This window comes from Ambystoma mexicanum, chromosome 1q, assembly GCF_040938575.1.
Source record: "Ambystoma mexicanum isolate Mex_15411 chromosome 1q, UKY_AmexF1_1, whole genome shotgun sequence".
Classification (NCBI taxonomy): domain Eukaryota; kingdom Metazoa; phylum Chordata; class Amphibia; order Caudata; family Ambystomatidae; genus Ambystoma; species Ambystoma mexicanum.
In genome coordinates this window covers 1,204,075,784-1,204,319,576 of record NC_090922.1, presented here as the reverse complement: position 1 = coordinate 1,204,319,576, position 243,793 = coordinate 1,204,075,784, and the positions used below count along the sequence as shown (strand labels likewise).

At 47.1% G+C, this 243,793-nt stretch overlaps 1 protein-coding gene across 4 annotated transcripts; it reads right to left on the bottom strand.

The window, feature by feature from the left end:
* Nucleotides 1–497: 497 nt before the first annotated feature.
* SERBP1 (SERPINE1 mRNA binding protein 1) lies at nt 498–167,754 on the bottom strand. 4 transcript variants are annotated; one of them, XM_069641941.1, is made up of 9 exons: nt 167,307–167,754; nt 125,209–125,395; nt 100,030–100,176; nt 99,854–99,940; nt 95,019–95,096; nt 76,003–76,180; nt 73,898–74,071; nt 46,102–46,215; nt 498–3,390 (listed from the first exon to the last, which is right to left on the bottom strand). In XM_069641941.1, the coding sequence occupies exons 1-9, from the start codon at nt 167,572–167,574 to the stop codon at nt 3,331–3,333; spliced, it is 1,293 nt and encodes a 430-aa protein (XP_069498042.1). In that variant the 5' UTR covers nt 167,575–167,754; the 3' UTR covers nt 498–3,330. The 4 variants fall into 4 exon arrangements, with proteins under 4 accessions (XP_069498042.1, XP_069498040.1, XP_069498041.1 ...); XM_069641939.1 differs by having other exon boundaries at nt 75,943–76,180; nt 167,307–167,752; XM_069641940.1 differs by having other exon boundaries at nt 75,943–76,180; nt 99,854–99,925; nt 167,307–167,701.
* Between the last annotated feature and the right edge of the window lie 76,039 nt (nt 167,755–243,793).

Sequence of the window (243,793 nt, the reverse complement as noted above, 5' to 3'; positions counted from 1 at the left end):
AAAAAATATATACACACACACAGACGGGTTAGTAGCTTGACAATTTCTACCAATGTCAGTGTTCTTTCCATGACCAAATCATTGGCTGGGGAAGAAAAGAAAAATACACAATTATGGAATTTACAAAGATTGTCATTTTGGAAGCATATGGACAACAGAAGACTCAGGGGAATGTGGGTAACACAGGCACCTTCGTAACCAATGTACCGAACCAACCCAAAACCAGGGAAATCTCACTGTAAAAAAAAAAATACAGATTATTCCTGCTTTAGTGGCTATTCCAATAACATGGTCTTTCAAACAACTGCAATACTCTGACTGCAGCCAATTGTAACAGTCATGGATGGAAATACATGACTGCACAACACTTGCCTAATGCAGAAAAACTGACAGAATACAACAGTCGAGCACAATTATAAATGATCAAATCTGAAAACGCTGCTAAATACACCAACCACAGTTGTGCAAATGTTGACCAACATAAACGACTGCTAAACTTGTAAACGTTCAGCTTTAGGCCTATGACCCGCATTTATTAAAACAGTTGTGGGAGTTCCAATCTCAATGGGCATGAGATGGCCAATGTAAATCTAATTACATAGTAGTCTTGTCTCTGTAAAACAGCTGCAAACACCATAGACACATGGACTTGTTTCAATACATTTTTCCCGAATTAGTCGAGATCAATTTCTGCATTTTTCCATCAACCTTAACATTTCTTCAGGAGAAGTGGTGCTTAAAGTAAAGATACCATCATGCTTGAACCTTTTAAAAGACACATTTCCTTGTTTCAGAGATTCTGTGATCCTCGAAATAGATATCTGGCCCCAGAACTATTTGATGAACAGTGAAAAGAATGACTGCAGTTACAACAAATAGAAAGTATTGTGGCCCATTTTTAAAGAATAACATTTTCCTCTTAATAAAAAAAAAAATCACTGTTTATTTAACCCTTTAAGTGCCTTTTGAACATGGAGAGGTGTACTCCACAACATATATCTAATAGCTATGTCACAAAGATTAATAATTTTGTGGCTGCTGGGGGAAGGCACTCAAAAGGTTAAATGTGTTACTGGGGCCGAGCATGAACATGAATCTTTACATAAAGCATTCCCCAGTGTTGACACTTTCACAGCTTTAGTTCACACAAATGGACTGAGAGGCAAATTTACAACTAGAAGAGAAACAGATAAATCAGTTCAAAAGTACAGGCTCTGTTGAAACAGCAAATACAGACATGATATTCAAAATATTGCTCTAAATTCTGGTGTGCCAACAGGGAGACTTAAAGAGAATCAGGCAGTCGCACAAAAGCTTTTCAATGAAGCCTTGAAGTGGCTGGTTCAGAAGGGACCGAAGAGCAGAAACATGTGATTCCGGGTGTGGTGAAATAGGAAGAAAGTGAACTACAGAAAATTCTTCCACCAAACAGGGGGTTAGAAATTCCAGTATTTTCCTATGAAAAACATTAAGTTCCAACCAGTTAAGTGATATAGTGTTCATACCATAAATACAACAACTCGAAGATGCTAAATTGTCACACAGGATGCTATTTGTTGGGGGGAAAAGAAGCCATGTTAAATTGCTGTAGCATGATCCCATTCACGGTTGATAAATGTGTTGCCATTTATTGTTGAAAAATTGCCTCCCCACTGTGAATAATTTGTGTCCAATTGATAGGTGAATGCACTAATGGACCAAACCCAAAGGTTACTTATTTACAGCTAATTTTATTTATTTTTAGAAAATAGTTTAAATAAGGCAAGTAAGCTGAATAACAATTTTTTTAATTTTCCCATTTGGTACTAAAAGGTCTCCAATACTTTGTTGCCTGTCCTGTACAGCTTTTAAAAAAATAGGGCAATACCATTTTGTTTCCTACTAATCTATGCAGCTACGATGCTACAAATATGTTACAGTCAGCTAAAAAGGTATATGTGTAAAAATAACATTAAATAAAATGAAACCCTAGCTCCTAACAAACACTGAAGACAACCTAAGAAAATGTGTTTAGTCATTCTATCAAGTCCTTTTACGGTCTTTAAGTGGTAATGGTTCATTGTCATAGGGCATATTAAATAAGCTGGAAAACATTGAGGGGCCCGACAAGGGAGTAATGGCTCAACAGCATCCGACTGGAGAGTGGGGCAAATTGAGGTTTTTCAGTCTGAAAACAAAGGCAAGGAGCTAAAACCATAGAAAAGTCCATATTTAAACAAATGCACTTTGTGTTTTATATTTCACATGTTCCAAGTCAACCCTTTAGTAATCGCCTTTATGAAATTACAATATTTTAGACCTGCGAAATGTCTCACATAAAACAACAAGTTACCTTTTCTAGTCCCCACTCTTCATTCAGTAAACGTTATAGCTAATAAAACGGTATACAAGTTAACACCGATTTCATAAAACTTCATACCAGACTTCATTTTTTGAAAATGTAGTTTAAACATACTGCAGTAATGTCAGTGCTGCTGTTCCAACCACATATGATTTCCAAATGCTATCCAAAGGTGACAGCATATTACCTAGGAACAAGCAATTTATTTGACTCGCACACAAAAAGACCCACTTCAAAACTAACAGTGGAAGGTGCAATGCATCAGAAAGATCTTTAACCAAATGGTCTTAATATGACAGAGTCAAATACAGTCGCTTGAATTGACCAATGTGCTTTAAAAACGTTCAAGTTCTGAAAACAATGTCTATACAAAGTCAGCATTAATAGGTAGCTACCACCAGAGGGTTGGGAGGGGGGGGGGTTCTAGGAGTATTTTCATATTGAAATTAATTGAGACTAGGAAGTTAGCATCTCACACAACACACCTTCCCAAATACATTTTTCATGTCACTGACCACGTGTGCAAAGCATAGTAAAGAAATCACAAATAGTGTATTACTTACAAACTATTTCGCAGTTGGGAGGAAGGGGGTGGGGAAGGGGGCATAAAACTTGCACAATCCTTAATTTAAAAACAAAATGAAGTGAATTCTTTAACTTTTACACACTGTTCACACCTATATTTCAAGTTTGGAAACGCATATTTTCAAGCAGCAATACAAAAAAGTATCCATGAATAATGCATAATCTCTGAAAAATTATGAAAACATCCCTGCTACCATTACATTTCTAAATACAAATCTGACTACCATATTGTTGCTTCTGTGTAGCAAGAAGTCCATTTTCAAAACAGATAAAATTCAGTCTTTTGGTGTGAATGGTATGAATGACAGTCTTAAATTTGTTATAGTTGTTTAGGATCCATAAGCATGCAAGCCTCGGAGAGGAGTGCCCAACCAGGGCACTAGGATTGACTTTTAAAATCCTGTTTACGACAAAGCTGGGAAAGCTTCTGGGTCATCTACATCAGGAGCCGATGAAGCACTCAACTGCAAAACAAGGGGAAAAATAATTGTTTTTCACATAGAAACAAACAATTGAAGAAATGTATACACTTTGAATTACCACTCAAATATTTGTACTACAATTAGAAAATGTAAGCACTCCGGTAGAGGTTACTGGGCTCTTTTGTACAACAGGACAGACACCGTTTTATTGTATCCAAGATTCAAGAACTATATCAAAAACGACAAACTAATGTGCACCAAAGGAACATGGTTTTTCCTTAGTAGTTGACTATTGTGCTCCTAGCCTCCAGATACCTCTATTAAAGAAGCAGTTCAATCAAAATGTTACGGTCTCAAAAGATGGGCCATAATAAATATATATATTTTTTAAAGTTTATTTTATTGATTTTACAACAAATAAACAACTCGCAAACCCGACATTATCGGTTACAAGTGTAACAGCACACTTTACATGTTTCTTACCCAATGTCCCCCCCCCTCCTCCATTCGCCTTCAACTCGAGCACTCCCTTCTATGCCTCTGGCTTCCGTTGCTCCGGGTTAATTCTCTTCCTGGTTCTCGGGCAGGTTGTCACCACTCAGGTCACTGGGGGGGTGCACCCGTGCAATGAGGCCATCATTTGTCTCCATTCCATCAAAAGTCCCACTTCCTCACCCTCTCCCCTGTGTGCCGCCTCCTACCACGCCGCTGTTTTGGCGTCTGCCTATTTTAGGAGGTCCTTCCACCACAGCTCTAGTCTAGGTCTATGGGCGGCCTCCCAACCCATGACTATTCTCGTTTCGTGGCCTGGTGAGTGGCACTTGCAGGGAGCACGGGGTCGGACCTCCCATGGTCCGCACGCCTTGTGCCAGACCTCCCAGCCCAATGTTAACAATCTCGGCCCGCTCTTCATCTGAGTCTTGAGTAGCCATATTACTTCCCCCAGGAAATATGGGGTGCTCTCGTCTGTCAGCAGCCTGGATTCTGCTATTTCGTCTTCCACCAGCCATCTGGCTACATACTGTAGTTGCGCCGTCAGGTGGTAAATCTCGAATTCTGGTTAAGTTTATCCCCCCCTCTGTCATACGCGTTGTGTAATTTCCATAGAGCTACTCAGTTTCTTGTGTTATACCATAGGAAATCTCTGCATAGACTGTAGTTTGGTGAAGAAGCGCCTGGGTACCATGTATGGGATATTAGTGAAGAAATGCAACAGCCTAAGCAGGACCACCATTTTCAGCAGGGCCGCCCTCCCAACCATAGCCAAGGGGAGCTTTGCCCAGAACTCCATGCTATTCTTAACCCCCTCCACTGCTCTCTGTGTTATGCCAATACTCTGCCTCCACCGTGTGGTAGATGCCCAGGTAGATCCCCAGGTATCTGAACGTGTTGGTCAGCCAAGCTAACTGTAGTGTGGATAGGTTTACCTGTGGTATGCCTTTGTATCTACCCAGAGGGAACATGCTTGATTTGTTTTTGGTGTTGCCCGTTATCCCGAACAGGGCCGCGTAGCGCTCCATCACCTCTGGGATATATTGCAGGTTTTCCTCCGGGTAGCACAGGTACAGGAGCATATCGTCTGCATATAGTGAGATCAAGTGCCAGCCCCCACTGGTGTGCACCCCGACCTCACTGTATTGCTGTCTTAAATAGATTGCAAGTGGCTCTAATGGGAGGATATACAGCATTGTAGACCACGGAAAACCCTGCCTCATGCCCCTACCCAGTTGCCACCTCTTCGAGATCATCGCTCCTGTTTTTACTCTGGCTGTAGGGGAGCTATACAGTATTCTCGCCCAACGTAGGTACCCAGGTCCCACCCCGTATTCCTTCAGTGCCGCCATCAGCCATGGCCATCGTACCGAGTCAAAGGCCTTCACTGCATCTAACAATACCGCCATTTCGTTTGGGTTCCCCCTCTGTTCGCTCTATGATATGGTGGAGCCTCCTATGGTTATGAGATATGCTCCTGCATGGGACATATCCCATTTGGTCGGGGTGTATTAGTTTGCTTATCATCGGTTGAAGTCTATTGGCGAGTACTGACGTAATTTTGCTGTCTTGGTTCAGCATGGATAGTGGTCTGTACGACCCACACTCCGTGCTGGGCTTGTCTGGTTTAAGGAGGGGAATAATTACTGCCTCCGTCAGGGATTCCGGCAGCCTCCCTTTCTTGTATGCCTCATTCAACATTGCCAGTAGCGGAGGTAATACCTCTTGCATGTATGTCTTCTCCCCAGCCATGCCTGAGGCTTTGCACGTGGGTAAATGCGTCACCACTGCTTCTAATTCCTCTAGTGCAATCAGGGCTTTCTCTATCTTCTGTGCTTAATTTGGGCAATCCATGGTCTTGCAAGGTCTCCCGCGTCTCCCTTTCCATGTCATCCCCCATATCTGCGTAGAGGAGTTTGTAAAATCTGAGGAAGCTCTCATTCACCATTTCCTGAGTGTTCCAGACCTGTCCCGCCTCACCCACTCTAATTGCAGGGCTCATTTTTTAATACAGCCATGCTAACAGCCTCCCCGGTTTGTCTCCCCCTACGTGTTGTCATTCAACGTATTTCTTGTAGTTCAGGTTGCTTAGTCTCTTCCATAGCTCCCCACCAGCCAATTGCAACTGGCTCTCCTTTTCCGCCTCGTCCTGCGAGGTTCCCTCCTCTTCCATTATTGTTTCCAGCCCCCTTTCTATTTGCCGCAGCTCCCACTCTACATCCCCCTGGAGCCCTTTAGATTTTGATATGGCCGCTCCCCTTACTACTACTTTGAAGGCCTCCCCATAGGGTACCTTCCGATTCCACACTTCCTGTGTTATGCTCGAAGTAACTTATTATCTCATCCCGTAAGTCCTCTCTAAATGTGTCTCTCAGTGCCTAAGCTCTAAGTCTCCATGTTGAGATTCTGGCTCTGGGGGGCTCGTGACGCCACTGCAGGACCAATGGGGAGTGGTCCTATAGTATCCTGGCTTTGTATTCTGAGCTCACTACCTCTCCCGCCATGCTGGGGGTGGCAAACATAATCCAGCCTTGTGTACAAATCATGCGTGGTAGCGTAGTGTGGGTAGTGTCTAGCTTCTGGGTGCTGTCCCCTCCAAATATCCTCGAGCCTAAAATCTCTCAACAGGGCCCGTAATGCTCTTGCCGCAGGAGTGGGTTTGTCTACTTACGTGTCCGATCTGTCTAGTTTAGGGTCTAGAGTACAATTGAAATCCCCCCCCCCCATATGATCTCCCCACCCGTTAGGGGGCCAATCTTTCCATATAATTTGTAGTAAATTACTGTATCTTGGTTGGGGGCATACGTGTTTATGATACTCAGTTCCCTATTCTCCAATAGCCCGCCGTGCGCCACCATTCCTCAATCTGGTTCTACAATGGTGTGTAGTATCTGAAAAGGCACCTGTGGTGCTACCCAAATGATTACCCCCCCCCCCCCACACTAGCATGCCGAATATGTTGCACCGATGGTAATACCTTTCCACTTAATCACTTCCCGTTTCTCGTTCGTAAGGTGAGTTTCTTGCAGCAGGGCTATGCCTATTTTTTGCCTCCTCAGATACATCACTATTTCTCTTCAGGTGAGTGTTGAGCCCCCTGATGTTCCAGGTAATTATTCTGAGATCACCCATCTCCCCCCCCCCCCCCCTTCCACCACCATTATCCCAAGAGTGCCTGACATGGGTTTTGCGCAGAGGCACGCGGGTACTTGCTCGTTCCCTAACCTCTATCCCTACAAACTCTCCCCTCCCCCCCAGCTGTTGCCCAGCTCCATCCCTGGATCGTAGGCGATCCCGCATTTGGTCCCGTCCTGCTATGCCGGTACCGGGTCCCCAGCAGGAAGTTACCGCACTACTGGTAACTCAACTATCCCAACTATGGGGGTATGTGGTCAGGAGCTCTGTCGTTCTATATGCGTCACAATTATTGTGCCTTCCCCATCGTCTAGCACGACTATAGTCAAGTCCCAATTTCGACATTATACGGCACCTTGATCTGCAGGGTCTCAGCATAATTTCTTCGCTTCACTTTCCTTCCGGACCCCTCTCTCTTCCGGGCTATTTTGCACGTCAAGCCAATCCGATGCCTCCTCTGGGGTGTCAAAAAACTGTTTTGTTCTTGTGGAATACCTGCAATCTCACCGGAAACATCAGCATGTATCTGTGGCCTGACTCCCCTAGCCCCCTTAACTGCTCCAAAATTGAGCCGTCGTCGTTGCACCTGGAGTGTGTCATCAGGGTACGCTGTGATTAAGGCGGACGCCCCCTGGATCGTACCTCCTTTGTGAAAGTATTCCAGGATTTTTTCTCTGTCCCAATAGTTCAAGATCTTTCTATGATAGGTCTCGGGGTAGCTCCCGCAGGGGGCCTCCTTGCTAGGGCTCTGTGTGCCCTTTCAACTGAAAACCCCTGAGTAAGTGTGCCCCCTTCTATCTCTTGCAGTAATCTGGTTTCCACATACTCTGTAGGGTTCGCTCCCTCTTCTTCAGGCAATCCAACTATGCGTACATTGTTCTTTCGTGCCGTCGGCTCTACTCTCCAGCTTGCCCACCTGTTGACACAGCGTGTGGATCTGAGGCGTGCGAGGCACAAGCTGCTGTGTTGGGCCCCCACCTCTTTTTCCAGCTCTCATGTGCGGTCCGCCATCGCCCTCACATCTTGTCTCAGGAGGTATAGGTCTATTTGCACTGCGTCTATTTTGGTTTCCAGCACCACCTTCAGTGTGGTCATGGCGGCTTCCAGTTTAGTTTCCCACGCCACTTTCAGGTCTGCAATGGCTTCCAGGATTTGTCGGTCCCCCTGCGCTGGGGATGTGTCCATTTGGGCACTTTTGTCCTTGCTTCGGACATCGTCTGTTGCGGGGTCTTGGCGTAGTCCTCCATGGTGGGCTGCTTTCCCTTTTTATTGAGCTGGATTGCCATGTCTGATGCAGTGCCGGGTGAGCAGACTCCTTTCATCCGGCGTTATGGTTCATTGTCGATGTCAGGGGCTCCACCTTGAGTGTATTGGTAGCGTTTATTGTTCACTCCTAGGATGGTGGTCTTTCTTGGACTTGTTCCACCAGCTGTCATGCCGGTCAAACCCGCCCCCTCCCCCCCCACCTCCTCCGGCTTCCAATGCGAGTCCTCCTGATCTGTTCTGCGCCACCACTCTCGTGGACGGTGTCTGCTCCGGAGGCGCCCCAACTGGAGGCGTCTTGGTGTGGTGCCACGTGTGGGCCGCGTTATGACTCGGCCGGGCCTTCTCCACCCTGGTTTCGGGGGTGGGCTTCAGCAAATGCAGAGTCCAGGCTTGTCCATTCTGGTGGTCTTTACCCAAGTAGCCCAGGCTGTACCCCCACTCGGCATTCGTCAATAACCAGGTTGCGGCCACTTGTGATCCCCTTCAGCACTTGTTACTTACTGTACTGCAGGATAGCATCTCCTTCAGGCAGACACCGGCGCACCGTCCTGCCACCTGCGCTCGTCCTGCTGTGTTTGCCGGCCCTTGTCCTTCCTCCGTATCTACAGAGCTTCGTTGCAGGGCTTCCCCTTGGCATCGCCACAGCGCCCTGCTCCAGAGCCTTTTTTCTGTGTGGCGGCGGCCATTTTGGGGGTGAAGTTCGTCAGCTCCTCGAAATTCTATGTTGGGGGCATCTTCTGTGAGGTCCAGATTTTGCCTCAGTTTAGCTCGGTGCACGCCGCTTCCGTTCATCTGCACATAGCTTTTGGGCGAAATGGCTAAGGTGAGAACTGCAGGTTTCCCAGGATTAACGACGGATCAGTAGGAGCCCTAGAGTCGCCCAGCCTCCTACATGGCCAGCTGGCCATGCCCCCCCGCACCATCATATATAACAAATATTTTTCATATGTAAAATTGAGAAAATGAGGCTGAGTCACATTTCAAGCACTAGGAGGCATCCATTATGTGAAATGATTGAGCCTCCTGTGCTTGTGTTAAAGGAATAGTGCGCTCAAAAATGTTATTGTCCCGAGCATTCGGCATGTGGTTTTAAGCAAACTGATTGATCGTAAAACAAAAATTCCTATGCACCTTACCTAATTTTCCGCACTTTTACACATGCAAAATCAACGGGCGGGGCGCAGCCATCTTGTGCTAATCTTATCCATCGCGGTTAGGGAGAATTCTCAGAAGTGTGCGAATTCCCTCTACCTTAGAGACCGCCAGCAACTTTGCTGGATTTTGAAGACTAACCTGGAGAGAGGGAGGCCATTTTTTCCCCCCACTCTCATGTATTTTAAATGTGATTTGGTACACCGCTTCTTTTTTGGTTGTTGAGTCTGACAATCTTCATAGGCATTGTGTCACACAGCACCTTCAGTACAGTGACACAGGGAAGTCTTTCAGATTTCCCAAACGTTTAAATACCTTCTCTGGGATAAACTACTGTTTCCCAGAGCAGTAAAGTGAAATTGACTACTTACATTTGTAACTTTCTAGACCCAACACACACCATCTTAAAGAATGCTCATTTAAAACTGACCAGTAAATAATTATCTTACTAGAAAATCTTGAGTGCAAGTGTGTTTTGTATACTTGTATTGGTCGATTTCATTGCTACAGCTCGCATTTACCTCTTGAGATACGTCAGGCTGCTCAGTCACACTACCAACATGTGTAGTACAGATCTATACCAATAGGTGGGTCCCTAATACCAAGAGGACAAGGTTGGTGTAGTCTCTGCCAGGGTTACTACATAAATTCTTGCCTTACAGTCCCAAACAGATTGATCTGGGGTCTGCCCCATTTGAGAACGAGACTGTCCACTTGATCCGGTCATTCCCACTTGTGGCAAGAGCCACAGAGCGTCCAGGAATTCCTGAATGGGTCACATCCTCAACCTGGAGAGATGCACGACAACATCATGCCGAGCAGAGACTTGATGGTCCACTCTGTGGCGGTCTTCAGTGCCAAAAACCGTGGGACCTTGCCCAGCAGGATACTTGAGCGTGCCACCCAGGAACAGCACGTTCTGCGATGGTATCAAGCAGGACTTTGGAGAGTTGACAGAGAACCCCCAGATCCGCCAGTAGCCGGACGGTCCTCTCCATGTGTTCAACGGCTACTTCCCGGATGAGCCAGTCGTCGAGGTACGGGTACACATGTATTCCCACTGTAGACGCTGATGGGCCGCCACTGGTGCCAAGCACTTCGTGAACACCCTGGGTGCCAACCTCTGTCCGAAGGAGAGGGCCTTGAATTGGTAGTGCTTTCCCTGTACTACGAAGCGCAGGAACATCCAATGCTTCTCGTTAATGGGGACGTGGACGTAGGAGTCCTCCAGATCCAGCAACGTCAAGAAGTCTCCTTCCTCCAGTTGGCCGAGCATGTGCTGCAACATGACCATCCTCAATTTTTTGGAACTGGAGGTATTTGTTGAGACGCCGCAGGCCTATAATGAGCCTCCAGACCCCGGTCTTCATCCTTACCAAGAAGTTATCTGGAGTAGACTCGCTTTGGAACAAGCTCCATTTCCCCTTTTCTCATCATGGCCCGTACTTCCTGCAGGAGCTGAGGGATGCGCTACTCCTGCCGGGCCACCGAGGTATGGGTGCCCAAAGTCCTGGCCAGATCAATCTTGCTTCAGGCCCTGCATGCCGCCTTGGGAGCCACGTCTGCCACCCCCACCGAAAGCCTTGCCTCTGTTGGCCTCCTTGGTCATGGAACAGGCGGGTTTATGCAGAAACCCTTTGACGATCTGCCAGACTTCCCCACCTGAGGCACGAAAGGACAGGCAGTGTTGAAGAGTGCCCTATGCACAGTCCGTCTCAGTGTCCGCCTTAATGGCCTGCTACGACTCGTAGGATGTAAAGTGCCTCGACCCGCTTGTCGGGTAGGAACTCCAGCAGTGGGGCCATCTTATACCGCAGCTCCCATTCATGCCGGGCCAGTATTGCAAGGGCCTTGGCTGCCTTGAATGTTGACACTGCAGAGTAGAACACTTTTCTGCCCATGACATCCAGACTACTACTTCCTTGCTGCCGCTGAGACTAGAGTCCGGGGAAGGCTGTGAACTAGGCATTTGGGGACGGACTCAGGCACCCAGTATTTTTTTTCTCCAGCCGATCCCTCTTGGCCGGGTTTCTCATCAAAACCAGGCCTTCCTCCCAAACGTCATCCAGGAGAGGCACTGCCAAGATGGTCTTCCTCTTGGCCTTGCGTCGTTGATACAGGAAACCTTCCTTCCTTATTGGACTCCTCTGGTGTACGTTTGAAGAGTTCCGACACTGGCAACCATGGCATGGAACGACCCCACCTCATCTTGGGAGAAGCTGCGGTGATCCGCCCACTGTGCCCATGTTGTCGCCCGTGTCCGTCCCCTTTCCTCTGTGTGAACATGACTGCCCTGTGTGAAGGCTTCTTTCGGCCATGTTAGTAGGTCTCTGGAAGAACGTGGGTAGTTCCATTGACTGGTTCACATGGAACTTCAAAATACATTTCGGCGCACATCTGGATGAGTGCGCAGAACTACCTTATCTTTGTGGACTGTAACAAAGGGGTTCAAAACCGAGAGGGCCTGTAGTTCGCTAACTCTTCTGATAGAAGTGATAGCTACCAGAAAGGCTGTCTTGTAGGTCAGGTCTTTCAGACTAGCTTTATGCATAGGCTCAAAAGGGGGTCCCATGAGCCTAGTTAAAACCACATTTAGGTCCCAACCAGGGGCTGGGTGAGTGATGGGGGGATAAATTCTTTTAACCCCTTCCATAAAGGATTTAATCACAGGTATTTTCTACCACGACACCTTCTGCGGTGACGTGGTGTAGGCTGACAACACCGCTAGGTGAACCTTTAAGGAATTGAAGACTAACCCGGAGTCCAACAGATGGGTTAGATATAACACAATGTGTGAAGGCGAGCAATCAGTGGGATTGACGCCTTTGGAACTGCACCAGATGACAAAACGTTTCCATTTGCTGGCATGGCAATAACGTGTGTTAGGCTTTCTTGCCTCCCTCAGTATGTCCATGCATCTTTGAGGGATTTGCAGATGTCCAAACTCTAAGACCTCAGGAGCCAGGCTGCTAAATTCAGCGTTTGTGGGCATGGGTACAGAGTCTCCCCCCTGTCCTGAGGCAACATGTTGTACGGGCAGGGCAGCTTGACTGGTGGGGGAGAGGGACATTTCCATCAGGTGCGCGAACCAAGGTGGACGGGCACACATTGGAGCCACCAGAATCATGGTGACTGGTGCATCTTGTGTACTATCTTGTTCAGAAGGGGAGTCGGGGGGGTGGGGGAGCGTAGACCCATTTCCCCAACCAAGTTATCCAGAGACCGTTCCCTTTGGATCGGTTCTGGAGATACCTGGAGGCGTAGTCTTGGCATTGGGCGTTCTGAGTAGCGAACAAGTCAATCTCTGGAAACCCCCATTCTGTGAAGACGTTGGATACAATGTCTTCGTGCAGTCGCCATTCGTACTCTTCTGGCAGAGTAAATTCTCTGCTGAGTATGTCTGCCAGAAGATTGAGTTCCCCTGGAACATGTTGGGATATCACAAACATCTTGTGTTTGAGAGCCCATATCCAGATGTTTTGGGACAGCTTGGATAGCCCTGGAGAGCGAGTGCCCCCCTGTTTGTTCAGGTAATACATTGCTGTTGTGCTGTCGGTTAAGACCAGCACTGTCTTCCTTTGCAGTTGCTCCTGAAAGGCTTTCAATGCTTAGAACACTGCTAGTAGCTCCAGTAGGTTTATATGGTTGGACGGTACCTAAGGGGACCACACTCCGTGAGCTGTCTGTTGAAGCAGGTGAGCCACCCCCCACCCCGTGAGAGATGCGTCTGTCATGAGAGTGGCTTCCACTGCAGGGGTGGTGAAAGGTTTTCCCCGTCAACAGGCTCTCCCTCGACCACCACTGCATAGAGAGACCGAGGGCTGGCGAGACAACCAACAGATCTTCCCATTGTCTGCTGGCCTGACACCACTGGCTGTTGAGCCACTCTTGCATGGGACGCATGCGCAGCTGCGCGTGGGGAACCAAGTATATGCATGACGCCATCATCCCTAGCAAACGCATAGCTTTGCGTACCGTCACCTCTCGACTGGCTACATACTGAGGAACCTGAGAGAGCATGTTCTGAACCCTTTCGCTGGAAGGGAAGACTAGACTGTCTTCCGTACGAATTAGAGCCCCCAGGAACTGTTTTACTTGGCTGGGGACTAAGCTGGATTTCTTTTAGTTGATCGAAAATCCCAGGCTGAACAGTAGGTCTACTGTTTTTTGGGTGTTCAAAAAACAAACGACGAACGAGTCCCCCGTGATGAGCCAATCGTCGAGTAAGGGTAAACTGGAACTGAAAGTCTGCGCAGGTGTGCCTCTACCACTGCCAGGACCTTGGTAAACACCCTTGGCGCCGAGGCAATGCCGAAGGGGAGTACCTTGAACTGGTAGTGTTTGTCCTGAATCACAAACCTTAGGAATTTTCTGTGCACTGGAAGCAATGAAATATGAAAATATGCATCTTTCATATCCAATGTTGTCATGAAATACCTCTGTTTTAGCAATGGGATCTCTTGCAGTGTTACCATGCAAAACTTCTGGGGCTTTATGAACTTGTTCGCTGGGCGCAGGTCTAGAACAGGACACATGGTGAGATCCTTTTTGGGTACAAGGAAGTACACTGAATAGATACCCTCGTTTACCTGAAGAATCGGGACGGCCTCTTCTCTATAGATGTCTCTATACGTGTCCATCTGGACAGCTTCTTGATAGTCAATTTGGTGTTGACATCTAGGTGTTGGACATCTTGTGTTTGAGGGTTAGGGTCTACCCAAGCTTTTTTCGGCGGAGGTTGATCAGAAGCCCTGAAAAACTGCTCCAGCCGATCCATACACCCCTCAAATTGCTCCGTGGTCCACTTGGATGACCCAAATGGACCTAGCTGAGAAGGAACCGTGTTCTCCGTCCTAAGGCGTTGAGAGGATCTCCTCAGGGTGCTTGAGAGTGGCTTTCTTCATAAGAGTCTTCGGGATCGTCTTCCCAATCAGTGGAAAGCTTTTCGGCAGATTGGCCCACCGCCGTAGCAATCCTATTGATGCTTTTACGGATAGTCACCGAATCTTCAGGAGACAACGCCTCCGATGTGTCGGCAGTGAAAACGTCTTCCGTGGCTCCAGAAGGGCCAGCAGATGGCTTCTCGGGTAGAGGCCTACTCGTAGTTTTCGGGCCTGTACAGGCCTTGGAAACCGTCGAGGTTTCTTGTTCTTCAACTTCGGCGCGTGTAGTTTGGGGAGTAGCGCCCTTGTTATGTTTCTCATGCCCAGTCGTCATGCGCTGCTGCGGATGCGGGGGAGGCTTCGGATCAGACCGATCCGTGGGCGCCGCCGAAGTTTCCGGCGGACCCGTTGGCGCTTTCGCCTTCTTCAACAAAGTCGTCGAGGAGGGCGCTTGGGTTGTGTGCTTTGTGCGGTGCGATTGTACGCCCCCGTCACTGGGTGTGGTCCCTGTCGAAAGACCAGAGTCGAGCCTGGAAGAGTCGAAGACGGGCATGGCGGCCCTAGAATAGTACGCCTCAAGGTCCATAACGTCCGCATTGGATGTTTGGTCATCCAATGTACCCCCGTCACTTTCGGCTGGTGTCGCGGCAGGGGAGGGAGGCTCCACGCGTGACTTTCCATACGCGGCCCACCGCTTCAACCGGCGCTCCTTAAGGGTTTTAGGTTTAAGGAGTTTACACGTCGGACACCGCTTCTCGTCGTGCTCTAGGGGGGAGACAAACGTTACAAGACGTGTGCTCGTCTTTCCACGGATATCTGACCCCACACACAGGGCAGAATCTAAATGAGTCCTTTCCATAGCAGAAAGGAAGGGTGACGAGACCAAAAAGGAAAGCAGTGGAAGAGGAAAGACATAACAGTATGGCAAAACCCCGAGCCCACTCTCCCTACTGTGTAGGCCGGCCAGAAGGCCCGACCATGTGGTAGTCCGAACGCCGGATCTTAGGCGCCGGAACCCACAGCCGTAGACGATTCGCCTTTAGTGTTGGTCGAAGATGTTCTTGATGGGCGAAGTGACTTAACGGGGAATAACCGACAATTCGGTAAGATAAAATGTCTCATGAAGAGCTCCGCTATAGGGCGACCAGTTATCTGGCTGGAAAAAAACAATCTGAGGGACCTCGGCGCGTGAGATTTTGGGTACTACACACGGGATAGTGTTTCAGACACGCCTATGCCGATGTTCCCTTTCGGTCCCCCGAAAGACAAGATGCAATACTCCGCGGTTACCACTGGATGTCGGACCATATGCACAGCATGTGATTCTAAGCAGATTAACAAGCATCAGAACTAAGATTACCACCTTCTTGGCAAGCTCTGCCACTTGCCGCTCTGTCATTTTTAAGCCCTGCGCCACGACCTGTGAGGGCGCAAAGGCCCTGAGCAAAGAGGCCTTAGCTTGGGTCTTGCACCCAAAGCAGAGGCGTAGACCTCAGAGATCCCTCTGGTAGGTGCGGAGCCCTCAGCCAGACAGCGGTAGGCGCAACGCCACTGGTTCACAGCCTCTGAGCAAGCTGCAGTAGGCTGGAAACCCTTGGCACCTGTGCTACTAGCCGTGTTTCCCTTACCCCCTTGGGTAGAAGAGGGCGAGTCTGATCGTCCTTTCGAGGACAGCCTGGTAGGGCCATTGAACCCCTCAGCTCAGAGCCAGTAGCCTGTAAAATCTCAGGTCTCTCCCTGGACTGCCCAGAAGAGGCCATGGACCAATCGGCTTGGGAATCTGTAGCCTTAGAGGCCTCAGGCCTGCCAGAACCTGAATCCAAGGAACCCCGATCTGTGGGAACCCTGGGGAAGTTGCTGCGCAGAACAGAGGGCCTACCTTCTCTTGACAGAAAGTCATGGAGACAAAATCCATAAGGTGGGGAGAGGGAGAAAGTGTGGAAAGATCTCCCTCCGCCGTGACAAACTATTCTTCAATGCTCTGACCAAGAGCGCTGCAGGCCGAACATGAGTCCCAGCGGTGGTCGGGCCTCAAACACTCAAGACTGAGTGCATGGGGGTCCGAGGCCGGGAACGAGCTGTCTTAAGAGGCACATCTTGTGAATCCTCCTGCAGCTGCCATGTGCAGGGGAGGCGAGGCACCAAAGAAGGATCGAAAAACAAACTGGGAGCAAGCCAGGTCCGACATGTTGGTGCAGAAAAAGGAATGGAGGTGAGGTGCCGGAGGAAAGGGACTCGGCAGGGCGTTGCCACGCCTCGCACTCCAGCAGCAGCTAATTTTTTCGCTGCCAAAGGTTCTGGTACCGCCCCCATGTTGGGGAATGGGACGTACGAGTACTTGAGTGAATTCCCGAATCGACACTACAGGGAATATTAGTCGATTCAGATGGAATTTATACATATAATTTCCCCTATATACAATTCATACAGGGGAAATTCTATTGCATCACGCTAAGATCACTGCAGAAGAAACTTCATGTCGCTTTGTAAGGTTAAAAAAAAGCCCATAAATATATATAAATCAAATATTCACTCCTGCTGCTATGATGGTTTTGTATAGCTATATATTATTGGATTTTATGGTCTCTCTTTTTACCTTCATTGAAACATTTATTTGACCATTTTTAGCATTTGAGGATGTTACATTGTACCTAGGAGAGATGGAAAGTATTGATAAATTCTCTTTCTTTTAACATGCAAGTTTAATGTTTTTGTAAAGGTTGAGGTTTCTTTGACCAAATACAAATTTAAATAAAACTACCAAGGATTCTAAAGTCAGTACTTCAGTGCACAAATTCTAGCGGAATTGCTCACGCTGGTTAAGGAGACAGGCAGCACTTGGGTGTATGGTGCAGACAGCTGAACCGCAACAGCCTTTTCAGCAATACCATCCCTCGCATGAAGGTCAGAGCTACGCATAATCTTTGTGCTTTAAATCAGGGGTTGGGGCGGAATTGGCAAGTCAATAGGCTTTAGTTCTGTCTTCATGTTGGGCTCCCCCCCACCCCCAATACGTGGAGGAAACATGCTATGGACTTAAAGTAATCAGAGTATGGGCTTTCACACTGTAAAACCTTTCCATGAATGAGCACCATGTGGCTCTTGGGCCTGCGCATACAGTCTGAAGTTATAGCACCTGGCCCTCTGGTAAACAAGAGATTAGTTTCACTTTATGCTTGAAAAAAACAAATACAACCGTCAATTTTAAAAATAGGTGGAGAGGTGTTCAAGCAAAATGGAAGGACCTTGCACTGGAACTGGTGGTACACCAAGGAAAACATTGGAATCTTCAATGAGGGAACTTAATAGCAACGTTGAGGTATTGAGCCTTTAGAGCATAAAACCAGTATTTCTGAAGAGATTAATTTGTGCAGCAGTGATCTTATAGAGATTTTCTAAGGGAAATCTAAGCAATAGATCCAATTGATCTCGGAAAGCAGGTTCCTCTGCCAGTGGCATCACTAGTTTTTAAGTGTAGGGCAAACTTATTACATGCCATAAAGAACTTCAGTCCAAACCTTAAACTGAATAGCGCCTTGTGCCCAAATGGTCAAAGGAGCCACACAAAGCTTCTTACCGGTATGCAGGGGAAGGGTGGGGGTTGGGGAGAAGGCTTCTTGCGGCACAAGCTGGCAACCACCAAATTGCCGGACTTCATTCAGAACGGCGAAGTAGCCCACTACAGACCTGATCAGTCCACTGGGCAGTCCAGGGACACTTCCAAAGGCTCTGTGCTCGAGAAGGTGTCAAGACTAGTTGAGCTCAAAAGTCAAAGTGCTAGAGTACCCTCAGTGTCTTGATCAGGCAGATGAGCAGGGCGTCACCAGGCCGGACATATGAAGGTATGCTGGGTCAGGGCAATACAAAGGCTCAGCAGCCCGAAAGGTCTTCAGGTTTCCCAGGCAAGTGCATGCAATTTTAAAGGACTTTCATGACCCGAGAGGGCAGGAAGAAGGCCAAACTACAATATGGCCAAAGAACAAGAGAGTATCTTGTGGCACAGCCATTTTAGGGCACTAGCCACCTTTAGTAGGAATACGTGTTAAACTTGAATGTGCACACCAAATATAATGAAAAACAATAATAGTAGAACTGCTGTCACCAGCTTGTTTTTAACCACATATAAAAGTAACCAAAAAAAAACCCATGTGTAAAAAAGATCGGGCGATATAATGTAGAGCAATGGGGCTACTTTTGTAACATGCTGTGTGAGATATAAAAATACAAGCATTAAAAAGGGAAACTAGTTGCCCCGTACGGATAGTTAAAACTAGAGCACCCCCTTAACATGTGAGCAAAAAGGCAAGAGGAGTGAAGTTGAAGGCTTCACTTTCCTTCAAAATGTCTTAACAGGAAAAACAGCAAAAAGAATGCTATGGAGAGAAAGTTGCACAAAAAATTAATTATCTTTCCTAAATTGAGGGACTGCAGAACCAAGGTCCAACTAGCTATCCACCAAGAGGGGACGGTAGGGAAGGCGATGAGGAATGTGTGGGAGAACATCAATCAGAAAGAACATTACTGATGGGCAAGTCCTTTCTTCTTCCAATGGATTCTTTCCTCCCACTGAGTCCTCATCCTTGATGATCTCCACAGACTGTATGTAGACCTGTTGGAGGGAGGATAGAAAAAACACCATCTAAAACAGAAAACTCTGGTCTGGATGCGCGTTTTGGCACATCGGTTCTTCAAACAGATGCCAAGCAGTAATGTCTAGGCAATATGCACAAGAACTCAACGTTGTTGCTTGGCAAATGTCTTACACCACGACTCCACATTGCAGAGGTGGTGGCCAGTCCTCTGGTGGAGTGTGCTCCGAGAGCCTCAGGAACATTTTTAGCTGCCAGCATAGGAACCAGCATAACCAACTAAAAGCTGGTGCTTTTCCTTTCCTCTCTCGTCCAAGAGACAGTAGCTGAGGGCCCACATCTTGGTCCAGCTGATTCAATCGCACCTTTGCCTTGGAAGGATGAGGCGCAGACTTCTTATTAAACACAACATAGGGGATCTTTTGAGAGATAAAAACCAGAGACCACCTTTGAGCAGTGCACACACACCCTCCCAGTGGTCCCTGGGGATGTTTAGTTTACAGAGCTCCGCCTCTGCTATGGACAGTCAGTCCTCGACTCGTTGGCGGAGGACTTGGAAAGATCAACTTTCCCAACAGCAGTCCAATGACATCTTGAAAGGGTGGAGTCCAAAAGAGGATTACAAGCAGATTCAAAGATGTGCCGTCAGACCCATTCTTTTAAAGACAAGAGCCCGCAGGCGATTAAAGAATAGGCATTGGACCACCAAGGCATGCCAGCTTTAGTCCAAAAAAACCCCGCCAGCATTTTGTGCCAAGAAAAGTAAAAGGTTGCCTTGGCAGAGTCAGGGCAGAGTCGAAGGAGCTGTCGGAGCAGAGTGCTGCTATTCTCAGTCTGTTTACCCTGTCGACCATTGCTGTGGGTGTGCCTAACCTACAAAGACTCGGTTCCCCCATGGAGTCAGGGCAGTCTAAGGAAGTCCGTGGAACTAGTGGTCTGGTGGACTGTGCTGTGCTTGTAGCTTGAACATCTCATTGAACTGTCCTGCAATGCGCGACAGCCTGAAAGCCATCTCATTTTCCAAAACCTGCGCTCAACGAAGGCTTGAAGCGGTGACGTCTATCGGGTTCGGGACCTCGTCGCATGCGCCGCGGTGTGTACCGCTGATCCCAGCGCCTGTCTCCGCAACACAACATCCTTACAACAAGTCCTAACACGGAAGGAGACTACACGTATTAATGACATTACATATCCAACAAACGATGATGGTACCCGTGCAATGGAGGCTCAACCCGCCACCACTGCGATCCCGTCCTTCACAGACGGGGACGCTGGCGAGGCTGGAGTGTTCCCTGCGCCGGCGGTTGAGATTGAGGGCGGGAGTGGGGGCTGTGTGCTTGCGACTCCTGCGTCCGGTGAGCCTGATGTCGATTTGACTGTTTCCACCCACGCTGTCAGCGCCGCACATGTCTTAGGCGACCAGACCTTGCGGGGTGAGCAAGGTCGCTCAATGTCGCTGCCTTTGGAGGGGGTACCTTGTGTTCCGGGCTGCTCCGTCCTGAACACTGAACCGCTTGGAGGCTCAGGTTTGGAGTCACTGCGAAGCCGGTTCTATAGCGCTCGGGGCGGTGTGGGCACTTTGGGAGATGTGCCGCCGTTCCCTTGCAGGGTTGGCTCCTTTGGCGGAGACGTGGCTGGCCCCATTAGCGGAGATGAAGCTGCTGTGTTTTGTCTCCAGCAGGAATGTGTGGCAAGGGGAGGAGGGAGAAGCCAAGGAGGCTTTCTGCCTCAATCCGTTTTTAATCCTTCTGCCTCGAAAACGCCACACGGACTTGAGAGAAGAAACTCGCTAAAGGTTTAACAAACTGTTAACAGACCTTACTCGTATTAATAAAGAAAGAACCTGCAAAACTACATCAAACGGAGGGCCAGCTGCGCAGGAGCTTGAAAAGGGGACACCTGTCGCAGAAACCTGGATTACCACAAAGCTACACCAGGATCAAACTCCTAGGGCAATATGCCTAATCAAACGCAGGAGACTCGATGTGAGCAGTTTGCCCAGTATCAGATGTTCCCAGAATAAAACTGTCAAATGTCTACCATTTCCCCAAAAACCTCTGTGGTCTCTCCAATTGAATACTCATCAGGTCGAGGTATCCCTGACGTTCGCTTGTCAACAAGCGATTCCACATCCGATCAAGCCTCTTCAGACTCTTCGTTAATGGAACGTCCATTTCCAAAGATCGGACGTCCAGCACACCGCAGAGGGGGATGCCCGCGGCACGGATGCACAGAGGTGGACTTACTGGGTAGCATTCAACAAATGAAAGACCTGGAGGCAATGATAATATCTTCCGTCAATATCCATTGCCCCATTCATTAAAATGTACGATCATCTCAACGAGAATATAAAAGATCCATCATCTGCAGTCGCCGGGATGAACAGTAAACTACTGAGCAGGGAAAACAGGAATACTCACTGCAAGGAAACACTCCATGAGATGCACAAGGCGGCGAACTGGGCGTTCGAAGCCATGACTGAACATGCCAAAAACGCAAATATGGACAAAACGCTTCTGGCTGAGGTAGCCAAAGAAGCTCAGGAAAAAAAAAAAAAAAGGAGCATGGCTGCCTCGCTGCAGACGCCAACTGTGCAAAGTGCCATTCTACAACGCCCTCTAACAAGGTTCGGACCCCTAAAAGACAGAGTGCCTTCTATGCCCAAGCCACACAAAAGAGGCAATGTTGGACAGTGGCACAATGCAAACCCTCAAAATCTCTGATGACTTTCCGGTACAAGCAGAGGCTACGTTTCATGATGAGAAGACCTCCGAGCCCGGTGTGATACTGTCAGATGCAATCATTTACCTTGATACTGACTTGTTGCCTACACACACAGCAAAGGATGGAAGCGCCCAGATCCAACCACATCCAAATGCTCCAATCGTGGAGGCAAATCTGCCTCGTAGTGCGTTTGCAGCTGTTGTACAAGAGACCCAGGCTGTAGCCAACTTGGACTTACTAAACCCTCAAAAGGCATCAACTTCGAAGGAAATCCATCAACCAGGAGCTGCTCGTACACGGAACGCTGCCAGCGAAACCAGTCATTCTGGGCAATACAACTGCCCTATACGACATTTTTAAGGATCCAGTCGAGAGCCAAAAGGTGCCCTCAGCAAAGGCTCAAGCAACGAATGGCACTGCAAAAAAACCTAAAAATCAACCAGCAAGGAAAGTGAGACGTGGAAATGACTCTCGAAAATGTCTGTGTAACATCAAAACAGTAAACATAACTGTCAACAGCTCCATTATCAAAGCTAAAACCTTTGAAAAAAAACTGTCCGTTAATGCCACTAAACCAGTGGCAACGGAACCAGAGGTGTCTTACACCTGCATCAGTGACTTATCTGACGACCTGATGAATATCTATATATGAAGTCTGACAGTCTGAAACACGGTACCCGCACAGTGTGCTCCTACGACGCTAACAATCTGACTCTCTCAAGATGCCCAAGAAGAGATCAATAGACCAGTACTTGGTGCTGACGAGAGGCCAACTGCATCTCCCTGCCCAAGATGGGTCTAATAGCGAGGTCCCTTTAAAGAAAGTGTCGAGATCTTGTCAACTGGTCCAACCATTGCTCTTGCCCCATCTAACAAAATCTGATCAGGAGCCACAATTCTGGGCCGACAAACAAATGTTGCTGGCTGCTAAGCTCCCTATAACCTGTGCACCGCTAAGTGGGAAAGCCGCCACAGACCACCTGACAGGCAGCATTAAGTTGCAAACCGGCGGTCGGTCTGTGCATCCTGTAACTAGAGCGAAAATACGATAATGGACTGATTTCACCCTTATGTAACCTGCCTAAGAATCAACTAGACATGAGAAAAAACAAACTCTCAGCGTCACAACATAAACGGGAAAGGGAGAAAAATCACAAATTAAAACGCCACAAGCTCTCCATCGCTTGATATTAGAACTCATTGAATAATCAGACGACCTAATCCTAAATCGCCACAACGTGTTATGGTTGTGTCATCAGATTCCCAGCTTAAGAGCGATCGAAACTGAAGATCGTTGTATTCCTAAATGAAAGGAAAAACGACAGTGATCCTTCACCTACAGTCTAAACTTATAGCCGACGCGCTGCTTCATGCCGGACCGGTGCTGATGTCACATAGCTAAAGTAGACAAAGGCCCTTGGCACAAATCTTTCAAAGATGAGGCTTGCAGCAGAATAGATCCTGCAGTGAGTGGGTTCCAAACTCAGGAAACGGAAAAAAGATCTCTTGTAAGTCGCCACAGATTCCGGCATCCATAAGTCTTCCCACTTCTGACTCAGAGCCATTACATATGGGCGAACTTATAAGGATAACAGTAAACGGTACGGAGCATGCAACTGCTACGCGAAATGATGGGAAGCCAACAGGACTCACAAAATGGACAATTGGTCTTGGCTTGCTGCAACTCTAAACACAGAATCGAACAAGTAATGCCAGGCTTCGGAGGGCAACAGCATTTGTACTATGGGCTCTTGGAACACAAGAGGGTTTACACACCTGTTCGCAACAGTGTGGGTAAACTACCTGGACCTCTTGTGTTTACAAGAAACATGGTTAAGTGAAAGTCCGATCTTGGAAGGCTTCGAACTAGCAATCAACCCAGCGATAAGGCAGCCAAAGGGCAGACCAATGGCAGGCCTTGTTCTGGCTGTAAGAAAAGCAGCTGGCTTCCGGATCCTGAATTCCTGCAACTCATCACAATTCATCCAGGTGGCTACAATTGGTGTATCACAGAAAGGTAAGAGCACGGGTTCGCTCTTGCACATCATCAACTTATACTGGAATCATCGGTCCAACGCCGCGATGACTTTCATCGATCAAGTAACAGCGGTGATCAATGATCTACTTGCAAAGGAACATCCACTGGACTTAATTATATGCGGAGATCTAAACATTGCTTGTATCCCAAATATAGAACCATGAAAAGCCAACAGGAACAGACAGTGATCCAATGGTGTCTGGAAATGGAACTTCGAGGGCTGTCAATGTTAAATGGCAACACCGCAGGTGACACCCCGGCCCAATCAACCTGGAGACGGCTTGACCAACACTCTGTCCTCGATTATATATTTGTATCTGAAAATATCCACAAGAGGCCCATGCGGCTAGACGTCAAAATGAATCACAGTGATCACGATATGGTACATCTCACAATCAACTACCATACCCCCCTGCGACCAAGTGGTCTGGCTGTATGCGGTGGGCACGGGTTCTGGCAGGATCCGTCTAAATCTGTTAGACACTGAAGTATCGGCTATCAGTCCTTGGAATACCTGCATCTCTTGTCTCAATTTGAAGAACAAACGCATTGAAAAGCGGCGAGTTTCGACTGAAACACAAATTCGACGTGATGGTTCTTCAACAAAAAAGAGCTATGCGACAAAAAGAACAAGTTACTCTTACCCGGTAACGTTCTTTCGATGGGATGGTCCGACAACGTATTCCATATCTATGACTAATCACCACAGCTGCGCTGCTTCGGAAAATCTTTCGGTGTCTGCATCCTGCGTCGATACGCCGCCCTCGAGGACCTCCAACAGCCGACGTCACCGGATGTTATAAGTAGGACGCACAACGCCCGTAGCCTCAGTTGTAGTTTTTTCCCCAGAACGTGTGGAACCAGTCTTCTGACAGTCTGACCACACAAAGCCTTGCGGAAACGTATGCTGCAATCGCATAAGAAATTCTGTAGCAGGGAAGGCAGAGAGGGAGCGATATGGAATACGTCGTCGGACCATCCCATCGAAAGAACGTTACTAGGTAAGAGTAACTTGTTCTTTGAGGGGAATTGGGTCCTCCGACGTATTCCATATTCACGACAGACTCCAAAAGCAGTACCAATGCAAGGAAGTGGGAAAAGAATTTAGCAAAAGAAATTTAGAATGCCCAATCAAATTGCGGAGCAATGGACCGCCCTGCCAAAGGCCAGATCCTGCCCACGGATGGAATCGAGGGAGTAGTGACGTACAAAAGTATGGAACGAAGCCCAGGTGGCTGCGTCACAGATGTTACGAATAGGGCAGTAGAGGCAACCATAGCCCTGGTAGAATGGGCCCGCGAGCCGACCGGTGGGTCCTTACCCGCCAAGCGGTAACACTCAAATAGCCAGAATAATCCTGCGAGACAAAGTCTGCTTAGTCACAGCTTGTCCCAAACGCTTACCAGCGTAACCAATGAAAAGTTGATCGTCCACTCAGACCTGGGACATGCGTGAAATATAAAAGCTTAAAGCTCTCTAGGATTGAGCCTATGGAGCCTCTCCTCTTCCTTACCAGGAAGTGGAGGAGGATAAAATGCTGGACGAACAACCTTCTGGCCTAAATGAAATTCCAACACCACCTTCGGAAGAAAGGAAGAACGAACTCTAAGGACAACCCTGTCCTTATGAAATACAGTGAAGAGTGGATTAACTGAAAGTACCTGTAACTCACTCACTCTGCGAGCAGAAGTGACCGCAACCAAAAATACAGCTTTAAGAGTTAACAGTCTCAAAGGGCATGAATGCAAAGGCTCAAACGGAGCACCCATCAGAAACTTGAGGACAAGGTTCAAATCCCAACCGGGCCCCTGGAAAGGTTGACGGAGGGAACAAATTAGTGAGCCCTTTTAGAAACTGAGAAATTAAAGGAATTTTAAAATGAGACCACTCATCAGACGAGCGCTTAAATATGGACAGCGCCGCCAGGTAACCTTTAACCGTACCCACTTGCAAGCCCCTGTGGGCTAAAGAAAACTAAAAAGACAGAACCACAGGAATGTCACATGCAAAAGGATCCACATTCTTAACCCTGCACCAGTCGCAGAACTTTCGCCAACGGTACAGAGACTTCAATGAGGGCCTTCTGGCCGAAAGCAACACCGCCATTATGTCGTCAGGGAGGTCCCAATCCTTATACCTCAACCTTTCAGAAACCAAGCGTGAAGGTTGAGGGATCTGACCTCTGGATGGAGAACCTGACCCCCCCCCCCGCCTCCCGTGAGAGCAGATTGTCTTGGAAGTGAAGACGACGTGGAGGGCAGATGGACAAGTCGTGAAGGTCCGGGTACCACGTCCTCCGGGCCCACGCCGGAGCAATGAGGATCATCAGGGAACCGAACATTCGTAACCTCCGCAGCACTTGCGGGATGAAGGGGACTGGAGGAAACGCGTACAGCAGTGGGAAAGACCACTCCACCACAAACGCGTCTCCTAAGGCTCCTTTTGGAGGCAATTCCCGCGAGCAGAACCTTTCACACTTCCGGTTGACACTGGAGGCGAAGAGATCCACTTGAGGGGTCCCCAAAGGGCGAAGATCTCCAGGAGAATCTCCTGAGCCAACTCCCACTCGTGAGAGATCGCGCTCTGCCTGCTCAGAGACACTGCCGTCTCGTTTTCGTCTCCGCCAGATGAACTGCGGAGATCGAAACATCCTGCTGGATTGCCCAGAACCAGAGCTGCATCGCCTCCCTGCACAGAGGAAGTGACCCTGCCCCTCCCTCTTTTTGTTGAGGTAGTGCATGGCCACTGGGTTGTCCATCAGTATCAGGACATTCTTTCCTCGCAGTCGGCAGAAAAGCCTTCAGGGCAAGCCTGACGGCCCTCAGCCCCAATAGATTGATATGGAGTCTGGACTCCGACGGAGACCAACGACCGCCGACTGTCAGCTCGTTGGCATGAGCTCCCCATCCCGTGAGGGATGCGTCCGTCACGATTGTCACCTCCGGCCAGGGTAGCCAAAAGGGAGCCCCCTTAATCAGATTGCCTTCGACGGCCCACCACAGAAGATCCTGGGCGACCGAGGACAGCACCTGAACACGGTCAGTCATCCTGCCGGAGGACTGAGACCACTGGAGCTTGAGTGCCCATTGCAAAGATCTCATTCGCAACCTGGCCTCTGGGACCAGAAGAATGCAGGATACCATGAGGCCGAGCAATCTCAAGAACTCAAACGCAGGGAGACTCTGGGTAAGTTGAAACTTGTGCACCATCTGCTGAATGTGATGAGCCCTCACCTGGGGAGGAAAACACTGCCCCAGGGACGCGTTGAGCGCTGCTCCAATGTACTGAAGCCTCTGAGTTGGTGTCAAATGGGACTTCTTTAAGTTGAGGGAGAAGCCCAGCTTGTGGAGGGAGTGGCAGGTGACGGACAGGTGATCCAGGACTTGCTCGGGAGAGCGCGCCCTGATCAACCAATTGTCCAGGTAGGGGTAGACGTGAATCCCCCCTTTCCTGAGATGCGCTGCCACTACTACCATGAGCTTGGTGAAGACCCTCGGGGGGGGAGGTCAATCTGAACGGCAGGACCCAAAACTGAAAGTGCGAGTCGCCAACCGCGAACCTCAGGTACTTCTTGTGCTTTGGATGGATCGGCACATGAAAATAAGCGTCCTTGAGGTCGAGAGACACCAACCAGTTCTGAAGTTGAAGGGCCTGGAGGACTTTAGTGTAACCATCTTGAACTCGTCCTTCCTGAGGAGTTTGTTCAAACCGTGCAAGTCCATGATGGGTCTCAATCCCCCGTCTTTCTTGGAGATAAAAAAAATAAGGGGAATACCATCCTTGTTCCTCTCCGCTACAGGCACCAGTTCTATGGCGCCTTTCTCCAGCAGGGATTGAATTTCATGCTCAAGGAGGGGGTCCGGACTCTTCAAAGAGATTCCCTGGTGGATTGTCGTGAGGCCTCTGCCAGAAAGGAAGAGAGTAGCCGTGGGCTATGATCTCCAGAACCCACACATCTGAAGTAATGGCACAACATTTTACAAGATGCTGCGCCAGCCTTCCCCCAACCGGCGAACCATGGGACATGGCCTCATGACTGAGCTGAAGCGGCTGCGGCGTTGCCCGAGGGCAACGAGGCAACTGCCCGAGCAGCCTTGGCACCTAGAGTACCTTGTTTTCCACCTCTGGCACTCCTACGGTGGCCCCTTTGACTAGCAGCTCCTCTCGCTTTACCAAATGATGAGTAATAACGAAAGGAACCTCCCCTCCATTGCTGTCCCCTAGGACGAAAAGGCGGAGGTTGTGGAACTGCAGCGCCCAACGACTTTGCTGCAGCTTTGGTGGTCTGCAACCTCTCAAGGCTCTCGTCAGCATTGCTGTCAAAAAGATGTTCACTGTCAAAGGGCATGTTGAGGAGCCGGGCCTGCACATCAAGAGCAAACCCTGACTTCCGCAACCACGCAAACCTGCGTATTACGGTGCTCGCCGCCATGGACAGGCTGACGCTATCTGCCATGTCCAAACCCGACTGAACGGCCTCACACATTGCATCCTTGCCATCCTGGACCATAGCAAGGAAATCATCCTGTTTGTCCCCTTCGGGAATATGTTCAGCCGCTAAGGAAAAGGTTCCACAGAGTGTGCGTGAAACGACACAAGGCACATGTGGAGTTGGCCGCCTGAAGCGCCATACCCCCTGAAGAAAACACTTTCTTTGCCCAACCATCAAAACGCTTGTCGTCCCCATCAGGAGGGATGGTAGGATACGACGCCCGCTTTGCTGGGGCCGTAGCTGCCTGCACCAAACTCTCCGGAGTGGGGTGCTTGGTCAAGTAGCAGGGGTCGCTACTGGCTGGGCGGTATTTTCGCGGCACAGACTTGCCCACTGCCGGGAGACTCTCCGGAGCAGTCCAAGCCGCCGCCACCACCCTCCTCTGTAGAGCCATATGGGACGGCAGTACCGGGTCAGTTGGTGGACCTTGGTCGAGGATATCCGTAAGGTCATCCTGAAGAAAATCCCCTGGGGGAGCAGACCACCCAAGTACTTGGTGACCCTAGAGATAAGGCGCCGTACGAGGAGTCAGCATGAGTGCCAGGCTCAGGCCTGGCAAACTCCCACCTCCGGAGAGGTGTCCAGACCACTGGCGTCGTGCAGGGACTGACACAGGTCCTCAATTTGGAGAAAATCTCACGTATCAGGAACCATGCCATCATCAGAGCCCTCATCCACCTCTGAGATAAACTCAAGATGGCGGTAAGATGGCACAGAAACTACTTCGGCGCCACAGGCGTCAACGTCTTCCTCGAAGACACCACAGGTGCACACGGTTTCGAGCGCGACGAGGACCGGGCATGACCAGAACGATTCCCTTGTCCGAGCGGGACCTTTCCCACGAATCGTGCCGACCACCCGAGCCCGAAGGCGTGCGAGCGGCGTCTCGACTGATCACGACTGACCCCACTCGGAGTCGCGGGCGGACCAGTGCCCTGCGATTTGAGAATCGCTAGCATTTTCTTACCGAAGGAAGCCCATTCCTCCGGCGTCGCATGCTTGGTGGGATAAGCGACCCGCCGACGGGTGGAGTCATCGGATGAGGACGGGGAAGGCGACCAATGACGGCGCTTCCGGGAGTGCCTCAAAGAGGCAGAGGAGTGGCGGGACCTACTCCGGGACTGAGACCCACTGGACTCCGACGACGATGCAGAGAGTCGCCCTTCGAATCGTCTGTCGAAAGCCCTGCAGACCTCGACTTCCGCGGCTTGGACACCTTACCTACCGACAGTTTCTTTTTGCGCTCCCGCAAGGCTTTGGACGTAAGCGACTGGCAGTCGACACAATCATCCGTGTCATGGGCCTCCCCGAGGCAGGCGTTGTGGGAGTCCGTCACCGACATCTTGGACCCACAGTCCCTGCACTTCTTAAAGCCCGGACGCGGGGTGGAAGACGAGGTAGACATCACGAAGGATAACTTCACAAACGAACAGGTTCGAAGAACCGAGAAAGAACAGAAACTCCAAAGAGTCGAAGTGCGGCGAGATATCCAAAGCGAACACGTTCGCGGAAAAACGGAATGGAGGTTACGGGCGTCATGCATCCTACTTATAACATCCAATGATGTCAGTCGTCGGAGGAGGTCCGAGGGCGGCGTATCGACGTCATCGACACAAAGATTTTCAGAAGCAGCACAGCTGTGGTGATTACTGTCAGATATGGAATACGACGGAGGACCCCAATCCCCTAACAATAAGGAATCTAAAAAAGGGCCAAACAACGAAACTATGAGAGCGAGCAAAAAGGCGATTAAACAAAAATACAAGAACTGGCTCAAAACTCATGCGGCCACTATGCTTCAAAACGACTGAGGACATGCTGTCAAAAATGGCAGGAAAAAAAACTCAGCTGACTACTGGAAGCTGATAAACAACCTGGCACCTCAACACGCTTTACAGGCCAACGCAGTCACAGAAGCAGAATGGGCTACACAAGCCTATTTTGTAACGACGCATCAAACGTAGACTGGGAACCCATAGTTGTAAAACATTGGGACCTTGTGTTCGAGAGAGAGGACATCTTACTAGCAATTAAAAACGTGCGAGAATCCAGAGCTCCCAGGTCCGATAGCGAACGTAACCCGGACCTATGGGTAGACTTCTGTGTAACCTTATTCAGCAGAATGGTGAAGTCTCGATCCAGCCCAAAGTCTTGGAACAGCGCTGTGGTAGTCCCAATCTTTAAAAAGGGGGACCAAAGTAACCCGAAAAACTACAGACCCATAGCACTCCAAGACGTCTTGGGAAAGATTTACGCCACCCTTCAACAAAAACTCCTAAAATGGGCCAAAGATTCCAATCATGTAGATCCTGACAAGCTGGGTTTGTAAGAGGGGTTGGATGCGGTCTAAAACTGCTTCTACTGAACCTATTAAAGATGGAAGCAATCCGATCGAATTCCAAGATCTACTTGGCACTGAGACCTCTCACACGCATTTGATAGCATCAATAGAGAGATGTTGTGGGAAAAACGTACTAGGTGGAACTGTCCTCCTAGTTTAGTGGACGCAATTCGTGAACTACATACAGACACCTCCATCAAGATCCGACTAGACGCAAAAGGCACGCTGTCCCCCTCAATCAGTACTCTCAAGGGTGTGAAACTAAGCTGCCCCTTGGCAGCCATCATTTTCAACTTGTTCATATCAGATTTAAACGAGGCATTTTGCGGTGCAGCTACATTTCCCCCAAAAACCCACAGCTCTCCCATTGACTATTTGGTTTACGCTGATGACCTCATCTTGATACACTTCACTCCTATAGGACTTCAGCGTAAACTGAACCTTCAACCAACTGGCTTCACATTAACAAACAAAAATTTGAAAATTCTAATCTTTGAGAAACTAATAGGAATCAGCGGCAGAAGAAAGAAGTTCAATTGATACCTTGCTAAAGAACAACCCCAGATTGTAAAAAACACAACATACTTAGGCATGAGGATTACCGCTAGCAGAAATGATGCCCCATGGGCTGAAGTTGCCAAAAGTGTCGGCAGCTGGCATGCCAAGCTTCTCTGATCAACAAAAAATTTGGAAAATTCTCACTAAAGCCAATCATGTTTTTCCAGCAAAAAGTCGTGACAGCATTAATCTACGGAGGTGAAAATGCCTTTGGATGCACAAGCGACCTACAGAACTCAATCGAAAATATATTCTGGACTCTAGTGTTACATCTTCCGAAGGGCACCTCAACCGTCTGCATACGGTATGAACTGCGCCTTATCTTAATACACGCAAGGGTTTCATGGAACCTATGGAGCTTGTTTCGAAAAACGATGAAAGTTCCGGCTGCCCAAGTTCAAATACTGCATAAGCCAGACGGACAAAATGCATACCATCCTCTCCAAATGGAACCTCCTCTGCCATGACCTACTAAAAGATTACAACATCACCCTTTTCACGCTAGTAGAAACCCCTGATGTGGCAAAGAGGAAGATTTGATTGGATCAACACCTGCAAGCTAAGACTTAAATCAAAACTGATGTAGGAGGTCCGAGGAGAAGCAAAAGCGGATGGCCAGCGCCACACTTAACTAGTTTGCCGAATCAGCATGCAAGAGACTTGTACATGCGTTTTAGGCTAAATATATTGGCAACTAAAGAACGAGTAGGTACTTGGGTCAAAGTACGCTGAACTAGACCTTACTGTTTTTTGCAGCAAGGAGACCCTAAAACATCTGACTTTGTCATGCCCGGCATTCTGACAACAAAGAGGAATTCATTTTTGCCCAATGATCAATGTTCATCGATCAATGTGTGCCGAGGAGTGGTGGAAAGTACTGAGGGGTCAAATAGAGCAGCACTGTTTGCTCTAAAACTTTTTCGTTTGGATGAGCAGAAAGTAAACTGAGTGACCAAGTAAAGGCAGAGAAACTTGCTGGAAGACTGTTGGGCCATAGAGTATTGCAAGATAAAACTGACTTGACAGTGTAAAGAGGAGGGAGGGAAAATGTTATTGTCTTCTTTGTAAAGGTTGAACAAACCAATTAAAAAAATAAAAAGTTGCCTTGCGTCTCTTTCCTGCAATGTGTCAATCTCGCACCATCCAGTCAAACAAGGTGCAGCAAAAATGAGGCAATCATTTTGTACCGCAAAATGTGCATTTATGCTGCAACATTTTACATTTCCTGATGCAATATCCTGGAAAGAGCGATGTAGAGAGAAGGAAGATGATGGAAGCCTGACACTGTACAGAATCCTCCAGTCTACTATAACCCTGCCTCCTTCCCTTCTCAGTGGGATCAAAAACTATTAGAAACGCAGCACCCTGGTGTGAGGCTGCCCCCCTTTGAATGGGTGTGCTCCTTTAATGCCTGGGCTCATGACAGCTGCCTGTTGTGTGGCCGTCTCTAGAGGAGGGTCCGACTCCCACTCCGAGATGAAAGCGCATTCAGGTTACTGTCCTGTCATTTGGCAGGCTCAGCCGGTCTAATCAGAATACACATCACCTTCCACAGCCAAGCTTGGCGCACAGGAGCAGACACGTGCAATCAAATTGGATGTGGCAGCAATGATCATATGTAGTGTCAAGCATCATGCCTTAATTCAGGCATAGCTTTATTTTGGAGTTTACCCCGACACCACCATGGCTTGCTATGACCATCAGTTTTGGTACATGAGGAATATCCGTAATGCATTGGCCATCGTCTCTGCCACTGAAGAAATTATGGAGGATTAAGGAGCTACATAAATAAAGGATGTAATACAAAGCTGTGATCACTGAAGCAATTTTCTCTAACTGCATATAGACTTTCATGAAGTACTTACTACCAGGGTGCAGCCGATACGGGTGGTGAGGAACAAGTTACCTGTAACTGTTTCTTCTCCAGCGTGGGTCTGGCATGGATTCACATGCTCATGAATATTCCCCGTCGTCAGGCTGGGAATCCTCGGTAAAGAAAAAACCAGTATCAGTTTCGTTTCTGATCTGTCTTTCGTAGTAGTAACCAATCACTGATCTCTGCGTCATACTGACCACAGCCAATGACTGCCCTCTACCTAAGCCCCACCTCTGGCAGCCATCTTCAGATTTGGTAGTACGTGAAGTGGCAGTATGACCAAGTGAAGAGCCGCAGAGGGGTAGGCGGGAGGGTTCGCATGTGAATCCATGCCAGACCCACGCTGGAGAACAACAGTTACAGGTAAGTAACTTGTTCCTTCTCCAGCATGGGGTCTGGCATGGATTCACATGCTCATGAATAAAGAATACATAGCAGTACACACATGCACAACCACGGGAGGTGGCAAAGGCTCAACATTAAGCATTACATCAAACTCAACATTAAGCAAATCTTACCTCCTCACCAGGCTCACCTTAGGCGAACAGGTTGCGCAGCACTGCTTGGCCGACCCTGGACTCCTCCCTGGAATCCCGATCGACGCAGTAGAATTTCGTGAAGGTGTGCGTCGACCTCCACGTAGCAGCCCTGCAGATGTCCAGCAAGGGCACACCAGATAGGAACGCCGTGGTAGCTGCGATCGCTCTGGTGGAATGGGCTCTCGGACGGACAGGCAGCGGTCGGTTTGCCAACCGATGACCGTACATGATACAGCCGGAGAGCCATCTGGAAATGGAAGCCTTCGAGAGAGCCTTCTCCTGATTGACAGGTCCAAAGTTCACAAAAAGTTGTGACGTCTTCCGAAAACTCTTCGTGCGGTCCACGTAGAACTTCAGCGCTCTAGCCACATCCAGCGAGTGCAAAGTCCTTTCAGCCGGCGACGGGAAGAAAACAGGCAACACCAAGGGTTCGTTGAGGTGGAAGTCCGACGGCACCTTGGGCATGAAGGAGGGGTGCGTCCTGAGCACTACCCTTGTGTCGTGAAAAGTCAAGTACGGGGCCTTGCAGGAAAGGGCCTGGATCTCTCCCACCCGTCGTGCGGAGGTGATGGCCACAAGAAACGCTGTTTTCCACGACAAGAACTTCAACGGAGCAGAGTGCAGAGGCTCGAACGGAGGTCCCATGAGCTTGGTCAGCACCACGTTGAGCTCCCACGCCGGGGCCGGAGCCTTCACCGGCGGGAACGATCTGAACAGTCCCTTCATGAACTCTTTCACCAGACGATGAGACCACAAAGACGTCTGCCCCGTGGTTCTGGTGTATCGGGAGATCGCAGCCAGATGAATCTTGGACGCGTGCGCCAGTCCAGCGTCAGTAGGTACGGCAGTACCTGGGGAGCCGTAATCCGCAGAGGGTTAATCTTCTGTGCGTGGCAACAGACAGAGAACCTCTTCCATTTGTGTCCGTAGCATTTAAGAGTTGAGGACGCCCTGGCCTTTGCAAGAACCTCTCTGCAGTCGGCCGGTATGTCGTATCCTCCAAACTCTAACGCTGCAGGAGCCAGGCCTGCAAGTTCAGCGACTTCGGGTCGTGATGGAGGATGGCGCCTCCTTCCCTGGAGAGCAGATCCGCGTCCACTGGCAGCTTGATTGACGGGGACGCTGACAAGTCCAGAAGGTCCGGGAACCATATCTGCCTTGGCCACGCAGGTGTGACAAGGATCATCCTGCACCGTGACCTCTTGAGCTGGTTGATGAGCCGGATCAGCAATGGCAATGGAGGGAACGCGTATAGAAACAGGCCCTCCCAGGGGAACGAGAAAGCATCGCCCATGCTCCTCGGCTGGGGAAACCTGCTGGCGAACCTCCGGCACTTGGAGTTCGTCGCCGTCACGAACAGATCAATCTGGGGTGTGCCCCACCGTCGGAAGAGGCGGTCCACTAGATCCTGTCGTAGTTCCCACTCGTGGCACGAGCGCAGCTCCCTTCTGAGTGAGTCGGCGATGGTGTTCTTTTTATCCCTGCCAGATGAAACGGCACCAGAAACATCCTTTGGGCAACGGCCCAATGCCACAGATCCTGCGCCTCCCTGGACAGGGCTGGGGACCTGGTTCCGCCCCGTTTCCTGATGTAGAGCATGGTGGTGGTGTTGTCGGTGAAGATCCTCACCACCTTGCCCTTGAGGGACGGAAGGAAGGACCTGAGGGCCCAAAACACTGCACGGAGCTCCAGGATGTTGATATGGAGGGACTTCTCCGTCGGAAGCCAAAGGCCGTTCGCGTGCAGATTTTCGGTGTGCGCTCCACACCCTTCCAGGGAGGCATCCGTGGTCACTGTCTCCTGGTGGCCGGGGGTCTGGAAGTCCATGCCCGCCGTCAGATGTGCGCGGGTGCCCCACCACCGGATCGCTCGTCGGAAACTCTCGTCGAGTGTGATCCTCTCCTCGAAGCTGCCCGTCGTCTGGATCCAGCGCGCGTCCAGGAACTCCTGCAACGGGCGCATCCGGAGCCTGCACAGGGGGATGAGGTAAATGCAAGAAGACATCATTCCGAGGAGGGACTTGATGGACCTCACTCTGGCCGCGTCCGCAACCAGCATCCGCTGCACCTTGCCCAGAATGGCCCTCGTCCTTTCCTCCGACGGAGAGGCCAGAAGCGACACTGTGTCGAGCTTCGCTCCCAGAAACAGTGCGTCTTGTGCGGGCACCAGGTGGGACTTGGCGTAGTTTATGGAGAATCCCAGGTCCGTGAGAAGTTGGACGGTCCTTGCCATGTGCTCCACGGCGAGCTCCCTCGTCTTGGCTCGGATGAGCTAGTCGTCCAGGTAGGGGTAGACGTGGAACCCCTCTCGGCGCAGCTGCGCCGCCACCGGTGAGAGGCACTTGGTGAACACCCTGGGTGCCGACCTTAGTCCGAAGGGAAGGGCTCTGAACTGATAGTGACGCCCTTGGACCACGAACCTGAGAAACTTTCGGTGTCCCTTTAGGATGGGAATATGGAAGTAGGCATCCTCCAAATCCAACGATGACAGGAAATCGCCCTCCTCCAGCTGACCCAGGACGTGTTGGAGGGTGACCATCCGGAACTTCTGTGCCTTGATGAATTTGTTCAGTCGTTATAGGCCATCCTCCCGTCCTCTTCTTCACGAGGAAGTATCTTGAGTAAACTCCGGAGCCCCGAAGCCTCTTTGGGACGAGCTCGATGGCGCCCTTCCTGAGCATCGCCTTTACCTCCAAGAGAAGTTGAGGGACGTGATGTTCTTTCCTGGCCACAGGGACGACGCGCGGGCACCTTTTTTGAAACTCGAGCGCATGACCCTGGGCTAGGGCGTCCAGCACCCAACGGTCGGTGGAGATGGACTCCCACACGCTGACTAAGCTCGCCAGCCGGCCTCCCACCGGGGTGCTTCGGTGGGGGCCCGACCCCACGGCCGGTTCAGTCCTGCTTCGACAAGGCTTTGCCGCCTTGACCTCCTTGGAGACGACGGCGGGGTCCGCCTGACTTGCCTCGTCCCCTGTAAGCTTCCTGCGACGACGAACGGGCCGCTTGACGGTAGGTGGAAAATCCGCCGCCGGAACCTTTGGAGGCACCCCGTTTGCCTCCGCCGCTCTGAAAGGGCGGCCACCGTTGCTGGAGAACCCCAAGAGCCCGGGCCGTCTCTGTGTCTGCTTTGATGGCTTGAAGGGAATCGTCCACTGTTTTCCCAAACAGGTTGTTTCCATCGAACGGCATGTCCAAGACTCTGGTCTGCACGTCTTGACGGAAGTCAGTAACCTTGAGCCATCCACGCCGCCTAAGGCACACGCCGTTGCCCAACTGGCGAAATCCAGTGTCAGCGATGTCCGTCGCAATCGTAATGGCGTGGTCCAACGCCACCTCTCCTTCCTGCAAGATCTCTAGGGCATCCGCCCTCTTGTCGTCCGGTAGGAAGTCCAGCAGGGGCGCCAGTTTGTACCACAGCTCCCTGTCGTAGCGGGCGTCCCATCGTATCCAATTTCTTTTCCTCACCGTCCAGCGGGGAAGTCGACAGAGGCCGCACCCCCCCCCGCTTTCTTCCTGGCCGCCGCGGAGACGACGGAGTCCGGGGTCGGCTGTGCACGGAGGCACAAGGGGGCCGCGTCCGGGACCCGGTACTTCTTCTCGTACCGACCCCTTCTAGCCGGCGTCGTGGATGGGTTCTTGAGGAGGGCGAGGCCCTCATCCCAAATATCGTCCAGTAGAGGCACGGAGAAGACAGTCTTCCTCTTGGCCTCGCGCCGTTGATAAAGGAAACCTTCCTTCTTCTCTTCCGGGCAGAGCTGGAAGAGCTCGGATGCCCTGGCAATCATGGAGTGAAACGATCCAATCTCGTCGGGCGGGGAAGCCCCCCACGGCAGATCCTCGTCGTAAACCTAGTCGTCCGTACCCGTCGCGGCCGTGTCAGTCCCCGTATCATCCCCACGAGTCGTGGACGGGGAGGAGGGCTGAACAGGGCGCGATGGCTGAAAAGGAGGTGGAGGATGAATCCTTCTCTTAGGGGGAGGGCTCCTAGAAGGGCCTGGCTCCGGGCCCCCCGTCGGGAGCGGTTCCTCCGCTGGTGGTAACGGCAGTCTCGTCCTCATCTCTGAGCATAAGGACTGTATAGCCAACAAAATGGCCGCCGAGTTGTCTTGCGGCGCTGGTTGAGGGGAGTCTGACGGGCGGTCAGGGGCCCCGTCGGCACCCTCGACGTTATCGTCGTCTCCTACGTCGGGATCCCTCCCGACGGGCTGGTAGTCTTCCACGCCAACGCCGTGGCTTAAGACCTCGATCAGCTCTTCCTCAGAGGTTGAGGCCGAATCCACGACGACCTCCTGCCCGCCCCCCCCCCCCCATTTTCTTCTCCGTCGGAGGTTTCACGGGGGTCCTGTCGATGGGCATAAAAGGACTCCCTCCGCGGTGGCAGGGAGACTCTGAGCCCCGAGGTCGCCACCACTGGTGTAGCCTCCACAGGCTGAGCCAGGGCCGCCTCGACTGTTTCGATAGAGGCCTTGGCCGGATGGATTAAGGCTTTCAGCACCTTAGGTGCGCTCACCGCCTTCTACTTGGGGGGGGGGAGGGACACTGCCTCGCTCTCCCTCCGATGGGGCCTTCGAGCTCGACCGGGGCCTCTCCAGGAGCTTCGCCGGGTGCTCGGCCTTCCTCTTACCCGAACCAGAGCGTTGGCTCGTGGTTGATGGTGCCGGGGAGGATGCGCCCTGCCTGGCGCCCGTAGAGCACGACCGTTCGGCGCTCCCGGTGCCAGCAGACTCGCGGTGCTTGGCCTTGTGTTGGACCCCCGTCGCCGGGGCGTCCTCAAAGGTCTTAGAAGACCGCTCGGATTTCTTCTTCTTCTCGCCTGACGGGCTCTTCCCTTCCAGCCAGTTGGCGAGACGTTGATGGCGGTCCTTCATGGTCCGCTCCGACATATTGCCGCAAAACGCACAGTCCTTCTCCACGTGCGTCTTGTCCTCATGTAGGCAGTAAAGACAAAAGGAGTGTTCGTCCTCCTTAAAGACATTCTGAAGCTGGCATCCAGGGCAGACCCTGAACAGCTTTCCGGGCGTCGAGCTTCCCTTCTCCTGGGCCATGTCCGAGATGGGCCTGAGAAACTTCTGGAGTCCTATAAAAGCGTGGCTTGACGAAATCTTCACCCTTGAGGGGCGTAGACGAATCTGACACGGGTCCCCGTTGATCGGATGAAGAAACGGTGGAGCTTGAGGCTCTTTTTGACCGAAAAATCGAAGTTTTTGAGAAAAAACGTGAAAAAAAATAGCACTAACGCTCGAGAGCAATAGCACGAGGATCTCAACACTTGAACGTGCGGTAAAAATCTGAAGATGGCTGCCAGAGGCGGGGCTTAGGTAGAGGGCAGTCATTGGCTGTTGTCAGTATGACGCAGAGATCAGTGATTGGTTACTACTACGAAAGACAGATCAGAAATGAAACCGATACTGGTTTTTTCTTTACCGAGGATTCCCAGCCTGACAACGGGGAATATTCATGAGCATGTGAATCCATGCCAGACCCCATGCTGGAAAACCACAGTTCTTTTAGCTGAAGATCTGCAATGTTGCAAGGCACTCTTCGGGAACGATGCAGTAGGATAGCCTGGGATAGAGCTGGTCAGTCCATCAGTTCATCAAGGAACACTTCAGAAGGCACAGATCCTCGAGCAGGGGTCGTGAATGGTTGTTCCCACCAGTCATGGGGTTAAAGCACCAACAGTGGACTTCTTGAGGTCAGAGGAGTAGGGCTTTCACTGGGCCAATCACTGGAGCCGTTGCTGGTCAGCTGTAGAGGTAGTCAGCCGGTACCTAGTGTTCCTCGAATACTTGGCTCCAACAGTAATCTGAAAAACAGTTGCAGTAGTCCCTCTTTTATCCAAGATTCCGGCTCGCAGCGGGAGCAAGCTCATCAATGGTAAAGGATCTGCACCATTCAAACAGCCAGTGGTTGTCCAATCGTGGACAACCACTGCTCCCGACATCTACCCACCAACAGAATTTCAGACACCAGAGTTTGTGGATTGGTACTAGACCATCCCAGCCCCCTCTGGCTCACACAAACAAATCCAATTAGCCTGCAAAAGCAGGAAGGCTAAAGAACAATATGGCCAAAGAAAAAGTGAAAAATATGATTTGGGAATCACTTTCTAGCGGTGCAATAATACCTTAAGGGAGTGCTACTAGAAGATTGATCTCTTTTGGTGACCCTCTGGGCTTTCTTGGTCAATTGGTATCTCCTTTTTCCTCCCTTCAAGTGCAATATATAACATAGGACATTTTGTATCATTAATGCTATGAGAGGAATTATTGCGATTGCCATTTTGGTTGCAATTACTTTATTAGACATACCTCTAATGGTAGGTGGAGAGTATTGCATTCTCTTTTAAAAAAGGGATGTTGATTGGGCGTGTTTGTAATACTATCCCAGTAGGACGTATATTGTACCCATGATCCTCCACTTGTCGAGATTCCACCAATGTTTAGTTTCTGACGAGGGAGCATGAAGTGATGCGCTTGTGGATCTTCTATGCATCTGTGATTCTAAGACTAGCAAGTATTTGGTGAGTGCAAGTTGCAGATCGCGTGGTCCCCGGCACCAGAAAGACTTATGGATGATGCAGAGGGTTTTAAATTTGATCCTTGCAGCAACAGGGAGTCAGGAGGGATTTTAGGGCTGGAGAGATATGGTCCCTGGGCTTATGGCCAAGCATTGGCTCGGAAGGGGGGCCCATATGCTGATTAAGGACTACATTCAAGTTCCATTCGGGAGTTGGATTTGAAATTGCAGGGTGTAATCTTTTGGCCCCTTACATAAAGGCTTGAATGAGAGGGACTTTCAAACAAGAAAGAACAAGTTACTTTCTTACCTGGTAACTTTCTTTCGATGGGATGGTCCGACGACGTATTCCATATCTATGACATGTAATCAGCACAGCTGTGGTGATTACATGTCATAGATATGGAATACGTCGGAGGACCCAATCCCCTCGAACCTTCTTTTGAGAGGTGGTCTAAGCAGAAAGAGCAGCTAGATGCACCAAGTGAAGCCCTGAATCCAAACGTTAAAGTAGGTATAGAACAAAGTGAGAGTGTGCAGTGAATAGGATTCATACTACATGATCCACACCAAACGACAAAGCCTTTCCCTTTATTGAAATAGCAGTGTCTGGTATTAGGTTTACGTGCCTCCTTAAGAATGTCCATACACATTTGTGGTAGATTTAAATGCCAAATGTCTATAAATTCAGGAGCCAATCTGCTAAATTCAGAGTTTGAGAACATGGATGCAGTGTCGATCCCCTTCAGTGCAGTGTCAGAGAAATCCTTTAGATTTCTCATAAGTTTTAAATACTGTTGTGTGAACTACTGTTCCCAAGAATAGTAAAGTGAAATTGACTTTACTTACCGTTGCTCTTTGTAGGTCCAACACACACCATCTTATGTGGAGTGCTGGGGGGTTAACTAGAAGCCCCTTATCCTACATTCTCATTTAACGTTTTATGTTAACCTCACTACTTTAAATGATGGTGGCAGTGGTTTAATTTTCCGACCATTGTGCTTTTCTACCGCAGGCTGAATCCTCAGCATTATAGCACCCATGCGGTACCATTTTGTCAAAATTGCCCCCAGTCTTTTTTCACCATTTTCTGTTTGAGAGGTCTTTCTTGGGTTTTGCTCTGCACATTGAGCCAGGTTTTAGCCCTTTGTTAGTTTCGTCTTTCACGGGCTTCAGCCCCGAAACCCACCTCTGGCTCATGTGTGTCTGGAAAGGCAGGATGTGAGGCAGGTTTATTTAAGAAGTGCCTCAGCTCCATAAACTGTGCTCCAATTGAATGTGGCTGTCCTGGCTCCCTGCAGACTCTTCTAGTCCATTGACTTTGATATTCCTGTCCCTCATAGGTGTAGACAAGCCTGTTGTAGTCTTCTTCAAAGTTGATCTTGGCGTCAAAATTATTTAAGGGGGAAATAACCGAAAAGTCGGTTTAGGATAAACAATGTCTCTAATGTAAGAGCTCCGCTATAGGGCAACCAGTTATCTGGGCGGAAAAATACAATCTGAGGGACCTCAGCTCGTGAGGGGTTTTGGGTACACTACACGTCACAATAGGGGTAGTGTTACAGAAACGCCTATGCCGACATAACCTTTCGATCCCCGAAAGACAAGATGCAATACTATGGTTACTACTGGATGTCGGACCATATGCACAGCAAGTGATTGTAAGCAGATTAACAAGCATGAGAACAATTTTTTTTAATGCAATCTCTAGTAGCAAAGCTACAAGCTCCGCATATGCGACGACCAAGATGGCAGAAAAAAAAAAAAAAAATGATCCGAGGGACCTCAATGCACGAAAGATCATGGATACAATACACGCCAAAATGGGATTGTATTACAGGTACGTCCGGTCGACATCTCTTTTCGAAACTCGAAAACAGAACAATACTCCGCACCTATGCACAGCATGTGATTCTAAGCAGATCCACAAGCCTCAAGTGTTTTTCCTTCTCTGGGGTTGCCTTTTCTTCCGACACATTAGCCTTCTATGTACTGCGCTGACCACCAGTAGTGTATCCCGTCACCTGTGGCCCATTACTGTTTTCATACATGCCCCCCACTATGTGTTCCGCTTAAAATATTACTGAACATTTAGATACACACACTATATTAAAATCAGAGTATTTCAGTTCACCAATTTAGAGTGTTCCTTACAGGTACAAATTAGGGTTAATTGTACTTTACTACCAGCTTCTCTTCCCCGAGAGTACGGTCAGACTGCTCTGCCACAGCTACAATTTTAGAATTGTCTTTCTCCTGCTGGAAACCCTGTCATTTTCAGGTTAGATGATTTAACATCCCTCACCAGAGGGCCAAGGGAAACCCATCCCAACATATGCTGACCAGTGCTGATACTGACTAGGTGAGGGGATTTACATTTATTTGAATTCCCTGCTGCCCCAAAAGGTCAATTTAGAAAAAGAAAATCGGTTGCATCTTGTTAGGTAGAGGTTTCCAAATGCCCAAGGGCATGAGGGTGCCAACCAAAAGCTAGGCTAAAAACATAGATAGCCTATTCAGAGCAGTCAGAGGAGGGCGGAGAGCTGGTGGCTAGGTACAGCTAGTCCCAATTGACAACCCAAAAGAATACTACACAGTTGTACTGAAAACCACACTAGTGACACAAAGGAACTAGAGGCTAAAATAGGCTCTACACATTTAAGATATCACACACAGTAAACTGTAGATTAAAACTAGTTAAGGGCCTTCGAAAACAACCTTCCCACTCCTATAAAGGCATAGGTCTGGTGGCTAACCCTATACAAAGCTACAGGATGGGGAGGAAAAGGCATACCTACATCCGATACGAAAGTGCTTGGGAGGCCCACATAGCCTAAATATATACACTCACTAAGGCAGTATTCAACAGTTGTCATCATTAAGCAAAGTATGCTAATGTGTGTAAACAAAAATAAGATTGATCTAACTCCCAAGCCAAACCCATTATCATTCAAACAAACTTGGTACTAAAGATTTGTCCCTCCAACTCGTCACCACAAATTCAGTTATTAACGTATACACTGGTAAAGTGATAAACTGGATTCTCCACTGACAGAAGCCAATAAAGATCCAGGACACAGTAAACTGGTTATGATGTTCAACCTTGAGAAAACCCTCACAATGTGCTTTTATCAAACTAGGATTCCAAACATGGTGCATTTGCCAACATAGGGATCAAAAAGAGTTCATTCCACAAAATTTGACGACCACAGCCAAGTTTTACTAAACAATTCAGAGTCGGATTCCTGAATTAGCTACAAGCATGCAATCAGCATATAATTGGTTCCAAGCACTGACAATACTTTTACAACCTCCATTTAAAAGAAATGGAGAACAGCTAATTTACAAGCTGAAGGAATGCCTTTATAAAATGGAAGTTTTGTTTTTTCTTTGCACATTTTTCCAGTTTAAAAAACAGTTTAATATTTGCAAAACATGCTAGATTGTGAAAACCAGTCAACACTGCCACACTATGATCTAAAAGAATACAAGTCGCATCACAAAAATGAAAAGCAAAAGGAACATATGCTTGCAGGTGTCCAGTCATTAATTTGAAAACATAAGGATTGAATACAATAGTTGACAATACATTTGTACTAATAACCTTAGTTTCGTATAGTCATTTGTGAGAATGGTTTCATTTTAATAATGATGTAATATTGAGTTTATTTTCATACTGTTTTCTAATGTATTTACAATATTTGTATGCATTTAGGATTATAAACTAAAAATAACTAACATTTCAAACTGTTATACTTTTCAAACTGTCAAACTGTAGATGGCGCTATTGGATTACTTATTCTATTATTCAAGTTTTGTTTATGTTTCCAGTCCAACGTATGACGTCACACGTTTACGCATTCATGCGTGGTCGCCATTTTGCGAGTTTTTTGTTCGGTCGGGTTCCTATGCGTACGCACTCTCAATTTTTTAATGGATTTGTTTTTTTTCATGTTGGAGCGGTTTCTTTCTCTACGTATGTGGCTTTTTGGACGGTTTTCTTATTGTGGAATGGATTATTTCTACACCTGGATGGACGTTTCATTTGGATTAACGATTCCTGATCACTCGGATGTTTCTGCATGGATTTCCTTTTTTTGTTTTTTTTTTCCTGGAATGCTTTTTGTATTTCTACTTTTGGATTCAGATTATGGATTTCTGATGTCTTGGATTGGTTTGTTATGGATTTCGGTACTTTTTTTGGATTGCAGATTCGTTGATTTGGGTGAGTTCTTGCTTATTCATGTTAACATTTCAAGTTATAAGCTATTGCTTCTAAATAGTTCATTGATTCCATTGACTCGAAATTGTTCACTATACTCATTATTCTCTTCATAATTTTTTTTTTCTGTCTGAGTATTTTCAAGCGAAATAGTTTGTGCGATTTGTATTTCCTGTGTTTGCTCCATTTTAAGTTGTTTTAGGAAATGCCACACATTTGGGTTATTTGCATTGAATTCTTGGTTTATTTTACTGTACCAACCATCCTGAATATGGTTTTATCTTGGCCAGTTTTCCTTTACCACTCGGTAACAGTTCCATATTGAAATTGGATATTTGGCTCTCCTCCTTGTACCTTGTCTTGTAAATTGACCTATTCATGTGTTTTCTAAATAATCTAACAAATCAGCTAATGCATCCTCATTTATTGTGAAGTATGCGGTTGCAATCAAGGTTTCATAATATGCAATTACTTTGTCTTCCTGTACAAATGCCAAAGCAAATATTTGTTTTATTTGGTGCCGAAAATCACTGTTTTCAATGTATTATGTTCTTAGGTCTAGCTTTTCAATTTTTCACCATATTGCTTGCCCGAAATGAAAATAAAACATCCTTGTATGTGAGTGTTTGGGTACATTGTTTGAAAACCTTTCAGTTGACCCTGCCCAAGTCCATCACTATTGTATTCCTCGTTTTATCTGGTAATGCTTTTTTTGATTTTTGCAAATACACATCTGTATAGTTACTCGGTTTTGCCTAGCATTAACACATACACTAACGGTATTACTGTTCCACTTATTGTACCATGCATGCTATCAAATTGATGAAAGGGTTCGGACATGATTTAAAAGTTGCATCTCCGTGCCATATCGTCGGATTTCCTAGATGTAACAAATTAGTATCAGTAGTAAAAATTTATATTTTTTCATCTTTAATCTCCAATGTCGCAAACAAACTGTTCCCCATTTTAATTTTTTTGTAAAATATCAGGTACAATTAGGTCAAGATAGTCTTGTGGTGGCATCGGCAGGTTTTCTTTCTGCTGTTTTTGTCTATTAATGCTTCTTTTTTGTAGTTTTGTGTTCGGCATCTGAGCAGCTACATGCAGCAGAATGATTCCATATGTTCTGTTCACTATTGAGCTACTTGCTTCTTTTCTATTTGTTTCCGCATTTTTTTTAATTTCATTTATCGACTTTTTAATTATTATCGCTGTAGTATCAGGCATATGGTTGTGTTCTCCTGTACATCGTATATTTTCACCTTATGTGATCGCTCTTCATGTACCTTTTAATTTGATATTCGGTACATTTCCAATACGTGGATTGTTTACGTGTTATTTCTCGATTATATGTGTAGCCTTCAGACACCAATTGTTTTCCTCCCATTTGAGATTGCATATATTCAATTTTCGCACTCATGTATTTGAAATAAAGAAATGTATCGTTAATTATGGTTTCCCGACTCTAATGTGTCTTACTATTATTTCATTAGTTTCATGCGCTTTGCTTACCTGATGATTTCAGTCACGTAATACGATTCTCGCGTCAGCTTGCATTTCCTTATTTACTTTCTCTCACAAACTGACTGTTTTCAACTGTCACCTGTGCATATGCTGTCTACACAAGGTTCTTTACTCGTTGTTCCTACCCATTGTTTTAACCCTTTATCGATCGAGTTTGAGTACCATGTTGTTTAACCTTCGATACTTTTTGTTTTCAACCAAATGACTTTTTACACATGTTTTCTACCAGATGTCGAAACTTTGACTTCAGATCCTTTTGTTTGTCGGCTCTATTTTCGGTCCCATCACCTATAACCATGCTTGCATGGATGAGTTGCATTGCACACCTTTTACCAAGGCATACATTAATCAAGATTATGCAGATGTTCGTTTTACATTCAGATGACAAAATTGCTACTTACAAGATCATATGAGCGAGGCATCCCTCCAGGCATTGCAGACCTAGCATCATGGGCTGGGAAAGGTTTCTCTACCCCCGGACTGTAGGGCGCAGCTCCTGGTTCATTGGATGAAATCTACAAAATAAACAAATCTTTAGGAATGGCATCAAGCATGCTGAATAGGAAAGGTTACTTACCTGTAACAAAAACTATTAGTACATTCATAATCCCCCATAATCATTTGATACCCTTGCTAGGAAGTCGGTCAGAAAACTATCACTTGCACATAAACACAGCCTTTATGTTCTTTATTTACACTACAGGAGTTCGCTTTTAGCCTACTTGGACTCTAATTATGCCAGTTAAAATCTAACAAGGTGATCCAGTACAAACAGGACTTTGTTTTTACTTAATGCAAAGGTGTGCCTATAACACTATCCTAAACGTGACATGTATTGTTACCCAAGATCCCTCACACGCCGAGGTCCCTCCCTGGATGTTTTTTTTCTGCCATGAGGGAGCCTGAAGAGAATGCGCGAGTACAGAAGAGAACACTCAAGATGTTCTTGTTCCTTGTAACTCCAAGAGGAGAGGCAGAGTGGGCGCATGTGAATCAAAGCAGATACAATCACGAGAAATAAGATTATGGTGAGTAATGCAAGTCTTCTGATACTTGTGAATCTGCTTAGAATCACATGTTGTGCATACACTCGAGAGCAGTACCAGGAGATGGTGGGTGGATGTGTGAAGGAACGGCAGCAAAGAGATGTCTTAAGACCCCCTGAGACCATCAAAGCAGTAATGCAGAGTGAAGGTGTGAACCAAACTCCAGGTAGCTACTTAGTTAATAGAATCAAGAGGAACATGTGTGGCTCCTGTGCCACGAGTAGAATGTGCTCTAGGCGTAAACGGACACTCAGCCAGACAAACACATTTGGATGCATTTAACAATCCATCTAGATTGCCAATTTAGAGACAGAGTGCCCCTTCTCTACCAGCAGCAACAGAGACAAAAAATTGATCTGTCCTTAGTGGTTTTGTTTTATCAAAGAGACCACTGCTCTCTTAACATCCAGTGTATGGAGGCTCCTTTCATCCAAGTTAGTGGGATTCTGAAAGAAAGGTGGAAGTTCAATGAGTAGTTCACATGGAACTTGGAAATGAAAGTAGGCGCAGTGTGGGCGCGTGCATAAAACTGTATCCAGTGATTTTACAGAGAATTCTTTATTCAAGGTAAACATTTTTACAGGATTTTTTTTTTGTAGAAATATATATAAATATGGGGTGGCTAAAGAGTTAAAACAGGTGGGTAGGGAGTTAAAAACATGGTGAAACCAGGGGTTTGGGAGTGAGCCCCCAAATTTAAAAAAACAAAAAAAAAATGTTTCTGTAAAAATGTTTTGTAAAAAATACCTTGAATAAAATGTCAGTAAAATCATAGTAAACCGTATACAACCACTTTGCCCTTATGAATAGCAACACATGGGTCTTGAACTGAGAGAGCCTGCAGTTCACCAACTCTCCCAATAGAAGCAATAGCCACCAGAAAAGCAAGTCATATAGGTGAGAGCCTTAAGACTAGTTTTGTGCATTGGCTCAAGTAGGGCCTATATGTTTAGCACGGACAACATTCAACTCGAGGAGTTGGATTAGAAATAGGAGGGTGAAGTCTTTTTACCCATTCCATTACAGGGACATTCCACTAGGAGACCTTGCTCCGAGATGTGTAAGCAGAAAGGGCAGCAAGGTGGACCTTTAGTGAGTTAAAAACTCGTCCAGAGTTGTGTGTGGATGAACAGTCAATGGGGTTGATGTTGCGCGAACTGCACCAAATAAAAAAAAAACTGTACATGCACCTTTGAGGCAGCGGAAGATGCCCGAACTAGGACCTCAGGAGCCATGCTGCTAAGTTGAGAGTTTGAGGGTATGGGTGCAGTGTTGTTCACGGATCTTGGGACATTATGTTGTATGAACAAGTCAGTTTCATCTGAGGGCGAAGGGACATTCTCACGAGATGAATCATGGCAGTCGAGGCCACATTGGTGCGATCAAGATTAGTCTAACTTGCTCCTGGTGCATCTTGTGAATGATCCTGTTGAAGAGTGGACCTGGGGGAAAAGCTTAGACAAATTTCTATGACCATGTAATCCAGACACTGTTCCCTTTCGACTGTTTTTGGGGATACCTGGAGTCGTAGTGTGGGCATTGTACATTCTCCAGAATTGCAAATCGGTCGATGTCCAATGTCTCCATTCTGCAAAGATGTTGTGTAAAATGTGTTTGTGAAAGTGCCACTCATGCTCTACGGGTAGTTGCAAGTCTCTGCTGAGCTCGTCTGCCAAAGATTGTGTTCCCCTGGAATATGTTGCGACAGGAGGAACATGTGCTTGAGTGCCCAGTTCCAAATGCTCTGACAGTTTGGATAGCCCTGGAGAGTGAGTGCCTCCTGTTTGTTCCAGTAATACATGGCTGTGGTGCTGTCTGTAAGGACCAGCACAGTCTTCCCTTGCAGTCATCTCTGAAAGGCTTTTAGGGCTTTGAACACAGTAAGTAGCTTTAACAGGTTGATATGTTTGTTCGCTACTGATTGTGACCACGCCTTGAAACACTTGTGTATAGGCGTGTTACAAATGCCATAACCTTTCACGTGCCGTGTGCTGTCTGGTGAGTGTGCTCCCCACCACGACAGGGATGCATCCGTGGTGATCATCCTGAAAAATGTCTTCAGAGGGATCAGGCAATTTTAGTCTAGGAGAAGCAGAGTTCAAAAGAACGCGACCTTTAAGAAGGTCATCGAATTTATCTGAAAACCCAATGAATTCAGAAACGTTCTCCATGCAGTGTTCAAATCTTTCTCTAGTCCACGAAGTCGAGGATTAGATTTCTGGGAGTGGAAAAGCTGGTTCAGAAGGAGATGGTCTCTGGTCCTTTGTAGGGATGGAGACAAATGTGAGGCCTGGGTATAACCTGAGGGCAGACCATGGGCTTTTCGGGGTCTAGAACCATGAAGAGGGGCCTTTATGTTTCCCCCTCAATTTTTCGGCGTGGGTTGGGGAGGTTGGAGTTTTGACCAAAAAGCAAGTTGACGCGTCTTTCAATGCATCTGAAACAGGAGACCAAAACTTTAGGGTAGGCACCCTGGGTAACGGAAGACTTGGGACCATGTGGCAACCATGACGGCAGAGGCACAGCGGGCCCTGAACCTTCAAGTCCACCAGGTCTCTGTCAAAACCTTCCACGGGCATGCAGGTGCCGAAGGCTTTTTCGACAGTTCTGAAGGAGGCCACACGAGTTGTGTCTGGCCTTGGGAAGCGAGAGTGCGTGCCCTTGTTGCCAGGGTGTTATTTACCCAAAGCAATGAGTTTGGCATGCCTTGTGGGGCTCAGGACAGGCACATTGGAGTCGTCCGACTCCGCAAGGTCGTCTTCGGACCCAAAACAGAACCGTGGCTGCTAAAAGAATCCTAGTCCGACGCGCCAGCGGGAGAACGGCCTGGATACCATAGGCTGACCACTGCTTTGAGCGAATTGAACGTTTCGGGCCTTTTGAGTAGACGGGCCTTGCAACGCCGGTCTTCGTGGCCCCGAGTGTTAGGACAGTTTTCCTGAAGTCCAACTAAGGACTTAAAGTACAAGACTCCACTCCTAGTAGAAGGCCGTACCACCGGAGTTCAGAGTAACAGACAGAGCAGCCAGGCTCATTTTAGGAGGGTGACGTCTTAGCGGTTCAGTCCTCCTCGGAGGCCGGGTGCCGCCCTGGGAGCCTTGGTGACGACGGCCACCTCCAAAAGGCCTTGAAGTGACCTCTGTTGGTTACCTGGGTAGTGGAACAGGAGCGTTGGCAGTAAGAGGACGAGCCCCCGCCGAAAACCTTGAAGACATGCTCGACTTTCCTCCTGAGGAACAAAAAGATTGAGCTTTTGCAGTGTGCCCAGGGTACATGCTGTCTCTGTGTCAGTCTTGATAGCCTGGAGAGATTCATCTACGGTCTGTCCAAAAAGAGAGTCACCACCGAACGGCATGTCGGGGAGGAAATCCAGGAGCGGAGCCATCATTTACCAAATTACCCAGCCTTATCTGGCTACGATCGTTAAAGCATTGGCAGCCTTAATCGTGATGACCTTCTACCAACTGAATCAAATGTATTCCCCTCACTGTTCGGGGGTGCAGATGCAGAAGAGAACGAGTTTGACGACTTCTTCTATCGACCACAAAGTCTGGCGATGGCTGCTGACCGCAGACACTTGGGCGCACACTCCAGCACACAGTATTTCTTCTCTAACCAGTCTCTCTTCGACAGGGCTGAGGCGGCGCTTTTTAAAAGCGCCAAACCCTCATCCCAGACGTGGTCTAGGAGTGGCACTGACAGGATGAGCCTCGCAGCGCTGATAGAAGGAAGCCTTCCTTTTCCTCCGGAGTCCGTTGGAAAAGTTCTGATGCTCGGGCAATCGTGGAATGAAATGAGCCCACTTTGTCCAGTGGAGAAGCTCTCAGGAGGTGGAGAGATGCAGCCGGTTGTGTCAGTCGTTGCCGTGTGTTAGGGAGAAGTCTAGCAACTTTGCTGGATTTTGAGGACTTGATTTTACCTGGAAAGAGTGAGACCCCCCCCGAAAACCCCCACTCTCGTGTATTGAACACTGTTTTGGTTTTGGAGTCTGAAACTCCATAGGCATCTTTTACATTGTGGCACACAGCACCTTTGTGCAGTGACACAGGGAAGTCTTAGATTTCCCCATGGTTTAAATACCTCCTCTGGGATAAACTACTGTTTCCTAGAGCAGTAAAGGGAAATTGACTTTACTTCCATTTGTAACTTTCTAGACCCAGCACACACCATCTTACAGTAGGGTGCTGGAAGGGTTACCTAATATCCCTTTTGTCTAGCTTCTCATGTAACATTTTGATGTTACCCTTTCGTCACTGAATTTCGTCTTACCCCTTCGTCTCGGCTGGTGGCAGTGGTTTCGTTTTTACTACTGTGGTGTGCATTTACCGCGGGCTGCGCTTGCAGCTGCAGTAAAGCACCCAAGGGTGCAATTTTTGTCAAAATGGCCCCCCGTCTTCTTCGTCACCATTTCTTTGTGGAAAGGTCCTTCTTGAGATTTACTCTGCGTGCCAAACCAGGTTTGGTCCCTTCATTCGGTTTGCCTTTGGTGGGATTCACAAGTGAAGTCCACCTCTGGCGCCAGGGTGTCTGGGGTAGGCAGGAAGTGAGGGAGGTGCCCAAAACTGCCTGTGCTTAGTCTCCTAGGAGACCCCAATGCACTCCAATGATTGGCTGACTGTCCTGCAAGGACAGCCACCCAGCTGGGCGATTGACAGCTAGGCTGAAATGAAAGGGAGAGAACTGTATAAAAGGCGAATCTTTTGGCTTGGAAACAGAGTCGACCACTGGACGAAGGAACCCAAGAATAACTTGAAGGATGCCTGCTTCAACTCCTGGGCAGTTGGTTTGCCCGGTGAAGCCCTGCTGCAGTGCCGAGACGCCATGTTAACATCAACAGAGAAGCCCCTGCAAGGACGACTTCTCATCCTTGAGTTGGTGGGACCAATCAACTCCAGAGTAAGCCATCTGGACATGCATCTCTGAGCTGGTTAAATTTCCACAGAGTTGCTGCTGGAAACCGTAGAGCCAAGGAGAGGAACACCAGTTTGTGTGCGTTGCTTTCAAGTTGGCCAAGAGCTCCAGGAAGATCCTCCAGTCTCCAAGGAAGCAGGACTGACCGAGCCCAAGCCCCCTCAACAGAGGGGGTGACCCCAGAAGCAAGGAAAATCCATCTCAACAGCCAGGAAATGCAGTGTTGCTATTTACGGTAGACGCAAGGAGGAGAAACACCAAACAGCCACTGAAAGTGAAGTTTGCCGGTTGCAGGTTTTGACCACCCCAGTGCAATGCAGGAGTCCCCAGACGTCGTCCTTGTCCCCACGACTGAGGTCCAGGAACAGTGAGATCTGCAGAGCTGCACAAACAGGAGTCATCTGCTGCATCTTTTCTTCATTTTAAAAAAGGTACTGTACAAAGTCAGAGAACTTACATCTTGCTGTAGAGTTGCTTGCATCTTCTACTACTCACAAGTCTAAGAGCTTGTAGCCCTACATTGATTCATCTTTTTCTTCAAAGACTTCTGAAACATTGTGCAAAGACTTTTCTAGTTACCTTCAAAGAAGTGCTTCAGCCTATCTAGACTCTTGCCTATCGACTTTGGCTTAGCCAGTTTGAACTGAATGACTCTTATTGGGAGAATCTGAAAGCATTTGCCTGCTTAAGAAATATTTGTGGTATCTTGTTTGCTCTAATAATCTTTTCCCCCTTTGCTTGCTCTTAACTAAATCTGAATGCCAACAGTAATACAACAGCACCCGTATGCCATCCCAAATGGGCATTTACTGATTCAGAACAAGAGAGTGTATAATTTTGTAGTATATTTGTGTGGTGTTTTACAGTGCTCCCTTCCGAGGAAGGCTTATATTAACTGGCTGGTAAATAAATCAATAGTTGTTTTATCAAGAAACCCAGTGTGCAAGTGTCTGCTTGAATACTTGTCACTGAACCTCTGTGCAACTCTCCTACAGATCACATTGACCCCTCTTGAGAGAAGCCTGGTTACTCCTCCACACTACCACCCTGTCTAGTACAGACTTCTACCAAAGGTTGGGTTACTACTGCCAGGTGGTCAGGGTTGTTGTAGTGTACCCTAAGGGTACTGCATACAATCTTGCCTAACAGCATGTCCTTCCGAGTCTTCCTATGAGGGGAGGGTAATGGCTGCTGGTGTGGAGGTGTAGGGTGCCTCCTCTTATGCTGTGGCACCCCCAGTGTCAACAGGGGTCGAAGCTGGAAGTATCTCAAGAGGCGCAATTGGCATCAGTCTCTGAAGCTCCAACACCAGAGTGCAGAGGTTCGAAAGAATGTCCTGCGATAGATCTCTGGGGGTAGGATCACTGGGCCCAGAGCCCCTGCCCTTGTGCCTACGAACATAGACGTCGCTGACTCCGGCTGGCAATTCCTAGACTTACTCCTCCTCATCCCCACCCTCTTCCGGGATACAGTGGACGAAAACTATGTCCACCTCATCGGAAAGAGATATTTGTGCCCTGGAGCTCTTCCACACCCCCGCCCCTTTCGGGTCCCGAGGGGTCAGTCTCAGGCTAAGGTCCAGCATGCTCTTCTCTTGAGTATTTTCTGTCTTGGCTGAAGCCGCTCGCCTGGGAGGAAGCGACACTTGGCTGCCACAAGGGTACCCTGGACCAGGTCAGCCCCCGTCAAGACAGTTTTTCTCAAGTTCTACCAACTTCAGAAAACATTCAACTGAGGGAGTACAAGACGCCACTCTTAGAATAAGACTGTATCACCCGAGTACATGGTAGCATAGACAGAGCAACCAGGTTTATCTTAGGAGGGAGAGAGGGCTGTAGATCAGTACAAATGAAATTGTAATACAAATGCCCCAAAGAAACACTGAAACACTTGTAATTATATATTTTTTTTTAAATACTATTAGGCCCAGTTAAAATCTAGGGGTAAATAAGCACATATGAAAACACAATTATGAAAACACTATTTTAAGTACAAACACTCAACTACAGAAAGAGCTAGCAGACCTAGACAGGAAAGCAGAGCTACTACACAAATGGATTGCAGATACAATTGACAAGATCGCCTCGGAAAAACCATTCACCCCACCAAAAAATAAATAAAGGGCAAAATGGTTCACCCAACTACTAAGCACCATGAAAAATGAAAACAAAAAGATGGAACTGGAATGGAGGAAAGGATACAACCCAGACAAAATAAATAAATAAACACTTCCACAAACAAATCTGTGCATAAAAGAAGGAAATTCAAAAGCCGAAGAGAAGGCATTATGATGACAATCGCCAATGCCACCAACACACAAAGAAATGTTTATCATTAAAGAGATGATAAACCAACCAGGCTGTGACAACAACCCAAACCCCTCAGAGAAACTCTGCAACGACCTGGCAGACCACTTCAAGAAGAAGAAAATAAAAAAACCAATGCCATCCGATATATCATACAAAAACAGACCAACCACAACACAACCAAAAGAACCTAACGGAACCACAGCACAAACGCCAAAACATTCCTGAAATATCAGCAGAGACATTCGCCATGTTGGTAAAACATAGCAAGAAAGCAGGATCACCCATGGATCCCTGTCCCCCAGACATCTACAAATCAATCCTCGCACAAGGAACACCATCAGAATATTACAGAAACCTAAATCTATCACTAGCAACAGGAACTGTACCAAGAACCTTCAAATCAGCATATATCAAACCACTTTTAAAAACACAAGTGGCGATGTCGAAGACCTCTCCAATTGCAGGCCAATTTCAAACATTCCCTACCCAGCAAAACTCCTTGAAACCTACTTATACAAACTAACCCAAGAACACGTAGAAAAACACCACCTGCTAGACCAAGCTCAAGTCGGTTTCAGACCTGCAAGAGGAACGGAAACAGCACTACAATCCATCTGGGACGACCTAAAAAACTAATGCGGACGCAAACACAATCTCAGTCCTTATTCTGCTCGACCTCTCTGCAGCCTTCGACACAGTATGCCTATGTCTTCTAGTCTTTTGGTTAGGGTGTCATGGCTAAATCGACAAAGCACTATACATTCCTAGCAGACAGAACAGAAACCGTATGGATTAAACCCTTCAAATCCACCACACGAGTTAACGACTGGAGTGCCACAAGGATACTCACTATCACCACTGTACTTCAACATCTACCAGACTCCAGTTATCAGAATCTTCAAAAAATACAACATTACATGCTACAACTACGGAGATGATACTCAAATCATCTAAAAAATAGAAGCCACGCAAGTCGATCACTCAACCCTAATCGAGTGTGTAAAAGAAGTCTTCAACTGGATGAATGCCAACAATCTGAAAATCAACCCAGGAAAGACAGAAATCATGATCATATCCAAAAACCAAGAGAACGAAACCACCATCCCGTGGCCAACGGAAAACGGGAACTGCACCATCACCATCTAAGGTAGTAAAAAAACTGGGAGTCCTGATGGACAACCCCCAAATACAATCAAGAAATGCTTTTTCCTACCTTTCCTCAACGCACAAAACACTCACAATCGTCGCCCTGACAACGTCAAGAATCGACTATGTAAATAGCATCTGCCTCGGAATACCAGAATACCTCCTGAAGAAACTACAACGATCCAAAATACAGAAGCCAGACCACTCCTCAAACTATCCAGAAGAAACCCCATCACTCTGGCCCTAAAAACACTACACTGGCTCCCAGTAAAACATCACCCTCGAAACAATGTGCATAACACACTGGGCAATCAGTGGACAAGGAGCAGAATTCCTACAAAACAAAAATACCAAAATACAAAAGAAACACCAAAGACCACCTACAATTCAGAAAATTACTAAAAACCTGGCTCTTCAACACCACAAACTCAAACTGCAAACCGAAACAAAGGAAAAAGGATGACTAAACAAGGGGACACTGACAACACCCAGAACCGACCAAGAAAGTCCCACCACAACTAGACAGGTAACGCCAAGTCAAATAGAACACAAGCGACACCCATTAGGACAGAATCAGCACCCCCAGCCAATCCCCGCCAACTTCCTCAGTCGCCCCATAGTTGCTACCAGGTAGCATACTGTTATAGTTATCTGAATGTTAGCAATCACCACACTCAAACTGATTTGTGGACATTACCATGTACGCTGGCCGTATGAGTGGAAAGGAAGCCAGGTAAGGCTTTTTGAAGGAAGTTGATGGCAGTGGAGGCCAGATGTGAAAGTGACTGTACCGGACAAGCCCAGATCAGGACAGAGGTGCAGAAATGCTGCCACACCCATCTGGGGAGACTAAACCAAACCAGGCGCCTCACTTCGAGACAGAAATGCCAACTAACCAATCCACTAACAATTTCCCCCTCTGCATACACCTCTCAAACTCTAAACCAAACACAAACACAACCACAAACCTACAGCACAACAAACCGCACAAACTTCACTACACTGCAACAACAAAATACAGTCTCACAACAGTACATGACTACCGGCCGCAAACACCCAAGGCCCAGCCAAAGGACCCACCGGACTGAGGCCGCCAACAGCACATCACTGCTCTCTTGCACTTTTCCAGCTTCCTCCCACTAACTTACGCTCCCTTTTCCCCCCGCTTTCAGAGCCGCCAGAGCGCCAGGGGACCACTCTAGTTGAGATAGTGCGCGGTACAAATATCCTTTAACATTAAAGTACACAGACCAAAGTGTAAACCTAATTTGGAACCCCTGACATTAGTACTAGGGAAGTCAAAACCTTTTCAGACACATTCAGTATAGGTCTCACCTATTCTTGGGGAGTTAAAACCAATGGTTACTTTCACAATTACATTCAGTAATGCAAGGGCAGTAGACCCTACCAGTTAAACAGGGACTTAGTACAATTCACAGTCGACTGCAATATACTTTGTGAATAGTGGAACACTTATTCCAGGTACAGTAAAAAACTAGAACTACTTGTGAGTAAATCCTAAGGACGTAATATTCAATGACAGGTGCTTTTGAGATCAGTGAACACAGATTGAGATAAGCAGTATATTTTTAGATGGCACACAGCTAACACATGGTAAGTAAAACCCATCTTCTTATCTCACAAGCAGTCCAGGTTAGATCTTTCCCAGCTATAAGGATAACTGAAGTATGACTTATCAGGGACAATTAGAACAGACTCTACTTTAGACAGCACAGGGAAAGTAAAACCCAATGTAACACTTTACTGAATGACTCAAAGTTATTCTAGGTGCGCAACAACTTACAGACTTATTCTGGACAGGCTAGCAGCATGTCAGGGGAAGCAAGACACTGTTGCGGGACACTCATAAAATGGTCCTAACAGGACTAATCTGATGAAACCAACACATTAGGTTGTGCCCAGGAGTGTAATATACCTTCACATCTACTTTCTATTAGACTGTAGAAACAGTTTTTAAGGAAGAAAAGATGTTAACCATACTTTAAGAATAGTGCATCACACATCCAAGGTAGGTAAGAACTTTTGTAACTGTTCACTCTTATATAGTTACAGTTACCAACCAACTCTTTACAAGTAAGTAACTTTTAAACATTTTCTTTTCTAGGCAAAAGTCCCAATCCCTTAAAAGTATTTCCCTTATTCTTGGAGCATGAGTGTTCAGTGGCAGAAGGTGGGTCATTAGGATCTAGTGACCAACAGGCAGTGTCAGGATAGGTTCTTAAGTAGCAAAAGTCAGAGTTCCTTAGGAAGACTGGGCAAACAGGCGAGTACTTCACTGAGTTAGCAGAGGGTCCAGGGGCTTCGCAGAAGACACCCTAGCAGGATTCTAGCAGTGGGACTGGGTCCACTGGATGAGAGGCCTCCCCATCACAGAAAACATCTCACAGCTACAAAGAAATCCTACAAAGCTTAAGATTATATACCTACGCCAACACAGTACCTCAGCATTGAAGATTTTGCAGCAGGGGGACTTCAGGGTCTGCAGCCAGAAAAATCACGGTTGCATTCTCGTCGCTACAAAGGTCCAGCACTCTTTTGAAGGGACTTTTCGGACTCTATTTATGTCTCTGGAGAACCACCAGGATGCTGTCTCAGGAGAACCACCAGGATGCCAACCAAGTTTCTGCAAGATTCGGAAGACCGTGCAACGCACAGTGGCTCGAGTTCCCAGGTTATTGGAGCAATTGAAGAAAGGTTGCAGCAACTAGTGTGATGGCTCAAAATACTTCTCGAGTCTAGTGGGTCTCAACAGGCCCTAGGTTGCCGTTTTCAGAGTCCCCAGGTCAATTGGAAGGAATGGCTACAGCAGGCTCCGGTTACACAGCAGGCTCTCTGGTCACTGGAAATCGTTTCAGCCGCTTTTCCTTAATCATCCCTCTATGGTTTGGGTGCCCGTGGTCGACGTGTTTCGACTTCCAGGATTGCATTATTTCTCAGGAAATCCAACACAACTTCTGCATTCTCTCCCCGCATTTTACAAGAAGGTGCGGTCTGATTGTCAAATTAGGACAGCCAGCCCCCCCCACCCCCATTCAAGCAAGGTGGCATACAAAGGGCTGTGGCGTTTTGGACTCCACCCTCGCTTCCTACCATCACAGACAGATTTGGAGCCTGGGCAGAGAGTCCAGGTGATAAAAATAAAAATTCACAAAGGTATTTCCAGCCCTGGATGTCAGGGAAAGGAACAAGAAAGGACAAGAAACACTAAAATGGTGAAAAAAAAAGAAGACGGGCCATTTTGGTAAAATGAGCACCTTTAGTTGCCTGTACTGCAGCCGAGAACACAGCCGGCGGTAAAGGTGCACCAAATTAATACAAGGTATCACTGCCACCAGCCATTAAAGGTAAGCTTGTCCCTGTAACAGTTTTAATGTGAAAGGGGATACATTGCATCTCCCCAGCACTCAACATAAGGTGGGGTGTGCTGGCATCACAAAAGGTAAAAGGGATCCAAAGATCTGTTCTACCCTTGGGAATTTTAGTTCACTCAAGGTTAGCAAAAGAAAGTTAAAAGGGGAGCCCGTAGGGCAACCAAGCAACAACAGGCACTTACTGCCAAGAGGACAACTTTAAAAGACACTATGGAGAGTCAAATAAATGACATCCATAAAAAGTGCCAAAGTGTTCCCACTCACTGGAGGTATTAAGGAAAAATATCCTACTAGTAAAGCAAAACGTTCTGGGGTTGATCCAGGTCAGGAAGATTTACCAGTTCTGTGAAAATATTACCAAACAGCCCTTACGCCTTTGCAAGGGAGGCCATCCCTAACTTTGTAGTGGAGGACGGTGTAGTCTGGGTCACCTGGGCCTTCAGGATTTAGAAGCCCGCTCTGACTGGCTGGATCCATATGAGGCATGCCTCAAGACCTGGATTGAAGCCATGCTGCTAGTCTGGCGCGTCAATCCTTCACTGTACGCTTGGGAAAGTCACGGCAGATCTCGCATCTTTCTCCTTGTGCGTCGGGTGAAGAGAATAAAAAAGGCACTGGGTATGCTCGTCATCCACGAAAACATTCCTCAAACCGCAGCTCGTGCAGAGCTTTAAGAGGGCTCCTTTCTTCTCCTCTGCCAACGTCAGGTGTGCAGTGTAGGCCCGATGGTCTTCTGGAAACTTCCAAGAAAAACACTCAACGATTCTGCCCTTGAGGGCGATCAAAGATGCCGACAAACTTATCCCTGTTAGTCGGAAGAAGAAACAGAGCACACAGGCTCGATCGAAGAAAATTAGGAATTTCGTAGCAAAAAAAGCACAAAAAATGCAGAACGCTCTAAGAGCACAACACGAGGACTCCCAACACTTGAACGTGCGGTAAAAAATGAAGATGGCTGCCAGAGGAGGAGCTTAGGGAAAGGGCAGTCATTGGCTGGGGGCAGTATGACCTAGGGCTCAGCGATTGGTTTATAGGCGAGAAAGGCAGTTCATAAACTAAAGTAAAACTTTACCGAGGATTCCCAGCCTGACGACAGGAAATATTCGAGTATGTGAATCCATCCCAGCCGCCATGCTGGAGAACACCATGTATAGTGATAAGCAGTTTTGAAATCGATAGGGCTTATAACTCACTCGCGGTACAAATACCTTTAACATAAACATTAACTTATCCTTCTCAGACGTGATAGCAATGAGGAAAGCCACCTTACAGGTTAGTTCTTGAAGTGAGGCATTGTACATGGGTTCACAGGGTGGGCTTATGAATCCCGCAGAAATATGTTTAGATCCCACCCTGGAGTGGGGTGACACTGGTGGGTGTAATTATTTGACGCCTCCATAAAGGCTTTACCTACCATTCTCCCCTATGTTATGTGTTGGGATATAGGCTGCTACATAGTTATAGGCTAGGCCTGACAGTAAGTACATAAGGTATAGCACCACATCTGTAGTTGAACAATCTATGGGATTGATGGTTTCTTTTACACCAGAAGACACATCCATTTGTTGAAAGAGCAGTGTCTGGTCTTCTAGCTTCTCCAATAAGATCTACACACCTTGTGGGGGGATGTAGAAAACCAAACTATGACCTCAAGAGCCAGTCTGCTAAGTTGCTTGTCTGAGGTGCTTGGTACGTTCCGGATTTGTTTTTCTGTGTTAACAGGTGTTGGAACTGATTTTCTATACTCTGGCCTGGTGGAGAGCTATGTAGAAGGCCAACCTAGTATTGCGACGGACAACTCTGGGAGCTGTAGACAAACCTGTTCAAGGTAGGTGGATGAATTGTCTAGGCTAAGTCTCATGAGGCGGTAAGCTTGTAAGGGGTCCTGAATGAGAATGCACAGTGCAAATTCAGGGATTACACTTAGACAATCAGTTATATAAAAAATAGGAGTAGGGTAGAATACCTCTGTAAAGGAAGGCGAGCATTCTAAGCACTAAATGTCCACAGAGCTAGAATACTAGCTTCAGACGTCCATCACTAAAATGAATGAGGCCTTGTGCTCAAAAGTTCAAAGTTCCATACAGTTCTGTGAGGCTTGAAAATGAAGCTAGGGTTCCTGGGGTCCAAAGAACAGTTCCAAGTGAGAGGCCAAATTGTTCTAACAAAAGTGCCCAATGTTCAGAGTGCTTACGTGAACAAGCAATAGCAAAGCCAGACTATTATAACAGTTTCTACAGTTACTAAACTTTTTAAAAAAAGAAGAGGAGATGGGGGTTCAGGTAAATATTGTTGCAGCAACTCACCCCCTGCACTCCGATACTTCTTAGGACTTGGCAGGTCTGCTGAAGAGTGTCCGAGGCCTCGTTTCCCCGCTAACAGCTCCACTTCCCCGGTTTGTGACAAAGCTGGTGCAAGGTCTTCAGGTTGCAGAATACAGCATAACTATGCAGGGTCCCTCTCGGGACAGGGCTGGCAGCAGGTAAGCATATTTGGACGACGGCCACTAATGCACAGCGACCAGATTATTCACTTGCCGTGGTTAGCCTTCGCCTCCTATCTCGATCCCCTTGATGTCAGAACCATGAAATTCCAGAGAGGCGAGTCGTATAGCACAAGGTGAGGATCCCCCCCATTTCCAGGCCTCAACTCAGAATGGCAGGCCAAACTCTGAGCTGGTCAGCCACTGGGCAGTCCAGGGGCACTTCCGAAGGCCTCCAAGCTGACATCGAGAATGGATGGTCCCTCCACTCGTGTTGCAGCTCCTTTGCAGGACTGCTGGAGATCTTTCACAAGACAGGGCTCTTCCAGGACAGCAGTAGAAGTTGGTCACCAGGCATTTTTCCAACAGGTCTTGCAGCTGGGCAGGATTCTTGGCTCCTTCCAGGATCTCTCTAGAGTGTGTGCAGGGAGGGGTCTGCTTATCCAAAAAGCCAGCTAAGAGCCAGATAAAAGCTCTCACCAGCCAATCACAGATCTGGCCCTCACAATCAGGACTACTGGTGGCACAACTCATGAATACCACAATACTGAAACCAGTTTGTGGATTGGGACCAGAAAGTCCCAACCAACTTCCTCTGCTTTCCCAGGCACTGGAAGTCCAAATAAGGATTTTCCTGGCCTCACTTGCCAGCAAGAAGGGTTAAAGACAAGATGGCAAAAAGACAAGCGAAAAACCATTTGGCAAGGCCATGTTTGGTCACTAGCCACAGATTTAGCCAAAAGAAACAAATGCTCCCCAATACTGACAGACTGAAGGACATGTGAGTTTCCCCATGACACATGAGCAAATGCCAGTGTAATGAATCTTAAGGCTTCACTGTACGGAAAATAAAGCAGATCAGAATAAAAAATAAAAGCTAAATGTAATGGGGGGGGGTGTAGGTCCATATAAATGGAGGGAAAGGTGTTGCAAAGAGAAATCTTTCCCAACAGGTCTTGTATTGGAAGAAACTGGATTGTGTGCATTAGGTTTCAGTACCAATGCCATCTTGCCCACTTTGGTGCAATCACTGTTCAGCTCTTCTAATGCATTTTGTGAATTATCTTGTAGATAGGTTGTGTCGGGGGAGAAGCGTAGGCAAATATCATAATCAGCTTATCCATAGTGTGCCGACTAGGGACCCATGTTGTGGAACCTTGACATGTAATATTGGCATTTGTCATTTTCCCTGGTTTCAAATGGTCGATCGCTGCTTTAACTCATGTTGCAAAGCTCTGTTTTGCGTGTATTGCGATCCCAATTGTGTTGCAGTAATAGGACCTTTGAGAGAATCTGCTAGACCGTTGTGAACCTCTGGAACATGCTGTGCTTGTATGGAAATCTTCCTTTCAATGCACCAATGCCAAAGGTATTGTGCTAGCGTGAACAGTTGGTGTGTTTTGCCCAGTTTGTGGATAAAAAACACTGCATGTCCAACTGTATGAGGATACTTGTCCTCTAGAGCAGTTTGGAAAAAAGTAGAGCCATCTGTATAGCCAATAGTTCTAAACAATTTATATGGAAGGTCCTTTGTTTTGTGACCACTTCTCTTGAGCCGTGTGGTATAGAACTTGTGCTACCCACCTTGCTAGTGATGTGTCCATTGTTATTGTGATGTGGCAGCATAGAAATGAAGGGTCTTTTTAGGATCATTTTACTTAACGACTACCAAAGACACTGGTTTACAGTTTGCGAGACGAACACTAGATCGTCCAATTGGCCTGTTGTGTCCATTGTTCGGTAGCCACTGCTGCATTATTCCCATTTTGAGATGTGCATGGGGTATTATGAATATAATGCCATTGTTAGGGAGGATTCTCAGTTTCTGTGCCAATCCCTTTTATATTTAAATATATTTTCTTGTGAGAACTAGTTCCAAGGAATTAATCAGGTAACTCACTGTAGTGACCACCTTACTCCTAGTCCATAGTCCCCTTTCCTCCATGCTTATGGGACATCTCTCCGTCCTGTGGGACGACACCGGAGCACTTTGAAAAGAGCATCCAAAAATTTTGCAAAAATGTGTCCTTGCTCTTTCTTGTGCGGGGCCCGGAACGCGGCCGTAACCCCGCCCACCTTGGTTCCACCACGCGCATCGCCCATCAGTCCTTTCCTATCGCCAGGTCTATTAGCAATAACAGAGGAACCTTATTGGAGGGGACGGCGGATGGGCGTATGGAGTAAAGGGGACTATGGACTAGGAGTAAGGTGGTCACTACGGTGAGTAACCCGATTATACTCCTACATCCCGTCCCCTTTCCTCCATACTTCTGGGAGATCCCCAAGCACTCTTACAGGAACTACGGGTGGATGGAAATAACCCTTACTGAAATAGGTTCTTCAGCACAGCCTTACCAAACTGAGCATCAGCTCTTGAGCTCATGTCAAGACAATAATGCTTACAAAAAGCAGATGGGGAGGCCCAAGTAGCTGCCCTAGCGATGGACTCCCAGGGGACATTTCTGAAAAGCAACCGCGGCTGCCTTGCCCCGCACTAGGTGAGCATGAATACCCTTAGGAGGCTTCAGCCCTTGGACGGTGAAAGACTCCGTAATGCAGGCGGCGATCCGAGAAATAGTCGCCTTAGATGCCTGCTTACCCTGAGGGTTACCAAAGGTCACAAACAGTTAAGAACTCCTAAACTCGGATGTTCTGTCCAGATAGAACTTAGAGCCCTTCTGACATCGAGACAATGCAGAACCCTTTCTGCCTCTGAGGTAGGGTTCGGAAAAAAGACCGGCAGGGAGATCGACTGATTCAGATGGCACTCATACCACCTTCGGCAGGAAAGCAGGATTTGTCCGTAGGGCTACCTTATCCTTGTGAAAAACCAAAAAGGGGTGCTCCACCGACAAGGCCTGGAGCTTACTCACCCGCCTTGCTGACTTAACGGCGACCAAAAAGGACACTTGCCAGGATAGGTACTTGACGTCCGCCGTGGCCATTGGTTCGAAAGGCTTATGGCACAACGCAGTCAGGACTACATTTAGATCCCACGACGGGTGCGGACTATGAATTGGAGGATAGAAGCGTGTCAAGCCTGAAAAATGCCTCTTAACCACTGGGTTACACAGAGAGTAAGAGCATTGGTCCGTAGAAAGGTAAGCGGAAACCGCTGAAAGGTAAGTTCTGCTTGACAGAACGTGGACAACCGACTCTGCTAAGAAGGATACAAAGGACAGCACTGTGTCAATTGTAGCCCTCCTTGGGTCCAACTGCTTGCTTAAACACCAATGACAGAACCTGAGCCATTTGCTTCTGTACTGAGATCTAGTCGAGGGTTTCCTGGCTGCCTGGATAATATGCCCGTTATCCGCAGACAAGTGAAGATGTTCTAAAGACTCGAACTCAGGCACCATACCGCCAAGCTGAGCAATTGTGGGGAAGGATGCCACAACTTCTGTTCCCCCTGATGAAGAAGATCGGGGGACACCAGTAACCTGATCGGCGGATACACTGACAGGTGTTGAAGTTCTGAGAACCAAAACCTGGCCGGCCACCACGGGGCTATGAGTAGAAGGGAACAGTTCTTCAACTTGCAAGCTGCTCGGTGAACTAGAGGCAGAGGCGGGAAGGTGTAAGCTCTCATGTTGTGCCATGGAATCTCAAGAGCATCCCCCAGAGAGGAGGCTCCCAGCCCCCCTCTGGTGGCATACTGAGGAAGCTTCTGAGGGCATCCGCTGTGACATTCAGCTGGCCCGGGATGTGCACTGCAAGCAGCCAAACACCATGAAGTACAGCCCACTCCCAAATCTGGATGGTCAGGTCCACGAGAGGGGGAGACTTGGTCCCCCCCCCTTTGTAGATGTAATACATCAACACCACATTGTCCGTGCGTATGCGGACCACTTTGTTGGCAATGATCTGTCTGAACGCCTTGAGCGCTAGGAAGATCGCCAGAAGCTCTAGATGATTTATGAGCATGTCCTGAGGCGACCAGAGATCCGAGACCTGAAGATCCCACGTCGCACCCCATCCCAGAAGGGAGGAGTTTGTCTTGATTGTCACCATAGGGGCTAGGTCCTGGAACCCCCACACCCACCAACAGGTTGCTGAGAGATAACCACCATTCCAGGTCCACTCTCATGGAAGCCGGAATCATCATCAGCTTGGAATCCGGGTCCGCAGCCTGACGCCAAGGACTCCGAAGAGCCATCTGAGTCCACCTCATCTTGAGAAGAGGAAGAGCCAACACGCACGAGGCCATGAGGCCCAGAAGCCTCTAGAACCACAGGGCCGACATGCTCTCCGACTGCGCAAACATTTGACACATGGCCAACAGATCTACCATTCTGTCCCTGGTCAGGTACACTCTGGAGTCGATCGTGTTCCAGCGAAAACCCAGGAAAATCCAAGTCCTACGAGAACGTCATAGAAGATTTCCGCCAGTTCACCGATAGCCCAAGATGGAACAGGAGCTGAAGGAGAGACTGAAGATTGTACGCGGCTTTCAACGGGCAAGGACTGAGAGCCAGTCGTCCAAATACGGATACACATGGATACCCTGCAGACGAAGCTAGGCCGCAATCACTGACATCTTCGTGAAGACATGCGGCGCAGAGCTGAGGCCAAAAGGAAGCACTCGAAACTGGAAGTGCTCCTCTCCCAAAGAGAAACAGATCATCTCCTGTGTGGATTCCAAATCAGAATATGCATGTACGCATCCTGAAGATCAACCACGCTAAGCCAATCGCCCATCTGAAAGGAAGACTGTATCTGGCTGGGCGTGATCATCTTGAATTGGGGTAGGAAAAGATTGAACTGGGAAAGGTCTAGGATGGTGGGCAGGCCAGCCTGGTTGGGTTTGGGCACCGTAAACAGCCGGGAGTAGAAGCCCTTCCCTCGCTCCCCCAGGGGAACAGGTTCTACAGCTCTGAGGTCCAGAAGTTTCTGAACCTCGGCTTTCAGGGAGGGCGATCCCGACAGCTGAAAAAGAGGGTTGAAGGGTGGGGTAGGGGGTAGTGGGGTGGGGCAAGCGGAAGCCCGCGCGACTGACAAGACCCACCAGTCTTCAGTGATGGTCTGCCACGCCTCCCAATGCGACGCAATGAGTCCTCTCACCAGGGTCTCGTGCGAGCACAGAGAACCCTCATTTTGTAGGTTTTTCAGTGGTGTTGCCACCTGAACCTGAGGAGGCAGAGGAGCGAGAGAAAAACCGAGTTCGTTGTTGCCTCCAGCGGTTATTCCCCAAAGGGGTATCCACTCTGCAAGATTTCCAGTCTAGGAAGCCCCTAAAACCAGAGAAGGGCCGACTTTGCGACAATGGCCTCTGGGTTTTAAACCAGAGTTTTAACAAGGACTGACAAGGACTTAGCTGTCTGAGTGCTATCCTTCATCTTGGTCAGCTCTACAACTGTTGTAGAATGAAAGAGCTCCTTACCATCAAACGGAAGGTCCAACACCTTGTCCTGTACTTGCTTTGAACATTTTGTGGCATGCAGCCACGCCGGTCGTGAGGTATCAACCCCCAGCATAAGGCCCCGAGCCATCCTGGGCCAAGACCCTGGCGTCGGATAATCCCGCTTTAAAGTCTTCCAGCTTCTCGACCGGGATGAACGCCTCAAACTCCGACAGATCTTTCCACATCCGCATATTAGCCCCCCACCAACACCAGTTCGGCATTGGCCTGCCGGAGCTGCAAGGACGAGTTGGCGAAAATCTTCCTCCCAAGGGAGTCAAGGTTTTTATCCTCCTTTCCCAGAACCTGAGTAGCCGTCGTAGAAGAGGATGCTGCAGGCCTGGACTGTAAAGTGGCCACAGCCACCACCGTGGAGGAGGGGGCGGGCAAGACAGGGCCACCTCTTCCGAAGAATGCAGCCTGTATCGCACGTCAATTTTTTTTTGACGAAAAGTCCAGAGTGTGGCTTTTCCCAGACCAGGTGGGAAAAGAATTTAGAAAACAGAAATTTAGAATGCCCAATCAAATTGCGGAGTAAAGGACCGCCTTGCCAAAGGCCAGATCCTGCCCACAGATGGAATTGAGGGAGTAGTGACATACAAAAGTATGTACCGAAGCCCGGGTGGCTGCATCACAGATGTTATGAATAGGAACACCCCTCTGTAGGGCAGTCGAGGCAGCTATACCCCTGGTAGAATGGGCCCGCAAGCCGACCGGTGGGTACTTACCCGCCAAGCGGTAACACTCAAGAGATAGCCAAAATAATCCAGCGAGACAAAGTCTGTTTCGTCACAGCTTGTCCCATACGCTTTCCAGCGTAACCAATGAAGAGTTGATTGTCCACTCTGACACGGGACATGCATGAAATATAAAAGCTTAACGCTGTTAGGATCAAGTCTATGAAACCTCTCCTCTTCCTTACCAGAATGTGGAGGAGGATAAAACGCCGGAAGAACAACCTTCTGGCCTAAATATAATTCCAACACCACCTTCAGAAGAAAGGAAGGACGAACTCTAAGGACAACCCTGTCCTTATGAAACACAGTGAAGGGTGGCTATACTGAAAGTGCCTGTAACTCACTCTGTGAGCGGAAGTGACTGCAACCAAAAATACCGTTTTAAGAGTTAACAGTCTCAAAGGGCCTGAATGCAAAGGCTCAACCGGAGCACCCATCAGAAACTTGAGAACAAGGTTCAAATCCCAACCGGGCACCTGGAAAGGTGACGGAGGGAACACATTAGTGAGCCCTTTCTGAAACTGAGAAATTAAAGGAATTTTAAAACCGGAACACTCTTCAGACGAGTGCTTAAATATGGACAGCGGTCCCCCAAAGGGCGAAGATCTCCAGGAGAATCTCCTGAGCCAACTCCCACTCGTGAGATATCGCGCTCTGCCTGCCCAGAGCGCCCGCCGTCTCATTTGTCGTCTCTGGCCAGATAAACCCGGATGGAGGTAGGTAAAGTTCAATTATTCACCTTTCTCTCCTTTCCTTTTCAGGTGTTCCAGGTTGCAGACGGGCGTGGCTGGAGCCAGGATGCAGGAGCAGACACGGTGAGCGTCCAGCTGCTAGATGCAGAACAACGCGAAGCGCGAGCTGCTGTCTGGGCGTGGTTTAAATAGCCCCCAAAGTAGTTCCAGGTAAGTATTCTTCCTCAGCCACGCCCGAGTGGTAAAATAGTCCCATGGGTAAAATAGTCCCTTTCAGACCTCAAGGATGTCTGGATCCGGCAGCATGGTCTGCATCAGGTAAGTCCATCCAAGCACTCCCATAATGAGCCTGGCGCCAAAGGCGTCAGGACAATGTCCAAAGAGCCCCTATAAGGGGTTGCTGGGTCCCTCCCTGGGGACATGATGTCTGCTTTCGGGGACGCTGGCCCTGAACTGGCTTCCCGGGAGTAGGCATCATGACAGCAGAACCACCTTGTCTTTGTGAACTGTTACATCTAGGGATCTAGGATTGAGAGCGCTTGTAGTTCACTTACCCTCCCGATGGAGAAAATGGCTATTAAAAAAGCAGTCTTAACGGTGCGGTCTTAAGACTTGCTTTGTCCATGGGTTCAAAGGGAGCCCTCATAAGCCTAGTCCATGTTTAGGTCCCACCCGGGAGCCGGGTTAGAAATGGGAGGGTGAATTCTTTTCACTCCCTCCACGAAAGCTTTAATAACTGGTATCTTCCACCATGACACTTTTTGTTGTGATGTAGTGTAGGCTGAAAGTGCAGCTAAGTGCACTTTAAAGGAGTGGAAGACCAGTCCTGAGTCTAGTAAATGAGTTAGGTATAACACAATTTGTGTGGGAGAGCAGCTAATCGGGTTAATGCTCTTTGAGTTGCACCAGATGACAAACCGTTTCCATTTGCTGGAATAGCAGTATCTGGTGTTTGGCTTCCTTGCTTCCCCGAGAATGGCCATACATCTCCGAGGGAGTTGCAGGTGTCCAAACTATGACCCCAGGAGCCAAGCCGCTAAATTCAATGTCTGCGGGAATGGGTGAAGCGTCTCCCTGCTGTCTTGCGACATGTTGTACGGGCAAGGCAGTTTGACTGGAGGAGATGGAGACATCTCCAGCAGATTAGCGAACCAGAGTTGGCTGGCCCTCATGGGGGCCACAAGTATCATCTTGACTGGTTCCTGGTGCATCTTGTGCACGATCTTGTTGAGAAGGGGTGTCCTTGGAACGGTTCTGGGGGGTACCTGGAGGTGTAATCTGGGCATTGAGCGTTCGTCAGAGTTGCTTACAGATCCATCTCTGGAAAGCCCCATTGTGCGAAAACTTTGGCAACGAGATCTGTGTAATCGCCATTCGTACTCCCTGGGAAACGGAAAGTCTCTGCTGAGTACGCCTGCCAGAAGATTAAGTTCCCCTGGAACATGTTGTGGTAACAGGAACATGTTGCGCTTGAGAGCCTACTTCCAAATGTTCCGAGACAGTTTGGACAGCCCTGAAGAATGAGTGCCCCCTTGTAAACTCAGATAGTACATGGCCGTGGTGCTGTCTGAGTATTAGGATCGTCTTTCCCTGCAGCTGTGTTTCGAAAGCTTTCAGTGCTTTGAACATTGCCAGCAGATGTATGGTTGGACGCTATGTCTGACGACCAAACTCAGCTTGCTGAAGCAGGTGGGCTCCCCACCCTGTAAGGGAGGCGTCTGTAGTTACTGCGGGGGTGAAGGATTTCCCTTTCAAGAGGTTTTCCCCTCAACCACCACCGCAGTGAGAGAACTAGGGCCGGCGAGACCACTACTAAATCCCACTGTCCGTTGGCCTGAGACCACTGGCTGCTTAGCCACTCTTGCATTGGGCGCATAAGGAACTAAGTAGATACAGGACGCCATCATTCCTAGCAGACGCATAGCCTTGTGTACTGTTACCCCTCGAAACAACATGTTTTGAACCCTCTCGTTGGAGGGGAAGACGAGGCAGTCCTTTGTTCGAATTAGAGCCCCTAGGAATTGTTTGACTTGACTGGGGTCTAAGCTGGACTTTTTCTCGATGGAGAAACCCAGACTGAATAACAGATCTATTGTCTTTTGGGCATTTGCCAAACATGACTCGTAGGAGTCCCCTGTTATGAGCCAGTCGTCGAGGTAAGGATATACTGGAATAGATTGCCTGCGCAGGTGTGCTGCCGCTACTGCTAGTACCTTTGTAAATACCCTTGGTTCAGATGCTATGCCGCAGGGTAGTACCTTGAACTGATAATGTTTCTTTATCAAATCTGAGGTATTTTCTGTGCGCTGGCAGCATCAAAATAAGAAAGTATGCATCTTTCGTGTCCAGCGTTGCCATGTAATCCCCGTGTGAGCAGGGGAAATTCCTTCCTGCAGGGTGACCATGCAGAACTTGTGATTTTACAAATTTGTTTGCTGGGCACAAATTTAGAACAGGGCACATGTTAGATCCTTTTTGGGTACAAGGAAGTACACTGAATAAATACCCTTTACCTGTGATAGGGGTACAATCTCTATGGCTCCTTTTTGTTCCAGTATCTCGACTTCTTGCAGAAGTATGCAAAGATGTTCTGGTGTTAGTCTTCGTTGTCGTCGAGGTCCGAATTTTGGGGACCGGTTGAACTCTACAAAGTACCTGTAGGGTATGGTTTTTAGAACCCACTGGTCCATGGTTATTTCCCTCCCATGCCTGAAGGAACGATGTAAACCGGCCCCTGACCAGGGAGGCCTATAAGGGGACCTGAATCCTCGGGTCGTTTGGAACCTGAGGCTGGGGAACCTCTAGGTGGAGGGTTCCTGCCCCTTCCTTTACCACAGCGCTGTCCCCTTTGGAGGTACGGGGTGGTATAAGTGTTGGTTCCCTGTAGAGAGTTCCAGTTGTTTCCTGAAGAGTATGGTTGGTGACTGAAGCGTTGGCCATGACAAAAACCTTCTGTTTCCAAAACCTTGCCTTATGGAGGGTCTCTGAGTAACTTGGTCCAGACTCTTTAGTGTGTCATGTTCCTTTTTTGCTGTCTCTAGGGCCTCGTCGACCACCTTCCCAAACAAGTTGGCCTCCTCCACAGGTTTGTTTATAAGCAACGCCTGCGTCTCAGGTTTAAACCCCGAGTTACGAAGCCATGCATGCCTTGAGGAGTATGCCCTGAGCCAGGGCTCGACTGGCCGTCTCGGCAGAATCCAAGGTATTCTTTAAAATGCTCTGGTTAACTTGCCTACCATCAGAGACTGGTTTGTAGATTTTCTGAAGCCTCTTGTAGGCCTTCTTCCATTAAAGCCCATTGTGCATCAGCGCAACTGGCCAATAAAGTCATGTTATTGGCAATACGCGTAGAGTATGCCGCTTATGTGGTAAACCTCTTCCCAAGGGAAGTCTTTTCCCTCCTTTGTCAGGGGATGACTCGCTGGTTGACAAAGAGACCCCTGCTCTTTTCCTTGTGGTTGTGACTACCAAAAAATCTGGGGTGGATTGAGCTCTAATATATAGAGGATCCGAGGGAGAAGGGCGAAAGTTTTTCAATTCTTGGGTTTACACCTCTTGTGAGAGCAGGTGTTGCCAAGGAGGGAGCCAGGCGGTTTTTAATCAAATTGAGGAGAGGGATAGCCTGGCTGGCTGCCGGCTTCTCGGAGTATATCCTAAACAAAGTCGGCTTCAGGGGCTGCCTCTTCTGTGGCAATCTTAAAGTGTTCAGCTACCTTACGTAACAATACAATTGGAGAGGGGTTTCTTGTAGGGATGGTTTGAGTGGAGTCCAAAGCCAGGACATCTGGATCTTGTGTATCTGGAGACTGCCACAGTTGAGGGTCACCCATATCTGGGTCTCCCCCCACCCCCCAGCCCTCAATGGGCTCATGTTCTGCTTCGGTAGAAAAAGGATTTTCCTCTACAGTAACTGGTGGAATGACATCTTCAGTAAGGTCATAATTATATATGTCCTTGTATAAAGAGGTGTCAAAAAGCCTTGGGAATTTAGCTTTAGGGTTAAAGGGGCTTTCATTCCTTGGTCTTCTTGGTGTAGGGTGTTCTGAACGTGACAAACCTGTCCAGCCTTTCAATGCAGTCTTTTCTCTAGTCTAGACTGATGACCTAGAATGGTCTAGACGTGGAAAGGTGTCTCTAGCACCGTCTTCCGTCGAAAAATTGTCTCTACTACTTTCTTCCATCGAAAACTGTAGAGATCTTTGCCTTAGCGATGTCTTCCACAGACGGGAGGCGCGTAGCAGCAGACGAGTGCAAGGGAGTCTTTCAGCAGAGCCGAAGCTTTGCCTTTATCGGCCACCTTTTCCGGTAACGCCGTAATTTTTGGCGGTGGTAAGGCCTTGTCTTGAGTAGTCCTCGGCGAAGAGGAAACCTTACCGCTGTATGCTTTCTTGTGATGCGTGTTGGCGGAAGTATGTATTTTTGGGGTGGTGCCCTTGGTCTTGGATTGCCCAGTCGCTAGGCGCATATGCGGGTGTGGGGAGGGCTGCCGATCCTGGCGGTCGGCGGGTATCGCCGGAAGTACCGGTGTACCCGTTAGCACCGAAGTCTTCTGCGACCTAGTCAAAGTAAGGCTGGGGGTTGTATGCTTAGTGCCGTGCCCGTGTCCGTGTTTGTCGCCGGGGGGGGTTGGGAAGGGTGACTTCCCCATAGCAGAGCTTACGCCGTGATTATCGGGGCCGGAGACAGGCAATGCGGAACGCAAGCCTTTTGTTGAAAGGTCAACAACCTCCGATTCGGACTTCTGATAGTCACTCTCGCCGTCATCACATTCAGTGTTCGCAGCAGTGGGAGAATTCCCGGCCTTGGACATACCGTAGGCCGCCCACCATTTTACGCTACGCTCCTTAGGTCTTAGGGAGGAGGAGTTTACACGCTGCATACCCTTCCTCTTTGTGAACGAGGGGCAAGCACCGGTTACACCGTCTCTGCTTATCCTTCCATGGGAATTTGCTCTTACAAATAGGGCGAAATCTAAATGGAGTCCTCTCCATAGCTAAGGCACCCAGAGTGACTAAGACTAAATGGGAAAGAGGAAGGAAAGGGAAAAGCATTATCAGTTTGAAAAGAAACATCCACCCAGACCCCACTCCCCCTACTATATAGGCCGGCGGAAGGCCCGGCCACATGGTCGGCAACACCGACAGAATCACTGTCCGTCGAAGTTCTCGCAGGTCTTCGGCGTAGACTGGAACAGCCGTCGAGATAATGGACGGAAGGGGTGATCAACTATTTTTATACAATTATTCGACCAAAGGTCAGTTGGACAATAGCAATGTTCTTTTCGAACTATGCATAAGGGCGACCAGGTATCTAGCGGAAAAAAACAATCTGAGGGACCTCGACGCGTGAGACGTCACGTAGGGATAGTGTTACATTCACGCCCATGTCAACGCCCCCTTTCGATTCTCGAAAGACAAGATGCAATACTCTGGGGTTACCACTGGGTGTCGAACTATGCACAGCATGTGATTCTAAGCAGGTTAACAAACATCAGAAACACTAGCACTACCAACACTTGAATGTGCTGTAAAAAAGATGGCTGCCAGAGGAGGGGGGTAGGTAGAGGGCAGTCATTGGCTGGGGGCTGTATGACCCACACCTCAGTGATTGGTTGTTAGGAGAAAGGCAGTTCAGAAATTAAACAAACAGATTTTTTCTTTTCCGAGGATTCTCAGCCTGACTGGAAAAGATTCATGAGCATGTGAATTCATGCCAGACCCCATGCTGGAGAAATTAAGTTGCTCAACCTTCAGGTCAAGTGGGATTTTAAGGCATTTGCAAGGCCCTTTGCATGAACGCCAGTGACGACTACTAACTAAATTAAAGTTGTAATATGCAAGACCAACCACTAAAAGGCAGAATATGCACAAAATATATATATATATATATAATATATATATATATACCAATTATAAGCTGCAGTACCAACATTACAGTGCTGAGCTCCAATCAGGTCATACCAGGAGGTAAAGTTTAGTAAATTATGCAGAAGTCTCAATGGAATGAAAGTTTCATATTACTACTTTATCAAGAAAAATATTTAGACAAATGTTTTGCACAATAAAGCAAGGGCATAAAGATCACCTTATCAGTCCTTCCGCCTCGGCTTGGCCTTCCACCACGACCACGGCCGCCCCTCCCTCCTCTACCACCACGTCCAGGGCGGCCAAGGTCTCCAAAATTTATCTCAAGCTGGGATGTAATGTCATTTGCTGGTCTACGGAAATGATGATCAAAATCAGAAGCTTCAGCTTGAACCTAAAGTGAAGGGGAGAAGTAGTTAATTCAAAGGAATTCTCAACATTGAAAATAAAGCAGTACAAAACAAGCCAAAATGGTTTTAAGAAAAGAAACTAAACTAGTGACTTCCCAGATTCCCTTAAAAATAAAATGTAATAAGCCTTACTGCAGGTCTCGCTTCACATTTCCTATTGGACGCCTCCCCTCAAACTTAAGACTCATTTTTTCTCACTTGTAGGAATACAAACTAGATTACTATCACTCCATAAAAGAGACCCATCTAATGTAATTTTGGGCAGCAAGACAGTGACAATAGGGGGGAAAAATTGTGTGGGGGGTTGTGGCGGGGGGGGGGGGGGGGGGGAGAGGGGTTGGGTGGAACCCATGTACACATCACTTCCAACCCCAAAAGAAATAATCAGTCTAGAAATCCCATGCAGGTAACTTGACGAAAAGTGCAATTTTTGCAATCCAAAAGTGGAACACTGCCTTGGAATAGCAGTTTGGACTGATCTGCCTCCTTGGAGGTTATAACCAAGGCTGACCTACATACTAGGCGGACCTCTTCTTTAAAAGGCAGTCTGGCTTACAAAAATAACTGCAAATGAATGTTGCACAGAGATCTTCTCAGTAGTTCGGATCATTTAAGCGTTTCATCTATCACTTTTTATATTACATTTCTTCGAATGGAATAGCTCGTTAAAAATCTTGTAAATATTTAGCGCATCCAATACTAAAAAATAAAAGCTTCCCCAACACATCGAATAAAACAAAAACAAAGTTAATGTGAAACCACCCCCACCCGACACATGCAACCTTAATGAACATAAGCACCAACATCATAAACTTAGGATAATGTACTTCTTAGCTTTTTCAAATATTAAAAGGAATCAAAAACACGACACGTCCACTAAACATTAAAAATTCTATGCAACTGTACTGTCAGCACAAAACCAGGACCCCGCATTTTTGTAATACTGGTACATGCTAAACACCAAAACCACAAGTTTCTCCACAATCTAAACATTTACTAAATTAGCTTTGTATGCAACATTATCAGCTGCACTGCCCAACCAATGGGCCTAGCAGTCATTAACATGCAACAAGGAGTAACATTTGGAAAATAGCAATGGCGCCCCTCCGCCTGCCCCCCAGAGTGGAGGGTGTTGCATAGAAAGGAATATCTAATTTGGGGATTTTGAGTGAACGTTGTTTTTGGTAAATTACCTTAAAATTACAACCAGAAAACGTTACCAGACTACTCTTAAACAATCTGGTGTACAAAACGGCCACACTTCCTATACACAAACATAATTGACTGACTCGACCTACAATATTTAATATGCTCAATAAAGGACTAAAACTACTGCAATTTAAGGGAAACTTTAAAAATGGCAAATGCCAAGTCAAAAGAAAAGTTAATTGAATAATGACAAATTAAGGCCCTCGGTATGAAACTTCAATAATTAACACAATTTACTGTTGGGTAGCACTAAAGGTGCACAAGCAGATGTCAATTTGTAGAACATGCATCCGATTTCTATAGGCATTGTTGTACCAGTTATAAAAGGTAAACTATTCAAAGTACCTACTTTTAAAAAATGACGCAGTGTCACAGAATAGACAATTAAGATTAAACTTGTCATCTAACATTTTAGATCAAAAGCATGAATTCCTTTTTGATCAGTTCTAAATACATTTCTAGCTAAATCCCAGAAGTACAAACAAAACGTAATCACATGCAATTAAATACACACATTTCAGCTGAATTATTTAATGTTTCTGTATTGGCAAGATCTGATACAGCAAGCAACAAGGTTAGATGTATGGGTAGAATGCACACATGAAATATTAAATTATAAAAATGGAAATAAAAGAGAGGTACTTACGTTTTCAGAGATAAACTTTGGGGAATTCTGTACAATGGAATCAAATTTCACTTTATTTACCTCTTCACTCTTAGCCTTGTGAAGAACAAATCCTTTCTTCCATTGCCCATCAGCACCTTCATTTGGTTTACGGATGTTAAACTCAACCTTTGCTCGTTCTTTGTCTTGCATAGCTTTCCATTCATCCAAAGTCATTTCCTTAGGCCCTTCTTCCTTTACTTCTTCCACTTCATTCTCCCTGAATAAAAGATAAAACTTAGTAAATTTGGGATCCCATTTGCACTTAAGTTTTGGTGCATTATTTGTAGGGTGCTAGAGTACAATTACATTAGCAAATCTCCCAGTGCAAAACTAAACTGAAAGTGATCGCAGAGACTGAGATAAGCAAAAGACAAGACTAGCCTGCAGGCCACTAACTTTCAAGGAGCTGGTCCAAATAGGCAAATTGAGCAACCCATAATAGTAAGTAGGCCGCAGAGGAAACCACCTCATAAAGAGGGTCAACACAGTGGAATTGACAATTAACAGTCAGATCAGTGAACACTCAACATCAGGTCTCAAACGAAAATAAGGGGTCTCCCTCGACAACAAAGGAGCACCACCAGTCACCTGATCAAAGACACATCAAAACTAGGAATTTAATATTCAACAGAAACTTCAGGAAAGACTATGCCCGTTGTCTTAGATTAGAAATACGACATTGTATTTGACTGAGCAGATGGTCATCTTTAACAGATACAATGTCCTAAGGCTCTGCGACTGTGCTCCATCTCTATGCCAAATTAACACCAATGATTTTTCTATAATTGAGTTTACACGAAAGGATCGTATGGAGTTAGTGTATTTACATCTATGCTCAATTGTGGTAAAGAAACAGATGTTATCCTCAGCAACAAGCTTCCGCTTGCTGGGAGTCAATCTAATTGATCTGAGCGATTGGGTGGCGGAGGACGACAATGCAGCACTGAACAACTTCGCACAAACAAACATTAATAGATAGTTGGTAAAGACCACCTGGGTGAAAACGAGGGCCTCCGGGACTGGGCCTTTAAACTACCCAAGTCAGGGCAGCATGGCCTAGCAGGTGGACCTATCCACCCTCAACCAAGGAGGAACGATAAACCTGCCAGGTAGAAAACGTTAGGAAAGAAAGAAAGACTGAACTAAAAAGTCAAAGATCTTTAGAGCTTCGAGGATGAATCATGGTCTTGGCGAACAGCCGCTTTAATGAGCGGTCATAATGAATAGCGGAGTCCCCAAAAGTCAATCGAAAAAACAGACTTTAGGCTCCTGGAATACATAAGGCTTTTCTCATGTCACAAGGTTACATAACTTGAAATAACAGACTTAATTTGCTTCAATGGAAAGTGGCTAAGAACAAAACCCTGAATGGATGATTTTGCAACGTTTTCAAACACGGCAGTGATGGATGATGTTGGTTGCCATACATCGGGCCTTTTGACCCTAATAAAGAGTGGAAACGAGTTTGAAGTAGCTGGATTAAGCAATCAAGGGCCATATAGCCAGCAAACCACACTTGTAATCAGAGAGCACTTGAACTCTAGGAAGTTATCTAAGAAACACTGACAATTATTAACGTCTATTGGAATCCATCTAGAACTGGATCAAATGTGACGGTTGGAACAATTGCAGAGGGGATCAATACGATAAGGCCTAAAATTTAGAGGATCCATCACCTGCTTCTGTGGCTCAGTTTTCCCTCATATAAGTCAGGTTCAGAACTGCTTACGATGGAACAAATTAATGGGGAGTCGGGATCTGTTAGGACCGTTTTTCTGAAGTCCAACTAAGCTTGTTAGGCAAGAATTAGTGCAGTCCAACTGGTGTGGGACTACACAAGACTTCTTGGTATTAGGTCCCCCACCTTTTAATATAGGCCTGTCCTACACAAGTTGGTAGTGTGACTGAGCAGTCAGGCTTCCCTTAAAAGGGGGAATATGAGCTGCAGAGCTGTGCAATGAAATCAGTAAATACAGGTATCCAAGTAAACACCTGCACAGTTATATAATAAATATGTATTTATACAAAAAAGACATTTAAGGCACTTTAAAAAGCAGTAACATTAATCCCAAGTTAGGATTCAATTCAAAAGGTTAATAAAGCAGGCGAGCAATTCATTTATTTATTATACATGTTCCAGCACCCAGAGGTGACTTCATTTGAGATCAGCATAACACTTTGTATTGCAGTATTGAGTTAAGAGGGAAAAATTAGAGTTAGATCAAAACAGACATTCTATAAACACAGTTCCCAAAGGGTGCAGGCAGTCTTTTATCCCCAGCATTAAAGTGTTGGACAAAACCAGTAAGGGAACAAGCACTGCCAAAGCCAATAGGTTGCAAATGAGGCCTTTAGTGAGCCAGGACAGCCAAAGTCAAGTAAAAGTTCAGATGCTCTTAGAAAAAGTTTTTTAAATAGTCACGTGTCAAACACATGGAGTGAGAAAAAAAGCCCCAATCAGGAGTAGAAATTAAAAAGCCCCAAGTCCAGCAAAGAGCTGGGGATCTGCAAGGTTAAAGGGAATTGCCACAAATGAAAATTCTCCCAAAAACGCCGCCCCCCCCCACCCCCCCGCACGCCCAAACTAAGGGACAGGAGAATTTAATCCACTCCTGGATAAATCCCATCACCATTTGGTAACCTTTTCTTCTTCTCTCCTGCTGGGCCCTTCTCCAGCCAGCTGGTGAGGCGGGTACGGCGATCCATCATGGTCCGTTCCGATAGGTTTTTGCAGAACGCACAGTCCTTCTCCACGTGCTTCTTGTCCTCATGAGGGCAGTAGAGCCATCTCGAATGCTCGTCCTCCTTGAAAACATTCTGTAACCCGTATCCAGGGCAGTTCCTGAACAGCTTTGTATCCGGGCGTCGAGCTTCCCTTGTCCTGGGCCTCAGATCTTCTGGAATCCTCCAAGAAGCGCAACTCGACGAAAACTTCACCCTTGAGGGGCGTAGAAAATTCCAAAACGGGTCCCCGTTGATCGGAAGTAGAACGGTGGAGCATGAGGCTCGATTTAACCGAAATATTAGAAAATCTCCTTTTTGAGAGGGGGGGGAAATCGCGAAAACGCAGTAAAAGCTCGAGAGCTATAGCAGGACTCCCCCCAACATTTGAGTGTGCGGTAAAAATCTGAAGATGGCTGCCAGAGGAGGGGCTTGGGGAGAGGGCAGTCATTGGCTGGGGGCAGTATGACCCAGAGAACAGTGATTGGCTATTAGGAGAAAGACAGTTCAGAAACTAAACTGAAACTGATTTTTTCTTTACCGAGGATTCCCAGCCTGACGACGGGGAATATTCATGAGCATGCGAATCCATGCCAGACCCCATGCTGGAGAAACTAGATTTGTTAGCTTCTGACGGGTTACTCTTCCAAAGTGATTCTGTGATTCGTTTTTCTTTACGAATAATTCGGGGGTGGGGAGGGGGGGTAAACCAGGAGTTGAGATGAGCTAGTGGTTTAGATTTTCTCAATTTGGATGGGGCAATGAGGTCGAGGACTTTCAGCATAGTATGGTTGAAGGTGTCGACTAGGACAGTAGGGTCCGTGCTAAGTAGCGCTTGTTCATTCAAGACTGGGAGGATGAGAGGGAGTAATTTGTCACAGGTGATGTCGCGCTTATTTCGTGTGGGAATAGCAGGTGTGACTTCTGGAGTGGAGTTGTTGGTTGTGGCGGGAATGTTGGAAGGTAATCAAGTGGTGGTCAGTCCAGGCACAAGGTTGGTTAGCTGTCACGTTAATTCCACAATTGAGGTCAGCCATCCAGTCAAGGATTCTAACTTTGGAGTGTGTGGAAGTATTGACATGCTGGGTAAAGCTTAGGTTAGTGAGCAGGCTGTCAATTGTCAAGGCAGCCATATCATGGAGGTCAGTTAGTCCCAGGTTAAAGTCACCTAGTACAATAATTTTGGAGTTGTCGGCCAGGATGTTGGAAAGGTCTTCAGCGAAGGTGGTTAGTGGCCCTGGAGGCCTGTAGAGTAGGTGAAATGAGATTGTGTGGTTAGGGGGAGACAGTGAATTTGGCTGTTAGGGCTTCCATAGAAGAGATTTGATGAGCAGTGGAGAGAAGGAGGTTGAGGAAGTTTTTGTGGATGATGGTGATAACGCCACCTTTAGGTTGGCTAGTATTGTGGTAATTTCTGATGATATTATAGCCTGTTCGAATGGCTAGCGAGAGTGGAGGTCCACAGGCTGAGTGAAGCCAAGTTTCCGTGATGGCCATAAAGTCCAGGTCATGAGTTAGGATAAGGTCTGCCACCTCATGGGCTGTGAGAGATCTAGCATTAATTAATGCCCCTTTGATAGTGTTCACAACGGGGTTAATAAGTTGGGAAGACTGTGTGGAGGAGGCAGTTGTGGGTGTTTTTTTCAGTGGAGTGTGAGATAAGGATTGGTGTTGTGGGTAGACAAGGGCATGGTTGTAATGTTGTGGTATTGTACGTGTGGTAGCGAAGTCGTGGTGTGTTTGAGTGTGCGCACTAGGTGGATGGTAAAGCAGAGTGTGCTCACCAGGGCTAGAGCAAGTAACTTTTGGAGAGGAGACTTTAAGGACTGAGAGACTGGTAGGGGCTGGTGCATGGTGGCAAAAATTCCCCAGGGCTAGCAGGCAATTGCAGCGTTAAGTGCAGGGGGCAGTATTGTGTGGTAATCCGTATGTAATGCACTCATTAAGGCGGGGTGGCTGAGTAGGAGCGCGGCTAGAATAAGTACAAATCAGATAGGGGTACATTCCGTGCATTCGGTGTGAGAGTACAACAAAGGCAATTGTGGAGGTAGGTTAATACCAGCATACAGAGGCACAACTCGGGAGGCATATTCAAATAGATAGGCTAGATACGTACTTCAAACGAAGAACAGCAGGGTGCGTACATAGGTGCGAGCAGCAGCGCAAATGCTAAAATACGTTTTGTTGGGTCAATAGTGGTGCATGTAAAGGGGCCAACAGTTCGGTATGTTGAGAGACATAGTATGCAGACAGGCAGACTGGTGCACTTGATATCGGCAGCGAAGGTACCAGTGGGGTGGCTGTGGAAGCCTAGCTGGTTAGTTGCAGTCACTTCCCGCAGGTATACAGCAGTCACTTCCTGCCAGCCTTGGTGGAAAATGCCTGCCAGTACAAATTAACCTGGGCAAAATAAGCTGCTGCTCACAATAGATCCCTACAACTTTGTTTTGTAGATGGTAACCACATATAGATGGAACCGTCAACCTAGCCCGCGTTGCATCTAGACAGGATTAAGAATGTTAGCATGGGCCACACTTAGATGGAATTCTTAACTTTGGCATGCGCGCTCATCTGGATAGAAACGTGAATGTTACCAAGTGCCATACTCAGATAGAATCGTGATCGCTGGCTTTGCCTCTCATCTAGATAGGATACTGAGGATTAGCAAGTGCCACACTCAGATAGAATAGTGAATGATAGCAAGCATATCACCTAGACATAATGGCAATAATAGTACAGCAAAGCCAATTAACCAATCCACTAACAATTTCACCCCTCTGCATACATCTCTCAAGTTCTAACCAAACATAACCACAAGCCTACAACACAGCAATCTGCACAAACTTCACTGCAACAACAAAAACCAGACTCGCACAACAGCACATGGCGCCTACCGACCGTAAAACGCCCCAAGCCCAGCCAACGGACCGAACTGGCTGAAGCTGCCAACAGCGCATCACTGCTCTCTTGCACTTTCCAGCTTATTCCCACTGGCTCGCCCCCCCCCCATCCCTTTCAGAGCTGCTGCAGCACCAGGGGACCACTCCAGTGGTGATGCACTGTACTCAAACTGCATGGTTAGGAGTAGGCCTCTCGCCCACTATACAGAACTCGCAATCTAGCTGCGTTTAGCCATGTACTAAAATTGCATTGTTAGGTGTAGGCCTCTCTCCCACTATGTAGTGCTCCCATATCCAGCTGTAATAGTTAGCTGCATTTTGTCTGCTAATCATACGCGGATAGCAGCTACGGAAAGTAACCTAGACCCATTGCTACAGGTCTCAATTCTAGACCCGGACAAATAAGCAATCCTCGCAGACTACGGTACGTATTGCTCACAACACTAGCGTGGACATAGGCCGCAGGCACAGCCAAACATCCATGCAGGATAGACCATATCTACAGCTAAGCACATCCGGTCTAGTTTCACACATAGCTGTCCAAACTGAAACACCCGACGTACCACAACATCTCTGCCACTAGGATACAGCAACCACCACCCGGTATAGCTGCCTCACAGACTCTCTCAACAACAGCAACCTATCTCTAACCTCAAGAGCACCCACCCATGTGTCTGACCTCTACTGGGCTGCTTAGTCAAGCCTTGACAGCCAACCAAGTCTTAGAATGGCAAACATGCACACACCCATCTAAGCTTATCTCCTAGAATCTCTAACCACATCAACTTCGGTCCGTTTTTCCCATCTGAGGAGCAGGCGAGTGTGCCAGCGCCCCGCGACCCCATTTGGGTGGGTTTTAGTGTTTTCCTGTAGCCCCATGCCCCGCGTTGCCCAGCGCTTCCCTGCCTCCCCTTCCTGGTCCTCCGTCGCCCTCCCGCCCCCCATCCCTGATTGGCCCTCGCACTATCTAACCCAGACCATTACCGACCGTCTTAGGGCAGCCCTCTGCCTGTGCAGCCCCTGCGGCTAAGGACCCGAGGCAAAGGACGGCTCATACGGTGGACGGCTCCAGATCGTATCTGCAGGTATCCGCAGCAGAAGCAAGAAGCCAACAACAAGTAAGTGTGGCAAGGGCAGGGCCAGAGGCAACTACTTCAGGCCATACTACCCTACCACTCATCTAACAAAACATGTAAATTCATTACTCCTGCAGTATATTTGCACGTGTAAACTCTGTCCTAAACATGTGAAAGTTGCATTTAGAAGTATACCTAATAGCCTATGTGTGGATTTAGAAGCTGTGCCCAATAGCCTGAGAAAATTGCATTTAGAAGCTGTGCCCACGCACACGCACTCTTTACGTTACAGCCTTTAGTTTACTTCTGGGCCAAAAGGTGTTCAGTAATCACGGACATGTTACCCTTTGGTATGGCAGCAGGGAATACCCAGAGATGATTAAATTTCGCAGTGTGACTTATTATATGTAAATTCAATGATAGAACCAGGGAAATCCGCCATTGTCATATGTTTAGAAAACATTATCCATTATAAATATATAAACCCCAAAACTGCCAACCCAAAGTCCCGGTAGGATGGCTCAGCGGCAACGTGCGTGCCTTGGAAGCAAGACGACACGAAGCAACACAGGTTCGATCCCTGGGTCCGCGCTTAGAAACCTGTGGGTGTTTAAGCGCGTTATAAATACGCAACTAAGACAAAAACAATTACGCAACTAAATAAACAAAACCAATTTCTTTAACAGCGCCTCGATGCCCTGGGGCTGGGTGAGCGCTTTAAAAAAAAAAAAAAAAAAAAAAAAAAAAAAAAAGTAAACCCCTTTCCTTCTTGGCACTGTATTTATTCTTCCTATTGCTAACATGTTGATTTTGTGTCAGGCACGTGTGGTTTATGGAATGGCATTAAAAACTGCTCAAAATGAAACTACTTGGCAGACGGCACATCCAACAGTGCAAGACCAAGACTGCGCAGAACTTGCTTACTGCAGCCTTTCCAAATCAGATTGAAAAGCACACTTAACGGTATGAACGGTACACCGGTATAAACAATGTGACGGTTATTATTGTTCAATTAAGTGGTTCACAGTATCTTTAACGGTATACGGTAATACCGTTACATCCCTACCATACAGGTCTATCAAGTTCAGCTGAGGTTCAGTCTCCGAATTGCATAGTGTGACACGCAGATTGCAATGATAGGCCTCTCTCCCACTATACAGGTCTCTCGTGCAGTAGGGTTCCGTCTCCATATTACATGGTATCATACTCAGACTGCATTTATAGTCCTATCTCTCAAACCTAGCAGGGCTTCGATGCCCTGACTACATCAAGGAAGTAAGCCCTAGCTGCGCCCCTCAGTCATTCCAGGGTCAGCGCCCCCCCCCCTTAAACATACACGGCTAGCTCACCACAGAGAACCACGCTCAGGGAGACGAAGACCAAAGAGAGCCACTGTTAAAACCCAACTATATAACTATACAACCCTTAACTCCACCCTTCTACCCCGACCGAGACAACAACTAAACAAATAGTCAACACTATCAGCTGAAAATACGACCCACAAACAAAGACTAAAACCGGTAGCGGACAACATCCACACCAAGTACTAATAAGACTAAAACAACTCGGAATCGTACAATGCCGCGCAAACGACCCACCCAGAGGGAAAGAAGAGAAGAACAAACACTCCGAAACTGCAACTAAGAACCGCAACAGAACACACCTCCACAGACAGGTTCAAAAATCGGACCAACACTGAAAGAAGAGACGAATCCCTCTACCTAACTCCATACCTCGCTGAGACCTGCTCACCAGATCGAACCAACGCAAGGCCAAAACCAACTACATTAAACAACCTAACAAAATCACGAAGAAGGACGAACCCCACAAGATACAACAAGCACACAACTGTGGCAACAACACCTTACATCACCAAAGCAAGAAGAATCCCCAACCCACAACCCCTGGAAGACGAACCAGATGAAAACAAAAACCCTAGACTAAACCTAGAAGAACTATTCGAGGACGCCGACAACCTGAAACCTGCTCCTGAACAAGATCAGAAAACGACCCTAACAAAAAAAGCCAAACCAAACTACACCTCTAAACTCCACTGCAATCTAATAAATGCAAGATCCATGTCAAAACACTACAGAGATCTTAGACCTACTCGACGACAATGGCATTGACATCCTCTTCATCACAGAAACTTGGCTGGAAGACCACTACAAAATCATACTACAAAGCTGCTTTCCAACAAACTTTAAATGCCTTCAAATAAACAGGAAAAACAAAAAGGAGGCATCACAATAGCATTTAAAGAACAGCTAAAATAAGAACAGAAACCACTCAACATCTTCAACTGCGAGTCCATGGTCATACACCTAACAGCTAGCCCAAAAACCAACATCACATTCATCCTGGTGTACAGACCAATTTATGATGATCCTTCGTCGACAACTTCATAGAAGCCATACCAACATAGCCATCAACCACGAACACCTAATCATACTGGGGGGACTTCAACATCTGGTTCGAAGACAGTCATGCCAACTCCCAAAACTCACTGATTGAACAACTTGCCACCATGAAACTACGACAACTAGTAAAAAGGGGCAACTCACCTCGGCAGGACACACCCTGGACGCAATTTTCGCTGAGGAAAAAAATCACCACGGCACCGCCAATACAAATACTGTGGAGCGAACATCTCATCATCCCATTCGTAATCGCTCTGCCTACTCAAGTCTGCACCCAACCTACTAGACCCAACCACCACCAAAAGAAACTGGAAATACGTCAAAAAAGGCAACCTATTCGAACAACTGGAGTTAACCAAGCCCTCAACAACAGAACTAGACCTAGCTGACCTAGACGGGAAAGCTGAGTTCTCACACAAATGGATTGCAGATACAATTGACAAGACGGCCCCAGAAAAACCATTCACACCATCAAAAAAAAGAGAGCAATGGCAAAATGGTTTACCCCACTACTAAGCACCATGAAAGAAGAAAACAAAAAGATGGAAATTGAATGGAGGAAAGATTACAACCCAGACACAAAAAAAAAAAACTGTTCCAGAAGCAAATCGCACATACAAGAAGGAAATTCAAAAGGCAAAGAGAAGGCATTATGATGACAGAATCACAAATGCCACCAACACACAAAAAGAAATGTTCTGAAACCCACCAGGCTGTAACACCCCAACCCCAACCCCCTCGGAGAAACTATGCAATAACCATGCAGACCACTTCAAAAAAAAAAAAAAAATGACGTCCGACAAACCATCCAACAGAGGCCAACCAGCAGCGACACACAACCAAACAAACCGAACTCAGAACCGCAGCACAAACTCAATAACTTTCCCGAAATATCAGCAGAGGCATTTGCAATGCTGGTAAAACACAGCAAGAAAGCGGGCTCACCGATGGATCCCTATCCCCCGGACTTCTACAAATCAATCCTCACACAAGGAACGCCAGCAGAATACTTCAGAAACCTTCTAAATCTATCACTAGCAACAGGAACCGTACCAAGGATCTTCAAATCGGCTTACATCAAACCACTACTGAAAAACACAAGCTGGGACGTAGATGATCTCTCCAACTACAGACCAATCTCCAACATCCCCTACCCGGCCAAACTCCTCGAAACGAGAATGCATTACTTACCGTAAAAGCATTTCTGATGGTTGTATCTGCTTAGATTCACATGCTGTGCATAGGTCCGACATCCAGTGGTCACTGCGGAGTATTGCATTTTGTTTTTCGTAGTCGAAAAGGGGACGTCGACCAGGCGTGTCTGAAACACTATCCCTATAGTGACGTGCGTTGTACCCACAATCCCTCACGCGTCGAGGTCCCTCAGATTGTATTTTTTCTGCCCTGAGGGAGCCTTCTAGACGTGAGTGAGTACAGAAAGAGAGAGAGATATATAAAGGAAGTCTATGTTCCTTCCATCCGAGCGGGGAGGAAGGGTGGGCGCATGTGAATCTAAGCAGATACAACCATCAGAAATGCTTTTACGGTAAGTAATGCATTCTCTTCTGAGGTTTGTTAATCTGCTTAGAATCACATGCTGTGCATAGACTAGCGAGCAGTACCCGGAGTTGGCGGTGGGTTATGAGAAGGAACAGTAGAGAAAAGGTGTCGTAATACTGCCTGTCCCACCTGGGAGTCAGATCTAGAGTGTGTATCTAGACAGTAGTGTTTTGTAAAGGTGTGCACAGAACTCCAGGTAGCCGCTTTGCAGATGGACTCAAGGGGAACATTTGCAATGAATGCTATGGATGCCCCCGTGCCTCGAGTAGTGTGCTCTTGGCTTAAAGGGTAGTTCTCTCTTAGCAAGAGTATAGCAGAGAGTGATGCATTGAACAATCCATCTAGAAATAGTGGATTTTGAAACCGCATCTCCTTCTCTTCCTGCTGCCACCGAGACGAAGAACTGATTAGTCTTCCTCAATGGTCTGGTTCTTTCCATGTAGAACATGACCGCCCTGCGTACATCAAGTGTGTGCAGAGTCCTTTCTCCCAAATTGGAAGGATTTTGAAAGAACGTTGGTAGTTCTATAGACTGGCTTACGTGGAATTTAGAAATAAATTTCGGAGCAAACCTAGGGTGAGTGCGTAGAACCACTTTATCTTTGTGAACTGTAACAAAGGGGTCTAGAATAGAAAGAGCCTGAAGTTCACTTACTCTCCTGATGGAGGTGATAGCTATTAAAAAAGCAGTCTTAAGAGTAAGATGTTTAAGGGATGCTTTGTGCATGGGTTCGAATGGAGAGCCCATGAGTCTGGTAAGTACCACATTAAGGTCCCATCCGGGAGCAGGGTCAGCTATCGGGGGGTGTATTCTTTTTACTCCCTCCATGAATGCCTTTATAACTGGGATCCTCCACCACGACACTTTGAGTTGGGAGGTGGTGTATGCAGAAAGTGCCGCTAGGTGGACTTTAATGGAGTTAAACACTAGGCCTGAATCCAAGAGATGGGTCAGGTATAGTACCACATGTGTGGGAGAGCAGTCAATAGGGTTGATGCTTTTACTCCTGCACCAGATGACAAATCTCTTCCACTTGCTAGAATAGCAGTGGCGAGTGTTCGGTTTTCTGGCTTCCCTGAGGATGTCCATGCATCTTTGCGGGAGTTGTAGATGTCCGAACTCTATGACCTCAGGAGCCAAGCTGCTAAATTCATGTTCTGGGGGCATGGGTGCAGAGTCCTGCCCTTGTTCTGAGATAGCATGTTGTACGGGCAGGGGAGTTTTACTGGGGGAGATAGAGACATCTCCATCAAGTGAGCGAACCATGGCTGTCGGGCCCACATTGGGGCCACCAGTATCATGGTCACTTGTTCCTGGTGCATCTTGTGCACCACCTTGTTGAGAAGGGGAGTCGGGGGAAAAGCGTAAACAAATTTCCCTGACCATTGCATCGATAGACCGTTCCCCTTGGATTGGTTCTGGGGGTACCTGGAGGCGTAACTTAGGCATTGAGAGTTCTCCAGGGTTGCGAACAGGTCTATTTCTGGGAATCCCCATTGTGTGAAGACGTCGAAGACGATGTCTTCGTGCAGACGCCATTCGTACTCTTCGGGCAGGGGGAAATCTCTGCTGAGTCTGTCTGCCAGCAGATTGAGTTCCCCGGGTACATGTAGTGATAGTAGGAACATGTCCTGTTTGAGAGCCCACTTCCATATATTCTGGGCCAGTTTGGACAAGCCTGGAGAGTGGGTGCCCCCCTGCTTGTTGATGTAGTACATGGCTGTAGTGCTGTCCGTAAGGACCATTACTGTCTTGCCTTGTAGGTGTTCTTGGAAGGCTTTTAGCGCCTTGAATACCGCTAGTAGCTCCAGTAGATTGATGTGTTTGGATGCTACGTTCGGAGTCCACACTCCGTGAGCAGTCTGATGGGATAGGTGAGCACCCCATCCTGTGAGGGATGCGTCTGTGGTTAGAGTGGCTTCCGCCACGGGTGTGGCAAAGGGTTTTCCTTTTTCCATGTTCCCCTTTGTCCACCACTGTAGCGAGAGAACCAAGGCCTGCGAGACCACCACTAGATCGTCCCATTGTCCGCTGGCCTGACACCACTGGCTGTTGAGCCACTCTTGCATTGGGCGCATGCGCAGGCGCGCGTGAGGTACCAAATAAATACACAACGCTATCATTCCTAGCAAGCGCATTGCTTTGCGTACCGTCACCTCTCGGCCGGTCACATATTGGGGGATCTGAAACAGCATGTTTTGGACCCTCTCTTTGGAGGGGAAGACGAGGCCGTCCCTTGTTTGAATTAGAGCCCCTAGAAATTGTTTGATTTGACTGGGGTCTAGACTGGACTTCTTTTCGTTGATGGAGAAGCCCAGTTGGAACAAAAAGGTCTACCGTGTTTTGGGTATTGGAGAAACATGTTTCGTAGGAGTCCCCTGTTATGAGCCAGTCGTCGAGGTAAGGGTAAACTGGGATGGACAACCTGCGCAGGTGGGCCGCAGCCACTGCCAGTACCTTTGTGAATACCCTTGGTGCTGAAGCTATACCGAAGGGTAGCACCTTGAACTGGTAGTGTTTGCCCTCTATCATGAACCTTAGGTATTTTCTGTGCGCTGGCAACATTGAAATATGAAAGTATGCATCTTTCATGTCCAATGTTGTCATGTAATCTCCCTGTGAAAGCAGCGGGATCACCTCCTGTAAGGTCACCATACGAAACTTTTGGGGTTTGATAAACTTGTTCGCTGGGCGCAGATCTAATACAGGGCGCATGGTTAGATCCTTTTTGGGTACAAGGAAGTACACTGAATAAATACCTTCCGTTACCCGAGATAGAGGCACGACCTCTATGGCTCCTTTTTCCAGCAGTTGTTGTACTTCTTGAAGAAGGATGGCAAGATGTTCCGGCGTCAACCGCCGTCCCCTCGGGGGTCTGTAGGATGGGGAACTGTTGAATTCGATACAGTATCCGTGGGCTACGGTGGAAAGTACCCAACGGTCTGACGTTATCTCCTCCCATGCAGGAAGAAAGGATGTTATCCGGCCCCCGACCGGTGTTGCATGGGAGGGGACGCGAATCTTCGCGTCACTTGGAGTTGTTGGGGGCTTGGGAGCCTCTGGGGGTGGATCCCCGACCTCTCCCTTTGCCCCGGCGTTGGCCTCTTTGGCTGTACTGCCCACTATTGGCTTGGTAATTGGTGGCAGGGTATTGCTGATGGTGACCTTGTTGTTGTTGCCGTTGGCCATGAAAAAAGCGCTTGTTGCCATAGCCGCGTCTGGTAGTGGGCTTAGAGATCTGGTCAAGAGTCTTGATAGTGTCGAACTCTTTTTTGGCCATCTCTAGGGCTTCATGTACCGCTTTTCCGAAGAGGTTGGCGTCCTCGACAGGTTTATTTATTAAAGACGCCTGTGTCTCCGGTTTAAAGCCTGAGTTGCGCAGCCATACATGGCGCTTTAGGAGTATTCCTTGTACCAGGAACGTCCTGCTGTTTCTGCCGCGTCCAGAGAGTTTTTTACAATGCTCTGGTTCACTTGTGTTCCTTCGCCAATAGTCGACAGTAGGCGTGTACGTAAAGGCTCCGGTGCTTCCTCTGCGTCTTTGCGCAGTTTGGCCCACTGCGCGTCTGCGTAGCTCGCAAGCAAGGAATTGTTGTTGGCAATTCTTGCTGAGAAGGCAGCCGAGGAAGTAACTCTTTTTGCAAGGGCATATAGCCTCTTGCCCTCCTTGTCAGGGGGTGCCTCACTGGTGGAAAGTGGTACCCCTGCCCTCTTTCTAGTATAGATACAACTAGGGAGTCCGGTATGGAATGTCCCCTAATCTAGAGCGGGTCTGAGGGTGAAGGAGCGAAAAGTTTCTCAATCCGTGGATTGACCCCTCTGATCAATGCGGGAGTGGACAGCGACGGGGTGATCCTCCTTTTAACTGAGGCGAGGAGTGGAATGGTCTGGCTGACCGGGGGTTTTTCTTTAATGACTCTTTCTACAAAGTCTAATTCTGGAGAGAGTTCTCCCGTGTACAGTTCGAAATGCGCTGCTGCTCTGCGCAACAGTGCATTGAAAGTAGGCTGATCGTCAATTGGAGACGTGTTCCTAACTGGAGAATTATCCGGAGGAGTTAGATTTAGGGCATCAGTGTCGGAACACACTGATGGTGATTGCCAGGGGTGCGAAGGTCCTCCTCCTGGGCTAATCCCGAAGCCTTCTTCTATAATGTCTGTTCTGTCTTCTAGACATTCCTCCTGGTTCTGTCCTTCGTTGTCCATGAAATCATCTTCTTCCTCGAAGTATTGTTCCTCCCCAGTGAGGTCATATACATCTTGGAAGTCTGAGGCTGTGTCCAGCAGGGGATCGACCAGCCTCGGTTTTTTGGCTCTGGGGTCGTCTTGAGGCCCTTCTCTAGTTCTTCTGAGAGTTAGAGGGGCTTGGGTACTCATAAACTTTTCCATCCTCTCCATACAGAGGTGGAGTCTCTCCATAGTTTCATGGGGTACCCCAGAGCGGTCTAGCGGGGGAAAACTCGAGTTGTCTACCTCGAAATGGCTCGACCTCTCCCAAAGCGTCGAGGAAAGTGTCCCGTCGCCCTCCTCAAAACCCTCAGGTGTGTCGGGAGACTCCCTGACTGAAGGGGGTAGTCCCTGCTTTCCTTCGGGTGTTTTCGGCGTATCCTTTGATCTATGCGTAACGCTCGACGAAATCTTCGGCGTACGCTTTTGGGCGTCGGCTACAACGATCCTGGCTAAGCTATCGGCGACATTCTTGTCGGCGGAAGTTTGAGTTTTCGACGCTATGGGTATCGAGCGCTGTACGGCGGTCTGCGCCTTCTGTTGATGCGCACCGGCTGATGGTTTGGTGGTGGCGCCCTTGTTTGCCGAAAGCCCAGTCGCAGGTCGCGGCTGCGAGAGGGGCTTCGAACCCGAACGGTCCGAGGAGGCCGCCGGTGGAACCTGCGTCTCCTTGGGCGCCGAAGCTCTCTTCGACTTAGACGAAGAAGAGCCATGGGTTGTGTGCTTATCTTTATGTGAATCTTTGTGTGCGTCAGTGTCGCCGGGGTGTTCATCCCCATAAGCAGGGCGTGAGCCGAGCCCGTCGGGGCCGGGGACAGACGACGAAGCGCGTAAGCGCTCCTTAGAGGGGGTTTCGACTTCCGTGGCGGAGGTCGTGTCATCGCGTTCCTCGTCACTGTCGGTGGTAGCAGCGGCGGGTGAACCTTCGGCCTTCGACATCGCGTAGGCCGCCCACCTTTTAACCCTACGGTCTTTTAGAGTTTTAGGCTTCAGAAGCCGACAAGCCGCGCACCCTTCCTCTTTGTGATCGAGGGGCAAGCAGCGGTTACACCGTGAGTGCTTGTCCTTCCAAGTGAATTTGCCTTTACAAAGTGGGCAAAACCTAAATGGTGTCCTCTCCATAGCAGAGGCAATAAATCGCGATAAACACCCCCAGGGAAAGGAAGGGGAAAGGGAAAGGCATTCTCAGAAAGACCCAGAGATGTCCCACGACCCCACTCTCCCTACTGTATGTGGCCAGCGAGGCCAGGCCACGTGTTCGGCAGCGCCGAAGATTTCCTCCGCTCGACCCTCCGTCGACGATTTTGCTCGGCGGAGAACAGCTACACTGCGTCGAGGGAGTGATGTATTAATCTTCGTAGAAGAAACGGCCAAAGGTCGAGGGTTGCAATGTCTCTCGAGGAGCTCCGCGTGAAGGCGACCAGAAGCTGGGCGGAAAAAAACAATCTGAGGGACCTCGACGCGTGAGGGATTGTGGGTACAACGCACGTCACTATAGGGATAGTGTTTCAGACACGCCTGGTCGACGTCCCCTTTTCGACTACGAAAAACAAAATGCAATACTCCGCAGTGACCACTGGATGTCGGACCTATGCACAGCATGTGATTCTAAGCAGATTAACAAACATCAGAACTATGTATACAAACTAACCCAAGAATACGTTGAAGAACACCACCTGCTAGACCAAGCTCAAGTCGGCTTCAGACCCACAAGAGGTACAGAAACAGCACTACTATCCATCTGGGATGACCTAAAAACAAACGCAGACTCCAACACAACATCAGCCCTTATTCTGCTCGACCTCTCCGCAGCCTTCGACACAGTTAGCCATGACACCCTAACCAAAAGACTAGAAGACATAGGCATAACAGACAGCGCTACGCTTGACTAAATCATTCCTAGCAGACGGAACTGAAACAGTTTGGATCAAACCCTTCAAATCCACCCCACGAGTCAACGACTGTTGAGTACCACAAGGATCCTCACTATCACCACTGTACTTCAACATCTACCAAACCCCAGTTATCAGAATCTTCAAGAAAGACAACATCAAATGCTGCAACTACGCAGACGACACTCAAATCATCTACAAGATCGAAGACACCCAAGCCGATCATTCAAACTTAACCGACTGTCTAAAAGTCTTCAACTGGATGAATGCCAACAACCTGAAAATCAACCCAGGAAAAACAGAAATCATGATCATATCCAAAGACCAAGATAAGGAAACCGCCATCCCGTGGCCAACGGAAATGGGACCTGCACCATCACCATCTAAGGTAGTAAAAAAATCTGGTAGTCCTGATGGACAACACCCTAACCTTAGAACCGCAAATAAACGCAACAGTCAAGAAATGCTTCTTCCTCCTCCACACGGCAAGAAAAATTCTACCTTTCCTCTCCTTCACACACAAAACACTCACTATCGTCGGCCTCATCATGTCAAGTATCGCCTATGCAAACAGCGTCTACCTCGGTATACCGGAATACCTACTGAAGAAGCTACAACGGATCCAAAACACAGCAGCCAGTCTACTCCTCAAACTATTCAGAAGAGACCACATCACCCCGGCCCTAAAAACACTGCACTGGGATACCACCAATCACCACACAATCTGAAGTATGGACACTAGCGGGTGCGCCGGTCATGTGGATGGGGGTGAGGAGCATGTGAAGTTATTGACGGAGGGGATAGCTAAATGCTCAAGGGGCCTCGAATGCAAAATGTGCACCTTCTGAGGCACAGGGTGCGCAAGCACCCAGTCGTGTAGGATTACACGAGCCCAACTGATCAATCCAGGGTAGAGATACCAACTAACCAATACCACTAACAATTTCCTTCTCTCGATGCACCTCTCAAACTCCAAACCAAACACAACCACAACCCTCCAGCACAACAAACCGCACGAACTTCAACACTGCAACAACAAAACAAAAAACACACAGACTCGCACATCAGCACACGACGACTACCGGCCACATACACCCCAGGCCCAGCTGACGGAACCACCGGGCTGAGGCTGCCAACAGCACATCACTGAAATCTTGCACTTTTCCAGCCTTCACCCACTAACCCCACCTCTCCCTCCCTCCCTCCCTCCCTCCTTCAGAGCTGCCAGAGCGCCAGGGGACCACTCCGGTGGTGCTAGTGCGCGGTACAAATGTCCTTTAACATTAACCAAGGGCGTTCAACCAAGAAAAAAAGCGCATTGAGGCCACATAAGTGGGGAAAGCGCGCTATATAACAAAATACAATAAGCAATGTTTTTACACAATCCAAATCTGCTCTACTGACCCCCACCCCGCCCAGGAATAGGTGACTATACAGTCGGGTTTTATTTCATTTTTACACATCTAGTAGTTCTCCAACAAAGATTACAGTCTTGCACTACTCCATTACCGGCAGCATAGGAGCAAGCGAAAGATGGGCAGGCTCTTAGTCGGGGGTGGTTCAATCAACTATAAAAAGGAGGCTAAACAATTTGACATCCAGAAAGCGTTCCATTGTCACAGATTAGTTTCACATTATAGAAGAACAAGTTACTTACCAACTGTAACGTTCTTTCGATTGAATGTTCCTCCCACGTATTCCTCATCTTAGATATATCCTTACCTTCAGCTTTGCTGCTTTGGAAATTTCGACGTCATCCGTAGTATAAATGCCTCGAGCGTGACCGTTGGCCTCAGTTCTGTTTTTTCGTATCAGAGCCCATGTATTATAAACAAAGGCGTGACTCTTATTGACCCAAGTCTTGAAAGAATTTAGAGTGTAAACCACGTAAACTGTACTGTGGGGTAGGATGGGAGGGTCGATGAGTAATAACGTGGGAGGAACATCCAATCGAAAGAACGGGCGCGCTCGAGGCATTTATACTACGGATGACGTCGACACTCGACGGATGCCGCCGAGGGACATCAACGCTGTCGCATCGAGTGTAGCGCCCTCTGGTGGAGAGAGAAAAAATTTCCGAAGCAGCAACGCTGAAGGTAAGGATATATCTAAGATGAGGAATACGTGGGAGGACACAATCCATTCGAATGGTTCCTCTAACAGCCTAACAATGATATGGGCACAGCAGTCCAAAAACAAAAGTTTTAATCGCTGAAGAATTATATTTTGTGCAAAACAAAGTAAAATAACAGCACTCACTTGTTCTCAGAGTCAACCACAGGATGTTCCTCTCCTCCCTCTGGGGTTTCTTCCGTCACCGCCGAGTGGTCCATTTCACTAAAATTAAGAGAGTTTTTTTAACTGCCTATACAAATCATGTTCCTTGTTTCTCCAATTCAAATTTGTAATACAAAATATACTGGTAAAGAAAAGCATGGACTATGCTTGCATGTTTGAAACATGGCAACTAGGCACGTCGCCACCAAACTCCCCCTTGCCAACCCTCTAATTTTTCATACACCACAAAAGTCCATGTGCTTGAACAACCCCGTAAACACTTAATGATAGTAGTGTTTTTAGGGTGAGAAGGACCGCCCCTGGATCATCAACTTGTACGTTAATAGTCCATTACCATCTTCAAGCAAAAGGTGAAGACATCAGCGCAAACATATTTTATTATTAGTCCATTCTATAAAGTGTTTTCAATATCAAACCGACACATGCCACAGAAGTTTCACAGCAAACATTACACATCTCAATTCATACATTTGTGGCAATTAAAAACATTTATATCCTACAATGTCATTCTTTTACTCCACCCCTTAATTAAAAAGATTACTTTTATACCATCTCATTATGATTACAACAACCTTCTTGGAAGCATTAACCCAACATCAAATGCAACATTTTCCAGGTCAGTTATTGTCATTGGTTACACTTTGCCCTGATCATTTCACCTTCAGACCTAGCCCAACATGTTTCGTACCTACAGCAACCATGGTTTACACAGAACCTCTTCAGGGACACCCAACTACAGAGGCCTTATACAATATCTCATGGTGTTAAACAACCCCTCCAACATTAAATACTAAACAGTGAGTAAACGTCATTACGGCAAACAGAATACTGCAGCTATGCACACCTCTCAGGTGCTCCACTCCCCTGCTCGCGCCACAACGTGCTAGCTAGCAAGGGTCCCCTATGACCCACCATCTCAAATCTAGCCTCATATGCCCCAAACAAACAGCCCTAACTCTACGAACTAGCACACAGATTGGGATGATTCAGACATGCCTGCACGGATCACATCACGTTTAAGTAATCTCTTTACCCTGCACTAGCTCCAGCCTTTCTAAGAGGCTGCCCATTACAATGTTGATTGGGCGGGCTAGACCGAAGTCTCCTGGAAAGAAGAGGGAGGAAACACATTGGTGTGTCCCTTTATGAATTGTACTATCAAAGGAATTTTAAAATAGGCACATTCTTCCGAAGAGCGCTTGAAGATGGAAAGCGCTGCAAGAGAACCTTTAATGGTCCCAACATTGAGACCTCTATGTGCCAATGATAAGAGGAAGGATAATACTTCTGGAATAGGACACAGAAAAGGATCAACATTCTTTTCCCTGCACCAGTTGCAAAACTTCTTCCAGCAGCAACAGTTCAAAGATTTTGTTGCTGGCCTTCTCGCCGAAAGCAACACCTCCATGACGTCATCCAGAAGGTCCCAATCCTTGCATCTCAGCCTTTCAGATACCAAGCTTGAAGGTTGAGAGTCCGGACCTCTGGATGGAGAACATGGCCCTCCTTTTGTGAGAGAAGGTCCTCTCTCCGAGGAAGACGTAACGGAGGGCAGATGGACATATCTAGAAGATCCGGGTACCACGTTCTCCTGGCCAAATTCGGGGTAATTAGGATCATGTGGTTTTTGAACCGTTTTAGCCTCCTGATGATTTGAGGAATGACAGGGATCAGAGGGAACGCGTGTAGCAGTGGGAAGTTCCACTCCACCACGAATGCGTCCCCTAGGGCTCCTCTCGGGGGACATTCCCTTGAGCAATACCTTTCGTACTTCTGGTTGATTCTGGTCGCAAACAGGTCTACTTGAGGGGTTCCCCAAAGGGTGAAGATCTCCTCCCACTTGTGGGACAGTACTCGGCCTGCTCAGAGCGTCCAACGTCATTTTGCTCCCTGGCTAGATGAACAGCCGATAAGGAGATTCCTTCCTGAATTGCCCAATACCAGAGCTGCATTGCCTCTCTGCACGGAGGTAGTGACCCTAAACCACCTCTTTTGTTTAGGTAATGCGTGGCCACAGTGTTGTCCGTCATTATCAGGACATTTTTTTCCCCTGACAGATGGCATAAAAGTCTTCAGCGCTAGTCCGATTTCTCTCAGCTCTAAAAGGTTGATGTGTAGTTTGGACTCCGATGGAGACCAACGACCGCTGATTGTCAGATCGTTGGCAGCCGAGTGAAGCGTCCCTCACTACTGTAATCTCTGGCCATGGTTGCCAAAAATCTTTTAGGATGTTCTTTGTGCAAGTCCACCACAGAAGATCCTGATGAACCTTGTTCGGAATCTGAAGGAGATCCGTCATGTGTCCTGAGAATTGGGACCATTGAACATGCAGGATGCCATGAGGCCAAGCAACCTCAAGAGAAGTCGTAGGCCTTGAGATTTTGGGCATTTTGGAATTTGAAAACCATCTGAAGAATGTCTTGAGCCCTGGACTTGGGAGGCAAGCTCTTTCCCCTAAAATGTGTCTAGTACAGCCCCATGTACTGGAGCTGTTGGGAAGGTGTCATTTGTGACTACACCCTACACCGAAGCCTGTATCACTGACGCCACCAACAATGCCGATCTTTCCAAAATCTGCAAAGAACTGGCCAATCCACTTGCAGTCTCAGCCTCTCCTTCCTTCCCAGGCTCTATGCACTGCCTCGGCCTCCCACTTCACATCCAAAACTCACAACATCCACTCCTCTACCCCTATCTCCTCTCCCACGCCTGCTCCCCTGCCTCCCTCTCTCCTCCCTTCTGCCCATAGCACTGTATGAGGTCTCTAGGTGCTCCCCTGATCCTCCAGAGCCATCAAGGACATTTCCTCTCTCGCCCCGATGCTTGCCGACTTCTGTAACCACTCCTCTTTCACCACTGGCTATTTCCCCCTTCATCTCTCAAGCACACCCTGTGGACCCTCTCCTAAAAAAGCAGTCTGCTGACCCCCCACCTGCCCAGCAAACTATCGCCCTATCGCTACTACCCTCTTCCTGGGTAAACTCTTGGAAAAGTTGTTCCTCCCCCAACGGACCCTCCACACACTGCTCTTGTTGGTTGCCTTCATGACCTTCAATCTGGATTCTGGGCATCCAGAGGCTCTCCTCAATACCTATGAAACCACCATGCATGCAAATCTCCCAACTCTCCTGCTATTCTCATTATCCTCGATCTCTTCTCTGCCGTTTACACAGTCAACCATTCCATCCTCATACAACGACTGACACCCTCGGCATCACGGACATTGGCTGGTCTCCTTCCTCACCAACCGCCCTTCTAAGTTGCAACTGGGCCCTTTCTTCACCTCCTCCACCCGCCTCAACCTGTGCCGTCCCTCAGGGCTCCATCCTAGCGCCACGGCTTTTCAATCTCCATCTTACCCCTCTTGCTCACCCGATCTTCTCTCATTTCCAGCGTTAGGCTGAGACAGCTTTCCTTCAAACTTTCTTATACTTCCTCGTCCCCGGCTGTTTGTCTGCCATTCAGTCATGGTATGCAGCGAATGATCACTGTCTCAATGCCACTAAGATGGAGTTTCTCGTCATCAGGACAACTGTGCCCTCTTTTCCTCCCTCCTCTTTGGACCCTCTACCCCCACCATCTTGTGAGGGCAAAAACCTCAGGTTATCTTCGACTTCGTTCTCCAACTCGCAGTCCCACTTCCAGCGCCACCTCCTCAGAGGCATTCTTGCTTTTCTCACCTCCCAGAAGCTCAATGTCTCCAGAGCTCTGGTCCTTTCCAGGCTGGACTTCTGCAACAGCCACTTTTCTCACCCTCACCTCCCTTCGCTGCCTGCAGCACATCCAGAACAGGGCTGCAAGACTTATCATTGGCCTCAAGCCCAGGGACCGCATCTCTCCACTGGCTCCCGGTGCCTGCATGGATCATATTCAAGACCCTCTGCATCATCCACAGGGCGTTTTAGGGTCTGGGACAAGGCCATCTCCAACGTACTCCCCTGCTAGAGCCCTACACTACCAGTTCCAACTCTGTTAAACACTTCTCTAAGCAGCGAGTGCGGGGAAGATCTCTCCTCAGCTGGTGCCTCCCTTTGGAACAGCCTCTCTACCCATCTCAGACTTGAACTGGGCCTCAGGTTCAGGAAACTGCTCACAACTTTGCTTTTCTCTACCCCTTTCCCTTCCCTGCTAATCAACCCACTGCCTCTGACTGGTGCCCCAATCTTCATGAATCTCACAGGATCCCACGTCCTTCCTCCCAGCCAATCCCAGTACCCCTCTCCCCATTGCACGGCCATGCAGGCCCCTGCTTGGTGGCACCACATCTGCCCTAGAGCCACCTTGACCAGCATAGACTGAGGTTCTCCTCCTTGGCACTTCCCTTCCAGGCCCCCCCACCCTTAGCATTTTCCACTGCTCCGTTTCCCGCCCCATTCCCCTCCCTTCTCATTGCACGGCCGAATGACACAAGGCCTAGCAGGACCTCGACTTATATTACTGTTTTGCCATTGCTTTTCCCCATTTAGCCTTGTGGCACTTTGAAAGACAATTCTGCTGTGTAAAGCGCCTTACAAATGCTACAAAACACATTTTTAAAAATGTTTAGGTGAAAATAAAATGCAGGTAAAAACAGACAAGATTTAAAGTTAAGGTTTTTGTCTTCCAAACCGGTATGATATTTGTAAGAGAAATAGCCAGCCCGAGCAGCCGTAAATAAATAATTATTATAATGGGTGAGAACTATACCTTTATAGTCCAAGAAACAAACTTCAGCAAGACTAGTTTCATGGGAGATCTAAAGTAATGGAACAGTCCTCAGCTTTTATTTTGTTAATGCATACACAAGTAGTACCAACCTGATTTCATCTTTGACAGTTCCCCAGTTGTGAGATCCGCTGCCACCACGTTTGTCTTCGTGCTTCGGACCACTGAAATATGAAGAACTAACCAAAATGAGTTACAGAATCAGTGTTGGATAGAGAAATGGGAACACTTCAGAGAAATTCATCAGCACCCATCTCTCAAAACTTACGATCTGTCACTTCCACTGTGCCTGTCAAATTCACGTTTACCACGGGAGTCAAAGCCATCTCCTCTACCCAATCCACGTCCACGGCCACCACGGCCTCCTCTTACTCCTGGACCACCACGACCCCGAATGGGTCTATCTAGGATAGGCCTTAAACAAAAAAAAAAAGAAAAAAAAAAAAGGAAGAGAGGTCAAACCACCAAGCTATTACATGATGCATTTTATTTTAGCAAACTTAAAAAATTACTGGATGAAGAGTCCCAATCATTAAATCTTTGTTAGTTGGGTTTGCTTATTTATCAAATATACTGCTATAATCATTTTAAAATTTACTTGTGAAAACAAAAAAATCCCTGCTGTCGCTAGCTTCCAAGTAAGACCATCATTTACTTGTGAATGGAAATTTGTGTTGGGGGTCAATGCCATCAGTGACAGAATTGCTTCCACAATCTACATTCTGCAAAGCAATCTCTTGCTTTCTCCTTAAACACACTTAATAAGGCGAATTAAAAAAGCACTGGTAAACAGCAGTTTTGGCTTTTCTGTAGACATAGGATAGGACTTTACAAGGCACTGCCATAATGGTGCTACCTGGCCATAACATGGCAACCACCATCAATTGGGCATTTACTGGGGCATATAGATGGCAAAAGCCCCTCGAATACCTATAAAAGCACCACAAATGTTGACTTTGTTCAAAAATTCAGTGCAAGGAATAGATTTGATGACATGCCTATTGCTTGAAAATCAATTAGGTAAAGAAAGGCAAAATGGTGAGGCACTATTATACCAGAAGTCCATTAGGAACTGCAATTACCCATTAACACCCACACTTTAATGTCATAGGGAAAGAAAGAGCCAAGATGGAGATCCTAGGATGGTTTATCAAGACTATGGGAAGACAATGGGTGGGTAAAAACCAACGCGCACACAGGATGTGAGGGAGGACACATTCCATTCACCCCACCTCTCCCCTTATCTATACTCCTCTGGCAATAGTTACAGATAAAGTGGATCTGAGGCACCACCCGATAGCCAAACCAAAACAGTGAAGAGTCACTTCACAATGATAACCTAGCATAGAGTAAGTGTGAAAGCTGTGCGTGTACCTTAACTGTCCCAGTCGCTCCTGCCAAGGACTAATCCAAACCAGCATTGGCAAAGTAGATTAGGGCTGGCTTAGCAAATGCTTACTGAAGACCTGCCCTTACTGTCCTGGTCCAAGTTTGTTCTGCAGCGTTATTGGTGTTTCAAGTTCTGACCAACACCCATCATGCATGTTCCAGAAACCCAGCAAGGTAACATTTGCATACAGAAATTCCTGCAACCAACCTTAACCTGCCTAGTGTGCAAGCCCAGGACTCTTGAGCCTGCCAACTGCCAGTAAACGTGGTTATTACCTGGCATTTGTCAAAGTTTGCGACTAGCAGAACAGATGGGTTTGCAATTGTTAATCTGTAGAGAGCTTAAGGCAGGAAGGGAACAAGGGAGTAGTCATTCTTAGGCCTTGAAGACTACGAATGATTTACAATAGTTAGCCTGCTATATACTAGTGGAGTGCTTGACAGAGTGTGGGGAGAAGGGCATGCAGGGCCTACAAATAAAGTAAAATACAGTACTGGCGACAATTCAGGCTGCTTGGTAGTTGGTCATTAAATAGGACCAGACAAATCGACTTGCAAAGCCTAGAACTTTCAAGGTCAAGGACATGCAAGGGTACAAGTGCACCCAGTCCAGCAGGGCCTGGGTTACGTACAGAGTGGGTGCCCCTCTCATGGAGCATATTGCAGTAGTGCCTGACAGTGCGGAAGCCCAGAGGCAAATTGAGGCAGCGTAGGACTGGCGGGGGAGCGTGGGAATGGTGAGGCTCAGGAGGTAGACCCTGTCGACGCAGTAGAATCTCGTGAAGGCGCGAGTCGACCTCCACATAGCAGCCCTGCAGATGTACGGTCTGGTGTGCCCCTGCTGAATGCCGTAGTTGCAGCGATCCCCCTGGTCAAATGGGCTCTCGCACGACCAGGCAACTGGTGACAGTGGGTGATGTAGCCAGAGAGCCTCCTGGAAATGGAGGCCTTGGAGAGGGCTTTCCCCTAGTTCACAGGGCCAAAGTTAACAAACCGCAGTGACGTCTTCCGAAAACTTTGTGCGGTCCACGTAGAACTTCAGCACTAGCCACATCCAGCAAGTGCAAAGTCCTCTGAGTCGGCGACGGGTAGAAAACGGGTAGCACCAAGAGTCTCGGTTTGTAGACTAATTTTCTTTTGTAGGAATTCTGCTCCTTGTCTGCTGATTGCCCCGTGTGTTATGCACATTGTTTTGAAAGTGATGCGATGTTTTACTGGGAGCCAGTGCAATGTTTTTAGGGCTGGAGTGATGTGGTCTCTTCTGGATAGTTTGAGGAGTAGTCTTGCTGCTGCATTTTGGATCCGTTGCAGTTTCTTCATGAGGTATTCGGAGGTAGAGGCTGTTTGCATAGTAGATTTTTGACATGATTAGGGTGACGATAGTGAGTGTTTTGTGCGTGAAGGAGGGGAAAGGTAGAATTCTTCTTGCTGTGTGGAGGAGGAAAAAGCATTTCTTCACTGTTGCATTTATTTGTGGTTCCAGGGTTAGGGAGTTGTCCATTAGGACGCCCAGATTTTTTACTACCTTCGATTGTGTTGGTGCGTTTCCCCATTTCCGTAGGCCATGGGATGCTGGTTTCGTTCTCTTGGTCTTTGGATACGATTATGATTTCTGTCTTTCCTGGGTTGATTTTCAGGTTTTTGGCATCCATCCAGTTGAAGACTTCTTTTAGACAGTCGGTTAGGGTTGAATGGTCTGCATCAGTGTCTTTGATTTTGTAGATGATCTGAGTGTCATCTGTTTATTTGTAACATGTAATAATGTATTTTTTGAAGATTCTGATGGCCGGAGTCTGATAGATGTTGAAATAGTGGAAAGTGAGAATCCTTGTGGCACTCCACAGTCGTTAACTCGTGGAGTGGATTTGAAAGCTTTTATCCATACGGTTTCTGTTCTGTCTGCTAGGAATGATTTGGTCCAGCGTAGTGCTGTGTCCGTTATGCCTATGTCTTCTAGTCTTTTGGTCAGCGTGTCGTGGCTAACTGTGTCAAAGGCTGCGGAGAGGTCGAGCAGAATAACGCTGAGGTAGTGCTCGAGTCTGCGTTAGTTTTGAGGTTATCCCAGATGGATAGTAGTGCTGTTTCCGTTCCTCTCGCTGGGCTGAAACCAATTTGAGCTTGGTCTAGCAGGTGGTGTTTTTCTACGTGTTCTTGGGTTAGTTTATATACCTAGGTTTCTAGAATTTTTGCTGGATAGGGGATGTTAGAGATCGGCCTGTAGTTGGAAAGGTCATCTAAGTCACCACTTGTGTCTTTCAAGAGTGGCTTGATGTATGCCGATTTGAAGATCTTCGGTGCTGTCCCGGTTGATAGTGATAGATTTAGAAGGTTTCTGTAGTGTTCTGCTGGGGATCCGTGCGTAAGGATTGATGTGTAGTTGTCTGGGAGAGACGGGTCCATGGGTGATCCCGCTTTCTTGCTTAGTTTTACCAGCATTGCAAATGCCTCTGCTGATATTTCAGGAAAGCATTGGAGTTTGTGCTGTGGTTCCGTGTTAGGTTCTTTGGGTTATATGTTGTGGTTGGTCGCTTGCTTTGTCGGGTGTCATTGATTTTTTTTTGTTGTTGAAGTAGTCTGCCAGGCCGTTGCATAGTTTTTCTGAGGGGGTTGGGGTGTTATCGCAGCCTGGTGGGTTTCTCATTTCTTCAATGATGCTAAACATTTCTTTTTGTGCGTTGGTGGCATTATTGATACCGTCATCGTAATGTCTTCTCTTTGTACCAGAAACAAATCCACGCATACAAGGAGGAAATTCAAAAGGCAGTGTTTTTTCCCTGGGTTGTATTATTGCCTCCATTCCAATTCCATCTTTTTGTTTTCCTTTTTCATGTTGTTTAATAGTGGGGTGAACCATTTTGCCATTGCTCTTTTTTTGATGGGGTGAATGGTTTTTCTGGGGCGATCTTGTCTATTGTATCTGCAATCCATTTGTGCAGTATCTCTGCTTTCCCGTCAAGGTTAGCTAGCTCCAGTTCTGTAGTTGAGGGCTTTGTTCATTCCAGTTGTTCGAATAGGTTGCTTTCTTTGACGTGTTTCCAGTTTCTTTTGGTGGTGGTTGTGATTTTCGGATGTTGGATGTAGGCTTGGGTAGGCAGAGTGATCACGAATGGGATGATGAGATGGTCGCTCCACATATTTGTATCGGAGGTGCCATGGTGATGAGTTTTTCTTTGGTGAAAATTACGTCTAGAGTGTGTCCTGCCAAGTGAGTTGCTCCTTTGACTAGTTGTCGTAGTTTCATGGTGCCGAGTTGTTCAATTAGTGAGTTTTTGGGAGTTGGCGTGGCTGTCTTCAAAACAGATGTTGAAGTCCCCCAGGATGATTAGGTGTTCGTGGTTGATGGCTAGGTTGGTGATAGCTTCTATGAAGTCATTGACGAATGTTGCATCATATGTTGGCGGTCTGTATACCAGGATGGATGTGATTTTGGTTTTTGGGCTCGCTGTTAGGTGTATTACCATGGTTTCGCAGTTCAGGATGTCGAGTGGTTTGTCAGTTTTTATTTTCAGGTGTTCTTTGAATGCTATAGCAATGCCTCCTCCTCTTGTTTTTCCTGTTCATTTGTAGGCATTTGAAGTCGGTCGGAAGGCAGTTTTGAAGTGCGATTTTGTAGTTGTCGTCCAGCCATGTTTCTGTGATGAACAGGATGTAATTGCCGTCGAGTAGGTCGAAGATCTCCGTTGAGTGTTTTGACATGGATTTTGCGTTTATTAGATTGCAGTGAAGTTTGGAGGGGTTTGGTTTGGGCTTTGTCGTGGTCGTTCTGCTCGGTGTTGAGGTTTCCTTCCTGGTCGGTCACTTGTTGGGCTGTGGGATTCGGGGTGTCAGCGTCTTCAAAGAGTTCTTCTAGGTTTTGCCTTGGGTTTTTTGCATTTATATCGAGTTCGTCTTCCGGGAGTTGCGGTTGTTGATTGGAAGTTCTTCTTGATTTGGTGATGTAGGGGGTTATTGCGTTGGTCGTCTGTTTGTGTTGGTCATCCCTCTTCTACTTGCTTGTGTTAGGTTGTTTGATGTTGCTGCTTCTAATGTTGGGTTGGATTGCAGTGGTGGCCAGTTGTCTGCGAGGTACGGAGTTAGGTAGAGGGATTGATCTCTTCTCTCATTGCTTCGGTTTGTGTTCATGTCTGTGGGGGCCAGTCTATAGTTGTTCCAAGTTGCTGTTCTGGAGTGTTTGTTCTTTCATCTCATCTTTTCCTTGGAATGGGTCATTTGCGCGGCATTGTAAGATTGAGAGTTGTTTAGCCTTTGTTTGGTGAAATCTAGTTGGTCCTGCTTTGGTCTTGTGGTGTAGTGGCGGGATGAGGGGGGTGTCAGCTACTAGTTTGGGCTCCGTCTGTAGGTGGTATTCCAACTGGAGTTGGCGTCTCGTTCAGTCGCTGTCCTAGGAGAGAAGGGGGGTGGTAAGGGTTATTAAGTTGGGTGTCATTGTTGGCTTCCTTTACTGTCCTTCTCCCTGAGCACGGTTTGCTGTGGCGAGCAGGCTGTGTGGGTTGGGAAGATTATCTGCTGGTTGGAGGGTGGGTTGGACGGGCGCAGCTTGGACTTTCGCCTTGTGATGCGAGAGGCCCTAGTCAGAGTGACCCACCACTGTAATTCACTGGTGGCTTTGGTCTCACTTGAGAGTTATCTAAGTTTGCGAGTGAGCTAGATTAGAGATACCTGTATAGTGGGAGAGAGTCCTATCAATGCAGTTTGGAGATCAGACAGTGCAGTTTGGGCACCGAGGCCTTGGTAAATTGAGACACCTGTCTGGTGAGATATAGTCCCATCAATGCAGTTTGGGGATCAAACAATGCCATTTGGGCATAGAGGCCCTGCTATCAATGCAGTTTGGGGATCACACAATGGAATTTGGGCACAGGGGCCCTGCTAAGTTTGAGACACCTGTATAGTGGGATAAAGTCCTATCAATGCAGTTTGGAGATCACACAATGGAATTTGGGCACAGAGGCGAATGCCCATGGGGGGGACCCATGAGCCTAGTCAGCACCACATTGAGCTCCCACACCGGGGCCGGAGCCTTCACCAGAGGGAACGAGCGGAAAAGTCCTATCATGAACTCCTTAACCAGGCGATGCGTTCACCGCGATGATCGTCCCGAGTTCTGGTGTAACGGGAGATAGCTGCCAGATGAATCTTGATAGAGGTTCTACTTTACACCATCCTTCCCCTGGGTTACTCTCTGCCCAGTGCAACATGGTTGGCAAATGTTCTTCAAATATGTACCGTTTTAATTCAGGTGCTCCTAGTCATCCATGTACCTTTATTTTTTTACAACACTTCTGGGTCCAAGGGTTTTTTTTTTTAACCAGATGTATGCTATATGTTTTGTACGTACCTACAGCCCTCTCTCCCTCCTATAAACCCGAGTACTCCATCCACGCTACCATATTATGCAGTATGGGATTATACTAAGGGTTGGGAGTCATCTGGAACGCCGAATGAGAGTTTGAAAAAGCCATTGGGTGGACTTTAGAAAAACTGTCCTAACATGGACTATGAAAGGGACAAGTGGGAAAATATTTGTCAGTCCCTTGAGGAATTTTAGGACAGTGGGTTTACACTTTTTAAATACATTTTTTTTTAAAAAACCTTGTTCTACCGTGCCTATGAAGATGGATAACGACACCAGGTAGCCCTTGGCCATAGTCTCCCTGCATCCCCTAGTGGACCAGGTGCAGCAAAAAGAAAACGCTGTAGGTGTTCGCAAGTGAAAGGATCAATATCTTTAGCTGTACACCAGCTGCAAAACTTGTTGCAACGGCAGCAGTAAAGTGCTTTTGTTGCTGGTCTACTGGCCGCAAGCAACACCACCATAACGTCTTTCAGGAAGTCCTAATATTTGCATCTTAACCTCTCAGAAACCGCTCGTGAGGGCTTCCGATTTCTGGGGGACGATGACGTCCTCCCTCTTCAGAGAGCAGGTACGCTCTCTAGCGAAAACTGAATGGAGGTGCCATTTCCTCATAGCCCAATCAGGATCTGCCGAGCTTACTCAACCTCCTGATGACATGAGGAATGACAGCAACTGGTGGGAATGTGATAACCCTTGCCACAATTTATGCTCCCAATCAAGGTCAAGAGAGATTCCTTCTTAAAACAACCAAATGGCTCTTCAACCAGTCGCAGGGTCACACTATCCTGGGGGGCGGAGGGGATTGCAACACATGGATGAACGGCACCATGGACAGGCAAACCACACATGACATCTCCCAACCCCCCCAGACAAAAGACCACGTAGAAATTAAAGAGACTCTGGCCTTGTACGGCCTCTCGGACAGCTGGCGTCATCTACACCCATCTGACAAGGAATTTACCTTTCGGTCCACCCCCCACGATACGCTCACAAGAATAGACTTTCTCTCCGAGGGCCTAATGAGAATACTGCAGAACGCAAATATACACCCCATTGCATGGTCTGATCATGACATGGTCATGGTGGACATGGACAGGGATGACCTGGCCTGTCACAATACAAAGTGAGGTGCAATGAAACTATGGTCGGATGAGGTTTTCAGGGAGGAACTTGAAAATGAAATTAAACAACTTTTCATAACCAATGACACAGGTGAAGTCACGAAAGTAAATGTATGGGAAGCGGCAAAGGCCACTTGGCGCAGGATCCTAATCAGAGAGGGAGCGAGTAAGAGAGAACGCGCCTTATTGGAGACTAACCTCAGAAAGAAATTAGATACAGCATAGACGTCCCCACAAAATAGAGCCAGACACCCTGCTGAAGCCTAAGACCTAAGGGAGGAGCTAAAAGCCCTGGAAATGAGTAAGGTAGCTCAGACCTTACAATACCTAAAGCAAAAATACTACAAGAAGGGAGACCAAGCTGATGCCCTCCTCGCGGCAAGGCTTCGTGCACAACGGGCCGAAAGATGGGTGGATACGATAGAGAGGACGGATGGTACCCTCATAGATCTAGTGGAATCTTCCCCAGAAGGCATACAAGAGGCATTTGTCATCTTTTATGAAGACATATATACCAGCGACCCCCCCCCCCAAATGGGGAGTGTAGACGCTTACCTCAAAGAGACAGATCTCCCTACACTCTCGCGTCTCGAGGCTGAGGACCTCGACGCACCAGGGACGAAGTTTCCGAGGCCATCAAGCGTCTTAAATCAGGGAAGGCACCAGGAGATGATGGCTTTACACCCGGCTTCTATAAAACGTTCACTGCGTTCCTCATCCCCTTCCTAGTCACCCTATTCAATAATATCTTTGAAACGGGACGGGCACCTCCGTCCTTTGCCCAGGCCCTCTCAACAGTCATTCCGAAAGAAGGTAGAGACCCAAAAAATTATGCATCGTATCGTCCCATATCACTCCTCAACATAGACACCAAAATATATGCAAGAGTAATAGCAGCCAGACTAGAAACACACCTACCTAAATTAATACATTCAGACCAAGTCGGCTGAAAAGGCATGCGACAGAGTGGACTGGGAGTTCCTGGAAAGGATCTTGGCCTGGATAGGTCTCGGCCCCAAACTCTGTCGCGCCATCAAGGCAATATTCCCATGACCTCCGTGACAGTGAACGGCGGCTACTCAAGATGGTTTCCACTGGAATGCGGAACCAGACAGGGCTGGCCACTATCCACCATACTTTGTGCTGTCCCTTGAACCATTAGCGCAGAAGTTAAGGCTTGACAAAAGGGTGGAGGGAATTACAGTTGGGGACCATGAATACAAACTAGGCCTATATGCAGATGATATTCCCCCACCCCCCCCAAAGTTCGATACCGGCTGTTATGGAGATAATTGAGGAATATGGCCAACTGGCGGGCTTGAAAAATACAGCAAAACCAGTCCTCCTTCCGATTGACAAGAGTAGGGACTCCGAGGTTGATAGATTCGCACTTCGGTATGAAGGTCAGTCTCACCACGATGCGGTACCTGGGTCAATCTCTCTCAAAATCTAGGTGACCTATTTGAAGCCAACTTCCCCTCGATACTACGCACGCTCCAAAAAGATATTGCCCGGTGGACAAAGCTTACCATCTCGTGGATGGGCCATTTGAACACCATTAATATGGTAATTTTACCAAAGCTGCTCTACTTATTCCAGATGCTCCCCATCCAACTACCCAAAAAAATTTTTGTGACCACTAAAAAAGTTCTACACACCTTTCTATGGCAAAACAAAAAAAACAGAGGGTCCCCGCTGCTTTACTTCACCTTTGGAAAGATGATAGGGGGCGGGTGAGGGGTGTTAGTAGGCTTCCCGGACATAGAGCTCTATTACAGGGCAGCTCAACTACAAGTGCTAATCCCGCATGTCGGACAACAAAAAGACCTCCAATGGATAGCTCTAGACAACTATCACCTGCGCCCATTTATCGTGTGAGAATGGTTATGGGTACCCGCATCCCAGTTACGAAATAGTATTAAGAACCATCCCATCCTCAGGACCTTATGGGCCATATAGAAACCAAACAGGGGTATGAAAGGTGTCACGACATGGCCCTCCCACTAGCACACTTATGGGCACCCGGCATTCGGGAAGATATCCCTGATCCAGGTAGTTTTGAATCATGGTACCAGGCGGGGCTTGAAAGGGCAGGGCAACTACAGCGAAATAACGCATTCATCTCCATCCAGGAACTGGAAGAGGCCCTTGGCATAGGCCCACTCTGTTTTCCTATATTTGAGACTGAAAGGCTTCATGACCCGTGAGGTCTGGAAGGAGGCCCTACAAAGAGACTTCACCCCATTTGAAAGCATTCTAGACACATCTGAGCTCCAAGGGCCTCATAAGTGCAATGTACACAGCGTTAATAGGAGCCAATATATCCCACTCAGCCACTTTAAAACAAAAATGGGAAAAGGACCATGGCAGACATCGCTCCCCAAAGACATGGCTTAAGATATGCAGGAGGACCTCAAAAACCTATCTCATGCCAGTACAAATTGCATGGAATTAAGTTACTCTACAGATGACAGCACAATGCAAGTCCTTGTTGGTGGGGCTGTGGCCAGAAGACAATGCATTACTTACCGTAAAAGCATTTCTGATGGTTGTATCTGCTTAGATTCACATGCTCTGCATAGTCCGACATCCAGTGGTCACTGCAGAGTATTGCATTTTGTTTTTCGTAGTCGAAAAGGGGACGTCGACAAGGCGTGTCTGTAACACTATCCCTATAGTGACGTGCAGTGTACCCACAATCCCTCATGCGTCAAGGTCCCTCTGTTTGTATTGTTTCTGCCCTGAGGGAGCCTTCTATAAGTGAGTGAGTACAGAAAAGATAGAGGTGTAGAAAGATTATGTTCCTTCCATCCGAGCGGGGAGGAAGGGTGGGCGCATGTGAATCTAAGCAGATACAACCATCAGAAATGCTTTTACGGCAAGTAATGCATGGTCTTCTGATGTTCGTTAATCTGCTTAGAATCACATGCTGTGCATAGACTAGCGAGCAGTACCCGGAGTTGGAGGTGGGTTGTGAGAAGGAACAGTAGAGAAAAGAGGTCTTAATACTGCTTGCGCCACCTGGGAATCAGCTCTAGAGTGAGCATCTAGACAGTGTTTTGTAAAGGTGTGTACAGAACTCCAGGTTGCCGCTTTGCAAATGGGCTCAAGGGGAACGTTTGCAATGAATGCTATGGATGCCCCAGTGCCTCGAGTAGTGTGCTCTTGGCTTGAAGGGTAGTTCTCTCTTAGCAAGAGAAACAGAGTGATGCATTTAACAATCCATCTAGAAATAGTGGACTTTGAGACTGCATCTCCTTCTCTTCCTGCTGCCACTGAGACAAAGAACTGATTAGTCTTTCTCAGTGGCCTAGTTCTTTCCATATAAAACATGACAGCTCTGCGCACATAGAGTGTATGCAGGCTTTTTTCTCCCAAATTGGAAGGGTTTTGAAAGAATGTTGGTAGTTCTATTGACTGGTTGACATGGAATTTCGGTGCAAACCTTGGGTGTGTGCGTAGAACCACCTTATCTTTGTGAACTGTTACGAAGGGGTCTAGAATAGAAAGAGCCTGTAGTTCACTTACTCTGCTGATGGAGGTGATAGCTATTAGGAAAGCAGTCTTAAGGGTGAGGTCCTTAAGAGTTGCCTTGTGCATGGGTTCAAAGGGTGAGCCCATGAGCCTGGTGATTACCACATTAAGGTATTGGAGGGTGTATTCTCTTTACCCCCTTCATGAAGGCTTTGATAACTGGGACTTTCCACCATGACACCTTAAGTTGAGAGGTGGTGTATGCAGAAATTGCCGCTAGATGGACTTTAATAGAATTGAACACTAGACCCGAGTCCAGTAAATGGGTCAGGTACAGGACAATGTGTGGGAGAGCAGTGGACTGGGTTGATGCGCTTACCTCTACACCAGATGACAAATATCTTCCACTTGCTAGAGTAGCAGTGGCGAGTGTTGGGTTTTCTAGCTCCATTCAGAATATCCATGCATCTCTGAGGGAGTTGTACATGGCCAAATTCTATGACCTCAGGAGCCAGGCTGCTAAATTCATGTTCTGTGGGCATGGGTGTAGTGTCTTGCCCTTGTCCTGTGACGGCAAGTTGTACGGGCAGGGTAGTTTCACTAGTGGGGACAGGGACAGCTCCATCAGAGGAGCCAACCATGGTTGGCAGGCCCACATCGGGGCTATCAGTATCATGGTGACTGGTTCCTGGTGCACTATCTTGTTCAGCAGAGGAGTCGGTGGAAAAGCGTAAACAAATTTCCCTGACCATGGTATCCAGAGACCGTTCCCCTTGGAGCGGTTCTGTGGGTATCTGGAGGCGTAATCTAGGCATTGTGAGTTCTCCAGAGTTGCGATCAGGTCTATTTCTGGGAAGCCCCATTGTGTGAAGACGTCGAAGACGATGTCTTCGTGTAACCGCCATTCGTAATGAGGGCAGAGGGAAGTCTCTGCGGAGTTCGTCTGCTAGCAGATTGAGTTCCCCTGGTACATGTTGTGACAATAGGAACATGTGTCTGAGAGCCCACTTCCAGATGTTCTTGGACAGTCCTGGAGAGTGAGTGCCCCCTTGCTTCTTGAGGTAGTACATGGCTGTGGTGCTGTCCGTGAGGACATCACCGTCTTCCCTTGTAGGTGTGTCTGGAAGGCTTTTAGTGCCTTGAACACCGCAAGTAGCTCTAATAAGTATGTGTTTGGACGCTACGCTCGGAGTCCAGACTCCGTGAGCAGTCTGATGGATAGGTGAGCCACCCCCCCATCATGTGAGAGATGCGTCTGTGGTTAGAGTGGCTTCCACTGTGGGGGTGGCGAATGGTTTCCCTATTACCAGGTTTTCCTTCGACCACCACCGTAGCGAGAGAACCAAGGCCTGCGAGACCACCACTAGATCGTCCCATTGTCCGCTGGCCTGACACCACTGGCTGTGGAGCCACTCTTGCATTGGGGGCAGGCACGCGTGAGGTACCAAATAAATACATGACGCCATCATTCCTAGCAAGCGCATTGCTTTGCGTACCGTCACCTCTCGACCGGCCACATATTGAGGGATCTGAAACAGCATATTTTGGACCCTCTTGTTGGAGGGGAAGACGAGGCCGTCCTGTGTTCGAATTAGAGCCCCTAGGAATTATACGATTTGGCTGGGGTCTAAGCTGGACTTCTTCTCGTTGATGGAGAAGCCCGGTTGGAATAAAAGGTCTACTGTCTTCTGGGTGTTTGAGAGGCATGTCTCGTAGGACTCCCCTGTTATGAGCCAATCGTCGAGGTAAGGGTATACCGGTATGGACAACCTGCGCAGGTGGGCCGCTGCCACTGCCAGTACCAGTACCTTTGTGAATACCCTCGGTGCAGACGCTATGCCGAAGGGTAGCACTCTGAACTGGTAGGGTTTGCCCTCTATCATGAACCTGAGGTATTTTCTGTGTGCTGGCAAAAACTATGAAAGTATGCATCTTTCATGTCTAGTGTTGTCATGTAGTCCCCCTGAGATAGCAGGGGAATTACCTCCTGTAATGATACCATACAAAATTTTTGTGGTTTTACAAATTTGTTCGCTGGGTGAAGATCTAGTACAGGGCGCATGGTTAGGTCCTTTTTGGGTACAAGGAAGTACACTGAATAAATACCTTCCATTACCTGAGCTAGGGGCACGACCTCTATTGCTCCTTTCTGTAGCAGTTGTTCTACTTCTTGCAGGAGGATGACGAGGTGTTCTGGTGACAGGCGTCGTCCCCTTGGAGGTCTGTAGGTAGGGGACCGATTGAACTCTATACAGTACCCGTGGGCTACGGTTGACAATACCCACCAGTCTGAGGTTATTCCCTCCCATGCTGAAAGGAACGACGTTATCCGGCCCCCAACCGAAGACGCATGGGAGGGGACCCGAACGTTCGGGTCATTTGGTGTTACTTGCCTGGGTGCCTCTGGGGCTGGAGCCTCGGCCTCTGCCCTTGCCACGGCGTTGTCCTCTTTGGTTATACTGGTTACTGGTACCCTGATTAGAGGGCCAGTTGCCCGCAGTGTAATGCTGTTGCTGCTGCTGTTGGCGTTGGCCACGAAAAAAAGCGCTTGTTCCCAAAGCCTGTTTGGAGGCTTTGAGATTTGGTCTAAGGTCTTTATGGTGTCAAATTCTTTCTTCGCATTTTCCAGTGCATCGTCCACTGCCCTTCCAAAGAGATTTGACTCTATTGGCTTATTAATGAGTGACGCCTGCGTTTCTGCCTTGAAACCGGAATTGCGAAGCCAGACGTGACGCTTCAACAGAATTCCCTGCACCAAAGAACGGCCAGCAGTTTCTGCCGCATCAAGAGTGTTCTTAATGATGCTCTGGTTGTCCAGAGCTCCTTCTGTAATTGTAGCCAATAAGCATGTTCTTAGAGGTTCAGGGGCTTCTTCGATGTCCTGCTTAAGCTTTCCCCATTGAGCATCAGCATAGCTTACCAACAATGTATTATTATTGGCAATCCTAATTGAAAACGCTGTCGAGGCGGAAATTCTTTTGCCCAAGGCGTAAAGTTTTTTCCCTTCTTTGTCTGGGGGTGCCTCGCTGGTTGACAGTGGAACCCCAGCCCTCTTCCTTGTGTTAGTAACCACTAAGGAGTCCGGGACTAGTGACCCCTGATATATAATGGGTCTGACTGAGAGGGTGAGAACAATTTCTCTATTCTTGGATTGACCCCTCTTACCAGCGCGGGGGTAGACAGCGATGGGGTGAGTCGTCTCTTAACCGAGGCGAGGATCGGAATAGTTTGACTAGTGGGAGGTTTTTCTTTAATAATCCTTTCGACGAAATCAGTATCTGGGGTAACCTCCCCAGTTTCAACTTCAACTTCAAAATGCGCTGCTTCCTTCCTCAGTAGCGCATTGAAGGTGGGCTGATCGTCTACTGGAGATGGGTTCCTGACCTGGGTCCTCCTCACCTATGTTAGTGTCATCATGAAAACCTTCTCCCTCTTGTTGGTCTTCATTATTCACAAACTCATCCTCTTCCTGGAAGTGAGAGTCCTCTTCAATGAGGTCATAAGAGTTCATGTCTTCCTGTAGGGGGTTAAAGAGCTTTGGGTATTTAGCCCATCGCCCCTCCTGGAGTACCTCCCTTGGCCTCTTGGGTGTCCTATTTTCTGGGATGGCCATGAACCTGTCTTGCTTGTCCATACATGACTGGAACCTCTGTAAGCTCTGTCGACGGTGGGAGCTGTCCCAGCCTACCCTCCGGCGCCCTCGGCATATCTTTGGCCTTGTGAGCGGTTATCGACGTGTTACCCGCCGTCCATCTCTGGCCATCTTTCGAAGCTATACGCGCAAGGCTTTCGGAGAGCAGCTTCTCTGTCGAGGGATCGCTCGCCGTCGCTGTAGGCAGTGCAGAGTCTTTACTGGCGACGTATGCACTCTTGCGAGGCACGTCGCCTGAGGATTTGGGGTTAGTGCCCTTATTTACAGAAAGCCCAGTCGCGGTGGCGGGGAGGGCTTGCGACCCTTACGGTGGACCCGACGCCTCCGTTGACGCTATGGCTGCCTTTGTCTTTGACGAATGCATGCCGTGGGGTATGTGCTTCGGTGTTTTCCTCTGTTCGTCCTTGTCGCCGGGGTGTTCATCCCCATAAGCGGGGCGTGAGCCGGGCTTGTCGGGGCCGGGGATGGACACCGAGGAGCGGGAACGCTCCTTCGAGAGGTCTACAACCTCTGTTGCGGAGGCCGTGTAATCACTTTCCTCGTCACATTCGGCGACGGCAGCAGTCGGTGAGGAGTCAGACCTAGACATTGCATAGGCTGCACACCTTTTGACCCTGCAGTCTTTTAAGGTTTTGGGTTCAAGTAACTTGCGGCCGTCCTCTTTGTGATCGAGGGGCAAGCAACGGTTACACCGTTTGTGCTTGTCCTTCAAGGTAAACTTGCCCTTGCAGCGCGGGCAAAACCTAAAGGGTGTCCTCTCCATAGCTGAGGGTATGAAATGTGATTACGACCTCGAAAGAGAGGGAGGGGAAAGAGAAAGGCATTCTTAGAGTGAAGCAAAGAAATTACCACACGACCCCACTCTCCCTACTGTATTAGGCCGGCGAGGCCAGGCCACGTGTTCGGCAGCGCCGAAGGATCTCCTCTGTTCGTCCCTCCGTCGAAGATCTTGCTCGGCAGAGAACAGCTTCCGCGTCGAGGGAGGGATCTATGTGTATGGTTATAAAAAATAGTAAACGACCAAGGGTCGAGGAAATGATTTCGCAATGTCTCTCGAAGAGCTCCGCATAAAGGCGACCAATAACTGGGCGGAAAAAAACAATCTGATGGACCTCGACGCGTGAGGGATTGTGGGTACACTGCACATCACTATAGGGATAGTATTACAGACACGCCTTGTCGACGTCCCCTTTTCGACTACGAAAAACAAAATGCAATACGCCGCAGTGACCACTGGATGTCGGACTATGCACAGCATGTGATTCTAAGCAGATTAACAAACATCAGAAAGCAGATTACTGGCACATGTGGTGGGGATGCACGGCAGTCCAAGCTTACTGGGACGAAGTCCTCAGCTAGATCAAAGAGCTCGAAGGGTAGGAGAGGGAGAAGCATCCACTAATGATCCTATTTAGCCTGGTCGAGACGGAAGAACAAACACTTAAGGTACATAAAATGACACATGGGCTCCTGCTTGCTGCAAGGGCCTGCCTCACGACTGTGTGGAAAAGAGCAAGTTTACCAACCAAGGCTGAGTGGATCAATGTCTCCTGTAATATTTACAATATGGACAGCTAACAGCTGCAATCCATGGCGATTGCACCTCCATGGACAATGAGTGGTCAGAATTCCGAGCCAAGTACATTACCTGAGTGTGCAACACAACGTAGCCAAGTCGCCAGTTTTTTGTTCTGTCTATTGCTTCAATGTTTATCCCAACATGTCGTATGCAAGTACCATTGCTTCAAATTACTAACTTGCCTACTAACTCCGCTGATCTACGGATATCAGTGAGACCATCTCTCGCCTCAAGGGTTGCAGGGTGGGGGGAGTTTCAGTTGGGGATGAAGAGTTATTATGGGTGATCGTACTGCACATAAGTTATTTCACAATCTTTGTAATGTAAGCTGCAATATCCTTGTTGAAAACCAATAAAACCAATTTAAAAAATATAAAAAAAATCAAATCACAAGTTCATTCAGACACGGTTTATAAAAAACCTCTAGCTTCATAAGGAGTACTTCCTTGAGTGGATCATTGGGTTACTCACAGGAGGATTACTCTCGAAGTTAACGGTGCAGCCCATAGGGCAAGCTAAGTGCATAAAATGTACGCAAAATCTACACTATACAAAAAAAAATATACTAAGTAATGTAATTTATGTGATATATATATCATTGTATAGAGCACAAAACACACCCACGTAAGGTGATGATAATGAATAAGTTAAAATATGGTCATTGTGTTGGTATGGAGACATGGTAGTGCACCTGCAGAAGGGAACAACCTGAAGAAAATTGCTGCAATCAGTGCATCAAAGCAAGTCTGCCCTCATAGGAAGCAAGACTGTTGGGAAGAGGGCCAAATCTATAAAAAATGCCAGGTGCAGTAGAGTCCTCATCTGGAGTCTGTTTGAGTAACTGCTAGAAAGAAAGTCAGGCACAAGAGGCGCTGAAACGACCAAGATATGGAGAGTAATGTTGAAACACCTCCTCCTCCCTCTCAAGAGGCCAAGTTAAAAAGAGAAGGCAGGCGCGCAGGTGGAGGAACTTGGATGCCTCCAAGGAGCTGAATGTTTCAACCAATCAATCATCCACCTATGGTTTTGGGGATAACCCTTTGGCCAAAGTGAGGCAGCTACAACCGGCATCTTGGTGACGACACAGAAAGCTGCGCTCTGACCCAAAAACAAAACCTGGTACTGGAATGGCCCGTTGCCGAGCAAAACTGCAGGACACAGCAGTAAGACTGGCAAAGAAGCACATGGACATGATCCTCCTCTATATGTAGAAAGAGGTTGAAAGAAGACCGAGTAGGGTGATCTGCTAGTCCGCCTGGTGACTAGTACAGTATTTGTTCAGTGCGTTATCTAGCTTTAGGAAGCAACAGCACGCTTTAAATATCATAGGCACAAGGGAGGAGGCACTAAGGCCCGGTTTCCTCACCTCCTCCACAGCACAGAGCAAGAGCACTACATTAAAGAAGGTTGAGAAAGGCAGGAGAAAACCTCCATCTGGCAACACTGACATGTGTTAGAGAGTCTTGGAAGAGCCCCCGTCGCATGTCTACTTCTTGCAACAACGAATACTCGCCCTGGCCGACCCCCGCTACACCCCATCATGCTCCCGTCCGAAGGACAACTTTGAAAACTCTTACGGATCCCTTGCAAAACCGAATGAAAAAGCATCTGAGCAAGATTGGATAGCACTAGTAAAGTTTTGAGAGCTTGTCTTCATCAATGAATGAAAGTAGTTTGACCCAAAATGCTGCCCTGCATATAGTGGCTCGCATAGAAGCCTGAAGCAGTGTCTTCACCAATGAGCCTTGCTGCAGTATCTAAATGCGTGGTTGAGGATTGGAGCAAGTCCTGAGGGACCTCCCCCAGGACAGCCACAAAAATGTGTTGCGAGAAAGGTAAGTTACTTACCTGTAACTGTTCTCCAGCATGGGGTCTGGCATAGATTCAAATGCTCAAATATACCCCCTTGTCAGGCTGGGAATCCTCAGTAAAAGAAAAAACTGTTTCCTCGTTTATAAACTGTCTTTCTCATATAAACGAATCACTGAGCTCTGAGTCACAATATCTGCAGCCAATGACTGCCCTCTCCCTAAGCCCCTCGTCTAGCAGTCATTCAGATTTGATAGCACATAAAGTGGCAATAGGACCAGGAGAAGAGCCGCAGAGGGGCAGGCGGGAGGGTTTGCATGTGAATCCATGCTGGTGAACAGTTAAGTAACTAGCTCCTTCTCCAGCATGGGGTCTGGCATGGATTCACATGCTCATGAATAAAGAATGCATAGCAAAACACAATAACACAACCACGGGAGGCGGAAAGGCTCAACGGAAGCAATTACTCTTACATCCTCACCAGGCTCACCTTTAAGCGAACAGGTTGCACAGCACTGCTTGGCCGACTCTGGACTCCTCCCTGGAATCCCTGTTGACGCAGTAGAATTTCGTAAAGGTGTGCATCGACCACCACATAGCACCCCTGCAAATGTCCAGCACGGGCACACCAGACAGGTAAGCCATTGTCACAGCAAACACTCTGGTGGAATGGGCTCTCGGATGGCCAGGCAGCAGTTGGTTTGCCAATTGGTGGCAATGAGTTATGCAGCCGAACAGCCACCTGGATATGGAAGCTTTGGAAAGGCCTTCCCATGGTTCACAGGGCCAAGTTCACAAAAACCTGAGAAGTCTTCTGGAAACTCATTGTGCGGGCCACATAAAACTTCAGCGCTTGAGCCACATCCAGCAAGTGCAAAGTTCTTTCAGCCGGCGACGAAGGTGTTGGAAAAAAAATAGGCAACACGAAGGGTTCGTTGAGATAAAATTCCGCCGCAACCTTGGGCATGAAGGAGGGGCGAGTCTGCAGCACCACCCTTGTGAAAAGTCAAATAAGGCCGCTTGCAGGACAGGACCTAGAGCTCACCTACTCTTCTGGCAGAGGTGAAGGCCACAAGGAAAGCGGTCTTCCAAGACAAACTTGAGCAGATCTTGATGCTTTGGCTCGAAGGGCCCCTGACCCCCATGAGCCTAGTCGGCACCACGTTGAATTCCCACGCCGGGGCCTTCACCAGCAGGGATGAACTCTGACTAGACTGTGTGACCAATGCACCTTGGAGGCATGCACCAGCCCAGATTTAGCCAATGAGTCCAGTACGGAAGGATTTGGAGGGGGGCCGTGACCAGAGGGTTAATCTTCTGCGACCGGCAACAAGTCGCAAAACGCTTCCATTTGTGTCCGAAGAAGTGGACACTCGGCAAGGACCTCCCTGCAGTCCGCTGGCAGCTCATAACCACCCAACTCCTGCAGGAGCCATGCCTTGAGGTTCAGCAATCCCGGGTCGTGATGCAGAATGGAGTCTCCCTGGCAAGGAGATCTGCGACCACCGGTAGGTTGACTGGAGGAGACGCTGACATGCTGAGAAGGTTCAGGTACCAGATCTGCCTCAGCCACGCTGGTGCGACGAGGATCATCCTGCACCGGTACAGTCTTGAGATTTGAGATGACGGATGATTACTATTAGCAGTGGCAACAGGGTTGGGGGGGTGGGGGGGAAATAACGTGCTCAGGAACAGGCCTTCACAAGGGAAGGAGAATGCATCCCATGTTCCCCAGCTGTGGGAACCTGCTGGCACTTGGTGTTCGTCGCCACAAACCGATCGATATGGGGATTGGCCCCACTTGAAAAGGTGGTCCACTTGATCCTGCCGAAGCTACCACTCGGGGCCAGAGCGCAGCTCCCTGCTGAGAGAGTTGGTGACTCTGTTCTTCATTCCTGCCAGGTGAAACAGAACGAGGAACATCCCCTGGGCGACGGCCCAGTGCCACAAGTCCTGCACCTCCCTGAAGAGCGTTAGGATCTGGTACCGCCCTGCATCCTGATGTAAAAAATTATAAGTTACTCACCGTAGTGACTAACATACTCTTAGTCCATAATCCCCTTTCCTCCATACTGTATAGGCGTCCCTTCCAAGGGACAGGAGACGGAACCTTTTTCACCAGAAAAAAAACCTTCTTGCCTTTAATATTTAGAAGCTCACTGTGGCGCGGCCCAGGGAGCATACGCTGTCCTGACTCCGCCCTCGGCGCCACACCTCAGTCCCCATTCGGCGACAATAGATTTAACATTGCCTAATGACACCAGTATTATTAAGGGGGAGGTTGGTGGGACATATGGAGGAAAGGGGACTATGGACTAAGAGTACGTTAGTCACTACAGTGAGTAACTTATAATTACTTTTAAGTCCCGTCCCCTTTGCTCCATACTGTATGGCCAATTACAACTGATTGTAGCCCCAGGGTGAAGAGGAGCCCTCCTTAAGCAAATAGGTTCCTGAGAACCGCCTGTCTGAAAGCCGCATCAGATCTAGTGCCGGCATCCAAACAGTAATGCTTGCAGAAAGCCGAGGGAGAGGCCCAAGTTGCCTCCCTGCTTACGACTTGCCAAGGGACACGGCGCTGGAATGCAATGGCCGTTGCCTTGGCCCAGACTCCGTGGGCATGCATGTTGGCCAGAAGCGGCTTGCGCTGGCCCTTGTACGCTTCCTTGATGGCAGAGACCATCTAGCGGGATATGGAGCCCATACAGGCCTGATGGCTTGGCCTCGAACCTCCGAATGTTCGAGAGCGTCCGACTTGCGGAAGCCCTTGGTCCTGTCCAAGTAGAATTTTAGGGCACACCCGACATCCAGGCAGTGGAGCACTCTCTGTGCTTCATCCTTGGGATCGGGAAAGAACATAGGAAGGACTATTTATTCGTCAAGTGAAATGCAGGTGGAACCTTGGGCAGAAATGCAAGGTGTGTCCGCATGACTACCTTGTCCTTGTGAAAGGTGGTATGTAGTTCAGAGGCTACCAACGCCTGGATCTCGCTGACTCTGCGAGCTGAGGTAAGACCGACTAGCAAGGCCGTCTTGATGGTGACCAGCCTAATGTCAACAACGCCATTTGTTCGAATGGTTTGTGCACCAGGTCACCCAAGACTATGTTTAGGTCCCATACAGGGTGCAGTCTCTTGACGGGAGGGTAAAGCCTAGCGTGACCCGACAGATGTTGGGCTACAGGGTTGGAGGAGGAAAAGATGCCTTCCTCCGAGTTCCTATAAACCCCAATGGCTGCAGAGTATGTGCAGCAGGTGTCCACCTGTACGCCCAAATGAGTGAGATGCGCCGAAAAGGAGAGCACGTCGTCCAAATTACAGGCCAAAGGGTCAATTTCTCTTCAGTCTGCCCAGTGGCAGAATCTGGTCCATTTGTTTTTGTACTGGGCCCTGGTGGCCTTGCTCCTGGCACCCTGTATGATCTCCAGATTGGCCTGTTAAAGGCTAAGGTGCTGAAGCATTACCTGCTCAGGTACCATGCTGTGAGGGCTAGTTTCCCCTAGTGCGGGGTGGACGATTCTGCCCCCTAGTGTGCCAAAAGATGTTCTGGGCCTGTCGGAAGGTCTATCGGGGGCACCTCAGAGAGGCTGAGTAGCTCCGAAAACCATGGCCTGGCCAGCCACCATGGAGCTATAATAATGATGTGGAGTCGGTGACACTCCTTGATCTTGCAAATTACCCTGTGGATCAGAGGAGTAGGCGGAAAGGCAGAAGCTTTCATGCCGGTCCACTGGAGGTGAAAAGAGTCACCCAGAGAACTGGAGCCCTGACCCTGCCAGGATGCGACCTGGGGGCACTTCTTGTTGTGCCAGGTGGCAAAGAGATCCACTTGGGGATGGCCCCACCTGTTGAGAACAACAAGGTTGTTTAGCTGCCTACAGGTTGTATTCCTCCGGGAGGTGAACTGCCGTGAGGTAAATGTTTTCACGGGCCCATTCCCACGTTCTGATCACCAGCCTGCACAGAGGAGGGGATCTGGTGCCTCCCTGCTTGTTGACGTAGTACATGCTGGTCGAGTTGTCGGTCTGGATGAGGACAACCTTTCCCTTGAGAAATGGTAGGAATGCTCTGAACGCTAGCCAGATGGTGTTCAGCTCCAGCCAATTGATGTGGTATTCCTGCTCCTGTCATGTCCAGGTGCTGTGGACCGAGAGATCGTCCATGGTGGCTCCCCAGCCCTCGAGCAAGGAGTCTGGTGGCCCGCGGAGAGGCGCGGCCGAAAGGGCTTGCCCGTCTGTAGGTTGCAGTCCATGGACCACCAAGTTAGGTACGGGCGGAGAGATGGAGGAACGTTGAACATCTCGGATTGCGAGCCCCGCTCCCAATTCCAAGAGGCCGTGAAGTGCAGCTGAATCCTGCTCATCCTCAAGTCTCATGTGCAGCAGAGCTAACAGGACTGCCGCCAGTAGACCCAGGAGATGTTGGTACCACCATGCCAAAGTCCCCTCTCTGCTGAGGAAGTGGGTCGTGGCCGTCTTGATGGCCAAGATTTTGTCTGACTGGAAAACCCTTGTAGACAGTCGTCGAGGTATGGGTAGAAGTGGAGGTCCTGCGCTCCGAGAAGGGCCGCTACAGTGTTCATGAGTCTGGTAAAGACCCTGGGGGCCGTGTTGAGACCAAATGGAAGGACTTTGTATTGGAAATGGTGGCCCATGATCCTGAACCGTAGCAAAAAACTGGGCTGCCAAATCAGGACGTGTAGGTACGTGTCCTTCAGGTCCAGGGAGCACATCCAGTCTCCCTTGTCCAACGTCTCTGCTATAAAAGCTGGCGTAACCACCTTGAATTTTTGCAGGGATAGTGAGAGGTTGAGGGTGGAAAGGTCCAGCACAACTCTCAGGCCCGCCTGGCTCCGGATCTCCGCCAAAGGATTTGCTGTCCCAACCTGTGGGAGGGGAGGAGGGAGAAGAGGCTGGGACAGGAAGGCAGTACCCCGGATACTATGGAGAGGATCCAAGGGTCCGTGAAATTCTGGCACCAGAATTGTGCATGGCGAGCAAGCCTGCCACCCCCCCCCCCCCACCGGAGACAGGTGGAACCGAAGGGGCGTGTCATGCCTTCTTTCCCTCGGAGGCTGACGCGAGGGAATGAAAAAAGCCCTTACCCCCCCCTCTTTTTGTTGTTTGTGCCGGTTTTTAGACTGCAAGCGATCCGGCTGCTTGGATCTGCGTTCCTGGAAGCCGCTGAACCCACCATATGTACAACCCTTTCCCCGAGCACTGCCGAGATTGGGTGTACGATTTGGGCGTGGTCTTTGTAAGAATGGATAAAGACATCGTTGTTTGTGAGCTGTTCTTTTTGCCCAGCTCTTCGTCCGTAGGAGTGTAAGAGGGCTCTCCCTCCCCCCTCGAACGGTAGATCTAGAAAGCACTCCTGGACATCAGGGTTGAATTTTGCCCAGAGCCAGGCTGTTCTCATGTCCGTGGCAATGCAGATGGCACGGCCTCAGGTATCGATATGAGCCACTGTGAATTCCATGAGGTCATGCGCCATGAGCTTGGCTTCCGCTGGCCTGCCCCTTAATGGCATTGAATGCCGAGTTCCGGGAGGAAGTCCGCAATTTCTCGCCATAACCATTGGTTGGCTATTACACACCAACACCTCTGTTAGAGGTGGACTCGATGGAGAGGGTAAAGTTACTTATTTGATGCCAACCTGGGTCCTTTTTAACTTGTATTTAGCAGATTTGACATAATTAGACCGGATGGCATTGAATGCTATCAAAATATGCCTGTTAAAACTAGGTTGGCTAGGTTATGCAGATGACCTATACCCCCAAGGGCATAGATCTTAAATTGATGGCGCTTGAGAAGTTGGCATTTGAGAATGGGCCTAAAATGAACCTAGGAAAGATGAAAGTTATCGCCTTTTTGAGAAAAACGAAAAAAGACAAGGCTTAAAGAATCTGAGATGGACCATTGCCGGCCAGAATATCGAACTGGCAGAATGTTATAGATACCTGGGTGGTGATGTAGATGAGAAGTTGAGTAGGAAACAGTGGACTGAAACCAAAAGTAAGTATGAAAACCACTATGGCACTAAGTCACTTTACTGGAACACAAGGTGGATGTTCCGCAAGTACCATCCTATTGTTATATTCTGCTAAAGTTGTCCCCGTCTTTTATATGGCGCTGAAATATGGAGGGAAAATTGAAACCGGAGCTGAATAGGTTTGAAGTGAACATTTAAAAATTCTATTCAGAATGCCCAAATCACGTTCATGTGAATTTATACTATTAGAATGTAACATGATGCACATGGGCAACAATATAAAGTCGCTATGTTATATGCTAAGCTATGCACTTATGACACAAACCATTGTTGAACTACTGAGAGCATAACGAGGAATCGATGACAGTGAGAAAACTCGTGTACTATTTGGCAACCATGGTTGAGATGCCCTAAAACCCCCAAATACGTATCGGCGTTCCCAGATAATAAAATCAACCAGAGGATATTATTCAAATTTAACGTGTGATACGATGGAAATAGTCGGTGCTAAATTTGGAATTGCATGAAATAGTCGGTGGTTTTATGTGGGACTTTAAAAATCGAAACAGCTGAACACATTCTATGTCACTGACTAAAATATTTGAAGGCCTGTGATAATCCCTGTGACCTTGCATATGTGAATGAAATGGGGGGGGGGGGGGGAACTTTTAAAAGGACATGATGTAACCTAATTTTTCATAGGATTAATTTTTATGATCTATGCTTGCACATTCTTAGCCAACCGTCTGACGGCATGTTTTACCCCTTTATAGTTTTGATTGGTTGACTTTTTGTTACAATGTAAAGCATTTGTTGGCTGAATGCATATGAATTAAAAAATGATTTGTGGGACTAACTTGTGTTCTTCTCGCTAGTATAAGTAGTCGAGAAGCGTTATTAAACATGCCCATAAAACGCACTGTGCATTGCGTGACCCTGTTAAAAAAAGAAAAGTTCATTTATATGTTCTTAAGGGGTGTACAGCAGATCATCTTCTGCACCCAAAATATCTTTAGGGTCCTTTGTCCTAAATTAATTGGAAAAATAAATAGAGTTAAACAAAATGAAAAGTCTTACTTGTCCACAGAAAATTCTCCCCCTTCAGTCTTCTCTTCAATGGGTTTATCAAATCTGCGCTCACGAGGTGGTCGCCTGTCAGGTCTTCTGTCAATGGGTTTGCCTTCACCTTGAGGGGAAAGTTGCTGCTGTTGCTGAGGTGGCGGAAGCTGCTGCTGATCGGGCCTTCTTCCCACCCTTCGAATTCCTAAAACAGACAACGTCAGTTATATATTTAAGACCTTATTTGCACAGCTCTTCCAAATCTCCACTGGCTGCCCATCTTCAACTCTTGGCTCTCTGAAACAAGTCCTATGGAACTTCGATCCAATTTCCTGCAACATCTTCACACACCCCTTCTAGAGCCCAGAGGTCCACCAGTGCAAATAATCACCACACTAACCTATCGCCTGAAGTGGTTAGAAAATAGAGTTGTTAGAAAGGACCCTGAAATATGGAATAGTTTTGCCCCGAGAACCAAGAATGGAACCCAGCCACTTAGAAGGCCCTGCCCTGGCAACAACAAATTCTCTAGAGGGCCAAGAGGAGGCTCTAACCTTAATGTTAGCAAGAGCTACTTTAAGTTAACGGCTACTAGGATGGTGATATCCACGAGTGAGAATTTATAGCATATATACTAAAATAAATAAAAAAAAAATAATAATAAAAAAAAAAAGCAACATGCATTAACCATGATATGGACACTTCAAAAACAGTTTTATTCATTCTTTTTTGATTAGCAGAGGTATCCTAAGAATGTAAGCATATCGGGACATTCAGTATGAAGGCCGTCACTGCCGGCTATCCACAAGAGCTCAGTAACCTTTGCGTACCTTGCAACAGCACTAGATGCTGCCAGATGGGAAAGTTTTGATTTTAGGAAAGTCATGTCAGAGAAAGGCAAACACATTGGCTGATTGTGCAGATACCATCCATGCCATGGTTTTTGCACCCAACTGCACATCGGAAATGGCAGCAGTGTTTCAATGGGTTCGTTTAAAGAAAAACGAGTATGCTTCATCAAATTATAAAATGCACTGCCAGTTTAGCATATCCCAATGCATGCAAATTGCTCACATGCCAGGTCAAAGAACTCGGCCAAGGAAGAGGAAGCCGAAGTCTACTTTGTTGACTCCCCTTAAATGATGTGGAAATCATGCGATTAAGTTAAATGCAAATTAAATCACCCGGCTAGAATTACATTGTTTCATATCGATGACTTGAAACGTGCATGAATCAACAGCCCAACCACACAATATATGACTCTTTATATTAACATTTTGAGCAAAGTGTATGGTTGTACCAAGGGGAAGACTAATACATAATGGGTTGCGACCTGCCATCCATCATCCCTTTAAGGAGGCAGAATCACAGAACAGCTTACAGGATCGCTGCCTCGCCCTGCAGGATTCATGCAGGTCATTCTGGTGCATGACCAATGGGCCATGCCCGGCTTACGCATACAGCTCTCAGAAATAGCAAAGACTTCAGCATCATAAAATGACAATGGCATAAACATGTGTTTTTGCCGGCATGTACGGTTGGTGACCATGTTTTGAATATTCTAAGCGCTCAAGAATTACTTTGATATCAGGGTTTTGTTCCAATTTTAGCATAAACCGGTGCACATGTACCATTTCAGTGCAGTATCAAAGGGCGGAACACACACTGCTAGAATTTAAACTTGTGCATGCAAGTGCCCCACAGATCGCTGACGATCTCCTGATTATAGGCAAAGGGAGATCAACCCCATTCATTTTTCTCCCATCCCATGGCTCTCCTCAATATGCTCCCTGTATTCACCATCCCGTTTTGTACAGTGCTCTTAACTAGGTGTAAACTGTACACCCGTCAATATCACAGGTTTTGCATCTGCTTTTTCTATCCCACTAACGAACCCCACCCACCTTTTGTCTTCGAGGCCACCAATAGTGGCAGACCGGCGCTGTACAAAACCAATTACATTAATCCTATACATTATGAACATACAAACCACTGCTCACTTTTCTCGCCTATTTACATTAATTCATACTCGTTTCATAAGCATAGTCTGAAAAAAACTCTCAAATCATGTCCTGGGCATTGATAGCACATGTCAGTTAACATTCCCGTTTAGTTTTTATAAATGTAGGTGGGCGAGCACCAGAAGGCAAGTAGTTTTCCACATTTACCTAAATGTAAAGATTACTACTGTTGGCACTTGAATTCCTGTATTGGGATACATACAGGTGGGACCTCCAGATCACAGCAAATTCCATCCAACCTTTATAACAAATGGGGTACTACAGTCTTAACAGATCTCATTATCATAAAACAAATGAATTCACCGTTAGCAACACGTACCACTAGATGTATTGTATATTACAAGCTGGGACTTGCATGGGTTGTCTTTTATTGACAAAAAATGACAGCTGTCGCTTTGTCCTCCCCCCCCCCCCCCATTTCGACTGAAAGCCTACAATTAACAGCATGCAAAGTAATGCAAACAAAAATATATATAAACAGCAAGACAAACTATCACTGCCCGACAAACTGCGTTTCACATGGCATGCACAATTATGCCCCTCCCCCGCCTTTCCTTTCTAATCAACCGTCATTTGCACCTCATGGTGACAATGGCAGCAACAACTTCCGAGCCGACACCGGGATCAAGTTCGAGCGTAGGTGCATGACAAGAGAAGGATTGTTCGCAGATCCTAGCCAATTGGTCAATTTGCTGCGCAAGGAGCATGTGCCACCAGATATTTGTTAGCCGCCAGGTATGCTGGTTTGCTACTCGTGACTGCTTTGGAGACGATAGATGCAGTCTTGAACAGTATCCTGGCTTGGAGTGGAAGCCAATGTAGTTCACGAAAGATGGAGGTAATTCAGTAAAAGGTCTCTGCTCCTGTAATAAGAGCTGCTTTTAGGGGAGCCAAGTGAGCGGCTGGGAGCCCTCAGGAGACCATTTTCCCCATCAATGTGCAGACCACAAGGGCCTGCACTACAGTCCAGAAGTCCTGCTGCGGGATGAACGATAGAGATCTGAGCTAGGTTATTTGGGCCTTCTTGGCCATGTGTTTCTGGAAGGACAAACTGCTGTCAATGGGGAGTCCAAGAGTTGTGGATCAAAACCACAGTCTGTTTGAACGCAGCAGGTACATTTGAATAGCCTGGTATCCGCCTTAGGTAGGAGGTAAAGCAACTGAGGACAGTGCCAGAGAATCCCATCCTGTCAGCAAGGAGTGAGAACAGGATGCAGTGGTTGACTGTTGAATGCAGCCGAGGGGTCAAGGAGGACGCTTGAGTCGCCCTCATCTTTGATTTGGAGAGACACTGTTCCCTTTTCTATTTTAGATACGCATCTCCCACAATCTGCCAGAAAGCAGCCAACAATAATGACCAGATAGGACCACTAGATCGTGCCTTCACCAAAAACCAATAGCGACTCAACCAGACTTGAGAAAAACGAATTTCTAGCCACAGAAGTGGAAGATGCTTAGGTTTTTAATGCCCCTCACATTCCTGCTGAGGAAATGACAGGCAATTATAGGTGCACATTGCCAGGTGAGTGCGCATCCAATGGGAAGGGGAGAGAAGCAAAGAACCACTAGTCCCCACTAGGGGTGCAACGGTATACCGTGAACAGCTTTATTTAACTATAATAACTACCACATTGTTTACTGGATGCCCTTCTGATGCAGGTCCACAAAAAAAGTTAGTTCTGTACACTGTATGAACACTGGGCCCATCAGTGCTTTGTGCTAGTATATAAACTGCCCCCTGACTGTGTAGATTTACACATTGTCACTATAGTTGTTGCTTCGCTTGAAGCTTCACCCCCCTTCTGCATATGGCACTGGACTCAAGCAGGCAGGACAGATTCTACATTCAATTTGAAGTATCCAGAGCAATGGGAGTGAGATATTTCTCAGGTCTATCCTCGATTTGTGACACCACCCATGAAAGCATTCCTCCGCCTCAACTCACATGACAAAGGTACTAATGTTCTCAGACCTGGGGAAAATGGTAAGGATGGGGATGTGGTTATGTGGTGGTCTAAGCCATATTTGTGCCGATATGTATTTTGGCTGTCTTTTTTTACAAAAAGTGCGTGCCACTATCTTTAAGAAGAGGTAAATTAAGATGCATTGCAAGAATCAAGAACAAAATCAACAGCGCCCACTGAAAGCTGTGCTGTTAGGATTACATGGTCAGTGGTGACTCCAACATCAGACCTTTATAATACACCAGGCAGATGGTAAACAAGTTATAGTGATTTGGTCAATATGCTCCTTGTCAGCGAGTGTGTTGGCTATGACATTTTGACAAAAGAAACACAATGTCATGGGCTTTCAGACCTCACAAGCAACTTTTCTCCCTTTAATGCAATAAAGAGTTAAAAAAAAAAAAAACGTTCTGACTGATCGCAGCGAGGGGTCATGATGCCCATGCCATGCGATGCGATTCCAAAATAATGCAGGTCAAGGCCGATTTTCAAAGTGATGACCTGTGACTGAGCAGCAAGCTCATTGCTCAAAATGTGCACGTTAACACTTCCATTAGTCACACTTACATTCAAGGCGATCAACGAGTGAGCGCCATGAAAGACCAAATCTGCAGCCGCCTTAGATTCCTGGAGGATCAGCTAAAAACGTGCAGACAAGTTTCAAAATGCTGACAATTGATGACCTTTAAGAAAAAATATGTCAAGATTAGTTAACTCCACCTGCTATACCGCGATAACCATGATATACTGTAGTTTGGCAAGAAGGTTATCATACCGCCATAAAACCAATACCTTGACACCCATACTCCCCACACTATAAAAGACAGCAGGAGGCGCAGAGTGTGGGTTCTTCGGTGGAAGTTATAGGAGGAGGTGACCGTGGACTGAGAGCAGGCAGACAGAGTGGAGCAGTGTTGAGAGATTAGTAAAGTGGAGGTCTTTGGGAGAGAAAGTGGCACCAGTTATGTGTAGTGTAGGAAGTTGGTTTTTAGAAGCTGTGAGATATAAGAGATAGAGTGTGGGTAAATAGGAGTAGTGCAGTAGTGTAGGAGGAGTGTAAGTGAAGATAGTAGAATGGAGTGGGTTGACAATTGAAAGTAGTGGACATCCCTGGGTTTGGGGAAGAAGAGCAAGTGTGGAGGGAGTAGTAGTAGTAAGACAGAAGTACAATCGAACAGTGAAGGCAAAGACTAGAAAGAAGTCAATGGAGAGGAGTAGAGCGTAGTAGTGCAGAGAAGGGAGAGTGTTAAGAAAGGGGTTAGTAACATCGGAGGGCAGAGGGAGCTGGTAGGAGAGAGTGAAACATCAGAGAAACCTAGAAAGTAGTCAGAGGGCTTGTAGGTCGAACATCTCACAGACCAGCCTGGTCTCAGGACCTCATTGTTGGTGACACTAGACAGCAGGGGTTACTGACCTAAAACTGAGCGATAACCTACAACTGGGTTAGGAAAGGAATCCCACAGGAGACGAGTGAGAGTCGGACAGCCTTCCAAAACTCCTTTTCCAGCCAGTGCCTTTGTTTCAACAAATTGGCTTTCTGGACAGAGAACTGTTTTCCAGAGCCAATCCATACCTTTTTTTTTACTGTAGGTCAATAAAACCCTTAAATTTAAGAGTGGGACTCAGACTTATTAAGGCCCCTTATGACATAACACACTGACCCACAGCTATCAATCCCACCCCAGTGTTCGCCCATCCATACCCCGAAGAGGATTTTTGAGTGCTGCATGAATTGGAAGAAGTCACCAACCCTTAAACATCAAGAACGATCTAGCGAGATGGGAATTATTCCGACGATCAGGGCTAAAAAGCAAAACTTATGCACATTCTACAAAGGATCCTCCATGCAAGGCTTCTCCTCTTAATGAGAGGAGAAAAGTAGAGCAGACTTTCCACTCAGAGGTTGGGTAATGAGGGATAGCGTTAAGATGGCAGTTTTGGGTTCCCGAGTATACCACCAGGCTTTCTTTATAAGGGACACTGAACATTTAGTCTTACACTTTAACCTGGATGTCACTGGAAAGAGGTTTGTCCACCAAAACTCCATGTCCGGATATCACTGACAAAATGCCATCAGCAGTCTTGCTCCTTGATCACGTTATACGCGACAATGGTTCAAGGGTCTAAAGGCTGCCCATCTCGCTCCTCTTCCCTAATTACCCAAGATGGGCACTAGAGATCGGTAACCCATACACCTTATCCATCCGTTCCAAAAGCCTGGGTCTCACCATGTTCCATCTCACACTCTTACTCAGAGTTTTTTCTGTATACACATTGCAGCTCTTTTTTGGTACGCTTATTTATCGTGCATTTAGTTTTATTTCACACGCTAAACACAGTAAAAAACAAACGAAAAGCAAAAACATTACAATTTACCAACACACCGTGAAGTAAATTATTACAGAAGCAATGAACTACAGTTCATTAATGTAACATACGTGTCCTTAAATTGCAATGAAAATAAGCAGCCACGCTCAACACTTCTTAGGACCAAGCCTGTCGTCATTACAAGTTAGGACCACTACGCCCCTTTCACAATCAGTCTCTTGAGACACTGTTGCAATGCTTCTTCCTCGCCTCCTCTTTAGGCACATGTCACTTTGTTGCCCCCGAGCCTCTCAGCGCAGCATGCATGCCGCATAAAGGTTAGAACGACTGCTTAGGGGGGTTGGCGGGGGGAAGAGAGAGAATACAGAGTGTGGCACTGCCTCATGGTAAATTAACAAAACATGAAAGGGCATCAGTCTGTCACAGCAAGCTACCACCGTAGCGGTCCATACAATAGGGTTGATTCACCACATACTATTTGCCCTAGGATATAGGTGGGTCAGTTTAATTGCAGACGTGGAAGAGGGTCCATAGTCTTGGGGCATAGGCAGAGAAGGCTCGTTTTCTGGTCTTTCAGCAGTGGATTTTTAAGTATGCATGGGTCTGGCTTCTGGTGATGCGCTGTCCGCTGGAGATGCGGAGTTCCTCTGTGAAGTAGCTGGGTGACTGGAGGGCCACTGCCTTATAGATGATGCAGCACGATATGAAGGAGATGTGTGTGCAGTGGGCGCCAGTGAAGGAAGATGAGGGCCAGTGTGATGGTTGTATCTGCGTAGGTCCTTGATTAGGTGTGCAGGACACTTCTCAGGGGCACAAGGGAGGATGACGGGAGGCCTTAGAGCAGGGTTGTCCAACATGTGGCCCGAAGGCCGCAATGCGGCCCTCCAGCCCATTTTATGTGGCCCTCGAAGCCCAAGAGCACAGACATAGCATTAGGGTTACCTTTGTACATTTTGCATTTATTTTACACGCAGCAAGTGTTTTGGCTGCAGTTTCAGGGTAGGAATTGTAGTCCACACACATTACGATTTCCATTGGCTGAGAAACAGCACATGATTTTACCGCATGTGGGAATTAATTCCTTGCCAAAATGGCTAGGCAACACAATCATGCCATCCACACCCGGAAAAGCAGCACAGTGGGTAAAATGCCTGGGGCTCTATCCAGTTTTTGTAACTGACAAGTGCTAACCTGGACGAGGCAAAACAGCCCTTGGGAGGTGTCCGTGCCCCTGTCAGAGGAAGGTCAGCTGCGGACGAGGCAAAACAGCCCTTGGGAGGTGTCCGTGCCCCTGTCGGAGGAAGGTCAGCTGCGGGAGTGCATTTTCAGAGCGCATAACACCGTAGCCCACCAGATCCAATGCACTGTGGGCTTTAGAGCCATGTCGATTCCCTCCCTGGTTCCTAAAACATGGCCCTCAGCTGGAGTGATCCGAGTACCGGCGCACCGGCCACCCCTGGGTGCTGGGACAAGAGGGCACCCAGCCATTTCTAGTTCTTCATATTTTAAGATTGTGCTCACGCGTTTCTTCAATTAGGTTCACCTTTGAGATGATCGCCTTTCTCCATTTTATCTGTTGAATTGGATTATGCTTCTTTCATTAGCACAGAAGTAATGAATGTGTATTACAGAGATAAGCTGCTGTATGTATTAGGCACACTGCACAGGCAGCATCAATCATTAACACAGAAGTAATGTATGTGTATTACAGAGATAAGCTACCATGGGCCTCATTACGACCCAGGCACTCCCGTAATGAAGGGTGCTGGTCCCGTACCGGCACCCTTCATTACTGGAGCGCCTATTAGGATTTTCCCTTTGCGGGACCCGGAACAGATGTCTGGTAAAAGACGTCCTTTCGGGGTCCCGCGAGGGGAAGAGGGAGCTAATAACGGGCCATTTGTAATGTGCACGTTATTACCTCCCTCCCCATTCCCATTGAGCCCTATAGGGGCTCAATGGGAATGGGGATGGGTTCCTGCAAGGAGGAATTACCGGGTCCTCCAATGGCGGAATGACCCGGTAATTCCTCATCGCAGGAACCCGGTATTGGAGCCCGCTATGGAGGCAGCCATGGCGCTAATAGCACCTGGCTACCTCCATACTCGTAATGAGGCCCAATATGTATTGGGCACAACACTGCACAGGCAGCATCTATCATTAAGACAGAAGTCATGAATGTGTACTGCAGAGGTAAGCTGGCATACGTATTGGGCACACTGCACATGCTCAGGCAGCACCAATCATGCTTTGTAAAGGACAATGTTGGTCTAAATTGGGAACAGCCAGGATAAACGTTGCTACAGAGGCATATTTTGGCCACAACCAGCATGACAATGTGTTACAGTGACGGTGATGTCTTACAGTGTGGACACATAGATAATTAAAATGTGTTGTAAAATGTTCTTGTCTGCTGCTGGTTACATGGAGTTTTCATGTTCCCCTTTAGAACCGATTATAAATTTATGGCTTTTTTGGTCAGTTTTTCTGCTGTAAAATGCACCATTTCAACCCCATATTTGAAAAGAAATTCTTGGAGCGGGATCCCCCCCAAACCCTCCCTAGATCCTTATAGCTCCCTCGCTACGCTCGGTCGCCCCCACTATTTCAGGAAAATATTAACACACACTGAAAGAAATCACAAGCAACTGACCTCGGATCATTTGATGGAGGGCCTCCCTTAGATACTCACTGCCCCGACACCAAAAGCTATCTTTGGGCCTGCATGGCGTATCACTGCCTGTGATGCTATTGTGTCAAAGGTCACACAATATTGCTTTTTACTATACTCCTTTGGGTGAGGTTGACGACTTTTGGCTCGCCGGCCCACTGGGTGACAAAAGTGAATGCTTAACATTCAAAAAGGTTGGACAAGCCTGCCTTAGAGTATGGCGTAGGAGTATTTTCACACAGTATTTAGATACTGACAGCTTAGTGGGAGCTTGCCCAGCAGGCTTTTTATATTTTAAGATCAATTTAGAATGCAGTTTAATGCTTCAGATATCAGCATTTTTAAACCGCCAAGTGCTTCTGTGAATGAAAGAAAATGCAGAAACTATGGGATGGTAGGCAATTTAGTCTGCTGGGTACATTGGAGCACAAAACCCAGCTTCTCCACAAAAACATGTGGGGTCCTGGGCAAACAACTGTCACACAAGACCTCAATTTAAAATTGAGATCATCAAAAGTTCGGTTTGCACACACACAAAAAAAAATTAAAAATAAATAAAGTGGCTTACCAGCATTTCAGGCTTTACCTGGCATACTTGAGGCTGCACTTGGCCATTTGCAATGCGCTTGGGCGGGTGAGGCTGCAGCTTGAATATAACTACTACACAAGGTGTACTAGGCTCAATCAGTTATAGGATTGGATTGTTCGCGTCAGTGCTACAGATAAGATTTTGCATTTGGAATATTTTACTATGTATTGTATAATGTTTGAGGTTAAAAACTACTTTTTAGGGATAATAAAAGTCCCATTCCCAATTGGTGCATTTAAAAGCAAGTAAACATAGGTTTCAAATATAAAATAAGAATATTTTTGTAATGCACATCAAGAGATACATTTTGAGCTCTTTAGATCCGGAAGTAATAGGTTCTTGTACTACTGGTCTAAACATATTCTGGGAGATAGGAGCCTGTTCCCCTGCTTTCATGCACACATGTGTCTGTTTCCTTTTTGTTGGGAGTATTTATCCATTTTTTGATTGTTGCAGTATTTGCTTATTTTTTAGGAGTAAAAATAAGGTCTGCGAGGATAGCTTAGGTCTTGGAAGGACAACACAGGTTTGAAACCTGGTTCCACACTTAAGGAATAGTGCGCTCAAAAATATTGTCCTGAGCTTTCGGACCACTGCTCAGACATCAGATTTGCTTTTTTCAATTGTTCCACTGTCTTTTTTTATGTATCCTGTGGCTCGTTTCTGTTCAGCTATCTTTGTTGCTCGTAGCCTGTGCAAACAGCTACTAGTACTATCATTACTATCTATTTTAATTTTGTCGCATAATGGCAACAATACAGCCCTACCAGTACGAGCCAGAGTATTCTGAGGTGGAATTACTCAAAAGAGAAAGATGTGGAAACGATGGGGCGTTGGACGACAGTTGGGAGGCCGAATCACCAGATCAAGAGCCTGAGCTTAGTCACATGGACAACGTCTGTACCTGCAATCAGTGCGAGGTAATGCCAACCGAGGAGAAGAACTGCTGCTGCCGACAAAACTCTGGATGCTTGTCCTACATATCAGAAAACGAGACACGGCCGCAATGTGTTACCGAGCTGCATGACTTCAGGGCAGCCTGCCTCACACGGTCCGTATTGAGGATTAGGATGGTGCTTATGCACGAACTTCGCCCAACAGTTTGCTCTGGCAATCCGAGTAATGAGCATGTGTACTCTAGCTGTGATGTCACTTAGGGCACTAACATTTCATGTGTGTCTCCTATATTGTCATATCTTTGATCTATCACTGCCAAATGAATGTAGTCTTGAAATTCTATACATCACTCGCGATTTGGGGGTATCATAGTGGCCATCTTATGTGTCTTTCTCGAACAACCAAGAAACAATATATCTCTGTGCCCCAAACATGGAATACATGGGTGTTCACGTTTGTAATGTGTCTTAAGCCCAAGTTGATTTATCCGTGAAGTAACTTGTACTGGCACCAATGCCATAGGATACAAGATTGCATTTTCAACTAAGGTTTGATTCACTTATCTTGTTCATTTAAATACAGTTTGTAGCTTTCTCTTCCACAGGTGGTACAGGCTGGTCGCCCATCGTGTGTTTACATAGTGGTTTCATAGAAGGCTTTGATACCGCGTTTAACGAGTAATACCCGCCTGCGTCGTTGGTGCCATTAGAGACACATTCCCCAGTGACAGGAGATTTTCCCACACTGTGCTGCAACCCGACAATGTGTAGTACATTTGTGCCATCAACAGCAGCAATAAATACAAATGAATTTATTCAATTTTTTTCAGTGAATCAAGGTCCTGGCAGGGCAGGCAGGGGTGGGTAGGGCCAAGGTGCCAAACACCATGTACACTTCAAAAGGTATCTTCCGCGCACGGCCCACTTTTCACATGGCCTCCCCAGATCCAGTGTCTCGAGACAGGCTACCCTGAAGCAGGCCGCGCCCCTGCGATCCATATAAGACCACGCCATATACACGTCACTCATTCACATACACACCCACTTTTCTGATTCTTTATAAACCCCTTGATATAAGAACATCTGTGAGCAATGCAAGTCAACATGTGCTACCTGTTCTCCTGCTACCAACTACCCTGCTTGCTGAATCTAACTGTTTGTTGGTCAAGGTAAGGGCAGGTCACCTAATCATCTCTTCTTGATCTCTGAAATTCTACCTATTTCGAACAAATGTATCCAGTAGTGTAATGTTCATCCATCCTTTTGCCATTGACTTCCGTTTAATTTGTTCTGCTCTTGATACATAAGCAATTGTCATCAGTGTCAATTGGGGTAGAATTGCATCATTCGCGGACAGTGTCTATAAGCACGTTTCCTTTCGATGCATGATAGTACATATAAAAAGGGACCAGTAACACGGTATGATTTGCGTCACATCAATCGTGTATGGAAGTTATCCTAGAACACAGTCGGCTACGCTACACAGGTTTTGCTTCTGTGACCAAAACAAACATTGCATAGAAAAATGTATGATATAAATCCATCTTTTACGCATTAAAGCTAAATAAATATGTGGACATTTTCTTTACAGTTAACAATGCCTGCTTGTATGGTTTACAGTTGCCGTTAAGACCCATACCAAACCTAAGTGCACAATAATGCATATATTCCCAAGGAATATAGATCTAATAAGAGAATGGGTCAGATATTGCAGATTTGCGCCAGAGGAGCTTGAAAGTAGAGCCCAGGATGTCTTGGGTGATCGATTCCGCATCTGCAGCCTGCACTTTGCCACGAATAAGTACGACCAGCCGCAGTACACAGTACACAAAGAAGCATAGACTCAGAACGTCTCGTAAATTGCTTCCAAATGCAATTCAAACTCTATTCATACACACACTGCCTCAGGTGAGTCACGGTTCATGAATTAGCTGTAGGCCTTGGGGCACTGAACAAGTAACTACATGGACGGATTGGTGCTTTTAGTGTAAATGTTTCTTACTAAACTTTACATATTAACAGATTGTATTCATTTATAACTATACCCCATTTTGCTAGACATCTGTCCCTGGTTTAGGGGCATCATAGAAAATGATTTATGAACACCGAAAACTATGATATATTGCCCTTCGAAATGAGCACAATCTTTCCGTAATCGGTTGCTTCACTAGTTTTTTTAGGTGAGCATATTGACTGAAGCACAGACAGGTAGCGACGACATCACAGACACGTGCAGTATACGAATGGTGAGCCATACAGACTTGCAGAAGTTCATATTCTTGAGAGTTGGATCTTCCCACATATCTAATGCAAATCTAATTGTCCCTTTACCACTACGTGACCATGCACTGAAAATGAAGGAGCAACATTCTGCATCCATTTCTTTCCCAGAGTCCACAACAACTTCGAGTGCCTCAGGTAGTTTTATTTCGCTATTCGATTACGGAAATTTAATATGCGTGGAATTTTAGATAATATGAAATATTTTACATATCCTGTCTTTTGTTTACATAATGTTCCTTTTAATGCGTTTTTATTGATATTTACCATTGACTGCATCCAATTGTGTCTGTTCAATTTCACTGCTTCCCTCCATACTAAAACAAGCACTGTGTTACAGGGGGATGCTGGTACTTCCTACAATTACATCATCCTTTGGAGCTGGTCCAGAGCATGAGGTATGCGTACTGATAGTTCCCTTGAAGGAAAGAAAGTATATCCTACATCTGATACTATTAGAAAGTGACAATATTATAAATGAGCATCTTTTCAAAGTTTTACCATTTCAGTTCTAACGTTACAATTTGTACCCTAATGACGAATACAATGCAAAATGCTTGAGTGCAACATTACAATCAGTGGGTTTCGCACTGTGATCTCTAATCAAGTACACTAGCCATCAATCAGGTAAAATTCCAAATGTATATCTTGACTAAATGACATACAGTTTACGAGGGTATGTAAGCGATGTGTGTGAGGAAAGAATTTGATTTTTAAAACTATTAACTTTTAATGAAATTATATTCAAGGGATGCATACAAGGTCGGAATTAGAAGGAGGTCAGAGAAAACAAAGAAAATCAAGAAAACAAGGGTAACAAAATTTAGTTTACAAAAAGTGGGTTGGGCTGCTGTTGTCCTCATGCCATGCTTAAAAAAAAAAAAAAAAAAAAATCGATATGCTAGATGTTGGATTTACATTGAAAACATTTTTACAACCCATCTCCTAGAGGCCCAGGAGAAAAAGTATGAAGACAAAGACAACAAATGAAACCAAAGCTGCTGCTTGCCAAACAGATTTCACCATGGGGCAACTAATATTTGAGGCGCGGCGTAGTCCAGTCAATAAGCAGTCTCGAGATGCTCATGCCCAATGGCCAGAAAATGAATTGAATGTGACAAAGCAAGCAAAGTGTTTTCGGACCATTGCTACAATGTGAGAACTTGACAAGACCAAGAAGAAACTGAACATAAGGAAGATGCTTTAATTACTCAGTGATCACTTCACACAATCTACAAACGCAATCGACATTGATGGTTTCTCCAATTCGTGTGCAAATGGCACAAGCTGAAATAACAGACGCTGAAGCCTCAACGCAATTGACTGAGGAACTAGCCAAAGATCTCAACTTCAGTGTGTCCTGTTTGGCCGATATGTCCACCACAGTTGAGTCACAAACCACATTTATGCAGGACGATAGTCTAATAAAGGAGCACAAATACATTGTATTTGACAGCTGCCTGGTACAGATTATACTGATGCTGAAATGTGTCCGTCCAGTTTGTGCGTTGGGGAGGGGGGGCAACCATTGGTCAATGTGACTCTTGTATCACAAGGCACAAATAAATTCCAAGCCCCACCTGTGGCCTACTCCATTCTACATTTTCATGATTAGGTATATGGGAGGGTTCCATGTGTCAATATCCCTGCAAAAAATATAGACATATTTTTGCAGCAATATTAAGTTATGGAACCTGCGGGGGACAACCCCCCCATATTTTAAAATGAGCAGGGGACAACCCCGCTCCCAGTAAACCCCAATATCCCCACTAAATATCACCTATGGCCGTTCCTGACAAACTCAAAAAATACAATGATATTTTGGTGGGGACATTACCTGATACCTATGGCAGGTGAAGTTGAGGTGGTGCGGAGGTAGGGTCTCGTGACCAGATGCGTTCAAAGGGAACAGGGGTCATGGGTTAATGGGATCGAGGCTTGGCAGCAGGGAGTTGGCCAGTTCACCAGAGGGACACTAAAAATAAGGCATTTGAAAGTAAACTGTTTACATTAAGAAAAAGTAAATCACTAGAAATTTTGCGCGGCATTGGTTGATGCCAGCAAACAATTTTAGTTTGTTTTCTATTTCAGATGCCACTGGTCTGCAAGGCTATTCACTCACATTGGAAGTGAAGGTCACAGGGTTTGAATTATACTGAGCTGTGCACACCCACGCATCCTACACAGTATAAGGTCCGATTGTTTTTCGTCCTGAGGTGTGTAATACCGTTAAATATGATTAGGTTCACCATTCCAAAACCGGACAAAGGAACATGTAATTTAATTTTATGAAAATTAGTTCATCTGAACAGAGTCTCTGCATTACGCCGAGAGAATGTCAATGCCAAATATTATGCAAGTTTTACTATAGACAATTGTATAGACGAACGAGTGAAGGTGTGTACCGGTCTTTGTCCCGGGCAAATTGGGAGTCCACATCTGGGTTCACCCAGGTTCAACCAACGCCAAATTCTACGCTAATATTCCATTAAAATGCTGTCCATGTGTTCGAATTCTTCTGTCAACTTCCGCACCCCATTGCGAGCTAAACCTATTCCACAGCACTAACCTCTCAAGCACAATGTAGACTCCAAATTTCCACAATGTTTTCTGTGTGTCCATTGTTTCACGTTTGTGTTCATCATTAATTTTAACCAGTGCAGAATGGGTAAATTGATACATTTGAATAAATAACGGCCACTGAGACACATTTATGTTTTCTGCACAGCTACATCCCGCTTTATTTTACGAATGTCATCGATTCCACATACCAATTGATGGCTTCTTTAGCCGGCAGCTGCAGATGCACTTAAATGGCTGGATCAGAATGATGCGGTTTTGGGGCGATCGCCCCTTCGCGGTACCAGCTAAGGAGTAACCTGACAGTTCACGGTGGCCTAGCGTCAAGCTGATGCCAAAGCCTTGCAATTCACGGATGCGTCCAATGCGCTTCTTATACCCAAAACGAACACTGACTCAAGATAAACATTTGTGGATAGAGAACAAAGAAAGAAATTACCAATGTGGTTGAATATAGCAATCCATGGATGTTCTCGGAGCGTTTATTGTGAAATAAAAGCACATTATGAATTGCATAGTATTGCATTTTCCTTTAAATATGTTTTGTATTCAAAATTGAGACGTGCTATGGTGAGGATGTGTGTTGATATTCCAGGTTCTGCGTCAACACGTAGGCGAGGACTAGGCACGTTTTGCTACACTGCCCAGTAACGTTATGGAGATAGGCGGAGAATAATCGCTAGGAATGGTGAGGTCAACCTCAGGGGATAATTTAGTGCCGCCAGGGCAGTCACCTTAGGGCGATGCGGCAACGGATAAGATTAGCACAACATGGCCACACCCAGCTGCCTGATTTTGCAGTGTAAAAGTGAGGAAAACTTTGGTAAGGTACATAGGAAATGTTTGTACGACCAATCAACGTATGCTTAACACATGCCTGAACGCTCGGGACAATAATATTTTTGAGCGCACTATTCCTTTAAGAGAATGGCCTCCGGTATCAAGCACATTAAAAGATTATAAAGTGGCTGATACGTCCTTCTCTCAGACGGTTTAGAGTGCACGATTAGCATATTCTAGCAGTTCCTGGCTTGGGGGGCAATGGTTCCATGTTCAATCAACAGCCTTTTTTGGCACCGCAGGGGGGGGGGGGGGGGGGGGGGGGGGGGGGGGGGAATATGGCTTGTTTCGGCTCCTAAGCATGGAACACCCTTCCATCTTCACTTCGCTTCTCAGCTCTTCATATTTTTCAAACAAACCTTAAACTCTACCCAAGTGTCCAGATAAGGTGCATACCGGGCCTTTTTCACGCATGAAAACCTTGTAAATACGACATCTTTATTATTTGCCTGTGTACATTTACACACAAGTTTAGAGAAGAGGGCAGTGCAAAGGTCGGGTTACGTGACAGAAACCAGAATTTTTATCTACATGGATGTAATTGTAAGCCATGAATAAAGCCTCTGAAACAAACAGAATTTATTTCTCTTAAGCCTTTCAAAAACGTAACTGCACACTGTGATAAAAGGAATGGTTTATTTACATTCAGCTTCTGCTTTGGTGTTGCTCGCATGCATTTTCCTAGCATTTTAGGTTTGTAAAATTAATACGATTGAAAACTAGGTTGCAATTGAGAATTATTTTGTAACAAATTATGCTTTTTTCCAGTGAAAGCAAACCAGTATTGCACAGTTGTATTTTTCAGAGTTTCTGTGCATAATCACATGGAGGCAGCTAATATCTACACTTATTTAATTTACACTCTAATTATAAAAACAGGGTATAAAATGAGGACTATGCACGGTCTAATTTCAATCGTCCATTCAACCTTGCGGGGAATGTTGTACACATTACTATAAATTGTCAGTGGCAGTAGTCTTTGTTCAAGGGCGAGTGATTGGTGTAATGACAATCACAGGTATCCTAGCCACTCAAATCTTCAAGACTACACTTAAAACATCCAAAACCTGACTCTCCACGAAGTGCATGCACTGTTCAAAAACAAATTAAAGTTACATTTGTAATTCGAATAGAAACTCAGCAAAACATGTCCCTGTGATAATCCAGATATGTATTTAACTTTATTTAGTGCGTCATACATGGCTCGTCCAATATCTAGGCAGTGTGATTATTATACCTCAGTCAGTCGATACTGTAGGTTTGAATCCCAGCAAGGCCAACTCAGCCTTTCAAGGTCGATAAGGAGTATCTGACTTCAGTTTGGGGATAATTGTGATAAATATGTTCCATGTACAACGCTTTGCCAAAAGCGCTATATAGATAACCGTTGGACCATGAGATTAGATAAAGAATTCAGCACAGAGTCCTTGCCTCTCTGCACTGTTGCATCATAACATGGCATACCATTAGGTAGTAATAGCTCCAGAAAATAAGGACTCTTAAACATCAAAAGAATTCTGCTATCGAACCTAAAAACACAATACAATTCATGCTGGTTTTACTATGCAATTGGCTATGTTTGTGTTTTCAACATTTAAATATATACAGGAGAAAAATACATTAGAAAAATAATGAAAGGTGTATTGTGTCACAATCCAGAAAGCTGCCGCCTAGTAATGATTTCCATATAGTTTTTGCACATGTCTGCTGGATGTCATACATTTTACTCTCTTGCAAAGGAGAAAAGTAATCGTTATTCTTAAAATCACATTTACTTTCAAAGTTTAAAAATAGGGAGTAAAATACTCCACCTCAAAATCTCATCTGGAGCACTGACCCTACCCTATTTCGTTTATTGCTTCTTTCTGTTGATGTAACCTGCATTCATTTGTATCATTTTGATATGCATTTGTATCATTTTGATTGTACCATTTTTGAATTCTTTTATTGTTCGGCACCTTGGAGAAAGGCGCTTTAAATACAAATAGACTGTTTGTGACTCAACTTGAGTTTTTTTGTTAAGTTAAACTGTCGCGTGCAAGACAGATGTTGACCGGTGTTCTTCTGAGCACCAAGCTTCATAGCTGAGCTGGCTTTATTCACTCATTGATCAAGTTATAATATGTTATTTTAATCATATTTAGACAGGCACGGTTTGGCTTGTAAGCTCTGCTGATTTTTTGTCAGAGCATTTGTAACATTGGTAAATTAACAGCAGTACAATTTATAAAGCCTTGGATTGTGGTGTCAAATACTTGGGATTTCAGATTGTATAGCTTAATATACAATTAGTTTTATGTGTTAACAGGCGTTTGATTTATGTGAAAAATGGTATAGCATAGAACTATATACATCTTGGTCAATGACCATTCAGCAGAATAATCAGGCATACCACTCAAAACCAATAGAGGCATGAATGAAATTGAGAAAATGTTTATGATTTGCTGGTGGAGAATACTATGGTTGAGAAGGTAATTGGATGGAGAAAATAGGGTCCAGCTGAAACAAGGCTACAACAATGGAAAAACCCTTTACTCATTCTTCTCGGTTTTCCAAAATAGTAGGAATGTTAAAGTGGGTAATAAACGCGGGCCTTCTACTCAGCATTTTCTACTCAGCATTTGGATATCCCAGTCTCGTTACTGTGGAAACACATGGACAACTAAAAGGTTAATGGTAGGATATGCACGAGGAAGACAATTCGACCCAAAAGCACAGGTTGTGCCTTTAACAGGTTTGTGTCATTAAAGAATATTTTGAACATTCTAATATTAAAGGGGTGGGGGAACAGTTTCTATTAAAACCAATAACTAGACATTGGTTAATCCAGTGAGACCGTCCCAACATCTGTGAAAACATTAAATAATGGTTTGGCTAGGGAGCGGAAGAACCTGGACGAAAGGGTGTCCAGTTGGAATTCAGATTGGACAGACCCCCACTTGCACAAGTTGGAACTACAAGTTGGAACTAAAGGTAAGTGTTCATCTAACACTTATTGTTATGATAAACAATATTAACACAAATTTAAACAGTAAAACATTTTTTTTTTTTAAAGACTCTTTATTGCTTTCACCGGATCACAAGTAAACATTCCCTCCCCCCCTCCCCCACCGCCAACAGGCATGACCCCTTTATCCATCTTCCAAAGGGGCTAAGAGATTACAGTCAGTGCAAATCCAACAGTCTCAATCGCTGTGGGCACCACATCACCTTAAAGTCATCTTTGAGAACGTGTAATAATTCCCACCAGTCTGCCGCAAAGCGCTGGATCTCACCGTCCATGGCGTAGGTCGCCCATTCCAAGGCCATTATCTCCCACATTTTACGGAACCAGTCTTGAATCGTAGGGACCTCCGGGCCCTTCCACCTCTGGGCTATTAACAACATAGCAGCAAGAGTCAGAACTTTGGCCTTTTCCCTTCCTCTAGGTTCTCCTGCCTCCCGACCCTCCCGGACGCCCAAGAGGATTTGTGCCGGAGTCCTTTTGTCTTCCAGCCCGAAGGCCAGCCCCTGAGCCTCCCATATTTCCCCCCAAAACGAGGCAAGTCTTGGGCAATTCCACCAAATATGCTCCGCGAAACCTACCATCCCACAGCCCCTCCAGCAGAGCCCAGACAGTGTAAGATAAATCCTATGAAGTCGGGCAGGGGTATAATGCCACCCGAACATGATCTTATACCATGCCTCTAGTAGATAGGGGGCCTTGACCAGTTTAGGGATCCTCCTCCACAGCTTCTCCCAGTCTATTCTGCTGATCTCGTAACCCAGGGTCCGCTCCCACTCCCACATGTAGGCCCATTGTGCCCCCACCCTAGAGCAAACCAAAATCTTATAAAATGTTGGAGATGAGGCCCCTCGCCCAGTCATTGGTGAGGAGGAATTTTTCAAAGGTTGTCGGGTCCCTTGTGGCAGCCTTCTTGACCTCTGGATGTAGTACCCAGTTGCGTATCTGCGCATACCTTAACCTCTCCCCCTCCTGGACCGCAAAATGCCTCTTACAGTCATTAAATGATAACAATTCCCCCCCAGAAAAAATATCGGATAATTTCCGACATCCGCTCTCCTTCCACCTCGTGAAAGCTCCCTTCTCCAAACCCAGTGAGAAATCCCCATTACCAAAGATGGGGGTAAAGGGAGACGGGAATGTGGTAATCCCTTCGGAGCGCGCCAGCCTATCCCAGACATCAGCCATTAATTTAGTTGGGGAGCTCTCGTACAGGTGCCGAGGACTACAGGGTTTCGGGAGCCACAGAACTTCTGCTAGGTTACGATGCGCTAAGGCCCTGTCCATCCGCACCAATAATTTGTCCTGCGATTCCTCCCCCTTCAGCCATTCCCTGATAATTCGAAGCTGCGCTGCCTCATAATACTGCCTAAAATTTGGCAATGCAAGACCACCCTCGCTCTTTGGAGCCATCAAAAGTCTGGCACCCACCCTAGGTCTTTTCCCTTCCCAAATGAAGCCCTTAGTCAGTGATCCCAGATCCTAACTCCCTGAAGTAACTCGCCGGGACCGGCTGCGGGACTGCCTGAAAAAGATACAAAAGCCGCGGGAGTGCGACCATTTTAACCGCTGCTATCCGCTCTGTCCAAGACACCCTTAAATCTTTCCACCACTGCAAATCCCTCGATTGCTTTAAGGAGCAGAGGAAAATTTGCAGAGAACCAACCCGCCAATGTCGCCGTAATTCTGACTCCCAGATACTGAATCCCTCCCGAGCTCCACAGGAAGCTAGTGTTCGGTCTCAGGCTCTCCCTCTCTGCCCCTTCAAGCGTCAAGTTCAGAACCTCCGATTTATTAGTGTTAATTTTTAGCCCTGAAGCCGCCCCAAAGGTCTCCAAGAGGGCCACACTCGCCTGTAATGATTCCCGTGGGGACGCAAGCATGAGTAGCATGTCATCCGCAAAAGCTGCAACCTTGTGCTTCTCTCCTCCGAATGGGACACCCCAAATCTCCCCGTCTCCCGGATCGCTTGAAGCAGCGGCTCCAGATAAATCGCAAACAATATTGGGGAGAGAGGGCAGCCCTGCTTAGTCCCCCTCTGCATGAGTATCTTTCTGGAAGCGACCCCATTTACCATCACTCTAATAGAGGGCGCCTGATAGTTGGCCTTGACCATTGACAGAAAGCCACCCCCAAAGCCCATCCTTTCCATGACTCTAAAAAAGGAAGGATCACTCCACGCGGTCAAAAGCCTTTTTGGCGTCTAAGGCCAATAGGACCGCGGGAGTGTGCGTTTTCTGTGCCTTTTCAACTATGTGAGCCACTCTACGGATGTTGTCCACCGTCTGTCGGCCCCTGATAAACCTGGCCTGGTCGGGGTGAATCGGATCCGGGAGGATAGAGTCAAGCCTGTTGGTCAGAACCTTAGTGTAGATTTTTGCGTCAAGATTAATCAACGCTATAGGGCGATATGAGGCTCTCTCCTCTGGGTTTTTATTAGGTTTCAGTTTTAAAGTGACCTTGGCCTCTTCCATGGACGGAGAGATTCTACCCGTGAGGCGGAAAGAGTTAAACAACGAGGTGAGGAGCGGGACCAGCTGCACACTAAACATTTTGTAAAAGGTAGCCGCATAGCCATCCGGGCCTGGCGCTTTGCCAGATGGGAGAGCTCTTATCACCTCCCGCACCTCCTCCTCCACGATTTCCCGGTTTAAGGCTTCCCCCATCTCCCAGCTGATTTCCGCTAATTGGATCTTTTGGAGGAATTCCTCCCGTCTGTCGCCTGGGGGATGTTGGGAGGAGTAGAGCGACTCATAATACTCAGCAAAGGCCTTAAGGACTCCCTCATGATCCGTGACCCTTTCCCCCGTGGCCGACTTCAAGGCTGTTATCGCATTCCTCGTCCTCTTGCCTCTGAGCAATCGTGCCAGCAGGGAGCCAGGTCCGTTGGCCTTAGCATAATATTGCTGTCGCACAGATAATAAAGCACCCTCCGATCTCTTAGTGCGTAGGAGTTCCAAATGCCCAACCGCCTTCCTATAGGATCGCATTGGCCTCCTCGAGGGGGTGCCCCCCGCCGCCCGTCTAGCCGCCCCAACTTCCGCTTCTAATTGCGATTCCAACTCTTGCAGTTGTTTCACTCGGTGAGCGAAGATCGCTATCAATTCCCCCCCATCCCCCGCCCCCGAGGGTGGCTTTAAAGGCATCGTGGCTCCTCCCCCTTCCCCACTGCCTCCCGTCCGATCTTTCCTCCTATCCCAAGCTGAGTTAAGATCCCCCAAAAGGACAATTTGACCCCACGAGTGGTCCTCCAAAAAATTCAAGACCCACTGCAGAAAGGGTCCCTGCCCCGCATTGGGAGCATACACTACCGCTATTGTCAATGGGACCTCCCGACATATCCCCTTTACTACAATATACCTCCCTTCCTTATCCCCAAGGACCTTGCAGGGCTTAAAGTCTACCGTGTTCCGAATTGCCAGGGCCACCCCCCCTTGTCTTACATGGGGCCGAGGCGTGCAAGATCGGATTAAAACCTCGCATTTTCAACCTGCCCTGGTCTTTATGGAGCAAATGCGTCTCCTGGAGACCCATAATATCTGGCTTCTCTTGTGTGAAGTGCTCCAGCTTCTTATGTTTGAGAGGGGTATTCAATCCCCTCATATTATGGGTGGGGGGGATCCTCCAGCTCAACTCGCAGGAGAGCGGCTCCTTCTTGGAGGGAAGTAATTCGTCTCTGGACTCCCTCCCATTCAAAGAGCAGGCCAAAATGAAAAGGTCCACCTCCAACGGATCGCTTTCCCATGGAGAACCTTCACCACCGGGCCCATTTGCTAGGAGAGCAGTGCTCGCCAAATCCTGGAAGAGAGCAATTTGCTGTCCCTCGAACATAATAGGTTCACGTTGTCTCGCTGCTCTGAGCACTGCCTCCTTCTGAGCATACCGAGTAAATGCGGCCAGTACATCCCTTGGCCTCGCCGTCTGACCTTTAGGCAACCGACCAGTTCTATGCACATGATCCAGCTCCACCACTTCCGGGCTAGCCTCTTCCAAAATGCCCGCAAAGATACCCTGGAGAGTTGCTTTTAGAGACTTATCGGGCATGGTTTCAGGCAACATTTTAACCCGTATGTTGATACTACGGGACCTGTTTTCCAGTTGTTGGCTGCATTATCTTTGTCCACTTCTTGGAGACCTTTCTCCAGGATATCGGTCCTCTCCCCCAGCTGTCGCATCTCCTGCTTCAACTCCCCTACAGCTTCGTTCAGGTCAGTGCGCATTAGTTGAAACTGTTCCTGAAAAGTCTTAGCTAGGTTGGCCTGCAAGGTGTGTAGCTCTCCAATTAACTCATGCCTGGGCATGTTTGCCAAATCCTCTGCTCGCCTTGGGGCGGGTTCCTCCCTTGCTGTGTCCCCTGGGGGCGTGGATCCCTCCTTCGAGTTCTGCGCTGACCACATCGCTTGTAATGTGCTTGTTATGTCTCCAGTGGCCTGTGGGTGCTTCTCCCTTCTTCCCTTGGGTTTCGTGGTCATGCCGCCCTCCACCACCCCCCCTCTGGACTGTTCCAGCCCAGAAGCGCTGCACTGACCTCTCGCTGGAGGAAGATCCACTGGCCCTCACGGCCGTCTCCACCAAATGAGTCCGTCCCCTAAACTGGGGGACCTGCCAGGCTATCTCGGAGCCTAAATCAGTACACCTTCTTATACACCGCCCAGATCCGATACAGCAACTCCTGGTGGAGGGATGGAGTCCACCACGCGCGCCAAGCGTGTTCCCAGCGAGCCGGCTGAAGGGCCTCCTCCCCCCCAGGCCTCTCTACCCTTCCCCGAGAAACGTGGGGGAGCAAGCCTCCAACTCACCCACACAGCGGAGCGGGCCGGCTGCTATCCGACCACCCTACTGCAGACGGCAAAGATCACACCTCCGCTACCGACCGCGGCCAGCAAGGCGGGAAAACCCCGTAGACCGGGCTCCTCTCCACTCCGCCGGGAACTCAGCACGTGTCCGCCTCTGCTCCGCAGCTCCCAAGTTCAAAGTCCCGGCCGCCGGGCCCGTCGCAAGCCTGATCCCACAGGCCACCTCCACTTGCAAGCCGCTTCTTCCAGGGTGCACCAAACCTCGCAGCCCGGGGATCCGCCAGTGAGGGGAGGCGTCCCCGGCGCCCCTCACAGCTGGGCGCCGGGGGTTCTCCTCTTCCCCTCACTCTCCACGGGCCCGCTCCCCACAGGTCAGGCCGGCGGCTACCCCCGTCGGAGCCGCGAACCTCCTCCCGAGCTCTGTCCTCTCCATGTTCCACCCGTCGTTCCTGGGACGGGCCCGCTGCCACAAGCGCAGCCGCTCCTCACAGGTCTCATCGCTGCTTCTTAGCTCAGCGACTCTGGGGCCACTCTCACCGCCAGCCCCCTCCTCTCAGCTTCAGTCCACAGGGGTCCCCGGGAGGGGCAAACGAAGTCTGTGATGCGGGTGGTGGGCACCTAACACACGGATGGGTCCAGGGAGCGCCGTCGGCACAGCTACTCAGTGCCGGCGGCCATCTTGGAATCTCCAGACTTGAAGTGTTAGAAAAGGAGAAATCCCAGTCAATTAATGCCTTTATCAGCAAAGATTGTTAATAAACCTCACAATGGCCAGGAAAAATGGCACATCTTGTCCTTCCATTACTTTTTCTCCAAAATTGCACTGAACACTGCACTGGAGTAACATAGCGCTGTATCCTTATATAAAAAAATAAAAATACAATTCCTTTATTTGCCCAATACATACAATAATCTTAACTAAACATAATTAGTGTAACGCACACTGTTTCCACCTTCGTGGTGTCTTTTGGTGCTCTAGCGGATCTACAAAGCATGGAGGGTGGTGAGGTTTGCTAGAACACCGGCACATGAGTATTAATTGCAAGGGAAGAACAAATAAGGATATATAGCTGGGAGGTCCAATTATAAGGGTAAAGGAACACACATATTGGAGTGCGAGTGAGATAGGAATTTGCATTCTTTTTTTGTATGGCCATTTCTTTTTATACATATGGAGAAATAAAGTGAATAAGAGAGGAGATACGGGAACCAAGCTCTGAGAGACATAGAAGCCGGCGCCGAGTTATACTGTCCTGACCAGTGTAGAGATTAACAGAGAATAAAGTCGGAACCTCATATAAAGCAGAAGGCTCGATAGTTAATAGTTTTAGGTTTTCTTTTTTCTTTAGTGTTTTGAATTGTGGAAGTGGGCCCAGGAGATGCATAGGTAGTGTGCATGAAGAATGTGTGCAAGTGGGATCAAGGGAATGTTGGGCAGGGTTAAAAAATAAATAAATAAAAAGGGGGGTACTTAGTGTAAATGTTTCGTATTCAATTATTTGTTGGTTGTGTCTCATCAAAACGTTTGTGGGTCATTGCGTTTATGTGTACCACAGAGAGAATGTTAAAGTGGGGGCTGAAGTAAGATACACATACTCTTGTGTTACCCCGCCCCCAGGTTCAAACATTCTAACAAGTGGGAGAGAAAGGAAGGTAACCATTTTGATTAAACATGGGGATGGATACCCCATTGACATACATTTGTATGAAAACAACAAGGGGGGTCCTGGGAGACACTCTGCCAGACATGAGTCCTGGTTACAAGAGACTTACCCAGAGTCTTTAGAGCTCACTATTTTTCACAGAGAAGAAATATCCCAAACATATCAGTCTTTGTCCTGCCCTGGGGCAGTCCAGCACCGAAATGCTAGGCAATTCTCCTCTGAACAAGAGTACCAACAGCAACCCCAGACACGTGTTTCGGTCTGGTTGAACTTCATCAGTAGGGTGTAGCTGTGCCTCTCTAAGAATAGTGAGCAAGGGGTCCACGTCTGGATTCCCCTAGTAATTTAGGGTGAGACCCAAAGTTACTTAGAATATGCAAACAACAAGGGGGGGTCCTGGGAGACTCTCTGCCAGACATTAGTTCTTAACACTGTGGTTAGCCTCCAGAGCTCGCTTTGCTTTATGGTTGATTGCATTATATATTACCACCTGCAGGAGACAGCTGGCCAAACTGTGGTCTTATGGTCTATCCATGGGAAATAAAGAAAGTGAGGGGCAGCCAGAAAGCAGGCCCCCACCAGGATATAGCACATTGACATCCTCTGCACTGTATGAAAAGTCGCCCAACCCAACAAAACCAAACACACACGCATGCAAACAGATTCGCCACTTGTGCTAATGGCGCACCATCTCCATTCCAGGAAACATGTGTGCTCAGTGATGTTTTCACATGCCCCGGGACGGACACCCCCCCCCCCCAACTAGGACAGCCCAGAGAGAGCACTTGCGTGTCCCGTACTATCAACTACCTTACGACCAGATGAGGAACCGCTGGTGGGGGCAGAGATAGGGAACAACAGTTCATCTTTATGATAGATTTTATTTATATCGCGCTCATACACACGTGTTTGAGCGTGACCAAGCAAAGGAAGGGGAACAAGGTATAGTAAAAACAAACGATCTTACTAGGCCCATTGACAAATATAGTATATCTGGAGGGATGCGGGTTGCGAACCCCTGGCAAACGCTATTTTGTCTTTTTGATAACTCTTGGGGATACCCAATAGATAGAATCGCACCAAAATCAATTTTGGTGGTCATGCACTGGGGTGCCTGCACCTGGGAGAAACTTTAGGGGCACAATGTAACCATCAGACCCCGGCTGCACAAGAGTATTAGAAGTGCCAGACACTTTACATACTGCAGGAATAGCAAGGCCAGACAACCAGACAAAACTCTACGGAAGAAGGCTTAGTGCTTTGCAAGGAAAATGAGATTGATTTTGTTTACAAAAAGGAAAAATGTATCTGAAAGTCCAGTAGAACCAAACGGATACGGAGCTCTGTTAGTTCAAAGCAAGTACAGGGTTTTTAAGGAAAGAAATCTTCCGGCGTAAACAATATAGTGTTATTACCCCCACCCTCATTGGCTACTACCAATATACATGCTACCAGTACCATATAATCCCTTAACTGGTTGGCCACATCCTAATCTACCCCTACCCTCCAACACGTGGTTCCCCCTACTCAGTCAACCTTGGTTTCCTGCTACTGGATTGGCAAATTACCTGGCATGTTAACCGCCACATCGGCCTAGTCACATGGTGTGAACCTGGTTGTTAGCATGAGCTTAGTGGACAAGGCTGAGGCCTTTGAAATGTGTGGTTCTTTTGATACAAGACAAGCAGGTGCCATAGTCGTGCCTCCCCAGCTTTGGATTAGATTTGTGCTCCTCGCGCCCCTGTATCACTTGCCCACCCACAGTACACTGAAGACCACATTAATCGTCCCATTTTTTTTAATGGATTTTTGTACCCAGTTTTCAAGCCACCTGGCAGTTCAAATAGGATAGCCATTGGCCCGGGGGCACCAGTACCCTGAATCTAAATCAAGCATTTTGGTAGCTTGAGAAATCTAACTTGGCCCCCATGGATTCGTCTGGGTGCAGCCCTACCTACCCTCACTCTGATGTTCACATTCAAATCTTCCATAGGCCTTCAGCTTGATACAATTAAGCAATGCTGCTATTCTCAACTTCACACCTGGTACTTGGGGGGGGGGGGGGGAATATTTATCATTATACCACACTACTACAGCTACAACAGGAAACAAAATGCTACGCATCACTTCGAATATGGCGAATCTTCAGTATTTTCTGCATACCGGCTCTGTGACTGCACCATTAATCCACATTATATTTCACAACTGTGACAATGTGCTGTGGAATCAAGTGGAACGTTGGTGTGGAGTGTAGAGTCTTGGGTGAGGTTCTGAAGTGTCAGTTTGAGAGTGAGCAGGGTGGATGGGCCAGTGTCTATACCTCTCTTTTACAGATGAACTTACTTGTACAACTGGGCTGAATAAACTAACCTGGTTCCTGTGTGCTGTATGGTGGAAGAACCCCACCTTAGTTAGTTCATTGGCGACAAGGATCTTTTGTGCCAGCAACAGGAGCTGGTGTGGAGGAGCAATAGGCAGAAGACACTGCCCCCAAAGGTTCCCATTCATCGGCTACCCTGTTCCGGGTACCTCGCAGGCCAGGCGGTGTGAGGAGGCTCTAGGCGGACAACTGATGCAGAAGGGAGCCCAGGTGGAGAGCATCCTTGGTTCATAGGGCATGGCATGGCTGGGGCAGCTGTGGGCCGGGTGGCGTAGCAACAGGTTACCCTACTGGTGCCGGCGGGAAGGCAGAACGCCTCGACAGACAGCCTTTGCCGGAGTAGCAACGGTTGTTGGAGCAGCGTCAGGGTGTTGACAGGCAGAGAGCAGTGTGGACGTAAGCCCCGGAGGGCGAGTCCTGAACTCTAGGGCACGGCTAGAGCAACTGAGGGCTGGGTGGCGCAGCAACCGGTTCCTCCTGGTGGCTGAGTGGCGCAGGAGCTTGCGGGAAGGAAAAGGTAACCTCGGAGGAGTCCTGGTTCGAGAGGTGCCAGAGTGGAATTCAGGTCCGTGGTATCCTGGTGGCCAAGTGGAGCCGGAGCCTACAGAGGTAGCTTCAGAGGAGTCCTGGCGGGCAGAAAGGAGCATGTCCTCAGGCGAGGGGGAATGGCAGGACCTGGCGCACATATGGGGGACAGAGGTTGTTGCTGTCAGAGGCCGGCAACGTCCCACTGTAATCTGGATGCTTGAGTGCGAGTGTACGTGTGGTGGCCAGGGTACCCCTTTAGTGTCCATCATGTGTTTTTGGTTATTGATGTTATACATTGTTTTGTGTGCTTTAACATGCACTTACCTTTAATGCGGAGGGGGGGGCTTGAGGGTGTTGGGTCATTGGTGGGAAATTCGCGTTTGGTTCTAGGCATACTGTGGATCTACTTGGGAGTGTGATCCTGCAGGAGCTATTTGGACATGTGGGTGCGGGGAGTTGTATCCAGTGGGATAGAAATGTTGTCTTCTGGTCATGTTAACAGTGTTCCTTTACAGAAGTCATGTTTGCGGATGGGGCGGTTGAGATATGGCAACAGCCCTAAGGTGTTCCTGCATTTATATTTACGTATTTGTTGTTAGTGTGGTTTGTGATTGTTCTCCTGGCGGATGGTGGTGTAGGGAGCGTGTAACTGTTAGTGGATGCAAGGTGTTCTTTAGGTGCGGTGCAGCAGTGGTTCTGGTGTGTGTGTGTGTGTGTGTGTGTGTGTAGGTTGTGGTTGCGTAGCTGGTTCAGTGGGCCGGTTGGTTACGTAATGTTATTTATAAAAGGCGCCAAAGCGCCATGGAAGTAGTAAGATGGGTCTAATGGAACCAGGTAGCCGGATCAGAAATTATGAGAGCACAAGGTCCTCAACTGTTTCCGGAAGGCCCCAAGATTAGCTGTTTTGAACCGGCAGAGCATTCCAGGCTCATGCGGCCAGCACATGAAAAACGCAACCTTTTCCACACGCTCTTTTGACTCGGTCTACTTGTAGGGAGCAAGCCTTAGCTGATCGAAGAGATCTACTAAGAGTACATAGTCTCAGCTTGTTCTCGAGGTATATAGGTGCGTCACCATAGACACATTTGTGGAAAATGGTCAGAAGCTTGAACTGTATTCTAGCAGAGCTGGCAACCAGTGGAGAATTCTCCTGGCTGCTGATGTAGGCTCCAAGAGCTTAATCTGAAAGACAATGCACAATGCAGCATTTTTAATTTTTTGGAGTCTTTGAAGGTATACCTTCTTTGCTCCTCCCAAAAGGGCGTTGCAATAATCCACTCTAGGTAGTATTACAGCCCAAACTAATTTCATGTGAATTTCCTCTGAAACCAGAGGGGCCACTTGGCGAAGCACTTGCAGATGATAATTGGTGCTTTACAATTTCATCAACATGGGCCTTATCTACATTGGCCTCCAAATAAGTACCCAGGGTCTTGACCTTGAGTACCACTGGTATCTAACATCCATCAACCAGGAAGCAGTTATAAAAGGGGCCCAGCTTCTCTCTAGCTTGTTTGGGGCCATATAACATTAGCTCTCCGTCTTTGTGGCGTCAAGACAGAGCCAGTTAGTCGTCATCCAGCCTTTCATCAGTTGATAAAACCTGATCCAATATTTGTTGGCCTTTATCCTTTATTGTGATCTCCACCAATCTCCAGTGCCAACTGAAAATTGACTGTACAAGATGTCAATCAAGATTCCTACATAGCGGGATAATGTAGATATTAAAAACAGAGGGGAGAGACAAGCCCCCTAAGGAACTCCACAAGTGGTAATCTCTGCCCCTCAAGAAATTATTTGAGTTAAGTTGTTGCCTCCCCTAAGAGACCTCCAACAGTAGACATCCGATCCAACAGAATCCCATGATCTAGCAAGTCGAAGGCTGCTGATAAATCTAGCAACATCAGCAGCCCGACTTGCCAGATTCCAACCCAGATAGCATATACTCTCTCTGCCATGAAAGCTGCGAAAACTCGATTGTTTTTTATGAAATATGCCTCCGACACATGTGCCTGCAATTGTAGCGTAGAAACCTTTTTGTAAACATAAGAGTGTTGGTAATTGGCCTAAGATTGGCGGCATCATTGGGATATAGGCCAGCTTTATTTAACAGCTGAGTGACTATTACATGTAGTATGGAAGGAGGGATATGGCTAGTGCGGAAGGAAGAATTTGCAAACCGACAGAACAAAGGAAAAACCATGTCTTTATGCTGAAGTATAATTTGATGGTAAAAGTTCACCCGGGCAGCTTGTAGGGTGCGTGGCTCGCATGATGTTACAAATATCTGTCGTGGTGTGTGCTTTAAAACTGAACTTGACCTGAGATTGTATAGGAGATTGCTCTCCATCAGCTGAAAATGTACAGGTTACAAGCCAGGGTCTTGACTGCCGGTTAAAGTCGGTTGGTTGCTGTTGGCTATAGTCGGTCAGTTGCAGCAGGTTTTGGGGCTGTTAGGTACAGCCAGGGTTTTGACTGTTGGTTACAGTTAGCATGGGGCCATGTAAGGTGCATGGTATGGGGGTTTGGTGGTTACAGCAGGTTTTGGGGATAGTGGTTACAGCCAGATGAGGTGCATGAGGGTTCATGGTACTGTTGGTATTGTTCAACTGTTGGTTACAGTTGCGGTTTGTTATTGGGCCACGTGAGGTGCATGGTTCCGGTGTGTGTGTGTGTGTGTGTGTGTGTGTGTATGTCGTGTATTGTGGTGGTATAGTTGGTTCAGTGGGGTTGTTGGATACAGCCAGGGTCCATGTGAGGTTGTTGTTGGATACATCCAAGTGCATGGAGGTGCATGGTGTTGCCGGTATCGTTCAACTGTTGGTTACAGTTGTGGTTTGAGGGTGAGGTGCATGAGGTTAATTCGCACGTTCACATTGTTAGAGAAGTTTGTGTGTAGGCGTGGTTTTCAGTGATGGTGTGCGACTGGTTGTCCATTGTGTAGGGTGCTATTGACTGGAATTGTCAGACGTAGGTTGGTGTGGGTTTTTGGGTGCTGTTTTACCTTCTACTAGTGTTGGGGACAGAGGGGCGGGGGTTTTTCAGGGTAAACCTCCGTAGTTGGTCGATTGTTGTTGGTTGCTATGGAATGGGGTGGTGTAGATGTAAGATGGTTGCAGGTTGTTGGGCGCAGATTGTATTTTCAGGATCTGTGTTCCGTTTGTCCTTTACAGCGGTGTGTTGCTTTCGGCTCATTGGTTCTGCTCAGTGTTCTGTCCATGTGGTTGGGTAACCAATGGGGGGAAAAGTGTCATAATGTGCTGGTGCTGTGGAATCCCTGGTAGGTGGAATGTTGGTGTGGAGTGTAGACTGCTACAGCATCCACAAGGCTGGCAGGAGCAGCCTTACATCCCGCTGCAGGAGCTGCCGCACGGAGCACTCCCCCCACTACAGTAGGTGGTCTCACACTGCCCTCTGCAGTCGTACCTTTGTCCCGTGTCCTCCGGCTCAGGCACCCCATCGGCTGAATCACAAACTCGCATCCGCAAGGTGGATGCATATTAAGATGGCCACCAGCCACTTTGTTGATGGACGTTGCCTAGCAACGTCCTCGATCATCCCCCAGAAGGCCGTCGGAAGCTGGCCCTTGCCAGGAAGGCCCACGAGAATAAGGCCCCTTCCGGTTTGCCAGGATGAGCCGCAGCTTTCTGTCCTACTCCATTCTGGACTTCTGTAAGTACTACATCGAACAAACTTACGTGGACTTGCGATTTCTCCAACCTACCACGAACACAGCATATGTTCACCTCTCACTGTGGAGTTGCCTACTCAATCAACTGCCCCAACTAAACATGCACAATCTATACTGCTATTCACTGCTCACCCAGTTAATTGCCGCTGCTGTCCACACATAGGTAATTGAGCGTGTCTATTAACGTAACCTGTATAAGGGTTACAATGTGTTTATACTAGCCTATTATACGGTTGCCAGTCAATTCGTCGAAAAAAATTGGTCGGCCAGACAAATGGTCGAAGCAAATTGGTCGAAAACCATTTCGTCGAAATTTTTTTTTCCTATTTTAACCCTTTATTTTTTTTTTGGGGGGGGGGGTCCCCCCTAACCCCCCTTTTTTGCCTTAAAAAACCTTTTTTTGCCTAAACGAACACCCCCCAAAAAAATATATAATTTAAAAAAAAAATTCGACGAAATGGTTTGACGAAATTGCGTCGACCAAATGTCATTCGACCAATTTGAGGTCCACGAATTGACTGGACACCCCATTTATTATACCACTATCGAAAGAACTAGCACTGGATCTTAATGCATTACCCTATTATGCAGGTCAATACTAGACCACATTGTCGAACTAGCCTATAGTGCAGATATGTACTAGCCCATTGGGACCTAATGGGCAATATGCATAAACGGTTGGTGCATAACTGCTGTTAAACATGTTTCAAAACTGTTTAATTCTCATCTGCTAATGTGTATTCAAACAGCATAATTGCCATTGTGATAAACGTATCTTTACCTAGCCTATATGCCATTTGCTAAATGTATGTTCAAAGAGCCTAAGTGCCAATTGTTTAACGTATCTTGAATTAGTCAGTCATTTGCAGAGTGCTCTGAAATAGGTATTTTTCAGTCTCCCTGCCTCCCATCTTGCTCCCCTTAAATCCCTCTACCACTCTGCCATCCGTACCCTCTGTCATCTCTCTCCAACTCACTTTCCAACCTTGGCTGGCTTCCTTTCCCCCAACTTAAATTTCACTTCCTTTGTCTTGCCTTTAAATCACTTCATGACCCTGCCCCTCCTCTTCTCTCATTCTATACCCCCTCTCGCTTCCTTCGTTCTGCAGATCTCTTACTTTCCACCCACCACCACGTTGCACCTCTCGTTTCCGCTCACTGCCCCCTATATTGGAACTCCCTTCCTTTCACCATCTGCTCCACTTCCACCTATTCCTCCTTCCGTTCCTCCTTGAAAGCACTCCTTCCTTCCCCGGCACCTTTTCTCTCCCCTTTCAATAACATCTTCCCCATCTGCCCATAATCTCCATTCTAACTCCCATCACTCCTTACGCTTTCTCCCTCCCCCCCCATCCCCTCCATTCTTCTTCCTCCTCAAATGCAAATTGTTCCACATGCTGTTTTTATGGTTTGTCTCAAATATAGTGTTATTGCTTCTATGTGACATGTTTAATGTTCCTGTGTTGTTAAACTAAAGTGCTTTGGATTAAAGCGCTATATAAACAATAAAATACAAATAGCCTACCGCTTATCAGCTAATCTTGTTTGCAATAGTACATGGGTCAGGGTCCTGAAATCGTCCAGTTAGCTTTACCCTATGTCTCCTTCTCAGCATGTGTACCACGCTCCAGTACCTCAGCACATTACTCATCCTTAACATCACTCTGCTCTCTGCCAGAATGCTTCCCCATTTACTGTCTGGACGCCTCCAGCCTTACTAATTGCACTGACCAACAGCCTTTGGCGCGACTTTCCCACTCACTGCACTATGCACGCACATACCCAATTGCCACTCCAGACTCAGAACACGCTCTCTACCCATGCTCTTCACTACCATTCCCACACATGCAGCACGCAGAAACCTCAGACTAGGTACTCGCACCACTGTAATCACCATAACTGCACACACCCAATTCTAGAACTACGCTCCCATCTAAAATATAGCCCACTCTCAACCTTGCTAATCCACAGAATTCTGCACTTAAAGCATCTAAACAGTCACGACTAATCAGAAACAACCTGTCACCAGAATTGAGATGTGCCCCGCTCAATACCCGCTCTCTGACCGCCCATGCTCTTGAAATTAGCGACCTCATTTCAAGCCAGGACTTAGATATATTAGCCATCACCGAAACATGGCTACACAAGACTTCTGGCCATATGATAACCTTAGCTCTACCCGCAGGTTACTCTATCCTCAGACAGGATAGACCCTCTAAAATAGGAGCGGAGGGGGGGGGGGTAGCACTAATCTTCAAAGATGCCTTACACCCCAGGCATATACACAACCCTTGGGAGGGGAATGCAGACAGCCAAACTGTCACTCTCACCTAAAAAAACCATTAATATTCATGCAATTTACCGGCCCCCGGGACTCCCGGCTGACTTCCAAGGGCACATCACCCACTTGCTCAGTGATAATTTTTTTTTTAAAACTACAAAAACCCTACTCCTAGGTGACCTCAACCTAGGTTACAACGACCCCAACGATAAAGCTGCTATCTCATTCACCAAGGACCTCACAGAGCTGGGCTTCTCCTAAAAAATTACTAGCCCTACCCACTCCAAAGGCCGAACCCTGGACTGGGTGGTAGACCACAATTGTGACTCCTCCATCACTTCCAAAATTGTCTTCCCCTGGACAGATCACAGCTGTATACAATTTACAGCCCCAACTACTGGTTACCTGCAGATAACCTCTGACCCTGACATACCATGCCTAGCACCTCCTTTCTCGCATGACCCTAACACCCTAGCATATATATTTAAGGACACTCTACACACGCAGACAACAGCATTGCCCCACTTGAAAAAAATCACAAAGGCGCCATTTTCAATGCCAAATCTGAGGCACATAATTGCTGTATTTCCGGTGCCAACTCTCAATCCAAAGAACTTTTCACTGTCTTTAATAAACTCACAAATTCCCCTATGACTTTTACCTTTCCTCTTCTTCTGCCTTAGCTCCCACTCTCCCCTGCTGATCGGTTCTCTCTTGGTACTGTGCACCTGGCCACCATCTGTCCTTTGGGCCCAGGTACCTGCTCACCCTGCCACCATCCCGCACTGCCTCCGGGCCACCCCTTACACTGGGGTCTGTATCTGTACCCATACAGCCCCCCTTTTTCTTCCTGCACTTATCAGACCTACCCTGTCTGCTGCCTTAAACCTAGCACTTGCAAACTGCTGGCTTCATTACCAGTTTGTTGCCTTTATTATTTATCGGTTTCTCCTCTGCTTCGCACTTTCCACTTCTCCCCGCTCCCATGCACTTTTCCCCTCTCCCCGCTCCCATGCACTTGTGCGTTCTCAATGTCACTGGGCCTAATAAGAACGTTGTTTTGTTCTCCCCCATTCCCCTCCCTTGCCTTGTCGCGCTCTGACACACTTGTGTACGAGTGCGATAGAAATAAAATATCAAGCTCCACCAACAAGATTGTTAAAGATGAAGCATGGTGCACTAGCATTCAAGCTGCCATGCTAATAAAAAATAAAAAATAAAAATAGACCTTCTACAAAACAAAATTCTAGACCATTACAATGCCCTACTGAATCAGAACCAGCCAATATAGACTCTGCCTATCAGCAAAACCATCAATCTCCTTAAATTTGCATTTAAAGAAATCTCAGAAACAGAAGTCCTCAACCACCTGAAGCAGTCGCGATGTATGCCCCCAGAATATCAAGAGTGTGTTGCACCACTCCTGACCGCCTTCATCAATTCCTCCTCTAAAACAGGGATGGTCCCAGACAGTCTTAAAGAGGCCTGGGTGCATCCCCTTTTAAAAAGCCAACACTAGACCCCTCACAGCCTAACAACTACTGTCCCGTTTCTTCTCAAAATATTAGACAAGGCTGCTCACAGTCAGATCCAACTACTCCCTTTACTAAAAAATTTTTTTTTTTAAAAAAAAGCTTCCCTCGACCCCACAATCCCTACTAACTACAGACCTATAACCACGGTCCCATGTCTACTGAAAATCATCGACAAGGCCGACTACATTCAAATCCAGACTTACCTCGAGACCAATATCCTTCTGGGGCTCAGGCAATCTGGCTTTATCCACGTAACTGAACAGCTTTAATTGATTTGAAAACTCAAGTTGAGCTTATGAAAGACAGGCAATGCGAATTACTCCTCTTGCTCGACCCCTCTGCCGCATACGATCTAGTGGACCATAATATACTTTGCGAGCACCTTACATCCTCAGCCAACTTCTCCCAAAAAGCTGCAAATTGGATCAAGTGCTTTCTGAATAACATAACAATTAGAGTGTTCTCCCAGACTGACTCTGTTGACCCAATACCCATCACCTGTGGAGTGATGCAAGGCTCTTGCGTCTCCCCCACCCTCTTCAATGTCTTTACCAAGCCTGTATTTGACATTTTGGAGCGCATGGGTGTCATCTACACCAACTACGCAGATGACACCCAGATACTAATACCTCCATCAGGTAACTATGACACGGAGAGTGCCCTAGTAAACAAAATCTCTCTCGTCATTCAGGCCTGGATGACCACCCATAGCCTTTGCTTGAATGACGAGAAGACTGAAATGCTCATCCTAGGTGCCTCATCTCTCAACAAACTAAATCCCAAATACTCAACCTTTTTACATAGATGGAAACACTATCAAAACTTCAAAAGAAACAAACTCTAGGCTCCTACATTGATTCCACCTTGAGTCTGAGGAAACAAGTTAACGCCACTGCATCGGCTACAGCCTATACCTGTAAGCTTATCCATGCCTGCAAAGCCTACTTGTCTACTAACAGCCGCACCACGCTAGCTTGAGCAATAATCTGGTCCAAACTCGATTCCTGCAATGCATTATATGCAGGAGTAAGCAAGCAAGTAATAAAACTCCAAATCCTACAGAATAATGCCTTGAGAACAGCCCTGAGCATTCCCAGGAAAGATTACATTTCCGAAATAAGACAGGGCCACAAATGGCTATCAACCCAGGACAGAATTTACTTCAAACTTGTCGCTATCTCCCATAAATGTCTCAACTGCCACCTCCTCAATTATACCAAAAACTGCTAGCAGACCGACTAGATCAGCCAACTCTTACTGCATTACCACTCCCCGCTTTAACCTGAAGAGAGCTGGAGGCACCAACTTCCCAGGACAAGCAGCCATAGCCTGAAACGGCCTCCCGCTCAACCCAAGAACGTACCAAACCTTCCATAGTTTCAGATCCAACACCAAAAAATGGCTCCTCTCAATTGACCCATCCATTGCCCCAGCCGGCATACGGTAATCAGCCATTCTCGACCTCCACTTGCACTTTGCCTCTACAGACTGCCAACCACCACATCTCTTTCACTGACGATTGCTTACCCTTTCCTCGCCCCATCTTCATTCTCTGACCAAGATATTCCCCGTAAGCCTTACCCAGCCTCTCACCTGGAGGTCATATCCTTGGGAAATTTGTATTCCCTGTAAGCCTTACCCAGCCTCTCACCTGGAGGTCATATCCTTGGGAAATTATATTTTCATGTACCATTTTGATCCTTTGTAAATCACTTATATTCTCATGTACTGTTTTGACCTGCTTCGCCTATATACTTCAAGCTGTCTTGTATGGCACTCAGTGTGTGGCGCGCGCTAGAAATAATAAACTCTTCCTAGAAACAAACAACATTTTAGGAAAAAGACCATCGGGATCCCACAAAGGACACAGAACCGAAACCGCCCTGCCGGATTGGACAATGGCAAGCCCGCCCTCCTCCTCCTCCTAGACCTCTCTGCAGCGTTCGATCTTGTGGATCATAAAACTCTCACCGCACACCTCACACATGCAGCACACTTCTCCGACCAAGCAGCGTCCTGGGTCACTTCTTTCTTAGAAGGAAGAGCAATGAAAGTCTTCTCAAACATAGCCAATGCAGCTCCCACCATCATTCACTGTGGTGTCCCATAGGGATCTTGTACTGCTCCTATGCTATACAATCTCTTCACAAAGCCCCATTTTGATAAACGTGATGCACTTGGGATCACATACACAAACTATGCTGATGATACTCAAGTGCTCCTTTTTCTAACCGGCTCATATCACCAAGACAACACCCCTAAGGCAAATCTACTCCACCATCCAAGCATGGATGGCCACAAACGGCCTATGCCTAAACGGAGACAAGACGGAGATTCTGATTCTTGGCCAACAGGCCACTCTAGCTAAACTAGACTGTACTCCAACATCGACAATTTCACCATCCGAGTCCTATCCTGTTAAGACTTTAGGGGTCCACATTGATGTCACATTATCTATGAACAAGCAAGTCAGCCCCATAGTTTCTGCTTCTGCCTTAAGTACTAAACATATTATCGCGATCAAACCCTTCCTAACTAAGGAAAACTGTCTCAATAGCCAGAGCCAGCATAGGGGCCAAGCTTGACTACTGCAGAGCGCTCCTAGTCGACACCTCAAAAAAACTCTAAATCTCTCAAAATAACTCACTAAGAGCAGCCCTAAGCATTCCAAAGAGAGACATATTACAAGCTAGGGTGTGGAGGTTCCGAAGTGTCAGTTGATGGAGTGAGCTGGGTGGATGGGCCAGGTGTCTATACTTCTCTTGTACAGATGAACTTACTTGTACAACTGGGCTGAATAAGCTACTAATAACTTAACTGGTTCATGTGTGCTGTATGGTGGAAGAACCCTGCCTTGGTTACTTCATACTGGTACACAAGATCACCCATGCTCTATACCTAGGCCTACCCAAGCCTCGTATTCCTAACGTAGTTATAATTTGTTGCTACCAACTGCTCTCCCCACCCCTTTGCAGCCACGCACCTCCACATTCCCATGCGCTAATACATTTTCTTAGCCTAAATCGTTGCATCCCAACAATACCCTGAAATATGTCAACAACAATGGCAGCCCTTTTTACCCACTGTTCAACTGCATTCACCTTTCAAATTCTATTCTCGACTGGCCCGTCCTTGAAATGTGCCCCCCCCCGGAAAAACCTAAAAGGCAATCATAGGTAGAAAATAAACACATCAAGTGGGCAACCTGAGGCTATCACGTAGTCAAACAATATTCATTATCTAGCCCCGAATGCCTCATAATTAATCCACTTGATGGCATACCAGTTTAAAATACAACTCACTTCAGCAATCGGGACATACGTTTCACCCATCAAGCATCCACCGATCCTTCTCCCCTCCTACACCCATGTTACCATCGTCTTCTCCCTACGTTTTTCTCCCGACAAGTGGACACCTGGTGCGGGGCACAATGCACTTACAGACAAGCTAGGCACCCCATGACCACTGTGGTGACGACTTGGCACAGTATTAAAGACGTATATCACATCTACATCAATAAACTTAAAATACTTGTATGGTCACATCACCAAATAAGAGGTGGTCTGTAAATTTAAACATTTGATTGGCCATCACACCAGTGGGTTTCTAATCAATCCCCTTACGTGTCCTGCCAGTTACTGTGCCGGAAGCATACTGACTTCGTCAAAAGAGCACAGACATCGCTAGCGCCATAACAAGACACATTTTTTAATAAAAATGAGTATGTATATTATACAACAAATATACAATTTAAGCTACTTAAAGTTTCAGCACGGGACCTTGGAACGTGAGGTCAAATTACAGAGCAAGTCTTGAGCCCTTGACAGCTGTCAAGTAAAGTTAATACCCGTTATTGCTTTAATTGGAAGCAGCAATATGAAGTCTATTCTATTTGCATTTGTTTCCTAAACAAATGCAAACTTTCAAGTGTGGGCAATTTCCCAGAATACAATACCTAAGAAGGTCAAGTGGAAACAAGTCAAATTGGGGATTGAAAAGACGAAGACCGACTGCGTAGAGAAAATACTCCATAGGCCTCGGATTCCAGAAAATAAGTATAATGTGGCCGAAAGTATTGATGGGATGTTAAAAGGTGTAAACAAGCGTGCTGTTCAAAATGATGACATGCTTTCAAGTCGTTTACCTTAATCATTTTTGAAAGAGCATGGGCCGCCCTGCACACCGTTTGGGCCCCCAGAGGGGTGGCAGAATCAATATTTTAAATCAAGAGCGGGGCATTGGTATGAACAAGCTTAAATACCACTGCTTTAGACAGTACGCTAATAACAAACCTGTTAACATGGTCCTTCTTTCTCATAAGCTAAGTCAGCAATTTGTCGTTTGTGTTCAACGAGTAGTTCCTATTCATATGGGTTTTCAGTGACATGCTCCCGTACGCTGCATATAGCAGAGTCAGGAAAAAGCTTGAAAAGATGTGCTTTAAAAAAAAAAAAAAAAAAAAAAAAAAAAAAAAGCAGAACCGCCCCACCGCATGCAACAATAAGTGCCCCATAACACGGGAGCGAGATGGCAGGAGGTAGAACAATAAGTGCTACTTATTGGGACCAATAAAGTGGAACAATCAATGCCATGTGTTCACGCGTACACTCAAATAAGTTAAGGAGACATCACACAAAGTGCCGTTTAATCCACATGTCCGATTAACGCTAGAAATAGACGCTGTGTTCAAAAATAACCTAGTGTTGCTGCTAACAATAGGATCGCAAACCTTATATGGGATATGCAGCAAATCAGAGGATTTCAATACAAAAAGTTTGAGATCTAGGTGGTAAATATGTATAATACGACTCTAGTTCCGTTGGGAATTATGGCAGTATTGTATATTAAATTCAACCACAAATGTTAATTTAAAAAAGAAGGAGACAAGCTTAACATTATAATTGTTGTGCTGCCCGAAGTACCCTCCCTTCGTGCTGTACATTAAACTCGTACTGGTCGTATGGGCATAACGTTTAGTGGCAGCGAGCACAACCCAATCGTTTCCGAACCGCTAAAACTTGGAGGTAACTAGATATTCCTGCAAACATTGGGTCATTTTAATACGTAAAACATGTGAATCCCCACAGTAGCTCTATGCATCAAGCAGCACGACCAAAGTATTAAAATGGAGCGAGGCAGCAAACAGGACGAAAAAAATACTGACGATCAAATTGAAGTAACGATTAAAGCAACATAAAAAGTGTGTCACGCAAGACCCAAGTCACTGGCTAAACACATTGAACGACCCTGAGCGAGACAGCATTAACTTAAGTACCATAGTCTAAGGGAAAGAGCGACTAGCAGCGTTGTATTCCGACACATACCAAACATTCACATATGTTGTGCTCTCGTACGCCCACGTTCCCACAACAAACCCCATGGGACACAATGTGTTGTCAGTGACAGTCACCTCTTCTACTGCACAACGGTTTAGCAAAACCACACCTACCGGAATGCATTTCAAGTAGTAGTAACATACGTACACATGACATTTGTTTTAAGACAAAGTTCGGAGTTTCTCTCCCGCTAATGCCAAACCCAAAACCGCTTTACACTCTGCAAACCGGGACACACAAAGGATATTGCCACAGCGTGTACCTGCAAGTGTGGAGAAGCTGTTAATAAGTACGAGGTCCTGCAGAGGACGCCACGGCGTGTATCCAAAGCACTGTCACGCTCCCGTCCGGAGGGGGCGGCGCTTCTAGTGTTGTGACAGCCCGGCCCCCTCCGTCTCACCACGCGGTGTGAGGCCTGCAGGACTGAGCCCAGCGGTGCGCCTGCAGCGGAATAATATCAGCAGCCATGGGCACTAAACAACAACAGTGCCTATGCAATAACAGATTTACAGAGGGTACCTTCTACTAAAAAGGTGTGTTAAGGTGGTGGCAACTGCAGTGCATACCAGCCAAGGTACACACCGGTTCGGTCCGGTCCCTTAAGTGGACCCTCCCGCCTTACAAGGCGGCGGCGCTGCTCGCCAGCATCGGCGGCAAGTGGTGGGGACTCGCTCGGTCGCCGGGGATACGGGGTCCTACGCTGCACCGACCCGCCCCTTAAACTGAACTCACCCTCCTTCTTAAGCGTGACGGGCGGTTGCAGCGGTGCCTCCTCCTTCTTATCCGGCAACGGGTTTTTGCGGTCCTTCTGTGACTCCTTCTTGAGCTGCTTGGCGGCCTGTGCCGCCGTCTTGGTGGTCCCCTGGCTCCCGGGCCCGCCGCTTTCCTTCTTACTCTGTGCGGCCTTCAGAACCTCAAATGGGTCCGACTCGTCGTCAAATAGCTGGTCGAACCGGTTGGTGACGACGCAGCCGAAGCCTTCCTGCAGATGTCCGGGCATGATGGCCCCTTCTGGTAGCGATACTCCTCCGATGCGGCGGGGCCTGGAGCGAGCGCTCGCTGTCGAAGTGCCACAAGATGGCAGGGAAAGAGAGCGTCTTCTCTTCCGGCGCTGGGGAACATCCGGGACTTCGACACTCGGAGCATCATGGGGGGCGTAGGCCAATGACGAAACGATGCCACCGAACTCTGTGGAGGGCGGATGGCTGGTAGCAAGGGCTCTGCCGATAGGCCGGACTACTAATCCCAGCATGCTCTGCTATGCGGTTCTGTCTGCGCGTGTGCCAGTGCAAATCACCCGCACCGCACTGTAAACAGTGAAGGGATACGATGTGTGCTGCTCGTTGAGTCGTAGTTGCGGTGCGAGGATATTTTTGACACGGTTAATGTCAAGAGTCACACGTGTACGACGGGCAGCTCTGTGTCTTCTATGGGTCGCTGTTACGGAATATATCATAAACTGCTGCCTTATTCGTAGGTACATCTTCGTTAACATACGCAGTAAATTCACGTACTACTTCGCTATTCCACACGAGATTGTTCCCCATTCCCCTCGTATTCCAATAAGTCTGTGGAAATGCATTTCAGTCGTTTTTTCAAGAAAGATGCCACAGTGGGTGTTCACAAAGGCCACAGTGGGTGTTCACAAAGGTTTCCAGAAATCTCGTGCTTGCCCAGTGGCACGTGTCAGCGCTAACTAGCTCATAGAGTCAAGTTTCTTACGTTTGCATTCGATACATGTTCTGTAATTATAATTTACGGTTGTGCAGAATAGTATTTTTACTATTGAGCCAATACGCAATATTTGGACCAGTTATTCAGCCAAAAGCAATTATTTACTTTTTTAGCAATATATATTCCAGAGCATGATAACGTAACAACAGCATATTTGAAAAAGTGTCACGTTACTTAACATGCTATGCAAACAAAAAACTGTACGTAGGAGGTTGTATTTAAGCGACACCTCTGATTACGTAAATGTTCTGAATACCTATCCCCAGCTGTACGAACTGCTTTCTTGCTATGCACACTGGTAGGAGGTGCCACCAGATGCACACACACTGTGCCATGGTTAACTTAATTGTACCACATGCCGGTGCCCCTATAAAGTGTATTTCTACAAAGTGCATTTCATGTAACCCCACGTGCCAACGAGCAGTGGCACTATAAAATACATAATGACCCCTGCCAACGAGCAGTGGCACTGTAAAATACATAATGACCCCCACCCCCAACATGCCAGCAGGCAGCGGCATTGTAAAATAAACTTCATGACCGCTGTAGCCCCCACCTACAAAGGCCACTGTAAAATACACTTCATATCCCCGCATGCCATACCACAGTGCTCACCCTGCATCAGCCCACGCCCCCAGTGGTGGGCATCAAAAATATAAATTATAGTTGGCACCATTAAGAAGCCAGGCCCAGCGGCCCTGCTAAATGCAAGGGACAAGTAGCATTCGAGGAAGCTACGGGCCGCCAGGGCGATGCTCCGGCAGCCAAACAAATACACAAATAAATAAAAAGTTGGGGCCACCGTTGAGAATAACTAAAGCTTAAAACCAGTGGTGTGCAGGTACGCAGGTTTATTTCTTAGGGACCAAGCGGGCCGCCTGCTGTTCACACAGGCTTCCCCACCAACTCCAACCAGGACACAAAGATAAACAATTCTAAGCGACCCGTTCTGGAACCCACCCAGTAGCGGATGGACTCCAGAACAGTACGAGTTATTGTACATAATATATCCCTGTATAGGAAACCAAAGACAATAACATAACATACAACTGTGTACACAAAAGAAAACACACAATCAGAATACACAAAATAATTTCTGATATTGGGTACTATTCTCTCGTTTCTCCAGGACTCTTAAGTTCCCCTGCACGGTAACTCTGCCAACTCGAGGTGCTTCCTATACCTGCCATTGGTCTCTTCAATCATTGGGATTTTCATTGTGCTTACCCCCATGTTATTAGACAGACCCACAATGTCGTTAAAACACCTTGGGCCTCATTATAAGTTTGCCGGTAAGCTTACCGGCATCGTTGTTTCTGGACCGGCAAACTACAGCTCTGCCTGCCGAAGCCGCTGTGCCTGACCGGTCTGACCCTGCCGAACACATTGGTCGCGGTTGGCATTCTGTCACGGACCGGTGCCGATGCTTCCATGGTCCCCATTTCCATAGAGTTCAATGCAAACTTACTATTTGCCGGCGCCCGACTTTCCGGACCGCCAGGGTTGTAATCCCCTGGTGTTACCGGGAAGTCAGGCGCCGGTAAATAATTAAAAGTCTGGCAGCAACCCGCCGGTATCACCATTTTGTAGCGTAACACTCTTCATTCCCACCACTCTTTCTACTCTTTGTTCTTTATACTTAGATAAACCTTTCAAAGTTCTGCACACTAACCCAGTCCCCTTGTTTTAACATTGTGCTGAAAGTTGCCTTACTGTGACCAGAGTACTATTTTTATATTTAACTTGTTTCTCCTTTCCTTTCCTTATTACTTCTTTCATGTCCACCTTTTTAGTTCTCTTCTCCATTGCCCCTTAAGGATTCAGACGGTTGCAGGCCGCCCTGCCTCTCATCATCAGAAAAGGCTTGATGTCTGAAGTGGAATGCAGAGTAAATCTATATGCATTTAAAGTTTCCCTTAAAATATCTATCTACGGCAGAGAATTAGCTATTAGTCAATCTAGTTGAAGGCGTGCTCATTCATAGCTCTCCTATGGAGCTGCAGTTGAGTTTCATATAGCTGGTATTATCATTCCCAGTATACTCAAAATGTTAAAAAGGACAAAAGCTTCTTGTATATAGTGCTGTCAATCTTTAATTGCTTGGAGGCAAAAAAGTGCATCCAAAAAGTCAGTGCCACTATTCGTGGTGTGCCAATGCATTTCGGATGAGCATGCTGACAGTACCTTCGTCGGCGGCCTCCAGTAGATCATCCCAAACCGTCACCAGGACAGTCTCAGTTCCATGAGCCGATCTAAAACCCTGCTGAAAACAGTCGAGAATCTTATGTTCATCTATATATGTCTGTAATTACCTTGTCTCTAATTTTTCTAAAAGTTTGGCAAGCCATAACAAACCCACGGGTATACAACTCTAACGGAATCATAAGTACCTGAACCAGGATACTGACCCCACTAACCCAACCTTCAATCTTCTGCATACTTAAACCCACACAAAACCACACAACCATCTCTCTCTCAGCAATCAGCACGCACGTTACCACACCACATCAACAACACATAAACTTCACCCACAGCACTCGAGGCCTTCATCCGATCCGATACCAGCACCAAAGCCCAGCACTCGGTGTATACCGAGCTGAAGCTGCCAACAGCACACCACTTCTCCCACTCTCCTTCTCCCCTCCTCCCGACTAACCCTACCCACCCTTTCTGTTTACAGATCCGCCAGAGCGCCTGGGGACCAATTCCTTTGGTGACGGTGCGCTATACAAGTACCGCTAACATAACAGGTCCAACGTCGGCCTTTTCAACAATGGAGTAAGAAAGGATTTTTTTTAACTCCAAGGGAAAGGTCCGAGTGAAGGGAAGAAGGAGGGATCAGGGGTCCCGATGGGAAGGATCTCAGTTTTAAAGTCGTTGAGGCAGAGATCGTTGGCAGTGCACTAATACTGGATGGCAGAAAGGCATTCAGGCATGATGGAGGGTGCAAGAGGGTCGGCAAGGAGTTTGGAAAAGAGCTATGTCATTACTTAACACTGGAATTTGGAAGAGAAGGAGGAGATGAGGCGTGCAAGCAGAGCAAGGTAGATGTTAAAGAGTCAGGGGAAGAGGATAGAACCCTGGGGGATGCCACAGGTGGAGAGGGAAGTTGGAGAGGAGAAAGTGCCCAGGATGACTTGTGAAGAGCGGTACAGTAGTGTGGTAAACAGATCATGAGTCGCACATGGTGGAGAAGAAAGTAATTGAAATGGTGTTGTGAAGCATGCATTTGCTTTGGGGTGAGGCTGTTCCTGGAGGGTTTAGATATATTTGCCAAAAGCCAGATCTTCATGAGTTTTCGGAAGGCAGTGAGGGACGGTTCATTGCAGATATGTGGAGGAAGGGTGTTCCATAGGAAGGGAGCTGTGATGCAGAAACTGGAGCCACCTGCTTGTTTGCTTCTGTATCTCGGAATGAGCAGGGTGAGGTTGGAGGAGAAACACATGGGGTGTACGTTAGTTCTAGTAGTGATGTAGGTTTGAGGTATGAGGGTGCCTCATTGTACACACAGCAGTGAGAGATGGTCAGGATCTTGAAGTCAATTCACACTCTGATGGGGAGCCAGTGGTCGGCATGTCTGGTTGAGGATATGTGGTTGGAACGGTTTGAGGCCAGTGGCTGCTATGAGTGCCTTGTTTCGGAGTAATTGGAGTTTGGTAAGATTTTTTGAGGTGGTTCTGGAGAAGAGAGCATTGCACTAGTCCATTTTGCTGCCTATGATTGCTCTGGCCAGGGTAAGGCAGTTGGCTGGGGGGACAATTTGTCTGCTTAGGGTGATGAGCTTTGACGTGTAGGCTGTGGAGGAGGCTAGGCCATTGACATGTTTGTTCATGTTCAGTTCGGCGTCTAAGTAGACACCGAGGGTTTTAACATGCTTGGAGCCAGGGATGTTGGATCCATCGATGTCAAAGGAGGCAAATGCAGGGTCAAGGTTCTTGAGTCAGTCGGGAGCCTACAATGAGTAGCTCAGTCTTTTTGTCTTTAAGGCACAGATTGTGGGTGGCCATGAAGTTCTGAATAACGCTGTAGATCTGGTTCATTGTGGCTGATGTTAGGCAGAAACCTGTGCAGTTCCCTTAGGGAACACTGCAAAAGATTTAAGACTACAGGTATAGCAGTAAACCCACTTGGTAGCAGTCTGTACCACCCAGATTTACCTGGTAGCTGTGGCTGAGCAGTCAGACTTCCCTCAAGAAGAGTTAGGCAGTATGCGAAGTATACACAATAGGTACCTAAACACAATAGTACAAGCAAACACTGACCAGAGCTTGGTTTCAAAAGTATATAGTTATTTATTTTAAGAACACATAAGTTGGAAACACTCTAGCAATATATAGTAAAACACTTCAAACACAGTTAATATGGAAAGCAGTCCCAACCCTTATTCCTATCTAGACAACTCTAGGTTAACATCACATAATTCAAACAGAGGTGAGTGCTTAACTTTAGATGACACTCTAGTAGGTTCAAAGAAGGGAGAGAAAAAGCAGGAATAGGCGAAACACACCACTCTAAGGTCAAGAACACTTTCAATAGGCTCAAAGAAGCATAAAGTCACAGGTGAGCAAAAGTCACTAGGCAGGGCCCACTCTTAGAGCAGACAGAGCGAAAATGTGCCCAAGATCACACTGTTATTAGGGATTTAGAGTCTTGCAAAGAGTTCAGGCGGAGTTTAGAGAGGCTTAGAAAGTTTAGCCAGGGTGTCCCAGGCACTCCCAGGTTCGAAAGCCGGGGGCTAAAACTACCCCGTACAGTCGGTGGCAAGGGAAGCCAGGCGGAACACGGTACCTTAGACGGGAAGGATCCTCCAGCGGTGGCAGTTGTTCCAGGCAGTGGCAGCAAGGCTCGACGTCGGTCAGGGGAGAAGAAGTTCTCGCTGAAGAGCAGAAGAAGAAGGTCGTTGCACTGCCCGGGAAGAAACCAGCCGCGGAGTCCTCCGGTTAAAGGGTTGTACCGACTTTCGCGGTTGTGGTAAAAGTGTGGTATTCCGGTTGCCGGGGTGCTTGGCACGGGCAAGGCGGCCACGAGATACCTCGAAGAAGCGAAAAGAAGGTGAAAACTGGTTGTCCCCACCAGTCAAGGGAAGGAGCCACTTGTCATGATCTCTGCTTCCAAAAGGTCAGGGTTTTCCCAACTCCCTTGGAAGCAGATCCATAACCCAGGTTCCGAGTGCCAACCAGTCCCAATTGGGACCTTTTGGACCCAGTCCTGGCGCCAGTGGCACCAGGCTCATAAATATGCCCAGTCCCAGCGCTGGAAGCGCCGGGCTCATAATGCTTGGGTGGACTTACCTTCAGCAGACCATGCTGCTTACTTGCCTGCCAGTTGAGCCTCTGATCCTCTTCTGTTTGGAACTACTTTTCCTGTTGGGTGGGGCTGGAGCCACTCCCTAGATTCAGAACACTGGAACTCTTCTGGAAGGCAGGAACTCTTTTCTTACCAGGAACTCTTTTCTTACTTAGGCGTGGCTGTGGAAGGAGACACCTAAGCACTACAGGAGGCTATTTAAACCACACCCGGTGGATGAATCTTGCTTTGCGTTATTCTGCAACCTCTGCAGCAGAACGCTCATCGTGTCTTCTGCATCCGGTCCTGGGCCTAAGGAAAAAGGCTTACCATCCTGAATCCAGTCTTCAGCAACACCTATAAAGACAAGAAAGAACAGGTTAGCATTCCGGCATCTGAAAGGCAAAGGCTTACCATCCTGAATCCAGTCTTCAGCAACACCTATAAAGACAAGAAAGAACAGGTTAGCATTCCGGCATCTGAAAGGCAAAGGCTTACCATCCTGAATCCAGTCTTCAGCAACACCTATAAAGACAAGAAAGAACAGGTTAGCATTCCGGCATCTGAAAGGCAAAGGCTTACCTACTCTTCGTGCGCTCCGGAGGTCTTCACACTGCATTCCGGCATCTGAAAGACAAAAGTTTACCAACTCTTCGCACGCTCCGGAGGCCTTCGGCGCTGCATCCCGCATCTGAAAGACAAAACAAGGTGCGTTTAAAGACATTGGGGAACTTTAATACTCACGTGCCATTACTCCTTTCCACATCTAATCCAGTGGGTATTCCGGCACCCTGCAGCCGCTCCGAACTCGTACCTGCAAAATAAAAAGACAGTTAGAGCGCATAGTGAAGCAGGCAACAAGCGCTTACTTACGTGCTTCCAGGCGCTTCTATTCATCACACGGGCTCCATCTTCAACTCACTTCAGCCCGTCATCCGCCATCGCCGGAACCCTGCAAAACAAGAGACATCATTACTAAAGACTTTAAAGACATTTGAATGACTCGAAACTTACCGTTCGTGCAGTAAACGACGGACAGCAGTCCTCTGAAGTCAAGAGGCCTGCGCTACCTATCCAGTGAAGAAACTGGTTACAGCACCCTGCCCCGAGGCAGATGGAGAGCTCGGCATTCACTTACCTAAGGTGAGAGCGTTAACCTTTGGGGGTCTACAGGAGAGGAGAAGAGGAAAGAGATAGGGACACCCCAATAACCCCAGTTCATTAACCCCATATTTTCTATCTGCAGACATCTTACTCTACACGTCAGGCATACAGTGCACAGAGGTCCAGCCCAAAGAGCCAACCGGGTGCTACACATCACCTTTGAAGATACGGTAGTCGCCCAGTCAAGACCGGTGCCTCTGCGAGAATCAGGTGAGCGTTACACCACTCCGTTAAGAGTTCTCCTCGGTCGTTGGAAAAAGTGGTGAGACGGTTCAGCAGGGCTCCACCGGGTGGTGTCGTCGCAGCAGGTCGGCTCAGCTCTTCCCTCGTCGGATTCTTGGTCCTGTGGCGACTTCTGAAGTTCCAGTCCCCAAAGCCCTGCTTTTATGCAGCAAACCCCCATTCACCCAGCCTAGCTGTCACTCAAACATGTTAAGTGGTGAGCCGGCCGGCTCACCACTTGGGCCAATCAGGACGGAGTGCGACTTGAGTTACCAAGGTAACTCAGTCCAGGGTGCCTAAATCCCCCTCCACCCCTCCTAAGTACCCCAGACAGAGTGGCACCACTTTGGAGGGCTTCTGTGGAGAAGCCTGCCAAAAGTGGGACAAAGGGCTCCACTTTGGGTCAGAGTTACAGAGGCGAACGCCAACGCCATTTTAGAATCAAGTTTTGGCAAAAAATCCCAACCGGAGTTATAATAATAAATATATAAACCGGCGGTATGTTTGAGGCTACCGTAAATAAATAATTAAATGTGTTAGCCTAAAACAATGGGAAATCCCATAGGAAAATATTCGCGGTCGAATATAAAAAGTAGTTTCCACTGCCACCAGCCAAAACTCGATCAGGGGGGACGGAGACGTGCCCCCTTGACTAACAGACCCTGGGGCAATCGAATTGCCCCAGCCAGTACGTCCACAATATGATGGTTTGTACTGGTTCTGTTCAGGATTTAAGACTAGTAAAGTCTTTGGTGACTTTACATGCCCTGGGAGACAGAAGTCAGTCCCAGGGTTTGGAGTCTATGTTGGGGAGTCCCTAGGACACCCCTGGGTTACGGCACAGAGGGTGCTGTGTAACCCACATCACAAAAATACATGAGGCCCTATGGAGTAAAAGACCCGATAGCCCATTCAACACAAGGTTTAACCAAGAAAACACACTTCAACATGCCCAAGGGTGAGGGTAAAAGAGTCTCACTCTTGGCAGGAGAAAAAAAAGAAACCCTAGAAATCCAGCAAAGCTGCTGGGGGACTCACTAGGTAGGGAAATTCAGCCTAAACAGAGAATTCTCCCTAACACTCGCCCCCCCCCCAGACTAAGGGACAGGAGGATTTAATCCACTCCTGGATGAACCTCATACCTCTAGTCGATGATATACATGCTAGAGAGTCCATCAGCATTTTGATGGTGACACCCTGACCTGTGCTCAATGGTGAAATCAAACCCTTGCAGGCAGATCGACCATCTCAATAGTTTTGGATTCTCCCCTTTCATTTGCATTAACCATCTCAAGGGTTGGTGGTCAGTCTGAATAACAAAAGTAGAACCATACAAGTATGGCCTAAACTTCTTCAGTGCCCACACAATAGCAAAGCATTCTCTTTTGATTGTTGCCCACCTTGTCTCAGGATCCTTCAGTTTTCTACTGATGAAGCAAATGGGGTGCTCCCTACCCTTCTCATCCAGTTGGCTTAGAACTGCACCTATACCTACATTGGAAGCATCAGTTTGTACAATGAAAGTTTGGTGGTAGTCAGGAGCTCTTAATACTGGAGCTTGGCAAAGAGCTCTCTTCAGTTTTTCAAAGGCCTGATTGCACTCCTCATTCCATTTTACCTTTTTAGGGAATTTAGGAGAGGAAATTACATTCAGTGGAGAAGCTATGGTCCCATAGTTCTCAATGAAATTCCTGTAATACCCAGTGAGGCCTAGGAAGGCTCTCACTTGGGTTTGAGTAGTTGGTGTTGTCCAATTTTGCACAGCTTCAATTCTGCTGAGCAAAGGCCTTATTTCTCCACCTCCTACCTCATGTCCAAGGTAGACCACTTTACTTTGACCAATCTGGCACTTACTGGCTTTGATTGTCAAATGGGCCTGTTCAAGGGCCTGCAACACATGTCCTAGGTGGTCCACATGTTCCTCCCAGGAGTGGCTGAAGACTGCAATGTCATCCAAGTATGCCATGCAGAAATCTTCCATCCCAGCCAGAACTTGGTTCACCATCCTTTGGAATGTGGCAGGTGCATGTTTTAATCCAAAAGGCATGACCTTAAACTGGTACAAGCCAACTGGGGTTGAAAATGCAGTTTTCTCCTTGGCATGGTCTGTCAGGGCTATTTGCCAATAGCCTGACGTAAGATCAAATGTGCTGAGGTACTTGGCTGCACCAAGTTTATTCACCAACTCATCTGTCCTGGGCAAAGGGTGGGCATCAGTCTTGGTGACTGCATTTAGAGCTCTATAGTCCACACAGAATCTCAAGTCTTTGGATCCTGCCTTTGGTACTAACACAACTGGGCTAGACCACGGACTAGTAGAGGGCTCTATTACCCCGAGATCAAGCATCTTCTTGACCTCTCCTTTGATGTGGGTTCTGATGTGTTCTGACATTCTGTACCCTCTGCTTTTGACTGGCAGACAGTCACCAGTGAGTATATCATGCTGGCCCCAAGGGGTCAAGCCTGGTGACAGTGAGAACAGGGAGGCAAACTGATTTAACATAGATTTGCACTCCTCTTGTTGGTCAGGTGACAGGTCTGAAGAGAGATTGACTCCTTCAACTTTCTCGTCTAAAGGCACACCTCTGAGGAGATCAGGGAGAGATTCACCCTCTTCTTCCTCTGCAGCTGAAGCTAGAAGCAAGGCTCCTACGTCAGGTCTGGAGATGTATGCTTTTAGTCTGTTGGTGTGGAAGACTCTAGGAGCTTCCCTGGGTCTGCCCGGATCCACCAGATAGTTGACCTCTCCAAGTTTTCCCACAATCTTGAAGGGTCCCATCCATTTGTCTTGCAAGGCCCTCTGCCTTGTTGGGAGCATAACTAGAACTAGCTGGTCTTGAGTAAACTCAACCATGTTAGCCTTCTGGTCATGCCAATGTTTGACCAGAGCTTGACCAGCTTTCAAGTTGTCACTTGCTTCTGCCATCATGTGTGACATTCTCCTCCGGAGACCTATCACATAGTCAGTCACTCTGACTGGCTTGAGGGGAGGAGCACCTTCCAATCCCTCCTTAATCAGGGCCAATGGACCTCTGACTGGATGGCCATAGAGGAGCTCAAAGGGAGAATAACCTACTCCCTCCTGAGGGACTTCTCTATAAGCAAAGAGAAGGCATGGCAGTAGAAGGTCCCACTTCTTTCTAAGGGGTTCCTCTAAAGCACCTATCATGCTCTTCATGGTTTGGTTAAACCTTTCAACCAACCCGTTTGTCTGAGGGTGGTATGCTGTTGAGAACTTGTAAGTAACTCCACAGGTTTTCCACATGGCTTTCATGTAGTGGGACATAAAGTTTGACCCCCTGTCAGAGATTACTTCCTTAGGAAACCCAACCCTGGTAAAAATACCAAGGAGGGCCTTAGCCACAGCCGGAGCCGTAACAGTCCTCATAGGAATTGCCTCAGGGTACCTAGTAGCATGGTCTACTACAACAAGTATAAACCTGTTGCCTGAGGAGGTTGGGGGATCAGGGGGACCAACAATGTCAATCCCTACCCTCTCAAATGGGACTCCCACAACTGGGAGAGGCACTAAAGGTGCCACATTCTTGGAACCAACCTTACCAGAAGTCTGGCAGGTATGGCAGCTCTTACAATATCTATCTACTTCAGCCCCCATCTTTGGCCAATAAAAGTAGAGAGAGAGCCTTTCCTTGGTCTTCTTGAAACTCAAGTGACCAGCCAAAGGTATCTCATGGGCTAATTGTAAGAACTGGTGTCTGTTCTCTTGGGGGACTACACGGCGCTTGTAGTCTCCAGGTTCAGACTCAGTTGGTTCACTATAGAAGAGGCCATCTTCCCAGTGTAACCTATACTTCCCAGGCTCTTGCCCATCAGCCTGAGAAGCTGCCTGGTGGCGGAGACCTTCCAGAGTTGGACATTCTCTTTGCCCCTTACGAAAAGCCGCCCTGCTAGGTCCACCTTCTGCCAGTAAAGACTGCAGCTCAGGATGGTCCTCAGGGTCCAAATCTCCAATAAGGTTTGGGCCTCCTTCTAGCTCTTCCTCAGAGTCTAGCTCAACCACACAGGGTTGTGCCTCCCTCTCAGCCTCAGCTGGGGGAGGAGTTACAGGTGTAACTTTGGACAACCTAGGGGAAGTCCTTGTTGGAAGCACTGGAGTGCTTGCTGCTGGCTTTTTCCTAGGAGTCTTGGGTTGCCCCTTTGCACCTGATCTGGTTGTTACTGCAGTAAGTTGCTCCAGTGGGAGAGGAGTGATTTCTGTCATCTCCTGAGATAACCCTCTCAGGGTTTTCTCTCTTGCAGGTTTTGTGAGCTCCTGTAACCTCTTGCTAGGTGGTCTGGGGGTATGTGACACAACTCCAAGAGCTTTGAGGTCATTACCCAACAGAACCCTACCTGGCACTTCACATTGTACACTGACAGGTATTTCTACAGCCATATCATTACATTGGATGAGAACTGGTAACTGGGGACACATCTGCACAGGCCCACCAGCTAACTTGGTGAGGCATTTGGGTGCCTTAGCAACATCCTCTGCCTTGAAAAATGATTCACCCACCACAGTTATGCTGGCTCCAGTGTCCCTAATGGCAGGAGTCTCCTGACCATTCACCTGGACACTGTCCTTATAATACTCTTTAGTATTATCTGGGATAGAGTTATAGGCATCTAAGTTCTGTTGTTCCCACAACCCCAGAGAGACTAAAGAAACACTAGCTGAGACTCCAGTGGGTTCATCAGCCAGTAATAGAAAGTTTCCACTTGCCATAGGTACTTACTCTTCTGGAGCGAAGGCTAAGGAGGCAAGCTGGACCCCTGAAGGTTTACCCTTACATCTGGGATCTCCTTTCACATGGTCAGTAGCCTTACAAACAAAGCATGAGCCAAAGGCTCGCTGGAATGGAGGCTTGTTCTGACCTCCTTCTGGTCTGGGACCAGAAGGTATATTAGCCTGATTCGGTTTCCCTTGTGGCTTACCCTTATAGTTTTGTTTGGGGCCCTCTTTGGAATTTGTAGTATTAGAATTCTCTTTGGAGTCCTTTTTAGGCTGTTTCTCCCCATCCTTTCTCTGAGTTACCCCAGTGTCCTTGTGAGTGGCCCTGTTGGCAACCCACAAGTCAGCAGCCCTAGCTAGTTTCCGGGAACCTAATTCCTTGGAATCAGCCAAGTGTTGTCTGAGCTCAGGAGAGCAGGCATCATAAATAGCCTCCAACATAAACAAATTCTTCATACCTTCATAAGTGTTCACCTTGTAACCCTTAATCCATCCCTCTAAGTTTTTCAACCCTTCACTCACCCAGGTAGCCCAAGGGGTACCATCATGCTTTTTGAGGCTCCTAAACCTCTTAAGATACTGGGAAGGGGTCTTCCCAAACCTAGCTATCAAAGCTAGTTTCACACATTCATAGTCCTTCTTATCCTCCTCCCCCATCTCCATTACCACATCAGTTGCAACAGGGGGAAGCCTAGAGAACAACCAGGTGAGTAAGTCATTTCCTGTGATGTTCTGGAGCCCATGATTATATTCAAACAGAGACAACCAATCCAACACATCCAACTTAGGCTCATACATACCAACCAATTCTTTAGGCATCCGGGGTCTTTTAGGACTGGAACTTCTAGAGGAGCCAGAGAGAGAAGCATTCTCAACAGACAATTTCTTCATTTCTAGCTCATGCTTGAGCTCCATTTCCCTTAGCCTTAGTTCCTTTTCAGTTTGAGCATTAAGTTTTTTATACTCCAATTCTAGTTTCATTTTTTCTAGTTCATAGTACTGGGGACTAAATGTGGGACCTGGTAAAGGCCCAGTAGGCACAGCAGGTAGAGCAGGCAGAGGCCTAGGGGGGACAGTCACAACAGCCTCACCCTCCTCTTCTGACTCTTCCTCAAAATCATCAACATTTTGTTCTATGTCAATTTCAATACTGTCATCTACAATTGCTGGAGTGGTAGGTTCCTCTGAACCATCACCCAGACTTTGGTTAGCTAACAATCTTTCAATCAGTTCCATTTTCTTGCCCTTAGTCATGAGATCCTTATGTTTACAGAGCACTCTTAAACAATCAGCAGTTTTGGCTGCAAGGGACTCTTGACTATAGCTTTCTATAACTGACATGTTAGAGGTTTACTTTTACAGTGCTAAGCTTTGTGGTTAGTTGCACTAAGGTATCTAAAGCACACCAAAATGTATACTCAATACAAATCCCACCGCTGTACACCAGTGTTAGGCAGAAACCTGTGCAGTTCCCTTAGGGAACACTGCAAAAGATTTAAGACTACAGGTATAGCAGTAAACCCACTTGGTAGCAGTCTGTACCACCCAGATTTACCTGGTAGCTGTGGCTGAGCAGTCAGACTTCCCTCAAGAAGAGTTAGGCAGTATGCGAAGTATACACAATAGGTACCTAAACACAATAGTACAAGCAAACACTGACCAGAGCTTGGTTTCAAAAGTATATAGTTATTTATTTTAAGAACACATAAGTTGGAAACACTCTAGCAATATATAGTAAAACACTTCAAACACAGTTAATACGGAAAGAAGTCCCAACCCTTATTCCTATCTAGACAACTCTAGGTTAACATCACATGATTCAAACAGAGGTGAGTGCTTAACTTTAGATGACACTCTAGTAGGTTCAAAGAAGGGAGAGAAAAAGCAGGAATAGGCGAAACACACCACTCTAAGGTCAAGAACACTTTCAATAGGCTCAAAGAAGCATAAAGTCACAGGTGAGCAAAAGTCACTAGGCAGGGCCCACTCTTAGAGCAGACAGAGCGAAAATGTGCCCAAGATCACACTGTTATTAGGGATTTAGAGTCTTGCAAAGAGTTCAGGCGGAGTTTAGAGAGGCTTAGAAAGTTTAGCCAGGGTGTCCCAGGCACTCCCAGGTTCGAAATCCGGGGGCTAAAACTACCCCGTACAGTCGGTGGCAAGGGAAGCCAGGCGGAACACGGTACCTTAGACGGGAAGGATCCTCCAGCGGTGGTAGTTGTTCCAGGCAGTGGCAGCAAGGCTCGACGTCGGTCAGGGGAGAAGAAGTTCTCGCTGAAGAGCAGAAGAAGAAGGTCGTTGCACTGCCCGGGAAGAAACCAGCCGCGGAGTCCTCCGGTTAAAGGGTTGTACCGACTTTCGCGGTTGTGGTAAAAGTGTGGTATTCCGGTTGCCGGGGGGATTGGCACGGGCAAGGCGGCCACGAGATACCTCGAAGAAGCGAAAAGAAGGTGAAAACTGGTTGTCCCCACCAGTCAAGGGAAGGAGCCACTCCGTTAAGAGTTCTCCTCGGTCGTTGGGAAAAGTGGTGAGACGGTTCAGCAGGGCTCCACCGGGTGGTGTCGTCGCAGCAGGTCGGCTCAGCTCTTCCCTCGTCGGATTCTTGGTCCTGTGGCGACTTCTGAAGTTCCAGTCCCCAAAGCCCTGCTTTTATGCAGCAAACCCCCATTCACCCAGCCTAGCTGTCACTCAAACATGCTAAGTGGTGAGCCGGCCGGCTCACCACTTGGGCCAATCAGGACGGAGTGCGACTTGAGTTACCAAGGTAACTCAGTCCAGGGTGCCTAAATCCCCCTCCACCCCTCCTAATTACCCCAGACAGAGTGGCACCACTTTGGAGGGCTTCTGTGGAGAAGCCCGCCAAAAGTGGGACAAAGGGCTCCACTTCGGGTCAGAGTTACAGAGGCGAACGCCAACGCCATTTTAGAATCAAGTTTTGGCAAAAAATCCCAACCGGAGTTATAATAATAAATATATAAACCGGCGGTATGTTTGAGGCTACCGTAAATAAATAATTAACTGTGTTAGCCTAAAACAATGGGAAATCCCATAGGAAAATATTCGCGGTCGAATATAAAAAGTAGTTTCCACTGCCACCAGCCAAAACTCGATCAGGGGGGACGGAGACGTGCCCCCTTGACTAACGGACCCTGGGGCAATCGAATTGCCCCAGCCAGTACGTCCACAATATGATGGTTTGTACTGGTTCTGTTCAGGATTTAAGACTAGTAAAGTCTTTGGTGACTTTACATGCCCTGGGAGACAGTAGTCAGTCCCAGGGTATGGAGTCTATGTTGGGGAGTCCCTAGGACACCCCTGGGTTACGGCACAGAGGGTGCTGTGTAACCCACATCACAAAAATACATGAGGCCCTATGGAGTAAAAGACCCCATAGCCCATTCAACACAAGGTTTAACCAAGAAAACACACTTCAACATGCCCAAGGGTGAGGGTAAAAGAGTCTCACTCTTGGCAGGAGAAAAAAAAGAAACCCTAGAAATCCAGCAAAGCTGCTGGGGGACTCACTAGGTAGGGAAATTCAGCCTAAACAGAGAATTCTCCCTAACAGCTGAGTCTTGGAAGTAGTTGTCCGAGATAGGTAGTAGGAATTGGGTGTCATCGGTAAAGTTGATGTAGGTGATGCCGAGAGTGTCCATGTGGACGAATAGAGGTTTGGTGTAAGTGTTATAGTGAGTGGGCGAGGTGCAGGAGCCTTGTTGGATGACGAGCAGCACTTGGATGGGATCAGCAGCTGCATCACCTGAGAAGATTTGTGATGTGTGGTCGTTGAGGAAGGATTTGACCCAGGTGCAGGCTTTGTTGGAAAAGTTGAAGGAAAGGTGTTTGCAGAGGATGTTATGGTCGACCAGGTCGAAGGCGGCCCGCAGGTCGAGGAGGGGAAAGATGGCGAGGTTACCAGAGTCTCTGATGGTATCTAGTTAGATTTTGAGATCCAGGAGTGCTGTTTCTGTGCTATGTGGTGTTGCTCGAGGTGTGTTTGTAAATGGGTGAAGGCTACCCAGTCTAGAATTGTGAGCAGAAAGGGAACTGTGGTGATGGGGCAGTAGTTAATGGGGGGGTGGGGTCAAGCGGGGGATGACACAGGCTGTTTTGAGGCAGGTGGGACAGAGTTGGTTGCAAAATAGGCATTGATGAACTCAGTGATGGAAGGGGCAAGAGTGGCTGCGCAAGGTTGGATAATATGAGCAGGGTAGGAGTCTCCTTTGCAGTTGGATGGTTTGAGTGTTTGGATGGTAGCCCTCTGGAATAGTGACTGGGGAGAAGTGGAAGGGTTGGGTGGGTGTTGGAGAGGAGGTGTCAGCTTGAGCGATGGTAATTGTTTAGCAGCTAGTTATTTTTTGTTAGCAATCTTGTCTTAGTTTGTGTATTTTGGAGGCAAGCACGGTTTGGATGGTGGAGCACCATGCTCTGCCCATGGGGAACTGTGAAGAAGTGGGAACTGGATTTTCAAGTTCTTTGAGAATGGCGAAGAGCTCTCTGGGGTTGGAGGAAGCTTCTGAAATTCTCGTGTTGTAGATGCTTTCTTTGGTTTGGAGGATGGTGTTTTTGTAGGATTTAGATAATGTGGTGAAGGTTTGGTGGTTAGAGAGCGTCAGGTGTTTTCTCCAATTGTGTTCTGCGGCTCGTTTGTGCTTGCATAGAGTAATCAGCTCATCCGTGAACCAAAGATTGGTGTGATTGCCAGGTCTAGAAATCTTTGATTTGAGCGGGCATGACACTCTAAGGTAAGTTGTAATGCCTGGTTGATGCGGGAGGCTAGGAAGTTGGGGTTGCCACCAGTGAGGGCATGGGTAGCTAGCCATTGTTCGAGTGTGGGGCCTAACAGAGCCTCAGTGACTATGCAGGTGTTGCGATAAAGAATTATTGGGTAGTTGGGTGGTGGGTGTGGGTATGGGGGAGTGGAGTATAATGAACTTGATCAAATAGGGGTCAGGCCAGGGTGTGGGGCGGATGTCTGTGATGGCCGGAGTGTTGTTGAGTGTGCCTAGAATACTAATCTTGGTGGGAGTGGAGACCGTGACAGTTTGGGAGAAATTCATTTCTGAAAGCGCAGTAGAAGTGGGGGGTAGATTTAGTGTCTGTAGGGTCATTGAGAGCTAGGTTAAAATCAATGAGCTTGATGAATTTGGTGTTGAGTTTGATGAGGGGTGTGAGTAGTAGCAAGAGGTCCAAGTCTGCGGAGCGCTATGAAATGGGTTGTGTAGTATGCCAGAGAGGACAGGGGTTCACACCATGCAATCACCGCTCAGAGCCCGCAGGGCCCAACGAACCCTAGCCCAGCATACAAATGGAGGACTCAGCTAAGGGCAAGTTTGAACTGTCCTTTATTTTCCATAACTAACCCGGATAATACAAGAAAGACTGTTCCAGCAATCACAGCTCCTGAGCCTGTGTCAGGAGTTTTTGTGCCATTCTGACATCACAAATCAGGGCTCTTCCCCAAAAACCTAAGAGCCTGCCTGATTGGGTTGGTATCACCTATGGCTAGCACATATAGAAGTTATTCTACTGCGCTTCGCATGTCAGGTGGCTTGCTTGACCCTTCCCCAAAAACGATTATTACAATGTTGCAGGGTCGCAGGATTACCATCGGCCCTTGACTCCTGCAATCCACCCCTGGATTTATGTTCCCTGATTGACTGGAGCTGATCTCCCACGGCCTGGGACCCAGCTCTGTTCTCAGCGTTCAGTGCACCTTCTCAAGGTAATGAGAAAAACTATGTGTTCCCAATTTAGCCATCAGTATTACCACTTTGTGTTTGAGAGTGCCTTCAGGGTTGAAACGTTGTAAAACAATATATGTATAATTTCGTGTCTGCTTGGATAGGGACCGCTCCTCTTCTCACCATGGGTAAATGGCCACGGTTCGGCTCGGCTGCACCACGTGGGTGAAGACCGCACAATTGAGCTTTCTGCTCTGTAATTAGTGAAGATTTATTCTGCTGTTTTGCAGTTGGCTCCTTGTCTCTGAGCTTATGAATGTGCTGCTTGTATCTGATCTTGGCTGCGAGCCCTGGCCTTTGGCTTCATGTAACTCTACTATAGTTATGCTATAATTGCTATATTTTCATATTGTGCTATTCTTCTTATTGTTTAGCGGTATCGTGGCTCCTCTAGGTCCCTTATATGATGTGACAAACGAACAATAAGTTATTTTCCTCTCAGGATTTCACACGCACTCGATTTCTCAGGTGATTCGCTATTCACCTCCGATCCCCATTTAGCCGGGCTCAGATCCCTTTCACATAATGTTTGTAGGATTTTTATGTTTCCAATTTATGTATCCAATTTCTCGGGTGATTCGTGGTTCACCCTGGATCTGCCTTTGTCGGGCTCAGATCCATTTCAACAGAATTTTCAATCAGTCTCCCTCCACTGGGCTCGGACCAATTTTACTTTGCTTTAACCCAAAGCTATCAGCTGGTCTCCCTCATTCAGGCTCAGACCAACTTTATTTATTTTGTCATCATGTTTCGTTACTCTATTAACATCGAAGACTTTCGATTGTGCACAGGAATTTGTTTGACCCGTTGCAGGACCACTTCGATTCACAATCTTTTGTCTCTTTTACTTTTGCCACCTCTCAGTTGGATACCTTACAGAGACCTTCAAATGAGCATGCACGCAGTGCTGGACCACTCGTTCGAAGGTATCGTATCTTGGTTTCAAAGTTCAATCACTCATCTGTTGTCCAATTCTACTTGCGTTGGTCATCACATGCGCTTCGTACACTTTTCACTTCAGCGTTCACCATACAATGTTGCTGCTTGTAACATTGTCTTCAACACAGACCGGCCTGTTATCGGCCTCCCCAACTCACTGGCTGTGTTGATTTCACTGGCAGTGCTTTGTTGTAGGAGCCAAGGACAGTACCACGGTAGCGGGCAAATCTCCCCGGCAAATCTCCCCACCTTGATTATAGATGCGGGAGAGCTCCGGGTACCTCTGACACACAACGCAGGATTCTTCTGCCTGGTTTCCTGGTCTTATGCTTTCTATTCTCGAGGTTTCGGGAAAGTAATAGTTCCTCGTCGAGAAGGTCAAGGGCACTTCCCTCCTTGCAATCCTCTTCTGTTTTGCCGTCTTTTGCCTCGTTTTAAACTGTCATCTTGGAACTGCTGCTTTCTCGTGTGCTTTGCCTCGCTCAAAGTGTGATCTCGCACTCCACCTTTTATCCGTGTGGGGAAGTGTAATGGAAGTCAGGTCTGTGTGATCATCAGTAATTGCCTGACCCTGCCTGACTATCGTATTGGCACATGTCAGGTATACGGCTCAGGTGTTAGTCTGTTTTCTCTCATAGCAAGCTGTCCGTGAGAAAGTTTTCGTGTTGTGCAGGGGGGGGTTGAGTTCCTAAGTATCTTACCTGGTAGGATGGGATAAAGGTGTAACAGGGAATGGGATACCACATCTTGCCATCCTGTATCCCACTCCCTGAAGACCCCTCAACCAGGTGATCCTCTCGCACTGGTCCACCCCCAGGAACTGGATCCAAGAGCAATGGCCGTGTCCTGGCCACCTGGATGACAGATCCCCGGGGACTAGTGGTGAGACACTTTCAGGTTTCTCACAATATGCTCTCTCTTCTTCCTTTTCTTTCTTTTCCCGCTCTTCTCTCTCTTCTGTTTCTCGAACCCCATCAATGCCCTTATCGTCCAGCTTAACTAATATTTGTCCTCCCATCCATTTATTCTGTACTAGTGTTATTCCCTTTGCTTTGTCTTTTATTTCCTACTGCTTCCTTGCTTCTTCCTCTATCGCCATCAGTCTAAATTGTCTTTGTCGAAGAGGGCAGTGCTAATTTATACATAGTTTAATCAACCCAAGTGAGACATTTGCAAGGCTAACAGGACAACTACATACCTGATGTCACCCTTATTAGGGATCATCAGTACAGTATAGTCCTGACAGCCTTGTTGTAGGAGCATTTGGCCATGTTTTCACAACACCAAGAAAGTTATGGTCAGTTCAAAAAGGTTTGAAAAAATACCTTTCACCTGAAATGTGAAAGTAGGAAAGTCCATTTGAGCCAAGTTACACATTCCACAACGCCACCTTGTAGCCATCGCTGAAAGTTCACCTCCAGTTATGATCCATAACAGCAAGGCCTGTGGGTATGCAAATTAGCTCAAATGCAAACCTTTTTCTCCAGGAAATTGTCTTTGTCTAAGAGTGTAATTAACCCAAGACAGACATTTGCAAGGGTGCCAGGACAACTACACTGGAGGTGAACCTCCAGCATTTTGAAAAACTTCCAGGTTTTTCTGCTCGAACCAGCCTGTACCTGAGGTTGGGGCCACATTTATATGCCATCGTGGGTGCTCATGAGGGCAGAGTTAGGATGTGAATATCTATTTCTCATGGTTAACAGTAAGGCAGGTTAAAAGATGATTTGTAGATAATACTTTTGTGATGTGATATATAACCAGTTGCAATACAGTGAGGGCCTCATGTGTATGGCTCCCACCGGCGTCACTCGTAGTTTCATCATATGATGATACGCAATTTGTGATTATTGCCAATTAAGATTTTGACAAATGTGCTTAGATTTAGAAACAAATGGATTCCCCTTGACTCACCCGTTCTGCCTATCCATTGATCATGCACGTCAAGCCGCCAGGCTTTTCATTCCCTTCGGAGCACTGGCTGCTCGACACAAGAGTCACGTGACACTCATGCCGCTCCTCGGAAGCGATTCCTCCGGCAGCACTCTGCGGTAAGAGTGATGCTGCACTTTTCAGACAGTAGAGAGACCGTACATTATTTTTTTTTAGGTACGAGAGGAGCTCATATATTGGTGTATGTCCAGATAGGAAGTGTTAGTTCATTTCTGCGTATATACGATCATTTACGCAAACTCCTCCTTCTCGATTTCAGACTCAGTGTAAATATGTCCAATATATCATCCAGAATTTAGGGATTAGTCCCGTGGACCGACATCAACCTGTTAATTTGCTTGTGGAGCTACAGTTGAAGGTAGGCGTGTACTATACATTGGGTCATGCACAACGATGGTTCGTAATCCATATACATATATCGACCTTTTCTTAACTTCACCTTAAAAGAGGAAGTCTGCGCTTGACGCAGTCATTGGTCATTGAGTCATTCTACTTATATTTATTCACATGGATTTGGAAATAGGTATGTTTGAATAGATGTCATCTGGGGCTTTCTTGGTGATTCTTGTCTACAAGGTACCACAGGTGTGGTCTCGGGTGCACCCATTTGAGTTTGTGATATTATTGGTAAGCACCCCTATTGAGATATGTAGCACTGGGTGGAGAATAAAAGATATGTAGACGCTCTACATTAAATTGGTGTGCCATTGATCTTGAACCTGGAAGTGACTTTTGTGGCGGCAGATTAGGCTGTGAACACTTTGCATGTTGATCTGTTCATTCACAAATTGTGAACACATTTATTATTTTCCCAAAACCATAATACAATACAACCAAAACAATGTTCACATCAATGAATCATTTCACAACACAAACAAAACCCAATATCTCCAAACCCAAGCCACCATCCACATATCATAAAATACTACATGACAATTGAAAACATTCTAAAATGTAAAGAAAGAGAGGAGGAGAAGAAGAAGAAAGAAAAAAAGGGGGAGGGGGTGTTTCTTTTAACAACCTTTAACTCATCCTTTCAATACCTATAATAATTACAAAAAAAACAAAGCCTTTTTGTAATCCTCAAATAAATACAGTACGATAATATAATACTTCCAAAAAATACATCTCTTGCAGTCCTCAAATCAAACCCCTTCTTGTGACATATTCAAATCCAAAAAAGGCCCCCAGTTCTTCTGGAATTTTGAAACTTTCTTCTGCAGCATGTAATTTACTCGTTCAATGTTGTACATTTTGTACATTCTTTCCATCCGTTTGCGCAAGTCAGCTGACTTCCATGCACTTAGTATCAATCTCTTTGCCACTGCTGCTTCTCTCATAATCCAGGTGATTTGGCCATCATTCAAGTTTCCAGCAGTACAGTTTCACCTAGGATCAATGTTTCCCCCACAACAGCATTCATTACCTTCACGATCCCATTCCAGAAATCCTTCAATTTAACACAGTCCCACAGCATATGCTCCAAAGTGCCTTGTCCCAATGCACAACGCCAGCAAATGTCAGAGGTCAATAAACCATGTTTGAAAAGACGAACAGGAGTCCAAAATATTCTGTGGAGTATCTTAATCTGACGATCTTGATCCCCAACATTCAGGGAGACTCTTTTGATATTTGCTCATATACTTGTCCATCTTTGAGAAGTCATTTCCGTTTCCAAAACCCCTGACCATGTCATCAGGATCCCTTGATCTGGTTCTGAGAAGTCACTTAACAGAGTGTACAGTCTAGAGGCTAAATGTGCCTTTCCGGAAAAACTCTTGATACGGGAAACCAATTGGAAAGCATTTGCAGATGGCAGGCTCACCACTTTCCTCAATTTCCTGTAGTCACCATATACATTTTGGTCCAGGTTGTATTCCACCCTCAGCTCCCTGAATGTCTTCCATTTCTGATCCTTGAACAAATCCCCAATTTACTTGATGCCTGCTGTGAACCAACTTCTCCAAAAAATCACTTTCTTCCCAATTCTAATTCTGGGATTCAGCCATATCGATGATTCTGCATTTGTACCAAAATCTATTCCGGCTACTTGTTCATAGGCTCTCCAAATTGTCCTCAAGAAATCTGTTAGAGCTGAGCCGTGGCCCTCTTGCAAGTAATGGTTGATGGAATGGCCCACATATCCAACAGCCCTGCCCTCTCCGGTTCAGCACGAGCCCACTCATCTTCTGACGTCAGGAACGGAAGGAAGTGCCTCAAGGTGAACGCCTGGTGGTATCGCTCAAAATGCAGAATCTTCAAGCCCCCTTTCTCTTTTTTGAGCTGTAGTTTCCAAAGTTTCAACCTTGGAATTTTTCCATTCAAACAAATGACTGAAGCATACAATCCAATTTCTTCCCTTCCATTTTTCGCACAGGCATCGGAATCATTCGTAACATATAAGTTAGTTCCGGTGTCAAAGTCATTTTTATTGCATTTACCCTGCCCCCTAAGGACAGCTGAAGTGCAGACCAGCGATCAATCTCCTGTTTTATCTTCTGCATACAAAGATCCATGTTCGTTTTCATAAGATCCTTCAAATTCTTAGTTATCCAGACACCTAGATATTTCATTTTACTAGCACACCATCTGAACCTAAAAGTTATCACCACTTCATAAATTGTGGTGTCTGAGCATGGTAAGGTCTCTGATTTCTGCCAATTAATTCTGTAGTTTGAGATTGCGCCAAAATCATCCAGGACCTTCATCAATTCCGCTATAGAGTTTGATGGATCTTGCACCACCACCAATAAATCATCTGCATATAACCAGAGCTAGCTTTTGGCAAGTTGTTCCATAGCAAACCCCTTTGATTCTTGGAGTGGATCTGATTGCTTCTGTCAAGGGTTCAATCGAGATCACAAACAACAACCCATAGCCAACCGGGCCATTACATCCTACTCATCCGTACCAAGTATATTGGTAGTTGTAGTCTTAAAAGCAATAACAACATGCTGAATAGACCATGTGTCAAAGTAAAGCTGTATTAGTGCACACCACATAACACTCACCCACCGTACTAGGGCCTATATAATTTGCGCAGTTCACAACAGAGGCCTGCATTTTGATGCAATATATATATTTTTTTAAAAACACCCATTTCATTACTATTATAGGTCCTCAAATTAGATACGTCATCAGAGGACAGCACAGGACCCACCCTAAGTGCTGCATTACAAGTAGACAGGTGCAGTGGCACATGTCTATATGATCATAAATCAGGCATCTTGCAAGACATACAGGTGATTCCATATATCTACTGCTGTCCAGCCCAGCCATCATGGCTGACGACCCCCGGATGCTCTAAAATGGAAACCACAATAATGTTGCATGTCAGGATCTAAGGGACATAGAAACAAAATGAGGCCACTAAAAGAAAACATCCATTGCACCAGGGCACTTATAGGAAAATTACCCAAAAACATGAATGTCTTTATGTGTCAACGCAAGCCATTCCAACTTGCAAATACTGCTCTTCAACCACAGTAGCTGCCCAGAACACCTTGAGAGTGAATTACAGCTTCACCTTAACGAGTGGGCTTACTCAGTTTCAAATCACACAATAGCAAAGACAGTCAATATAACAGAGAAATATCACCCCGCTGCCTGATACAGGGATAGAAAGAGGCTTGTTCCCATTCAATTCTTATGCAACTAGTGTAGGGACATCACTTCTCCACCATCAAGGTTTCTTTTTCAGACTGCACATCGCAAAGTAATTTGTGGTGATGGGCTATTGAGGTTTTTGTGAACAGTGTAACATAGAAGTAAATATTCTCTCTTTTATTAAATTCAGCTCCTGAAGAAGGGGATTAACGCCCTAAAACGCGTTGAGCACCCATTACAGCTTTGTATTGGCTACATACTGCTGTTTCAATCATCAATAAGATACAAAATATATGTTTCTTTACATGTAGCTCAGGCGCTGGGGGGCCGCCTTAATATTTTTCCTGATATATATGTGGCAGCGTTGTAGTTTTCATCGTGTGTGCTGCAAGCTTTTCAGTCAGAGTTTGCTAAATCATTAAAGAGAACATTTTTCCAGCTTCGGAAGCGGCCGCTCGGAGGAGACGTGTAGTGCGACTTGAGTATCACGTGAGGCGCGGCTTGAGGCTGGGTACCTTACTCTGTTAACTCGCCTTGGAAGTGGATGCAGGTTGGGCGAGCGAGCCGAGCCGAGTTGTGTGGCTCCGTGGCTCCGTGGCAAGATTGATAGAGAGTGCTTGTGCGCAGTGACTTTGTGCTATTTCTCCTTCTGGCCCCCCTTTCCATCTAAGGGCTGCGGCGTGGCGAGGGGCGGGTGAGGACGGCCGCCGTGTGCCGGAGGAAGAAGAGGCGGTCCCTCGATAGCGGACTTGCTACTGGTAATGCTCACGAGCGGCTCAGTACCTGAGGGAGGCGGTCAGGTCGGTCTTCGGTCCTGTAAGTAAAGCCTTGCTGCCGCGTAACGCAACATTGCTGTTGCTATTGGTGAATACACCGCGATCTAGTGACAGCGCACCGTGAGCAGCGAAGGTGTGCAGGGATTGCTGGCGAACCTGGCCATCAATTAGTGGAGGCGCCTTGAACCGATCTCTGGTGCACTTCCATCAAGCTTCTAGGGGGAATTACCGGGTGTACCCAAGAGTTGGTGGTGCTAAAGTGTGAATCGGATACCTCTTTGATCGCGGCTTGCTATCTCTTTCTGATTTTAGTAGTGGGGGTGGCCTGCCTGATTGTAATAAAAGCGAGCACATCGGGGTCACCTGTCACCACTGTCATCTATACCGTCTGTGACCTTCTCCCTATAAATTTGCTGGATTGGTGAGACTTTTAATGGCAATCTAAGCCATTGATTTCAAAGGAGCCGGGGGGGATTTTCCCATTAACTACGTAATTGGATTAATTTAGCCTGTGGGCTCCAGATTAGTGTGGATGGCTCCCTCTAAAAAATCTGCCATATCCAAATACAATCTAAGGAAGAAACATCAGGAACCAGCTATGATGCCCATAATGGAAGAAGCCAAAAATAAGAGGAACAAAGGCAATTCCCACAGACCAAGGAAAGATTACAGGATTTTTTCCTTTAAATTTACCAGTCGATGTCAATTCTACAGCCCTTGAGACACCTATGGAACCAGTGATCAACACTTCTAATCTTGGTAGTTCGATTAATTTTGAAGATATCGACAATAATTCCCTATTGGACTTATGCTTAAACATACAGAGGGGCATGACTCCGCTGACAGTAGTCCCCTCGGAGAACACTGATCTTCCTGTGACAGGGAGTCAGACCAAAGTCAGTGATAAAATATTCCAGCAAGCTGGGTCACTGGAGAGACTATCTACATCACCTAACCTAGTCATAGACACATCCTTGGACAGGGAAACAGAGAAGGCCAGCAGGAATTACTCGGACTTGCCAGAAATTGCCGAATTACAAGCTTCTTTGGCATCCCTGCAGTTTGCACTAAAAATATTATTGCAGATGTCGGGACACATATTGGCAAATACAAATTCATTGATGAGTGTCAACGAGCAGAGACGGAATCTGGTTGAAGAGGCAGATGGTAACTTATCCGAAGCCATCTTAATAGCAAATGAATTGCATGAATGCCAACTCCCTGATCCCAATATTGCTATAACAGCAAATATACCATCTACTCGCAAGCACCATAGAGTTGCTAAGCAAGCAACTGGTGGGGTTAGATCAAGTAGCCACGGGTCTCCCACATCAGTGACGGATAAGCCTACCCATCGCTCTAAAAAAGCAAAAAAAAGAGCCGCCCGGGCGAAGAAACGAAGGACTATAGGAAATGGCCGCTTAACGAGTTGGCTGATTGCAGAGAACGTAGAAGTCCCTGACGGGCCAATGGAACTCGAAAATTCAATAACTGAAACCATACCTGATGACGATGTTATCACAGAGAAGGCGCTTAAGACAGCGATATAGATACTATAAAAGAGAATGATGCAGTATGGGGAAATCGCACTTGCATTATCAAAAATCTATATCAAACTGACAAAAGCGCCTGGCTCTCACGTTCTGAATTCTTGAAGAGACTGTTCTCTGTTACTCAACTGAGAGTATTGCAATCAGAAGACTTTCAATTTCTTGAGCCCTTGACAGGATCACATCCTAAGGTTTCAGCTCTGCATTGTAAATTCATATCTACTGCCCAACTATTAAGGACATATAAAAAAGAATTGAAAACAGTAGACATTGAGGTTGATGCAGAACTGAAATACAACGAGCCCTGTTGTCCAAAGTCTGAAAATGTTACAGACAGTCTAGCAAATGCCTGTCCCAATTTGCAAATTGGAAAAAAGATGGACAAGATCGAGATCCAATCTGTACTGAAATGGTTGACGGAGGCTTTATCTAAGGTTGAATATGACCATTGAAAATTAACGCTGGCATCATGGAATTGCAGGGGTTTTTCCCATCTCTTAAATGAAGCGGGTTCAATTGCCCAATTATCTCGCTATAACTGTATTTGTCTACAAGAAACATTTGCAATGAACCCCTTATTTTTGAATGGGTATAAGGGATACCAGGTTTATGCTAAACGAGGTGTAAGAGGACGGCCCTTTGGGGGGCTATGGATTGGTGTTGCTAATTGGCTAGGGTCAACGAGGATTGATGGGAGGCAAGATGATCAAATGGTGGCCGTCGAGATAGTATATAAAGACAGGAAGCCTATTGCAAAGTATTTGGTTGTGTGTTTATATAATCCACCGGGGGCAGCATGTCGAGAGTCCCTTCAGGAAGCGTTACATGAGCTATTAGCCAGCTGGTCAACCATTGAAGGGAATGTAGATATCTGTGTAGTTGGAGACTTTAACACCCATATGTCGGGGGGAGAATGGAAAATGGCCAACCCAAAGCTGTATGAAAAATGTGCTATGGAACATAATAAAATAGAGGGTGAAGGTCTAGATTGGGAGCACTTTTTTTATAACTGGGACTTTGCGATGTTAAACGGCCGCACTAAAGGTGATCATCCTGGCAGACATACATGGAGCAATGGCTCCGTGAGTAGTACCCTGGATTATATTTTTGTTTCATCTAGTATGATGCTCCATGTGGACGATATGATAGTAATTCCAAACAATTGGAGTGACCATGCTATTATGGCATGTTTTTTTGACTTCCATGTAACACATACTCAGTTGAGTTATATAGGTGACCTAAAAGCTAATCATGCCGGGACATGTATTCGATGGTCAGATAAGAATGTGTTACGTGCTGATGAAGCCATACATAAAAACTGCTATCCCAATCTGGAAGAACTTAAGATGATGTCCATTAATGGAGTCGAGAATTGGATCCACCTGTTCTCTGACAAGCATGCTACTACTCCGGTTAGAACTATGATAAGTGAACAGGAAAAATTGCCCACTTACGATAGATTCATCCGTGATGCTAAAAGAACTTTGAGGGCTCAATTAAGAAGAGCTAAACTCTCTAGCTCAACCTGGAACAATTATAATATTATTTCTAAGAAATTGAAGAACAAATACAGGGCTATTATTAAGGCAAAAAAAAGCTCAGACAGAAATAAATCCTGGCAAAGGTTAGTGCAGACTATCTGCGCTTGTAAAACTCGAAGCATATGGGCACTTCTTAATGAAGCCAGAGGGAACAAAACTCGGCAAATAGTTAATCCCATTTCCAGTGATGAATGGACCAGGTTCCTGGAAATTTGCAATCTAGTGCGCAAAAACGTGGAGACAATCCCACTGGGCAATATACCAACTGAGCCCACAATAGATATCTCCTATGATACCATTCTTACTACACTTAAATTGCTGAAATCTTCCAGGGCACCTGGACCAAACGGGCTGGCTAACGTCGTAATTAAGAGTAACCCGGATTTCTGGGCCACTCTAATGTACATTCTGTTCTCGAAGATTCTGAGGGAAGGGAAAGTCCCTTGCTCTTGGCAAACAGCCATCTTAATACCTATATATAAAAAAGGCAATCAAATGGACCCCAACAATTATAGATTACTTTCTATGCTGGATAGCACAAGTAAAATATTCGCCTCTCTCTTACTGAAAAAACTTCAGCTTTGGGTTGAGCGGGCTAATATCCTATGTAAATTCCAATGTGGCTTTAGGCAAGATTATTCTACTTCCCATAATCTTTTGGTTATGGACTATATGCGTACTAGAGCCCTACAAAGTGGACAACCTCCCTTATATGCATTATATATAGATTTTAAAGCAGCATTCGATTCCATTCCCCGAGAAAAACTCTGGCTGAAGCTACAAAAACTCGGTTGTCCAGATGACCTATTATACTACCTTAGACTCTTACATCAGAATACCAAGGTGAAACTAAAATTAGATCACAGAGGCCATATGTCGAATGAAGTTGAACAGAATAGAGGGGTTAAACAGGGATGTGTGACTGCCCCCTTAGTATTTAACTTATACGTACACGACATCCCTGCGACTATTGCCCTGGTAAAGAACTGTCCACCTAGTATTGGCAAAACCCCCTGCTCTGTGCTTGCATATGCTGATGATTTGGTGATCTTTGATCACACAATCAGTGGCCTACGTAGATCAGCCACAGCCCTCTGGGATTACTCTGAACAAAATGGGCTTACTATCAATGTTGAGAAAACACACGTGATGAGATACACAAGTAAGAGATCCGCTCGTGTCTCGCTCCGCATCGATAGTGTCGTAGTCTCTTGTGTGCCGGAATACAAATATCTGGGGATAGAATATGAACCCAGAGGTGACTATTATATATTTAAACGCAACCGAAAAATAAGAGCAGCACAAATTACGGCTCTATTTAAAAATTTTACAACTAAACAGGGTGGTTTTACCTTATGGGGTACTCGGCATCTTTATATACAAGTATTAGCGCCCATGATGATATATGGCCTGGAATCCCTGACTAAGATGGACGTAAACTGGCTACAAATCATCGAGGGAAAGTTTTGGAGAAAGATATTGGGACTTCCGGCATGTATCCCTATGTCTCTGCTAAGACTAGAGCTGGGACTAATATCATTAAAAGCACAGATACTAAGGAAGAGAGCCGGGATTTACCTAAAAATGATGAATGATACGGGCAATGCCCTATTAACGGCATTTGCCCTGAGTAATAATGAAGATTATACCATTAGTGAATTTAAAAAACAAATGGAACAATTGCTCAGTGAAATCTGTTGGAAACAACGTGAAGGGATCTACACGGAGGCAATGCAGGCTTGCATGGGGAGATGGGTAGAGCTTTGGGACTGGCTTGAGAACTACGAACATCTTCGCAAATTAAAAAGGTATTCATTTGTGCAAAACAGGTTATTTACGTTTAAGAAACCACAGAAATATCTGATGATCTGTCCGTCCCATAGGCTCAGAAGGTTTATATTATTACTGAGAATAGAATACCTCCCCACAATGACGACCAAGGGTGTAATAGATAAGATCCCCAGAGAACAACGCTATTGCCGTCTCTGTAAGAATCAGGAAATCCTCGAGACAGCCAAGCATGTCCTCACTGAATGCCAGGATATGAACAATGATAAAAAATTCTACTTGGGAAAGTATGTGCACAATTGGGAAACCATAGGGAGCATGTTGTTTTGGAACTACTGTGTTAACACTAATAGTATATGTTTGCTAACCGCATTATACTCTATTTGGCTAAGAGTGGAAGACAAACTGGACATATCTATATGAGGAAAGTCAGTCTTCGGCTAGACCTGGGTTCTATAGGGAAACGGAGTCTGTTTTAAGGAGGTCAGACCCTTCGATTTAATATGTTATGTTTACTGGATTAGAAAGCACATTACGTGTATCTTAAATTGCTAATAACATAAGAGTCAATGAATGAACTATACTCGAGTATAATCGTACTGTATTGACCTATTTGTAGATTCTTAAAACATTTTTTATATTGTTTTGGATAATGTTTAATCTTTTTATTGCATTATATTGTATATTTTAGTTTGAATGTTATTAAAATGTATATGTGTAAAGTTTATTATTTAAACTAAAACACATTAAAGATATTATTATTATTATTTACATGAAGTACATTATTTGTATTCTTTACAATAACATTTAGACAGTTACATTTACCCAGTAATCTGGCACTATGGTGTGCAGGGGACGGGAGGGCTCATAGGTTGGGCTCTTTTTCTCATACATGACAACATTCTGAGGCACCTGCGAGGGAGATTTCATCAGACATCGGGAGACATGTATTTTCCCATAGTAATGCATCGGGGATAGAATAATTTTAGGCAGGAGAACGTGAAAAATAGAAATATTTTTCACTGAAAAATCATGAGTCTCCCATCTAAATTGGGAGGGTTGGCATGTATGTTTTCTATACACTACCCCTTTGGAGCTCATAATGTGAAACAAAGGTTCATGATCAGTCCTAATAATTATGGGTAAACCCCATATCAAATTTCTGAAATGTCTCAAAATCCACCAAACACAGAGAGACGCCTTTTCTATGGTGGATTAATTAATTTCCGAATGTTTCAACATCCATAAGGCAATGGGTACTTCCTCCCCATCTTGGATTTGGTACAGTACCCCACCAAAGTCCACGTTGCTCGGGTCAACTGTGATTACATTTACAACCACGGTTTTTAACTTGTTTTGGGCTGGGGCACTGTTGACAGTCAGGTTAATTTCATCAATTTCTTTTTGACAAGAGTCTGACAACTGAAATGTAAAATATTTCTTCAGGAGACTTGTCATGGCTTATAGTTTGTGAGTGAAGTGTGCAATAAACTTCGTATATTATTCAGCCATCCCCAAATAGGAACGTAACTGTTCCTTGTTGGTCAGTGATAGTATCTTTGAAATGGTCTCCACCAGCTTTCTTAGGTTTTATGCCTTAAGAGTTACGATCTTCATGACTTTGACTCTGCACTTTTCTATTTTGAAAGTAAGACCCTTTTCTTTGATAACTGTGAGAAACCTGATGGTATTCTCACTTCTATTCCTCATGGATCCTCTGCGCAGGTAGCCATGGAATGGCTGTCACTTTTGTATCCCAACCCTGGGGGGTGGACACGCGAGGGAGGGTCACCCATGTGGAGGGTCCTTGTGATCCGGGAATGGGGGGCCCTTGGGCGAGACATGGTAGCCCCCTTTTCCTAATAACAACCCACCTAATCCTTCTCTAATCTTTATGGGTTGTTGTAAAACAGCGTCCCTTATTTTGTCTCAGTCATGCCATTCGAGTACTGGGACGAGGAAGAGACGACTAGGAGTCATACACACCAACATACAACCACACCACTCTGATACTGAGACGAAGAAGAGACGACTAGGAGTCATACACAACCAACATACAACCACACCACTCTGGACTGAGACGAGGAAGTGAACCTCAGAGGAATACCTCTACAAAGATCAGGCAGTCTCACTAATAAGCTTAACTATAGTCAGGCAATTGAAAGAGAGGACTCACACCTGCAGCTCATTCACACACCACAGGTGTATAAAAGGGTGAGAAGCCAAAAGAGCACAGAGAGGAGGGAGAGAAAGGCGAGGCACTGCTTTGAGCCGTTGGATACAGAGCTGCCGTGTGACGAGGGCCGGAATTCCAGGGACTGCAGAGGCTGGCGGTCCGAACTGGGACAGCATGAGAACAGGAGTTTTCTGGCGTAACTGCAAGGCAAGAGAAAGCGGCATGCTGATGGGCTGGCCTTCTAATGAAGAGGAAGAGTGCTCGTCTCCCATGGCTCTGCGAGAGAGCAGGAGTGTCTCTGAGGCAGAAGAGGAAACCCTGGAGGCAACCGAGTTGAAGCGAGTGCAGCGCGATATGCAGGAAGCCTTCAGGAGTTTCAGAGACCAGAAAATCCGGTGTGAAACTGACGACGAGCGCTGTGAAGGAACCAGTGATTGTGCAAGTATACAGTGTAGCGTAGTGGTCGCGTGGGTGTGAAAGGAGCGGAACACATTCTCAAAAGTCTCTGTCTGAACTGTTTATTGAATTAACAGTCACGTGAAGTGTTAAAGGCACTGCGCACCTTGAGAAAACAGAAGGGGCAGTCCTGAAAGGTTCCAATCTGTAAAATAGACATTTCAGTGGTGTAAACAAGAAGACATCTTTATCGCTCAAACTTATCAAATATACAAACCTATTTGAACATTGAACTGAATTCAAATAAAGCAGATGGATCTATTTTTCTATATACTGGATTGAATAATAGGTCAACCACCAGAAGGTGAAAACCAGAAATTGTGAGTCTTTTGAGCCTATTAAAAGTGAAGTATTCTGAACTTGGGGAAGGAAACCCCCCATACTTCTACTGTGAACTATTCTGAACTTGGGTAGGGAATCCAAGTACTTCTACTGTGAACTATTCTGAACTTGGAGAAGGGAACCCCAGCACTTCTACTGTGAATTAATATGAACTTTGGGGATAGGAACCCCAGCATTTCTACTGTGAACTATTCTGAACTTGGGGAAGGGAACCCCAGTGCTTCTGTTGTGAACTGCCTTAAACCTGGGGAAGGGAACCCTGGGTCCTGATTCAAACTATTTTCCCTTTTTTGTACGGAGGATAATTTTGCGACTGTGTTACAAAATGACTTTGCGCTTGGGGAAGGGCCATAACCTTGGCTTAAAGACTGTTTTCATTTGTTTGCTGATATCCCTACACATTGTATAGAGTTAGTTGTGAGGGCAAGTATAGGTTTTGGACACAGATTCATCAGTTGAACTCTTTGACTCAGACGTTCCTTAGTTTTCTTTAGGTAGGGAAATCCCACCTTAGATTAGGGCAGGTTGGGCCTTTTCCATCCTGACATTTAAGTTAATTAAAGTGTTTACTTTGAGATTTGAATCTGTTGTCTGTGTCCTTCTTCATGATGCCTTTTCATAACTTGTAGGACTATGAATAATTTTGCATCATGTTATTCTGCAGACATTGCAGAGATTTAAAAGTCATCCTGATAGTAGTAGACACCCTCTGGTCCTCTGAACAATTGTTGCATTAACCTCTGGAAGAATGCGCCTGCCAATGCCAGCGCAAACAGTGTCACAACCGACGTAAACAGTTTTGAATCTTTAGTCAGTTCGAACTGGTGGTAAGCTGATGGCAAATCCAACGTTGTAAAAAACTTTGCTGACTTCATCGTTGTTAGCATTTCTCTAGTATTTGGTAGCAGATGCTCAATCCAGATTTTATTTGTTCAAATCTCTAAAGTCTATGCACATCCGTATTGTGTTGTTTGTTTTCCAAACAATGACGATCTCTGCCAACCATTCAAATGGCTTTATGGGCTTTGCACAACTTGTCCAGTTCATTCTATATATCACTCCTAGCGCCAAATGGTTTATTCCTTACTTTATGTACTATTGCCGTAGCGCCCCATTTTCAAACAATACAAACTTTGAGTTTCCCATTCTTGTCTGTCAATGAATACACTTGAAATGGCCTCACTAACAAACAAGGACTCTCACTCGTGAGACACCAGTGAAGCAGGCACACAAGTAGCAGAAGTCACCTGAAGCATTACTGGCAGGATCACAATAACACACTGTGCACACATTCTGAGACATGTCATACATGTGAAGGACTCCCAAAACTGGGAAAACAGGTTGGAGGGCACCCCCCCGGAGGGCCAAGGGAGGACAGTAATACTGTGACGAGACCAGGGGTGACCCACAGCTATCAAGTAGGACCCAAAAACATAAGTACTACTATAAAGCCTGAGATACACCTTGTGGAAAAGATAGGCGCACACAGGAAGAAACAGCAAGGACCACTTGAAGCACTTGAAAGTATATAGTGGGCAAACAGCTTAACACTGGGGGTACGCGTGCAGATTGGCGGTCCCCCAGGATCGTTGAAGCAAACTGAGGTGCACTCCACAAAACATCAAGAGAGGAGCGAAAGAAGGTTGCGAGACCAGGAGTGACCCACAGCTGTCGAGGGGGTTCCACAGAAAGAAGGGCAATTATACAACTCACGGTGCATACTAAGGAACAGACAGGCGCACAAAGGAAGAAACAGTAAGGCTATAGAGGACCAGGAGGGCACCGTAACGGGGAGGCGCAAAAAGAAGAACCGGGCAAGACACTGATCAAGAGGGTCGGGGGTACATCCATCGGAATCAGCCAGACGCTCACTCACAAAATGGTGAAAGGCAAACAGAAGTTGGAAAGCTCAGTTGGCGCCAAACCCAAAACAGTCAAGCAGGCCCAGGACCAACGAGAGGGATCCAAGCACACCGACCGAGACAGGTGGTGTGACTTTGGAGATTCTCATGACAGCTATTCATGAGACGCGGAAGGCACTGGAAACCAGGGGTTGACGTATCACTGGTATGAGCGGACCTGGGAAAGGTGAATGAAAGAGTGGCATCAGCAGAACAGCGGATAAGTGACTTGGAGGACGTGGTGGAAACCATGCGCAGCAAAATTCAGGGCCTTGTGGGTGCAACAAGGACCCCCCGAAGACCGAGCGGAGGACGCTGAAGGACGCTCTAGAAGATGTAACATGCGATTGGTGGGGGTGCCAGAAAGGATGGAGGGAGTCAGCACAGAACCCTTCCTGGAAAAAATAGTACTGGAAAGACTGCAGCCCCGCGGCCTCTCCAAATTGTTTATGGCAGAGAGGGCTTACAGGGTTCCCGATCGCCCCTCACCTCTAGGGGCCCCACCTAGGGCCATAATTGCTAAACTGCTTAACTTCAGGGACCGAGATGCGATCCTGCATGAGGCTCGAAGGTCGGGGAATATACAGATAGAGAGTTCACGGATCCTGATATTCCCGGACTTTACCCAAGAAGTACAGAGACAGAGGCGGTCATTCGACCCGGAAAAGTAAACTCTGTGAACACGGCCTACGATATGTGTTGTTCTTTCCGGCCAAACTGAAGGTGCTAACAGATAACCAGTCGCATTTGTTCTTCACACCCACTGAAGACTGGGCCTGGATGGCTTGTGCCTTGGGCTACACTATGTGGGTTAATTATATTGGGGGGGGTCCTACCACTGTCCGCCCTACCCCCTGGCCTTTCATAGTGCTTTGAATGCAACTCGCCTTACTCAAAAATGCTTAGGGGGTCAGACGGGGTCGCCCCCTTCCCAACACTACCAATCAATCCGTTCGTGGGTGGTAAACTAATGTTCTAAGGTGATAATGTGTAGTAATCCCTTGACTTCAGCCATAAATTTACTCATAAAATTGAATCCCTGATCCATTAGAATTTCCTTGGAGAAACCAACCCTAGAAAAGAATGGTAGGAGGTGTTTTAAAGTTTGTTGGATTGTGTTGTTCTGCATGGGGAATGCCTCTGGGTACCGGGTAGTGTAATCAACGATTACGAGAACATATTTATAACCCAGTCTAGAGGTTTCCAACAGTCCAATGATATCCATCCCAATTCAGGAGAAAGGAACTTCTATTATTGGTAAGGGGCTTAGAAGGGCAGGTAAGGGAATATGTGGCATATTTCACATGTCTGAATGAAGTTCTTTATGTCAGCATGGATACCTGGCCAGTAGAATTTCCCACTGATGTGAGCTTGGGTTTTGGATTGTCCTAAATGTCCCCTGTAAAATAAGAATGTGCAATCTCTAGCACAATCTTGCAATGGGTTTTGGGTATTACTAACTGAGTTTTATGTAGGCCTTCTCTGGAGGTTTCCTTTCTACATGGTAATCCCTGTTTCAGGAAGAAGGGGCTCCCCTTTTCATGTCGTTTCCCCTCAGGAATCACTTGTAAGAAAGCCTCTACAAGTGCTGGGTCATTTTGCTGGGCGAAGGCTAGAACGGGAAGGATGGTTGGTTCTTCTTCCCTCTTTGCCTCTGTGATAGGTGTTTCATCAGCCTCTCCAAAGCCTAAGCTACCTCTCTGTTTCCTCTGGTTCACTTTCTTCTTTAAAACAGGGAAATAGAGCCTTCTCAAGAATTCCCTGTGGAATTGTATCCCCACAGTGTATTTCAAATAGAGTTACGCCATGGTTCTGTAGGAAGACCTTCATGTCTCCCCAAAAGTCTGGATCTATGATGCCTACTAGGACATCTAGACCAAACCTCCAGGCCAGGCCAGATCTATGGTCCAATCTTATATAACAACCCGCAGGGGGTATTAGGACTAAGTCTGTGGGAATCATCACTCTTTTTCCCAGGAGGGATAGTGGCTTCTCTGCTGCTACTACAAATATCAAACCCTAAGGATTCTTTCGCGGCACTAGAGGGGTTTGAGGCTCTGTGACTACGTTTCTGGAATTTTAGGGTCCCCCAATTTGTCTTAATTGAGTCACATCCCACTCTGACACCACATGTAAGGAAGGCATGGTATCAAACAGTGAAGACAGACACAAGTGATCACAGTTCAAGGGTGTTTATTGAACTTCATTGGGTTGTTGAACACCTATCTAACCCTAAATCAAAGGATGGGAGCAAGCTACGACCATCAAATAGTAATAATGCAGTCCTAGTGGAGTCTCTGTTAAAATAAACTGGCCTATACTAAAAAACCTATTGCCAATCCTTACCTCTAAAAACAAATAGTCTGGGGAAATGATTTATGCAAAATAAGTGTTCAAGAAACAATATGAATGGATAGTTGAGCAGTCAGCTTCCCTTCCCCACATTTTCAGCACAGGACAAAGTGGCACACTGGAGGTTCGCACACACTCTGGCTTCTCTAGCACGAGGATGCAGTTCAGAACATAGATATACGGACCTTCTTGACCAAAGTCTCATTCCCAATATAAATCTCTTATTTTCAGAGTTCATAGTGCCTGGATTAACAAACAAATGCCAAAGTTCCATTCTTATCGGGTTTTGCACATTCATAAATTCTAGGATTTACTGTTCATCACGGGTCTCCCTCAGTCGGGCTCAGACCCCCTTAAGCACAAGTTCACAATAGGTCTCCCACGGTCGGACTCGGACCTTGTAATCTCACTTTCCTTGCTTTCCACGCTTTATCAAAACTTTTGAATGTGCAATGGATTTAGCTTAAACCATTGCAGGACCACTTTGATGCACTTTATCCATAAACTTCACCTTTAAACTTTACTTTTGCTCTTGCCATGTCTTGGCTGGATACTTCAAAAAGAGACCTTCGAATGAGCACATCTGCTGTGCTGGACGACTCTGCTACTTTGTATCGTACTTTCTCTGATTCATATTAATGTTCAAACATTCATCCTGGAGCCAAGGACGGTAACACAGCAGCTGCTGCTCCTCCCCGACTCGACCAGTCATGCAGGAGGGCCCTGGGTATCTTTGATACACAATGTAGGATTCTTCAGTCTGGTTTCCTGGCCTTACGCCTTTTAATCTGAAGCCTTCTGGAAAGTAACAGTTTCTCACGCTTAAGGGTATCTCCCTCCTTGTTTGCCGGATTTCTCCCCTCGTTCAGCTGCTGCCTGGAAAACGCTGCTCCTTCGTGTGTTTTGCCTCGCTCAGAGTGTGCTCTCGTGCTCTGCCTTTTTTCCGTGTGACGAAGCTTAATGGAAGTCAGGCGTTAGTTGTCAAAAGTAATTGCCTGACTTTGCCTGACCATAGCAGTAGGACATGCCAGGTGCATTGCTTGGGTATGTGTCTGTGTTCTTCCAGAGCGGGCTGTCTGTGTGAAAGTGTTCGTGAAGGGAAGTGGGAAAGGGGGTAACGTTCTCAGGTATCCGACCTGGTAGGATGGGGTTAAGGTGTTACGGGGGGGAATACCATGTCCTGCCATCAGGTGTCCAAAGACCCCTGCCCCAGGTGCTCCTCCCGCACTGGTCCACCCCCAGGGTCTGGATCCAAAGGCGATGGGCATGCCCTGGCCCCCTGAGAGAGAGAGATCCCCGGGGACTAGCTGGTGAGACACCCTCTGGTTTCTCACACCTATTTGATCAATTAGGGAATGCAGTATACCTATCAACTCTAGACTTGACCAAGGGATATTGGCAAGTACCTCTACACGGTCCAGACAAAGAGAAAACAGCATTTTCAACACCTATTGGCCTCTTTCAGTTTAAGGTACTGCTGTTTGTTTTGCATGGTGCTCCAGCGACTTTTCAAAGATTAATGGAAGGCCTCCTACAACTCTATTCTGACTTTTGTGGGGCATACAAAGATGATATTATCATGTATAGTAAAACATGGGAGACCAGTTGTTTCATCTCTACAATTATGAGAACCGTACGAAAAAAAGCCGGGCAAACAGCTAACATTAGAAAATGTAAACTCGCCCAGGCTGCTGTGAACTACTTGTTATTTTTGTTTAGGCAATGGAAATGGAAAGACCAAACGTTACCTTAAAGCATTCTTAGGGCTGATTGGGTATTACCGCAGGTTTATCCATAATTATTCAGAAAAGACATCTCGACTAACTGACGAATTAAGAAACGCTGAACTAAAAAAATTAATTGGACAGACGAAGACGATATTTGTTACAATAGTTTGGAACATCTGTGCCAAAGTCCCATTCTGAAGGTGGCAAATTTCTCAATATAATTTTTTATATTCCAAACCAACGCCCCTTTGACTGGACTGGGAGCTGTGTTATCCCAATTTCATGATGGCCTAGAACATCCTGTATTATTTGCTAGCCACAAGTTGTTTACCCGAGAGAAAAATTACTCAGTATTGGAATTAGAAGCACTAGCTATTAAGTGGGCCATCCTCTACCCTAAATATTACCTGTTGGGAAGAAAATGTGTTCTAATCACCGACCACTCTCCCTTGGTTTGGATAAGCCAGTGCACGTGTTATGCTATGGTTTCTGGACTTACAACTACACTGTGTCTCAGTGGCCCATCTAAAAGGTAAAGACTAAAGTAATGTGGACTTTCTTTCTCGGTTCCCCTGTGAAATAGAGACGTCCACATCGCCTAGGGGAAGGGTATGTGAAAAACAAGAGGGTGTTTCACATCCCATTCCCTGGAGATCCGAGACGTAGGTGGCCAGGGAAGAGCCATCACTTTTGGATCCTGACCGTGGGGGCGGACAAGTGAGGGAGGATCACCTGGGTAGGGGGTCCTCGGGAAGTGGGGGAGAGACACCCAATGGTGAGAGATGGCATCCCCCTTTTCCAACTACCCCAGATATCACTGCCCCTACCTATTTTATGGTAAACTACATCTCCCAAATTCCTCCCCACTTCACCTTCCCAAAACCACTGAGACAAGGAAGAGGAGAAATAACAAGATGAGGATTACCTCCTATGCTGTATCAGAGCCATGTCACACTAATGAGGTCAGGCAGAGTCAGGCATGTAATCTCAATCACACGCACCTGAGAATTGTTAACGCTTGGAAGAGTGATAAAACGTGGCAGGCACAAGCACACATTGAGCGAGACTGGGAGCCGAGAGAAGCAGTTCTAACGAAGTGGAAGGAGCGAGGTGCTTTCAAGCGGGAAGGCCAGCGGACTGTGCGAGAAAAGCTGTGAACTGCCGAATGGCGGGTGTCCCGTGTTTGCAGACAGCTGTGAGCTACTCGAACGGAATGGCGTGTGCACCCGAGAAGCATGCCTTGCAGGTGCTCCAGGTCAGCCGGCTCCCCTCCCGAGCACGAAGCAAGGTCAGGGAGGAAACACAAGGCTGCGGGTGACGGCCTTGGAAGCAAGCAGGAAGGCGTCGCTGAAGAAAGCCCACCAAGAACATGACCAGTGAGTGATCTGAAGGCCGGCTCTCGTTAGAAGTAAGAGGGGGAGCAGCGTTAACGAAAGGTATCAATAGAACTGCAGAATGCTTAATGAAACATAACTATTATGGTGAGATGAGAAAGGATACAGATGAACAGATGGGTTTGCGAGGAAACATCTGCCCTTCTAAAGACTCTGTAATTCTGCCTAAAAGTAACATTCCGTGCAAAAGGGAACACAAGATATGTGAAGCAATTGAGAACTGCCAATAAGCAAAGCAAATACTGGAAAAGTATCTGCAACCTAGGAAGCTGAAGTTTTGTGGAAGATTGAAAGTAAACAGTTGATAAGGATTCTGAAAGGGCCAAGCAGCCAAGGTAACAAAACCTGATGAGAGCATTACGAACCTTTTGAAATTGAAAGAACTGTTCTAATGGGATGTCAGAATGGTCATGCAAAGGTCTGAGTCAAATCCTTGCAGTTTCAAAAGTCTTTGATAGTAATAGCCCAAGGAACAAGAAGTTGAAACAAGAGAATTAAGACTTGGGGAGGGAACCCCACGGTGAAGGAAAAGGCAGGGTTGAGTCCGGCAGAGAGAAGCCTGTAATGAACATTTGGTGAACGGAAAGCGCATATTGAAATATTGTGAAATGAAGGTGAGCATTGTGCTTTGGTGAAAGAAAAGGGAACATTGAAACAGGTTTGAGTCCGGCAGAGGAAGGCATGTGTAGGACGATGGTCCTATGATTGTTTCAGAACTGAACTGTACATGGAAAACGAGACTAAGAGTGCTTAAAGGAGCTGTTGAACTGTGCTCGTGTCTCATTAAGCCAGAGTCTGCTGAACATGATGGAACTGTGCCTGTCACCTATCCATCTGAACTCTCTGTTTGTTTGTTTGTTTGTTTGTTTGATTTATTTATTTATTTGTATAGCGCTCCAAATCAAGAGGTAGAAGGGCGCTTAAAGATGATGGTTACAGAGTGTGACAAAAGCTAATTCAATATACAGCAGTTTACAGAGTATACCAACACAGTAAGCAGTGGGGGTACTACACTTTCAAAGTACAACAGTTTATAGAGTTCACAGACATAGTTGCACAGAGGGAGGTGTGCCCGCCTATATTCTTTGTTTAGGAGCCAACCTATAACGTGTTTCCTGAAGATCTGGAAGGACCCAATAGTTTTAATGTTGAGAGGTAGGGTGTTCCAGAGTTGGGAGGCAAGTACTCTGAAGCTCATCCCTCCCGCTCTTTTTAGAGAGAATCTAGGCACTGTCAGGCATAAGGTGTTGGAGGATCTTGTGGTTCTGGTGGCGGGTTTCATGGTAAACTTATTGGTGAGATATGGTGGGGCCAAGCGGTTTAATACCTTATATGTGAGGTAAATGGTTTTCAGGTCAATTTTTTTTGTCGTATGGAGAGCCATTTGCACGATTTCCTTGCAGTGGAGATGTGCTCTCGCCTGGGGATGTTAAGCACTGCGCGTAGTGCGTTATTTTGAAGTACCTGTAGTTTGTTGATTATAGATTGGTTAGCACCTAGGTACATGCTATTGCAGTAGTCCAGTTTGGATTGTATGAGGGCTCTAGCAAGAGTGAGGCAGCCATAAGAAGATAGAAAGGGTCTACTGGCCCTAATAAGCTTGCCGGTGTAGGCGGAGGCTGAGGCGATCATGTTAGTTTGTTTGGTGAGGGTAGAATTGGCATCAAGGTAAAAACCGACAGTTTTCACGCTTTTGGCAATAGGGATGGTGTGACCATCGATAATGATGTTGTTGTAGTTGGGATTAAGTTTAAGTAGGTTGCTAGGGGAGCCAACAAGGAGGAGCTCCGTCTTCTCATCATTCAGGCAGAGGCTGTGAGAGGCCATTCATGCCTGAATGATGGAGAATATTTTGTTAATCCGGGTAACGTCTGCATGGTAGTTGCCTGTGATGGTGAGGAGTATCTGGGTGTCATCTGCGTAATTCGTGTAGGTGACACCCAGATGGTCCAGTTGGTCAAATAGTGGCTTTGTAAATATGGTGTACAAAGTGGGGGAGACGCAGGAGCCTTGAGGGACCCCGCATGAGGTGGGAATGGGGGTCTGCTGCAGCTGTTGTAGAGAAAACCCGCGTGGTTCTGTTTGCCAGAAAGGATTGTATCAATGTGACGGCCGAGGGGGAGAAGTGAGCTCTGGTGGCTAAGTGGCTACAGAGGATATTATGGTCGACCAGGTCGAAGGCCGCTGAAAGGTCTAAAAGGAGTAGGATCGCGGCATTAGCTTTGTCTTTGATTTCATCAATCTGACCTTTGAGATCAACAAGGGCAGTTTCTGTTCCATGTTGAGGTCTGAAGCTAGATTGACTTATTCCTAGCAGTTGGTTGGATTCCAGATATTCCTGAATTTGGAGGTAGGCGACTTTATCCAGGATTTTTAACAGAAATGGGACAGTGGTGATGGGTCTGTAGTTGGTGGGTATGGCTGGATCTAGTGATTGTTTTTTCAGGAGTGATTGTTTTAGGTTGCTGGGAACTGAGTTATTGGTGGATGATAGGTTAATACGTTTAGTAATGAATGGGGATAGGTCTCTAGCTGCGTCTTTTATTATCTAGGCGGGACAGCTGTCCCGTTTGCAGTTCGAGGGTTTTAGGGAGGTGATAGTTTTTTTAACTTCTGCCGTAGTTACTTTCTTGAATGTGAAGCCCGATTTGGTAGCGAGGGGCGTTGGTGAGCTAAGGTAGGTGGGCTTGTTGTTGGAAAGTTGTTGGCGTTTGTCTTCAATTTTAGATTGGAGACCCTGGATTTTGTTGTTGAGCGCGTTTTGGATGCTGGTACACCAGGGTTTGTCTTTTAGGCAGGTGTCTGTGGGTGGGCTGGGATTTTCGAGTTCTTTTAGAATTTCAAATAATTCTTTAGTGGAGGACCCTGCCTGGTCAATCCTGACGTTGTATGCATCTTTTTTGGTGCAAATTATCTCACTTTTGTAAAGGGAAGATATATTCGTAAGATTTGATTTTTTTTCAGCCGAGGGATTGGTTTTCCATGTGAGTTGTGCCTTAGCTTTCTTTTTGCTAAGTAACTTGAGTTCAGGGGTGTACCGCAAGTTCAGATGAGCTCTTGGTTTATCTTTACGCAATTTCAGAGGGGCAATGGTATCCATCGCCTTGGCCATGGAGTTATTGAAGGTGTCAATCATTAGGTTAAGATCAGCATTGGCTGGAAATGCGTTGATGGTAGGTAGGACCAGAGGTAGTAGGGCCTCAGTAGTGATGTTGCGTTTGTTTCTGGTAGGGCAGGCTGGTACCGTGGGGCACTTTTTGGGTACTACATGATTAATGTTAATCTCCAGAAGGATAAGGTAGTGATCCGTCCATGCCAGAGGTTGGGGGTCCTTGCAGATTGTGTTTCAGTTGTAGGTCGCCATCCAGTCAATAATTCTGCCCTTCTGGTGGGTGGGGAGGATATTGAGTTGTGCAAAGCCATGTTCTGTTATGGCGTTAGCTAAGGATGCAGCAGGTGCGTCATTGGCGTTGCGGTAACCAAGGTTAAGGTCTCCGAGGATGATAATTTGTGCAGATGGCTTGGAGTTTTCGGCAATGAGAGATGTGATGTCTTCTTCAAAGACCTCGGGGGGGGCCTGGTGGTCTATATATCAGGTGAACGGTGATCGTGCTTGTGGGGGAGGTTTGCAACTTGATAGTAAGTAGCTTGCAGGATGTGAATGATGCTGAGGAGACTGATCTGAAGCCTAGGGAAGATTTAGAGATGATAGTTACACCTCCTCCCCTGGTGTTGGGTCTATCAGCTCTGAGGATAGAATATTTGTCAGGGATTGCTAGCGATAAGTAGGGTCCGGACGCTTCATGGAGCCAGGTTTCTGTTAAGGCTAGGAAGTCTAGATCATTGGTGAGAATGATGTCGGCGATTTCTGTGGTGTTGGCAATGAGGGATCTGACATTAAGTAAGGCTCCTTTTAATGGGAGAGGTTTGGGCTTGCGGAGTGCCTTGTGTTTCTTGATTGTTTTAGTGTTGGAAATGGCAGTGGGCTTTTTAGTTGCGAATAGGAGCCTGGTGCCTAGTGTAATGTTGCGGGTTATGAGGTTGGGAGTGATAGAGGGGGTCGGTCGAGGAATCTTGGGTGTGGCAGGAGGCTTAGCGTTTGGTATGGTGAGGTTGGGTTTGGTAGGGGGTGGGGTGCTGCCTAGGTCACTTGGTCTGAGGTGGCTGTGGGTTATATCAGTGTTGGCTGGGAGGTCAGTGTTTATAGGGGAGGTAGAGGGCGAGTGGTGAGTGGGTGGGAAGGGGGCAGCGGTGGTAGGAAGGGCATGGGCAGTGGATGGGGTAGTGTCTGGGGCATCCAAGTTTGGTTAGGCCATCCTTGTAGATTATGTAACTATTGCCACTACAAGGGACGTTGTCCAGCATGATACAGAAGGGGAACATGATAAGAGCGAGCCAGGTGATCATGGTCTGGCTATGAGGGTGTGCAGTGCTGGTGGTCTGGATAGTGGAGCTGGTTGGATGAGCAATATAGACTGTGGCTTGCCGGTAACTAGTCTGATCTGGGTGGAGGCAGGCCTAAAGGGCAGCACCTAGAAACAGATGATGTACTTAGGCTAAAACTCAGTGGGGCAGCACCTAGATTCTGAATAGTACATTTAACTAAAATGCACTTGGGCAGCACCTAGATTCAGAATAGTACATTTAACTAAAATGCACTGGGGCAGCACCTAAATTCAGAGTAGTACATTTAACTAAAATGTAATGGGGCAGCACCTAGATTCAGAATAGTACATTTAACTAAAATACAATGGGGCAGCACCTAGATTCAGAATAGTACATTTAACTAAAATGCAATGGGGCAGCACCTAGATTCAGATGATACACAAGCTAAAAATGCAATGGGGCAGCACCTAGATTCAGAGTAGTGCACTTAGGTAAAAAAGCGAAGGAGCATTTACATTTACATGTACATTTCAGGCATGGCAAAGCACAGGTAAAGCATGTGACAGATAAGCAGTGTTAAAGTTCACTATGAGGAGTAAGCGTCAGCGCTGGTGTGCTGCAGATCGTGTCTGAGCTGTAGCTGGTGTCAAGGTTTAGTGTTAAGGTAAGAGCATAGAGTACAATGGGAGTTGGAGGAAGGTTCAGAACCCCGTCTGCAAGGGAGGGCTGTATGAGAGATAAGAGCAGCGCGCTTACCCTTCTTGGTGAAAGGACGTCAAGTGAGAAGCAGGGGTTGGGGCCCTATGCTTGACGGCATAGACAGGCTAAAGACAGGCACAGTGCCTTTGTGTGTGCCTTGGTAGTGGGCCGGCTGTGCTAGTAAACATGGGGAAGGGAACTGTTATACAAGCCATTCTGACACTTCTTTTGATAACACTCTTTATTTCTTTATTTCCACCTTACACATTTGTTGTCAGAAAAAGAGGGCTAGGCTAGGTTTCTTCAGTATAGGCCTTTATAATTTGACTTAAAATGACGAGGACTGTTTATCTTTTGTTTCATAGTGGAGACTACTTGCATGTTAGAGTGATGATTAGCTAGGAATTACTCCAAGCCTGCTGATTTTCTAAATACAGGTTTTTGAAAGTTGCATCTGTTTTTGTGTATATCTGCTGTGCTGTTCATACCATGCCCTCTTTACAGTAGTTATAATGAATCTTTGCACGAGCCAGTGTCCACTTTCCAATTATGGCCGTCCTAGCCACATTATATATTCCTCTATAGCAAGCTTCTATATAGCTCATCTACCTTGCGTTGCTGCGTAATTACACTTATTGATACACAAGTTACTTTATCTTCTTCTTGCATACATGATTACTTTATCATTTTGTAAGTTTCTCTTGTAGCTTCAGTTACATCGTCATTCTTAAATATTTTCATATTGTTTCAGTATGTCCTCGTATATCTTCTTCATGACATAATTCTGCCCTCGTAGATATCACTCGGCGCTCCAGGATGTCCAGTGATGCGTGCCTTGGATTGGTCTTTCATTACTCATTGTGACTATGGATTGGTCACATTTGCATCCAGAACACATTCATGAACTGGATTAGTGCCAATGATTGGAATCCATGATAGTTAGAAACACATGCACTTTTGTTCTGACTACATTGGCTCTAGCACTATGGGTTGCTAACATGATTAATTTCATGTATGTACTAATTGACTGAATTGAAGTCCTTATCATGTTTATTTGCAAACAGGATTCTTTGTGTTCTATGTAGGTATATTCACTGTTTTATAATGCACTCAATAAGTATGTGTGATTCTTTGTAATCATGTTTTAATAATATTTGTTAAAGATTAACTCTTCAGAAATTAATCCAAAAAAAGCAAAAATAAATAGCGGGCTACAAAGTGAACCGCTCATTGAGAAAAACACATGTGGAATGTTATATATGTGTATGCTAGTTGGAGTGCAAGTAATACATTTGCTACTCCCCTGCTGTTGACCTGTTTTTCCCAAGGTGCTGGCGGGGTTCATTCACTTTTCAGGCTAACTTACCATAAGCCATTGCTCACTGGAAATAATACATACTGAGATTAAGAGTATGCCATATCTATACCAGTGGAAAGACCAACCCCTTTTGGTTTCTAACCCAATGATGCGTGCAGACATCCTTCGACTCTCTCAGTGGGAAGGTACATTCGGTATGGTTGTTTGAGTGCATATTTTCTCTCGCACATTTGGTGCGGTATAGGGACAACACAGGGGTCCCACATGGAGCTCTTCTCCTGCTTTTCCAGTTTGATGGCGGTGAGGGTGCAGGAGTTTGGATGTATGCGTCCAGCTGTACCTCTGCACACCTGCAACCACTTGGCAGGTTGCAGGCATGAGTTCCAAATTGTAATTGCCTGGTTGCAATTAGAGGAGAACTTGGGACGTTTGCCTGACCTTTACAACGCCTTGCAGGCCTCTTCCTCGTCTCAGTTCTGGAGTTGTGAAATGGCTTACTATTGTTCACTAGTCCTAGTCGCCTCTTCCTTGACCCAATACTATAGTAGGTTGAATGAAGGGCAATAGCCCATAAAGACTGTGGGAGGGTTAGGCTGGTTCTCATAAGGGAAAAGTTGATACCATGTCTTGCATGTGGATACCCTCTTCCCAATACCCAAGGACCTCCACCTAGGTGATCCATGCTCCCTTCTCCACCCTGAGGGTCAGGATCCAAAAGCGATGGCCTTTCCATGGCCACCTGAGAAGGGGATACAGGTGGAGTAGGCATGAGGATACCCTCAGGTTTATCACACTGCCTGGTATATTCTCCTACCAGGGCTTCTTGTATACACACACTTTTAATTGCCTGGCACACTCTCCTGCCAGGGCCTCTTGTATTCACACATTAGTAATTGCCCGGTGTACTCTCCTGCCAGGACTTCTGTTGCACATATACCTTGTATGATAATGTATTTTCTTGATATATTATCCTGTTCGGGTTTCCCATATACTTGCACTGTATACATTCACATATTTATAAAGGTTTTGCTCGTAGTTCAATTCCCCCTTTAACAATAAGTCCTTTTGCTTTCTCTCGGTTACTTTATGTATAATTGCTTGCATTTGACATGGCCACCGATACACCCTGGTGTCCCTGCTGTCTTTGGATGGACTCACCGGCTCTTGTTGCTGTTCCTGGATTCTCCCACGGTCAGCCGTTGAAGGTTTACCATCTGCTTCCTTCTCGCGACCGCTTCTTCTCTAGTTTTCTCGTCTCTCGCAGCTTCCACTTAGCACGTCTGCTTCGTTCCTTGCTCCAGTAAGTGAAGCGCTGCTCTCTGTCACCTGCGAACGCCCAGGAGTCTCTTGTCAGCTCCTGGCATTCCCACAGTGCATCCTTCTCGTACAGCAGCTTCTTTCTCCTTGGTCGGTGAGATGCCTGTCTCCACCACGCCAGTCGCAGCCTTTCGTTATCTCAATCCTCGCAGAGAGGTGCAGCTCTCTCCCGCCAACAGCATACATTGACTCTCTGCTTCTGCTCTTTAAATTTCCTGGACACAGGTGTATGCGAGCAACAAATAGAGTGCTCTCTGGGCTTGTGGTCCTCTTCGCTCTGTTCGCTCTGCTCGATCCCTCTTCTTCGTCCCAGTATTTTGGTAATTCTGGGAAAGGAAGTGAATTTTGACAATTGCCTCTAACAAATAGGATACACATTCTCAATGGTAAGTCCGTCCAGAATGATTGATAGGTGGAATTGGAGGAGAAGGTTTCATGAGATTCACAAGACAGAACAAAGTTGGTTCTATAGGTCCGAGGAAAAGGTTTTCCCTATTCTTCATAGGAGGATGATTAGATGTATGACAAAAGGCCATGAGGGTATTAAATATGGGAGGGTTATTTTCAAATGAAATTAGGGATACCACGTCTCACCCAATGAAGCCAATGAAGCCATGACCACGCCTTGGAGAATGTCTCCCCCATGTGATCCTCCCTCATATCTGTCCCCATGATCAGGTAGCGGCTGCCATCCCCTAGCCCCATGGATGAAGTTGCCACCAGGAAATCATTGATGACTCCACCGGTTTCATCGCATTGCCCATTCCCGGCATTAAATAATGTGTGCTTTCAACCAAGATTTTCCAACTAGATTCTTTTTCGTCTCTTGGAGGTGATGGTAGTTTGGGAAAGTGTCTAATGACAGGCAAAACATATACCATGTAACAACTCCCACTCCAATCCATAGGTAATGAGCTATAGCCTGAGACCCCACAGATCAAGACGTTTCCATTGTAGGTGACATTACCAGATTCAGTAAAGCAAAGTTGTGATGACCTGGAATGAGGAGTCTGACCAAGTGAAGGCATGTTTGTTACTACAAACCTTTATTCATAAAAAATAAATGCAATCCTATCTATCCCTCAAGCTAAAGGCGGTTTCCCTATCTCAACAAAACTAAACCTCGGTCTGTCAGGAAGTCGGTGATGTCCAAAGCAAAGGCACCATTCTAGCCAAAAGTCCTACACCATCCCTGTAACGTAACAAAAATCATTAAGCTACCAGAAGAGTTCTTACATTCTAACCCAGGCGAATGAGTCCCTTCTCCTGGGTAAAAGTCTCTCAGAGTTCGTGTTTCACAAAGTCCCACGAAAATCACTTGACTAGGAGAATGGTTCCCTTCTCCTAGTTCATAACCAACTTTTAACAGGCTTCTCTTACCTTGAACACTGTCTTTCAACTTGCCCGCCAGGATGAAGGAGAGACTCCACGCTCTCCTTGACTCTTCAAAGGTTTCTTGAGTTACTTCAATTCTATACTTTTCATCCATCAATTCTTTAAGTTCTCTACATGGATTTAGAGTTATCTTTACTTGAACACAGCTCCCCTTATCTCTCCAACAAGGTAACTAAGGCAAGCTCACCCAGACCTGCCAGAACACCCTAATCCCATCGTCTCGTGCTGCCCAAAATCACACGTGCCAAAGCAGGTGGGGCCCGCTTGTCTTTTATTGCAGCCAGACATTGGAACTCCCCGTCCAACTTCTCTCAGAGCAGAACCTTCTCACTATACGTTCCGGAAAGCTCTCAAAACTTGGTTGTTCACCTAACACCATGTATATGCCTTCCCCTATTGCACCTCTCTCCCCCTCTCCTGTTCCCATTTAACTATGTATAACCCGTACCCAAAATTTTGCAAGCATTCTACTCTATGCTGTAAAGGTGCCTCGATGCCCACGGGCTGTGTTGCGCTTTATAAATGAAAAAAATAAAGAAATAAAAATAAACACTGTACATCAACTTGCCCTCACTGGGATGATGAAGAGGCTCCTCGAGTGCTTCTTGACTCTTCAATACCACAGTATTATGGAACTAACCACAGAGTTGCCTCACAAAATGATCTACTTCTTTCTTGTCTTTTGGTTTCGCCGTCTCAGGTTTTCCCAGCCTCTTCCCGGACTACCGTTCATGTTACCTTCTCTCTGGAAAACTCTCCACCGGTTTCACCACGGATTACGGGTTTGCTCTTTCTCTTCTTCTGCTCTTCTTTGGCATGCTTGAGTTCATGGCCCATTACTGCTGGCAGTCTGGGCGCACGTTTCGGGCCAAACGGTCAACCCGTTACAGGTCGTGCAACCTTTCAGCCATGATCTCTTTTGTTTTGCTGTATTCACCAAGAGTGGGACGGGTAGGTCCAGACGTGGGTCCTGTGCCTGCTGGGCCTAGATACCCAAGCTACACCTCAGTTATGAGGCCCAAAGAGGCCGAAACACGTCTGGGGATGCTTGTGGTATCGTGCAGAAGGAATGTGGCCAAGCGGTTTGGGCTGGACTGCCTCTTTTTGGGTAGAGCCAAGCCTGGTTTGCATATGGTCTTTCCCCTTTTGTAATGGCTTGACAGGCAAAGACCGATGGCCTGGAAGGTTGCCAGAGCAATGCCAGAGGTTAAGAATAATTCTAAACCTTTCAGCCATGACCTCTTTTGTTTTTCTATAGTCACCCAGAGTGGGACAGTTATGGCCAGACGTGGGTCCTGCGCTTGCTGGCCCTAGAGACCCAAGCTGCTCCTCACTGATGAGGCCCAATGAGGCCAAAACATATCTGGCGATGCTTGTGGTCTCATACAGAAGGGATGTGGCCAAGCAGTTCGGCTGGACTGCCCCTCTTGGGGTGGGACCAAGCCTGATTTACACATGGTCTTTCCCCTTTTGTAATGGCTTGGCAGACGAAGAACAATGGTCTGGAGGGTTTGCCCAGAGCAATGCCAGAGGTTAGGATTCATTCTAAACTTTGCAGCCATCACCTGTTTTGTTTTGCTATAGTCACCCTGAGTGGGATGGGTATGCCCAGACGTGGGACCCGTACCTGCTGGGCCTAGAGACCCAAGCTATTCCTCACTGAAGAGGCCCAACAAGGCTGAAACATATCCAGGGATGTTTGTGGTCTCGTGCAGAAGGAATGTGGCCAAGCAGTTTGGGCTGGACTGCCCCTTTTGGGGTGAGGCCAAGCCTGATTTGCATATGGTCTTTCCCCTTTTGTAATGGCTTGACAGGCGAAGAACGATGGTCTGGAGGGTTGCCAGAGCAATGCCAGAGGTTAAGATTAATTCTAAACCTTCCAGCCATCACCTCTTTTGTTTTGCTAGCAGGGTGGAAGCCAGAGCCAATCCTACCCCAGAGGTTTATGGTGGCAGTTGAGAAAGCCCCAATTCGTTTTGCCTCCCAAGTGCCAGATTGTACATTGGCAGTACCCACTTAGACCACCCCATACCTCTTGATAGCAATGCTGGCTAGGTTTTCTCTTATTTCCAGGCCTACAATAAATGCTGCCGAGAGAAATGGAGAGACCAGCACAGTGTGCCCAACTCATCAACGCCCCACGCTGTTTTCATTGCAATGCTGGACAGACAAGCAGAGAAAGAGACAGCATCAACGCAACGAAGAACTTAGGGGATGGCCGGACATACTGCGTACCGCTCTGCATCGCTACCATGAGTAACAGCAAAGCAGCTGCAGCCAGTCTATACCGTCAGGGACTGAGATTAGAAGACCCACCATCAACGAAGACACTACTTACCTTAGGGTAAGCCACGCCAAGGCCCCCTAACACGAACTTGAACACTGTACATTGCTGCCTCATGGGTACCCCACGTGAAGATAAGGGGCTGAGGAAGGAGTAGTGGTGTGAAGGAGGGAGTAGTAGTGTGAAAGAGGAAGTAGAAGAATGGAAGAGAAAGAAGTAACAATGAAAGGTGGAGGCAAGTGGTAGGAGGTGTGTGAAAGAGTGGAGGGACAGAGGAAGAAGTCACATAGAGTAAAAGCAATGAAGGAGTTGGGAGTAAAAGATGTGCTGAATCAAAGGAATCTGTCCCTTCTCTCTAAGGGGGAGCCCCTTCCTCTGAGGCTAGGGAGGTGAGCCCGCTCCGCACTACCCTCCCTAGGGGTAGAGGCAAATAGGACCTCAGCGGGAGAGACACCCCCTTACGGGACAAGGACTCTTGTTCCCGTGAGGAACTCCCTCCAGTGCCACACAGTATGGCATGCATGAGATGCTATCAAATTCCAGAAACCTCTTTACCTGTAAACTGGGACAAAGAAACTCCACAGGGATGCCATCATTTTGCTGAAAAAGACTATGTCCCTGTAAATAGAAATAACCAATCCACTGAGATGAGTACATCTTATAATGTAACCTCGAGGAATTGAGAGGGAGAGGAAAGCAGACAATGGCATTGGAAGGTCCTGAATGACGTGACACCTGCAGGAAGCAGGAACCAGAGAGCCCCCCAGTTTCAAACTCGCTTCAGCATATCGGGTGGACGCCAACGCTGCAGCATGTCAGCGATGAGAGAATCCAGCAGGGCAAGAGCCCGCAAATAGATGGTGCCGGGACCAAGCGAAACATCTGTGGTGGACCGACGGTCCAAACACCTTAGCCGAAACCATTGTGAAGGGGAAGCCTGAAGGATCCCGGTCCCACGTTCAAAGACTGGAGAATGAAGTGAGATGAGAAACCAAGAGCAGAGGGGAGACTGCGAGAAACCATATGCCAACGTAGGAACAGCACCAGCTGTCAACAGCAGGCATGAAGGATCCCAAGGAACCCGACTCCAGAAGACGTTCTCCTTTGAAGAAGAAGGTAACCGGGAGTATGGTGGTTGTGGGTGGCCTTGAAGAGGGGATCGTTATATAGTAGATCCAACTCGTCTCAGTACTAATTTGGAAACACATTCAATCTTGAAGCACGTGAAGAGAAAGAGTGAGAGCCCAAGAGGGGAAACTATTGAGAAGCTCAATACCGAGAGAGAGGATCTTGTGAATGTAATACCCTGGGCAAATGGGAAAGAACCTGAAGTGAATGCAAAGTGTGACCACTCGAAAGTGCACGTTATTAAAAATCAGAAGGAAGAGAGAGAAAAGCCAGTGACCATACTACCTTGGAAAAGGGTGCAAACAGTGCAACAGATACAAGGTTGGACAGGCCAAACTGAACTGAACCATAATAAAGGAAGGGGGATAACAACCCCAAGGCAGGAATATAACCAACAGTATATTGAGAGCTACTGTCAAGAAAGTGAAACGTGTAATCAACCCACGAATGAGATCCCAAAAGGGAGAGGAAAATTCTCAAGCCCATTGGAAGAGTTACAGAGACTGATCAAAGAAGATAACGAGAAGATATTTAAGAATCCTATGTTCATTCTCCAAGCCCAAGTTCGTTTATATAGTGGTAGGCTTAGTTAGGATTGTTTTGAACAGCAGACTTCTTTATTTGGTCTTTCACGACTGATTGACAGGCACATTCGTTATTAAGTCAGATAGTGAATTCCCATAGTGATAAGGAAAGTTAGGCCTTAAAAACTGTTATTTTGATAAATCATCCTGGCAATGTCACCTGAGAGTCTGTGCCTTCCTTCTGACTAGGCACCAAGAGTAGTGAGGAGCAAATATCAGGTTGGGAGATGGGGTGAGGAATAGGTGGTCTTGATAGTGTGTGTGGGAGCGAGGGGTCGTTTAGCCCCCCCTCATACATTCAGCATGATGTGGACCACTTGCACGTACAATAGTGGGGGACACCTCCATTGCCTGCATGCATGCGAACAGTAAGCAGATGCGGGGCTGTTGTGAGGGACACTTGGCTTCCATCTTGTGTGCCCTCGACTCCATCTTTGGGCTAGGCCTCACTGCGATAATACGAAAATGCTACTCTCCCCTCTGCAGCGCCGCGCACGCCACACTCATGGCCCCCATCCTTTCTCACTCTGTCTGAAAGCTTCACAGCTCCATTTCTCACATATGCGCCAGGGACAATAGAAACAAATATATTAATGTAACATCTGACTCTTCCTCTGAGATCACTGTCCTGTGTGTGTACCGGCCCGAACCATGACTTGTAGCTCATCCATCTCCACAAACCTGTTTGTGCCCTCTTACCCCTGTTGTTGGAAAATTACTGCCAATGTAACCCTGTGCCCCTTAAGGTATTCTCCTGATGTACCAGAAGTGTGACCCTGCTGTGAAGCCACCCCAGTGTGCCCCCTACTAAAACCAGACCTCTGTCACGATATATTGCACCCTAGAACTAACAATTGTCATCGTACCACATAGCTGCTTTGATTTGCATATGCCCACCCCATGATCGATGTTATGACACTGACCAAGACCCCTAAGCCTGGTACTCCATATAAGTCCCAATGAGTGATGGTCTGATTATATGTATGCAATTTATAGGCTCAAAAGGATTTACTTAAGAATATACTAATGATCATTGTTTATTACATGTCTAGTGGTAGTTTTTTTATGCTAGCTTAGTTAGTGTCTGCCCTACCTCACCGAGACCTGACCCTCACCCCTCCTGGACACTGGCAGCCGGACCACGTGATGCTCTCCCTCCCGCCAACGGAGCAACCAATCCGGATGAAGCAGCGCCCATAGCCGCATATGTATCAATGTTATTCACCCAATCCCAAGCAATTGTAGTCCCATATAGAGAGATGTAAGTGATGACGCTTTGTCCCTTGATAAGTTCATGTTTTTGTACTGTTTGCCAGAGCGCTCTCGGGGCAGCAGAGTTCTCTGGATGCCAACTCTTTATAAAGAAAAAATAACTCTTGCAACCTGTTCTCTTAGTCTCATTCCCCATTAGGGTGTTTCATATTTATTTGGATTTGCACGTGTAAGACGGGGAGTGAGCCTTTACAATAGGAGGAAGTTCTAAAACAGCACATTAATCCATTTGAACAAACTAACAATGTTGATAGGGTAGAGTCAGTATAGGATGTCCCTGAGGTTGGTGAGACAAATAAAGCATTGGCCTTTAGGTTGTCCCCTCTAGAAAAGATAGAACCTAGACAGAAGGTAGAAACCAGCTGCATATACGAACCTGGGGAGTAGGGACGTCTGGGTTATGTTGGAAGTGGCGATTTTAAATGAGAGAGAGAGGGACAGCCCTAGCAGCTTGACTCAAACACCAATTACAACCATGGAACCATCTCTGGGAGTGGGATTATTCTTTGAGCCATCTTTGACACCTCTGACCTTGCAATTTACCCTAACAGGTAGGGCCAAGACCTAACAACTGTTGTAGAGACTTTCTAATCCTTAGCTGAATACTTGTTGCACACCTTGTTTAACCTTTACAAGAAAAACAATGTACTCAGAATACTGCTGAGTGGACATTCCTTTTTTTAAACTAATACTTTGATTTAGCTGCAATTGCCAGACCACAGCTACCACCTAATCATCTTAGGAAAGCTTAATTATTGCCTGTTTCCCTAGGTTTTGGAGCATATACCCGCTTCTTAAACTTGGAGCTGGGATATTCTTCGTAACAATGAATCCTGGCTAGACTGCAGGGCAAGAGCTGTTAAGTTGCTGAAAGTCAGATCATGGTTTAGTCCCTATGTTAGCAGAATTCATACTAAGGCATCATGTTGCTCACCAAAAGGACAGGCAAAGAAGTGAGAAGGGGAATTCAGAACAGGAACGTTTTTACAGCGGGACGAAAAGGAAGATGATCAAAGGTGGTGCGCAAGGAGCAGGGGAAGGATTTCCAAGCCCTAGTCACATCAACTGAAAAGGCACGACCACCCATACGGGAGAGTCTGACCCGAGGAATTTGTATCAGAAGAACAGATTGTGAGCAGACTGGTCACGGAGGAACATAAGGAAAAAATTTGCTCTGCAAATATTATGTGCCATTTTAATAAAAGGCTCTGTGTACAATACAGAGCGACCTAAAAAGGACACACTTCTCAACAGAGAGCCAGTGAAGTTGACGTGGGAGGGGGAACATATGAACACCAAATGGGGGCGAAGGACAGACCTGGCTGCAGCATTCTGCAAAAGCTGAAGGCGATGCACAAGATAAGCAGGCTGACCAAGATAGAGCGCATGACAATAGTCAATGTTGTTAAGAACAAGGGCAGCCACGACATGCGCCTGAAATTGGACTGGAATGAAAGAAAGGACTTTACGTAGGATTTTAAGTTTAAAATGGGCAGATTTACAAACTGAGGCAGCCTGATCACACATATACAAGGAAGAGGAGATTTTTACACACAGATTTCTTTACAGACAAGGCAAGTGGGGGGAATGATTACAGAGAGGTTGGCCAGAAGTCCGCCGCTCAGAAAGACAGAGGGCTGGAGGTGCCAACAACAAGAACCTCTGTCTTACCACCATTTAATCTCAGCCAGTTTGCTGCTATCCAGGAACCCACGTCAATAAGCAAGCCCCTAAACCACCAGCAGTATCAGACCGAGGAAGATTGAGGGGGACCATGATTTGCGTATCATCGGTCTAGGAATAGTACCGGAAGCCATGGGACTGGATAAGGCGGAGAAGTGGCCTGATAAAAATGTTGAATAAAGTTGAATAAAGTCCTTAGTTCAATATTCAAATGCCCCAACGACTCTAGGTTTTCAGGACAACCACTACATGAAGCTTTAGACCCACAACATTTAATTGTACATATTTTGTGAGGATATCCTGAAAACATCGAGTGAATTTGGCTGCTGGGGCCTGGATCTTGATCTGAGGTTAAATATCATCACGTTAATCTAATCATTTCGAAGACTGGTCAGTGCCTTTACAGGAAAGACAGCATATTATTGTGGCTCGGAAGGATGCTGGTCATGATAAGTGTATCATGATTGCAGAAATATAAATAAAGTTTATTGCTGAAAGATAGAACATTTGATCACTTGACTCATATGTAATTCAACCATCAAGGTGTCCTCGAACATCAAGCTAAGCCTGCAGCATTGTCACCTCTTGTAGATATTGGTTTGAGGTATGAGGGTCATGTTTCGTGTGGTCACAGTGAATGATTTCCATATTTCTTTCCTTTAAAACTATCCGGTTCCATCTCATCCAAAGGCCTCATTATGACGTAGAGGAATTTCTTTCTGAATTGCCACATGCAGAAATTACTATAAGTACAAGGAAATCGTTAATGACTTCCTCTCAGCCAATCATAATGTTCAGACTGCAATCAATAACTACTGGCATTGACTGCATTCTGAACATTCTGTCCTCAGAAGCAGACAGGGAAAGAACAATGCACTTTCTTGACCAGATTTCTTTCAACAAGACGCTCTTCTGGGAGAATTATTTTTGGCTGCAACATGATATTTAATAAACAAAAGAGAAAGCTCAAACATTTGAAAATGCTTTCATTTTTTTGAGAAACCGTTTACCTTTTCATTACACCTAATACATGCTCATGTTAAACCTGTTCAGTACAACAAAGTAGCAATTAAAATGCTTACATTATGAAGAAAACCATATTATTTAAATACTGGAAAATGAAACCTGTTCAGTACAACAAAGTAGCAATTAAAATGCTTACATTATGAAGAAAACCATGTTATTTAAATACTGGAAAATGAAACCACGTTTAATTTTCTAACACAGTTTGTCTATTTGCTTTAGTACCCCTTGAAGTCATATATTTTACTTCACCACCAAAACAGGTAGTACTACCAGCATGTGCTAATCGCCTTATAGATCTAGGGTGGGGTATGTATTCGCTTTGGATAATGACCCTTCCCCAACTTACAATTTATGGCCCTCTGTTTATTCTCGAAATAACTTGATGCGGGGTGATAACCCCTTCATTAGTCTATAAGGCTATATCAGTGCATGTGTAAAGCTGGGGCTTTACCACTGCATGAACAAGGAACTGTACTTCCGCACCTGCAATTTTCAGAAACTGTGAAACAAAATTAACGTCATGGACATTACCATTACTGCATGTACATGACATGGGAAGGCATGCCGCATTCAAATCATACACTTTTTGCTGCTGACAACCATCCAAAATGACTGCCCAAATACCGTATTGGGAGAGAGCACGCGGCACGGGAGACAAGGGGTGGCTGCACAAGTTCTCTTCAAGGACCTCTCTGAGCACGACTGATGAGGTGGTCAAGGATTCACCATGGTTGGCTGTGCACCTCTTCATGTCATGAACCACTGCCAGGGGACAGCTATGGTACATTCCCGGAAAAGATTGCGCTGTATCCGCCCACCCCTGGACATAATGGCATAATGAAGGGGCGGAATGATCTCAAGTGGAAGGTCCAGACTCTTATGGACAAAAATGACCGGGAGTTCAAATCCATGGAGTGCATTAGCACTGGTGTGCCCATCCTGGAGGAAAAGGCTGCATCCATCATGGACCTAGCTGGACTGGAGATGGGAGCCAGGTCCCAAATAGCTCTTGGTGAGTACGAATACTAATCATGCATGATGTTGTCTCAAAATTGTGCTCAGATTGTACAATGTGTCTTGGACAGACTGCCATGTGCCAAGCCATCAAGCAGTTCTGGCCTGGCACAATTCAATTAAATTCCCACATGTCTCACACAATCCTGTGACACATGTAGAACAAGTGCATACTGGGAGACGTAGTCTTGCAAATAACGAAACATGAATTTTAAAAGTACAATTGCTATAATGCAATTATCAAAGCAGCACATGCGCACAAATGGCAACCATAGTTAGCCGTATGGAATGAAATGTCTTTTTAATTTGACCGAAAATTAAAAAGACTGATTTAGAAAGACCGCAGTCAGAACGTTCAGAGCGTTTTTTCTAAATCTTAACTGTCGCACCCTTGCCGCACACGAGTGTACTCAGGGTGCCTATGTGTATGTTGTGGGGCAGTGTTTATATTGGGGGGCTAGGGAGAAGGTGTGTGTCTGTGTGTATTTATGTGTACTTGTATATAAGGCGAGAGGCTGGGGAGAAGGTGTGTGTCTGTCTAAGTGTGTATTTGTATGTGAGGCGGGGTTCAGGCGGGAGCGCGTGTTAACGTGGTGTTCGGGGGTGAAACCCCCATATTTCAAAGGGGAGGTGGGTGAGGGGGATGATGTATTTAGAATATTAAAGGCTACACCAAATCAGCCTTTTTTGTATGCGGCCTTTAATATTTGAGATTATCACATAGAACCTTGTTAGGCCACATGCTTAGTACAAGCAATCACTGCAGAAACCAAAGAGTGAAAGTGAGGGGCAGGGGGTAGATCAGAAAACAGTACTTCATGTACCACTGTTGTATGCTCCTGCGTAAGGAATGTACATAAGTGAAATTGTGATTTTAAAAATCATGTAATATTTAGGCAATATGAGCCAGGGAGAGCGAAGCAACTTAGGCATAGTTAGAAGCCCGAGCAAAGGAAGACTGCACGTCTTAGCGGGGTACTAAATGCATTTTTTCTTGTTGCGAAACGGTGCTGCAACCGTTTCTCGACTCGAGAAAAAAAAAGCTCATAAAATGGCCATAGGGGAGAATGGACTATATGTAGTCCCTTCTCCCTTTCCTTGGTGGCCATTAAAACCAACATGAAAAAAAAGTAAACAAAAAAAGGCCCGCCATGGAAAGAGCAAAGGGACTACGTGTAGTCCCTTCTCCCTTTCCATGGCAGCCAGTGGCAGAAGGTACTCGAGCTCATTGACCCTCGCTGGGTACTAATGCATTAGAGCCTATTGCTGCATATATTAGGCAAGAGCAGAGGATACACAGAATACACTTGGGTGGTAAAGAGTATAAGGATTTATGGTATGCGGACGATATTACAGTAATTCTGGCCAATCCTGAATGTAACACATTGCTGAGAGAGGTATTTCAGGAAATAGGTAGTCTGTCTGGTCACAAAATAAATTGTGAAAAGACTGAGGTATTCCCTCTCTCGTTTACCTGTTGCAGGAGCGATTTTGAATCGTGCAATTGCAAATGGTCTGAGCATTATGTGAATTATCTGGGGATATATTTGCTAGGTGACTTGAAAAAGATAATCATCATCATTGAATTTTATTTCAGCTGTTAAGCCATAAATGTTTAACAAACACAATTCTATGTCAAGACGGAGGCAAGCATTATGCTTCATCTTTCTTCTACTCTCCAGCAGTTTCCACAAATAATACATTTCAAATTTTGTCTTTTTGTAATAAACAATTTTTTTCTTTTTTTTTCAAAAAATTCCATGTGCCATCAGTCCCAGACCCTTGTAGCCCAGTGCCCTGGCCATGTGACCTAGTCCATCCTCTTCTTGTGTTCCTCGTATTCTTTTCCTGCTCTCCAGAGATGAGTACTACTTTATCTTAGCTGCGTAATATTTCAAGTTTATATAGTGAAGACGCATGTTATATTGACTAGGTTATGGCTTGATTGAATGTATTTAGAAAGAATAACGAGGTTTTATAGCTGCGAAGCGTACCAGTGTTAGTTTCAGACTGATATTGTAAGAGGGCCGGTGGCCTCCTGCCGGACTACCCAGCACCTCCGGGGGTCGTGACTGCCTCTTACGCGGCTCAAACACAGTGCGAGCAACACGGTGAAGAGCAGGCATCCGCCACCCTTGTGGGAGAGGAGTAATTAACCGCGAGCGTGAAGAATTTTCCCTGCAGTGCGGGGAGAACGGGCCGCATCCTCATGGAGACGTGGCCTACAGCGGAGTGGAGCGCAGAAGCCGTAAGAGCTTATTGAGGAGCTCGGAGCCCCCTTCCTCGGGTAGGAGGGGCCAGAGCACAAACGCTCCACACAAGCTTCGTGAGAAGAAGTTCCATTCACCGCAGAACGCTTCGGAGTGCAATCGCAAGCTCCATTACGCTCACGGAGCAGAATACAAACAGCTTAAAGACACGTTGAACAGTAATGAGATATTAAGAGAGGTCTCTCTTGACAGACCTGCACATCCAGATCTACTGTGCAGGCAAGGTGCAGCCTCATACAAGCAGCAAGTAAGTCAGTGGACGTGCCACTACACCTGGAAAGGTATTGTTAAGGCACCTAACAGTACTGAATTATGGCAAATTTTGAGTGGAGCGAAGAGGAACAGGAGGCAGTCTACCCAGAAGACCTAGCCTATAGTTTCAAAGAAGTGCTGGGGGAACTCACTCATTGAGGCAGTGGCTCAAGGGGTCAGACCCCTTCAAGACAGACTAGAGACAATCGAGTTGTTTTTGAGCCAGAAGGATAAAAGCACCATACCTAAGGAAAGCACATCCACAAGGGTCACACCAATGGACCCTCAAGGGTGTAACAAGGCCCGGAAGAGCAAGAACTCTTCTGACCGCTGGGCCAGACAGAAGGGGCGGGTTCAACAGCCCCAGAGGCTACCGACACTTTCAATAGATTGTGGGAAGCTTTCATGAAGGAGTGGCAGGTGCCGAGCCTCGAGACCCCCTACCCAGGGGAGGATAATATGGGCGATATAGAAGAAGGTTTCCCAGAAGAGGAACCGGTAGAATCTCCGACCTCCGGACAGGAGGAAGCCGATAACGAAGGGGATGAGGGAAGTCTGCCTCTGCCGAAGAAAAAGCTGAGAAAGCTCAATAATTTAGAAGTGGCGGAGACTTCGGACATGTTTCATCCAGAGGATATCCGGAATCCGAAATCTTCCGAATGGGAACCATCCCAGAGGGTCTCAAAATACATGACCCAAAGACTACGGAAGGCACTGGAGAAAGAAGTGAGGCAGAGAATGAGGGCGGAGTGCCCAAGACCGGAACTGCCGGGCAAAGTGGCAAAAGCTCCAGAGCTAGATCCGAAGATGTTGGCATTCGCTTCCAAGTCTAACAGAGACCCCAGGATGGGGATAGATCGCTCATGGCAAAGTTGTCAGGAAAAGGTCCTAGATTTAGCCGGGCCACTGGCGAAAATCATGAATTTAGCCGAGCGAGCTAAAGACACAGGAGAGGAGGTAGACCCTGGAGTACTGGTGAACTAGGCGCAGAGAGCCATATGCCTCCTAGTAAATGCCAACTGTACAATAGAGGGCTTCTGCTCAAGATAGATCCCAAACTAGGGGACTTATCATCATACGAAGCAGGTGAAGCAGCTCAAGGACTGTTGTTCGGAGAGACCTTCGGCAAAGAAATGGGGAGGTTTATGGGAACCTACACCTCCCTAGAGAAGGCTCAGGCCTCCAAAAGAAAATATTCCCCGGAAGAGTTTTTGGCCGGACCGGTCCGTACAGAGGCTGAGCGGCCGTTCGCTACCAGACATCCAGAAGGCCTCAAGCCAATAGAGCCCAATATTGGGAAAACAGGCAGCCAGACATCTTCTTCCCGCTGAGTGATCGTTTCACTAGAGGAAGACGAAGCAGAGGTCAGGGAAGAGGACAGATCTTCCCCGCAGGTGAACGTTTTTGCATATCCACCAGTAGGCGGTAGGACAGCGGAATTCTGGGAGAATTGACGTGCGCTTTCCAGTGACGCTTTGGTTTTGCAGACAGCCAAAGGTTTGCGCATAGAGTTTACAGAGACCCCTACCCAGTACCAAGCCCCCCACCTACTAGCCTCAGCACGATCAGAGAAAGACTTATTGCACGCAGAGCTGCAGAGCCTAGCGGAAAAGCGAGCAATCGAACCGTGCAATACACAACCGAGATTCATAAGCAACAAGTTCCTGGTTCACAGGAAAGACAAAGTGAGACCAGTGATAAATCTGAAGGACATGAACAGCTGGGTGGTCTACAATCATTTCAAAATGGAGGGTACCCACCAGCTCAGGGACGCGCTCAGACAGGACGACTGGCTGGCAACGATAGATCTGAAAGATGCCTAACTTACGATACCAGTGCAAGAAGATTACCGTCCCTTTCTAAACTTTGACTGGGACGGGAAATTATGGCAATTGGCGACAATGCCGTTTGGCGACTGGCCCGATATAATAATAGTATCGGACGCCAGCAGAGCGGGCTGGGGAGCCCAGTGCGGAGAGCTTCAAACAGGAGGCAGGTGGCGTGCAGAGGAAGTCAGACTGCACATCAACTGTCTGGAACTGTTAGCCTGATCATTTGCGATCAAGGCTTTTACGATAGGCAAAGTGAATTCATGTATTCTGTTGAAAATGGACAACATTTCAGCAGTCAGGTACATCAATCACTTAGGAGGGACGAAGTCCAAATTATTAGCAGAGATAGTGAAGGATTTCTGGCACTCGTGCCTAGAGTCGGGGACCTACCAGGCTCGGTGAATGTAATAGCAGACTGGAACTCCAGGCACCTAGCAGACTCCAGCGACTGGATGCTGGACAGAGAGATCTTCCGACAGATAGAAGAGCGCTGGTCCCCAATTCACGCAGATCTCTTTGTGTCCAAACTGAACGCGCAGAAGGAAAGATTTTTCAGCTGGAGACTGGACCCAGCGGCAGTAGATGCTTTTCTGCAAGATTGGAGAGGACAGATACTCTATGCATTCCCACCTTTCATGATGATGAGCAGGGTACTGTCAAAGGTACGCAGAGAAGCAGCAAACCTGATTGTCGTAGCTCCAATATGGAAATCACAAGTTTGGTGTCCAGCGCTCATGGAGCTAGTGACAGACTACCCAAAAGTTCTTCCCAGAGGAGTGAATCTTCTCACGGACCCAGTTGAGTTATTTCATCTTCTGAGAGTGAACGGGACTCTGCTGCTGATGGCGTGCAAGATAGCAGGAGACGCTGGAACCTCCCAGGAATTTTGGCACAGGCTGCGAGGCTCATCGCTGAGTCATGGGCCCCTTCAACTAGAAGGAGCTACGACACAGCATGGAACAGATGGTCGAGATGGTGCAAAAGGAGAAGTCATCATCCCGTTTCTGCCCCTTTAGTTGAGATACTGAATTTGTTTGTGGAACTCTTACAAGATGGGAAAGCCTATAGAACAATAAGAGTGCATAGATCCGCGATATCAGCAGGTCACACGCCCGTAGAGGGAGTGCCAGTAGGAGAGAATGTGGCAGTAATCCGACTTCTAAAAGGGATAAGGTTTAGGAAGCCGCCACAGCCGAGGTACAAGTCCTTATGGGACGTGGCAGTAGTGCTATAATTACTAGCAGAGTGTCCCTGTAATAGATATCTGTCGTTAGAAAGACTATCTGTAAAATTAGCAATGCTGTTGTGTATGGTATCATATAGGAGAGTAGCAGACGTCAAGGCGCTAGAAGTGAATAGAAAAGTATATGGACCAGACGGAGTAATGTTCAATCTGGCCAGGAGAACAAAGACAGACTCCTCCACGATAGCTTACCCCTACATGCAAGAGCACCTAAAGTGGTGTTTAGCCACATGCATAAAAGAATACGAGAGTAGAACAGCGGAGCTTTGACCGATGGGGACAACCCAATTGCTAATAGCGCACAGGAAGCCACATAAAGACGAAGCAACAGCCACCATAGCAAGATGGGTCAGAGAGATGATGAGCCTAGCAGGCATAGATTTGTCAAGATTTGGAGCGCATTCAGTTAGGGGTGCAATGGCATCAAAAGCACTGGGGCAAGGTGCAACTTTGCAAGATATTCTGAAAGCAGCGGATTGGGCTAGTGATACCACATTTAGATTGTTTTATTTTAGACCGGTTAATACTCTAGCAGAAGCTGTGGTAAGAAGCTTTGAACAAGCATATTGCTCGTCTCCGTCTTGACATAGAATGAAGATTTCACCCTGCTAATAGCGCAGGGAGCTCTTGATTCTATTAAAGATAAGGATGTCTACTGCCGCATTTAAGGGTCAGCCAAATCACGGGTTTGGCAGTGTTTACCCCCAGCTCTTATCTGGGGGTCAATCCGCCGCAAATTTGCTGATTTTCAGCGCTATTACCGCTCGGTAATACTGCAGACAGTAATCCTGCCGAAATTTCCCCATTGGGCCCAATGGGGAATTCCCAAATGGCCCAATGGGGAATAAGGAATTCCTGTTCTGCCAAACCATTGATCCGGCGCTAATAACGCTGGGGGGTTTGGCGGTAACGTTATTAGCCCCATCGGTATCCCGGCAGTAATACCGCCAGGATACCGTCTTTCAGATTTTGTATGGGGTACAATTAAACTACCAAAATTAGCACAATTTATGCCTATACGTAATGTAAGAGAAGGGGGACTTAGGTACTCTGATCTTGATAATTACCATAAGGGTTTTTTGCAACAAAAGAAATCAGTGCATTACTTTGTACCGAATGAGATCAATCCTCCTATCTGTATTGATATAGAAAGAGAACTGATATCTCCTTTAACACTAGACTGTATATACTCAATGGTTAAACTGCCACATAAAAGTAGTAGTTTTCCTACTATTGTGTCCACCTGTCAATATGGCATAACCCAGCCCTTTAAATTGACAACAAAACTTTATATTGGTGGAGCTGGGTTACATGGGGTGTGCTGGAGCTTAGTGATATTTGGATGAATGAACAAATGATATTTGGATGAATGAACAAATGATAAGCTTAACTACTTTTTATAGTAAATTTCACTTGTGTAAACAAGGGTTGAAACGATATACAACACTCAAGCCGCTTTTGAGGCACAGGCTAGAAATGCAGAACACCCCACTGATGTTCAGGCCAGAAATTTGTAAAATATTTGATACTCCTTGGATGGTTTTGACATATTTTAACATACCACCTATGAAAACAGGTTATGTTAAACAGTGGGATAGGCAGACTTGGTTGTCGTAACTGAACTCTGATATTTGAATGGAACATGGGAGATTTTATTGGGAAAAGCATTTAACGCAAAATTGTATTTGAACTTGCAGATTATACAACAAAAGATATTGGGGCGCTTGGATTGAACTTCTGTTCATATGCATCAGCTTGGTTTGTTGGACAATGATATCTGTTGGGGATGTGGTAGAGAAAAAGGAACACTGCTACAAATGTTATGGAGTTGCTCTAGGGTGACAGTGTTGGACAGACTGAATATGATATCGGACATACATTTCCCTAGAAGTCCCATACAAGAAAACTGATATTAAAAGTTTGAAGACCAAGAAAAAGCCACAGGTGGTGGATTGGTTAGCTGATTTAATAATATTGTCTTGTTGTGAAAAAGTTATGTATACCAGACAAGATAGGGAAGTTCTGTATTTGCAATTGTGGGCGCCTTTTAATAACTTATATGCTTACATTTGAGGTCTCATGCTGCGCTGTGATTTTGTTGAACACGTGGCTACGATATATGTGCATTGGATCTGTGCTGTATGTGTGTGTGTGTGTGTGTGTGTGTGTGGGGGTGTTAGTCTTTGTCTGTCGTGTGTTTATCTGTGAACTTTTGTCTCTTTTTTTCTATTTACTACAGGATTATATTTAATGTGATTACTTAATCAACCTGTTAAATGTCACTAGTAAGCTGAACCACATTGTTTATTGGTACACTTGGTTTGTATTGACATGCTATGCATTGTATATGACCCTGTTTTATGAAGTTATATTGGCTTGTTTTTTCTGCTTTCGAAATAAACATTTTGTTTAAATCATGTACTGATATTGTTAGGCTTAACCTGCCATCAGGCATGTACAGTCCCAACATGGCTGTGCTCTCATGGAAACACTGGCCTGAAACATGCATGGCGATAATGTCAGGAAAATAATGTGCTGTCTGCCATTATAACCCAAATCTGAGCAAGTAGCAGAGCATTCATCCTGGACATTAGGCACTGAAAACAAACGTGCAGGCCCTAACATTCAAGGATTGATTGCGTAGCCCATAAATGGCATTAGTGCCCAGCATGTACTGAACAATCACTGTGTATATACTAACTGCATGACTTTCTTCTGGTCTAACAGTTGCTTAGTCCAGTGACAGTAATTCTTCTGAGACCAGTGACAGCACACATATATGCTCCATCGCTCCAACAAGCATTTACAGCAATGCCATTTCTGAGACTACCCCTGCTACTTCTAACGCCACATGCACTAGCTTTAATTACCATGACAGCAGTGACAGAATTCTTGACCGGACCGGGTACATGCAGGACCTGCACGCACAGCCCCCACATGGTAGACCTCAACCAACAGGAGTAGGACATGACTCAAGGTACAACAGTAAATTGCCATGGCAATTTACCCCACATGGCCAGCTACACACACTGGATTACAGGAATAACAATGCAACATCACACATCCCACAACATCAATGGGCTGGCAACGGGGGGGGGGGGGGGGGGTGGCCCACCTAAGGGTGTCCAAAGTAGGTCTGGGGTCCCAAGAGTCAGGGAAAAAAGGCAGAGGAAAAAGGCCAGCCCCAGACACCCTGCAACTTGAGGGGGGCTGCGAACGACTAGGTGCATGGCCCACAAACGCCAATTCTGGTATTTGTCATGTAAAGGTGTGAAGAACACTTGCATACTGTGAGGGCATCTGGAAGCAAGACACAGACAACAGGTTCAAAGTAAACACTTTTATTAACTTAAATGTCAGAATGAAAAAACTCCTATTTTGCCCTATTCTATAGTGGGATTGCCCTACCAAACCAGAATTAAGGAATGTCAAAGTCCACAAGTTCAATTTAGGAATCTGTCCGTGTCAAAAACCTATACTTGCCCTCCCAACTAATCTTATACAACGTATAGGGATGATAGCAACCAACAAAATAGTGTTCAGCATGAAGTTCGGAGCTTTGTCCAGCTTGCAGCTTTGTTTCAGCTCCCTTTCCCAAGTAAAAAACAAGAATTCTAACAAAAGTTTCAGGACTGCCATAAGTTCCAAAGTAATATAAGGTTGGTACTCAAGGTTCCCTTTCCCAAACCCACCAATATACAAAAAAACATTAAAATGTTACAAGGAGCTGGCCAGTGCCGAAATTTCAGCACTGGACAGCTCAATGTAACGTTTTAATGTAGAAAATAACGCATCGAAATCCTATCTTTTACTTTTAAAAGTACATATCCATTCGATGGAAAAGTTTCGATGGGTATGTACTTTTAATGTAAAACACAGAATTTTGATGCTTTAATTTTCGATGCATCTTTTTCGATGCATTGTCATTTCGATGCATCTTTTTCAATGCAATGACCATAAACCGGTTTGCTGGCTTTGTTAAAGTTCTATTCACCTTAGAGTTCAATATGCATTGGTTTCTTTGATTTAACACTTCATTACTTAATTGGTTTGTAGATTCATGGGGTAATTCATAGATTTCAGCGCAGAGGCAGCGCACGCGAGCAGCGCAGAGAGGGAGCGTGCTTCAGCGTGCGCCAGCCATGTGCGCTAAACAGCATTCTGGCGCACAATGTATTCATGGAATTTACAAGCCATTTTGAGCGCTGGTGCAGAGAACATCCCGCAGCGCCAGTTACGCCCCCAAGAACCAAGAATGCCCCTTGTGCAAGCAAAAGGCATTGAAATCCCCAATGCAGCTCAAAGGGCCGTGCTAACCCTGCACCAGTTTACAGAGCCAGTACACAGTAATCGCGTGAAAATACTACGCCAAAAGCGTGAAAATGTACTGGCGCACCCCTCGGAATACGCATACCCCGCTCGCGCCAGGTAAATTGGCTCGAAAAAGCACCCCCCTGTGGCGTGGGCTGCCTGTGGGGCATGCCCAGGGTGGATGGCCTGCCTGTGGGGCATGGGGAGGGTGAGTGGGCTGCCTGTGGGGCATGCCCGGGTTGATGGGGTGCCTGCGTCCATTTCGGGGGTGTGCTGGAAGTGTCACACGCGATAGGCCTTGTGGGAGCGGGGTACATGTATTTCGGGGGTGCGCATGGAGTTTAACACTCGATAGGCCTTGTGGGTGCGGGGTACGTGTATTTGGGGGGTGCGTGTGAAGTTTCACACACGATAGGCCTTGTGGGAGCGGGGTATGTGTATTTGGGGGGTGTGCAGGAAGATTCACTCGTGATAGGCCTTGTGGGAGCGGGGTACGTGTATTTGGGGGGTGCACAGGAAGTTTAACACGCGATACTCCAGGCGAGAGCGTGGTACATGTATTTTGGTGGTGCGCGTGGAGTTTAACACGCAATAGGCCTTGTGGGAGCGGGGTATGTGTATTTGGGGGGTGCGCAGGGAGTTTCACACATGATAGGCCCTGTGCGAGCGGGGTACCTGTATTTGGGGGGTGCGCGGAAGTTTAACACGCGATACTCCAGGCGAGAGCGTGGTACGTGTATTTCAGGGGTGTGCGTGGAGTTTAACACGCAATAGGCCTTGTGGGAGCGGGGTATGTGTATTTCGGGGGTGCGCAATGAGTTTCACACGTAATAGGCCCTGTGCGAGCGGGGTACGTGTATTTGGGGGGTGCGCGAGAAGTTTAACACATGATACTCCAGGCGAGAGCGTGGTATGTGTATTTCGGGGGTGCGCGTGGAGTTTAACATGCGATAGGCCTTATGGGAGCGGGGTACGTGTATTTCGGGGCTGCGCAAGGAGTTTCACACGTGATAGGCCCTGTGCAAGTAGGGTACGTGTATTTGGGGGGTGCGCAGGGAGTTTCACATGCGATAGGCATTGTGCGAGCGGGGTACGTGTATTTGGGGGGTGCGCAGGAAGTTTCACACGCGATACTCCAGGCGAGAGCGGGGTACGTGTATTTGTGGGGTGCACGGGGGTTTCGGATGCGATTTGGCATTGTGGGCATCATGTGCGGTTTTCCCCCTCCCCATGCCCTGCATGCAGCCCACACCACAGGGGACTACCCTACAACCCTCACCATGCCCTGCAGGCAGCCCACATGGCACCATGCACTTGTGAGCACACTTGTGAGCCCTGACTCACGTCCCCCTGAACCCCCACCCACCCAGCAGTGAAGGGCACCTGCCAGCAGGCCCCGACCCATGTCCCCCCACCCACTCAGCCACCCATCAGTGACGGGCACCTGCCAGCAGGCCCCAACTCATTTCCCCACCCCAACACGTCATCACGATCCACACTCATGGCCCTTATGGCCACCCAAATCCCACCCCACGCCACCCCAGTCCAAACACCCAAACAAGTATTCCATCCACCCCACATTGAAATCCCCATGTCATGATAGATCCAAAATGGCAGGTATGCACATCAATACCTGTTCGTCACACACACACAATGGGTGCAAGTGAATGAGAAAACCCACATCGTGACATGCATGAAACCAATGACAGAATACCACACAAATGAAGCATGACACCAAAATGTATTAAATACAAAAGTAAGGGAATGAAGAAAATCACACAATAATAGAAATAATAAACAAAAGGCTGCATGTCCAATATAAATAAAATAAAATATATGAATGCTGCATCAAAATGAATCCAAATGAAAATGTCTCCAAAGGGTTCGTCCATCAAATAAAATCCAAATGAAAAAATAAATCCATAGCTCCATGGAAAAAAATTAAAACATTGAAGTCCAAAACAGTCTTCAACTATATACACTTTCCAAATCCAGGGTCCATGAGCCCAACAATCCAAATGAAACCTACCAAAAACCCTACCTAATAAACAACTATATACAAAAAGGTGGGGCATAGTCCATGCGCCCCAAATGAAATGAAAATAAAAAGGAAACCTAACACTTATTAACTATATACAACAGCGATGGGCAAGTCCTACGGCTCACTTGTCGATTTCCCGGGCCAGGGCATCATCAAACTCCTGTTCTAAGTTCTGGAGGCGGGCCTGTTCCCTGGCCCTGAGGTCTCGCAGGGATAATGCCATGTCCAGCTCCAACTCCCTGTGAATTTCCTCAAGGCACTCGGCCCGCCTCAGTGCCCTGCGCATGGAGTTCTCCGCCCTGACCATAGTGAGTCGTGCCTCTTGCGCCCGCCGCCGCTCCGCATCTATTTGCTTGCCCAAACGCTGCCACACGGAAGACACTCCCAATCCAGGGTCCTCCGGCCAATGCCTGCCCCTCTGATTTTGATGGCCCCGAGCCATCATCGCTCCCACCTTGAGCATGCTGCTGCTGCCGTGAACATGCCCTGCCTGTTGATGCCTGCACCTCCTCCTCCTGCTGGGGTCCAGTTGTTGTGGTGGCCACTCTTGCTGGACCTCCGACTCCCGACTGTGGCAGGGATGTGTCCTCCACCAGCCTGGCCGCTGGGTCAGAGGCAGCTCCATAGGGTACCCAGGTGATACTTGGGCCGGAAGATGGCACGGAGGACGACTGGCACATAGGGGGTTCAGTTGAGGAGGGGGTCAGTAGAAGGTCCAGCAGATGGGGGGACCCAGCACTGGTGACCCGTCCTAGCAGGTGAACGCGGTCAATGAGGCATCCCAAATAACGTGCAGAGTCCTCACGAAAACTCTGCACGTCATCCCGGATGCCCTGTTGACGCAACACCACTCCAGCCAGGACAGGCTCAACACGGTCCTGGATTGCCACGTCCGCAGGGAGAGGAAGGCCAGTTGTTGTTCATGCATCCCCTCCCTGCGAACGGGTCTGGATGAAGGCATCCCTGCTGGTGCGGGATGATGCAGTCACAGGATCAGGGACATGATTACACCCAGGCACCTCCGTGGCGGCCTGTGCTGTCTCCTGTCCCCCTCCCCCTGGACTGCACCACTAGCACCAGTGGAATCCCCCCCCCAGACCCTATGTGTGGCCCTGTGTGTGGCCCTTCCACGGCCTCCTCCTCAACCAAACCCTCCACCAACCTGGATGACTCTGTGCCATCTTCCTCCACAGGCCCCTGTCGGGTCTCAGCTGCCCCTTCTGCTGCCGAGGAGTCCTGGACCTACCCTCGGCAGCTGCGGCCACGGACGCGGGACCAGACCCCTCACTCCCCGACGAGATGACAACATGGAAGGAGGGCTGGTGCTTGTGTCTCAGTCTGGCGGTGGGATCCCTGCTGCTGTGCCCCACAGCACCGTCTCCGCCCTCTTCATCAGTTGACGCTGCAGACAGGTAGAGACAGAACACAGGCATCAGGGCACTGGACAATGGTCTGATACACACGTGACAGTTGCGCATGAGTGGCAGTCTCAAACTTCACACATGGCATCACACTCCCCAACACACATATCATTTGAACCCACACACATGCGCAAATCAACAGGAATGTTGCAGCAGGCAGCACCATCCATACACACGCAACAGCATGAGCATCCGAAGGTTAGCCTGACATCACATGCAACACGGGGAGTGCCGAACACATGCGCACACATCACCAGACATACATGCATCTGTACATCTCCACCACCGTCGCAGTGAAATCATCGGCATCCATGTCACATCTGCCAATCAACCTCCTACATGTTGCTGTCACATGCATCCATGGTGCATCACAGTGGCACACATGTCAAATACACACACACACACACACACACACACACACACACACACACACACACACACACACACACACACACAGACACACACACACACACACACGTACATTGTGCACATACATGAAGATGGAACCAGCATCCATGTGTCACACCACAACCATGCCACAGTACATGCACATGAATTTAAACATGTGTGCACCAAAACATGCAGTTGTGCACCATGCATTTGAACACATACACCATTGATGTGCCTCACACATGACAGGACTCACATGCGGCAGGCTCATGTCCCTGTACATACACATCCATGCATGGGCCTTCCAAGACATATGTGCAACCTGCACACTCCTGCCACACCTCAACATGCACAGCGTCCAATCAGTACGCATGGACACTTACCGCTCGACTCTGGATGGGTCTGTCTCCGAAGGACCTGGAGGTGGAGTGCTGGGTGTATGCGTTCCAGGACCCTATCTGGATGTTGGTAAGGCGGACCCGGCACCCCTCTGCATGCTTTGCCTTCAAGAGGCGCCGGGCCTTGCTGAGGGTCCTGGACCTGAAGTCCTCCCAGAGCTTCCGGACGTGTTGCATGTTGCGGGCTGCCACTCCCTCCACGTTGATGGCAGCCGCAATATCCTTCCAGATCCCCTTCCATCCTTCATTGTCGGCGCGTGAACTTCCAATGAGGGCATCATAATGCCCCAGGACTTGCTCCACCAGGATGCCAACTTCATTGGCAGTGAAGCTGGCAGTCCTCTGCCTCTCTGGCTGGGGGTTGCCAGTGGTGTCCGATGGTGTTTGCCACATTGTCGGCGCGTGAACTTCCAATGAGGGCATCATAATGCCCCAGGACTTGCTCCACCAGGATGCCAACTTCATTGGCAGTGAAGCTGGCAGCCCTCTGCCTCTCTGGCTGGGGGTTGCCACTGGTGTCCGATGGTGTTTGCCCCGACATGGCAACCCCCGAGGCAGGTGTGGGTGGACAACTGGGTCCTGGGGCTGGGCTGTGGAGCGATGGAATACCAGTCGGGAGTCTTCTGTTCCAGCAGGGGTGGTCACAGCAACTGGACCCCTGCAGATGTCTGACGTGCAGGCACCAAATGGCAGGGCATGTGGCCAGCAGGCAGGCAAGCAGCAGCAGATGGCAGGTGGGAGCGTGCTCGGGGCACTGGGGGGCAGGAAAATGGCCTTCTGGGCAGGAGCGTGGTCTTCCGTGTGTTGTCACGTGGCCAGCTTGATACAGAGTGATTTGGCACGTGAAAAAACTGCACGTCAGCGTGTAATTCGTGGAAAGGCCCTTAGCGCGTAAGCGCGTCTGTGACGTAACGCGCACAGGCGTTTCCCTCAACATGGGTGCATGTTGATTGTACACATGCACAAACTGCACGTCTGGGTGTCACTGCGTGTAATTGGAGGAAAGGCCCTTAGCGCGCACGCACGTAAGTGACGTTGCACGTGTGGCTGGCTTAAAAAGTACGCGTAGGACGCCATTTTCTTGTACATGCTTTTTGTGGAGAGCGAGCGGGTGATTCTTGTACTTCTTGTCGGTGAACACGTGATTACTTCACAAGGGTTCCAGTTCGTACTCCTTGTATATTCAAAAGGCGTTCAATTCTTCTTTTGGCGGGGGTGTTGCCAACGCGCACATGCGCGTCTTTTTCATGTTCTTTTTCCAGGCAGACTGTGAGTCGCACACGTATCTCTCAACTGTGGTTGCCCCCGTGTGTTGCATACCCATTCAGAGGTCATTGTAATCAGCGTGTACCATGCATACGCTTATTTTTGTGCTTCTGGGTGCCACTGCGTAGTGCAGGTTCTTTATTCCACGCACGTGGGCTACCAGGGGTCGCGCGCACGTTAAATTTTGTTTTCGGGGTGCCTGAGCGTTGCATGACCCGTCATCTTCCCCCAGGGGTCACAGACAGCCTTGCTAGAGCACTAGGGTACGTATTCCATCTAGTACCCTACCCCTTTCACCCCAATTGCCCATGACAATTGTTTACTGCACCTCCCATTCGCACAACAACATCAGTGCCATGGTTGGGGGGCGACCAAGCAGTAAGGGAGGCAAAGGTGGCCGACCTCAAAGAGGAGGGCGCGGTAGAGGACGTGGTCAGGATGTGCAGGGTGGCCCAAGAGGCCAGTGTGTGGAGGACCAATCAGGGACACCTATGCCCCCCCCCACCCCAATGGGTCGGGGAGATGTAGCTGACACCATCCCAGCTCAGGCCTTGTTAACCCGGCCCACATTGTCAACCAAACCGGCACAGGATGACTCCCAGGCTAACTTCCGTGTCACCAAGTCAAATCCACGTGTGGCGGTGAAAGTTGCTGTCACCAGGCCACGTGGATCTGGGGCAGCAATGTCAAGTAGCCAGGGTGAGGAGACTGCAGGGGCAGCTGCAGCTCAATCCATCCCAGCTCCGAGTCTCCCAGCGGGACAGTGTTGGTCCAAGTCCATCACACTAAGGTTGGTCCTGCCAACATCACCCAGCAGCCAATACCTGTAGTGAGACCTTTGGTCATCGTGCCTTTGGCTACTTCCAGTGCCCAGTCCACCTGCACTTCAGCCCCTACCAACCAGAGCGGAGTAAACCACTCAGGGTCCGCACCACCTTCCAAGAGGAAGAAGGGTGCTCTTGTGGTACAGGCTGGGACCCCAGACACGGCTACCCACTCCGGCATGTCAAAGAAGCGTATTTTCAATGATGCAGAACTAGACGCACTTGTGGGCTACGTGTCAGCCCATGGCCGCGAAATGCTGGTGACTGCAGGGTGCAAGACTACGACTGCTCAACGTAGGGCCCACTGGCAGTGCATCGCGGACCACATTAGCTCCCTTGGATTTGTGAGGCGCACAACTGATGATTGCTCTAAGCGGTGGAATGACCTCAAATGCAGAGCAAAGAACAACCTGGCTTCCAATTATGCCTCTACTCTGGTGACTGGCAGTGGGTCTCCACCAGAGGAGGATGAACTAACAGAACATGAGGCAATCGCTGGAGATTTCATCGCAGAGGATCAGATCCAAGGTGTGGGAGACCTACCATATCTTGAGGCAATGTCCGGTGAGTGGCCATGCATGTGTGTGCAAACCGTGTGTATGTTGCTTGTGTGATGTGTTGTGATTGAGTGCCAGGTGAGACTGTGTAGTCATGACTCCTATGGGTCACCCATGTGGTGCCTCCAAACCATACCCCAGCCTTGGGTTAGGGTTTTCAAGTATCACTTCTGACCACAGTAGACAATGTGCACCACATTACTGCACTTGCCCTTCAACTGTCATCTTGCCACAACATTGTTCATACTGTTTTCCTGTTCATTCTGCCTGATTGATGAAATCCTTAGCATTTTTACCACATATTTGTGTGCTGTACTGCCCCAAATGTAACATACGTCAGTCATAGATTACACCCCACAATGGCCCACATTTGTTACCTTATTATGGGAATTATTTCAGCAATCAGGCTGATTGAGTAATGTGCACCTACATGTGGCCGGCACACAATCATTTTGGAGCCCTGTTTGAATGTTCAACATAACAATTGTCTTCTGTCATGTCGAAGTGACCAACCATTGATGTATCCATGTGCCTGTCATCACTGCATCAGTGAACACTGGCTTTGTTGCAGCGTGTGGCACATGCGTGTTTTGTCACAGTATTTTGCATGTTCAATGTCATGATGTCCATCTCACATGGATGGGTGACAGTACTGATTTGCTACCATCTGGGTGTCCTTGTCAAATCTGCCATGGCTTTGCTATGTGTCATCTGTGTGCTGGCATGTGTCATGTATGTGGATTGTCCATGCCACTCACAGGCTAATGTGTGACGCCAGTGCTATCAAGCATGCAGCACATGTGTTGCTTTTCCATCTTGGAGTCCTCAGTGTCTGCATTTTGCCTCCCCTTCCAACTCATTGACAATGCATGCATGCGAGAGTTATTGTCATGTGTGACATGTGTCATTTATGTACTGGATGTCA

Excerpts from the sequence above, each read along its gene's own strand:
- SERBP1 (XM_069641939.1), bottom strand. The coding sequence starts at position 167,574 with ATGCCCGGACATCTGCAGGAAGGCTTCGGCTGCGTCGTCACCAACCGG. Across the intron at positions 100,177-125,208 it reads GGAGAATTTTCTGTGGACAA|GCCTATCCTAGATAGACCCA; the intron begins GTAAGACTTTTC and ends TTTTTGTTTAAG. Across the intron at positions 46,216-73,897 it reads GAGGCGGAAGGACTGATAAG|ATTTCATCCAATGAACCAGG; the intron begins GTGATCTTTATG and ends TTTATTTTGTAG.